The 227,068-nt window shown below is 40.8% G+C and overlaps 8 protein-coding genes across 11 annotated transcripts; 4 read left to right on the forward strand and 4 right to left on the reverse strand.

The window, feature by feature from the left end:
• The first annotated feature begins 27,145 nt into the window (after positions 1 to 27,145).
• On the forward strand, positions 27,146 to 35,017 carry galnt5 (polypeptide N-acetylgalactosaminyltransferase 5). The gene is made up of 10 exons (XM_080498397.1): positions 27,146 to 28,431; positions 28,525 to 28,691; positions 29,300 to 29,419; positions 30,856 to 30,991; positions 31,111 to 31,230; positions 32,061 to 32,178; positions 32,261 to 32,590; positions 32,900 to 32,980; positions 33,201 to 33,353; positions 33,508 to 35,017. The coding sequence occupies exons 1-10, from the start codon at positions 27,491 to 27,493 to the stop codon at positions 33,643 to 33,645; spliced, it is 2,304 nt and encodes a 767-aa protein (XP_080354523.1). The 5' UTR covers positions 27,146 to 27,490; the 3' UTR covers positions 33,646 to 35,017.
• A 3,472-nt stretch (positions 35,018 to 38,489) lies between these two features.
• Positions 38,490 to 41,325, reverse strand: cytip (cytohesin 1 interacting protein; the record flags this gene model as incomplete). The annotated part of the gene is made up of 8 exons (XM_080498403.1): positions 38,490 to 38,968; positions 39,202 to 39,268; positions 39,560 to 39,626; positions 39,704 to 39,797; positions 39,995 to 40,097; positions 40,566 to 40,620; positions 40,762 to 40,811; positions 41,158 to 41,325. The coding sequence occupies 8 exons, from the start codon at positions 41,323 to 41,325 to the stop codon at positions 38,490 to 38,492; spliced, it is 1,083 nt and encodes a 360-aa protein (XP_080354529.1).
• A 4,339-nt stretch (positions 41,326 to 45,664) lies between these two features.
• On the reverse strand, positions 45,665 to 57,742 carry acvr1c (activin A receptor type 1C; the record flags this gene model as incomplete). The annotated part of the gene is made up of 9 exons (XM_080498402.1): positions 45,665 to 45,790; positions 46,357 to 46,487; positions 46,611 to 46,735; positions 47,892 to 48,048; positions 48,364 to 48,531; positions 48,618 to 48,848; positions 49,536 to 49,784; positions 52,445 to 52,669; positions 57,673 to 57,742. 9 exons carry the CDS (start codon positions 57,740 to 57,742, stop codon positions 45,665 to 45,667), a joined length of 1,482 nt encoding a protein of 493 aa, XP_080354528.1.
• Positions 57,743 to 63,290: 5,548 nt separating this feature from the next.
• On the reverse strand, positions 63,291 to 89,263 carry LOC308131613 (activin receptor type-1-like). 3 transcript variants are annotated; one of them, XM_080498399.1, is made up of 13 exons: positions 88,993 to 89,263; positions 87,618 to 87,688; positions 76,360 to 76,433; positions 75,121 to 75,366; positions 73,235 to 73,507; positions 72,791 to 73,054; positions 71,130 to 71,335; positions 68,915 to 69,014; positions 67,165 to 67,311; positions 66,700 to 66,975; positions 65,664 to 65,861; positions 64,316 to 64,446; positions 63,291 to 64,231 (listed from the first exon to the last, which is right to left on the reverse strand). In XM_080498399.1, the coding sequence occupies exons 2-13, from the start codon at positions 87,686 to 87,688 to the stop codon at positions 64,097 to 64,099; spliced, it is 2,121 nt and encodes a 706-aa protein (XP_080354525.1). In that variant the 5' UTR covers positions 88,993 to 89,263; the 3' UTR covers positions 63,291 to 64,096. The 3 variants fall into 3 exon arrangements, with proteins under 3 accessions (XP_080354525.1, XP_080354524.1, XP_080354526.1); XM_080498398.1 differs by having other exon boundaries at positions 72,791 to 73,057; XM_080498400.1 differs by lacking the exon at positions 87,618 to 87,688 and having other exon boundaries at positions 72,791 to 73,057.
• Positions 89,264 to 96,511: 7,248 nt separating this feature from the next.
• On the forward strand, positions 96,512 to 98,223 carry upp2 (uridine phosphorylase 2; the record flags this gene model as incomplete). Its single annotated transcript, XM_080498404.1, has 7 exons — positions 96,512 to 96,564; positions 96,666 to 96,780; positions 96,880 to 97,038; positions 97,149 to 97,263; positions 97,382 to 97,591; positions 97,673 to 97,819; positions 97,950 to 98,223. The coding sequence occupies 7 exons, from the start codon at positions 96,512 to 96,514 to the stop codon at positions 98,090 to 98,092; spliced, it is 942 nt and encodes a 313-aa protein (XP_080354530.1). The 3' UTR covers positions 98,093 to 98,223.
• Positions 98,224 to 98,851: 628 nt separating this feature from the next.
• On the reverse strand, positions 98,852 to 119,404 carry LOC308131453 (coiled-coil domain-containing protein 148-like; the record flags this gene model as incomplete). Its single annotated transcript, XM_080498181.1, has 10 exons — positions 98,852 to 98,995; positions 99,549 to 99,683; positions 99,858 to 99,975; positions 102,151 to 102,269; positions 103,988 to 104,128; positions 111,192 to 111,398; positions 114,550 to 114,688; positions 115,152 to 115,327; positions 115,996 to 116,091; positions 119,288 to 119,404. 10 exons carry the CDS (start codon positions 119,402 to 119,404, stop codon positions 98,852 to 98,854), a joined length of 1,392 nt encoding a protein of 463 aa, XP_080354307.1.
• A 9,927-nt stretch (positions 119,405 to 129,331) lies between these two features.
• On the forward strand, positions 129,332 to 216,583 carry pkp4 (plakophilin 4). 2 transcript variants are annotated; one of them, XM_080498395.1, is made up of 23 exons: positions 129,332 to 129,496; positions 146,755 to 146,888; positions 165,910 to 166,022; positions 175,315 to 175,349; positions 178,219 to 178,308; positions 179,785 to 179,910; positions 180,316 to 180,509; positions 181,132 to 181,705; positions 192,207 to 192,377; positions 195,156 to 195,366; positions 196,380 to 196,512; positions 198,483 to 198,696; positions 206,171 to 206,354; positions 207,378 to 207,495; positions 208,434 to 208,625; positions 208,832 to 209,005; positions 209,246 to 209,396; positions 210,309 to 210,501; positions 212,469 to 212,553; positions 212,725 to 212,842; positions 212,951 to 213,091; positions 213,889 to 213,953; positions 216,189 to 216,583. In XM_080498395.1, the coding sequence occupies exons 2-23, from the start codon at positions 146,760 to 146,762 to the stop codon at positions 216,432 to 216,434; spliced, it is 3,657 nt and encodes a 1,218-aa protein (XP_080354521.1). In that variant the 5' UTR covers positions 129,332 to 129,496; positions 146,755 to 146,759; the 3' UTR covers positions 216,435 to 216,583. The 2 variants fall into 2 exon arrangements, with proteins under 2 accessions (XP_080354521.1, XP_080354522.1); XM_080498396.1 differs by lacking the exons at positions 129,332 to 129,496; positions 178,219 to 178,308 and having other exon boundaries at positions 146,757 to 146,888.
• Positions 216,584 to 220,640: 4,057 nt separating this feature from the next.
• Positions 220,641 to 222,379, forward strand: dap1b (death associated protein 1b). The gene is made up of 4 exons (XM_080497789.1): positions 220,641 to 220,779; positions 221,810 to 221,906; positions 222,016 to 222,082; positions 222,183 to 222,379. Exons 1-4 carry the CDS (start codon positions 220,698 to 220,700, stop codon positions 222,297 to 222,299), a joined length of 363 nt encoding a protein of 120 aa, XP_080353915.1. The 5' UTR covers positions 220,641 to 220,697; the 3' UTR covers positions 222,300 to 222,379.
• Positions 222,380 to 227,068: the final 4,689 nt, after the last annotated feature.

A 227,068-nucleotide genomic window follows, 5' to 3' on the forward strand; every position in this document is an offset into this window, starting at 1 on the left:
ATGCAACTCTCCAGGCCTTCGTGGAGATGTAATATTGATGTGTAAATAGGATAAATGCCAACATCGTGGGGTTTAAGGTACATAGGAAATAAACACTGCCTAATACACTGAATATATAAAACTACTGAACCGTCTGGAATCTGCAGAGCCAGACAGGAATAAATAAGAGAAGGGGAACACTGACTCAGTGTCAACCTTTAATACATCCCTGAACACCAGTTACAAAAAGACACAAGTGTAATTGTTAGTGTAATTAAAACTCAGGGTTTTTCGAAATATGTTGTTTGGAGCTGCAACAAAAACTCTCACAGATTAAACCGAGCCTGGCTACTTTAGTCCCGGTTGCACAGAATGACTAGAACAAAAACTACCGGAACAAAAGAAACATCACTTCCCTATGTGAAATTAGGCTTAATGAAATCACAGTCCGCCCTAAGCAGAGGAAACAGATGAGTTGTGTTGTGCGTGGCAACACTAATGCAGAGTGTAGAAAAACAGTTAGGCATTGTCCAATCAGTAATGTATTTGTTAACGCAGGTAGGAAGGAGGGAGCTTTTAGATCACAGTGGGGCAGATAATGAAGAAGTTAATAAGAGGAATGGCACTCTGAAATGTTCCTCAACCACCTAGGTCCCACAATTTAATCTGTAATAAATAATCTGGCATCATTGCAAGATGGCATCTCATAATGGCAAATGAAATATGCTGGTATGATAGGTACAATAAATCTGGATTTTCCTATGGTTCCCTCAGGCTAGGACAATATGCAACTATAGTGCTCTCTGTCAGGAAGAGCAGATCTCAGAGCCGTCATAAAATCTAAATGGGCACTAATTAGGCAAGCCTTCCCTCTCACACTTACTATTTCTATTGACATTTTCGGCGCGCCGTACCCCCTCCCCCTGCACCACTATAAGTCACTGAGAAAAGAACTCCCAGGATTGCAGAGCACAGGGCTGTTAAAGGGAAGTTCAACTTAGTGGTAATGAATAAATTTGCCCTCCCATGCAGTACTGTTTCTTTTGTCTTGGACCCAAGTATATTCATGCATCTAAATGGTAATTTGCTTTGTAACAACCACTGCCACTATGGCAGATTTCAGAGCCGTAAATATACGTTATAATTGCTTTTGATTAGTGATAAACTCCCTTCACTTGAAAAAGAAAAAAAAAGAGAAATGGGAATTGAATCTCTCCCAATATAATAATTGGTTAATACATATTTTAAGCTAATATTAAAACAATGAAAAAGGTAGCATTCTTATTGAAATATTTAAAAAGTTATCAGATAATATGCACAATTATATTTCTTCTTAACTCAGACACCAGCTGAGTTTAGTTAACTTCTCTATAGGGAGCACTGGGGTTGAGGGGGAGCAAGGAGTGGTGGGATCAGGTAAATATATACGTATGTATTCCTGGCTGCTTCAAATTAATAAAAAAACCTAATGCGTACTTGGCACAGGACTGCTTGTTGAACATATGCTGCAAGCATGGCTAAGCCATCTGGCTCAGAGTCAAGTATTCCCACCAACTGTAGTCTTATGCTACCTGACAGTGGAAAAGCTTTATTCCCCTGGCATCGGGGGCACAAATGGAGAAATATTATTGAAATGATTATCTGCATCAAGACTCAGATTTGGGCTGACATTTCACTGGCTCTGTGTAATCCAAGGGGTTGTCTAGGAGAGGGCGGAGAGGGGGTTTGCCGGTAAGCCTTGGCGGGATGATTAATGAAGCCAGGATACTGGGTGGACCTCCACTCAGACCCAGGGGCCGAGCCCCGCATATGAAATTGGCCTATGCTGCTCATCTCCCTGGGAGAGAGCTACTGATGATCCTCCCGACACCGCTCTGCCTCCAGTCGCCAAACAGCACTCCAAAGCCACGCCAGATCCGGGCTTAGGAGACGCTCTCCTCACACGGTGTGGCTGCGTGGTGGAGAACAGCATCCATACACCTGCTCTTCTCTCAAGCACCAATCATTCATGCCGCTTTTTGTGTTTGTTTATTTTGTTTTCCAAGAAGACAACAATTTTTGAGTATTTCCTCGGGCGATTTCTTTTATTCTAACATCTATTAAAGCTTTCTTAAATTTTATCTTCAAGTCTTTTCATAGTATGAACCTTTTTGAAGTTTTGCAGATTACTTTTTTTTTTTAACACATTTGGGGAAAAACATGCATTACCTTTATAAAATCACACCTGAGAGCATCACATAATGGCAAGCTCCGTATTTCTATATACAACCATGTATACCCTTTATTAACCATAAGCCCCACAGTGCTTCATGTCACTGCAGCAGCATCGTCGAAACACTCTTTCAACCCGTTCGTCCTGACGGACGGGCTGGCAAACGCCTCTCAGGACACTGGTGAGCGGATATCATCGAACCCACTTCTTGAGTGTGAATAAAACCAAAAAAGAGAGAGGCAGTGACATGTAGTTCATGAAAGAACACAGACGAACAGGAGGAAAATTATTCAAAAAAGTGGAGAGCATCTTTAATCATCCTGTCGATGATTAGTCATAGACAATGTCGCTTTGTTAAAAGTGTGCTGTAATTAATAACAGGACCAGGATGGAACAATTGAGGGAGCGAGTGTCATGAGTTGTACAATACCAGAGAGGTGATTTCTAAATAGTGTAAATTAGGTGTTTACCTATTGTGATCCTGCCTGTGACACTGCAGCTTCTTTTTTCCACAAGAACAAGACTAAAGAGAATGATTAATTGCAAGCTCACGGGTTTTACAGCTTCAAGAGTAAATCAACTTCTGAGAAGTGCTAACTTGCTAAAATATAAACTAATTTTAGGCCCCAGATATTAAAATATAATCCATCTTCTTCCTCCACAGGGAAAGCTAATTAGAAAATGTGACTGGCATAAGAGAGGAGAGGTGGAGGAATGGTGGGATTAGGCTCGGGAGCAGAAAATTACACCCTCTTGCTAAATCTTGAGATTTCTATACACTTCAAATCAGCTATTTCCCTTTGTACTTCACAGTTTGTCACATTTCTCAAACAAAAGCTTGAATACCATTTTAATCAAATTAAATCGTGCAAAGTTAAGCAGTTAATGGGGAAAATGCTGAAAAGAAACCACAAAAATATTATTTGTGTGAGGATGCTTTTTTTTTCCCCCTCCCCAATTACAAATATTTATTATGTTTGTCTCTGTCTCTGGGTTTTTATTTGAACATCTACCTGGTACAGTTTCACTTTAATGCAAAAGCCAATAAACAGTCACTGCCTGAGGCTACGAGGCTACCTGGCTGAGGCTCAACTGGCATTCAGCTCTTGTGTTCTTCGCATGTATTGACCTTATGCAGTGAAACATCTGCAACCTATTGTACATTGTTAGTTATGTGCTTAAAAAACTAAGCAGTTCCAAACAGGAGCATGTCTGCTTCATCCCATCAAAGACATGATTAAGCTAAAGGAATACCATAAACAAATCAAAAAGAAAAAGTTGATCTTTTATTTAATTTTATAATTAACTTAGACATTGAGACGACGCTTTGGATCTTGTTAGTGTCAGATGGGGTGTGTTATGACTAAATGTGCAGAAAATAAGCAGTATACAATATGACACAGTAGCAGCGTTGAACAGAGTTGAGTAGCCAGAGCCGAGCTCTCTTGAGTCCCAGAAGACAATCCCTGGAGAGAAGGAAATGCTCTGAGTGGTGACAGCTTAAAGGCAATAAGCCAATAATAAAGACCAGCAAAGTGGCCATCAGAGAGGCTGCTATTCCTGCTACCTTCAAAACAACAGAGCAAACAAGTCTGCAACCTCATGAACAAAGTTAAAGTGATTTTTATATTTCTTCTTCTTCTTTTTTTTTTTTTGCATCATGTTATTAATGGAAATGTAGTGTTTTCACAGCTGTTTTTTGTTTTTTTGTTTTTATCTCAAAATTTCTGTAACCATCTTTAAATATGACAGAACAATGTAATTTCACAAAAGAGTGACATTTTCTTTTTCAGCAGGTCAGTGTTAACCCATTCAATACGGGACATAAATTCATAATCCATTTACAAAAGGTACGTTGCAAGTATTTTAGTGCTATAATAGATCTACAATTGCTGCCCTGCTGGGCGTCTTATTTGGCTCCACCAAATGCACTGAAATGCCTGCCTACTGTCTGTAACTACCCATAGGAGTGTAATCACTCAGGAAATCTACAATTTGCAGCTATTCTCTCTAAACGTTATGTCGAAATGTATAGACATGAAACAAAATGTGAAGGCGAATGTATTTGAAAGCAAGAAAGAAAGAAAAAAATCACAAAACTACTGGCTTTAATCAAATATTTTTACATTGTTCTATTTGATTAAATAAAATATAGTCTTGAAATGATCCTTAATCATGTGTCTTTAAACTTTAACGGGTTCACCAGATCTACCAAGACTTTCTCTAAAAGACAAACCAGTAATCAGTATGCGACAAGGAGAAACGGCATAGAACGCATTGTGGCCTAATTCTCTCAACCTATCACACCTAACTTTTGACTTTCCGTTCGTCCTCCATACCGTCAACTTTCCTGGTTATAACTTTAATGTTTGGGTCCAACGATATTCTTGTTCAGCTCGGTCCTACACAGGGAGGATGACAAATTTGTGGGCTACTTTGGAAAGAAGAGTGCAGCAGAGGAAAGCCAGTGACTAGTTTGTGATGGGGGTCCAAGCAGTGGGAAACTCATTTGGAATTCAGCACTGCAACATTGCCATCTTTTGGCCAGAGTGTATACTCTAAAATCTCCAGGATACCCCATCTCCAAACCCACAATGGGGTTCTCAGGTAGCTTGACACAAAGGTACGTGATGAATTTGTTCTTATTCTATTTCTGGATGATATTAAAAGTAATAGAGATGTTTTGTAATGATTGCATATTTAATAAGTAAACATTTAAGTGTACTTATTTAATTAAAACAACCGGACTATGTGTGGATTTTTTTTTAATGTTCATTTAATCATATAATGTTCCCATTTAATACAGACAACCTTACAATCTGTTGTGAATTAATTATATTGAACTCTTTAAACATGACACGCAAAAACAACTGTCCAAGATATTGGTATTGCATGTTAATTGTATTTTATTTCATGTTTTTATCATTATTTAACAATGCTTTTGTATTGGTTTTTCTTTCAACAAATAAGTTCAAAGTGTTCAACTGTCCACACAGTATCTATTTTGATCCTTCCAGTAAATTTGCAGATGTGTAGTGAACAGGAAAGACTTGAGTGGAAACGCTTATCCCCTACCTGAATAAATATTTGTCTGATGTGGCGGTGCCGTCCTGTTTTCCCACGGTGGTGTATGGGACATCATGGATAAGAGAGAGGATGGGCTCTGACAGAGAGTGACAATTCATCCCTTCATCCCCCCTAACTGACATGTCACATTCTCTGATGACTTTATTGTGCTCCCTGTCACTGCACTTAATCTGTGTGTCAGTCAAGCCGGAGCAGCCCACACCACCACCTCCAGACAGCAAAGCTAATACCCACCCTTTTAATGACATTAGATTTGGAGTAATGCCATTCACTATAGCACTGATATTATCTTCTATTTGCATCATTCAGCCAGCGACACAGCCAGAGCTCGGGCCGATAGAGAGCTGGTCATTTCCCCATCCATTTCCACTCGGATGACAGATGTCAAGATGGAAACTGACTATTATTTACTGTAGCCATGTTTTTATCACACACAGACATGATGTCTCACTTTACTCCAAGCTGTCAGCCAGTGCAACAAAACCTGTCTTTTTGTGATATTTGGAACACAGCACAATAACATATGCATTCATTCTGATTCTTGTTTGAACTGATAAAATTATTATTTTGTAATGTTAGCTCCAGCTGGAAATACAATTTACATGAGTGAGTGTCCAAATCAATAACGACATGATGTGAGTCTCATATCTTAAAGTATATTAAAGATTGATGATGATTTGTTAGTTTTAGCATCTTTCTCTCAGTCTCAGTGTTAGTGATTTAATAATGCCTGCCTATGCATGCCAAACACTACTTAGTAAAAATTCCTCATCGCAATAAACACCCATACTCTCCACTTCAGGTGCAATGATGACACTGTAATGAACATGCCACAATTGCTTTTGAGTAATTCAGAATTCCTCTGCAGTGCGCCGGGTCCTCCTGTCATTGAGAATGAGTAAGCAGCATTACCAGCCCATCAGCATTACAGGTAACAAAATCTTTTTTTTTTAACTGACAGTGAATTCTCCCTCCCATCAGAGCTCCCAGTGCCTAATTAAATGTATTTAGCATCATAAATATTCCAAGGGGACAGGTTGACACGATGAATTAATGTCTCGCCTCAGTACCAGAGTCTCTCTATTGGCTGTGGAGAGAAAGTTAGCCTGATGCCTGATGGTAAATGCTGTTCCGTGCACTTCTTGTTATAAATCAGCAGTGCATTTGTTTTCTGATACAGTGAAAACTAAAACTGCATTAATGCTTATTAATAGCCTGGAATAAAGAGTGTCTGATTTTGGAGTAGTTGTAATGAAATTCAGCTGATATTTAATTCTGGGCAGCTACTAATATTAGTGAAGGAACTTCTTCAGGTAAAAGAATGTCGAAAATTAACTTTAAAAAAAAATCGTTTTACACTTTCTCGATTGTTTGCAGGCCTTTTGCTAAACTGCACTCACCTTCTGCTGACTACAGTATCAAATTTACCTTAAAGATATGACTGAAATGATTGAGGGATACAAGTTGTGAAAAAAAGAATTTTACTTGTGACCAAGTGAACAAATCCTACTTATGACTGAATATTAGAGCAACATTGTAAATGCATAGGCTCACACTTAGTCAGGATCCATTTGCACACTGTATCATACATGTATGACACTCTTCACAGTCCGGGAAAGGATTCTCCCTGGTGAGCTGCTTTGGCAGTGCAGCAGCTATAAGCTGCTGGGGTATTGGGGTGGTACAGCCCCACATAACCTGGCTGGTAAATTCACCAGTACACTCCACAAATCCCCACAGACGACAGCAACAATTTTGGATGACTTCCTTGGGGTTTGAAGCTGATCCCAGGTCTTCAACCTTGAAGAGGGAAATATTTCACAGCTTATTTGCTTCACTTTTCTCCATGAAAAACAAGGAAAAGTGTCCTTGTCTGTTAAGCCACCAGAACAGTTAAAGCTGCCAGACAGACTGGGCAGAGGGGGGTAGGGGTAGCATAGAATTACATATTATTGTGTTCATTTTTAAATCTAGATATTTTTCCTAATTTTCTCACATTTTCTCTTGCCTCTGAAAATGCATAGACATCACTTTTCTTTCCCCAACACATGTAATTGCAATTTGCAAGAGCTAAACTAATTTTATGACACAGAGACACCTGTATTCATCTCCATATTAATAGAAAACAGCAAGTATAAATCCCAATTTTCCAGCAGCCAGTGTCAGTGAAGATGTTCCTTGAGGGAGAAGGCTGTCTCTTCTCCATTAAAATATTGGTGCTCTCCCTTCGCTTTCTCTCCAGAGCGTCCGTTTTGAGCCTAAATCAGATATCGTAATTATGAATGGCACCCAATCTACATCACTAGGTTTGACACTTGTAATATCCATATATGCCAATGCACATTTAAGTTTCCACGATTGGGGTGCTCTGTGTTGAGTTATAGCATCTGTGTGGCGCTGTTCTAGAATACAGGCCCCTGTGAGTCTCATTTAGGTGTGGTAAAGGGAGGTTTGACTGATCGGCTCATTTGGATTAAGCACAAGTGCGCTGCCCTGAAACATCTTTTAAAAAAAAGAAGAGAACAAACTTTTTCTGAAGCCACCAAACCAATGTTTCCATAATTATTCCAATCAATTAACACAGGATGAAAAAATAAACTTCTCATCAATATAAATCAACATATCATCAGTTGAAATAGAAATAGAGAAAACATTTTGTGCCGTCTGCTGAAACATATCAGGTCATCATTGTGTTTTTAATAGGCAATTATAATTAAGGTTGAAATTTTCACCATTGAGAAGTCTCACTTGGGGCTGTATCTGTGTGCCTGCATTCCTTTGTGTGTAAGTCATTATGCCGTGGACAGGAAAGCACAGGAGCCTTTGTCAGGTCAGGCTCTACAAAGCTACAGCTGATGTAGGTGGTCCACGTTGCCTCATTAGGAACAACATGAGCAGTGGTCTAATGAACTTAAGACAATGCTAATTAATTGAAGAGAACAAAGGCTTAACATTTTTTAGAAAGTGTGAAGCACTGGATCTGCTTGTATGACAGCATTTAAGCCACCTTAATCCGCTTGTGATGCAGAGCTTGGTGCCTCGACCGCACGGTGCCTCGACCGCACAGCACCGGGGCAGGTCAGGGGGAGCAGCTCCATACCTCAGCAGATACAGTCACCTGTGACAATCCTTTATGGGCTGATAAAGTAAGGGAAGTCTCTCAAGGAACTGTGCACCGACTTAGCGGACGGTCTCCCCAGAGAGCAAGTGTCAGGGTTGTCTATCAGAAGGCTGAAAGGAGAAAAGGGACGTGTTACCGGGCTCTATTGTATCCCGGTTGTCATTGACTGATCGGGTCCATTTAGCTGGCTTTCACAGTGAATGAAACCACCTGAATAGATGAAAGCGAGACAGCCTTCCCGACAAACAAGGAGCCCTGGAATATTCATGGAGGATCTGTGAGGAAAAGATTAATGTATTAGAAATTAAAATTGGGCCCGGACGTATGATCTTGCTCTAACACTTGGCCAGACCTGTGTCACCCGCCGCTCGCGCCTGAAGTCGGCACATGCCGCTGCCAAGGTGGAGAGGAATCATTAAGCACCCTGCCATTGTGTGAGCAGAATAATCAAACTTCACCCCCACCGCCACCACCACCCCATTCTTTCCCGCAGCACTGACAATGAATAATTCTGGAGCCATTTGCAATGTTAACGGCACCTATCTGGGCCATCCATGCCTTTATGATAAGAGCTCCAAATATGCATTTCAACAGTCTGAACAGAAGCTGCTTCTCCGGCATTTCAAAGGACACCTGTCAGTCATCTGAAAGAGCTGTCAGTCTCTGTCACGCAACGGTGCCAGTGAAATGGCCCAAAAGATAATCTTTACTCTCTCTCTTTCTCTCTCTCCACCTCTCTCTTTCAGATCAGAGCAGTTACATTTGCAATGGAGTGACAAGTGATTTACACTGGAAAATGGATTGTGTTTAAACTGAAAAAAGGAGGTTTATTCTTTTAGGCTGCGATCTTCTTTGCCAGTGTACAGCTGTATCAAATATGCTATCACAAATGTGATCTGGGCCGTACTGAATGTCATTATGTGTGATACCATGAGCACTAGATGGGCTACTGAGCTCAAAAGGTGACTTTGATAAATCCTATCTCTCCGAACAGAGCTAAATGTCTGTGAGGGGAACGTATGAATTGGACGGGATCAAACAGGTTTGTGTTCCTTAAAAAGTTTGTGCATCTTTTGTTTTAACTGGAGTGGATTCCACAAATGGGGGGAAATCTCTGTTTCATCTGCCATACTGGAAAGAACTGTCTGAGTATTTCTCTTAAAGATGTTTCCTCAATAAAATTGTTCTTTACCCAAAGTTGCCTCTTTGACCAGACATGCCGGTGTAATTTAATAAATCAGATTCTTCTCACATGCAAACTTAGTTGACAAGGAGGCAAAAAGCCCCTTGCCCTGCCACATGTAGGCCACAAATTTGTTTAAGCACGACTAACTTGTGTGCCACCAGCTGTTGGTGATATTTACAGCTGAGTGCGGAGGACGTGTTTGGACCGAGGCTTGCAGGGCCAGGCCTGCACTAGACCCAGTCCCGTTCCCCTTATGGCCACTCCAGGGGCGAGGACAGCCAGCACAGCACAGAGCATGATACCATGAAATCACAACACAGAGGTACGCACAATGGCACAAAACTCAGTTTTACATGCCCTGGACAGCTTGCTGGCTCAGCAGAGTAAGGAGTTAGCCATGTGTTTAAAATACACAGACTCTGAAATTAGAGAGCGACCTTTATGACACTCCTGTCACCCTGCAAATCACACGATGCAACAAACTAAAGAAGATCCTTATATGAGAGGACCAGTTGTTTTGTTGTTTCACTGTTGTGTGCCACGCTGTCAGTCATAAAGAGATCACAGCTAAATTATGGAACATTATTTCATGCATTGCACACGTCAGTGGCACATTTCGATCACTGAAGTCCACTGCAAGTGCCTGAAACTGTCTTCAGTGTGCTCCTGGGAATGCTGCCAAAAGCCAGAGTCACTTTAGTTCATCCACTTCAAGCCAATACAAGAGCTCTGTGGAAATCTTGTGCTTACCCATCCAAAATTCTTTGTTGTTTTCCAGCAAATCGAGCGATTTTCACACAGAACAAACAGCAATTTGACAGGGAATTTGAATCCCGGGAACTCCTCTTTGTCACATAGTTTCCACACCATGTCCACTCCTCCAACAATCTCTTCATTGTGGCTCAGCGGGGACGTGGTTCAAGGAGTGAGTCACTCGATGAATGTTCACGTTCATCTCAGAGTGCAGTAGGATGGCATAATCCCTGATACTGAACCCTGACTCACCGGGTTTTTGAGTGTTGTGTCCTTCTTCCACTGTGGAAAAAAAGCACTGGCACTTGCACTTTTGAGTGGCTAAAGTTCAGCCGCGCACTTGCTGATGAAATTACTTGTGTCAAAAAGACAACAAGACTGTTGTGAACAAAAACACGATGAGAGAACCCAGTGAAGACAAATTAGCACGCGATCAAATAATTCACGTTTGAATGAAATGTTATGAGTTAATCAAATGAAGTGAATAAAAGAACAAAAGGGAGTAGTTATCTTGTCGGCTGTATCCCCCCCATTTTGAAATCCTCACACAAATGAATGTCAATAGATGTGCTTGTACAACAGCTTTCTTACAAATTATTCAGTGACTACAATTTTGCAGTTGAAAAAGTCACACATAGAAAGCCATTTACCTGAGTCACAAATGAGTATGTAATTGAGTCCTTAGGGAAAATAACTCAGCTTAACTACTGGAAATAATGTGTAAATTCAATACATTTCCTAATGAGCTCATTTGAGTTTGCGGCAATTATATTTGCTAGTCTAGGTGAAGATAGGATTCTGCAGCTGAGTTGAGGTGAATAAAACCACATCTCCCTTGTATTCATTAAAATTAGCATATGGACCTGTCAACACTTCTCAGAGGCGCGTTGTAACAATGCCATTTAGCCCTGCATCAAGCAATGCCAATAGAATGAATGCATGCGTTGGGTAAATGCCTCCCCACCCTCAGCGACAGGGGTGGAATGGGACTGGCAATGCTGGCTCTGACGCACAAAAGAGGCTGCATTTTAACAGCCAGGCCCTGGCCTCTGACCAGGGGCCATTCACATCAACACAACTTACACTCCACCATACCTCCCAGCCACAAGGCCAGCCAACCAGCTCTGCGCACACGCCTAGACAGACAGGGAGAGGAACAAGAAAGGAGAAATGAAGACCGTGCAAGCCTGTGGAGGTGGGCAGATAGTAGTGGGCACAAAGAGCAAAGAAGAAAGGATAGGAATAAAGATAGGTAGGTCCCTGAAAGATACGCCTTTTGTATTTTCCCACTGTTTCTTTCTTCCTTGACTTATGCTTATCTAATTAAATAGATGCAAAAACTTAGAAATAAATAGCACCTGGGAAAAACACAAGGGTATATCTCTGGATAAACTTGTTCTTATCAAAAGGTACCAGGAATTGAGAGGCTCATGAAAAAAGAGGCCCTTTATTGTTGTTTGTCATCGTTACACTGAAGCTGCCAGTGAGAGAAGGTATTGTTGCTCAGTGGAGCACACAAGGCCCTAGTTACATTGTTGTGCCAGGATTTTAAAACAGGCGCGAGTTATCAATAGACCGCAGACTATTCGACTCACTCAGCTGTGCCTCTCGATACACTTCAGAACCCCACACGCTGAACAGCCAGCTGCGATCACACACAATTGGGCTCTTTTACTGACAGACACTTTGTTTCCAGATGGATCCAGGTTTACGTCTGATGGACAGACCGTGCCATCATCTCAAAGATTCAAGCTTGTCCTTGAAGCAATTGGATTGCAGTTTCAATGAATACAATCTTACCATTCTTTATAAATGAAGCAGTATTTACAAATGCACCTTGCAATTATCTGATGATGATGATAGAACTACTCTGAGGGAAGTTCAACCCCATGGAGGTGGACAGGGAAATAAAGAAAAGAAGAAAAAGACAAGGCCTCAGCTGTGCCCAGCGCTGATCTGCACACTGTGATTACCTGGAGCAGAAAACCAAATGTAAAGGCCTTGGGCTGGCTTTGATATTTCCATCTTTCTTTTGTCTGCTATGACCTGGACTACATCTAACAGACCTAGACTGGAGGTCAGTAGGAATCAGAGGAGAGGAGAAGAGAGAAGAAGAGAGCACGGTGAAGGAAAATACAAATCTGAAAGAGGGGGTGAATTTGAGAATGTCTCTTCTGTATTCACCTGAAATACACACACACACACACACACACTCATTATGGGTTTTTTTTTTTTTTTTTTTTAGTATTTTCTGTCCAGTATCGGTGCCATTACCTCTCTGGTGCTTAAAGCCCTGAAACAACTTTCTGTCAGGGTGCTTATTAAAAGATTGCATATTCACACTTCTGTAGAACAAAGTCTTAATGAGGGTGAAGGGAGACTCCTGCAGTTTGTCCCCTTCTACTTTGACAAACTATAAGAATAAAGTGTGGGTGAAATAAAATGGTACCCAACCTATAGTCCTGGCAGAAATACTGAAGATGCAAGGTTCTTGAATTGAATATTGCATGAAACACGATAAAGGGTTTTACAATATGTTTCAGAATTGAATTGTTTTCTGCTCTATTGTTCTTTTCAGTTGTATTAAATATTGTATGGACCTATGGAGCAGCAGAAAGGTTGAGGTTACTTCAGAGGCTTTACCTAAAAGGTGTCTTGTAATTATAAAGCACTTACACTGGCATAGATTTTACTATGTCAAACTTGATGACCTTAAGAAGTTATTTCAACAATTAAGTAGATTGAATTTCCATTTTTGATGTGGTGGTTCATGTTTTTTTTATATTAATATTTACTACTGGGTTCATACAGCTATTAAGCGAGCACTAATCGGACAGCTTTTGATAAATACAATGCAGTGACTGTAACATTATATTAATCATCAGAAAACAAACTGTATTTTGCAGTAAATGTGCCAATTAACAAAAATAATATTGAAAACTACCTGGTTAGTTTGAAGTTTGGATGACCAAGAACCTGAGCCAAACTGTAAACATACTCTAAAATCACAAATTAAGGTTGCATTCATGGCTGATATCTATTTTACTTTACAGCTATTACTAAAATGTTTTGAGAATTTTTGTATAACTATTTTTGAATATCCTCTTTATATTACTGCACCTTGTAATGGGAAAGTAATTATGTCTATACCAACTAATAAAGAAGGTTAATTTCCAAGGTTCTACCAAAAAATAAGCTTCCTGACAGGTATAAATATGTATTGATCTAATCATTGCTCAAAAGCAATTTAAATTAATCAAAGTAAAAATGTCTTGGTGGATGAATGAAATGCACCTCCTGGATCAGAATCTAACTGCATGTTTAAGTCTGCCATAGGTTCCAATGACAGCTTACAACTGTTTCTCAAAACATGTTTTTGTGTGTAGAGTATTGCAGCCGGGCTCAAATTTCTCTCGTTCCTTCGAGCGCAAAATACAAAAGACCCAGACTGCCACTACCTGATTCAATCAAGTGTGTTACATTGTATACCCATGGGCAACAAGGCGACTTGTATTTTAATTAATAATATAATACCCTCGTCTCAAAGGCCTGGCCCTTGGCATTTTTTTTTCTTTCTTTCTTTCTTTTTTTCTGAAAATACATAAAAGATCCCAGCATAGATGCTGGAAGCCTTTTTGCTCACTCTCAAACTCATGCAACTCCAGTTAATGCATAGGACTTGAAACTAACACTCCAAAACAATGTGTTAGTGAGTAGAAACGTTTTTTCTTTGTGGCATTAGACGATAGCTCACGAACCAAGGGAAATGCTTTGAAGCACATGCAGCCTTTTAGGAAAAGATGACTGTGAGGTAGAAAAAAGATCCAATTAATGTAAAGAACAAGTAGAACTAAGACAAGGATATGAAAATATCCCACGTAATCAGAGAGTGCAGTGTGAATGAAAGTTAATGTTAAGGGCTATGAAAACAGAGACATGACCGTGGGTGCTATGTTGCGAGGAATAACAAGCACAGTCAAGGGTAAACACACGCTTCTTTGGAGATTCTGGACCGGAAAGAGGCCTGAGGGAGCTCGAGAGGCTTGTGGGATACAGGCTGTGTTCAACCTTTCTCTGGAGCCACACACACTAGAACAAGGGGCAATGATGGCACTTTTACAGTGTGCCATGAGAAGGATTGACTCATGTCCTTATGCATAACAAGAACGTTAACTGAACATACAGAAGAAATGAAATCTTGTGAAACCTGCAGATTGACTGCTTATAATCATCAGTGTAAATATAACTTGCCATGCAACTGCTCACGTTTTATCATATTATTCCCTAAAAATGTGCTTTCTTACATTACAAAACCATTTTTTTAACAAAACAAACATTTTAATTAGCTGGCATGAGCACAGCCACAAGTAAATCTGAAGTGATTATTCTTGCCCTCAGAGAAAGGCTGTCTCCCTGTGCTCTGTCAAAAGGTCAATTATGGCCCCAAACCGGCATGCAGTGACAGTGACCTGGAAGCGCTACTGATGACCCCACATCCAGGGGCCCAAAAGAGTTGATCATCTAACATGCAGGCTGCCTGGAGCCATGGAAATCTGACATTTGTCCTTATTCAAATGAACACAAACAATATGCATCTCATGCCTCTCTCTAACCTGTGCCAAATCTAAGGCATAGGGACCAGCAGTCTTAATGCATTGTCCTCCAGTCCGAGTGCACGCTTGTCCTTGTGAGTACAGCCACACAACAATCACACAGAGAGCCTGCAGTAAAGAGCAGGCTGCAAAAAAGCACCGTCTTCACTTGCAGCACTGGTCATTATTGTTCTTGTCCTGCAGTGCTAGGGTCACAAATTGAAATAAGGTCATGCTGGAAAACCAAGGGTAAGAAAGAAAACAGTTTCTATCATGTGCCCTGCAAAGAAAGTTTCGCTATTTATTTTTTATGTCCTTCATGTTGATTCTTGCTTATTTTCACTTTTGAACGTATTGTAGTTTATCTCTTTATATTATCAACTGGTTAAGTATGTAATATGGGGTTACTCAAAGAAAAGTGACCGATATAACCTGTAACTCTGCAGAGGCCTTCAGCCCTACAGGGATCCATAATATCCTGCATCCGTTCTTTTGATTTCTGGCACACAGCATGATTGTTTTCTGTCACTTCCATCACTTTTGGCCTATTTTGGAACAACGTATGCCTGTATGTTAGTTTTTTGCTGAAAGGGGATCATAGACCCATAGTACACCACATTCCCAAAATGAGACAGATAGAATTCAGCAATATACATTTTTGTCATGTCATATCTGTCTAGATACCAAGAAAAACTCAAACTGGGCTCAACGTTTGGATTGCAATGTTGCTCTATAGCTGCCGGTTACACAAAACAGAGCTGTTAAAAATATTTACACTGTGGAAATAATTTGAAATAAATACATTTGAATAAATACATAGATTTGAAAACATAAATTCACCATTATTAGTATATATATTTTGTTCCCAATAACCATGAAACTAAATTGGTAAAGCTGATAGACCAGATGGGTAATTAGATGGAATATTTATTGTTTCCGACTCAGAAAGAAATGCCATGAGTTGTAAGTCCATTTGTACATGAAAATGATTCTCACTTTCAAAATGCAAGGCTCACACCCAACAACAAAATAAAAATTCACTAAGTTCAACTTAATGCAGGACATTGCACTTTATTTCCTCAGTCTTATAACAAATAGTATGAGTGACTAATGGATTTAATTCAAGTTTAACTACAATGTCCATATTTGTAAAAGAGGGATGTCCTCTGGTATGACTTACAAATAATGTTTGGGGTTTTTTTGTATTGTTTTGGGGATTTTTTTAAAGACTGAAGGAATACTATTGGTGCTTCCAAGTTGTATTCAAGAATATTTACTATTTAATGGGATTTGTGATATTGAATGTGATATTGAATTGCAACAGAAGTTAGCAATGGCTAGCATGAGTCTGTTTATTTCACTGAAGTAAAAAAAGCTTTGCAAAAACACCTCAATAAGAAGGTTATTGCCGTAACAATGGCATATACACAATAAATTCCCCCTGAATAGCACTCGCCTGAAGCAACACCTACCATAGTAAATGTTTATCCTTGTGGACTTCCCATCTCGTGCTGTTTTGTCTGTGTGCAGAAGGTAACGTCTGGCCTTGCACTGTGTGACACGGAGCAAGATCTCTCATGTCTTCAGGGTGTTCCACAGAGCATGATCATGAAAAGCAGAAACATGAAGAAAACTGCAAAAGGTTGAGCCGTGGAAACGTCTTTCTTCTGCACGTCAGTTAATTTCCTCTTTTTCCCTTTGGTTCCACATCACTTTTCTATTATGTTTCGAACACAGAGAAACCCTAATACAAATCATGCTGCTGGAAAAAAAATCTAATCATTACACCTTCAAATGAAAAAAATGGATACTACTGAAAAATGTGGGGGAATTGTTATTTTTCACATTCTAATTCACATTGCAAGGAACCGAAAAGAAACACATGCTGTATATCAGATTGGCTTGGTGCCTTTTGCCCCAAGCCATGCAGCACACACTGATATTAGTTTTAAATACAGATTGCTGGCAATAATAGAACAGAAGAGTCCATGCCTGCCACATGGGCCCTGTCTGGAGTGCCTCACATTGCTGGCTCACCAAGACAGCTTCAATCAAAAAGCAAAAATAAATGTAGTTCTTTGGGCTCTGTCAACTGTAAACTGTTATTGATCCCAACAAATGAAATTTGTTCACGTTGATCGATCAAACATATTATCTGTGTTTTCCAGTCTATTACCAGCAAGTGGAAACTCAGGAGGCATCAATAAATAGAGTTGGGTCACCCCGGGTAGATTCCTTTCTAGCTGTAAGGGCTGTAAAAAAAAAACAGGCGACCAAACATAAGTACTTGTACTTAAAGGTAATGGACCTGCATCATGACTAAACGCTACGTGCCTGGGGTGTCTAGAGGTGGGAAGCACTTCTATAGCACCTTCAAGGTCTAGAGGCACTTGTGTACGTACTGTATGCTTGCCCTCATCTTTTCTGCCCCTGCTAATACCCCCCACCCTCACTCCTCGACGTACATAAGCCTTCCAGCTGGCACCCAGTGCTTGTACTTGGCAGGTCGGAGGGAACATGAGAATTAAACCTATATCGCCCCAATTCTCAAATATCAGTGGAGTCCAGCACTTCACCAGGGATTGGTGAAGGGAAAGCATGTCAGTGGAACAAAAACCTGCTCCTGGCAATACTCCACTCAACTGTTCTGCTCCCTGCCATAACAGCAGGGAAGTTTTCTTGAGGAATTGCAGAAGGTGTAAATGAGGGAGTGATCCATCTGGAAGTTGAATATGAAAGCGTGAGTTCTTCCACGAGCAAAGTGTGGAATACATGTCAAGGCAGCATGCACAACACAGGTTTTGGCTTCAAGCTTTTTGTACAATTATACCAACGTGATGAGAAGTCAGGAGCTTTTACAACATTGCCTCTTTCACCGTCTGAAAATTTGTCACTTGTGCCTATCAGGTACATTGACACGCACAGCCCCAGTCTGAACTAACAAACCTTCGATTAAAGCCATGATGTCCAGTTTAGACGTATCTTAAGATGCTGTCAATCTTTTTAACATTATGAGAGGCTGTAGCATGTGTGTGTCTGAGTACTTTACTTTAAATAACAGGAACATGTAGACATCTTGTAAAGCTTACTAATTAATATGACGTTATTAAAGTAGCAACTGTAGCCTTGCATCCTTGGCAGATAAATAACAGGATTAACAGGAATAGACTATTTCTTGGGCATTTTCAATCTGCCTTATATGAGCCATCGCCCGTCCACTCCATTTATGAGACGGATACAGAGCCAATACTCTGCCTTCACCCTGGAAGGGTCTGGACAGGTATCTAGTCCATCATGGGACAAACTGACAGACCCATATGCTCACCTTTAAGACATTTAAACTTAACTTCAGCTCCTCAACTGGATTCGAACCAGCGATCATTGTTGTGAGGCGGTTATGCTACCCACTACATAAGTGTGGCCCACACTGCTCTCATTTAATGTTTTAGTTCAAGCTGAGAGTCGAAAATAACTTTTATATACCAATGACTTTTATAGCTTCAGTTCTGGTTTTTGGTTTCTGAAAGTGAAGGTATGATTTTACAACTTCCGCCATTTCTTACGAACGTTGGGGGAAAAAAAAAAAAAACACTTTCCTGATGCCAATACTTTATTATCCTCGTGTGAGATTCAGAGGCCTCAGCTGAACTTAACAAAATCATCTCCTGCTGTCTTTTCACATTTCTTCAGACTAACAGGAGAGTGACAGCTTGTCCACAAGCCAAGGGCGGCCTTACAAGAATAGGAATATCTGCCTCTCTATAGTGATAGAGCTGCTCTGATAGCTCCTTTATTATGGAAAATTATTTTAAACAGCATAAAACGGCAGAGGCTCATTTTTTCCATGTTTCTGCCACTATCACTCCAGCTATTGATAAGATGTCTAAATTTATTGCGGAATAATTCTGCAGGAACAGAGATAAAAGGTTGCTGAATAAAATATGAGGCGGAGGCTGTAAATTGTAGCAATGCATATCATTTCATTCAAATGTAGGATGCAATTACCATCTGCTACACTCATCAGTCCCCTCCTTTATGACTTAATTATATGTTTAATGCTATCAGATCAAGGAAAGGGCAAAACAGATGAATGAGAGAGAAAGAGAAAAGATTCTGCAACAAGACAAAAGGCAGATGAAAAGTAACATAAAAGGATGGAATTGATTTCATTCACCAGGAAATAGAAGAAAGTTAATTTAGATACAATGTTCCCTCATCTCCTGTGTCTTTGTAAGATAATAAGCCCAGCATGTTGCCAATAGGTCCCATAGCAGTCAAACAAAAGGAGTCAAGTTCCTCAAAACTGAAAGTCTTCCTGCCCTCGTTTGAGACGACAGCAACTCGGTGGATCATTCAAAGGGTTATGTAGTTGCGGCAGTAATTTAAGCCCATACAATTGTCTCCGTGACATGGGTGCATGTTCTCAGTCGTATGTGTCTCAGACTGCATGTCAAACAATGTATATCAAGTGTATATATCTACACACAAAATAACATTTGGGCCGGAAGGAAGTTATGACAATGCCCTTTTTTACCCTGCCGTATTCATTTAATTTTCAAATATCTTCTTTGTTTTTGTATTTTTATGCAATAAACTAAACACACTGTGTCATGGTCTTTATTATTATGTGTGACTCCATCGCCAGAGCAAGATGAAACTTCATCATACTGAAACTTTTTGTTTGGATGCAAATCGTCCGCGGCATCGTTCACAAAGAAAGCCGGGGTTGTCCAAATGGCTGTGGGGTACAAAGCTAGCCAGTGGGCATCCCAGGTGCCAGCGGGCACTGTCCTAACTGTGTACCTTTGGCCAGAACTCATTACAGGGTGACATTTAGGACTGCTGCTGTCCATGCCAAGTCAGCCCTCTGGATTGAGACAAATTATGTAGTTATTTTTTATGTCAGACATTAAGCCATATCCAGTGGGAGCCAAATCAGTATCACCTTCATGTCACCTGGTAAAAAAAAAAAAAATGAAAAAAGCTGTGGACTTCTTAAGAAGGGGCATCATTCAATTTGGTGAAGTATTCTGCCTTCACAAAAAAAAAAAAAAAAAATTAATAAAAGAGTGAAAAATTTAATTTGACTTGATTTATGACATAAAGACATAAAACACAGCCATAAAAAAATACAACCTGTTAAATATTTTTGGAAAGATGTTTCTGCTTATTAGTTCTTAAAGACTTCAATCTAACCAGTACGAAACAAACAAAAATAAAACTTTACAGTGGTTCTTTGTGTCATTTTATGTGTTGAAAATGTAGATTTAAACATTGATGCTGTCAAAAGTACAATAAAATTCCTTTGGTGATTGTAGTTATTTCTGACGAGAAAAGCACAAGAAGTGCATCCAAATGAGAAAAATACTGCATTTTTGATCACCACAGTGTTTGTAATCCCTCCCCCGAAACCCCTTTTAAATACAATTCTACCTGGTTATAAAACATTTCTAAACACCTGCGTCTCATCACCATCGGCGCTTTCTTTAATCAACATAAGAGTGCCACAAAACTCAAAATCTATAAAAACAAAATTGTATTTAGAAGATGGATTGTAGTATTTCAATAAAAAATTAGTTTGTTTGGTGTTTGTTTTGTTGTTTTATTACATATTTGCTTCTTTCTCACTTGCACACATTTGTAGGAATGAAACAGCAGGAATGCTTGTTGCACATTTTGTCCTCAAGTCTTGTCCTCATGGAACAGGACAAGAACAGAACTAAAGCGCCATCTTGTGGGCTAAAACAAGCACAACAAAGAGACCTCCATAACGCTTATCAGTTTATGTGTGATTCTGTTGGTTTGTGCATAACCCTTCAAATGTTTTTTTTATTTATTTATTTTAATTTTAAGTCTGTGCACAAGAATATGTTGGACCCAAAAGCCATCAAATAAGGGCTTGATACATTTAGTTAAATTATATGGTACGTGTTTGAAGAATGAAAATTCAAGCTCATCAACCGATCATTAAATGTTTTATAGGAATCTCATTTACAGGCGAGAAACAGTAATAATACGAGAATCACATGAATATATCATCACAACTAAATGTAATTAAATACAGATGAAACCATGCAGAAGGAGTCCACAAAGCTCACAGGCAGAATATGCGGAGCATGAATCAAAGATGTTTACCTGCTTTGTATTATTGAGCAAATTATAGATAATTTCTCATCTGGTGTTTTCAGAGGAAACCTTTCATATGATGCATAGGCTGTGGGCATTTTCTCCACAAACTTCAAGATGCAACAAACAGAAAGAAATGGGATATAATTGATTATAAGTTAATTGTGCAAAGGTCTCACTGATGGGAACCATCTGTCAAAACAAGCTGTACATCCACTAATTCTAATCATAATTAATTAAATGGCCAACAAATTACATACATCATAGTTAGCACAGGGGGGAAACTACCGCAGGAACTGTTATGAAACAAATTAGCTTTAACAATGAAAGAAAATTACATCACATAACTAAATATTATACTCGTTTCCGCAAGCCATATTTCCTAATGAATTCTCTAATTAATTTAATTCACACAATGTGCATAATTTGGAGCTGAAAATGTCAGTGGGTCAGACTTAACCATATTGTTTCTGGCTGTCTATTTCAACGAGTGCCATATTAGCACAACATGACCTCTATGTAAATTACACAGACCAACTGTTGTAATTTTAATTCCAGGGTCTAATTAACATGTTCCAAAGATATCATACAAGTACATTTAGCTCACTTTACACGTGCCGGTGTCAGACTGCCATTTGCCTTCAATTTGTGTAATCCTTCTGATGAGAAACTGATAGCTTAAGCTTCAGAGGTCTACTATGACAAAAACGCTTCTTTTTTTTTTTCCATGCCTCTTATATTGAGTCCTGAACTTTGCTGTCAGGGTGTCTCACCACCGCTATAACTCAGGACCAGTGGTGCTGAGAGTTTGTACACACCCTGTGACTTATTGTACATTGAAGACTATTCCTGACTATTTCTAACAGTATCACCGCATTCTCCTGAGACCAATAGGTAAAATGTATTAGTAGGACTGATGAAAACAATGCCGTGTCATATGTTAGTTAGTAATACTTGCAAAAAACTATATTGTATAGTTCAGTGTGATTGAATACATTGTCTAATATCATTATCGTTAGGAGCAAATAACTGTGTGTCTGGTTAATCTAGTTTATGAGACCTCTAAAAAAGAGAGAGAGAGAGAGAGAGAGAGAGAGAGAGAGAGAGAGAGAGAGAGAGAGAGAGAGAGAGATCCTGACAAGGAGCTTCTCCTCCACAATTCCATATTTAACATGGATGTGTAAATAAGTTCAAACCTATTCATAATAATAATTTTGTACTTTGTACAAAACCTGAAATGTAATTTTACTTGAAATAAGTAATCTGCAGAATGTGTGTGTGTGTTATCTCTGCTACCTTTCATGAGTGAAGACTAGTGGAGAAACTAGAAATAACTGTTACTTTTCATTTTTCCTCCTCTTGGCATTTTTTTTTTACACCGTATGTTATTGTGTGGACTGAATAAGTCGCAGGTGAGCCATCTGTTTGACTCTCCTGATTGGCAAAGACGAGATGCTTATTAATATTAGTACAAGCACGCACACAGCTACAACTTCAACATTCTAATATTGTTGAATCTGCCAATAACTTTCTCGAGTTATCAATTTGTCAAAATGTCAGTAATGGCTGTAAATGGCAACTTTCTTCTCAATCTTTTTATGTTTGTGATGATTTCAAATAATAATGTACATCATACAAACTCACATTTGGAGATAAAAAATATCAAACTGGATTGAACATCGTATTCAAAAACTATTTTATGAATTTCCTGCCCAATTACTATCGCATCAATTTATCAACTGACATGCAGTACACCAACACCTGTTTTTGTTTTTTGTATTGGTCGATACTGTCATATCTTCAAACCCTGCATCCAGTCGGTTTGGACAAAACACAGTCAGATTTACCAAATGATGCCTCCATGAGAGTGAACGTGTTAATCTGCGAATAAATGAATAAATCGCCCGCGAAAGGAGCATATAAGCATGCGCACGTATTGTGAAGCTCGGGGGCTATCCTGAGGCCAATCATTTAGCTAACACGTTAATGAAAGTGTGTGTAGTGTGGCTAAGGGCAGCCACCATGGGAGGTACCACTCCCCTCCCTGCTCATGTTGGGGACTGTTAATAGGCTGGATGGAGCCCATGGTTCTCCCATGAGAGGCTTCATGATGAAGAGGAAAGCCTGTTGCCTCCACTAATCACTGCCTAATTTCTGCAGTAACACAGGTTTTACAAATGCGATTGTACACATGTATGGCAGCACACCATCGAAACACTGCAGTTTTAATACACCACCATACTATAAATCACCCGAATGCACACAAAGCGATGGATCAATCTTATAGTCCTGGTGTGAGTCATGTTTTGTTATAAAGTGACATCAGAGTTCATAAGAAATATAAAAACACTAAATACAATCAAACTGGTGCTGGTGTGGTCAATATTCTATTGTAACAGCCCCAAAAATATATATATTCTATTCAATTGCGTAACTGTTTATTTTATTGGTAAAGTTTAGAAAATTCTTACTCAAGCTATAGAAATCATTGATTATAGAAATGCAAGTCACCAGATTTAGATACATTTTCAAATGATGGAGTATAGATTTATTTTAATCGTAGTAAGGTAGATAACATGTTGGAAACTGAACATATGTATGAGTAAAACTACCAACTTGGAAAAAAAATGCAAGTACTCTAAAATACTACTAAATATCAGTAATACATGTAGTCACAATTAGTTACTTCCACCTTATGAATCTCACATCTAACAAAAGAATCATTTGCTAAATATTTCTTGAACAAGGTACAGCCCTGCTGAAAACATTTGTACGTGTGCAGTGAAATGATTCAAAGCCACAGACTTATAATGTTTAATTACCTGGATATAGGATCACTCTCACTAAGTTCTCTCATCTACTCACAATAATGTAATTCAGCTATTTTATAAGTAGGAGTATTTGATACCACTATGCAAACTCCTTCGTTACTGACAATTAGAGATCTCTTCTAGTTATTGTATCCATTTTATAAATGGAAATCTTATTGATCCGACCCCTTTGTAGGTTTATTTTTAAGAGAAAAATATCTAATATTAAGCCTATTTGTATAAAGTACAGATTACCATAGTGTAATTTTAAAAATGTTATGATTTGGAAAGAGAAATGTGTTTTGAACGTCCACATTTTCGACATGAAAATCAAATGCTTGTTAAGAATTAGTACGAGTACTTGAGTAGTTTTTAAATCGTGCATAATTTCAACATTATGTGTGTTATTGCGTACAACTTAATGACTGAGGATAATGTAACAGCGTTGCTACAGACCTTTTCCACTGATCACACCACAAAAACAAGCATGTAATCACAGGGGTAAGTCAAGTTTTTCTGCATTCCTAGGTGTGTCCAATGTTCACCATTCACGTTAAGCTGGGTTCTGCAATGAAATCTGCTCACATCCTGTATTAAATCATTACACCACAAACCGCATAAGGCCTCCTAAAGCTCAGCGTGTATTGTCATCCTGCACATTCGACAACGCTGCAGAACACTACCTCGTACCTGGAATGAAAAAACATGAGCAATAAGAGACATACGGTTAAGACTTCCAAAGTGAACTTATCTTTAAAGATAATTTATGACAATCGTTCATCTGGTCCTTCCAATGTAGTTAGCATTGAGTTTGTATATAAAAATAATGAGTACATGTATTTTTTTCCTTTTTTCTGCTTTTATCATGCTCTCTAGTGGGGGGGGGGGGCTCTGTTATTGTGAACACCTTGAACTTTTCTTCAAGGTTGATCTAATTCATCTCGGTTTGTCAGCATTCGCGACCTTGAAAGTAGCAGCCGACAGACATCTCAGGACATTTCTGTCTTTCAGCTGAAGCATTGAGCTGCAGCACAATGTCCTCATCAGCAGGGTGACTGACAACATTCACCCAAACATAGACAAAAAACAACCAGGACCCTCAGTTATTTTCAGATAGTGACTATCAAATTTAACTCCAGGTGTGTGGACCAGTGAACTTCAGTGGAAATCATAATAGGGACATGCGGTATTCCTTTTCTTTTGCCCCAAATATATTTTGAGGAAGCTATATGATAGTATTAAGTGCCAATAACATGACCAAATATTCACGTACATAGGGGTTTAGTGATACATGTAAGAGTTGCACTTGACACATTAATGTTGCGGCAGCCAGAGGTGAATTTTTACCGATTGCTTTACATAAGGCTGCGTCAGCTTGTGTATTTCCCCAGAGGCTCAATAAAGCCTCACCTTATGGGACCGGGCCTGTCTGTAATTAAAACTGCACCATTTTTAGAAGGGTGCAGTGTGTGGAGCATTCATAAAGAGTCTGATCAATAGGTTGCAGCAGCAATTTAAATGTGTGCAGAGTTGTAGTGCATCAAATTCAGCAGAGTTGCAGTTGAGATGTTGCAGAGCAAGTTTGTGTTTTCTATTGTTTACACATAAATTTGATCATTTTTATAATCAATACCTGAAATGTGTTTTTACCCATGATTGTTGAATATTACTCTTACATGGTTTGTGGATAAGTAGGTGTATACTTTACAAAATTGTCTACCATACAGAAAGCTCTTTTTTTTCCATTTCTGCTTCATAGTTGTGATTTATGAATGAATTAAATGTTTTTCCAAGGTCCATCCATCCACCCTAGCAAGATCTTAGCCACCTTTGTTGATGAAACAATGAAAGAAGGATTGATACAACAAAGAATATGTCTTCAGGGATAAAAAAAAAAAAAAGAAAGAAAAAAAAACCCATTTTGGTTTTCTGACAATAACCCCAACATAAAGACTAAAGGAAATGATACTTCACTTCAAAAAATTGTAGTATACTTGGGGGCAGTCGTGACCTAGAGGTTAGAAAAGTGGTTTCGGATTGGAAGTCTGTAGGTTCAAATCCCACAGCTGACAGGTTATAGCTGTGGCTCCTAGAGCAAAGATGCCTGACCCTCATTAGCTCCTGTGAATAAGATGGTATATGTTTTCTTCTTAAGTAGAGAGGGTGGAGACCTTTATAGTCACTGTCATTCACATCTCAGCCGACCTCATCGGGAATACAAACGTCTCCCATGTGGCAAAGAAGGCCAAGAGAGCGTATTTTCAAATTCCCTGTTCATTCAAGTCTATTAGTCAGCCATGGAGTGGCCTCTGACCTATTGCTGCCCTTTGTGGCCATCGAGCTGAACAGTGGTGAACAGGAAGGACCTGCAGGACGTAGCGACCAGTGCAATGATGTGGCAGACCAGGATTGGGCCCTTTCAGGGCAGAATTTGTATGTTCTCCCTGTGTATTTAGGATCTTTCGTTTCCTCCCACATTCCAGAAACATGGGTTTATGGTAATTGGTGACTCTTGATTCCCTGTAGATGAGAATGTGTGCAGTGCTGCCCTGCAATGGACCAGTGACAATGTTGAGGGTCGACCCTTCCCCCATGCAGCTGGGATCAGCCCTTGCTCTCTAACTCGCCTCCACCCTCACTGCAACCTACTCAAAAATTGAAAAAGCAACATGGAGGAATAATTTGCACTGCCAGCAGCAAGCTGCCAATCAGGATATTGTTGTTCAAACAAGAACTATGATAAATCAAAGCCTAGGTGATAATATGACTGATGATATGATGCATAACTAACCACTCAATCTCTCAAATCTTATGGTAATCCTACTTTAGACCCTCAGGTAAAACAGTTCTGATACGAATTATGCATGTTACTATGCAAATTGTACAGCATGTGCTTATTAGAAAAAGTAATTTTAAAAAGGCTGCCCTTGTTTATATGAATTTCATTGTGACTGAAATTCTATACATTTTATTTTCCTTCCTGCTTTCTTATGTTAAGATCTTTTGTTTTTGTTTATTATATTATATTATATTATATTACCTATGTGCAGAGTGACAGTGCAGTCACTCCTCCTCTCGCCGCTCTTTCGACTCGGCTCTTTCCGTCTCTCCCCGTCACTCTTCGACTCTCTTCGTCTCTTTCCGCCTCTCTCCGGTTGTCTCCGCTGGAGCAGTGCGCGTGTTGGCTCGGTGTCTTGCTGACTAGTGTCCAGCTCGTCTTGTCCAATCACGTCACTCTCTCTCCGGACGTCGGCTGCTACGTCCTCATACGAATCTGAGAGTACGCAAAAGTCAAAGTTGTGAAGCTGCCACGACGCTGGAAGTTTTTGGGCAAGTTTGTCCGACGCGGGGAAGAGTTTGTCGATTGAATTCTCGGGGACTAAACACGATAATGTGTCCGGACGGTTGGACTTGACGGAGCGACGCGGTACGGTACCGTTCCTTCAGGTAACCGCTTCAGGTTCGTGACTGACAGCTGAGCGCTCTCCGGTTTATAGCATGCCACGCAGGCAGCTAACTTCACCAAGGACCAGAAAAGTCTCAAGGAGCCGTTTCACGATTAAGACTTTTGTGTTCGAGTTCCCGCTTATATCATATTGATTTAAAAATAGAAAAGAAAAGAAAATGAAGGTTAGAAAATACTTGCGGGGCAGTGGGAGGGTGCTCGCCTTTGTGTTTGTTGCGTCTATCATCTGGCTGCTGTTTGACATGGCTGCACTCCGCATTTCTCTGAGCGACGTGAGCGGCCAGCAGCTGAAGGAGCGTCTCATCAGAGAGAGGGAGTTCTACAAGAAGCAGTCCATGCAGGCCCTCCACCCGAGGAGGAGCTTCACACACCCGGCGCGCAGGGCGGCGGACTTACCTGGTCATCAGAAAGCCCCAGGCAGGCTGAACGACGGCGACGAGGGTCAGAGGGTAAAGGATGAACTGCGCAAATCACTGCATCTTGCCAAAAGTAACCACTCTAAATTTGTAGATCTTAAACCGGGCGATGCAGCTGCCCATGAAAATGATAACGCACCAAAGCAGAACAGTTCTGTAAAGAAAGAAGCAGTAAACTTATATATATATACAGGTGGGACTACTGCACAAAAAGCTGTGCATAAGGTGGATTCAAAACCAAATGAAAAAGTTAAAGGCGTTGAGGACGAGATCCTGCTAAAGTCCACCGAGTCACGCCTTACCCAAACAACAACTCATCGACTTCCTAACCAGGATGTGAAGGTCGTAAATGAAAAAGTGGCGGGGATGCAAGTGAAGGTGACGGACAAGAACGTCCTTGGTGCAAATAAACAGCTGAAGCCTGCAGTCAATCACCCGGCAGAGGGTAACGCCAGGGTGGGCACCCTTGCTGTCAAAAAGTCGGGTGTCCACACGGTGCTGTCTCTGGATGTCACAAACTCCCCTCGAGATCCTAAAGCAGTGGGCCAGTTTGGTCAGGCAGCAGTTGTTGCTGTGCACGAGAATTCAGAAGTGGAGAAGAGGTGGAACGAGGGCCATTTTAATGTCTACCTCAGTGAAAAGATCCCCGTGGACCGTGCCATCCCAGACACCAGGCCTCGGAAGTGAGTCTCCTTCTTGTCCTTATGCACGCTATACCTCTCCGTCGGCTCTTTTCTCAGGCAAAGCTGACTTGCTGTTTCTATTGCTACTTGCAGGTGCGCACAAAGTCTGATCCACGACGACCTCCCTTCCACCAGTGTGATTTTCTGTTTCGTGGATGAGGTGTGGTCCACGCTCCTCCGTTCTGTGCACAGTGTGCTCAACAGGTCTCCACCAAACCTCTTAAAAGAGATTATTCTGGTGGATGATTTCAGCACCAAAGGTAATCACATCCTTCTATTAAAGCCTCAGTGGCTGCATGACTTCTGTTACCAAGTGTAGGTTGCCAGGCCTCATTATTATCTCTTGTTCAATCTAAAGAATTCTACATCTAATCAGTTATTACAAGATGAAGTGTTTGGAAGTTTTGTCTGATATTTCAAAGGTGAGTAGACAATATGCGATCCCTATTATAAATAGGAAGGTTTAAGCAGCGGTGCAGTCGGCTTGACTTTTCAGTTGACTGAGGGTTGTGGCGTGCTGCAGCTAATCCGGGCTGACTGAGTGAAGGCAGGATACTCACAGCACAGGTCACAAACACAGAGACGGAAACACTGTCATTCACAGTTATGTCGCCAATTCATTTAAAAGGAGTGTGTTTTCTGGCACTGTTCTTCATCTTATTTTTATTTTTATTTGGCAGATTGTTGTTGAATATCATACTCTTGATGAGATCATTATGAAATTAACATATTATCATTCCCCAGTTTGCGCAGCTTGAATCCTGACATAAATTATTCTTTTTTTGAAACGGTATTAATTCTTTTGTTTCTCTGTCTTTTCACTGAAATAAGCTTTCAGTCGTTTGATGTGTGGTTTCTGCTCTGACAGACTATTTGAAGAAGCAGCTGGACGACTACATGTCTCAGTTTCCCAAAGTGCGAATCATTCGGCTGAAGGAGCGTCAGGGCCTGATCAGGGCCCGGCTAGCTGGAGCTGCTGTGGCCAAAGGTAAGAGATCGCAGGTTTCTCTTCTCAAAAAAAAAAACTCCCAGCATTTTCATAGTCGAGGTGAAAGTTTTATTTAGAGAAAATCGGAAGAACTTGCACATAGGAGAAATCATCAACCTTCATGTCTTCATGTGGTCGGACAAACCGCAAGCATAAGACCTAATGTCAGCCACTGAAAGATAATACATCTGTAAAGTTTGATATGATACCGGGATATTATGGGATGTATTGGTGTCTTGTTAGTTCTTTAGGTATGTTTGCCTTGCTGCACAAACCCAAATGGTGTCCTGCCTTGCTCCTCAAATTCCTGTGAACAGGAGTTGTAAAACAACATGTGATCGTCTGTCTTGTTTTTCTGCCGTTGTCCTTGCAAAGTACTTGCAATAATAAAGAACATACGAGCAGATATGATAACAATGTTCAAATGTTTTAACCCTGAAGCAGTTTTGTGTTATTTGAGCACAAGCAATGCTTTTTTTTTTTTTTTTTTTCAGGTTCTCACGGTTTAAACATCATTGTACTGATGTAGCTTTTAAAGATTCACAGCCATTCAAGTATAATGCAGGAGTACACAGTCGGCATGATGAAATCTTGATTTAGTTTATTGTATATATCGTGCAAATATAGAGATTTCATGCCACTTTAACAGAAAAAAAAAAAAACAACAATCCCACATGAGAAGGTCCAGATTTAGCATAAAATCTCCTTTAGAAGAAATCTTTGCAGAATTAGACTCAAATGTTACAGCTGTCCTGGTTTATGGTTGGGTCGGTTGGAAGGAGAGAAAATCCTAGGACAGACAGATAACAACAAACAACTCGACATCAAACGGCATGCTAGTCTGCTCCCTGCAGACTTTATGAGGGAAGGACGGACAGATGACTTCCAGTTTCACTTGTCAGAGATCCTGCAGGAAGATTAAAAAAAAAAAATAGAGAAGGTGGAGAGAGACAGGATGTTACTGATGTACAAATGTATGTAGGATGAGAAAATCAACCTCACAGCAATCAAGACGTTGTCCCCGAAGTCTAAACATATCACAGCTTAACTAGAAAATAGTCTCGGGTGACCTGAGCCAGCGTGGAGAACCAGCTGTATCAAATAGTTTGATGTTTAAAACACAGCATATGTAAGCCTCCTTATCGGAAACTAGGAGCTGGTTCAACAAGGTCAGCACATGGAAGCTGAAATCTCGGCCTCCTTTCAGAAACTCTAGAAGCCGCCAAAACTCTCAGAAGAAAAACACATAATCTTAGCAAACGGTCGTCAAGTCACACACTCAGACGTCGCTTAAGGTCGTATTTTGACAGCCAGATACTCAACCAGAAAGGTTGAGAGACTTGACAGCTTCATCTTCATGTGTTTACATACATCATTAAGTGTTCATTTCAGAGCTCTTGGGCGAAGTTGAGTGATTAACTGTTTGTTTAATGCAGGTGAGGTTCTTACCTTCCTGGACTCCCACGTTGAATGTAACGTGGGCTGGCTGGAGCCTCTGTTAGAGAGGGTCTATCTGGATCGTAAGAAGGTGCCGTGTCCAGTTATAGAAGTCATCAGTGATAAAGACTTGAGGTGACTAATTCAAACAGCATGGGTTTTATTCTGGAGTGTTGTTGAATGTTCAGTGCCACGGGAGCAAGGCAGTATGCCATTTTGACGTTGTGGCTTGTGTTTCGGCTCCTCATCGACAGTTACATGCTGGTTGACAACTTTCAACGAGGTATTTTCAAATGGCCTCTGGTGTTTGGCTGGAGCCCGGTACCTGCAGACTACATTAAGAAGAATAACATGAAAGATACAGATCCCATCAAGTGAGTTCCTCGCCATTTTTTTTTCCATCCTCAGAAACTCCTCCAAGCGAGCTCACCGCTTGTTTGACTTTCTGCCCCGAGGCCGCTGTGACACGTCATTGAAATCCTGCGCCTCCACGTACACGCTCTGCCCTTGAGTTATAAAAACAATAAGCGAACAGCCCCACTTGAATGTGCGTGTGTGTTTTGTACAAATAGGATCGCATTCATAGAGAGGCTGAATTGCATGCTCACGCCAATACTTTCAGTTAGTGTATGTTAAACCGAGGATCAGCTAAAAATAGTAGCCTGATTGACAACAGGTGCACATCAAAGCATTTAAATGAGGCTTTTGTGTTTGTTATTGCTGGTCTGAACTATGGAAAGATTGAATGGAGAGCCGAGTGTCCGTAAGAGCACAATTAAGTTCAACATGGAGTTGGAAGTGTCGTTAAAAGAAGATTAACAAACATTGAAGAGGCACGGTCAAATAGTGTGACATAAAAAGAATGAAATAAAGGATACTTTATTAATCCCAACTAAGTAAATGCCTTATTTTTTCTGTCAGATATAATTCTCAGTGTACCGTCGCGTATATCACCTTCCACACGTGTTTTTACACATTGACCACCTTCATCTGGTCTTAATTGTTTTTTCACGTCTTCTTGTCTTAACTTCCTGCGGGACTTCATTACACTATTTACAATAATCCAAAAGATTTACAATTACGTTTGCGTTTATGGTTGTTGGTTATACACATAGGACATTTTCAGTTGACAAAATATATACATGGTCATACCTTATTGTGTTGTTGGTTATTTTATTTATTGTATTTTGTTTTAATCTTGCAGATGTCCGGTTATGGCTGGAGGTCTTTTCTCTATAGACAAAAAGTACTTTTTTGAGCTTGGCTCCTATGATCCAGGCCTAGATGTGTGGGGTGGAGAGAACATGGAGATTTCCTTTAAGGTACGTTTCCTTTCTTTAATATTCATCGTATCGGAAGCGTCTTCCATCTTCATCTTCACGTCTGAATCCACTGTTTTACCAGATCTGGATGTGCGGAGGGGAAATCGAAATCATCCCCTGCTCTCGGGTGGGACACATCTTCCGGGGACAGAATCCATATAAGTTCCCCAAAAACAGGCAGAAGACAGTGGAGCGCAATCTGGCGCGGGTGGCGGAGGTTTGGCTTGATGAGTACAAGGACCTTTTCTATGGCCATGGTTACACCCACCTGCTGAATAAAAAGGTCATCGACATTGGCAACCTGACGGAGCAGATCGAGCTGAGGAAGCATCTGAAGTGCCAGAGCTTCAGGTGGTACCTGGACAACGTGTATCCAGACATGAACGCTCCTTTAGTGAAAGCTGACGGCCTGGTGCGTGGATGTTTTACAATACCTAGCCATTTGTTTATAGCTTTACTTTTCTTTTTTTTTTACACTCTAAAGCTTACATTTGTCTACTAAGAAAACCTTTGCCAAATCTACCCAAACACAGGCTCTAGTTGTTCCCATTCTGAACAAAGAATCACTGTTCCTTAAAAAGCCTGTGATGGCACTGCTTGGATTCAGTGAAGTAATGAAAACTGCAATAAGGACCATTCTGTGCCTCTCCGGATTAGCACGCGAACGTTCGCAGTGTTTTGGTTTCAGTTCTGTTAAGATGTTTTCCCGTCTCCTCTGCAGGTCTACAATCGAGGGTTAAGAAAATGCCTCGCGCTGCAGAGAGATTCTCTGTCATTTGAGACATGTGATCTCAGCAAACAGGTAGGCTTTGCAAAACAAGGAAATAAATAATTGCAATTCTTTGAAGGAAACATGCCGGTATTGTGCAATTATATTGTCGCGACAGTTGCAATTATAGGGAGACAACTCCTGCTAGAATTGGAGACAGGACTCAAGCCACAATAAACTAGTCTAGGAAGAGGCTGTTTCTGTGGCTGATGATAAATACTTGTTGGTCATTCTTGCGTTCTGTGGTATTCAGAGTCAGCACTTTAATTACACCTGGATGAGGAACATTCGGCACCGTGAGCTGTGTATTGCCCCACAAGTCCAGAGCAACAGCTTCGCTTTGCAGCTGTGTGACAGCGCCAAGAATGAGCAACGCTGGTTACACAAATCCTCCATCTCACCTATGGTAGGTTAACTTTTTAGTCTCTCTTTTCTCTATTCACAGATCTGTCCTTTTAGAAAAAACCCTTGGCAGGACACCACACAGGGTGTGGAGCCTCAGTGCCAATGCAAACAAGATTTTCTTGCCTGATTACGTCTCCTGTTTTGTCTTTGTCAAGGCGGAGCACTTCTCGACAGAGATTCTCCGTGGAATGTGCCTGGAAGGCAAGCTTGAGGGTCAAGCTCTTCAACTCCGTGCATGTGACTCCAACAACCTCTTCCAAAAGTGGCAGTTCACGCACTACTATGCTCAGTGATGACCCTACAAGCCAGTTTTATGTGTTGAACACATACTTCTGGAGCTCTGGTTGCCCAAACACAGCTTATTTGGTCTGTGGTTCCAGCCACGCACAAAACGACTGCACAGGGAGAGGAGGAGTAACGTTTTGGTCGCGGTTAAATGCGAGAACGTCGACGGCGAGGGTATTTTATGCCAAAGAAGTCCAAATAATTTTCTTTTTGGGAAGGTTTGCACTGGGATGTTGTCACATTGTAGATGGGAGGATCTTTCAAGAGCTGTGGTCTTACCTTTGGATGAAGACACACACACACACACACACACACACACACACACACACACACACACACACACACACACACACACACACACACACACAATGTCTGCACACAAACATATGAATAAGGCTGTGATTTTATTCATACTGGTACCGTTCAGATGCAGGGTAACTAAAAGTGCTTTACAAGAGGCAGGGAAACACTAAAAAGGGTCTAATGGCTTAACCTGCTCGTTGATTTTTTGAAACATATCACATATTTTGGGTACAACATTTACTTTTCAAGATGTTGTGTATTTAGTGTTAGTTTTTTTTTTTTCACAACCTTTGGGTGAAATGGCTGCTTCTCACGGGGCTAAACTAGTTGCAAAATGTCCTGTGTGTCTGCACGTATGGAGAGCTGTGTGGATGCTTTGTGTCTCCCTTTATGAATGTGTACTGATGTTTGTGTCCTTATTGAATATTTGTGAGTGTATTTCCATGATTTGTGTGTACATATGAAAGGTTCATGTGTAAACAAGTTTATGTATGCAGCAACAATATATGCGCAAGTGTTTGGTTTGTCCATATTGTGATCTGTGCAGGTCCACAAGCTGACCACTGTATATTTTGCCAGTCGAAATATTTTGTAGTTTTAAGGTTGTTTTTTTTTTGCCCTCATTGCAGTCTGTCAGGCTCACTCTTGTCAGACTGCTAACCCGGGCTGTGATATGTCTGGGCTCTTTTGCAGCAGGAGAATAGTGTCATGTTTGTTTTATTCACATACAAAAGTGCTCCCAAGTTTTTGTTTCCCGTTTAAAAACTCGTGTACGCACAAGTCGGGAGTCCTCACAGTTCTTATCACAAAGGCACAAATGACATTACACATGCAGAAGTCATTTTACTGCCCTATAGCTTTTCTGGTTTAAAATGCTGCAATGTTGTGAAAAGTATGCTATGGTACTATTTTCTATTTTTATTTTTTTTTCCGGTTTGTCACTAGAGGGAAGTATTGGTTCAGAACACTCAATTAAGCTGTGCTGTGTTTATTTGCTCTTTTTTGTATGTTCAGTTGTCAATGATGTGTGTTTTTTGAGAGTAAATTGATTAAAAAATAATAAAATTGCAAAGACGAGATTTATCAATGTGGTTTTATTTAAAATTTGTCTTCTCAAACCATTTACATTTGTAATATACAGTATATGACAGTGAACACTTGATCATATCAGAGTCCCTTCTGAGGTGGTGTACATACTTCATCTCTGATAGCAATCACCTGAAGTGTTAAAATGTACATTTCTTCATATTCAGTTACATTGTTACTCAAATATTTGCATATAGAATGTTTCACAAAGCAAATTACAGTGTGTCAGTGAATGTTACATTAGTCAAGAGAAACAAATCCTCATTTAAAAATTGTGAATTTTTTTGATACTGTTGGTTTGTAAAGTGAACTGTATTATTATTATTATTATTTTAAGTTATAGGTCACATCCAGGTGTGAGGAATCTAAACCCCACTTGTCATTGACTCTTCATTATGAACTCAAACTCCTCTATCTTCTGCCGGGTGTTTCCTCGGCGGATCCTGCGATAAGACGTGGTGCTGTATTTGGAGGAGCTCAGGTGGTTGAAGGTTTTCTGGTGGCTGACGCCCGGAGCTGTTTTCTTCATCAGAGGCAAAGTAAAATAAACTGGACTGTGATTTTGATGAAACCCGCCATGGGCTTGGAAGTCGTGGTCCTGCTCACAATCTGGGTCCTTCTCAAGCTGCCTGTTGTCTGAAACCGTGACTTCTGCCTCTCCATTCAGCCTCTCGTGACTTTGTAGGTCCTCTTCAGTTTGTTGATTCACTGAAAAGATTCAAAGAAAAATGTCTTGCATTAAATCACAACCTCAAAGTGAAATGATCTATTTTGTTGCACAGTAATAAAACGACACTCGTCTTACCTTTTAGCTCAGGTCGTCTTGTGCTGTTTAATTCTCCACAGCTTCCGTCGAACTCAATACCTCCCTTTACAACCGCTGAGATCACTCGTGCAGTTGTTGGTGCTTCAAGCTTTCTTTGCACCTCTTCAGTCCACGTCATCTGTTGTATTGTTTCTTTCTCAATCCTGGACTTTATTTCCGCAGTGTCGTCTTCCTCCATCGCCTGAGCAGGTTCATCGTCTGCCACGCTGTTGGCAAGACGTCGACAGCTGTCGGCACCAAAAGTTGCCCGTGCTGCATCTCGTGGGTCCTGGTGAGCCTGCTCCTCATCACTGTAGAACACGGAGTCATCTCCTTCCTCCAGAGACAATGAGTCTTTCTCGTAAGGCTCATGTGGTGTTTGACCGGCTCCACCTGTGATCCCACCAAGGATCTCCATTACCTGAGAAGCCAGAGCATTGTCTTCTTCTGCTGTGAGTTTGGTGTCTGGAGAGATTGCGCTCGTCTCCATCCGTCTTGTTGCCTTGAACCGAATGTTATGAATGGTTCCGCTTCCAGCATGTTTCCTTCCCCATTGTCAAACGGCTAAGAAAGACTCCATCCTTCGTTTCAGTAAACCGCACGAAATCAGGCTGTGGACTGTTCTCCAGAGCGCAACGTAAATCTGTTTGTGTAGAATCAGTGAAGAACAGAGATTTTATTGTGTAAATAACAAGGGGTCATTGTGACTTGGGCATTTGCATATGGAGCCGTTGTGCTCATTTTCCAATCTCTGCTTTCTGCTACATTTTTAGTCTGGATTAACATTCCCCTACTGGTTTTGTTTGCTCGAACCTGTAAAGGTTTTGCACAACTACTGAGGAGAACATTGTGTTATGTCGTGAGCTTTAAGAACATAAAGTCTTTAAGGCCTGACGATACCTGAGCTGCTGATGTAGCATTCACAAAAGTTTCAGAATACACCGCAACATCACATTAGATTTACTTCAGAAGAGGCTGTTTCTAAATCTGGGTGTTTTTAAACATCTGTGGCATCTGCCTGGTGGTAACAGTTCAAATAGATAGAGTTCAGTGTTGTCTTGGGACGGCACCGGGGGCGGCTAATGACTTTGTGCAGCTTTGATGACTCACAGTGTTTTATTGTCCGAGGCTGAGCACCCATCATACCACATCATGATTCCTTGAGATTGGAAGCTTTCATTGGAAGCTTGATAAACGGCCAACAGCAGTTCACAGTCCAATTAGATTTTCCAGAGCTATCGCTAAGGTGTTCTAAGTGTACAAACACTCAACCTGTTTTATATACTGTAAATGGATGCCACATCAGCATCCTGCTTCCTCCTGGAATCACTTTCTTGAGAGTTTGCCCACTGTCACTTCTTCAAGACATTTGTTTCTCAAAATACCGACAACCTAAGACGTCCATCCACCCCATTTTATCCATAGTCGTCAGGGGTTGGAAGCTGATCCCAGCTGAGGTGAACCAGTCCGTCACTGGAGAAACAGAGAGACAGAAATACACAAACACTCACACTCAGCAGTTTAATGCTGAATGAATACTTTTCCATCGCCATCAGTTTAATGAGTTGTTTTAATATTTTCATTTGATGAGATTTTATTCATGTGTGCTGTATCAAGATGAAGTGCACTATTATGAATTGTACACATGCAATTCAATTTTGTGTGTGTGTGTGTGTGTGTGCGTGTGTGTGCATGGGTGGGTGCAAGTCCACAGCACCAACAGGAAACCAAAGAAGTGAGACTTTTTACAGGAAACAGTTTTTTTCTTTTGACTTTAAATGTGTTTCTTCAAAAAACATATCAATTTGAATGTCAAATGCACGCATGCTTGATTTACAGACATTGTAAGTGTATCTCAAGTTGTCTGCTTCCTGGTGAAATTGTAAATTTAGACCTAAAGTCTATGACTCACTGTAGCATGGAGCAAAACACAAGCACAGCCACCAAAGTTTATTTTTTCAGAAGCCTGTTTCATACATGGAGTTTCATGTTGACTGCAAAATGAAAAGTCAAATGCACATTATTTACAAAGCTGTATTTCCTTGCCATCTGAAGGTAGAACACACAATTTTAAGGTTATTCAGAAGAAGAAAAAAACTTCTTGCGGTGTCTGAGCACTAAAATTCAGCTGCAGATCATCTGAAAATATTCTTGGATACGAAAGCACTACTTTCACACCACCCACATCCTGTTTTGAGCTGAGCAGCCCTATCTATGGTTTAGAGGTCTGGTTTTGAGCACCTGAACGTGACGTGAAGGCTGCTTAAATCTCTGCTTCAAATGCAGAAGGAAAGCTCCTCGTTGATAAAACTCAAAGTGTACAACATACATGCATTTGCTGGAGGTCAACCTACTGTCATTAATGCTAGTCACACTATGAGTAAGATGTTAAGGAAAGAAAATATATACAAGTCTGTAGTAATCATGATTTCATCAGTAATACTTTACAATCCGCTGTGTTTTCCATTCATTCAATACACTTTCGTTTTCATAATGCTTTTGTGCCTCAAGACCAAGTACTGAGTCAAACACTGTGGTCAACTTTAATATAGGCAAAACATTCAAAAGGTTTTGAAAAAGAAAAAAAAAATGTTGTGACTTTGTCCAACTTCTTGGAGGTTTGGAAGCTGTTTCAACATCAAAGTGATGAAACGCATGTCACTGAGTGCTTGTTCCTATCTCCTCTTCTTCAAGCGATCGCTGAAGTCCAGGGATTAATTTCAGGATGTGTTTGCGTACATTGCCTCTCCTGCTTTTCCTGGGAAGAGTCCCAAACAAGGACGAGATCCTTGTTTCCTCCCAGGTAGGAGAGAGGGAGCTGCTGCTGCCGGCCAAACTGGAGCTGCTGGAGCGGCTGAAGGCCTGGTGAAGGTAGCTGGAGCTGGAGGAGAACTTCCCAGAGCTGCCACACGCGGAGAAGTCCCTGGTGAAGAAGCAGCTGTCGTCTGTGGTGCTGGCGGCGCTGCAGGGGCCGGGCGAGCTCACGTCCCCGAACACACTGGCATGGTCACTGTCATCCGTCATCACACTCCTGCAGCTGCTGTTGCTGGAGAAACGCTGGCCACAGCGGCTCGTCGGGGAACTCAGGCTGAGTGACGAGTCCGTGGAGAAGTTGGGACTGCTCTCATTTAAGTTACCTAAAAAAAAAACACACACACATACACAAGCAAGTCATTGATGGTGAAGAGTTCATCATCCAAAGACAATTCTGAAACAGGAAATCCGTCATCTCATTTCTCAGAGGAACACCACCAGAAACTAAACTATGTTGAGTTTACACTTCAGTTCACATCAGCAGCAGCAAAACTTTCAAGATGAGAAAGGCTGTGACAAAGGAAGTGCTGCGGTCTGACAGCTGAGCACAACTCACCTAGCGTCAGGCGCTTTTCCTGTAATGTAAGCGCTTGAAGCTCCATCAACTTCTCACGTAGGGATTTCTGCATGCGTGACAGAAAACAGTTATACTTCATGACATTTCAGTTTTCTTTGTCTCATGCATCGAGAGAATTAACCTGGGAAGTCTTTAACTCAGTAAAACATCACACACTGCCTCTTCACCGATGAACTGTTTGGATTATTTGCTGTTTTTTCACAGATACACAAGTCCACCTTTGACTGACTTCAATGTGCCATTTCTTTTGCTGTTATATTTGCCCTTGTGTTTATAAGCAGCTTTAAAAAAAAAAGACCACAATGTGCTGACCAAACACTGAAATGAAGATACACACCTTAAGCAGGGCCATCCTCTTCTCCAGCTCTATCTGCTTCACTATATTTCCACACACAGTCTCCAGCCTGGAAACACATAATAACACTGTTGTAACATCCACTCCGGCGTGACAAAGTAGGGTGCCATCATGGCAGTCACTCACTTCAGACTGTTGGTTGATTCTCTTATCAGATCAACTATGTGTTGATGGGATGAGCCTTCAGTGCTGACCCCGTTGATGGTGACGATGACATCACCTGCAACCAGAAGTCAACTATTCAGTTCCAAGAAGGCTACACATTGTAAATGCGCATCTTTGTGTTTACACATGCAGTGTAAACATGTGTGCCATGTCATATATCTGTCACTCTTCTTTTTTTTTGGAAAGCAGGTCGAGGTTGAGCCTCGGGTCTATATGAGGCCTGTCATGGTTGAGAAGATGTGATTCGTTCACCTGTGGTCAGGCCAGCACCCTCTGCCACGCTGTCCTCCTGCACCTTGCACACAAACGTGCACATCTCCACTGCAGTGCTGTTTTTCAGCTGCAGGCCGTACGTCTGCAAAAAGACAGACTTGTGAACACTTTGCCAAAACTTGTCATCCCTAAAGGTCCGTGAAGACGAGATGAGCCTCATTAATATGTACAGGTATGTCTAAAACATTTGAAAGTAATGAAAAGTTCAGTTTTCCCATAATAAAACAGTGAAACTTCCCGAAAAGTTTCAATTTATTACTAATACACTGACATATTTTAAGCCTTTTTGTTTGAGTAATTTCTTTAAAGTTTTAGCTTTAAAGTCATGGTAATGAAAATTAAAGAACCCCAAAATATTACAATATTTCTTACAATGAGATATTTAGTTGACAATCATTATAAATAATGCTTGAAAGTATTTAGTCATTGTGATATGAATGTAGTAAAAGCTGTTAAAAAAAAAAAAAAAAAACCTTTCCACATTATCCTTGTTTTCCAAGATGCAATAATTTTGATGATAATAATGTTATAGAAAAGGTTTTTGGCTTACCTGAATTTCAAATCCAAATGTTTCATTGTCTTGTTTTTCCAGTACAATTGTTGTCCTGGAGCAAAAAGAGATTAAAGGTGCATGTAGTTAAAAATAAAATGTGAGAGGGAAGTTGATTCAAAAATGCAGAACAACACTTAAAGGTTAAAAGTGAAATCCATGATCTGAAACTGTCGATGAAAGGCGACATGTTTACCTTTGTGGGTCGGTGTAATCGACCAGGGAGTTTGAGCGAGTCTGTCTGGGCTGCAAAAAAAGTAGAAACACTTGAGTTCCTCTTTACAAGAAAACACATCATTGATTTATTTTTATCTTGTAAACCTATATAATACTTCTGATATTTTTTTTTTTAAAGGGGGCTAATAATGTTAGTACATTCCTGTGAAAATGAAAAGAAATGGTTTGAATAGTTTAAACAGGTGAAGGAAGCTGCTATGTTATTGCTGGGTGAATCAGTGAACTTCTCATTAAACACATTTTTTTTTTAGTCTCATCTCAATTTATCAGCCTTTGAAAGCTGTTCAACATAATTGTAACCTTGTTTGCAATGCATTTGTTTTGTTTATGTACTTCACTTGAGTGGCTGTCTCACCTTGCCCCCTCTGGGCAGGGAACTGGTGGTCTGCCGGTGTCGGTCACTGATCCCCCTCAGCGAGCGTCTGTACCACAGAGAGGCTTTCTTCCTCAGAGTGTTATCCAGAGAGCAATTCTCTTGGCTGCCCTGGTGTGGAAGTCCATTGAAATTCATGGTGGACTGCATGGTCGAGTACTCCTCAAAGCAGCGTCATGACCTGCTGCAGCAGCTCCTCGGTGGCTGTGTGGCCCTGCCCTGCTGTGCAGCCAGAAGCCCAGAAGAGTGCGTCAAAGCGGAAATCCACATCATGTGATGGTTGTGGTGGACCTGCTTCGGCAGATTACAGCCTCACATACCTCGTTTCCTGTTCACCTCTTTCAGCTTTCTGTTTCCTGTGAAGTGCTGATGTGCTGCTTTGAAAAGAAAGATACACGGGAGTGTTTAATTCCCCTTCAAACAGGTACTTTCTTTTGTAGATTCCTGGTCAAAGATCAGCAATGCATGAGAAACTGCCACTTGTTTTCCTTCAGCGACACCTGCTTCCAGCCTCTCTCGCTCTGGTTTGTCAGCGGGCAAAGCTTCAGCCTGAATCCTGTGTCCTGTCAAGCAAGGAGACTTTTCTTATGAGGACAGACAAAAGCCTGATTTAGCTCGGGGCCAATGTCACGCTCCCAAAAACAGACAGCATGGGTCAGTGGGCTGAAGGCAGCAGACATGCTTGGATCAAAAGAAAACACACATGCACACGCACACACACGTACAAACACACACACATACACACACACCCACACAGGCAGTAGGCCGGGAGAAAACAATAGCTGATGCGATAAAGAAAACTGGACACACACACTCTCTCCCTCGGCTCTCAAAAGTTGTTTTATCTGGACAAATGTTTAATATCATCTGCACAACGCATATCAATTCACACTCTCTTCTTTATAAGAAAATAAGCACTTCACTCCAGTGTGATGTTAGAACACAGTTCAAAGGCTCCTTGACTAACAGATTGCTTCACAGCAATCTGTTCTGCCCCACTGACCCGCTGCAGTACCCAACAAACCATGGGACCGTCTGGAACACAGATATCCCATTTCACTGGACGGGGCAAATCCCCATCCGCATTCTTGTTACATTAAGTACAGAACAGTGTTTTTCAGTTTTAACTCCTTTCTTCTGAATTGCCGTTATACAACAGTTACACAAATGCCAAATTATTTGGTTGATTGCAATGATTCGATATAAATTTTGATGAGTCTAAACTGACTGTAGGCGTGAATGTGAGTGTGCGTTGTTGCCTGTCACTCTCTGTTTACATTGTGATGGACTGTGAGCTGCCCAACGTGCTGGGATCGCCTCAGTTTCCTTTAGCATCTCATTACAGGAAATGCATTCTAAAGGAAATTCTTGGAGCATAACTGATTACATCAGTTTCTTGCAAATACTTATGACAATCTTAATCAAGACGGCAGGTAAGTGACTTTGTGTGGCCTTCCCCTACATGACATGAAATCTGTTAACCCATCTCCCAGCGTTGACTCATCTCTGTACTTCTACATGCTTCTGGGTTACGGCTTTATTTCCTCCGTCTAACGGACTCTTGCAGACAAACGCAAAGTCCACCGCAGAGCAGTGATGACTCATGTCAGTTAAGGCCAGAGTGTGACGGAGATGATAAAAACGACCTGTTTCATATGAGGAGCTCTGGGAAATCCTCCCCTACATGCAGTAATTTGCACCTCTCTGCACAATCTCTGCTTTCAGAATCACAATGAAAATATGACACATTATAAAATAAAATAAAAATCGAAGCAGCAATTTATGAAAACATAGTTTATTGACCCACTGAAATGACATTTGTATACAGAATAAATAGTGCAAGAGAAACAAATATGATGCAGTGACATGAAATTCACATTTGACACAAAAGAAAAACTAAAGTTTGAATCTAAATGAGTGCAGAGGTGTTCAGATCAGGGGTAGGTCGTATTAAATGAAAGCATCTGTTTCAAAATAACCATGCTGTATACAATGAGTGAAAAAAGACACTAGTTAAAAATTGCACATGGTGAGAACTCGTCTTTGGAATGACTGATAAGTTTTTGTTTTTTTTATACACTATCCATGTCTCTGAGTCATTTTTCTGATTCTCACAGAGACAGATTGACAACATGTTTGGCTCAGCACAGATATAACTTAAGAAAAGCAACTAAAAGAAATATTAAAAGTCAGACGTTTTTAAAGTATGGGAGAATGAGCACACTACACTCACACTACACTCCTCAACTCTTACGCAGCACATGTTTGGTCTCACTCCATATAATAATTACATTTAATGGTTGTTTGGATCCATTGGCAATAGGAAGCATAATCTGTCTCATCCTATATAGATGCTCGTCTTTTAAAAAATCTAAGAAGTCTTTATATATAGTGTGCAACTGTCATAACCGTTATAATTCAGTAAAATAATAACCTCATTTCTTTTTAATCATGATTTCTTCTCAAAAATCAAAAGCTTGACCGCGATAATGCTCTCTAGTGCCCTCCAGGGGAGGACTGCCTCACAATATAAAAACCACTGTATCAGACATTTGTCAATGGCTTGATGTAGCAGAGCTAGTAGACTTGGTTGTCATTTTGTCTTTGTATTTCTGAATTTTTAAATAACTGAGGTTGACCAATAATTTCTCAGAAAGAAAAACGTGGAAAGCTCACATGAAGCGAAGGACCACTGCTCATACATATTGTACCTTAATCATCAAGAGACATATTGATAAGAAAAGACACATCATATTATGTGTCAACATAGATATGAAGCACCTACATCAAAATATGTCATTCACCTCATCAACTAAAAAGATATGATCAGGAGGTGGAACTAAACAGTTAAAAAAAAAAACTTCCGCGTATTTAAATGTTTAGTTTTTTTTCTTCTTTTTTTCAAATGCAAGAGTTTCACAAACACTGTAGTGATTTATCAGATTCACATTTTTAAATCCACGGTCACTTCACATGATATGAAATGCGCAGATAGACACACACACGTGCACACACACGTGCACACACACACACACACACACACGCACACACTCACGTGCAGGTACACGTATCGGTTCACACAAGCACAAGTTGACCTGCCTGCACTTTCCCTAAGCCTGTTACATCAAGGCTTTGTAGGCCACGTCAGACAGTAGCATTAGTGATCCTAATGTACGTCCATCACTTTAATAGCGCTCCCCTTGTGAAACAGCTAAAACTGATTGAGTACCAGCATTAGTGTGCCATTTAACATAGCATCCTTCTGTGCAACACTTGTTTCTTCATCAAGATTTTAAGGATTCCGTGGGGGAGTTTTCATTACTAGTTTTACACCAGTATATATTTATATATTCAAATGTCATCACATACACGTGGGACTCCACTAAAACGGCATCAAAGGCTCATAAAATGTAAATGACTTCTTGAACTTTTCCCCTTTAAAAACATCTTCAGCCAACATTGACAACACACTTTGGTTCACACAAATGCTGTGACACAACAGCCAGAGGGGAGTTTCGCAAAACTGTAGGATTTTGTAGTATCTTCACAGGGATCATATAGAAATATTTGGAGCACTTTGTCTCATGACACTCCCAAAATGAAGAGATTTCCCTGCAACTCGACACCGTCCTCAAGCTGCCAAGCTTGAGGACGGTGCAAGAGAGTGTCACGTTGTCTTTATGTAGTCATAAAGAGATAGAGACCACAAATAACCTGGAGTTTTGTCACACTGGAATTTGATTGACTGAACTGACATTCTCTTGTGGCACAAGGTAAACTGTCTGGTTATATTTTAATCACCTTTTGTACCCCAGGTTGCCATTACTGCTCCCATTCATTCATTGTAAACTAACTTTGATAAAGCAGGTAAAAACATTTTTTTTAAATGATATTTTGACCAATTAACAACTTGGAATAACCAACATTTTCACCTAAAAGTCACTATTGATGCTCAGTAAGTTTGAACTAGACCACAGCCTTAGATCCCTATAGTAGAACACTTTCTTCTGTCGCGTGCAAAGCTTGGATAAAAAACATTCAAATTATCAAGGAAAGTATATATGTGTATCATTAACAACCTCCCCCCCCCCCCCCCCCCCCATTCTAGTGTCTCCTGTGATTGTCATTTAGCACACTACCTGTTCAAAAGTACTGCATCTGTGACAAGATATGGCACAAAAACGAAACGTGCAACTTCAAGCTTTGGGCACTTAAAATACTGAGGTAGCAAAAAAAAACAATTTTCACATACATAACTTACTTCATATGGCTCTTCCTACCTGGTGTCTTTGTGTAAAGTTTCCACAAACACGTCTGTGATAATTTGGCACCAATAACAACCCGCTGAAGCTTTTTGACGGTGCGGTCATGTCCTGAAGGGCAAAGCCAGGGACTGTGAGAAATCATACAGTTTGTCCCAATTTGGTCCCAGTCCATGGAGCTGCACCGGTGCCAGCACCAGCGCAGAGATGCAGTGCATCAAGTCCAGCTAATCTTTGACGTCCTTGATGGCAGACAGCTGAGACACGGTTTTCTTGACCCGCAGAGCAGTGAGTCGTGCAGCAGAGTTGGCGTACCAGCACTCTCTCATCAGTTTGCCCATCACACGCAGAGCCTAGTGGGTCAGCAAAGGGGCAACGTTATCGATGAAAAATCACCAGATTACTACTTTACATCAGTTTCTTTGACCTTTTCTGAGATCTACAATTGCCTATGCAGTATACAAATCATTGTAGTGGCCTCAAGGACGTCGTTGGTCCAACTGACCAATCAAAAACAATATTCACACATTTACATAAAACACAAGCTTTTCAGACCCATCAAAAACATAAAGGAAAAATGGAAGTTGAAGTTATTTTGGAAATAGGAGCAGTGACACTCACTCACTGTATATGTTGACAGATTTTTTTCCTAAGATGGTGTTTTCAATTCATTTGTAGCTCTATTTCGAACTTCTGTTTCACCTTGTCAAATATAATTTCATCCATATTTTTCAATAATTTGTTTAATTAAGTATTCTAATAGATAGATAGATAGATAGATAGATAGATAGATAGATAGATAGATAGATAGATAGATAGAGACTGATAGCCAAGACTTTGAGATGTCTATATGTATGGGGGATTAACTGATGAAGCACTGATGATAACCATTTAGGTTAACATGAGGGATCTGTCTCACCTCGCAGCTCTGCCACTGATTGGGAATGTTGGGTCTGAGCTTCTGATCACAAACAACCTTCTTCATGTCCTCGATGGAGGGATCTGAAGGCACCATGTCATAGTAAGGCAGCTGGAAATCCTCTTGGAGTCCTATGAAGACAAAGGAGAAATGTTTCGTCTATTTCTTCTTTTCTTCATCTCCGTGACCAAAAATACATGCATATTGGAGTATTTCTAGTTAATAAAGTTAACGTGTGCGTGTTCTGTATGCACCTCTAACACAGCATCTTCTGGCCAGTTCCCAGAACACCAGGCCAAGTGAGTAGATATCCGCCCGCTTGAATGACTCAAAGTTGTTCATATTGATCGTCTCGTCCAGGATTTCTGGGGACATGTACCTGCAGTGCACAAAATGATCAAGGGTTTAATTCAATAGAAAGGCTTGCACTCATTAGAATACCCAATCAGTTTGTGTGTGAGGGTCTTTTCACACAACCTCACAATGTAATACTGCAGTTAAAAAAAACATATTTTGTAAGCTCACAATGGAGCCACTAGGAGTCACCAAAGTCCAAATGTTTTAAATCTTCACATACAAGCAGTCACATTTGTCCCCAGCATAAAAACATTTATATAGATTATTTTATCCTCCATTCATCTTTTTTATATTTTTAACTCGACTGCAGTAAGAATTTGGTGTTATTACAGCCAATAGAGGGTAAACGGCTAAATAACTGTATGTCAGGATCTTGTGTGTCATATTTTCACTTTCACATGAAATAATTTGGAGGCTGCATGACTTTTGAACTGATTTCCCATAATTGCCAAACAATACTTCCCGGAATAACATAATATTTAATTGAGGCAAACCTACAACTATGAACCATGAAAGTTATTCTTGGACATTTGGACTGAATGTCTCGAATGTGATAAAACTCATGTTTGTAATTGCAGCTCTGTTTTCGTCACAGACAAAACAAGGTCTGGCTTTCTTCATATGAAGAGACACTAAATAATACCAACCAATTCATGCAAAACAGGCTGACCAGTCTTTCAGACACTGACCACATGGAGCTGAATGGTTTTCAAGCAGGCCAGCTTTCTTTAAAAATCATAATGGGGATGAATAAGTGGATTCTAAAACTGAAATGTATCCTACTAAAGCACATGAGTGCAAATAATGATATATCTGATTTTTCCTTGTAAAATGAAGTCCAGAATCTAGTAAAGAAAACAAACCAAAAAACAACAACTATTTTGCTTAATGCAAAATAATGTGTTGTGTATGTTTAGAATTGTACTATCGAAGTGTAAATCAATACTTTGCTTAAGCTTTATAAGGAATTTGTCCAAAGCAATGTCTGCTAGTAACATGTGCTTAAACTCTATGAAGAGGGAATGATTGTTTTCCTGTCCAGAAGAAGGGAAACATAAACCAGAGGGAGGGTATAACCAACCAGCCTGCCAGTAAAACTGTTTCCATATAAAAAGTGCAGCTTAAAACCACTTTTCTCTTTGTTGTGCGTTGATTGTGTGTTCTGACGTAAGTCTAACCTCTTGGTTCCCACTCTGTGGTTGGACGGAATGTCGATGGTGTTTGTATTGGAGTCATGTTTCACGGCCAAGCCCAGATCTGCAATGACGGCCGTTCCGTTCTTCTTCACCAGAACATTTTTAGACTTTAAGTCTCTGTGAGCGATGGCAGGCTTTCCTAAAAGGAAAAATGTATGCAATTGAGTACGGTCAATTATTCGATGTGAACAAAATGGGAAACTATTAAAAAATAAATAAAAGAGCTTTCATGTCATTCATAAAGAAACACTCATAACTATTCTCCCATCTTACTTGATTTAGACAAAAAAAGGCTAATTGAAACACTAAAAAAAAAACCTCATTACTAGCTTGATTAACAAATTAATTATTGATAAACAATCTTAGTTAGTGGTGCACACAAAAGCATCATTATAATATTTAATATAGGGTTGACCTTGAACACAAGTTCTTCTTTCACAAAGAGTGTTTGTACCTTGTGTGCCGATGATCTCCATGTGGAGGTGCGCCAGCCCGCTGGCGATGGACAAGGCGAGAACAATCATGCTCTCCACTGAGACTGTGAACCTGTTCAGGTAGTCATACAGAGAGCCGTGCTCATGGTACTCTGACACCAACCACAGCTGAGTCCACGAGCCATTATCTGTATGACAAGAGATACAGCAGCATGTGAACAAACCTCTCTGGGAGCTGTACGTCAAATGTATTCAAATCAGGCTTGACCACTACCTTTGTTATCAGCAGCGATGAAGCCCAGGATGTTCTCATGCCGGAGCATGATGGTCTGATAAATCTCTGCTTCACGAAACCACGACCTCTCATCCCTGGAGGAGAAGATCTTCACGGCCACATCTTCTCCCCGCCATTTGCCCCGCCATACCTCACCAAAACGACCCTTCCCGATGGTCTCCTGCAGCACGATGGTTCGAGCTATGGTTCTCTGAACCAGGAGTGGCAGTCCTGCAGCAGGTAAAAGAAATGGCTCTTGATTTTTTTCAATACACAATATTTTTCGTCCCTGCCCCGATCTCATGGTTTCATAGCCACCTCCCTAAATCTATACTCGGAATATTAAATGTTCATCTCGTGCTCTTCTTTCAAAAACCAGCAATGTACAAGGGTGATCCAAAAAGAAAACAAACACAGAACAAAAGGTCCACATCTAAACTGTTCCACAATCTCAACCCACAGAATCAAATTGTAAACCATGTTCTGGCCCTATGAAGTAATAATTACACTTCTTTTAGTATTTTTACTATTTTCCAAGGGTTTTTTAGATTCATTTCAGTTTGACCATTTTTAGGCATTTTCACATAAACGTCTTTCAATCTTTCTAGCGTCAGCGCTAACATTCCAGCCAGTAAACTTGCTTCCCTAAATTATTTCATTTCTCATCTCGATATCTTAAATGTTGACATTGCAGAAAGTACAGTTCAGCCTTGAACTAGAAAGGATAAGCATAGATTTTCTGTTTATTTAGTTGTGCAAGCTACCACTATCTTTTCCCATTTCCTATGCACAGGTACATGTTTTAAATTTAGACGATTTTAGTAGATACTAATATCAATTAATTTCAGCAATATACTTGTCTCACTGCAAACAGGAAATGACATCATCCTTTACCACCCTAACAGCAGTTTCCCTCACCTGATCCGGAGCCCGAGGTGCTCATGTCGTAGATGAGATCTTTGAGACATTTGTCTGGCGACATGAGCATCTGGTCATCCAGAGGATCCTCTGCATCCTGCTTGTGAGCTCGGCTGTAGGCACAACGGTGGCTCTGCACCACAAACACACCCAGCAGGAGCCCCAAACACAGCAGGCAGGACGGCACCAGGATCACCACCGTGAGCTGCAGCCTGCTCCAGCCAGTGTCAGTGTCGTCCAAAGGCCTCTCTGAAGACAGACACACAGAAATGACAGAGGAGGCTTTATAATGAGCATGCCATCAGGACTTCATACGGTGAGTCATTCCTTATATCAAAGAATAAACAAAAACAAAGAGTATTGGAAAACAATATGCTTATTGCGCTCCATGATTTATGTATCTGCTGCACCCTCTGGTGGCTGTTAATGAACACAGGGAAGGTAGATAATTCACTTTATGTTATATGTGTATGAGTATACTTGTTGGTCTTATACATTTGGTTTTATTGAGATTAATACGCAAATCTTTGAGCCAATAAATGTATTTAATGCACAATCTTATTTTTGAGGAAATACACAGCTTCGTCTAATAAGGAATTTCTTCAGAGTGCCAGTAAATGTAACCTTTGACCATTGTTTAAACAAATCAGAAGCCATGAATGAATAGTCCTTCAGTGCCATTCAGTGTTTGCACTCTAAAACTGACTTTTATTTATTTAAAACAGGTGGCACATGCAGACTAAAAGCAGGTGCACACTGGGACTTGGTTCAGTGAAGTGGTGTCACTTGATATTTCTATCGCTGACCTTCCTCCTGCCAGTGGGTGGACAGAGGGAACCTGCACACAGACAGAATTAGCAGAGAGGGTGGGTTCATGATGTGATTTACTGACCTGCTAACAAAATAATGCATAATGAGTGCACAACATGATTCCACGTCCTTGCAGATAATTAACTGGCCACATGAAGAACAGAAACTGAGTAAATGTTGTAACATTAATTTCATCAAATTTACTCAAGGCACAATGTCCAAAACCAGAAGCAGTTTCAACACACACGTGCTCAATATTTAGATTGTGAATATTTTTATCTCATTTTCCGAATCCCAAATGGATGAAGTGTCCTCACCCAACATCTGCAGATGCAATGGAACACATTGTAAACTGAACCACAGCTTCTTAGGACATCTTTCGCCTTTTGCCTAAATACATGCCCCGCATTGTGTCCAACTGGGGCTCAGCAGAACTGAACCCTCCTCTGGCCCAGTGGCATGAAATCCCCTGCAAACTGCCACAGTGACTGTGCACGGTCACGGAGGTCACCGCAGTGGCGGTTTTCTGCTTTTACACTGCTTGTTTGGCAATACATTTAAATGAATGTTGAGAAATTAGCCGCTAATCAATTTGTAAGTGTACAAGTGGACACATTGGATGAGCTCACGCAGATGGAACAGATTGATTGTGGTGTCCTGGTTCACAACCGACACTACCACAGCCTCGGGGCGCTCGCTACCCCCGACTCGCGTCGTCAGCAGCCTGACGTGTTTTACCGTTTAAATCTGCTGGATTGTTGTGAAATTATTTTTAGATAAATAAGGACAAATGTGCTTTTTTCACTTTGCTTTGGTCTAATTAATGTTAAGAATCGATACTGGACTACAACATACATTTTAAGTAGGTTTTTTATATAATTTTTTGTTTTTTGCTTGAACTAAACAGAGTATGGTGCATAAATGTCTTTTGCTCCCGCAAATGGACTTGTTTCTGATTGTGTTGTTTTAGTACGTGTCTATTGACATTACTGTTGCAAAGATATCACAATATTTTGTTCCTTTCTTTAAAGCTGCTCAAATCAATATCCTAATTTGCACTGTAGGTCAGAAAAATATGCATATTGTGTAAAGGCAAGCTCATGTTAACACACTCAGATAATTATCTTGGCTATGATGAACTTTATTTGGTATTTTCCAAGCCTGTTTATTGTTCTAAGGTTATTTTCTTTTTCTTTTTCATTTTCACAGCCCACGTCTCACAGATTTGGTTCTGTCTGATCACCCACAGGAACAGCAGGCAAAAAAGCTCTTGATACACCCACTGTGCTGAGCTTTTCTCACACCAAACAGCAAAGTTAGCAGCTAGCTGGTGTACACAGTGGAGCAAACAAACTCCGGCGGAGTCACGAGCACAGAGACTCAATCTCTGAATCGATGCTAATGGTATTCATAGAAACTTTGCAAGGCCTCAATGTGTCAAGCACGGTGTGCTTTCGGCTTGTAATGAAGTTTTGGCCCAAACTGAATGAAAAATGACCTTTCAAATTAGCATGAGCCTGCAAAGTTGCTCAACTGACATCAACTCACAGGAGATGAAACAAAAAAGGAACCTTGTGTTTTTGTGGTGAGCTGTACATTCACAGGTGTATAAGTAACACCTCCTGGCCTCCTTCACTTCAAGGCCGGCTGCCACACAGCAGAGCCACGAGAGGCTTTTAGGACTACATGCCTTACAAAGTATTTATTTATAAATCGCAGAGGGGAGGGGGAGGATCACTAACTGCCGTCCCATAGCCTCTGCCAGATTTGTTATGTCACAGGATCTAGGAGGATCAGCATCCACCTCGTCTAGCCGGGACCAGAATGAGTGGGAAATCCCACACAGATTGGTGTTGCTGTTGACTGAATACTGAAAACTACCGAACTGTGCAACAATAACAGCCTGCCTGATGGGGATGCCTACAATTTTCTTCTGGTTAATTCCTCGTCTGTGTCTTTTCTTTCAGATGAGCTCTGTGTTTTCTAGCCCCGCAGCAAGGAAGTCCAACAAGTACCTGCACTATGTTTCTTTTCACTACTTTAAGTTGACATACTTGCACACAAGCGCAACAACATCACTGCAGAGGTGTGTATTGTACCAGGGTGTAGGTGCAGAGTCTCGTTGTTGCAGAAGTCAGTGAAGCAGCAGTTCCTCTTGGACACGTTTCTGGAGCTGTAGCAGAAGACGTGCCCCTTCATCTCGGAGGGCGACAGGCAGGACTTGACCGCCTCCTCCTTCCCATCGATCAGCATCACAGAGTTCCAGCAGGCGCCATCTGTCTCGCAGGTGCGGTTGGCGCACAGCTGGCACACGCACTTCAGACCTGCATGTGGAGTGGATCACTGGTTAGGTAACTGTCCTCGCCACAAAACACTTTGTGGCAGGCACAAGTTAATTTATTGATTTGTAATTCAGAGGGTGGAGACATTAGTCAGACAAAAGTTTGACTCACACACTCCAGCAGCGGGATGCTCCCGTTCTATAACAAGGCCCCTGCTCTTAAATGGCTGGAGGTGAAGGAACCGGTGTAATACCTCTTAGTTTAACACCCACATAATCTTGTGTTCTACTTGAAGCCGCTGTCATGCTTTGTTTGATAAGCTGAGTTGAGTGATTGATAAGCAAGTCCGCGTCGTCCACTCACTCGAAAAACATAGAAATAATAAAGTATATTATCTGATTAAATATTTTTTATGGTCCTCAGAAATTAACAGTAAAATTAAAAATGTATAGCGTACCGGTATATGAATTATGTTGCGCTGTGTAAATATAGACATAAAAAAACATTTATTATGTAAACTTGTTTTAATCAATAAGCCCCTAAGATAATTATCACAATTAAGATCACATTCTTAAACTGTAAATCTAGTTTCCATGTTTATTTATGGATAAATAAGGAAAATGATAGCTCTTGATTAAAGTATGTCTTAAATAAGTGTAAAAGTGGCAGTGTTTCATCCAAACAGGTCTGAAGCCTCTGACTAACAGTGCATTTCTGTGTGGAGTTGTGCGACTTCTCCTGAACTCCTCCTGAAGTTGCAAACTGCGTGTCTGTCTGTGTGTGATCTGACCCTGTTTTGACCTGTGTGATCTCTCCATTTCTACAGGGTGCACACTTCTCTTCCCTGTGTTGGTGGGATCAGGCTCTTATCCTGACACCCTAATCTGGATATTGCAGATTGATACATGGATATTAGGACATTAGCACATAATATCTAACACAAAGTTTCCATCTCTCTTTCATAACCCCTTTATTCTGACTATAGGGCTTGTGAAGGAAGCCAGGTGAACGTCATTCTGGACAGGGTACAGAAAGGTGCCCTATAATAACGTACAACAACAGGCTCCTTCTTAGAAAGTTTCCATCCATCTCTGGGTACATTGTTGAGATTTATCAAGACACACAGCTGCTCCTGGTGAGGTACCTTCTCCAGAAATAATTGTTGTAAATTAGCGCTGGCTGACATGAAAGCAAGAAGTTTGATTGCAATTCATCCACAACACTCGTTTTGTTGTCTGGCCAAAGAAAGTTCAATCCATTTTTCATTGATTTTGTGTTGCCTACAGCTGAGTCCTCAGCTCTGTGGCTCATTTGGCCGGTTTCTAAGCAGTCATGAGCTGTGAGTGTCTTGGAAGTGAATTTGTGTTATGCATGTCAAATAGATGGAGTTGGATGGGAAGTGGGTGTACTTATTAAACATATTCAAATCTACCCAGTTCAATTTTACTTATGTAGTGCCAATAACAACAGTCATCTCAAGGAACTTCTAAAGACTTTTTGGGTGAAGGCAGGTTCACCAGTCCGTCACAGAACAAACACAGAGAGACAGACAGACACACACAACCACAATCACACCTCAATTAACATCATGCACATGGTTTTTTGGACTGTGGGAGGAAACCCAGACATGCACAAGACGAACCTACGAACTTCACAATGAAAGGCATCCACTGAACCTGAACTGAGGATGTTCTGGCCCGTAGACCACCACATGGCCCACAATTCAAGTTACATAAGTATTTATAACATATTCTAACATCACAAGAGATAATCACAACCCTGCTATGTTATTTGTTTTAATTGCTAAAGTGCTGCAACTTTCCTCCATTTTAGTGTCGATTTAAACAAAATAAAACACATTTAGTTGGTCAGTTTGTCATTTACATCTAATATGGACATGAGTATCAACATATGTCAGAAATCTATAGTTTATCTTTGTCACCAGCATATTGCTTAAACGGTTCAGCTGGGCACTGCAGTTTGTTTGTTTGTTTGGTTTTATTTTTTAAGAATGAAAACAGTAATTTGGCTGCTCTTCATATTTAATTTTGGCGTCGCAAGCCCGAACAGGGCAGTCAACTGGTTTATACTAAAGTGTTTGTTTTTGTGCTTTCTGGAAGTCATGGCTGTGAAGTAGAATTGAATCTCGCCATGTTTTTCCGTCAAAGGTTTGTAAAGGACCTCAAACAGTAAATCAAGCTTCAGATACATCAGGGTGTCTCTTTTTGGAAAGACTAAGAGGAATATGACATTTTTTGTCCCTTCACCACAAACCTGGGAGTTGCTTAGTAACAACCTGCTCAAGGACAAGCAAGTTTAAATACAGTACCGCTCTCTGACTAAGAAATGGCAGGTTTTTTTCTCTCCTTTAAAGTAGGTAAAATCACTCAGCATTGGAATTTAAGCATTGTTTTATGTATGGTGGTAATGTGCAAATATATTAACATTGTGTATGACAGGAAAGTATGTGAGACCTTGTATAAATGTCATTACCAGTAAAACTGCTGAACGAATCATCCATAGTTCTTCTATACCACTTTATAGATCTCAGGGTTTTGGGGGAGCTTGAGCTGATCTCAGCTGACTATTGTCTGCCAAACACACTAACATTCACACCTAAAGTCAATTTAGAGTCACCAATTAACCTTGAAATTAATCAAACACAAACTCATGCAGTTATATCTTTTGTTTAAAAAAAAGTAAAACTACTTCCACATGAACAAAGAGAGCAAACAGAACAAAACTGTTTTTTTAGTCTTCCTTCACAACAAGGCATGGCACCCTTATTAACTGTACCTACAGTAACACTATTCAGACACAAGGACATTCATGGTTCCGTACAAGAACTTTGAATTGCAACAGCCCTGTTACAATATTCTCTGAAATTAAACACCTTATTATAAAAAAAAATTACCTTGGCACACCACTAATATGTCCACAGTGTAATAATACATTTTTACTTCAGGCTTTCCAATGCTACTTATGACAAATAACCCTCAATTACTTTGATGAATGACGACTCCAGGTAGAGATTTAAAAATACTGAATGATGTGCCACAGCCTGGTTGAATGACAAACAACCTAATAGATTATCATTATCAGATTTCATAATCACACATCACATCTCACGCTTCTTCATGATCACATATTAACTTTCGACAAATATGTTATTTAATCTCAGATCAATTCAGTTCCATTATGCAGATTACAGTATTGGTATCTCATGACACTTTTACAGAAAAAAAGCCTACAATCTGACAAGATCAGACATGGGTCTGGGATAAAAAACAAAAAGAAATTCCCTTTTACCCTTGTAATGTCTAAACAACCAGACTGAGAGCATTCATCTTTCTGCTGCACTGGTTTGGACTTTAGGGATAGTATGAAACAAAAGGATGAATATATCAAATGTATTCTAATAATAACAATAATAAGTTTATTGGCTCATCGTGAATGTTGTAAACAACCAACAAACTTTTGCAGGAGCACAGAAGTATAAAGAAAAGAAAACATTTACCCAAAAGACGTAAATAGGGAAAACAAAATAACAACAAAAAAAATAATTACAAAACTGGTGCTTGGCTGTGAATGCATGCAATTTAATTGGAAATCATTGATTTTACAGCCTGTTGTTCTTCAAGGCATGTCAAGCTTCTGTGTATGTGTTCTCAACAACAATCCAGAAAAAATCCCAATGCAAGATGATTAATGTATTCTTTGATTCTGACGAAACCTCCAAATGCTTTAAATTACAAAAGAAGCTGGAATGCGTGTACATGTTTCATATCATTTCCCTCAATCTAACATCAGGACTATACCATTTAGGAGCTGCTTTATAGAGTCCCAGAGGAACAATTGCAAGTTTCACTCATCTTCACTTATGGCTGCTTATAACTTCATTTATTCTTTAATTCGCTCTGTACCAACAAGGAGTAAAACACAGCGCTGTCCAGCTCTGAGGAAAAGTCCCAACAGGTATTGTCAATAAGGACATCAACAATCGTGGTATAAGCATACTTGCCAAACAGCACAACCAACATTGCACAGATGAGGTACATTATAAATGTATAAGATGGAAAAAACCCAAATTATTTCCAGTAATTGTGGTCATGTTTACTTATTTTGTTTAAACGTTGCTGAAGCCAGAGACTAGTCCACCTGTTATTGAGACAGTTTACAGAACAACTTTAGAGACATTGAACAACAACCAGTTGCTATAAAAAGTAGCTTTCAAGCAGCATATTAAACATTAAGATATTATCTATATATAGAGTGTCAATATTTGTGGTATCTTTCCTGAGCTGACACCATATGATAGTTACCTGTTATACCACCTGTAAAGTTCAGTGAGGACGAGTGAGGGCTATAAAATGAGCTACAAAGAAGTACAAATACACTTATTTGCTGAGTGTGACATGGTAAATGGCCATTGGCAAGTGTGTGAGCAACAGCAGCACGTTTATTGACATTCACATGGAGCACATGTAAATAAACAGGCAACCAGGCAACTGTGAGCCAGGAATCAAGAGAACATCACACCTGTGTGTGTGTGTGTGTGTGTGTGTGTGTGTGTGTGTGTGTGTGTGTGTGTGTGTGTGTGTGTGTGTGTGTGTGTGTGTGTGTGTGTGTGTGTGTGTGTGTGTGTGTGTGTTAATGAGTCAATGTATTGCTCTTGCACATAATCTTTTCATTATGTCACAGTGTGTGGCTGGCCAGGAAATAGCAGTGAGCACCGAAGATGATAATATTCTATATATTATTTGTAAGTTCTTCAAGTTTTAAGTTTTGTCAGAGTAAACAATGTGTCCCTAAACAGTATTTGTTTGATGACATAACCCGTAAATCTATTTTTTTACATTTAATTTTTTTTAGGAATAGCTTTCAGGTCGTACAGAACGAGCGATTTTAATAGATTTAATCCCAACTTCACCAACACTGTGAAGTGTAGCCAGGATAATCCCTGCCATGGACAAATGAACGCAGCGCAATTTACTAAATGAGAAGGTTTGACGATGAACTTGTGATGCACATGGAGCACGGTGTACCTGCAGTCAGCTGGCCCAAGCACAGGAGGATCAACGCCGCTTGCAGGCTGCGCTTCCCGGTACAAGTCATGGTAAGAGCCGCATCTGCTCCGTCGTTCCTGACGCACCGTTTTTACGCAGCGAGTCTCCGGAGTCCCGAACCTGAACGCATCGCCGGGAGGTCCGTGGGCCACGCGCGAGCCGCCGCTTGCCGTCTCCCACCGTGAATGGCAGCGCAGGAAACTGTAAAACACAGCTCGCTCCGCCTCTGTTGACTGGAGTTTAAGAGGATTAGCGCTGCAGACCTCTGATGAAGACATGTGAATGGGAGCCTGAGCGAAAGTGCGCGGCACATCCATTTAACTGAACCGGAGCCGCCTCAACTCCGCCTGTTGAACGTGGAAACGACCTCTGTGGAGCAAAGCCAAATAGTTCACATTGCACCGAATAGATTAATGCAAGCCTGAGGGTTTTCTTTAAAAAAAAAAATACAAAGTACACAATGCAGAATGCAGCTTGGAAAATGCTTGTTTTTAAAGTCACTATAAACACAAAAATAGTAGCATTTATACATAAATATCCGCAGGTGAACACTGGAAAGGTGCACTCATGTTTAAGTACAAAGTACTTAAACTGTTACTTTGGAGCTGGTATATTCAAATGTATCGTCATCTCATCCGATTTACCTGTTTGTTTGAAGTAAATTGCAGAGACAATATACAATAAAGTAGATCAGTAGAATGCAATTCCACTTCTGCAATTTGTTTTGAAACAAATGTATATATAAAAAAAATAGTTTAATAACAAATTTAAAAAATCTGAATACATATTTCATTATAGAATAACTCAGTAGTCACTTTTGATTTAAAAAGTAGATCTCATATTGTAATTTTTTACTCAAGTATGAGTGGAATCACTGGCTTAAAAATACACACGAGATAACCACTCCAAACCACTCCAAAATACTTCTAAATTACACTGACATAAGTGTTTGTAACTCATTATCCCTGCCCTCCACAGAAATGAAAGTGGAAAGGTTCTACATCCCCATAAGAACGTTATGTTTTCCTCAGACTTTCTTCATATTGTAGCAATACATTATGGGAGTTTGTGTTCATCATGTTTTAGATGCCATTATTTGTGGTTATATTAGGTTGGTAGTGTTGATCATGGTTGTGTTGTGCTGTGTTTTTGTTGCATAGTTTGTGTAGTTACTTAGTTCATCTAGTTTAACTTAGTTTATTAGTTGTAAGTTGGCAACCAGGAGTTAAGAAGATTTTGTGTTGTGTCCTCCTGCCATGGCGTTCTCTCAAGTGCTTCTTTTGCAATGCTTGCCACAGAAATAGGGGATAAATACAAGAATTGGGTACACTGCTACAGTGCTACAGCGAATGAGAGAAAAATATGCTAATTCTCCATTCTTTCTTGTTCTAAAAATCTCACATAAACAAAATCTACCTGAATGTGTAGGGACATTATTCATACATGTTTTCTGTATATGACATCAACATATCATTAGTGTTTTGAAAGCAGCAGAAAAAAAAAGATAAAATATGGTCACTTCCTGAGTAAAAAGTTGATTGCTTTTGGGATATTTTCTATCTTTATAAATAACAGAACAGCAAAAAAAAAAAAAAAAAAAGGAAAAAAGGAAAAGTTGATTTACAGTATGTCATGTCATTAGTTTGTTTATGTGATGTTTCCAAGGCCTGCAGGATGGTGCAACTGTTTGAGTCTGGGCCAGGCCTCTTTTGTTTGTGGAGTTTGCAGGCTGGCGCTCTCTCTCTCTGTACTTCATTAAACACTCCAGACCATACATGACTAGTGTTTCTCAATATTTACACAGTGAAAAATACAAACAAGAAAAATTGTTGAATTATAAACACATTCTGCATGCATGACTAACTGGTAGTTCCAAGTGTGTGAAATACATCCAAACAATTTGCAACATCCTTCTTGGAAAGCTGAACGTTTTAGAGAGATCCAGGAAGCTAATATTCAACTATCCATCTACATACCTTGTGGTATTTGTAAGGATGCACTCCTTAGAAATAAATATTAAACAAATAAAGTTGAAATAGCGAAACGTCAAAAGCCTTTAGACTACATACAAATAAGCTGCAGTATTCCAGGTATCAATATTGATTCATCATTTGAAGATAGTATTTGGAATTAATATGCAGTTTTGCTGGTATGGGTTCTCTTGTCATCCACCAACTGGGAGAACTGGTATTATCCTAAGTTGACAGCGACATGAATGCATCAGTATGTGCATGTATTTTCAAAAAGGTGTGAGGAAAATGTTTGGAAACCTCCTACTGTTTTCCAAGAAGACTACTAAACTCAGTGAATTTTAAGAACACTTTGTGTTCATGCTGTTGGAGCAATAAATGGCAACCTACATTTCAAGGAACAATTATGTCAGATTTCGCTGTTTTGGAGTTCTCACTGGATAAAATGCCACGGTTGTGGCCTTATATTGTGTTCTCAATGGTTTTGCCTTTTCACATAGAGCACTTAACATGAAATGACATGATACAGATGTCAAACAGAATGTCATTGTGAATATGCCCCATTGATGAAAGTCTTAACTTCGACACAGCTCCTCGAAAAACACAGTTAAATAAGAACACGGCTAAACTTGAATAGAAAACAGTAGTTGAAAGTTGTCTGAGGGACTGGCAGTTGGTAATCTGGCCTGCCGTCTGTCTCACACCTCTATGTAGATGTGAGCAGAAGTGCAAAACAGAAGAACTCAAGCAGCACATATATCGCAGCTGGCATCCCCGGCAGAGAAGCAAAGCAGAAAGACTCTCAGCTGGTGAATATAAAATGAGTTTGCTGCTCGTTTACATAGTTAGTCTCTCAGCTGCATTGAAGAAGTTATTTACAGCTGGCCTTATGTGACTGAGTCATGTTTCTGCCGCTCAGGCTCCATGGCAACAATGGGATGCCGATGTCACTAAGGAGAGGGAAGAAGTGAGCAGGGTAAATCACAGGGGCCACACAGGCACACGATTTTCTTTCCCCTCAGTCTTTCTCCCCAACAGTAAGAAACCAGAAGGATACTGCTGCTGCTGCTGCTGCTGCTTTCGTTGAGTTTCTACAAATCAAACACACCTTTGCTCTCACTGTGTCACAATCTTCATAAAGGCACTACAAATAGGCTGATATGGCTCAAAGGACAAACTAAAACTTTTAAAGAGACAGTGACTGTGAAACCACCGGTTGAAATGTGTCACTGATATGTGCATTAAAACATCATCTTTCAAATTGGTGTTGTCAGTTGGACATATGATGAGCCCAATCATAACAATTATAACTCAACTTTGACGCTTTTAAAGCACTTATTATTACTAGTATGTTTTCTTCAGTCCAGTTCCACCCGAGTGCTGCAAATCAGGTATGATAGGAAAAATGTCAACAGAGGAAGAGTTTTATGGTCAAAGGCAGAATTGACCAGGAGATGGATTATTGAACAACACTGTAGTATGTCAAAAGTGTGTCATAGGTTTTCTAAAATAATTAAACTATTGAAAACAATAAGTAACAACTACGATATGAGAACCATACAACATGGTTTTTAATGACAGCATTGCAAACAGAAAAAAAACACATTCAAAAAAGTTTAAATTCACACTAATTTACTATATTGCAGTTCTAATATTTTAGGTACTAAGTATCAGCGATGAATAGTCACATCTAAACACTGCAGGTCTCTAAAGACAAGGGCTTCAATATTTTCTCTCAGAAAAGGGGTACATGGTTTATCTGAAGCTCAATTTTAGGAGTCTCTAATTTCTGATTTACTGAAACACTTAACCCAAAATGTAGGACGACACATCACTCTTTCAAAATAAAACTATGGATAGTTTTTCAATGAAAATGTGTAAATCTAACTTTGATGAAGTCAGAGCAAGCAAAGCCTCAATCCCACCTGAGAGTCCTGGTTCTTCCTCATTGAGATTCTGGACCTCAGGTGAGCCAGAGCTCTAAAATACCCCAGTAAGGTAGTTGTACCCATCATTGACAAGCACCTTCTGTAAAATCTCCCTTTTTAGACAAACAGTCTTTGTATTTAGCTTTTAGTGAAACAAGGTGACACAAGTACAAATTGGAGTCTCTCTTCTGCTCTCTGCTCGCACACGAGGGATTAAATGACACTAAATATTAAAGATTTAATATTTATAAAGTCTGGCAACTCTGGATAAATGCAGGTTGTGTCTCTGTGCCGTTTCTGTCATCTGGCGTCTGACTCTTCTAGCATATTAATTAGAGTGTAAGCCATCAGGAGGCTTTTTTTTTTGGGTGCTTGACATCTGCCAAGGTATCTGCTCTGTGTGCAGCTTGAGCTCACGACTGGCAAGGAAAAAGCAGAAGATTCTGACCTTTAGCAAATAAATATTCATTTGCTGCCTCATCACTGCTGATGTCAGCAGCTCAGAAGGAAATTACAGAGTCGAGATCACAGAGATTCAGACAGTGTTGAGCAAGTAAATTAAAATTTACTATGTAATAAAAAAAAGTTACATTCATTCGTCTCAGGACGTCTTAATAGTGTGCATTACACACATTGTTTTAGTATTTGAGTTATTACTGAAGTGCAATATTTTTAAAACAAAAGAGCTCCGTTGCACCTTTGCTGCTCGAGGCGATGCAGTCGGACAACTCCCATCCACAACACCTATTCCTGAGAGATTATGATATTCTAATTAAAAAGCAAAATGGAGGGGGGAAAATCTCTTTGTTTGTCACACATGAACAAAAATAGTCAGATTTCTTTCTGCATTTCCTCCTTCCCAGCAGTCAGCCACTGTGGTGTCCTCTGGGAAGACTTCAGGCTGAGAGTCCTCATACAGGACCTCATCATGGTGGTGATAAGAGGAGACGTGAAGCTTTGGCTTTCACTTTCCCCATTCACTGCTGATCCAGGACTTCAATCCAGCGACGTTGAGGTTTTGGGCTCACCTCACCGCCAAAAGGGTCGAATCCAGCTCATGTGATCACCTCGCGAAGAGTAAAAGCTACAAATAAAACATTAATTTCAAATTTTAACAGAAGTAAAAGCTGCTTCCGATTTGTTTACTTGGGGTAAAAGAGTTTTTCAAAGTGTCGCTTTGTAAATTTGCATCAGCCCACTTTCAGGACTGAATTTGTAAAAACAACATTCACCTCAGGAGAGACGCTGTTGCCGAGAGGAATTTTAAAGCTTTCAGAAAATTTCAGCACTCATTTTCTACATTTTACAGTTTTAAAAGAGAAAATACGAAACAAATTAATTTTCAACGCGTCATTGTGTTTTCGCACGAGAAGGCACCGTTAAAATGGCATAGCATTGAAATTATACCCGTCTTGGCAAATGTCGTCTTTTTTTTAGAAAAGATATTGAATTAGACTTTCACAATGTCTTTGTCTATGCTTTAATCATTTCACTGAGATCAAATAGATGGTGCTGCATGTGGTCTCTGAACTAATATGTTGCTCTTGTGTATCTTGATGGATCCCCCCCCCCCCACACCCATCTCAATAATTTGGTCTAACAGACAGCAAGACAAATGAGATAGATAAAATATTTTATTCCTATTTACTCAATAGAAATGACTAATGTATATAAAATAATAAAGAAATAAAAAAAAGGCTGAAGTTTCACTTCATTTACTTGTAAATGCACGCATTAAGACAATGACGCCTGCGTTAAGACAACAGTACAGGCTTTACAGGCTTGCTTACTTAATTACAGGCCACTGGAGGAATAAAGTTCGGCATCTAGTGGGTATTTTATTTGCTGTTATAGCGTTCGTCTCTGTAAAGCTGTAAAAGAAAAACAGGACAGGTACATAAATCAAGTACAAAAATCATGATGTAAAAAAAATTTGCGACACAGTATGTTGAGATGGACGATGTGAGGAAATGGATGTTGTCATAGAAGACTTGTTCTGACGGCGTAGTAAACGGCGGTGCATGACACAACGCATAACAAAAATAATCACTGTCTGAAGAGAGGACGCAGCTAAAAAGTTCATGTTCAACTGGAAGGCTTACTGCTATTCCACATAAATCCCCCACAATACCAATGAACAGTGCAGCACAGATGAGAATATAAGAACGACATTGTTACGGTCAGACATTAAAAAAAAAAAAGTGTCAAACTAAATCTGCATGTCTTAACAAACACAATCTATCGCCCAGGTAACAGTTTCCTCCTTGAAGAACCTTACAAACAGTTCAGTTCCTATTATATAAGTTGAGTCAATATTTTTTTTTTTTTCTGTCCAAGACGAGCAGTAGTCTCGGAAATGCCCGGAAAGCCATCTTTGGATTCCAAAATATGTCCCACCAACAGTTTTAAAATAAATATAGGTCCGTGCCACTATAAGGGCCCGTGAACCCATGAAGTCCCTCGAAGGCCCTTTAAGTTTATCCGCTGTTTCTTCACGAGAAACACTCAAATGTCTGTTTTTATTTTATCCAGAGAGTTGTCGATCTTTGTGAGAGTCTTTTTGATGCGCAGCGCCGTTAATCTGGCCGAAGGATTCTGGTACCAGCACTCCTTCATGAGCTTAGCCATGGCGGTCAAAGTCTATAAATGAAGGGAGGGAAAATGCATCAGTACATCCCATCATAACATGAACATATGAGTGGATGTGTTTTAAGAGTCACTCACTGGGTCTGAAAACCATCTGTTTGGGATGATGGGCCTCTGCTGGTCCACACACACGACCTTCTTCATATCCTCAAAACTGGGATCACTTGGCACCAGGTCATGAAAAGGAGGTTTGTAGTCCTCTACAATGCCTGCAAGTAGAGCAGAGAATGCACACATAGCAACTTGCACTCATATACAAGGACAGGTGGATATCAAAAGGATTGACATTGCGGCTTTGCACTAAATTACATCGGCGGCAAAGAAAATACATAAATAAATAAATCAGCAGTGAGGTTACAGCGCCGAGGGAAAATCAATACCTTAAGTGTTTCTGAAAGCCCTGTTCCTTTTATAAAGTGATAAAACTGATTTGACGGTGAATGAAGAAAGTGGATTTTATTTCACGAAAATATGATGCAGATGCTTCTGGTTACTCCACAAACCACAGACACAAAGTGGACAGAGGCACATTTACCACGGGCCAATCCTCCCATCAGCAGCAGAAAAGCTTTTACTTACTTCTGTGACAGAGTGTTATATCTGCAGACCGGGTACTGTACCTCGCCGTCAAGTATTTGTAAAGATTTTCCAACTCTCACTTTACCAACATGCCTTTCTGGTCACAGGCATGTATGATATACAGTGCAGAGCGGCAAGCTATGATCATTGTGAGAACCACAAAAATGATATCTCCACTACCAGAACACCAGATTATGACCGAACCAGTAGGCTGGATGAGCGTTTTGGCTACTGAGAAATAAATATGTGCATTGGATAATTATTTTACCTTGAATTAGATGTATTAATACAACTGTGCACCTTACCTCCTCTACCCCCCCCCCTTGCACTTATTCTGCACTTTCTTCTTAATATGTTTTAACTATGTTTTGCACTGATACTGGAGTTGTTTTTAATCTCATTGTACCTAGGTATAGTGACAATAAAAGGCATTGAATTGAATTGTAGTTGATACAAGATTGACTTAAATCCTCCCATCGCCTAGGAAACCGGTTCCTCATTCATTGAACACATGCTTATACGCCCTATCGTTATGGCCCGCAAGCCACCAATTGCACATTTATGACATGCACCAAGTGTTAACTAGCTAATAATATGGATGAATGGATGTTATTAAACATATGGCTATCGCTCTCCATTTAGCCTTGCCCACATGATGCAGACTGGGGTGTGCAGTAAACAGGGTGGAGGAAGTTTTCCCTCCTACAACTGTACCAAACAACTGCTTCACTACAAATACTAATACTACAGCTAAATATACATACACGTGAGACGCCCCTGTGCAAAAGTGATGCAATACAGACTCCGCTGTACTGAATAACATTGGACACAGCAGTGTGAAACTCACCGTTGCTCACTGTTCTCCTGGCGATCTCCCACAGGACGAGGCCCAAAGCCCAGATGTCTACTCTCTTGTAGGACTCAAAGCACTCCATCTGGATGGAGTCGTCCAGCACCTCGGGGGCCATGTAGCGCTTTGTGCCAACCTTGGGGTTGTTTCCTACATCGAGCTCGTTGGTGTCTTGAAAATGCATGACAGCCAGACCTGTGAAAATAAAGAACTCAATGAAGGCGTCCTCTGCACAAGTTTTTCTTTTACATTTTTCTCCCCCAAGATGTCGATGACACTATAAAAAAAATAAAAAATAAAAAATGTACACATGTTCACCTACAGGCCTTGTTGTGTGAGCACACACAAATTGGCTCTCCTCACATGTGAAAACGGCTCCAGACAGGGAAGTTTTAACACCCAAATGAGAGAGTGCAAGCCATGTTTCTGCATTTGGGGAGTCTAGGTTAGTTCGCTGCTCACAGCCCTATTTACTCACTCAGGATGCACTCCAAAACAACAACAACTCGCTGAGAAGACAAACAACTGCTCCCATGTTTGTCAGAGCACCAAAATGAGTCACCCAGGAGAGAATTCATTACACCGAGCCAGCATGTGAGGCCTGTCACCGGGTTATGGCTCGTACCTGCATTAGATGTTATTCAAGCATCCTCAAATGGAACATTGGTGGATTAGATAAATTGTTCCTGGGCCCTGCAAATGTGTTTTCAGTTAAAGGCTAGGTTCAACATTTAGTTCTGGGTGCTCTTCCTAATTTGACAACAAATATTGCTAAGTGGAAATATGGGAGGAGAGCGATATTGCAGCAGATGCAGTTCTTATGTAATGCCCATTGAACCACTTCATTAGCTTTAAGGTAGCTCATGAGTACCAATGTGCTTTTATTGAGGCCATATTATGTTGAAACATTCAGTTATTAGTGTAGTTGTCCAGTGCATCCTTTTGAACATTTCTCCGAAACACAATCTGCAACGTTTGGGTATTCATGATGAGCTTCGTATTCTAAACCATCACAGAAACACAGTATCCTCACCAAGATCGGCAATGCAACACTGCCCGTTCTTTTTCACCAGGATGTTTTTGCTCTTGAGGTCTCGGTGGGCGATGGCCGGCTTGCCCTGAGTGCCAAAGATCTCGACGTGTAGATGTGCCAGGCCGCTGGCGATGGACAGTGCCATACGGAGACAGCCGGGTGCGTCGAGGGTGCTGAGCTGAAGGTAATCATACAGGGAGCCCATCTCGTGAAAGTGAGTGATGAGCCACAGCTGAGTACTGGAGTTCCTTGAAGTCATGTCTGAGGCGATGAAGCCTGCGTTGGGAAACATTTAAATTACGAAAATATTATTGACACAAATACATCACATATAAGGTGTGTACGTTATCTTTAAATCCTCAGCTGAGCACAAACCCACATATAGCCGCACACATAGGGTTACGGCGTTTGCAGTGTCATGCAGTTGTGTTCTCACAATACCCGGATGTAGATTATGTTGCATACCCAAGATATTCTCGTGTCTCAGCAGCACGGTGTTGTAGATTTCAGTCTCCCTGAACCAGGACTTCTCGTCTCTGGAGGAGAAGATTTTAACAGCAACGTTCTCTCCCTGCCACTGACCCCTCCACACTTCACCATACCGGCCCTTACCTGGCAGGAAAAAAGAAAAGGGAAATGAACAAACAGAACAAGTGCCAAAGCTTTCAAAACAAGCCTGTACTTGTCAGTGAAATAGGGCAAAAACATGCTTTGCCTCGGATAGACTGCATCCCACAAAAAGAGAAAGCCGAGAGGTGAACTTTAACTCAACCAGAGTCTCAGAGAGGATTAATTTATAGAAAATTTAATGTATTTAAAATAGAATAAAATATATCATTAAAGTAGATTATAAACACAACAGAACAAAAACATCTATTTGAATACACACCATTTGTTGTCAAGATACATAAACAATACACAAATTGAGGGTGATACGACAAAGAACATTTTAATGAATTACTACATTACTGATTAGTTAGTGACATATCTATTATTCAGACACTAAAAGTCTTATATCTCTGGTAAGTCCAGCAGTGAATAAGACAAACTGAAAGCAGAATAGCTATTTCTATCAATCTGTATCACAGCAAGAAAGATAAATGGCTAAAATAGACATTAATATATTTGATGTGTAACCAGGTAGCAGTTTCCAAAGAAACATAAGTCTTTTTTTTCCTGTAAACTGGTGATATTGGTTTAAATGTAAATTTACTGCCCCCTAGCGGGGGGTTGTAGGTAGTCAAAGATACATTGATGCACACTGAAGCTCAACAAAGGCGGTTTGTGAGGTTCGAGAAGAGAAGCATGTGCTCATTAGGATCACTTGAAACTACAGCAACGTGTTTGCCTGTATATAAAAACACAAATATTAGTTAGAGTAACAGTGCTCCCGAGATACTACAAATACTCTAAGAGCTGAATTCTGATTTTGAGAAGACTGATTAAATATGTTTAACGGTACACTTTCTCAAGTTTTCATTAAAGTGTTTGAACCGCAAATTCTGTAGGCATTTTACAGGCCACATGTCACAAATGAACCCTGAAATGAAATAGCACTTTTTGTTCCAGGTACTTGGATCTTCCACAGCACTTCTTTCAAATGCAGCTGTTTTTTGTTTTTTTGTTAGGAGAGTTTGCTGGTTTGATATTGAGAAGCAGAAGTTCGGGAGGTGAAAAACGAACCAAAGACTTCAAAAATAAAGACAACTATTATACTACTATTATATTCAATTCGTCTTAGTTCCATTATAGTCACATTTATTATGATACTTTTATTTCGATCCACATTTGTTTTGTTTAATCTTTTTTGCAGTACTGCGTCTTTTAAACTAGAAAACACTCACACTGCTATAGAAATGAAGTTAAGTTCAGGTTGAACTATGAAACGGATAGTTTGGTTGGTAATTTTATTTCCAGATTCAAGATTCAGTTATTGCAGCAGCAACCTCATGACAAGTGAATGCTTCCAAAGAAAAACAGCTTAAAGTAAATAATAATAGCATGTGTGGTGTATGTGCACCTGTTAAACATATTTGATAGTCTGCAGCAGTCCCTAATGATGTGTGGCTGCTCCCAGCTCGGAGGAGAGCCATGCTTTACAGCTTTTCACCACGTTCTCCTGCCAGAGGCCCATGTGTTGGCACAGCTGGAGAGACTCGCTGAAATGAATGAGGCTGAACTATCATGAATACAAAACCTTCAACAGGACACTTACCCACGCACTCATTGAGCGTTATTTGTCGAGCAACGGTTCTTTGAACAAGGAAAGGGAGCCCTGATCCGCTTCCCGAAGTGCAGGAATGATCCAGCAGATCCTGGCAAAGAGAGAAGCAGCAACCATAAATGAAGGGCAAAGAGCTTGTGTGTTTCTGAGAGTCTGTGGATATTTTTTGCAATTGGGTGATCCGACTGAAAACCTTCCCAAAGGAGTCAAGAGGCTCGAGCTTAAAAATGATGAAGAAAGAAAAAAAAAAAAAGAGCATCTGGGACTCAGATGGAGATTAATACAAGCAGGCCGTCTTTGATGTGGCACCCACATGGCATGGTGGGAAGCAAGCTGTGTGTATACACCAGGGTAATGTGTGTGTGTGTGTGTGTGTGTGTGTGTGTGTGTGTGTGTGTGTGTGTGTGTGTGTGTGTGTGTGTGTGTGTGTGCAGACTGCCCCCTGCTGAGAAAACAACAGAAGTGCCACCCCCACCGTGGTAACTGGTGTGGGCACTGGAGATTTGATCTAATCCAAGAGCCAGACTCCAAAACAGGCGCAATGCTGCTAAGCTTTTTATTTTTATCTCATCTGTAAGACGTGCAGTGACCCAGCGCTGACACAGGAGGGCAGTGCACAGCAACTCAACCAGAAACGACCCAGCAAAACAAACCACTGAACTGGGAGGGGAGAACCAGAACTGAAAAACAGAAGAGTGACTCTTCAGATAAATAGATGCATAATGCAAACGCTGCCAAAGAAACAATCTGGAAACACAACACAGGAATGTAAGACGGTGGCAGTAAAAAAATGTTTTTTTTTAAATGATGAGGTAGAGATTTTAAATCGCTCTCTTTGGTACAGGAGGATTGTTTTTTTTTTTAGGAAGGATTGTTTGAGCCAGGCGGTTAAGCAGCAGAATGCAATCAGCGCTGCAATATCATCATAATCATTGCGGGTGTCTGGGCAGCAGGCAGTGGAGAGACGGGCACATGTGTTTGGGTCCGATTTGCTACTCACAGGCACGACACCGTTCCGAATAACCTTTCTCACGACGCTGCCAAGCACTTTTTAATTATGCCGGGGCAAACATTGCCAGGTTTATTGATGGACTTTGGGAATAGATGGTGTGTGTGTGTGTGTGTGTGTGTGTGTATGTGTGTGTGTGTGTGTGTGTGTGTGTCACACATGCATAAGATAGATATGTTGTTTAAAAATTAATTGATGATCTGGAATTTAAAAAGTTATGATGATTCCTATTAAGAGTTATACGATTTTATAACCGCCAGACATGATCAGACTAAACAAAGAGGTTGTTGTGAATTTATAAAGTGACAAATCTGGTGGCAACTTTGTATTTTGTTGGAGTGCCAAGTGCTCTGGGAGAAGTTTCTGCTGAACTTGATTACACAGTGGGAGAAGCCAGTGAATGTGCAGGGTTGTCTTTCAGAGCAAATCCAAACCACAGGACTCCACCTACACTCTGGATCCGTTTAGCAGGCCTCAAAACATAAACCACTCAGTAGAAAAGCTCAGAGTCCTTGGTTTTAGTGGAGAGAAAATAAATAGCTAAAGACATTCCTGAAACAGAGTGGAAAAATGACAGCGAAGGTGCAAAACAACTTTTCTGTTTTTCCGGTCGCGTCAATAGTACTGCCTACAAGTTCACACACAAACCAGTTTAAATTGCTTAAATTTCTGCATAACAATTACAAATACTCTTGGGGGTTATGATTTGAAAAAGTACAGTGAAGTTCAAATTGCAGCATGCGCTGCTCAATGATGTTTGGAGACGGACCTTGCACACAGACACAGGCTTCGTCTTCCTGTCCCGTGTCACCAAAACAAACATCCCAACGCGGTGTTTTTCTCCCCCCAAAAAATAAAGCCATAAACAGAGTGGCAGACAACAGTCGTTTAAAATCGTATCATGTGGTATGAGACAAAACCCTTAAATACAGAACCACCCAACGAGTGGGTTAATCCCACGCCTATTTACTATATCATAGATAATTCATCTATCATTATCATGCAAGTGGTGCACTTATATACAAAACAGAAAGAATTCCCCACTAATACCAATGCCTAAGTCATCACCCCAAGCTCACAGTCTCTACAACACGGGGGACAATTGTTGCAAATTAAGGGCAACATTTCCATCTAGCCAGGGGTAACCTTTACGAGTTTCTGTGGTCACGATCTCATTTCATAGTAGCCACCACTCACCGCCAGAGTGCTCTCGCCCACATTAGACGCTATCAAGCCATCGATAGTTCCATATTCGGCATCTCGTGATGTTAATCTCTCCATTTGGTTGTGGTGAATCCGTCTGAACACCAGTATGGCGATGGCGGAGAGGATGATGAGGACGACGATGGGTCCCGCAATGACAATAGCCAATGTGGTCACACTGTAGCTGGAGAGCTCGTCAGCTGTAAGGAGAGAAGACGAAAAAGAAAAAAAGAGTTTTCATAAGTTGCTTCTGCTCTGTAGAAAAGAAGGCACGTTTTTTGTTTTTTTTTAAGAAACATAAAAGGCTTTTACAATTTCGCCTGAAAATCTGTTCCGTTGAAGAAAACTTTTCTATGCTGGAGCCGTTTTGTCTGACTGGACCACACATGTAGCACCTCAACCAAACACAAATCACAGGTTTGCTGCACTGTGCAAACCTTCTGAAGTAACAAACCGTGCAAGGTGGGTGGTGTGTGTGTGTGTGTGTGTGCGTGCGCATATGAGCATTCATACGAACACACAAAGTGGATTTCAAGTCAGTCGGAGGAACTGACCACCATTCACACTTTCCAAACATTCCTGGGGAAAGACTGCTCAGCTCTGTCAGCAGGACAGACAATGATCCCCTTTTCTCAACTTGTATAATGAACTCCTTCATCTAACACCCAACTGGCGACACTTTCTCAGAGCTCAAACACACAGGAGGGGATGGATTCAACTTTAAAACCTCACATAAAGAAACACGTTCTACGTCGTTTGTTTTTGTGGCCACCTAAAAAGATCTGTGGCAATGATTAACAGTGTGACAATTTTAAATTATGTTAAATATAAGAAGCTGCCATTAAATGTTTATCACCAGTCAGATTAACATAGACGATACTAAATAAAATCTATTTTATTTTACCTTAAGCTATAAAAACTGTCCTTGTGCGGAGGTTTTAGTCTTGTCTGATATAATGCTACTTATTCATCCTGTAATAACAGCAGAAATAAAAATACAAAAGACCATATTAGGCATACACATTCATTAACTGTCCGCAAGAGCTACAAGTAATAAAATGACAACACCAGCTCATCCAAGTCCAACATGCAAGTCCAGAACCTTCCGTCGCTTCATAGCTTCACGTCTCTCCACCAATCCCAGGTGGCCTCTCCCCCCTGGGTTCTTGTCAGCCAGTTCTGACAGCCACTGAGAGGGCAGAGGAGTAGTGGACCATGACTAAATGATATTCAAAACCTCCCTCTCGTTGCTTACCGACTCCCTCTCATATGTTTCATGAGGTGCCAGGAGTGTGACCACAGAGAAGTGTGACCACAGAGAAGTGTAAACTCAAGCCAACAGAAACTATCTGAACAGCCGTTTCAGATCATTTCACACCGGATGGTGGATTATAGACATATCGAAAAGTATTTTTCCCTTAACTCTTTAAAGAAATATTAAATAAATAATTAAAAACAAAACAAAAATCCTAAACAACACTGTCATCCCGATTGTGAATGAATGGAATTCAGCCATCATTCTATAATGTGCTTGGATTGACTGATTCAGTTGAAAGGACACAAAGTTCAAAACTGAAATCAAACAGATGGAGCTCATGAAAATCTTGGACGATCTTGGTACATGTGACGTGTCCTGGGCAGTTCTCATGCTGTACCTTTGACGGGCAGCTCCACGGTGCTGTTCATGTTACACAGGTGGCCCTGGCAGCACTCCACAATCTGGTCCCTGGAAGGCGGGGTCTTGCAGGTCAACGTGCTCTGCTCGTAGACCTTAAAGCAGCCTTTCTGGTACAATAGAGAGCCGGCGTTAACGGTGAGAGACGTGAAACACTGGTGGCCCAGGCAGCGACTCTCTGCCACACATCCGCTTCCTTCACACACGCACTCATGCTCGTCTCTGCTCAGGGGTTTTATTTCTTCTGCTGCAAAAGATTCAGATGAAGTCATGTTAGAACACGTCAAGGTGTGAATCAGCATCGTATCAAAACATAGAATGGAAAAAAAACAAGCTCAAAGTGTAGACAATTTTATGTGACATGAGGCACATGATGAGCCGCAGCCAACAAAAAAAAAAATGTGCACAATGTGTACAAAGTCACCTTTCCCTGGAGCTTGCACAGTGACGTTCATGTTACACAGATGGCCCTGGCAGCACTTGACAACATGAGCCGAAGAGGGTGGCATGGTACAGGTGGCTCGGCCCTGCTCGTCGTCCCTCAGGCAGCCCTTCTGTTGGATGGCCACCCCCTCAATCACCATCATGGAGGAGAAACAGTGCTGGCCTGTGCAGCGACGGTCACGCTCACACGCGCCGCCTTCGCACACACACTCTTGGTCTCGGAGGACTGGTCTGCCAGCAGACAGTCGTACATCTGATAAGAGGAAACCGAGATATGGGGAAAACCCATTACAGCAATACCATTAGCAAGCCATTAAATTAAATGGCATTCACTCACATCAGAGAGCAGGCAGGTTGAAAATGACTTGTTCTTGGCTACACATTGAAGAGGCCACTTAAGTAAGTTTAAATGTAGCAGAAACTCTTTCCCTGTTTGATATCGTTTAAACCGTTTAAATGTTTAACCGATTCAACACCTGTGTGTTTTACAAACTGGGATTCGAGGTAGCGTTTCAGACACAGATCATTTTAATAATTACATGGCATCCTTTCTCAAGATTTTGCAGGGGATTATCGTTTCATAACATATACTGATATCTGCTTATCTGTCCTATCTGAACAACTATCTGCAGAAAGTTATTCCTCCAGGTGGTGAGGGTGGTGGTGCAGGAATGTTTTACTTATCTTTATTAAATGGGGAAGTCATAAAAATAAGTGTAAATAAAACCCGATATTACAAAACAAATGTAATGTGAATCCAATGATCACATATTACAACAGGTTCAATCATTGCAGGAATTTAACTTAAAACGTCTACATTTTCACAGTTTTCTTATGTGCTTTTTATTTTCATTAGTCCTTAACCATTTATTATAAACTCCTTTACGATGAAAATAAAATATCCAGCATTTGGCATTATTATACTGCACAACATTGAGCCAAGTATTGGTTCATGTGATTTGCATGATGGTCAGCAGTCACTACTTTATCTAGATCTTAAAAGATGTCTTTATGAATATAATAAAATAGAATATCTTTATTGTCACTGCAACACAGGTACAACAAAATTATTTTTGCCAGTTGATTCGAAGAGCGCACCAACCCACCGAGGCAGCCCCTTGCTTAGATGAGAAATGTAAAACAGGAGGTAAGGAGAGGGAAAAACAACAGACTTTGTTTGGTCTGGTAAAATAGCTTTAACTGCTATAAAGTGGAGTTATATTTTGGGGGCAAATCCTCTAATTTTTCAGCAAATAGCTCGCTAGACTGGATCACATACATTTGCAAAGCAACTTTTTTATAGTAGCTCTACTAGCAACCCTATCTATTTTGAAATAGCTGCATGGACCTATAAGCTATAAGCCATTTCAAATGTCACCCAGAATTGAAAGATTTGAAGATGCCATAATTTTAAGAAATATTTTTCTGATCATTATTTGCAGACAGAGGGAGAGTAAAACCCTCCAGTGCGTAATATGAGCCATCTTCACCACGGTTCTCCATAAAAAGCGGCTGTCTTGGCTCACGAGGTCTCTCCCATTCGTCAGCTCTTCAGCAAGTAGAATGCAGCCAAACTGGTCTGCAATCCACTGAACGACTTTTGAGTTGCTTTTCTGTCTATTTTGAATTGTTGGCCTACTGACTGATGACAAAACTGTTGTCAGCTGAGTTTTGATTTCTGAGCACTTGGAATTATTTGCTTTACCTCTCTCTGCATTCAGTAGACATTGTGACCTGTTGATTAGTCATACACGGTCATGTAATAGACCCGTTTGTCAAAGATTACTTTTCCCTGTAGGAATACAACTCTTCGTTTGGATAAACATAAAACACATTTCAGGCTCTTTGCAAATGGCTCATCTTTACCTGGAAATTGTAAAGAGGTGTTCATGTTACACAAATATCCCGAGCAGCACTCTACCACTACTTCAGGAGTTTGTGTGCTTCTGCAGTGAAGGAACTCCTCGTCATTATCCCGAATGCAACCCTTTTGAAAGACCGATGTCCCATTGAGCAACGAGAGAGAGGTGAAGCACTGCCGGCCAAAACACCGGTTCCCATTGGAGCAAGGTGGTTCATCGCACAAGCATTCATTTCTCACACCACCATCACCTGGGGGGAAAAAATAAGAAACAAACAAAAAGAAGACAATTCCGTCATGAATGAGCATTTCTGTTTAAATCGATAGTGAATGACTAACAATGAGGAGAAAAAAACACCCCCTCATGTTGATGACAGTAAATGATCAGTGCTTAATCATCTCCACAGTAGTGTGCATATCCTGTAGGCACAGGACAAAGTGTGTGACGTGCAAAAATAAGAATTAAAAAAAAAACACTTTCTACTGCAGTCCACTGCAGCAGTTTAAAATAACACTGACAGACAGCAGATGAGAGGTAAACAGACCGAGCAGGGGCGGAAAAAGAGGGGAGGAAAAAAAACACCTTGAATATTGGTGTATACAAAAGACACTGTCACAAATGTCTAGTATACACCTCCTTCAGACTCCTACAGATTTTTACAGTCTTATAGGATTATTAGCCACTACATTGTGTGACATGCATTTTTCTGAACACAGGCACAAGAGTAAGTTTCACTACAGAATGCATAACAAGCAGTTTTTCTCATAGCATTTATGGTAAAAAGCTGGGCACCATCACAGAAGGAGAATGTGGATGAAACATTTCACCCCCTTCTGCAATCGCTTTGGTTGCAGCTTTGATCCTCACGTCATTTTATCCTCAATTTCGATTGGCTGGAGCAGTCACACTGTGCAGCGCAGTGAGACTGCTGATGTGAAATTTCTGATACTGTCTGCTGTCCATGACAATAACAATCAGTGATCCTCCCACTCACTGTAACACATACTACCAGTGTAGGACACACAACCACAGATTTAAGGCCACGATTAGATCAGATGTAGCCAAAATTCCCAATCCTTTATTTGCTATAGAGGCACAGTAGAGAATGACCTCCAACTTCTGTGTGTGCAGTACAACTCCAGAAGACGCACAGGAGTTGGACTCAAGTGGACCAGGTCTGTGCTAACGGAGACATCCGTTGACATCAGAGGTAAATAAGAGCGTCGTGTGATGAGACACTTACCTTCCAAACTTGAACAGGGAAGGACCAGGGCGATCACAACCAACAGAAACCCGTTCCCGCTAGTCATTGTAGACCTAGACATTAGAAGAAAAAAAAAGAAAATCATAAAAAAAATGTTTTAAAACGCTGGCCGAAACTACGTGGAGATTTCTATGTCGCCACAGTAAAGTCAAAGTCTGCTGTTCGACTATTTGTAAAACACCTTTCTGATCAGAACCTTGGTGGCCAGACGTAGAATGGCAGGATTTACTGGCAATTTCAGTATATTACGGAGTAATTTTAGAGAGAGACCTTTTCTTGTTTTCAGAGAAAAGTCAGCACCAAGTTTAAAATGCTCAAGTTAAGTGGGTCTCATGCCTTCTTGTTGTCCTAGCAACAAGGAATTGAGTGGCAAGCAATGGGGAGACTGGTGCTCTCCTATTGGCTGCTGTGTGTGTGTGTGTGTGTGTGTGTGTGTGTGTGTGTGTGTGTGTGTGTGTGTGTGTGTGTGTGTGTGTGTGTGTGTGTGTGTGTGTGTGTGTGTGTGTGTGTGTGTGTGTGTGTGTGTGTGTGTGTGTGTGTGTGTGTGTGTTAGGGACAGGCTGCTTGGTGGTGAGGGGAGAGGAGCAAACATGAAGAGGAGGAGGAGGAGGAGGAGAAAGAGGAGAGGACAGTGAGGAGACTGAGTGTAGGTGCCTGAATACTATCGTTTAGAGACCTGGAGACGGTCTTATCCTTCAATATTTAATGTACCTGGAGAAACATCCACAGATCGCTGTGCGGTTCGGTTTACTGTGTTTGCTTTAACAAATTTTAACAGTTTAACTCGAGAGTACAAACTCTAAAGGGGGGAATCATCCCCTGAAACAACCCATTTTCGAAGAATAAGTGAGTTTTGAGGAGACGTAGCCTCGAGTGTGCCCCTATGATGATCTACCAAGCACCCGGGGACGTTATCTTGGCGGCATGTGCATGTGCGCCTGAATGCATCTGTGCCACTGATAAATACCTCGGCACCCCCCCCCCCCCCCAACCCCACTCGCACCCCCTCTAAGCCTTTGTGCCCGTCTCTCAGACATAAATGATTAAGCACGTAATGTTAGCATTAGCCCAACGGCGACGTCTGCACGGGCCGCTCACACACAGACCACATGCTGCTCCTTTAATCAGAGCACAAAACAGAGGCTGCCACACAGAGATAATCAGGAGCCCTGTCTGCTCCCCCCAGACCGGAGGAGAAGGGAGGGGGGCACAGCGGGAGCAGAGCATGGGTAGGAGGGCATGAGGAGGCAAAGGGGGGTATGGCCCAGGGGCAACTGGGGGACAGTGGGTCACATGAGGGCAGAGACTGGGGTGAGCATTAGTGAGAGATGGGGGCTGCAACAGTGAGGTGGGCTGTGTGGAGGGGAGCGAGGAGGTGTCTAGTGTCAGCACCCAGGGGGACAGGGGGAAGAAGGGCACCGTGCTGGTAGGGGGGAGAGGGAGGGAGGTCTGGCTGGGCTATGATAGAGTCAACAAAGAGACCCAGAGATGTTTAAAAAAATTAAATAAACATGGTAATGTCTTGATATTGACTTGTGAAAAGACACCGACAAGCACACCATCCTGACTCGCACACTGCTGACAGATCAATAACCTCAATTATCTAAGTAGAGCATGTCATGAGGCCTCACTTAACGGCCTCAATTAGTGTAGGTAAATGATTTGCTGCATTTTTTGTGTGTTTATATTTACTGCCAAAAGATCCTCGATGGAGCAGTCAAATAAACTCCATTTCACTTCATCTCTCCCATGTAGATCATTTGTTTTAAAGAAGCTATAGATAGAGCCACTCACAGACATCCAGCCAGTCAAGCAGTCTATTGTGTTTGCTCTAAACTACACAACAAATATTTCAGTCTCCACAGGGCAAACCTCGGCATCTATAAAGTCTCTTACTCTTTAGGTTTACATGTCGTGCAAAAAACCTCAACACTTTAAGTCAAACTAATCTCAATATCCCATCACACTTGGGAGATAAGGACTTTCACATTCTGCATCTTGAATGTGACAACTTTTCTTGTTTCTATTGAAACAGAAGGAAAAGTGGTCGTCAATACTGCGCTACCGCGTGACACACTGAAAACTTAAATGTGCCTAGTGCCAAAAATATAAAATTTTCTATGTATGCAAAATTACTATATTCACTTTGTGTGAGTCCACATTGTTAGAACCCAACACATCATTAAACTAGCCAACAGCTTGTCTTGATGAATATGCAGGCAGCACTGGCCCCGACATTGGAAACCTCAGAAGGGATTCATAGGAAACAGAGAGGCAGGGCCAGCATCTGCAGGAGCGATTAGGATCTGAGCAGACAATTTTGTGCTGTGGTTGGTGTGTGTGTGTGTGTGTGTGTGTGTGTGTGTGTGTGTGTGTGTTGCAGCCCTCTACTCTTGCGTATTGAATTCTCTGGCAGCGTTGTGTAGTGTGTTCACAGAGCTGACATCCTGCCAAGGATGTGCTCTCTCTCACCCCCCCCCCCCCCCCGTCCCTCTGCCTCAACCCCAATCTTTCCTTTTATTCCCTCTTCCTATGTCCTCTGATGTGGTGTTGTAATAGGAAACTGCTACGAATACCACATGGTAATTATAACTTTAGATATAGATTTTCCCCCTGCTTATTGCGGTTGGGACCAATAGTCTCATGAGCTTTACAATATTATGACGCAGAGGAAAATATCACATGAAAGGTGGTTTGATACAAGTATGAACCTGGAGTAGTGAAAAAAAACAAATTCAGGCAATCACCTCACCTCTCCTTTCTACATTGTGTCAAAGTTTCAATTGTAATCAAGTAAAGTAAAAAAAAAAAAAAGAAGAAGAAAGAGTTTATGTGTTTGTACTTTGTTCATTCATTACTTACCCTTTTGGGGTATTTATAACACTTTTGATGGCATTGGTGCTGGTTCATGATCAAGTACAGAGAGGTGCCAATAATCGCTGAATCACTGCAGTGCAGACAGATACTATATCCCAATAATTTTGTCGAGGTATGCAATATTTCAGAAACAAAGAGGCTTTATTCATAGGTACATACGTAGAGCCGAGTTGACAGTTACTGCAAAACCTGCACCGATGACAGAAAACGTCTTCCAGAGCTGTGGTTCTCACAGGGGGAGCCCGCAGGCTTCATCTGATCTGATGTTGTCAAAATTAGATTTGCACATTTCAAAAAACCACATTAAGACACTTTCTAAAATGGAGAAGAGACCTACACACTGCCTGCCTTTTTTTTTTCTTTTTTTTTTGAGGATTCCTGCTTTTGTATGCTGTTGAGAGACTGTACCTTCCATTGTTTGCAAGGACTCAAGAATTCGTTTGAAGATTTTACGGATTAAACACTAACGAATGTGTCATTGTTACTAATAAATTCCTTTCAATGTTAGATATAGACACTTTAAATGCAATTCTGAATGTTTGGCTATCTTTATTCCATTTTTTTTCTTTTAAGTAAGTGAAGACTAAACACTTTTTCTCACCACAGATTTTGTTTAATGATTTGAGAGCCTCTGATACACAAGTGCTGACCTTGTACAAGGAAACTGAGGCGACTCCGTTGGGCTCTGCACAAGCTGTGCACAATCCAAGAGAAACATTGGGAATAGGCATGGCCCAGTGAAAAGTATGCTGGGGTAAGCTCCTGCCGAGTTCTGCTTGAGAGACTTGAAAGTGGTCGTACACATCATGGCTCCCATTTTGTGACGCCACGTTTCCTTTCCAGCGATCCCACTCCAGAGGGCTGCCTTGATAAGCAGTATGCTAAGAAGCAGAGCCGAGCTTACAGTGATTAGATGGAGATGATTAAACATGCCACTCACATCCTTTTTTTTTTTTTTTTTTCTTTTAAATTGTACAACCGAACCTCAAAAAACATGTAGAGAGCTATAACTATTTAAATGCGTTTGGTGACATGACAACATTCTAATGTCACGCTAAACCCAAAATTGTCATGACAGTTCACCGTTTCTTGGTGACATGTCATAAAATGGTTGTTGAAGTAGCTTTCACAACCAGAAAAACATCAGCCTAACTGGATGGGATATAATTTTGGGCTGTTTTGTATTCAGGTCAGTTATAGGAGAGAATGACAAAACACTACTTTGTCTGATGAGTGCGGTGTATCACCGAGGTTGAGGAGGGAGGAGGCTGAAGCCCTGCAGGAGCTGCTGAGTCATCATGCTGGCAAAGAGGCAGACGAGAGGTGGAATCTGTGTCTGAGCTAGCAGGCTGGCAGAGTTACCATGGCACAAATAGCCTGGGCACCAAGGAAACTGCAGCACACTGCAGGGCGGCGAGAGAAGAAACAGTGAGTGGGGCAATATGGAGCCTGCTGTTTGTGTCCCTGTCCCTCTCCCAGACCCAGACCAGACCGCCAAACTGCCAGCATGCCATCAGGGATTCGCAGATGGTTTGCTCCTAGGTGAATGTGGGTGTAATGCAGGCCTGAGGGTGAAAGTCGTCCTCTTTGCAGCAGCCCACATTCATATTCACAGAGCGACTGAGCAAATAAACGCACCGCTCAGTAGAAAACCATTCTCAGCCCAGTTAAATGCAACACTGCTAATCAGTAACGCGACAATGAAAGAATCAACCATCATCACAACCTTAACTCAAAACCTTAAAAAAGGATTATGAAACAACACACTGACTTTATTCAACCTTTAAAAGGAGTGCACAGTAATGATTCCTCAGTGCTGGACTTCTATTTTTTCTCTGAAACCGGAAGAAAACAACACATCTCGAAACATCAGCTGCTTCGTGAGTTGACCCACTTCACCTGTGCAGGTGGGAGAGCTCCGCCACACTCTGGTACGGGCCAAACAAACAAGTGTCCACGTGAAAAGGTGGGTCTAGCAAGTGAACTTTGGTACAGGTTGTTTATCGTGTGAAATGCTGGCGAATTATACGGTGAAGCAAATACAGGACGTTGACCAAAGGCAGTCATGTATAGCTCATGGCGCATTTTGAGTATATAAAAAAAATTAAATCAAAGCCAACACAGTAACTTAAGGAAGTTGAGGAAATAAAAAATTTAAAAAGTCAGGAAAATGCCTTGTGGGTATATATGCAGTAATGCCATATATGGTCAGATGATTATACAGATATCATGGTTGCTTGTGTCCACCCACAAGAACAATGATGTTTTCAAGTTGCGCCCTTGTTTGCTTTTTATGGGAACATGTGAAGTGGACTGAATGCAACAAAGTTCCGTTTTCAGTTGAGACCAATCAATGGGCTGGATTCTTTCCTTCCTTGTGTTTTTTTTTTTTATTCCAAGTCAGTGCATATCTGGAGCAACAGCCCCGCAAAAGAGCAGCTGTTGACCTCGTCACAGCTTTCAAAAGTGCAGTGACCAGTGCAGATCCAAACTAAATTAATGTTTTCAGCCCTCCCTGTCCAGTTGAACCGAGTCCCCAGACTCTCCTGCTCCTTTTTTGACATCTGCTTATTGAAATCAGACAACAGGGAATGCCTTGCCCCTCCACTGACATCTGATGCAGTTAGGAACTATTGTTCTTCTTTTATGGCCGTCTATTGTATAGGCGAGTCTCAAAAAAAAAAAAAAAAAAAGCCTCTGTGGTGTTTTGCTGCTTTCAAACTTTAAAAATTCAATCCGTCTTCAGTTGCCTAAAACTCAGGTCTCCTTCAAGGACATAAATGTATGCCCACAATATGGCTTCACACAGAGTGACTTGTTTGCAGCCGAAACATGGCACTAAGATGTTTTGAAACCATTTGACTGACTCATGAATGCATTTCTGTCCCAAGGTTGCTTGTGTGCACTTTCAGACGGCAACGCTTTGAAAACGATGTCCATTTACACGGAAATAGCAGAAACACTGTAAACACCAAAGCTCCTTTAAACTGCTTTTCTTCATTGTTTTGGTCCACTAAGTATTGGTTGCTTGTAATAAATATAATGCAATTCCACATGTGATCCAGACGATGGTGTAAAGTGTCATGGTACACTTTCACAGAGAAGCTCACACAATAATCACCTGTACATGTGACATCTGCAAGTACTACTTGTTCTAAAGACACTGCGTTTTCAGAGGCTTGTCCTGAATAATTCTGAGTTTTAAGACACTTTACAATGCTGGTCACCAGTTTTCACTATAGTCATCCATTGGGTCTGTGTTAAGGATAAATATCTCTACAAGCTGTCAAGCAGAGCTCCTGTACATGTTTTGTTTCCTACTTGATGAACCTTGCGGTCACAAAGGGGCAGTTCCAGGGGGATTTCTGTGATCCCCTGAAGGAGTTTCTGAAATCTGCTGTGCCTCATTAGGTCAAGCGAGGCTCTATCGCTCATGAACCTGCAGTGTCTCAGTAGTTGCCCCTCTTCAAAATGTGAGGAATGCAATCAAATGCAAATGCCCCCCTGCTTATGTTCAATTCTCACTGTAGCAGGCAACAGCATAGCAAGCTTTGGTGCCTTGGATACAGTGCTACCCAGGGTGTATGCAAGGGCACACAAAAGACAGAGGCGGTGGGTACTCAGCCGAGATCAAATGTAATCGAAGACAATGGTGGCCTTTTCTTCCTCATGTAGTCCCACCCTGTCCTCTTCATCAGCATTAACACCACAGACACACTTATCTAAGGACCCATCACGGTACAAAGACACATTCTAATTACTCTTCGTTTCTCATGAAATTTCTAGACAGAATTGAATCCGTTTGCAGACGAGACATACGTATAACCCAGGAACAAATACACTGACAAACTGTCGGAAAGACAGAACACATAACTTGCATACAATGCGGGAGAGAGAAAAAAAAGTCGATTGAATTTCAAAATAACCACACAACACAACACGTAATTCTAACCTGTCCAAAAAAAGCATGAGGCAATTCCTTCAGATTTCTTCACAGGGACGTCATCTTTTGAAGTTCTCCCAAGCTACATTAAAGCTTTGTGTTTGATGTTTTATTAGGCACAACCTGAAAGGATTTACAGCACTGCGAAGACACTGAACAACTCTTCTATGCAGTCGTCACCATAGCAATTAGACATTCATTTTCACACAGCCATCAAAACATTAGAAACAGCCAATTCAAACACCATCTAAATGTCTTTCAGCCATGTTTGCCAACAGAGGAATGCACAAACAGTCTCCCTCCAAATGACCATCATAGAAAGTTCACCAGCCTGGGGGCAAGGCTTCTCTCAAAAGGACACCTTGATTTGTATCACAGTACGTGGTTTAAACACATTTCCCTCCTCGAGGGGTCTGCCAGGCAAACACTCCAAAAAGGTATGCAAGTAGCTTCTCAAAGCTCAGGGAACATTCAGTCTCAATTGGTTCGGCGCCCTCACCAGCAGAAACTGGGCAAACGGAGGTAGGGAGCCAACACGATAAACCACAGTGTGTGGCCGAACATGCATCGATCAAACCCCTCATCACTGAGATGATAATCCCCTCACAAACAGCTTTCAGCAAAACAATAAAGGAGTATACAGCCCTAAAACCTGGCCAAGACATCCTGCTGCCAATCAAGTCCTTACGGTCGGGAGTTTCCTGGTCATAAAATACAAAATGTGAACATATTGTTGGTTCAGGGCAGAGGTATCACTTGTGTGATTAATGAAACAATATAGTTTAATCATCACAGTGATTTTAAGCATTTGTTCTATGTCAATTACATTTAATTTCACTAAATAGCAACTAATTAGTGAATTTGTTAATTAAAATTGTAAGAATATGCAAACAGGCCGACAATGAAAATAATCATTACAAGAAAGCCTGATAGGGGAAAAAAAAAAAGTTGCTGTGTGATCCCAGCCATACTGCAAAGCCCAACTTGAGTGAAACATCATAAACACCCAGTTTGGCTCAAGCATGGTGAATCGGCAAGTCCGATTCAGACAAGCCCCATCACGAATGACAGCTAAACGCTGCTATCAAAACCCAACGGCTTCAGTTTACGACCCCGTAAACCGCGAGATGAAACGCAGATAGTTTCAATTCGTAGACAAAATGCCCACGCCAAACAAGAGGCCGTGCACGGGCCTGGGAAAGAGATCAGAGAGACGCAGCAACTGAAACAAAGCCATAACCCCCCCCCTCCCTAACAGCTGAGTGATAAGACAAGAGCACTGGAGCGAATGAAGGGCTCATAAAATGTGTATTGCAGACTGTCTCCAGTGCAGTCTGGGGTTAGTATAGAGAGAGAAGAGGTGCCGTAAGCACTGTAGGTCTGCGTTTGTGTGTGTGAGTGTGTGTGTAGACAGTGTCTCGTCTCCCTTCTCTCCGTCTCCACCGGTCTTCATCCACATTTGAACACAGAATAGGGGGAATCAATAAGTCTGTGCAGAGACACCAGATGAAGAAGGCAAACTCCCAAATAACAAACAGTGGGAAAAGACAGAAATCTGGCACATACACAGGCCATCTTTTCATCTCATCCTCTTCTTCTCCTCTAACTTCCCATCTCCTGCTGGGTCTGCAGAGCCTGAAAGTCCCAGACTGCTCCTCTCATCGTGATGTGTTTGAGCTACACATAAGGTTGATGATTATTAAAAGGATTTTTTTCGTTCTTTCACTAAAAATAACACTGCAGACAGAGGGCCCCTTTCTAAAAAGCTGGACAAGAGCTGAGAGTAGAAGCAAATCCAACCCACATGCAGTCTTTCTCTGCAGCCTACTGCCTCATCTGATGCCAGGTCTGCGGTTATTCAAACTTTCTAGTAAATCAGTGCGCGCACACACACACACACACAAAGCTCTGAGCATACATATGGACAAAAGGTGAGGCAACATAGCTGAAGGTTGCTAGTCTGATGCCAGACTTCCAGCCAAATCATGCCCCCTTTTCCACAGACAGACACACACAGACACACCTTCCTCTTGCTACCCTCCTTTCTTCCCAAACTTATAAGCCACCTACATGCAAGATCGTAGAGCCTCAGACGCTTGCTCAGACTTGAAGCTGCCTATCTTGGTCTCGTGACTGCATCTCCCTTGTTAATGACAGGCTGTGTAACCTGATTCCACACACATATATGCATATGCCCCCCCCCCCCCCCCCCAACACACACACACAACAAAACACTCGTCACAGGCTTTTATGGAGCAAGCACTTCTCTCTCCCGCCATCTGCATATTGCTCCAAACCAAACTGCCAGCTGCTTCTGACAGCCAAATTATTGTGCAGAGAGAAATGATTGCTATCTGAGGTCTGGCCCCACGACCACCATCTCCTCCTTGCATGTTATATGAAATATTCAGATGTCTGTGGCCAAATTATACGCTTTAAACTCAGAAAGCAGAACAGTTCCAGCAACGTTACAATGTCCATTTACAAGTGCCAGCAGACCTGAAGTCAAAGAATTACTAGCAGCCATGTGGAAATGAAAACTTGAATGAAACTTGTGAAGAAGGGCCATAACCACCAGATTGATAACAAAGGAAGAAGTCGGCATTTGAGGCAATGCTACAACTAATCTGTCTATAATCTGCAATAAACGCTATTTTAAAAAAAAAGCAAAAGGCTATTCACATCCAAACTTTACATAACTTGTTCAACAGTGTGTCAAAACACAAACAAAAGTGACAAAAAAAGGACCAAATGATCTCTTTTCTGATTTGTTTGATCAGCATGTTGAGCTTTTGCTACTTAAAATTATATCATATCCATCTTTCACTGCTATTTAGTTGTGTATCATAGTTCTTTAATCAACCCGGCCCTAGATGTGCTCTATTGCATCATTTCCAGATCGCTTTCTTTTCTACCGAATATGTTGTACATTAGTCAAATGGGTTTTTGCTGTGTCAACATTGGGGGCAGGAACTAAAACCACTGGTTTTACAGAGTGGGGCCTGCTGTTGGTCCAACCGCAAATGTGCTGCATACTGAACCACTTCTATTGTTGGGAGAGCATTGTTAGCTGCAGGCAGGCCCAACTCCAAACCTTCGGGGGGGGAAAAAATAGGTTACCTCCAGTTGAATTCACACAGAGATTTAGCAACAGCGCTTTAACGACTTACCCTTTATGCTTCAACCTCTAGCAATTTGCTCCAAACGAAACGGAGACCACCCCACGTGAGATTTTTAACAGCCTGTGGTTTCCTGCGCCACAGATCTGACAGAGGTGCAACGCATACCTCATTAGTGTGTGTGTGTGTGTGCCTGTGTATTCCCACTGTGCCAGCTCACCACTTTCACACAGACCCCATCATGTCTCTGTCGTGACCTCTGATGCTACCTTCAAAGAGGTTTCACGGGTGGACTAATCTTCCGGCCATACCCTCTGTAGCATTCACACTGGAGGGAATCTAACGCAGGCACAACAATCCCAAAAATAATTTTCCTTCTGTGGGAGAGGAGCTCCGGAAATAATGTGCTAATCACAAGAGACTTTTTTTTTTTAATTATTATTATTAAAATATTACCCAGGAGTTCACTTTGAACTAACTTTATGTTGGATTCTTGCATCAACACCACAACAGGGGCACAATGTGATTCACACAGTAAATTTCCATCACCACAGCCAACAACAGCTTACATGTCTGTTCAAACACAGTCTTGCCGAACCTATTTGGAGCCATAAAAGCCTAACAAGCCTGAACTTTGCTGTTGCCTGCTAAATACGGCATTCAGGCGTATTTCAGATGGTCAATTTCTGGACTTCTGCGTCATCGTGTACTTGTAGGTTGGGTTTTTGGGAACAAGGTACACAAAGAAAGATGAGCAGAGTGGACCAATTATAACATAACAGATGTTCATGTCAGATCACTGGAAGCAAACTTGTACGCAAGAAAAATGAGCGAACAATCTTTTACTTTTAATCAAACTGGGGGAAAAAAAGAAATTTAGTTTCCTGTGGAGTTCATGCAATAAATATTATAATCTTCAGATGTGTGGAAATTTATCTTTATTTGCTAAAGATGCTCATAAAACAATGTTTTTTTTTTAAATTTCATGTAAAATCAGTATAGAGAGAGTTTGAGAAAAAGAATTGTCTGTGGAAAACTTCCTCATGTTCAAAAGCTCCAGGAAGAGGAGGCTGGTGACAGTTTCCTCAGCTGAACAGAGTGGGGCCCCCAAAAGCCCGTGGAGCTGGAGCTATACAGCAGCCCAGACGGGCTGTCGGCCTCTTTATCAGACCACTATCTGCCAGACGCCGCGGCACAAGCCCCTGAGAACAGCGGGCGCCCAACAAAGAGTCCACAGCTCAGTGACTGCTCAGCTATGAGGTTACATTCTCCAGATCACACAAACGCACAGCCATTACCCAAAGCGTGGACCTTTCGACCCCTTCACCGCCTTGTCAGTTTGTTCACCGACTCTCCAGTGCCTCTCCATCTGGACACAAAAGTCAAGGAGTAAATGATGTGACACACTTTGGAGTTTTATCGTCGTTTCTAAAGTCATCAGAAATTCTCCCAACTGTGTATGTGCAGCAGATTTAGGCGACGGTGGTCATTAGCATCCAAATACATTTTGAGTGGCAGTAATCCGTACTGATTAAAAAGACTCAGATCCCAGACACTGTGGATGAATATACTTCACTGTCAAAGTGTCGTGAACGCGCAGCCAAATGAACGAGTCGGTGAAGTGCATCACAAAATGTGAAAGCCCCTATCTTTAATCAGAAGAGACACTAATGGAAAAAAATGAGGCAGATTCAAATCCCTTCCAGATTGGTGAAGAAAAACTTATCGTTTAGTGTGTGGGAATGTAATTTTGTGGGAGGGTGGTTCACAATGAGTTGCTACAGAGAGAGAAGAGAACACTTGAGTGTGAGACGTTCCCCACTCACACATCTCGTAATCAGGGCAATTATCCCTGAATGTTTTCTGCCAGCATTAACACCTCTGTAATGAAGTTTACACCATCCCATCAGCAAGTCTAACGGCTTTGCATTGGATTGCCCCTGCAATCTTATTACATTTCCTGTTTGGTCTGATTATCCCACAGCCTAGAGAAGGGAAGCGGTGCGCAAACACTCTGGTACTAGGAGGTGCATTTCTCTGTTGTCAGGTAGACGAGTGAACCACAAGGCCACTGATGGATAGTCGTGTTTTTTTGCACCCTTCCCTCCATGCAGGGCTGCAATTGTGATGTTAAAAGTGCCCAGCATGCGACGGAGACACACGATCGTGATGGGGCCACTGACTGCATGACAAAAAAAAAACTCCTGCAAACTCCCAACTAGTTGTGATATTGTCAGGTTGCAGCATATATCACATTGTTACGAAGAGTCGCAGCTGTAAACCGGACATTTACTTCCATTCTTATGGACCGGCGCTTATCACCCACCAAATAACATCATTCTGCTACGGCCAATTTAAAACCGCAGGCTGCACAGGAGGGTGGAAGGTATCTGGCAAATGTAGGTCGAAATTGCGCGTCAAATGAAATGACTTTGGTTGCAAAGAACTGCACAGCAGGCCATGATTTCAGGAAGGGAAAAGCAGACGGGGAGAGGGAGAGAAGGAGAGAGAGGCAGGGGCTTCTTGTGGGAGCACGTCACGAAACCTTTCCCAGCGAATCGGCAAACTTTTCCACGTCCACCACTGAAGCGCCTTTTACGCATGTTACAGTGCGTGCGCGTCCATTAAACTCTGGTCAAAATGTCATTTCACAGACATCCCGATTCAGCTTACCTTGAGGGTCACTCTCCAAAGTGTTCTGTGAGGTCCTCGGTTGAGTGGCGCAGGTCGAACTATTCTGCCATCTTCCGAGAATTCGGCGACAATACCCCGGTTTGTTTTCCAAAAGTCCGCCGAGCAGAGCCTACATGACGCCGGGAGCGACGTCCGCCGCTTCACTCGCCAAAGAAAAGTCAGCAACTCACTCAGTGTCAGTGAGACGGAGACTGAGGGGCATTTTGATAACCGAATCCCACTTCACGCAGCCCACCGCACTCCGGTGGCAGCGTTTGGGAAGGCAGAAAGCCAGGATTGGAGGAAGTTGTTACCTTCAGCCTCCCACTGTAATTATACGGCGCGTCAAGACAGCGCGCACACAGAGAGGCGGCGCTTCACAGTAAAACCCTAGTCCTCCTCTTCCTCTTAATCCTCCTCCTCTTCCTCTTGTTCTCCCTCCTCCTTCTCCTCCTCCTCCTGCGTTCAACAATCCAAAAAGGTATATTATTGAAAGAATAGAAACTTTATTTGTAATTGCACACGTGTGTGTGATGGACTGAACACCTGTCCAGGATATACCCTGGCCTCTCCTGATCCAGAGAGCTGGGAGTGGCTCCAGCGCGTCACGATGCACCTCAGGATGAAGAAAATAAAGCAAAACATTTATTTTGAGATTAAATGCGGACGGGACAATGTCTGTGTGTGCAGATCTCAGCCTGTCTCTCTTTGCCTTGTGATGGATTGGCAACGTCTTGGCTTTTAACATTACTGTAATTCAATTGTATTTATTGCATGTTTAAGATGTTTTTCTTTCAGCTATGTAACTCTATAGATTCTCTAGCACAATAATCTCAATACTCCACTTTTTAACTCGTGTTTTATCATGTATGCAACCCATGTAAGCAGCCCTGATCCTATGATGTTTCTCTATTTTCATTCTTTCTTTTTTTTTTTTTAAACCAAACCAAAAATCCTCTCATGGAAAAGGGATGTAAGATTATTTTCTAAAGATTTGAAATCAGTGAAAAATTAGTCATTTTGTAAATTGGAGTCTGTAAGGGAAAATTTTGTTTGAATCTAAACGTTTTCTATGTCCCCAATGTCCATTTTGGTTAGATCATTTTTACTTCTTTAATTTACTTTGATATTTTTGCTTGTTGAACATAATGGTTCTTGTAACAGATCAAGACATTATTGGACACTCTGTCTGTGTGTTTATGGGTGTAACATGTTCATGTAAATACTATGTGCCTCAGTTAATTTTGTATACTGTATATGTTTAATAAAAAAAGAAACCCACAACATTGTGTGGGCAATGCATTGTTGTTTTAGAACACATAGGTGTGCAGTCATTTGTTCCCAATTCTGGATGATTAGAATAAAGAAGGAGAACACCCTTTAATGAATATATGTTTAGCACAAGCCCTTAACTGGTATAACTGATTCACCTTCAAGTTTTTCCTCAATAGAGGTTTTAATTCCAAGACAATTCGCTTGAATCATTTATTTAACTGACTTATTACTTCTCAGTATATATTATTGTTGTGTAGATTAAATATATCTGGGTATAATTCAAATACGTTAAACTCCATAATGATTAATCTTGCGATGTCCAGCGTTGTTGGTACACTTTTCAATCTGACCTCAAACTTCCCAGTTTCACCGGGATCTTATTCTGAAGCAAAAGCCTTCTGTTCCTGTCACTAGCTTATTGCTTGAAGCAAACTTGACAGACCCAATGTTTAAAGGGGTCACAAGCTACAGTTCTTCCATGATTTCGCATGAGTCTTGTTCGTCCAAATACGTTGCATTCAAAGTTCTCATTCCCAAATCCAGCTTTTCCTTGATTTTCATCTATTTGAATATTGGATCATATGAGCTGCATTCAGAGTCTGTGTCTGTGTGAGCTTATTATTATTATTATTATTATTATTATTATTATTATTATTATTATTATTATTATTATTATTATTATTATTATTATTATTATTATTATTATTATTATTATATGTGTGTGTATTATGTATAATTTCTATCAAAAACAAAAAACAAAACAAAAAAACTACTTGTTTTTTTACGATTCAGAACGGCAGCTGTTCCGTTGCCATGGAGACGCGGGCTCACTTTCCAAACACAGTCAACCCCTCAGCCGTTTCTGCCTCTTCACCGCCAACATGGAGTAAGTTTATCACCTGTGGAGCTAAACTTGATCTTTTTGTGTGTTTCTTTTCTACTAATCCGTGTCGGTATGCGACTTTGTGTTTGATTCGATACTGAAATAAAACAACAGATGGCGTTACTTGTTTCGAAGCTTCGCTTGCTCTAATCGTCGTCTGAAAGGTTAACGTTTTGTCTCCATTTCCACTAGAAATTACACAGTTGACATGAGTGATGATCTCCCACCAGGACAAACTGGCAAGTACAATTGTGTATGCTGAATTGGACTCTGGATAGAGGAGTCCTACCATCACTGGTGTCAGCAAAGAGCAACTGAGTTTTATAAGTCATGCATTCTATCACAGCAGGTGTCAAAACAGGATACCAAGCTAAGGATGGGCACATCTCTCAGATCCCTGGATTGTCTCCAACCATCAGCACTTCTGAGGAAAAGACTCTGGGTCGCAGGTTCCGGGTCATGGACAGTGATTCTGAGTATATCAAGCTTGCAAAACAAGGAGGACATAAAGGTATAGGATCGTCCCGTTCCCCCACACCAGGGGTCTACAGCCTGTGGCTCTTTGACCCCTCTTATAATGGATAACTAAACCCCCCCCCCCAAAATAAATAAATAAATAAATAAATATATATATATATACATATATATATATATATATATATATATATATATATATATATATATATATATATATATACTAATGTGGTAATAAACAGCTGCTAAAACAACTTTATTCTAGAACAGGAACCCAGTAGAGCGTCACTAGCATGATAGCTGCTAGCTTTATCCGTTTATCCAGAAACGTTAAGTCGTTAACATCCCAACAAGTAATGGATTGGTCCTTGGATGGTAACAAATCATCCCCGATAATTTCATGCAGTTCGGGAAAGTAGTTTTTGTCAAAAGTTTTTAAAATACATATAAAAGACATAAATAAGCCAATGAATAAAATACACGCAGATGAAAACATAACCTTCTCGCCCAACTTTCCTTGGCGATTAAAAAAAACAACTTCAAAAGACTAGGATATCTAACAGAAAGAATTTGCGAATTTTTTTTTTTTTTTTTTGGGGGGGGGGGGGGGGGGGGTAACCTTTGCCATGCATACAGTCTATATTTATATATCAAAACTTGAGAAGATGTGTTTTACCTCATTTTATTAATTCATTTTATAGGTTCAATGTGTTTTGCGACTCCCTTTTGCTGTTGACCCCCCCATCCCCTCCCTTTTTTTAATTTGGTCAACAGGACTGTTGTGGCATGCGGAATCTAACATTTCTGAGCCCACTTCATACAAGCCTTCTGACCTTTTAGGCACAATGACAGACAACAACAGCAATCTAAGGTACTTGGAATATTTTTCATGGGTATTATGTCACTTAAAAGTGTTATAGAATTTTTCTTGACACACACATTTCTTCAACCCGACAGCAGATTCCTACTGTTTTTCTCCCTTAAATATCCAGTTAATACCCATTTATTTTTGCTTTTTTTTTTGTGCAGCCTCATTAACAGTAAAGAGAAGAACAACCCTGGAGCTTTTCAACCACGAGAGCCTCCCTTTGGGACTGACAATATGTCTGCCTGGGAGAGGGATGACAGCACCAACATTGAAAAAGAGAAGGTAAACAGAAACGTTTAGGGTGTCTGGAAAGTGATTTAGCCAGATGAGCATACTCAGCAAAACTTTATTCCTTCCTTTGTGTAATTTATTGTGTTTTGACTGCATGGCTGAGATCATTTTGAAGGACTCTACGTTCACAGTGAATTAGTGTAATTGTATTTTCACCAGACCTTCTTTATGGTTCAAATCATGGCTGGAGGCCCACAGTCACATCATCCCATCAAGTTACTATGAAAATAGCTGAAAAATGCAATTAGAAAACATTGTCCACTGTGTGGGTTTGTGTGTTCCTTTGTGTTCAGAACAACAATGTTGATGACAGCCAGACAGAGGAGTTGGCGACATCCTATCAACATCTCAAAACCAGCAATTTCAGGAGGAGGTGAGCTTATGTGGTCACAAGGTGGTGCTGTTGTTCTGAGCTGCAGTCAGCTTGAGGGCGACACAAATGTCAGGAGGAGACACGAGTACAAATCACACCAATTATTTCGATTAACAGTAACCAAAGGTCTTATGACACAAACTCATCTTATTTATTTCATAATGCACATTGTTCCTTTATAGATCAGTTCACAATGACTCGACACCGACAGGCACCATAAAGAAGTTTAAATAACCAGGGGTTGTACATATAAACATCTTGATAGTGTGTGTTGCTAATTCATTTAATCTTCACTGCTCTCACTTTTTTATGTTATGAAAACATCTACACTTACTGTCCTGCAGAGGTGGCAATGAAATTGCTTTTTGTACTTAGTTACTGTAAGTAGTCTTACTTGACTTTTTCCTGCATCTGTGTATGACTGTGTGGCTGTATTTATTTGTCTGACCACTTTTATCTTTTAGCTGCTACAGTAAAAAAAACCCTGCAAATATCTGTACTTTTTACATATTGCATTCTTCAAACGAGTTCATTACTTCTTTTAACCACTGTTAATTATGACACAGTTAAGGAAATACAGTTGCAACACAAATACAGAAATGGCAATAACAGCTTCAACTATCAGAGTAAGATAAACTTACAAAATTACAGTTTAAAAAAAACAAAAAAACCTCACCCAGCCAAGTTAAATCCGATATAAACTTTATTAGAATTTTTTTTAATTGTTTTAATAACTTGGTTTTGAATTTGGATCTGGCATTCTGCCACCGTGCTGCATCAACTCTTGTCTCTTTCCATTATGAAATAGTTCAAGTATATCAATGGTTAAGGATTCAAAAGTAATCAAAAGCAAGCAATAAATCATTTTACACTCTTAATTAGAATGAAGAGTTGCCCAACATTAAAGTTAGAATAAAAAATACTCGTTGTCTTTCTAAAAAAAAAAAAAAAAAAAATAGAAAGAAGAAAGTAAGATCTGCTTTAAAGAAGATTGGATTGCAGCAGATGTTGCACTTAAACCTGTAAATATTGTTCAGCATTACCGGAGCTTTCACAGATGTGCAAACCAAGTTTGCCATGTGGACTAATGGACCCCCCAGTCATCAGGAAAGCTGGATTTATTAAATAAACACTGACAACAAGCTGTATGGGCCATCTTCTCTCCAAGCAAAATAATACAACCTGCCCCTAGTTTCTTTTCTTGCATTCTTGTTTTGTTTTTTGGGGGTGGGGTTTGGCAAATGAGGAGCTGAAAAAAGGTTGAACATTGTTTTTTTCCTTGATGACTGTGAATAATTTCAGAATTCAGAGACATTTTGCTAAACTTTTCCACTTGGGTTTTTATCTCTGTTAATGGAATCCCAGCACAAACTGGACATCATGACTCGAATCGTGTCTCTTGTTGTGACGGCAAACCAGCAAGGCTCATTGACCGGCTGCATCCACAGATTAAACAAAACAGAACAAAGAGCAAAGACTTGCTGACAGTTTTTTGCACATTCATCTATTTGTTTTGGCTGCCAGCTGAGCGGAGCGGTGTGTACCCTGTCCCTGTACCTTTGGGAAAATGTTACTGATTTGCCGCAAAAACTAAAATGACCTCACATGCAAATGTTACAAAAGAATCTGGAAAATAATACTACTTCAAAGAGCAGTTAGGGTGACGACTGAAGTTTCACATCTGAAATTGGGCTGCATGCTGGCACGGTGGTTTGCGTTCTTGCCTCAGAGTGACCGTTCCTTTCTGTGTGGAATATAGGATTCAGTGACTTGAGTTGGTTGTTTGGTACAAGGTTAACAGAAAAACACCAACTGTAAGAATTCATTATGACTGTAATTCTCATTTCTGGGGGAAAAAAAAAAAACTTTTTCTGTAATAAGTAGCCAAGATCTTCGTATAGAGTGTTTAAAGGGGAGGGTTCATGTTTAATGTTTGCTCTTGTATGGCCTTTGTAGCATTTACACAATGTCACATCCCACTGAAAAAGATAAGAACGATATATGTTTGAAGTTCCTGTCACATTTGCGCTTGATGTGGGTATTTTTTTGTTTTTGTTTGTTTATCTATAGAGCACATGCCAAGAATCCGTCCCCTGTTGACATGTCTAAGCTGTTGAGCTTCGGCTATGCTGAAAACGACAAGCCAGCCCAGTGATGTGTCAAGTAAGTAGTGTTGGCATGACACCAGTAACGATGTCACGATAAAATACTTCCATTTGTCTCCTCTTTATCATGCTTTAAAATGCACTCCCAGCACATTAAAATAGAAAAATCTAAGCACGCAGTTAAGCAGTTTGGGCTTCTCTGGTTTTATGAGGCTACCATATGAAGAACCACAATGGAACGACAAGAGACAGAAATTTTAAGGTTTAAGCCATTAGGAATTTATGAAGCTTGATGACATTAGTGTATTAGTGAGTTATGTGATAATGATTTCACTCCTGCTTTTATACTTTTCCATGCCAACAGACTGAAAGACTGCCAGGTTTGTGAGGAAAGGATGAAGTAGTTCAAATGCTTCCAACGTTACCGTCCGTTCCTCCAATGTTCATGTCTTTACCTTTTTGTGCCGAGCCACATCCAATGTTTGTTTTTAATTGGTTTCAGTTGTTTAGTGATTTTGATGTGTGAAAATGCTTTGCTCATTTAAAGCGCCTCCTTGTTCTGCGACTGTCAGTGGTGCTTCATTAACTGCATCCATTTTTGTTTTAATGCTGCGTCTGTAACTGTGTAAATGGCAGCTTAATGGATGAAAAGATTGATGAGTCAAATAAAGTTCAAACAATTCAAACGTTCATTAATCCCTCTTTCGTTTTCCTGTGCTCTCTCCCAAAGCACCTTGTACTCTTGTAATATGTTTTTCTGTGTGACACTGTTTTGATTTGCCAATGAGATGTTACATGCTGGTGTCAGAGGTTATCTCTCGGCGCTCCAAGTACACAATGTCACAACCCTTTTTATTCATGACTCACTCTGCCAGTGAGACGTTCACACAGGGCAGGTTAGGGTTTACAAAGTTTAGTGGTAACAGAGGGGATTGGTAACACAGTGGGATGGTTTTGTTGCTGCTGTTGTGTTTTTCTTTTTGAAGTTTCGCGGACACGTTGGAGCTGGAAGCTCTGTTATTGATTAATTTTGTTGTTTTTTTGTTTGGTTCTGGGACAAATGCTACTCCTCTTTCTGGAACCAACAAGTGCTACTCCTCTTTCTGGAGCCAATCAGTGGGAAGGGCAGGGGTCACCTCTATATCAGCTCTGAAGTCAGATATAACTTTTATTTTCAAAACAGCAGCACCAGTGTTTGGAGCGACTTTTGAAGACCGTTTAAAGTTATTTTCAAAGCAGCTCCTGCAGCCATGGCACCGATTCTTCTGAATTGTATGGGAAGTGAGCACAATGAGTATATCAAGTAAGTACAGTTTATGTCTCTAATAGTCTATTAGGATCTAATAAATAGTCTATGATTATGTTGTTGTTGGTTTTTTTAAATTGTATGTATGTTGTGTTCAGGCAGCAAGTCCAGGTGAACAATCCCAACCTGGAGACCATGGAAGAGGACGTTCTCTACCACTTAAGCTTGAGCACCAAGACTCACAACCTCCCTGAAATGTTTGGTGATATTAAGGTTTGTTGTGAAAGAAAGACCAAGTGAAAGAAAATGTTATTTTTTCAAGAGCCAGAAAATAAAAGTCAGTATCCTCCTGCTTTTCTCTTTTTCCAATAGTTTGTGTGTGTCGGTGGCAGCGCAAATCGGATGAAGGCTTTCGCGCAGTTCATCCATCAAGAGCTGAAACTTTCGGGTAACCCAGAAGAAATTGCGGATATCTGCGCGGGAACTGATCGCTACTGCATGTACAAAGTGGGACCTGTGCTTTCCCTCAGCGTAAGAATGCCGTTGTTCATGGAGAATCCTTCAAATCTTAAAGGAAAGAGCAGATATTTCAATGAATTATAAAAAATAACTAAAATATAAATGTTCTGTTAATGTCATAGCATGGCATGGGTGTTCCATCCATCTCCATTATGCTTCATGAGCTCATCAAGCTGCTGCACCATGCCCAGTGCAAGGATGTGGTCTTGTTCCGCCTGGGAACATCTGGTGGCGTTGGTAAGAATTCAACTTTTCCAAAAGTGGTTCAAAGTTAGAAACACCTGCCACTTTTTTGACCCATTGTATTGTTCGAATTGCAAGGATGCAAGTAATTAAGGGCTGGTGTCATCTGCAGGTTTGGCTCCGGGGACAGTGGTGGTCACAGAAAAAGCAGTGGACTACTCCTTCCAGCCCCAGTTCGAACAGGTTGTTCTGGGTAAAGTCATCACCAGGAGCACCGAGCTGGACGAGGGAGTGGCCAATGAGCTTCTGCAGTGCTCCTCTGAGCTTCAAAACATCCCCACGGTGATCGGAAACACCATGTGTACACATGACTTCTATGAAGGTACAGTGTTACTGATTTAAGAATGTTATACCACGTCTTCTTCTGATCTCCGGTGACTGATCCATCGCTGTACCTCTGTAGGTCAAGGCCGTCTCGACGGAGCGCTCTGTTCCTTCTCCCATGAAGAAAAGCTGGATTATCTGAGGAAAGCTTATGATGCTGGCGTGAGGAATATTGAAATGGAGTCCACGGTTTTCGCTGCTATGTGCCGCGTCTGTGGCCTTAAAGGTATTTGTTATAAAATTGTTGCTATCTTTCCTCTACTACTTCAAAATAATTTGTAAAGATATAAATGGCATAGAAGGAAGGAAGCCATCACATCCTGTGTTCTCATTCATGATCTCCTTCTTCTCTCCAGCTGCTGTGGTCTGTGTTACTTTGCTGAATCGCTTTGAGGGAGACCAGATCAACTCCCCCCATGATGTCCTGGTGGAGTACCAGCAGAGACCTCAAGTACTGGTGTCCCATTTCATTAAGAAACGCCTGGGATATGTTGTCTGATCTCTCAGTCACTTGAAACCTTGTACATAGGCTGTGACTGATATGTGGATATGTATATAAACATTTTAACATGTGAATTAAATACCTATTTAAAAGTCAATATTTCTCTGATGAAGCTAAAATACTACAAAGGTTGCATATACATGTATTGTGTGTTTTTTTTAAATATTTAATAGTATGAAAACTACATAGGGAACACACATTTTCAAAATTGTGTTGTTGTGTGTTGATTTCTACGTTTTTCTCTGCTGAAGCTGGGATTTACAGACAATGATAACAGTAGCTTTACTTACAAATTCATGCAAGATGCAACCAAAACAACCACATTGGGTGTTTGTAAAGGCAAAACCTGCAATTTTGCAATGATTGAAAAAAAATTGGCAACTTGAATAGATACTTATTATCAGTAGCTTTGTCTGTCAGGGCATTTTAAACTTTTTGGATTGTTTTTTAATGAAAAGCTGTGTATAATCAAGATATATTGAATGAACAATATTGAAGGACTATGTATATATCATTCTTGTACTCTTCTGCTGTGTGATGTGTATAAAACCTATATTAAAAAGAAGTATAAAAAAATAAAGCACGGTGTCGCTTGGTGGTTGATACAGTAGTTAAAAAGACACTTTATGAGTACATGAACCATTGTAGCAAGAGGTGAATAATTCTCATCGGCTGTATTTTTGACATGAAATAAAATGCTTAAGGTCTGGGGGGGAAAAAATCTTTATTTATCGTCTGACCCAAACAAAACATGAACTAGAACTCAAGTATAGACTTGGTGTCTCGACGGGGAGGTTTATGGGGCCTGACAACTGACAGAACTTGTTTGGCATACTGACTGCGATGCATATCAGCCTCGCGAAGAGCCAGCTCAACACGCACACGTGGGTCAGACAAAATCTGAAAAACAGATGTTAAAAAAGAAAAAGAAAAAACATAATAAATAATAGACTTCCAGATGTTTTACATTATTTCTACCTGGTCACAGTTTTTATTTGTTTCTTTTTAATACTTGGTAAAAGCTTGACAACTAGCCCCAGGAGAAACTCATTCACAATCCTGAAATCATTATTCATTACCTGCGTTACCTAATAACCTAAGTTGTTCTGTACAGTGGAAAGAAAAACACTCGCACATAGATTCAACAGTTCACTGTTTGACTCCGAGGCATTGACATCAAGGCTGTGGTGAAACGAGAACAAATATTACAATGACCAGCCAAGCAGCTTGCATAATCTTCCTCCCCTGCATGGGTCACTGGTCAGTATCACCCAAGATAAAAATGAAACATAAACCACTGAAAGTAATCGAGCTAATGGGGTACTGGGGGTACGCGCAGTATATAAAACACTGATAAGGACACTGGGGCAACTAATAACGCAGCTTTAGAGTCTTTGAAATCTTCTGAGCAAAAGGTGAATGTCAAAGGAGAGTATATGTTATCATGGCTCACCTGTGTGTCTGTGTACGTGTTTACATTGAAGAGGGGTTTTTGGATGTGAAACTCATTTTCATCCAAGTGTCGACTCCTCCAGGCTTTTGTATCTGCCATCATCCTCTTTGGGTCTGCCTCTGCCACTACCTCCACCTCCGGAAAGTCACAAAAATATACATTTAATTGCATCTTTAAAACACGGCGCCAATAGGTGGCAGTGATGCTTTTACAGTGATAAGGGTGAGTCCAGTTCTTCTCTTTTGATTGATTTCAAGTGACGGAACAAATCCGAGTGGCTGAAAGTGTTAACAGCAGATAATGATCCACCTGTTTCCTGAGAGCTTGCAGACGACTCTCTCTCTCCTGTTCTTCTCTTTGCTGCTCAAGCTCCTGGGCCTTCCTATCCATCCTTCGCTGCTCCAACAATTCCGCCCGAATCTGTACTCTAGAGGGAGAAGAAGGGGAAGTGTGGACATCAGATCTAAACAGCCCTTCTCTTCTACTACCACCAACACAATCAACATTACCTATCCCTCCTGACACAACGGGCCTCAGGCTGTGGAAGGGTTTTATGGAGCTGCCAGAATCCAGCTCCTCTCCCATCACCATTTTTTTTTTTTATCTCTTTCTCACCCTACACAATTCAGTTTCTCATTCCTGTCAGAGTTTACTCTCACAGCCAAAGTCATCACCTTTATACAGTAGTAGTGGTAATCACCATGCCCATCTAAGGAGAACTGCTGAAGAAACCGATCAAGCAGAGACCTTTTATTTTTATTTTGTAATAATTCAGCATCCTCCCAACAACAGGGTTTCTGTGAGGAACCTCTCAGCATGTTCCACCCCTGACGATTGTGGGCGTGCTCCTCAAGAGGGGTCACATCTCCACTGACTCTGCAAGGGACAAGCAGCAAAAACAGAAAAAAAAGAAGCTATTTTCACACTATTTTCTGCTAATTGAAAAGCTTACACTTCAGTGATTTTTTTTGTTTATTGCTGTTAGTTATTGCGTTTGTGAGTCAGCAAAATATTTTTCAAGGAACTCAAAGTGGGTCTTGTTGCAAAGGTACGCAATTTTATCAAGCTTGCAATGTGGGTATATTATATACACAGATGTAGTTTTGGAACAGCAATAAACCTCACAACATTTTGCAGTCCTGGTTCAGTCCCCCGCAGCATAAATATACATCAATCCTTTCATTCTTTCTGTTTGTAGTGGCTTCACAAGGAAACATTTGCCTTTTTATGAAATATACATGATGGTATGTTCTGGCTCATACTGTGAAGCAGTAGCAGTGAATTCTTAGAACATGTCTGCCATTGTTTCAAATAATCATTAAAGATGTCAATAAGACAATACTAAGAACCAACCCACTTCAATATAGAATAAGATCATAGAAGATGCACAACCCTGTAAGAGACAAATGATAAAAAACACTCTTGGTGTGTTACACTCATAAAGTTTACCAAAGAGTGTAATGCTCATCAACTGTCGCTGCTGCTCGAGCACTGTAAGGTGCAATTATGAGGCTTCTTCAATCATTTCCTCAGCAAAACACATAGTTGTGTTAAGTGTTAGTGACAGGAGCAACCCTGTAGGTCCGTTTAGCGGGTGCAGTCCACAAAATGACACCATTCCTGGTTTTACTCCAGCTATGGACATCAAACATCTGTATTTACAAGCAAAATATGATCTGAAAACATTGCAATCTCTGAATTGAAAATTACATTTTTAGATTTTTGCAAGCTTTCTTTGTTATCAGATTAGTAACATTGATAACACTCCTCCTTCTTGGAAATTGTTCTGTTGAGTTGTGCTCTTCCAATAATTGAAACAAAAAGAAAGCACTAACATAAACTCTGAAGGAACTTCACTATAGATACAGTTTTAGCTCAAGAAGGAATGTTATCCTGCACTCACAGCTGCAGCTACAGAAGGCTGTGTAGTAGTAGCCTCAGGGGTTGTGTTGTGGTTCAACCTCGAAACAAGGAAACGCCTAAGGGCTATGTCATACCAGCATGACATGTCTCAGCCTGAAAAGAAGCAAGCTGAAAAGTGTATGTACACAGATGGACACAAGAGATATTCTCTATATGAACTCAACAATGAAGCACAGCAATGGGGATCATTCAATTCTGAGGTGGTTTATCGTCCTAAAGATTGACGCCTCTAAAGGAACAACGGTCAACTAACAAAAAATGCAGCGTGCGCCATTTCTTCCTACATTCATACTACCAGTCAAACAGCAGAAATTCACTTCAAAGCTTTGCAGTACTACTTGAAGTATGAAGAAGAGTTTAAGGAGTGCTGGCTTTCCTCCACATTCGCCTGACCCATTGAATTTTTTGGAACATTTATCGGGGGTGCTTCAAGACTGAAGGGGTCAGTCATTCTCAACATCACAACCGGCTCTGAGTCAGATTGATGACGTGTTGCACAGGTTCAGCTTTAATCCAACTTAAACAGGCTCACTAAAGATGAAGATGTTCTAAAACTTTATTCAACGCTTGCAAGCTAGTAGCTTTACAATAATTAAATAAACACATGAGAGATTGTGGTTGCGGAGTGTTAAACAACCCTGACACACCAGGTGGTGATGTCCCATGGTGCAACACTCACCTGTGTTTATCTTGCCTCGCCTGCTCTGCCATGACACTCCTCAGTTTATCAAGTTGCTCTTGATACCGGTGCACCAGTCTCTCCAGCATTTTCTGCTCCTCCAAACGAAACTGTTTGACCTGGGGGGGGGGGGGGGGGGGGGGGGGGAGAAGGAATAATGACTACAAAGTTAACAAGAACAATGGCTACACTTCCACCGAGTCGACTCCAGCAGAACTCTTAAGATCATCATGTCCTATTGATTGAGACGGAGCAGGAATCAGATAAGTGTAAATAGAAAGAATGAGATGATATTTCAATGTCTGCCAGACTATTGTGCTAAATTATATGGGACTCAATGATGCCTAAATGTTCTCATTAATCAGAGTGTCTCAGGTTGCCCATATCCTCTGAGCAGACCCCTGAGGAGAGAGTTAATTAAACAGTTGGACACACACACACACACACACACACACACACACACACACACACACACACACACACACACACACACACACACACACACACACGCTTTGCTACTGTGGTATCTGATAGTTCAATCACTCAAGTGAATTATGAAAATACCAAGATAATTGTATTATTATATGCCGGCAATTTGATTTCAGTAGAGTCTCAGTTTTAATTCATCTAGACATAAATTCCAAGGACGGCAAAACCATGTTCCATCAAATCACTCTTCATATTAACATCTGTGGAACATGTGTAGCTCTAGTGTAGACTTTTTAACATTTGATAAGATATAACAATAATAATTAGTTTTACTCTATATTTTTGACAAAAGAAATCATTCATATACCAGGTTGGGTATATGAATGATGCATGCATGCATACATGCGTACAAAAAGATTTTAGGGTTAGCTGACAAATATAACTTAGAGCTTTTGAAAAGTACTTTCTGTTCTGGGAAATCATCCCCACTTCTGAGCTGAGTAGCCTACTTAAGATCAATCTGAGCCAACATAACTTATTTTTCGAAGACAAATGTTTGACACATGGTGGAAAACCATCTGAGGCCCACTGACAAATGTAGAATGTGACAAAATACACAATCTTTTTTTTCTTCTTTTTTTTTCATTGACTACCGTATGTCCTAAGATTGGAGAGGTTATCTGTATCCTGAAGGAACTGGCTGCATGCTAATGATGCAAAAGATGTCATGCAAAACTAAACCTGCATGTAATGCATAAGGATAAGACTTTGTTAAATTGGAATGAGTTCCACCTTTCTATATTAGCTGATACATCCACAGTACACTTGAAGATTTCCTTTACAATAATAAATTAATTGAACTTAGTTATATTTTCACACATTACGGAGGAAAATTGTCCTTTTTTGTCATTTTGCAATCTGGTGGCACCGATTTGTAATAATTGTTACATATCAAATGAGAAACAATTGAAATATTAGGATTTTTAACATTAATCGGTCATAAATGACCTATTATCACACTTTCACTATTTTCTCATAAACATTTGACCTACATTTTTATTTCACACTGAAATTGGTGCATGCTGTCTTGTTTTTATATCAAATTAAAATGATAGCATAACACATGTGCTGTACACTAGGAAAGAACACCAAGGTTTGAATAGGTCACGTGAGAGTGATATTACATTTAAAATTAAAATAAATTGCAATAGCATGTAAAATGTACTTAATCATAAGGACAAAGGTATTAAACAGGTTAAGACATTTGTTTAAAACACATTTTTTCCATGTTACTGCATCAAACTGGTGAGAGACACATAAGTGAAAACAAAGATTTTGGCTTTCATTCATTCCCAGTGTGACTAGTTTTGAAAAAGATTTGTGGTGACAGATGTAAAAGTGTCATTACTTTTTCTTTCTGCTGTGACCTGAGGGTGGCTTGTTTCTCTTGCTGCTTTTTTAACTTGGCCTCCTCCTTCTCTTGAAGTCTTGCTGCTATCGTCGCTTCCAGCTTAGCCACCTCCTCCTGTTGAGCCCGCCACTGCTGCAACTACAAACACACATGCAAATACCCAACCATATTATTGCCCACCAACCTCTGGTTTCAAAAGAAATCCTCACAGCGAGAGGACCAGAGTGCCAAAGTGTTGCATGAGCTTCAGAAGAGGCATCAACACTGGTTTTCACACTAGATCCTTCAAAGAACCGAATCATTAAAAAAAAAAACCTTTTGTCGAAGGTCTGTACTGAATTGAATTAATTCTAGAGTCAGAGACATTCAGAAATATGGGTCAGGTATTTCAATAAGGCTTTCAAAAGGTCAAGAACAGATACAGTATATTCATCCATAGATGACCATACAAAAATATGCCAAGAAAAATTGAGCACAAAGATTTAGTTTAAAAAGGTTACGGCTGTGGAAAGAAACTAAGTTCACTTTTCCAACTGAGTTTAATTGGCTTCAATGAGTCTGAATAAGCTCATTTTGAACATATGTGAAAGTTTGGTAACATTTTCTCAGAGTCGTCTCTTAAATGTAACATTTCAAAGGCCCACTCATTGAGATAATGCATTACCTAACCTCTGGAACGTTCGTCATCAGTCCACCCATCTATAAATCTTCACAGAAGCTCGTATCAGCTGACTATGAGCAAAGCCAAGGGACACCTTGGACAAGGCAATCTAGCAAGCTTGCACACACACACACACACACACACACACACACACACACACACACACACACACACACACACACACACACACACACACACACACACACACACACACACACACACACACAGTCCTAAGGGCAGTTCATGGTCACCAATTAACCTCACATGTATGTTTTCGGACCATGGGAGGGAAAAAGAACAACCCACACATCTACGGAGAAAACATACAGCCTTCACAATGTAAGCCTACCAAACCGGATATATTCTTGCTGTGAGTCGAGTGTCAAGTCACCCCAGTTGTAACCTGGAGCATAAAACGGTGTAATACTTCAGAATATCTCAAATGTAGAATGTCTGACCATTTGCTCCTCCGAAACTTTACACACCACTATGAGAAAGACAGGAACGCACGCACACACATATTGTGTAATCATTACTTGTGTATTTTTACATGATTTTGCTCTAATCACAAATATAACTATGGCTTACACAACCCAAACCATCACCTTAAAATATGCCCATCCCTCAAAATTTTATAATTTGCGGGTAAACAAACGTTGGTTCCATAAACACATCTTGACACACTCGCAGATATTTGCCTGGGAGTGACTGACAGGTTCGTTATGCAGCCGCCTCACTGTGGGGTGCCGGGTATTGAAGTGTTGCATTCCAGCCATGCAGACAGATTTACAGATCCATCAGAGGAGAGCTTAAGGAATCCCCTAAGGAATTGACTGCAAATTAGCATGGCCATACACGCACATTAACACTACCACTAGCATCAAGTCAATCACACTTGACGTCCACCTGAGAAAAAGCAGCAGCTGTGAGTTTGGGAGACGATCTTAAACAATCTCGCCTCTAATCCACTTCTACTTAACAGCGCTGACGCTGGGGATACCACACGGCTCATCAGACATTTCAATATTCTCAGTCGTAGCACAATTTTTGTGAAGCGTCTATTAGAACGTCCAGGCCTTATTTTTAGAAAACAAGTTCTCCGCACTGACGTGAAGGTGTTAAGTGTAAAACAGGCAAGACAGAAACCACGTCCTAAACCAACAACAGTTATATAGCCAAAATAGCATGAGCAGTGTTTACCAAACACAGAACTACAGATATAAATACATAGATTAAATAGAATGGCCGTAGCAGACACAAACGTTAGTACAAACAAGTTGTGCAATAGTAGAGACTGAATAGCAACATTATATTATCATCAACCATACAACAAGTCTGCATTATGTATGAAGTATGTCATAATGTTGTGAGACATTAGTCACATTAACAGGAAGTTAATGGCTCTGATATCCATGAATCTTAAATGAATTCCACACAACATACATTCAGCTGTTATACAATCTTTCAAGAATGGTAATTGACTCCATATTTCTTTCTCCCCTTTTTGTTCTGTATAGTACATGCAGAGGCTTGAGTTCAGTCTGTATGTGATGTATTCCCGTGGCCTGTCTTGTAAAGTATCAAATATGGATTAAATGTTGTAAACAAATGCATGTAAAAAAAAAAAAGGGGCAATTCCAAAAATGTAAATTTCTATAAAGAATACCAAAATAAATTTGAGAGTATTGTAGGTGTTTGCTTTTCTTCTAAGAAACATGAAAACATGTTTGCATAATTATACCATCCACCAAGCAAAGCCTATCCTGTATTAGATACCTTTATATTTACTGCTGGCACTGTGGGCGATTGTACGTGTAAACAGTAGGAGTGTGTAAAGCACAGTTCTGAGACATTGTCATTTTTTCAAGTGGTCTGTCATATAAAAACATCTGAAGTTCATTTACTGGATGAAAAAACCCAACACAAAACAAGATGAGACATATCTTTTAAACATTAAAAATCCACAGTGTCTAAATGCATTTACCGGATCTGCTTGTTTAGGCAGACGTGACGAAGCATTTCAAGAAGAACAAAGAAAAGAAAATGGTCATTATATAGAGTCGACAATAATTTGTCAGTGGAATCTCATTTTCTGTGAATTCAAATGGTAATGGGATGCCATTATTTTCCGTGGTGGCACAAAAGAAACTGGAGATGTCAGAATAACAAAAGAGGGATAGCCTTTTTATCTGAGTGCTGAATCCTTTGTTCATATAACTGTACAGCTGAAAGTCTTCTGTTAGGGGAAAACATAGCAGCCATCACAACTTTCCATCAAAGGTCACCTCATAAAGTATGAAACAGAAGAAATATAAAATCAGGCAAACCTATGAATCACATACTTTATAAACCACCTAATTAGTGGTTGTGGGCGGACTGGAGTTGATCGGTGATGTACATCCTGAAGAGGTCACCAGTTCATCACAGGGTAAACACAGAGAGATATAGACACACGAGGAGGATATGTAAACTCCACACAGTCGGACCTTTATACTCTTGCCGTAACATAAAAAGGGCTCACCATTACATCATAACGTGGGCCCTAACAAATCAGAGAGAAATCAGAGAGAGAGAGACAGAGATAGAGCACCATATGTGGGGCCACTCCACTGATTGGCGTTAATGATAGACCAGAGTTACAGGATCTTCAAAAAGACAAAAACTCATGTCCATTATGAGTGGAGAAAAGTGAAATCATGCAATTACAGCTGTATTTCCTCAGCTCACACCATCTGATTTCTCCTGAGGTCCATAGCAGTTATATCCACTTTGCAGAGAAAAAAAAGAAAAATTTATACACATATGAGCGATTAACTCCTCAGAGACTTGTCAGCTCACACATTGTACAGCCCACACGTTGTGTCAGCGGCTGAGACACTGCCGTGTCCGTTTGGCCACCAGAGGAGCTTGATAGTTATAACACTAAAACTGTGCCTGGAGAATATCCTGATCGCTGCAGAAAGGACACACATATCATGTGGCCACTGGTTAACGCAGCAACGATCCTACTTTTCAAAGAAATGTGGAAAAGAGAAAAGGTAAAATATGCAGTTGCCACAAAAGAGCACACATGGGAAATGTCTCTCCTTTTGGCCATTGTGTCACTTGTTATGTTGGCCGGCCCATCCCTTCTCCCACCTGAGCATGTTGCAACAATCTGTCATCCCTCCAGGCTTTATTTTCTCATGTGGAAAACACAATCACTCATCAAAGAGGCCTGGGAGAGAGATATAAGCGGGAGTTAAAATGAAAGCAAGGACACAATGAAAGGCGAGAATGAACAGTAACACTAAGAACAATACCGACTAATTACAGCAGCCAGAACAATCAGCCGGTGATTTGAAAAGAAGAGTCCTCTTTCAAACAATAAAATAGAGTGAAATAAGCAACGTCTCATGCTAAATCGTCCATTTCAATTTGGCTTCACCAACAGCTTCTTTAATTCTCACACTGTGTGTCACATGTGCATATCCTCATAAAAGTGAACTTTTGTGACAGTGATGTCGTCTGTGTCAGCAGATGCCATCATTTTTGGTTCTGTGCAGTTCTGTGTGGAGCTTGTAAACTGTATGGCATTGTTGCCTTTTGCAAAAGAATACATCCTTATTCTGGCGCAGGTATAGCCAACAAATTCCAGACTATTATACAAATAGCATAATAATCTTCTATACAAACCAACAATTATAAATGCTCCCCTTTGTTTTGTGAACTTAAATAAATATCTTTAATCTATCTGTAAAACCTAAACAACATAGCAGCTTTGAAGAAAAATAAGTGTCATTTCAATGTTAAATTGCAAAGTGCCCCCTGGTGCTGAAATGGCAAAATAATGTCCTCTGTGCTTCATATATTAACGAATTCTGTTTCTCCCAAAAATGCAACCAATGACTTGACGTTGTTTGGCAAATTATCTGAAGGAATAAAACGTGTGTCACAATGTTTCTCCTCAGATTGTTGCTGGATAAAGCCTGCTTCAGCTTTCAGCATGTATGTCCAAACAAATTCATCCTCACAGTTGTTCTTTGATGCTAATGCTATTTCGCTGACATGAAAGACCCTTCACCGCAGGGTCACTGTTGCTATCGCTGTTGTTTTATGTCTGCTCCTCTTACTAACGTACCCAAATATTGATTGAATAAATTAAAAACAGCAGTAACCCCCATCAAGACAATTAAAGTGAAGTGTGACGGTTGCACAACTCCTCACTTCAGATAATGTGGTCAGTCATACAAGTATTGTCCAAGAATCATTGTATGCAGTGTTACATTTAAGTCAAAAGACAAGACAAGGAAACGCATTTACATAATCCGAGCTAAAAATAAATAATACGCACATCATGCGACCCTTTGATTTCTCAACCCTTTTTTTCCGCAGGGTTTAAATGGTCTCATTTGAGGTCATTTGTGAAAATGAGTTGCTCTTTTCACCTTTTTGCTAACCATCCTCTAGAGCAGGGGTGGCCAACCCTGGTCCTCGAGAGCCGCAGTCCTGCATGTTTTAGATGTTTCCCTGCTCAAACACACCTGTTGTCATGATGAGGCTCTGCAGAAAGCTTGACAAGGAGCCACTAATTGCTGTCAGCTGTATTGATGTGAGGAGACATCAAAAACGTGCAGGACTGCGGCTCTCGAGGACCAGGGTTGGCCACCCCTGCTCTAGAGTACCTGAATTTGTAAAATAAGACTGAGAATGAATTACTCTTAAATTATGTATCTTGATGACCTCAATAAAATATACATTCTATTGAATGCATACGTGACCTGCACACTGCATTGCACCAGACCGCTGCAAAAACCGTATTACACAGGACACTGACTACAATGGGAGGGACTCACAGATGAGCCAGGAGAGATATTTGGATCAGAGGCAGCAGCTGCAGAAACCAAGAGCGTTAAAACAGATGCAACAGGGGGAGAATCCATCTTGCCTCACCACTGTGTTACTGTGCTGTGACGATAACGGCAGGGGGAAGAAAGATTGGATGCAAACGGGCATCCATCTGAGCCTCAACACAAACTCAAATATGTATGAGCACATACACATCAACACAACGTGTGAATGTGACAAAGTCATCGGAATGAAATCTGTAGTTTTATTTTTCTTGTTGCATCAGTGGGCAGTGAAAGTAAAAACTCGGAGATGTGTTTATCAAAGTCATATGCATGTCATTTATATTTTTACTGTGGGTTCATCCAAATTACCCAAAGTCAAAGGCTCTCTTGTTGTCAGAAAGACATTCAAATGTCGCTCGAAGAAAAACCCTGCAGTCATCGATAATATATTCCATCATCCGAAAAACCTTTGAAGTCTTTTTACTTGCATAGCTTTATTATGCCATAGTCACTGCAGCTGTGTCTGAAGTACCTCCATTCTCTGAGAACAGGGTGTAAAGTAATCATTGCCCTGAAGTAAAACTGACAGTGCACACAGAAAATAAGTGTAAATATTACAGGCATAGTATTTGCAGGTAAAAACAATAAGTGCTGTAAAACAGGACGTAAAACATTAGTCAAAGTGAAAAATTCTGCAAGCCGCCTGTTAATTGGTGGATGTCCCAGAAGCTAATGATGACCAGGTGGTAAACTACTCAGTTACTATCACAAATATACCAGAGTTTATGCTTTGAACCGTTAGCAATGGCAATTGGGACATTAAAAGTTGAAATGATTATAAAAAGCAGTTAATGGCCGAGCTGTTACCTCCTTTTGAGGAGTTATTTTTTTGTTTGTTTGGTTTTTTTATGTTGCCAATTGTCATTTGCAGTTTTAAGAATATTGTTCTCCTTTAAGATAAGGCAGGACTTACAACACACACAAGCAAATCAATCAACAATCATTTTTCCACATGCCTCTCACTGGTACTGGTACGAAACCAAGCTGTTGGCTTCTGGCTTCAATATGGTTTTCTAAAAGGTTAAGTCAAAATATAGAGTTGAAGAAATCTTAAAGAAAATGAACGATTAATTGATTTGATGTGTGACAATATGCAAACTTCACCAGTCTCAAGGAAACAAATCTAACACTCAGCAAGCCAGCAGTGAAAAAAAAACCTCGGGTTTTGTTATTTGACTAAGTGAAAATCATTGGTGTCAGACAGCAGAAGCTCTCCATCACACTTCAGAGGGCTTTGGCCAAACAGCCACAGGACAACCACAGCATTAAAAAAAAAAAAGTACACAGGGCAAGCAAATTCAATTTGCACAGTACTATATCAACATCACATGGATTTGTTCACAGGAGTAACTTGTTTGTTGTGTGAATGTGAAGCAATACCCCGAAGACACGGCGACATCATGTTTGCGAGACCATTCTTATGAGCTTGTTTGCATTCACAGCCCATCCCAAGTGGCAGCTAAAGCGAGAGATGCTGTCAGGCAGTCTGGTGATGTACGGTCTCATCAGCAGATACACTGTACACAAGCCGACAGTAAGACACTGCTGCTTTGCAGCCCCCCCCAATGCATGGCGATGTCATAGCTACACGTGTAATATTTCCTATGAAATGAAGGAAAAGGACATCATGCTAATAACTAATACAAACCTTCTCTTTGAGATGCAAGCAGAGGTCCTGTTGTTGCTTTCGGTCTCTGTGGAACTCCAGCTCCGCCTGGTGGGCATGTTTTGCCTCCTGGAGAAGGACCAGGGCTCTGAACCGCAGCTCCTCCTGGTCTCGTTGCAATTGCTGGGCTACCACTCTCAGCTGGTTCTGGATGAAGCATTGAAAGTCCCACGCACGTTCATGATCCCTCTGGAAGCACAGGACCAGAAAGAGCGTTTGTACGGACGGGTTGATATAAAGGTATAATCGGACAGGCCACCACCCTGAGTCCCTGAGCAAGACCCCTGACCCCCACCAGCTCCTTGGAGCGCCACACTGTGGCCGCCCACTGATGGGTCAATTTGGTTGAGAGGATTTTCCCAACAGGATTAACAAAGTATGATCTATCAATTTTTAAGCAATAAAAAAAAAATGTAAAGACTGAAGATTAAAAAAAGAAAGAAAAGCCTTAGGAGTTAAACACAAGGAAAAGACAAGGTGATAACAAAGTATGACAGCCTAAATGGTTACTCTCCTCCATGAGCCACTGCGCTGCACCGTACTGACCATATGGTAGGAGAATTCCTCAAATGCCACTTTGAAATATACAGTCTGTAAGAATGGCAACAGGTCCCAGCAGGACACCTCTGTGTAGGATCTACCTCTGCCGGAGTATAAAATGGTCTTTTTCGTGGGGCTGTGAAGGAAAACAGTTCCTTTCTGTGTGAGGGCTGTCTGTAGCTATTCATCATTGTGTCAGCGCTCACAGAGGCTGTGCCACTTGGCTGCTTCATTGGAACAGAGGGAATGATATTCATCTATGGGCTAATAGCAGCTAACTGACGGTGGGAAGGCATTAGACGGCTGACTGGTTTTATTGAAAATGAGTGAGCTGACAGGCCTGCCAACGGAACACAAGTGTCAGAGGCAGTCAAGCAAATCCTGTTTATTAATGCACAACTTAAGAACTAGAGGGAGAGCCACCCTTGATTCCTCACCTTGTTGTCTCCCTCTCAACCTTACCTTCCTTGTGTTATTTTATAAGAGAGTGACCCTCCACACAGTGTGTGTTGTATTCATGACTTGCACATTTCATGCATTCAAAGTTTGTTAGCACACAGGCATCTATCCACTTTAATGATGATACTCGAGTGTCTGTATGGAAAGATGGTGTCTGCTCCACACTGGGAAGTGTCACAACACCTAGTTGAACTGTAACATCACCATTTCCTCTGTGGAGTGCTGTCTCCATGAGGATTCAGCATTGCAAAGAGGAGAAGATAAAAATGTCCACATGAAGTCAGAGATACTGAGAGGTATGAGTTGTTATTTTTGCTATTCTCGTGAAACACGATGAGGGCATTACTATGCAATCCTGCAGGTTTTATTTACTTGTAGGAGATAATAGTGTAGACAATGAAGTACCCCATCCAGCAGGGGGAGATGTCCACTCAAAGCTAGCTGGAGTACCATTACTTCATGTTAGTGACTCTTTGAGGTTTGTTGCACTTGTCAGTAAAAACTGCATAGAAAACCTGACTGATACTGCAGCAAATGGCACATGGGTTGCAGTTACACTCCATGGTCGACAAACTCAAAAATACCCAGAGTCAAAAAGCATCACTGACAAAAAAAAAACTAAAAACATTTGCTGTTCTTTGATTTTGCTTGGGGAATTTCGTGAAAGCTCAGAGGGCGAGAAATACATTGAAGATGACCACTGATGCTTATTTATCCACCAGGAACCCTACAAGTCACTTGCCTCTGCTCTCACCTTCTATCTCACTAAGGAAAAACCCAGTCAGAGCATAGAATAATTATGGCATCACCCTAAAATGATGGCAAAATAATATAACATTTCAGCTCAAACCACAACAACCCTTTAATGTTCGTTTGCTGAGATTAAAAACCGGCATAGAAAAAGGCAAGCGCTGAGATGCTGACTCCAAAGACACAAAAATTAATTGGAACTAAAGCGCAAAGAATTGAAAATTCACACCATTGTAATGTGTGGAAGAGTAATGGGAATCATTTTTCATGAACAAATACAATATCTGCCCTCGCCACACTGCAGCCAGTCACAATTCATTTTTTCCACTTTATTTCTAATGGAGCTGAAAGTTCACAAGCACAGAGCTCAGTTCAAACAGGGAGACCAGCCTTGAAGCTAAGTAATCAGCATCATACTTAATTCACTTCATTTAGATTGAAGTATCAGATAAGGTAAATCCCAAGAATGCCCCTATAAAATCATGGTTTCCTTTATTGGAGTACTCATCACAGATTTGCATTTAAGCGCTTCATTAAAAAGGTTTCAGAAAAACCAATTTATAGGTCCCACTGATAATGCACATGTGAATTTAATCAAGTGTAATATCTGAATTAGGTGGAGTCAGACTTATCTGGGACTGTTTCTGAGAAAGTGAAGAGCATAGAGAGAGAGAGAGAAACATCTTTCCTGCCCGTGAGCCCCCACCTCTAAGGCTGAATGATCACAGTTCTAAATGCAGCACCCAGCTGGAACTGATATGAGGACAGGTCTCTGGGCACGGGCGAGGGAGGAGAGGAAGGGCCCGGCGGTTGTCATGGCAATGCTAGGCAGTGGCCTGAGCCAAACGTCCACAGTGGGTGACGCGGCACATCCTGCAGCGTGCTGAGCAGACGATTGTCCGGGCTTATTTGTGTGTCTGTCTGCTTCGTTCAGGCTACTCAGCCACATTGATGAGGGAGCGTGGGACTCACGCTGCAGGGCTGCCTCTGACAGAGGGAGGAGGTGCATTCTCAGATGGGTGTGTCAATCTTAAATGCTGCTTTACTTTACAGTATGTGCATGCAAACTGAAAGTATGTGTGCTTTGTGCCACATGCAGAAAAGTATAAAAAACTGAATTGTAATTGACAGTAATAATTGCCCCAGAGGATACAGTTACACCATGATAAATTTAGATCTTAAGTATGGCACATAAATTACTTTTTTTTTTAAATAGCCAGAAGGTGAAACAGTTGTTGCGCTGACTCGCAACTGTGTGAGAAGGAATAGAAGCCCTCTAAAACAGGCTGCTGACAAAAAATTTTTTAGCTCATTAATATGCCTAAAAACATGTAAGCTGGAAATGGTGAAAATTCCCAATCAGTACAGAAAACTCCAGTTAACTCCAATATATGTTTTAGCATCCCAAATATACACATGCAACTTTGAAGTGAGTTCAACTTTTTGGTCTGTTCAACGTTTCAGATATGTATCTACTGTGCCTGTCTATTCACACTGTCTATTACCCAAAGACAACATATTTTCTGCATTTATCTTTAACTGTTTTGCAATTAACAATGAAACGCATCTTATTCGTCTCCCAAGGACATACCAGTTGTTGTTTTGTCTTCCCAGGGAACACTCTCAACAGCATGTCCATGCGCAGCTCTCTGTAGTTGGGTATGCCATAAGTGTAGTGAGACAATATGAACAGGAATTGTTCATGATCCTCAGGACACCAGCCACAGAACCTGTGAAGCATTGCATTTGAAAAAAAAAATATCCATGATTACAGTCATAAATAAATGTAGAATATACTGAAACTATGCTTCCCATTCCTCTAGTTACCTTTCCTAAAGCTATTCATATAAAAGGAGAGTGGTATACAACAGCACAGTACAATGAACCACGTGGAACTAACAATCACATTATAAAGGAACTTTAAGACATTGTCATAATATAATGGTAAATACCTCATGTCTGGACAGTAAAATGACTGTTGCTCTACATGGGGTCGATGCTCTGCTGTTATTTTAATCATTGATCTTGATCTGTTCGGCTTTTACGTGTACTCATTGAAATCGATGCTACACAATAGTTCTGAACTTGCTGCATTTACTTATTCCTACCACATTTTCCCCATTCAATCAATCTGCAAGTGCTCAATGGCATGCTAAGAAGCAAAGTCAAAAGTCTAACTCTCTTGAGGCCCACCTGTCAGTTGTTTGAAGTTGCTCTTGAAGACTCTGTAACCTGCTCTGATACTTTTCTGACAGGAAGAGGAAGGCTTGAATTAACGAGTCCTTCAGCTCTGGGTAAGGGCAGTCAAAATCCCGAACATCTTGCGGAATGTTTTCAGTCGTCACCAAATTATCTGGAGTAAGACGTTTCTGCAAAGAAAGATACCATGACAATCTCCGTAGAAGGTTATGTAACTGTACATCTTTATGATGTTTCCTCATTGGTAATCAGCTCTGATCGTAGCTCCTAACTTAATTAGATGGCAAATATTGAACAATTATGGTAGGATAATCTAATTTCTCTTTCAGACATATTGCAGTGTACGAATAGGACTAAATCCAAACAAACAATCCAAAGCACGTTAGGAAGTTTAAAAGTATTATAATGTTAAACTGAAAATATTTGAGCAGTGAACACTGTTGTTTTTTTTGCTTCATCTCACCTGTTGCCCAAACCTTTTTGCACAACATATTAAATAATTTTTTGTTTCTCATGCCATGTAGCAGCCAGTACACATGAAACTAAAGGGTGAACTGTAATGAAGAATTGAAATTGAAAAACTCTATCTATCTATCTATCTATCTATCTATCTATCTATCTATCTATCTATCTATCTATCTATCTATCTATCTATCTATCTATCTATCTATCTATCTATCTATCTATCTATCTATCTATCATGATTTTCTAACATTTAAGTAACTCCACAAACAAGCCCATTTTGGCATATTTGATGTTAGGAGTATGACCATAAAAAAAATAATAATAATAAATAACAATCCACACATCACTAGAATTTCAGTAATGCAAATCGTACCTCCAATTTCAGGTCCTTGATCCCCCTCTCCAAGTCCAAGTTCTCTGAAAGAAGAGCTGCATTTATGCCATCCTGCTGGTCTTTAACCAAATGAACCTAAAGGTTAAAAAAAGAAAAGTCTCATGAAGGGAGGCATGAAGCAGGAAAAATAAAATGGAGAAATTGGCTACAAGTTCTAATAGTGCTTGGAGGAGGACTGTCTCACAATGTGTTTATTACTTTAATATTACCTAACCTATGTCCTTTCTGTTGTCTGGATTATGAAACAGTGAGTAGTGATTCAGTATTAACAAGTGATCAGCAGCTATTGCCCAAGAAAAACAAATTAAAGTTAGAAATAGTTTTTTTTTTTTTAACAATGAGGCCACATTCACTGTATTACAAAATAGGATTATAATTACACTGAAAGATAAATGTGCCTCTGTTTGTTTATGGAAATGTTATGGGACAAGTCACAGTTAAAATATGTTTTGAAAATGTGTTAATTGGCCAAGTTGTGAACAGGGTGGAGAGGAGAAAAAACAAACCGTTTCTCATTGCATTCACAAGAAAGAAAGAAATGTGTACTATGCCTAAACTAATTTTTCCAAAAATATTTTTTTTTAAATTTGAAGTCACTTGCAATAGCATTTCTATGATTGTAACTGCTTCATTTTTCAGAGCAATGACTTTTAGGCTCTTACCCTGAATACTGATGAAGAGATTTTTCTTGATTTCTAAAATGTTAATAGAGCAAACAATGATGACGAAGCCAGCTTGTAAAGGGAAATTATCTGGTTTACGTAAATCCTAATACATATGGGTGACTTCTATGGCCCCTAATGCCCAACTGGTCAGGGTGCATCAGGAAAGGAATCTGGTATAGAACTTATGAAAAATCAGACGGAAGATCGCATCTTCTCAAGTCTCAACCCTGGGAGTCAGCGCCTTTTAATATGACTTTACTGCCTGCATTTACAATTGGTATTTCCATGAGAGCCTCACGAAGTTTGCACATGAGGAGTGACGGGGAAAAGCAGATAAAAATCTAAATTGACTTTATGTTCTCGGTGCTACCAGCTTTCAAGCACCTACTGCATTAGTGCGTCAATTTAATGAAATGTTCTAATGTACATTTGAGTGGCCAGAGCCAAAATGTTGGTTTATCGTAAAAGACATTTCCTTGAGTCTTCATAAAATCAGATGAGATTGAAACCTGAATGAGCAAGACATCTTAAAGATAGGGGGCTTATTTTGAATGTTAAAAATTAAAGTAAATCATAGTAATAAGTAATAGTCCAACCCACAATGACATGTAAAAATGTTATTATGGCCAAAGAAAGGAAGTGAATCCATTGTTTCACTACAATGGATAAAAAGTGAAACTATATACTGTAAATGAACAATGAGTGTGTTTAGCTGCTTGATGGACATCATGCTTCAGTGCAGATGAAAGACTGGGGGGGAAAAAAGCATCTCTAAGAAAGATAAGAACGATGGAAGGAGCCAATTGTGACAGAAAAACACAAAGAAAGCCTGAAAATGTTGCATTTCATTCAATATTATTACTCATACAGCCCACATGAGAAGAAGCAACTGTAACTGATGGATGGATGGATGGATGGATGGATGGATGGATGGATGGATGGATGAAAGTGTGGGGCTGGAGCCTAAACCCCAGCTGACTATGGGTGAATGCACAGATCGCTGTAGGAATGACAGACACTCACTCACTCACTCACTCACTCACTCACTCACTCACTCACTCACTCACTCACTCGCTCACTCACTCACTCACTCACTCACTCACTCACTGAGCAATTTTGAAGTCTCCATCCATACATCCATCCGTCTTCACACACTTACACTTGCACTTACAGGCAATTAAGGGTGATCAGTGGAGACCTGGAGAATACCCATTCACAGAGGATGTAAGCTCCATCTGAGACCATACGTAAACATAGGGAATTCTCGCTTTCGCCACACCACTATGTGATGTCTTTGTCTCACAGTCTATGCCAATATATAGGCAGCTGTGGCTTGGATAGGAGAGTGGTCGTCTCTCAATGGGAAGGTTGCAAATGCAATTCCCCATCTCCCAATGTCGAAGCGTTGAAGTATTTGGATTGAGCGCCTTGCATGGCAGCTGCTTCCATTTGTGTGTGAATTTAAATGTGAGTAACCGTGTAAAGTGCATTGAGGACTGCTCAAGCAGTGGAAAAGTGCCATATAAGTGAAATACATTTGCCACTTATAATATAAGGATTACAGAAGGTTGTGATTTTTTTTTTTGTAAGAAATATAAAAAGAGAATTTTATCCAGTCTCAGCTTCATCTTAATCATTAAAACCACATCTGGTAAAGCTAAAAATGTGGCCAACTTCAACAGCCAGAAAAATGGCATGGGATAAGCCTTATTTACTTTGATTCACTGATGTAAAGTAGCAATCAACTTTGTGTCCATTATATCACTTTAAACTCCTTACCATTGATGTAAATTATGTAATTTCCCTCTGGGATTAATAAAGTATTTCTATTCTATTCCCAGCTGAACTACATAGAATGTCCTTCATTGATTTGATGGAGGAAGCAGTGATAACAAGAAATGGCAACAAAAAAAAGATGTTTGAGAACACACACACACACACACACACACACACACACTGTGTGTGTGAGCCAGAGAGAGAAGAGGAGGTCATGGGAAAGAAACAAGCATGAGTGAGCAACACTGAGCCGACAAAATGTCTGGCAGAAGATTCATTCCAAGTGCGGTCTGTCTTTAAAGACCCCAGCTAACTCCTTAATCTCACCATTCATCTCTGGAGCCTGCAAAAAGCCTCAGAGAGTCAAAGACAGAATTGATGACTTTGGAACTGTGGGTAGCTCACAAATAAGAGCCTCATGGACAGAGAATAATGTGCACACGCTGAGATTGTTGTAGGGAAAAAAGCAGGAATTTATACTTTGGATGTGTATTTAAAAAAACCTTTTCTTAATCTTGTACCTGCAGAATATGTGCAAAGTTAAGATGCACTTTTGTTTCTTGCAGCGGACAGCCATGATCAAACATAGATGGTTTATCGACAACTAAGAACAAAAACATGCAAAATACAATTTAGTATTTTCAAAGGCTGAAGCATTATATATTCTGTAAGGTGGCATAAATGCTATATACATCAAAATTTCCATTTTGAGATATTCTGGACGTCTGCGAGCTTTGGCTGAATTAAGTACTAAGGTCAGTCATTACTATCCTTGTTACTATGGCGACATGGGGGGATTCAGTCATGTCTATATTTCTCATATACTGTACCTGCTGTATTACCTGTTCCCACTTTGATGGATGCGCAGACAACTGCTGCTGTTGTATTTCACCAGGTCTGAAGCGCAGATCATCTCTCAGCTGATAGACAGGCTCCACAGTGGCCATACTGTATGACTCCCGATCTCTCACAACAGACAGCTCTAACCACCCAAAACATACAAGAACGCAAATATTACATATCAGAGACTTGAGGTGTCGTGTCGTTGCTCAATGTAATTTGGGAGTTACCATCTTCTTGAAGTGAAAATACGGCAGAGTCTTTATCACTGCTTGGTCTCATCCTCTTGACAAAATTATTCTCAGCGTTCTCCCTGTTTAAGAAGAACAAGAAAAATGTACTGAAATGCAATCACGGTGGTAAATTCAGGAACACGGGTCAACCGTGAGACAAAAGTTGTTGTTAGCTGAAGGTTGTGAAGCTAATTTTTTGTGCTAAATTCAAAGGACAGCTGTGGTGTGTGTGTGTGTATGTGTGAATGAGTGAATGGGAAGTGTATAACACCTTTGGGCACAGTTCATCAGTGGAAGAGCATCATATAAGAGAACTCCATTTGCCAATTCTTCTCTATTCTGTTTTTGAGTAACCTACCAAAGTGTTGACTCCTGGTCACTAATAGAAACATTAAATGGGCCACATTTGTAAGAATATTAAAACAATCATTCATTCATAATTTCTTCAAAATGGCTCTTTTCAGAACAATATTGTTAGATTTTGTATTGATGGTGTATCGAAGCAAGCGTCAAGTCAAACAGAAGTAATTTCAACAAGTTCAGGTTGTTCTGAAGCTTAATCTACAAGGATATAGGACAATTTGTTGAATTCATTTGGGGTTTAGACTTGAACCCGACTTGTGTAGGAGTGATGTTCCGTTCTGACCTGCAGTGGGAGGGACACCTTGTGTAAAAAGTATAATTAAAGGTGTAAGTTGCAGTGGCTTACAGTGGTGACCCTTTTACTTTGAGGCAGCCAAATTTGCACTTCTTTAATTATATATCTCGATTTCTAGGTCTGCCCTGGTGAAAAAACTTTAAATCTCAAGTAAAAGCATAAGTTTAGATTTCTCATAATAAATACACAATCTATTTGACAGGCCTGCTCTTGCCATGGTTTCTTTAGGGATTGGAACCACGTCAACTCATTCATTACACAAAAGGACGTCGCTGGTGGGGTTTTTCCAAGAGTGTGGCACAGCCTGTGGGCAGGATGTTTTGTAGCTGTGGGCAGCATCACATTACCAGGCATGTGGAAGGAGCGACGGTAATTGTTTACTTCTCACTAACTTGCCTCGGGGCTGACATGAGATATATGCTTGTTTATTTTCCCATTCGACAATGTGGCTTTTGAATCTTGCAATAATTTAAGTCAATATATATAGAGTTGCAAGCGGTGGCACATCCTTATGACCAGGCTCATTACGGAGACTCTCGCTTGTGTACATCATTAACCTTGGGTGGCTCAGACACAGTCATTACGCAGCCAAACAAGCTGCACCCCAGAGCTAGTGCTGCCCTTCTCACTTCACAAGGCATGACACTGCTGGGGCCCCAGTCCCACACTCCTGCTTCAGCTCGGACACAAACAGTTTTCTTCCATTTAGTATGCACTCTGCTTCTACAAAGCTACAACCTCCCACTTTAATTTGATTACTACCCTAATTCAATGTCACCACAGTTGACGAATGGGCTTAAATGTCTCCTCTTCCTGTATTTTTCTGCAAAGATTAATTTTTTTTTTTTTTTCCTCCTGGGGTTTACTCTTTTCCACCCTATTTTTCCATGCAGGTTCCTGTCTGGGTGCCACAAGGCTTAAGTGGAATGGTAGCATGGTGTAACAGCACATTCAGAAGACCGCTGCAGATAATGACAGGGAGTAATAGGGGGCTCTTACTCAGCCTTTCCGAGCCTACCTCCACCACTCTCCGTTCCACACCTGTCTATGTTGCCGTAACATGGAGCTCTCTTTGGTTGCCTTGGCTGCACAGCGAGCCTTTTCAACCTGTAACAGAAAGGTTTAATGCACAGCAGGAATAAACAGTATTTAGAGTGCTGCAGTATTAACAGAAAAAAAAAAGAATAGTGCAGGATTTCATGACAATTATTTACACCTACAATTAACTCTACTACCTTGAGAAACCTCTATCATAATTATTTTTATGCATCACTTATCTGTGCCTTTTGGCAAAATGAGCAGAACTCAAATAAAGTGTAGAAATTATTATATTGTAAGTAACAAAAAAACAACAGAGCGCAGTGAATTATTTTCTCCTTTAGAAATATTTTGCTAGAAGCATTTGTTCTGGTCTTTATTAGCGCAGTGAGTGCAAGAGGATCATAAACACACAAAATTCAGCCGAAACAGTATTACTGTTGAAGCATGAAAGCTAAATAAACAGTAGAATTTTCAAATAATCATGCACAAACATGCATGACGTGGATGCAATATGTAATTAAGGGAGGAAAGGGTAGGTAGGAGTCTTAATCTACTCTCATTTATTTCTCCTTTTCATCGTGGCGCTCCTTTTGTGTGCTCTCAGTGCAGCAGTTCATTGTGTCGTATCAGTGTTTTTATATACAGGCCAGTGGCTCAGATAATTGTACAAAAGACAATCTCACATAGCTAACACATCGACACAGCCTATTTCAGATCAGCAGGAACTAAAGGGGTTAAGGGTGCTAATTTATGTAGAGTTGGTCTAAAGGACGCTGCTGTTTGTGCAAAGAAAATATAATCTGCTCAAGAATTAACCTCACCGTGATGCCAATTTCGTTGTAACTTAATTCCATAGCTCCCAGCATGAGCATGTACAACAGTGGAAGTAAAAGGGTTGAAAATGTTATTCCAGGCGTAGTGCATTATAGGTCATTTTCATTTGCACAGAATGTCTAATGACTCAGTCGACACTGCACAAACTGTGCCGAAAGCCAAACATCAGCTTACATTAACTCATCTCTCATTTCACCGTGCTAAATGAAACTAATCAATTAATATTCATCCTTATTAGTCTGAGAGTAACCACAAAACCAGTTTCTCTTTCCCTTTCAATAAACGTTTTTAAACACATTAATGTGCATGAAAACTATTTATTGTTATTTTCATAATAATAGCCAGATGGCATTCATTGCTCTTATCGCTTGTATTATTATTTTCACCACTCATCAATGGACATATATATATATAAATATACTGTATGACCTTTTTTTTTTTTTTTTATCTCCTCGTATCAGCCTATCTCATCTCCAAATCCAGCGCTCGCAGATTCGGAGTCTGATTCTCATGCTTTTCAGATCTCTTATCAGTGAGGCACATTCTTGACAGTGATAAACAAAAATGGTGGTATGTCTAACACTCTACAGGCTGAAAATGTAAGAAAAAAAAAAAGCGATCTTTATCAAATATCAAAATTGGCTGGACTGCATGCTTTCTTCATTCACATGGACATCCTGAGTTAAAAATCAAGAAGTGATGGTGCCTCACTGTTATTCAAAGGACGATAATACATCTGAAATACATCTCTGGAAACTCCACTGCTCTCACAGTGTTATAATGCACCATGTTTGATATATTTTGCACCCACAAATGGACCTTTTTAAATGTGACACCTTGAATTGTAGGAAAACCACATGTGTGGTGACTAAAAGATACAGTATATGTGTGTTCTTAAGTTCACCCCTCCTTTCTTCAAAACTCGTGTCTCAATATTGTTTTGTCTCATTCTTCATAAAAGCATTATCTATCAACAAAGTTGAAAATTCTGCACCTGCAAAACCATGTATGTAGTACTATTGTATGTATAATCAACAAAAGTCTTCAAATGGATCATCAGATATTTGACATCGAAGAGAAAATTGGACATGAAAGAAACCTCAATCATGTTTGGTTTCATAATTGTCTGACATATCACAGTTGCCCTATTCACAATATAAGATTCACTAATTCCCCATTTAATTTGTATTTAACGTATGTTAAACTTACTAAACGTATGTTTGGTTCTGTTTATGTAACAACTCATTTCATCTACCGTAATTGGTGTTGTTCAACCCAGCATATTTTTCTTTACTGTCGAGGAGTTGCTTTGATTTTGTAAACACTTTGTTCAAGCTTGAACCTTGTTCAGTTTGAGCATCTCTGGGTCCATGTTTTTACAACAGTGAATACCACAGTTTGAATGTGTGTTCGGGTTCACACTGAATAAAACTTAATAAAAACACTTAATAAAACAACAAAAAAAGTGAAGATGCCACACTAAATGAATGTTTTAACATAGATGTGGTTGAAAGAAAAGCCCTCAGACCGATCGATGACTTTGAAAACAAAAAATGCAGTTCTTCATCTAATTTTTATGTTCATTGTCAGATAGTAGAGAACAGTGGTTATGTGAAAGCCAACTGCTGTCAGATTTCAATAAAGAAATACATTAATGATAAAGAAAGATGAATATAAAAATCTCTACTTTGATTTTCCCTATTTTCATCCAGAATAAAAGTGCTTTGAAAAGAGTTTCGTTTTTTGTACATGAATATTCTCGCAGACTAAGAATTTCAATATTCTGAAGCAAGGGTAGTTAATGTGGTAGCCTTGTGCGCCCGGTAGCCTGCATGGACCTTGTGCATTGTATTTTCAAAAAACTGTGGCGAGTATACAGACATTTTGAACTTATGGTGAGTAGCCTAAGGTATTACATGGAATACTTGAAAAAGCTCTCAGATTCTGAAAGGTTGGTGACTCTTGCTCTAAAAGAGGAGGGTAAAGTAAATGATAAAATGAAGAGTATTTTGGCTGCTGTAGCTGAGCACTCAAAACAAACAGAATTGGATCAAGCCATCATTCTTTTGTTATTCACACATGTAATTTTCCAACTCTGACATGTCAGCATGTGTTTTTTGAAAACTCTAAATGTACCAAAATCCTTTGTAAAAGCACATTATTATGTTGAACATAATTGTACCAAGGAGGGTTCTGCTCAATCTGGCAAACAAAACATGATCACATTGAAGGGTGTGAGCTATAACTAAGGTTAACACAATTTAAAATATTTTTAGCAAGCTGTAGCGAAGACTATCTACTTTTTTGTAACATTGGGATTTTTATAATAGTTGTTATTTCTTTCATTGATGTGAAAACTAAATTCAAACATCTCAATGTCAATAAAGTATATATATTGGTATATATTGGTATTTTAGGCTGTTTCATACATTTACAAAACAATGTTAGTGTGCAAATAATGAGTGTTGTGAGCAAAGAATCATTTATGTTGATGTTATACAGTGAAGACGGGACTGTAGTCTTACAATTATGCACATGCATATTTTCTTAATAAAGCCATGGGCCCTACATATTATCATTAAACATGTTTAATTATAACATTAAAAAACATACACATTTAGAGATCTTGTGGCAATAGTGCATTCATTTGCCTGATGACAACAATAAAAACGAAGCACACGTTTTTATGCTTATTATTTTTTGCAGCAGTCACACACATTTATATAGCGTATTGTTGGGTTGCTACGGGCTTGGTATTGACTGAGACTTCTTCAAAGAAAGCACAAATGGTTCCATGCTCATGTCATGTTTTTGAACGACATCTTATGTCACTGATTGGAGATGTTAAGAGAAGAATGTCTTTTAGCAGAGTGACCAAATGTGAGCATATAGCCCAGTCTTATCTATGTCATACAGAAAGCAGGGTTCTGAGGTGCCATGGGCTACCACAGTGATGCTATAAGACTACTGACACAGTTTACCAATTAAAACAAGGCAGGTCTAACAGCTTAATCTCTGCTGCCCCGAGCATTAACTTTTTGCTCTGCTCGGAGTCATATGACTCTGAACTTCAAACAGTTTTATAGAAAAACCACAGGCAGCCAAATGAATATTCATGTTAATTCTCGTCTGTGTGGCAGTGATATTACAGCTCTTTTCTATGTTGCTGGATGAACGACAAACGTCATGCAACGTCTATTTTATGTGGAGTAAAATCCTGTTACAGTGTGTGTTGTGCATGAAAGAGGTACCAAAGGGAGACAAACAGAAATAAATTGCACAATTTCCTACTATTGAAGACATGCTGTTTTTATCAGCCCTCAGTTCACACTCTTCCTGTGGCGGCTAAGGAGCACTGTTGTTGTGCATTCTTCTTAATTTTGCTGCTGAATCCCTCTTTTATCAAATGTATCAAGAACCAACTAAATAATGACATTGCCGTATTAGGAGAGCTGATGATACTGATGAATATAAGTTACCTTTCGTCCAATTTCATCCAACTCCAGGCGCTTTGTCTGCAGTCTTTCATAGTCAGGCGGTTTGATTGAGCTTGCAAGACCACTTTTCATTCGTGCCTTCAGCTGTTCTGCATGGATAAAAGCAAATATTTGGTTAAAGGACTGGAAGAACTGATAATCTGAAATGTCATCTTTATATGTGGATGTGTATATGTATGTATCATATATAGGTATTTGTGTGTGTGCGTGTATGTGTGAAGATATTTATTATCTTCAACGCGTGTATATATGTGTGTATGTGGATATCAGCTGCTTATGCAATTATTTGAAATGTCACATTATACATGCCTGAAATGAATTAGTTAAAAAAACGTTTTGTACTGTCTGAAGTAAAATATTTATGCTGACATCAGCAAATCTATAAAAGTGAAGAAAGTGCAATAGAGAAATGGCACTAGTTGAGTGCTAATGGGTATGTCTAATTCTGACATATTTGCTCGAAGGAAGGAATGGCAGGGAGTCAACTGACTGTGTCTGACTTTTTTTTTTTTTTAAAGCTTCAGCTGTGATTCAAGCAAGCAACTGAAAAAACACATGGAATCCTGCCAGTGACAAAACTTCAAAGACTCGACAGCATCTAAACAAGTCAACATGGGGACTGCTGGTGAGTCCAGGTCACGTCTGTTGAACAGATCATGCTATGACAAGTCAATGTGATTTTTCTTCCCTCCTTACCTATATTGTTGGTTCTGGAGCTCGAAGTGAACATTTTAAGGTTTCTTCATCAACAAAGCACGTATAATACCTGAGAAAGACAGAACTTGATCATTGACATGTGGCATATATAGAGGTTGAGCAGACTTTTAAAAAAAAAAACACTCTTTAACCTAAATAGATCAATGGCTTCAGTGAGACATAAGCCAGAAAGCAAAAAAAAAGAAGAAATCCCATTAAAAGCCTTTAAACTTTATCCATCAAGGTCTGTATGACATTACTAAGAAATATCAGTGGAATCTTACAAGTTTTAGACCCTGGGAGAGGACAGATGGTGCACCCAGTGTGAGATATGCTGCTGGAACATCTCTATGTCTTTGTTTTGGATTAAGCTTGGAAAGATTCTGGCTTCACGGGATATGTGTTAGTTGAGACGTACAGAGTGTGAAAGGCTGGTGTGAAGCATGCAGGAATGGATCTCAGAGTGTAAGGACCGCTAATGCTCTCTGGGCCCATTGAAAAGTGTTTGAAAAGTTGTTTGTTCAAGTCTCCAAGACATATGAATGCCTTTCTTAGTAATTAATTGAAAACTAGGTTAGTCTTGAAGACAGAATAGAAATGTACTATATCACCCATTTATTTTCACAGACTTAGTGTCCCTCAACATTGCTATCTCATAATGTGACAATATTCAACTGTGGTATAAAGTGCAAGTTTAATATTTGTATAAATCATGGACTCACAACTCACTTTTCTTCCTGTAGTCCCATTTTAGGGGACAAAAAGCATTACAAATTAATCATGGACTCACAACAATTAGTCTTCACACAAAAAACCCACCATATTACTTTAAAAACGTATTTCACTTATATAGCACTTTTCCACTGCTTGTGTAGTTCACAAAGCACTTTATATTCACCCATTTGACACACAGTATACCCCCTGGACTGGTCTCCAGTCCATCACAGGGCAAACACACAGAGATGGACAACCACACACACTCGTGATTATATTAACAATTATTGTTTTCTATTATTTATAGCCCGTTCACCACATTATTTAATGCAAATTATTTAAAAAAAAAGATGGAAATGATCTTGCTTTGACATGGATGTTGATGTAAGAGTCTATAAGAATTGCAATATATATTCATTCACATTTGGCGTATTATTTACATCTTTGTGAAATCATAGTTGTATATTAGTACATTAGCATTTGTAAATAGAAAACAGACTTTGTCAGAGAGCTATAGAAGATGGACTGATTGTGAAAATCAGCTGAAATATTAGGGGTGGTTAAGACAGGTTGCTTGAGCATCAGTGGCAGCTGGTGGTAAATTTCTTCGGTGTGAGTCTTCTTAATTTGTCAATTCCAGCGAGTGTTAACCTAAATACAGAGCATTCATAAACCACATTAAAGCTGCAAGCAGCACTGAATGGGTCCTTGCTACTTGCAGAACTCTGACTGAGATGGTCATCTGTGGACAGACGAGGTAACGTTTCAAAAGTTAAATAAAGTCTCTACCTGAAAGTATGGCGAGTTTAAAGGTATTTTAAAGGGTTTACCCATCCACTTAAAAATATTTTTAAAAAGATTCAATATTTTAAAAAAGATCAAAAGATATGAAGTTTAAAAAGTTTAATGTTTTAAAATTTTAATTGAACTGGCTTCTGCGTTTTCTCGTCAGCGTGCATGAGGTTGAGGGTAAGACTTTCAAAGGATTTCTAGTTATTTTTTGTTCTGGGATTGATGAGAAGACTGGAGATGTAAATGGATCTGACTCCTGCATGCACTCAGTTGGCTCACACTGGAGGTTACCGTAGCATCTGTTGCTCGCTACACTGTCTGGCGGGTGCAGGGCCAGGCCTCCAGTAGAGCCTTGGTTCCGCTGCACAGAATGTGACGTTACGGTGCGATATGGTGCAGTGCTGTACTGTATAGCAAAGTGTACCCCGACCCAAATTTGTTTTGCGGTCCCACAACGGAGAGTACGGTCAAAATGTAGGTGGGACTGTGAGCACCGCGTAACAACAAAGACATGTGATATCATTACACAAGAGTAAGAGCGGGCCGAACGCGTAACACTTTTGTTTATTTGAAGAGGAACACTTGGATCTTGGCAGCAGTCCACAATACATTTTCGAGGGCCATTTTATAGCGGTCCAATCAGAGTCCAAGTAGAAAAATCCATAGTGCGTGAAAAAAGCAGTGTGCTGTGCAAAGCAGTGTGCAGTTTAAAGAAGCTTGCAGCTGATGAGGGGTTTAAAGATGGTGGGCTGGTCAAGAGAGACGTAGATCACTGAGCAATCAGTAGACGGCTGTAGTTTGCTCCTCACAATGGGAAGTGTTTGATAGGGCTGGGTGCCCCAATGGAAGGGCAACAAAAAATTTGCAACCCTTGGGTATAGTTCTTTCGATATGATCCACAACTGTTGCAATGGGGACACAAAAAAACCTGTCCCGCATAGTTCCATCCCGACAGATTCTTTGCAATGGGACCAAGGCTTAAATTGGTCAACCAGTGATGAAAATGATTGTACTTTTAAACAGCAAATGAATATAGGGCACTTATTAAGATGGCAAATACAAGTAGATGGTTAATTAGTCCCTTTTAGAAAGTTAGTGTATTTGGGGGCTTCTTTGCTTAAAATGAGAAGTGGGGCTGACAGCTGAGTTGAGACAGCCTGAGTTTAGGGAAAACTAAAGCCAACGTCAAGTATATTTTCACCAAACACATCAAATCATCTTTCAAAGTAAATGAGCCCCCCCAAAAAACATCCCTCTAACTCCCACTGAGCCATGGGAGACATTGAACTGCATTTCTCAAACAGATCTAACATACACACGCCTCAAAACTATACTTTCTGATATGCGAAGCCGCCTCGCTTACCTTGCGTTATCCTCCCTGCTCAGTGTATGGCTTGGGAAAAAAAAGGTAACCAGGGTAACTACATCGGCCCTTTCATTGGTCAATTCAACATCGAGTCCCTCCCTGGAAACGCCCACTCCAGAAGTCCCGACCAATCACAAGTGCAGATCGGTTTCCCACATTCCCGCTGACGTCATACACGCGCTCCTCGCTGGGACTGCCTGGTGGAAGCAGGAGCAGCGGAGGGCTGAGCTCGTCTTCTTCTCCCCGCTATGGACGCGCATTTCATTCTTCCACATGCATGGGACTAAACGACGGGACTTTACACATGAAGTTACTTCCGATGTTGATCCGAGCCGCAGCTCAGCCCTCGCGACAACAGTCCTCCTAAGGTAATTAAGTGATTTTGGTTGCTCTGTTTCACAAATGACCAGGAAGGAAGAAAAAAAAAAAAAACGCAGAGGAAAAAAAAAAACCGAAAGCATCTGTGCTCAGAGGCAGGAGGTTATGGACTGTTACTTAAAACAAAAACAAAAAAAAACTCTTGAATAAAAAAAAAAAGTGCAAGGGTGATTTCAGTAGGTATGCGGCGCAAGTCAAGGTTCTTCTCCAGGCTTCTTCACAGCGGGGAAGAATCTAATTCTACTCTAATCTGGTTCTTGTGACCGATTCGTGGCAAACGGCGCACACCTTTTTGAGAGACCTTCAGCGCGCACGGCTTGATGCCCTGCAGAGCCGCTGGGATGACAACTTGGCGAGATCACACAGAAACTGTTCCGGGCTCAGTTTTGTCTTAAGCAAAAAGAAACTCCTTCTTTTTGTTTTAGCCCCCCTCCACTTGTATTGTCCTTGAAAACGTGTGTGGCTAAGTAGGCAGGTGAGCTGTGTGTGTGTGTGTGCGTGTGTGTGTTTGGGGGGGTTTGTCAGGAATGCGAGGTCGCCCGGGGGCGGAGATCCAAACTCCCTGAAGATTTGGTTTACCTTTTTACCCCCCCGTGGTCCGTCTCTTCGGAGCGATTACGCCATATTCAATGATCCTAATCTGCATTTTAATGAGGAGCGCTCCTTTAAAATTAAACCGTGCCTCTGGTTTCTTTGGGCTGCACTGTGTGAGATCAGACTCCCTTTTAGGACAGGATGGGTTTCACCTTTGTTGCTCCAGTGGCTGTGTGAAATAGTCACATTACCTTGAAGATGAACGTGGTTGGATTTATTGCAGGGCTCGTAAATGCCAATATTTTCCAAGTCATTTAGTCGATTGCGATTTACGCACACATTTTTTTTTTCTGTGAAGGAACTTTAAGTCTTCCCTGCAGCGAAATTAACAGATCATGACTCTCACGCGTGCATGAAGTGTGGAATTCACTATGCAAAACAAGAAATGATACCTAGATTGTGTAAAGTATGGGATGTTTAATTTTGATGTGTTTTTTCATAAAGTATGTGATGCTGTGATTCACCAATTTAAATGCATTTGGACTTAATTATAGCACAGTAGTTCACAAGATGTTGATTTTGAACCTGTGTTTGGTTTTACAATTGCCATTAAAATGACCTGACCTCGAGCATTGCTTTGTAATATTCTCCCAGGCTGTCCTAGACTACACATTTGTCAATTGTTGTGTCTCCTTCTGCTTCAAGCCTAAAATAATTTTGTCTATTAAGGACCATAACAATGTGAGGCAATTGATTTGAAATTCCTATTAATGAATGAGTCTCACATGCAACATAATGGCCTTTGCTCAGCTGTCAGCTCTTCTAATAACCCTGTGCTTGCTTGTCTGTATAAACTGCCCCTAAAATCCCACGGTGAGGAATGTCATTCCAAGGGGAACGGGGTATTTGCTATTTTAATCCCTTTGTGCCATGCTTAAGTCCTGATAAAAACCAAAGCAGTGAAAACTAAAAAGCTGAAGAAGCACTTATTAATTCTCTGATGATGGGTATTCACTAAAGGTCAAGTTTGGCACTCCTCTCCTCACATGCAAGCGGCTTGGAGCGGCGCTTCTGGCTCTCTGTTTGCTACACAGGTGTGGAAAGGTTATCTGTCTGCATGCATTATTGTAGCCATGGTGCAAATTAATTGTATCTCAGCCAATTAACATTGGACATGCATTTGGCAAATACTATCATGCACTGTCTTGCACTCGTTCACTCTCTCATGCATGCATACATGCAGGCACTCAAGAGGGATCTCAGGGTTGCTCTCCTCGTGATTCGCATTAGCTCAGCAGACACACAGACACACACAGCCACTCAGTTGACAAGCAATGGTTGTGGTTTACTCTGAAACAGAGACAACATTGGGATTCTAAGCTGAAGAGTCAAACCCCACCTCCTGTTTTTTTTTTTGCTTATAAACAGAGGCACTGTGTTGGGCATACGGAGAGAGGCAGGTCAGACGTGCAGCCACATAGATGGCAGTTTCATTTCTCATGCACTCGGCCATTTATCTGTTCTACTGTGGTAAATGACCATGCATGTTGAGTACACTGAAAAATATTTAACTGTACACATGTAATGAACAAATATTGACCTGGAGTTGCTGCAGCAAAAAAAAAAACCCAACTATGCAAACGCTTGCATATATGGTTGATCCAGTCTCCAGTCTTTAATGGTAACTGACAACAGTTGAATAGTTAAGTGTTCTTTGGCAAGGCTCTGCTTCTTGCAGTTTCTTCCCTCCCTAATTCTGGCCCTACACCAGGGCTTAATCCCTTACCCCCATGTTGCTTGTCAGATTTGCCTCTTTCTGCCACATTAGAAAAGTGTCTGCCCCAGCACCCCTTTCACTTTAAGAATGAAGAAATTATTCTGGCTCCATGGCCTGTGTGCTTGAGAACAAAAATAGGTATTTTCCTTGCATTTAAAGTACTAAAGTATAAACCTTCTCCCTCAGCCAGGGAAGTGAAGGTCAGCAATCGTTCAATTCAATCAGTTGAGTGCTCCCGAGAGTGAAGTTTGGACTTAATGACAGCTGTGTTTTACATCCGCTGTTACCAACACTTTAAATACACCTTATTTTATATGGGTACTCATGCACTGTATTGTATTTACAGACACAAACACGGTGACAAATGTACCAGTCATATTTAGAGAACTGAAGCAGTGCTTGATTGTTGGGCTTTTACTAAAAACTGTACTAGTGGAAGAGTTTGTATGATGGTGGAGACTTGCTCAAAAGTGTGAGTGGTGTTCAGCGGCTGTGCTTTTTGTTTCCTGTGAAGTTGTCTTAGCTGCTGTGGTGTAGCGCCAGTGTGGGATGATAATAATAGTTCATGGTAGCTGTAGCAATCAACCAAAGAAAAGCTTTTATTCATCCTTGGGCGTATGAGTTCTATTTTTCATGAAACCCGCCTGATATAGTGTCCTTCTATCCTTTAGTTTGGGCTTTCTTTCTCTCTTGTTTCCCTTGAGAACAAACTAGGGGGAATTTCTATTGTGTAGTGGTTCAGATTTTAAGAAAGAAAAGAAAAAATCTATCTGAAATTTTGAATGGGAAGATTCTGTACTGTAATATGCTGGTAATTCCTGTGGTTGACATTCCTTCCAATCAAATGAAGAAAAAAACAAAAACAAACACGCACCAATTAAAGAGCTATAGCTCTTGTGTATGTTACGTTCAATCGCTCGTTGGCATGTGTGGATAGGCTGTGACATGTGCAGCTGCTCGCTGATTGTTGATCTAACTGGTTGTACAGATAGACAGAAGCCCAGATTTCATGCCTCTAGGTTGGATCCAGGACAGCTAAAGATAATACACACAAAGCATGTCAGCGCTTTTCGAGATTAGGCGCACAATAGAATTTTGTCCAGTAAAACGGCTCTCCATAGGCCTGACATGCTGAGTCTGAACGACGGCCCCTCATCAGTGTCTCTGTGGACTGCAGCAGCGGAGTGACAGGGCTTTGGGACGGTACCACAGTCTCCCTGCAAGCTCATTTCTGGAACAATCTCACTCATCTAATCCCATCTGGCTGTAGAATTACCTCAACTTGGGCACATAATACCGTGTTGAATATTTCAAAGTGCTACTCACATTATCACCCCAGGCAAATACGGTCTCTCCTTCACAATGGTAAAGGGGAGTGTGGCATAGCAGTTAATGCCAGCGAAGTGCATAATACAAGAATAACCGAAGATAATTAGTGGGTTTTTTTGTTTGTTTTGTTTTGGGTTTTTTTTGGCTGATGCCACATTGCTGTAAATAATTTATCATTTTTAAGACATTCATTTGAAATCAGATGTTTTAACAGGAATAACAGGAAAACGTCTCTTTAAAAGATTTGAGGATTTATATTTGCTGAATAAATCTTAAAAATATTTCAAATGTGGCAAAGAAAAAGTCTTGAAACCAGAGGATTTCAAAGTGTGGCCATCTCACACAGCTTGAACAACATTGCTCTCCCCAGCCGCCGCCAATAGTTTCTCTTACATTGAGTAATTTTTAGCTGAATGCTGGATTTCCTAATGTTTTCCGTACATGAGACCCAATTGATGTCTGTTGGGATCCATTGGAAAGACAACAGATACTTGATTGTACTATTGAGGTGCTGTGATAAGTTTATTTTATAGTCTGCAACTGTCTTCACTGTGAAACTGGATTTTGCATTAAAGCTCTTTGTTCTAAATTAAGGTAATCTCAGTTGAACTTACAATAAAATGTGCTGTGCTGCAAATTATTTGATAAAACAATAATTTTATCTCCATGTAGTTGTCATGCTGCTGTAAACCCTTAAACCACTGTATTACACATCATTTTAACCCAACCCAGCTTTTTGATACATTGTCGCTCCTTCACAAGCATTTTTATTCCTGCAATCTGTCAGACTGTTCCTACATTAACTAGAACCAGCAAAGAGGGATCTTTTGATAAATAACTTGTCTCATTCTCTTCCAATGGACTAATCCTTCAATTGGCCTTTTTGTTTGAGCTATAAAGCTACCAACATAAACTTCAGCTGTCCGCCACTCCGTTTAGACCCTTTTTAAAGCTGAAATTGCTTGTTTGTGGGATCAAATGTCAACCTAAAGTGGTATGTGAGTGCACTTGGTGGCTGTATTTAGTTAGAAGATGAAGGCATCTACACCACTGTCATTCTACTGACAAGAAGACTTTTGGTTGTTCCCAGACTGCGAGTGAAATTTAAACAATCTACAGGATTTATCCACCTCACCTTGTTTCTGTAAAAAGATCCACTCCTTAAATGTCAAGGCATTTAGAACACTGCAACAAAGTAAAATTACCTCTAGAAAGGAAAGAGGAACTGTTGACATTGGAAATGAACAAGTAAATACAGTTCAAGCATATGACATTTAAAAAAAAAATGACATTTTATAGATCCTGAGATTTGCGTTTGGTTATAGAGTTGAGAGGCAGATGTGAGCTGTATAATATCAAAGCTTACTCTGTATCGTTTCCTGCTCCGTCAGAGTAACCTGATACAGTGACGACATCAAAGTGGACTAACTTGTCCCCTTAAGGCAGAGGTGCACACATCGAAACGCACAAAATGAACAAGACACTGCTCTTGAAGATGTCCTTTTTTTTTTTTTTTTAAACATAGCAAACATCTCGGTATATAAAGAAGCAAAGAAATATGGTGGAACATGCACGTTACTGTTTGATATGTATAAAGTGTTGCCACTTTAGCCGAGAATCCCTGACTTCTATGCTACCAGCTTACAACCACATCTAACCTATTGAAGGGCTCGTTCTCCTCTCGACAAGAACTGCTTTTCTGGCATCTGAAGTGCACTTTTCTCTCATGCGCCAGTAAAGCTGAACAATGCCAAGATCCTTTATTTTTGGATCGAAGTGCACTCCCAGGTGCACTCGCGTTATTCCACATTTTTTGTGCTGTTCAAATAAACCCTAAAATGTTGAGGGGGGGGGCATTACTCAGACGAGAGGTGTATATTTTTTGTTATTAATCCGCAGACAAGCGATGACGTGTTGTTATGTCACACAGTGAAGATGAGGAAAGACTTGCAGGAGTGTGCCTGTTTGACATGATGAACCCACTCTTACGGTCTGTAGCACCCCGAGGATATAAATTGTTGAGGCAAGTGCCTCCAAATGAAGCCATGCATACTGCTGCAGGGGCGCAAAGTCATACACCTCCTTCATGAATCACCACAGAGTAGAACTAAGGGGGAATTTATTTTGTCAACATGTGGAGTGTGATTTATTTTTTCAATTAAATCCTCCTTTAATGGTAGATCCATATAGTGGAACCTAATAGAAACACTGCATTCGTATCGTTGCAGCTTCTCGTGTTTACCTTTTTTGCCAGACTCTGTAAAGATTCCCATACGTTTTCTATTCATGAAATAACTTCAAGGACATTGAAATGTGTTGTCCGATGAACTCTGGCACTGTTTTTGGGATTAAATCAAGATAGTTTGATTGCATGGAACAGTTTTAAACATTCCAGACAGCTTTATCATTATTTTATTGAGCTGTATGTTATCCTTTTTTGTTTCAATTTGATTTTAATGGAGATCATTTTATCTGCCATCAGTGCAAATGAACTCCATTCTTTTTTTATACAAAGTACAAGTCCACAGTTTTAATAAGAAGGCACTGAAAGATAGTCAATGAAATATTCAGTTGACATAATATTGCTATTTTATGTTAAAGGACGTTGCCTTGGATCTTCACTCAGTCCCTCCAGCTTTTCTTTGTGCACCACAAAGCAGCACTCTTTTTAATGTCCATTAAGATCATAGCTGTTTTTACCTGCACTCTATTCAGCTGTGTTCTTTACAGTAGCCTGTCATCTCTGGTCACATTTGACAGCCATCTACTAAAACATATCCATTTGCAACAAGAAGCCAATCCTTCAACAAATCAAAAGATCGCTTGACAACTCTCGTGCATAGTGGAAAATACCATGTTGGAGTCAGCTCCATTGCTTCAAAATGAACTGTTACTTTTGGGGGATTTCCAGCTCGAGCGCTTTAATGAACAAAATTGTTCCTCCAGCAAAAATATGTTCATGTAATGTGAGAGTTCTTCAAATGCAGTGATTTGAGGTCACAGCTTTGAGAAAATGGTGGGAACATTTACAGAAAAGTGTGGACTGAATATAGCTGCTTGCCAAAGACAACAAGATTTACACGTGTTCCCCATTTGACTTTCAGTACTTGGGCGATTCAATACATTCTTAGCAACTAATTACTTGTGTTAATTTGGTAACGCACAAATAAAAACCTATTTTTACTTGTGTCTCCTTGTATTTTTAGCACTTTTGATATGCACTGTACCACAAGAGAGTATGTATGCCTGAACTGAAATGATATACAGTATAAACATACTTTTTTTGGTCCTTCTTTCTCGCTCTGCGTTGTATTCCTTTCGCCTTCAGAACTGCCTTAATTCTTCGTGACATACATCCAACAAGGATTCAGAAATGCTCATTCGAGGTTCTGGTTCATCGTGAAAATATTGCACCACAGGATTGCTGCAGACTTGTTGGCTGCACATCCATGAAATCTGTTGACTGGGGAGGATATTGGAGTACAGTGAACTCATTGCCATGTTCAAGAAACCAGTTTAAGATGAATTGAACTTTGTGACATGGCGCATCATCCAACTGCAGGTCTCTGTGTGAAGATGGCACCCTGAGGTCATAAAGAGATGGACATCATCAGCAACAATACTCAGAGAGGCTGTGGCATTTAAACAATGCAATACGACCCATGTCATTAATGTCCCGTCTGCAGCGTGAATTGTGGATACAAGGCAGCATGTATCTATATTTTATATTATCAACGTGGGGTTTTGGCTCATCAAGTAGTCATTCGCCCAATATTGTCTCTTTTTTCCCCCCACATTCTCTATCAACCCTGGAAATGGTTGTGCATGAAAATCCCATTAGATCTGCAGTTTCTGAAATACTCAGACCGGCCCTTCTGGCAACGACAACCATGCCACTTTTAACGCCACTCGAGTCACAATGTTCCCCCTTGCTCTTGCCCATTTTGAAGTTCAACATTCCAACTTGACCACGTCTACCTTCCATACATTGATTTGCTGCCATATAATTGGCTGATTAACTATTTACATTAACTCGTAGTTGTACAGGCGTGCCTGATAATTTGTCAAGTCAATGAAAATAGTTATTATCATATAATAAAAATAACGAAATAGCATACATTTAGCATTGGCCCACTCTGCGCATATAAAACCCCAAAAAGATTGAGCTTTTTTTCATTCAAAAGGATTTTTACTTTGAGACTATTTCTTGAGCTACGTTTTGACTTCACATTGTACAGATTTCAGTTGCTGCTCTCAAATTTGAATGGATCACGGCACGTCGTGCTACGACCCCTGAACAGTCGACTGTGGAGCTCAGGGCATTGAACAGTCGGTGCCAATGCAAATCAGTCTTCAACATATAGCCCTCAGACCTCTCATCGTCCAGTCTGCCTTTTAAGTTGCTCTTTTAACATATCACGGTAGCAGGGGTTTGATTTTGTTGTATTTATTTGTCCATGTTCCACAAAGTTCAGAAGTTATACTGATAGCACATTGTGTTTCAATTTTTTTCCCCCATTGCGATCTAAATGGCTTTCACATGGAATTCAGACTAGAGCAGCTTCATGCAGCAGATCCTGGATCAAAGAATGATCCTCTTTACAGTTCAAAATGAAAAGTGTATATGAAGAGTTCCTGTCAATATTGCTGGCGACTGTAAGTGGAATCCGTATCCTGCTCATAATTACGACACACCATTGGGAAGGCGTTGAAGAATTTCTTGAGATTTCCTTAATGGTCATGTTTGATTTCCTCAGCTGATCCAGTTACTCTCATCCAGGAAGTTGGTCTGTTACCTGTTATTATGAGTGGCTTTTTCCACATGCAAGTAAAGGAGCTCCAGCGGTTGCTGGCTGTGAACTTTCTAGGTCATCTGCTGGTGTTTGGTTTAGTTTTACACGGGGTATTTGGCAGGCAGCGGTTGGGGGCAAGATGGGTCACAATAATGATGTGAGCAATATTGCATTGCAAGTTGCCTGTTTGGACAATACTCAGTGATGGTCTGTCTTGTAATGTAACTGTTATTTTAACCACTTGTGGGACTCAAGCTATGTTATCTGTGTACATATAGAGTATATCATTAAATTAATGCAGATCCATGACATCATCTGGAGACATTAAGAAAACAGTGATTTCTCGGGATCTTTATTTCTCATGTGGTTAATCACCCACATACAACACTAAGAGAACCATGCCAGAGGAACATGTTTGTATGACAGTAAATGCAGAAGCTCGTACTCCTGAATCTACAAAAGTCATTATCAAGGAGTTATTGAGGTTTGCATTGTTATTTCTTTGGCGGGGTAGGGTTAGGGTCGTCTCTTGCTGTAAGTAGCATCCATATAAAGTGCTGAGTTTTCTCAGGTGTTCACCTCTGAGACACCTCATATTGTGAAAGCCAGGACAAAGCCAGAAAGAGCAATGCTGAGTTTTCCTTTTCAATTCATACCTGTTGAGATAGTGTTGCTGTTTCTGTCTGACTCATCTTGCAGAACCTTGCATGATGTACAACGCAGAAGTTTTGATTTGATTTCCAAAAAGATGTCCGATGGTTATTCCACACAGCTGGATGGAAAAAAAATGGCATGCATGGACTTGATATGATGTGCAGTTTATCTGTGCAATGAGGTTTCATAATGAACACCCCCACGACTTGATCATATCTGTCGCACAGAGAATTAACATTTTTGTATTAAGTCCTTTGCAGATGTGCACAATGTTGTTATAATTCGTCCTGTAGCTGTTGTGTTTACATTATAATTGCATGCAAAAAGGCATTAGAGTGTTAAATGTATTTGTCTAACAATGTGTGACAGGATGCACCATGTCTGTCAAGCACAAATTCTGATTCTATTTAAGGGATTTGCATGCAATCACTATAATTTATGCCCCATCCTGTCACAACATATTACTGCTGGTGACATGTTGAAAACAGCTGATGAGGCTTCAGCTGAGCCTCGCAGCTCCTCATTAGTTGAGGTATTGTTGTGAGGAAATGATTTTGAAGGTGAATGATCACTGTGGGGTTGTATCCACAGGAGCCAGTGTTGTATTTTGTCGCTGCTGCACTGTGCAAACATGGGTTATTTATCTGTGCAGCCATCTTTCAAATATCCTTTTATAAGCAAACAAATCTTGCAAGATAAAGTAGAGCTCGGGGGTGTGTATGCATATTGTGTTAGTCTGGGTGCAATTCCTAATGCACAGACTTTAGATGGCCTGTGCTTCTTGCCTCCTTGTCTGAGACGAGCCGTGCCCTGTGGACACTCATAGGCCTTAGGTTATTGCAACATTTTGTCTGGGGTGAGGTCCAATGTGAGAGGTAGGCGTGGGTGCAGCCCCTGAAGGATTTCCTTGTGTTCTTACTTTAAGGGGAAGGTGGAAGTGATGCTGTCAGATTGTCTCCACTCCACAGAGCGCCATACATCTCGATTAATCTGCACTTCTGTTGTATCGCATAAAAGGTATGTGTTTATCTGTAGGAGATGACATCATTGACCTGGGTAATTATTGACAGAGTGATTGTGAGTTGGAGTAAGAGTTTCTGCTCCAGAAAGGAGACATTCCTTTGCTTTTGGGTGTGTCGATATGAGCAAAGCATTTTCAGCTGTTGAGAGCAGCCGAAAGCAGAAAACATCTCGGGAACTAGTAATAACTTTTTGTGTTTTCATGCTGGAAAGTCCGCCAGGTGGTACGCAATGAGAATTCCACATTGCCCTCAAAGATATCTACAATGTCTCTCACACTAATGAGAAGTTGTATCATGTCGATACTTAGGAGTGACTACCACCCGAGATTTAGACAATTTGTAAAGGACCATGTTTATGTTTGTATTACTTGATTTGTTACATCAGCTCTCAGCAATCACTCTGTCAGGGCTTCCGTCAGCACTTCCCATCCGTGTCATTAGTCTAATAGCGTGCACAGTAGCGAACGATTGCAAAAAACTGTATCGCAATTTACTAACTTGCCTGCAAACATATTGCTGTGATTGGGGAGGTTTTGGAATCTGATGCAAAACAGATTTTGGACCCTTGCGTCTATTTTTAGTGGCCGCGACGGGTCATTGTTGAGGACGAGGCGGTTCTGGTGAATTTTACTCCGCCAAAATTGTTTGGCTTTATCAGGAAAGTCAGTACACTGTTTTTGAAAGAGGCAATTAAGTGTCGTGGGTCTTTGGGGATGGCCTGGTCGCTGCTGAGAGATTAGTTATGGGACTGTAATGCTCCCCACAAAGCTTTCACATGCTACATAATGCTTCTAGGTCAGTCTAGATAAGTTGGAAGCAATCATGTGTCACACAGGCTTGAGAGCCTGTGGGCTTTTGTTTGAAATACTCCAGATTATTTTCAGGATCATTTTGCCTTCTCATAAGAAGCCACAGATGGGTTTTAAATTAGATATGCACTGTGCATATCATTTGTTTTTCACAACCGGAGAGTGAATATGCTGTAGATTTAAGGGGATATTAAATTAGATGCAGCAGGCGATTTCATTTTTGCAGCAGAGATACCTCCACAGCTATCAGTCTCTGAATCTTGGGTAAGACTTTTTTGTCCGGAACTCGATTGTGTCTGCAGAAACATAATCCATGTGTCTGAAATAAAAGTCTGTTTCTTCTGCGACAGCTGCACTGGAGAAATCTGTCTTCTTACCTGTATGAAATACACACAGGCACAAAACTTTACTCTGACCAAGACATTCAATCTGGAAGTTCTGACAGGTTCGGGTCTTTAAAACAACTGAAATGCAAAATGGACGTGGAACTATTTATTAAAGCAAACCTTCAATATTCTTTGTGCTGCCAGTGATAAAAACAGGCAACTTTAGGATGTTTATTTCATAAAACACAATCTCTCTTTTTCAAAATATGAAATCTCTGGGAAAAAAATAATCCAAAATAATTCAGCGAGTTGCTCTTGAAGCTGTTTGAGCCATAGATTTTCCTGCCACTTTCAACTCGGCAAGGCAGAGTAATCAAGTCGTGCGGGTGCCTCTCTGAGACTCTCTGCAAATGAAATTCAGGATAATGTGCAGTCATTTCTCAGCTCATCTCAATTTCTTTGCCGAATGTCTGCGACGTCGTGTCGCTCAGCCTTTTGAAGACAAATCGTTCCTTTCTGTAAGACAACGCCTGACGGGTGTAATGGGCTTGACTCAAGGGGATTGCTTTCAGGACCAGTGCATGTGTTAAGGTGATTGCAGTTTATCAAAGAGGAATATTTATGTGGCCAGCTCGGAAGGTTTGTGTTTTAACTTCCCGCAGAGGCTCAAAAAATTATGTTTGGCTTTAAGTGAGTTCTCAGCCATGTGTTTTACCAAGTTTCCATCCATGTGTTTATAAGTGCACAAGATAAAAAAAAAACCAACACCTCAGATGGGTTGAATCAATGTCACAGCGGGGCGCTGCCGCTATTGGAGAGATTATTATGCTTTGGGCCAGATATTGATCTTCTGATCGCTTTTGATTCACAATTAATTTGTTTTGATGCAAGTCTTGATGTTTCAGTTGGATAAAAAAAGCAATGAGACAAAACACCTCTCGGTGTTTTTGCTGCAAACCGTTACCCTCAGCCAGTAAGCTGCCATACTCTTTCAGCACAAAATAATATGTAATGCAAATTACTTTTTAGATCCTAAGCATCTTTACGGGCGTACGTGTGTTCCATTTTCTCTTCGGAAAGTATAAAAACTACCGGTATTTGTTTTGATGTGTTTGAATGCTAAGTTAAAGACGTCTACTTTCAATGTGTATCATTTCATCTTCCAAACATCAACTGTTGATATGGAACAAAATGCAAAAACTGACCTTTTGGAGAGTCAAATCCAACCTGTGTGTGTCGTTTTAAGTGTTATTTTACCACCTCTGTGACGCTCAGTCCCTATTAAGGTAAAACTGGGCTGTATGTGGACTGTGGACTAAAACAAGTTTGATGCTCCTTGTTTGATTTGGCAGATTGTATAAAGTGGCATCTTCACACCGTTTACGAAGCTTTCACAGCTTCGATCACAAGTCGAGCGTCAATGCTCAGTGCACATAGCATTTTACTGGTATTTTCCTATCTCGGTTGACTTGAGATAGCGAGAGTCAGTTTAGACTCACAAAAGTCCTTGATCCACATAATCCAAATAATTACTCAAAGTGACTAATAAAAACAGCTGTTGTTTGGGTTACTTTATAACGGAAGATGACCCCACAGCTTGCTGTAGTTGTTGTTTCGGGAGGATCCCTGTCATAATTTCACACATGTATGCTACCTTTGTGTTAAAAAAAACTACTTAGTGTTACTGAAATTTTACGACCGATTTTTTTTTCTTACATTTTATGTTGACAAGTTCATTTTACGTGGATGAACTTGCTAATTCGTTCAGCTATCTTTGACTACTTTTTTTTTTTCTTTCCTTTTAGTTGTTTAAGTCTGCATTCAATATCTAAAAGCTACGATATAAAGCTAAACTGACCTTTCAGAAAATATCCAGACAGTTCATTTCATTTCATACTGGATGCCTTTTTGACAGCAATTACAGCTTTAAGCCTTCTTAGGTAAGCCTCTACAAGCTTTGAGCACCAGTTTATCCCATTCTACCTTGCTGATCCTTTCAGGCTCTGTCAGATTGGGGAGCCCCAGTAAATCATCTTCTGGTCTCTCTATGCTAAGTTCTATCAGGGTTTACGTCTGGACTTTGGCTGAGTTTCTCAGAGATCGTTAAAGATTTGTCCTGGAATCAGTTGACTGTATTCATTGGAAAGGTGAACTGTCGCCTCCTGTCCCAGGCCCACTTTCTTCATAGTCTTCCTGTCTGTCACACCGCTTGTATTGCTCAGCTTTTTAGTTGTATTAAATTGTGACTGACTGATCTCTAAATGCCTTGCATATGGTTTTGAGTCTTTGCTATAATCACTATGTCTTTCTGGAGGTCTGCAGAGAGTTTCTTACACCTCTATCAATTTGGTGTAGGATGAATTGTGGAAGTTCACACTCATAATGCACTATGGAACTATCTGGACACGTTGTCAGTGATGAACCTGGATCATCGTGTTTAGGGTCTTATCATCATGCGGTCTGACCTGTGCAATCCAGCTGGGGGGGGGGATCAGCCTTTTTAAACAATGTATAATCCTTTATACTTGTTACAGATTGTAGTGGACTCCACAACAGGAGAATATGCTCACAGGATTAAGGCATTAGACCACAACTAGGAACATAGGTGTATGAATAAATTCAATATCTATATCCTTGGGTTTTAGAACAACTTGCATATATTCAGTTTGTCATTAGGGCCTACTGAATAGAAAAGTAGTACATCTGAGTAATTTCTTGGTTCACCCTCAATAATCAATGTATTATTTATAATACAGTAAATAAGATAATATAATAAATAATATAGTAAAATTACATGTTCTTCTACCTAAAATTCCAACCTGTTACCACGCAGTCCAACCAAATGCCAGAAATCTCCCCTTCAAACTTCAAACTGTGGAATGAGCAATGCCTTTAAATATGCAGTGTTTTCTGAAAATATGCCTCGGGGATAAAGTTTTGTACTGGCTGACTTGCATGTAAACATGTTTGTTAAAGATAATCACTTTACTGTTATGCATGTAAATTCATTCTCCAATTTTCTCCTTTAACCTAATTTCTTGCAGTAACCTGTTTCCTTAACATAGCCCGTGGCAGGTATTAGATTTGCTATTGCATTGCAGCTTGGGGAAGGTGACACAAGGCACAGGTGGCTTTTAGAGGTGTCAGAGGACTTATTAATTCATGTCTGCATATGAATTTGATGTGGAAGGGTAGCCGTCGAGTCTTGGATTGTGGATCTGTCACAACTGTCTCCCTCTGTACCATGCTGCTTCGTTTGGATTGAGAAATAGCAGGGATAGTTTTATTTTAAACCCTGTTTGTGCTGTCACTTTATTCTCCCTGGCGCTGTAAACTATCTGCCGTTTTGGAGTCTGAGTTGTAAAAAGAGAGGTTGTGTAAGAGGCTCAGAGGAGTGGCCGAGACTGAGGTCAGTAGATCAGAACACGTGGTCCAATGTGTCAGGGTGGGGTCACACTAAGACTTATCTTGGCAGGCTTGGATGCACTGAGGATTACAACACTTTTAAGGGAAGATTTAGCTATGACTACAAAGAATGTGTGCTAAAATAGAGGCAAATTATTCTGTATTGAGCAGTTGGACGAAATTGACTCTGAATGAAACCCAGTTTGTGTTTTGTCTTTAGCAGTGATCTTATTATGCTTCCATACTTTTTTTTTTTTTTTTTGTCTGGTCAAGGGAAATGACCATAATAGTAATAATTACACACGGGTTTGCATCTTTGTTTTTCCCACTATTAGGTCATCGTTATTCTGTGGGAACTCCACAGTATGGTCCCTAGGCATTACCCTAATGACAGCCCTGAAACCTGCCCTGAATGGGCTCGTCTCCTCTGTTTCTTACCTACTTCTCAGTCTAATACTTGCTCTCCAAACTTTTGAAGGGCCTGACATACCAAAGTTTCCAACCAGGCATTCAGCCAGGCTTTTCTTCTCTCCTTGTTTGGAGGGAAACACTTAGAAATGCTGTGCAACCAGTCAGCCGTGTGCCTATAGGACTGTGGTAGTTTGACTGCAGCGTTGTTGTTTTCAGTCCTGACTCAAAGCCGTTCAGAAGTCAAAGCTAAACAAGGAGACCTCATTCTGGACCAGATATAATGGGAAATGTCTTAGGTAGGCTCGGATACGTATCACTATTTATTCTTGACTTAATGGTGCCTCCGATAGCGTTTACTTTCCTTTCCTGTGGTGTTTTTTTTGGGAGGGTTTATGCTGCACATTTCGCATGGTGTGCACTTTCCTTCAGCTTTCATTACTATCCATTTTGTTTGAATGTTAAGTGCCCTGTGATAGCTTTGTTGTAACTGGCGGTGTATGAATAAAACTGAAACGAAGAGATTAGATTGCAGAGGAGTATTTTGATTATAAACACAGATACTGGTCATGCTATGATGAGGTTCTTTTTTTTCATTTAGGTGTTATTACTAGTGTACTGCTCAGACAATTGTTTGATTGCAATGGAGGTTATAGAAAGGTCAGACATGTTAAGGCACATTCCTTTATTCATCTATTGTAATGATGAATGACAACCATGGTTTTGCAGTCGCACGTCTCTCTTTGTCCTTCAGGATACCCAACGACAAAACAAAAAAGCACTTTCTGTACCCTGACCTGGCTGGCAACTTCTGTCATATTCAACTTGAACTCAGTCCGTCCTGTCTGTGTCATTCTCATCTGTGTTTGTGCAGGAGTCACAGAGGAGGAGGAGCAACATGAAATTCAAACAGCCTTTCCCTTTTCCTGTTGCGGAGTTTTCTGGGAAATAAGTGCCATGTCCTTGACTCAGGGGCTGCAGTGCAGTGTGGGCGGGTGGGAGGACGGTGGCGTGTTGCAAAACTATGAATGAACAAGAAAGGAATCTGGGAAGCTGATGAAAGGAGGGGAGGAGTAAGGGACGTGAAATACCCGGTGTGAGCAAACATACGTGGTAGATAGTAGTAAAACATTATCTGTTATTTTGAACCACATGACTCAGTGCTGCTGCAACACCTTGAATGGCTTGCATTGCCTCGGCGACAAACTCCCAGAATACTTCAGGGTCACAATGCGACCAAGTGTGGGGACCCCCTGATGTGCGACGTGCATATAGGGAGCTTGTAGATGACAGCAGCGCCGGGCCCGTGAGTCACATAGCTGCTGTGTTATTGGAGCTCTTGTTTTTGTGTGCCCCTGCAGCCATTGCAGCCTTTAGCTGTCGTCTCTGGCTCAACAGGCTCCTTTTTGTAAATATGGATCCACCTTGAGCAGCGTTCCCCTGACACATTCTCTGTCAACAGATATAATGAGACCATAACTATTCGCGCTGCTTTCTCATTTCAACCGCGGACAAGAGGGCCGGGGAGCTGAGACAGGAACCCGTTATCATCTTTGTCAGACCACTGACTTGTTTTTAGTTTTTTTTGTTTTGTTCAGGGTTTTTTTGTTTTTGTTTTTTTTGTGTGTTTTTTCAAAGGCCTGCTTGTGCTCGTGTCATGCAGCTTTCCTCTGCTTCTAACGTGCATAGTCTTTAGTTGCACACAGCTTTTGATGCTGTTTTGTTGTATTTTTGGGATTAGAAGTTTCATTCCATTTTCTTGCTTGACTGGAATCCCTCCCTGTTGTTATATTTGCGTTGTATGTTTTATGTGACTGTATTTCATACACAAAGCGCTACTTAAGTCATGTGTTGTCTGAAAGCCATATGGCTTTGATTTGCACTGCCGCGGACATAAAACATAAACAGTCCGTTTCTCTTTGGCCCATATGGCAAGTGTGGGTGTATGTTTGTGTGTTGTCGGTGTGGTGTGTGACCATTGATAGCCACTTCTCAGCATCACTCGCCTGCATGTGTCAGGGAGGGGTTCAATCGAGGGTGTATGCATGAGGGAAGTGTGCGTTTGCACACGCATGCTCACAGTCTGGTATGTGTGTACAAGATTTTTTAGCTGAGTGCCTGTGGTGACCAGATCAGTGTCTGTGTGCGTGTGTGTGTGTGTGTGTGTGTGTGTGGTCATGTGTCCACACAGGAGGAATGCCAGCTCCTGAGCAGAGCCCAGTGACGGAGGAGGGGCTTCTGCTGACCATCCACAACAGCTCAACTGGCCGAACCATGGAGGCTGACAACACCGCCAATAACATCCTGGCCTCCGTCAAAGAACAGGTAGCATGTTTTTTTTTCTGATAAAGCTTTTCTCTGCGCCCCTTCTGTTCTCACTTTATCTCCTCTATGATGGCACCATTAAAGCGTTTATGAATCATTTATCTACAATGACAGTTTCAGAATCTTAACTTGTTTTAGTGATTCTTCCATCGTGTGTCTTGCATAGAAATAGAAATAGAAACCCACTGTCCCAGGCAAAATGTTTTTTTTTGGGGGGGGGGGGATTTCAGTCATTAATAACTATTCAAATACCATATGAGAGAGGATTTTGTTTACATGATTATCTCCTGAAACATTTGGAGCATACTTCCCTTGACTGGGAGCTGTTAGTTGCTCATTGCTTGCAGCCATGACTTGGCTTGCACTTGTGAACAACCAGAATGACCATCTCTGGAAAGGTTTGAGAGCCTGTGGAGGGATGTGCCCTCTGACTCACTCAATCTCTGTATGTCACTCTGTGATTCATCCATACACCCCATGCACACACACTCCTCTTTGGCGTTACTCCAGCCAGTATTCCATAGTCACGGGAATACAGCGCTCAGCAATATGGGCTGCAGGGAATTTTCCTGTAATTAATCATTTTATTTTCCCCATGTGAACCATTGAATGTAATCCCCCCCCCCCACCCCCACCCCCCCACCCCCTTGTTTTCACCTGAGCCAATTCATACTCTCTGGTTTGTGTTGTCAGTTGGCTCACAGAAGTCCCATTATGTTCTGCTATTAGAAAGTAGGTGTTGTTTTCAGGAGGAAGGAAGCAAGGAAGGAGGGAGCACCTGTCGATGTCATTTCCTTCCCGAGAGTTTTCCTCGGTGGCTCGTCCGGTTAGAGCAGAAATCCATGCAGCCAAGCAGGAAGCGAGAGCAGCCTGCCTCAGCGGTTGCTTTTAGAGCGACTGGCTTGAGAAATGCCTCAAAGGGGATTCCTGTTGAATAGGCAAGCCTGTAAAATGATCGTTCTCCTCGGCATTTACACAGCGCAGAGTTGGAGTGGCAAATAAAAGGGTGAGTGTGGGTGAAATTATGTAGGAGGTCAGAGACGAGGTTAGTGTAAGAGTGTTTTGGTTTCCTTTTTCCCCTCTTGTGCTTTTGCGAGTGGCTTTCCCGCGATTGTCAGGACGCAAAGACCTTCGAGGGATTACACTGTCAATGTAAACATGCGAGTCGGCGATGCTGTCGCTACGGTTATGGCGAGGGCTCAGGCTTCAGAATGACTGGGTGTTTGGTAAGTGTTTATACAATGGCCGTGCAGACTTTATTGCTTTTGTCCTCTTTTCTGCCTGCTCATTGTCAGACTTCTTTCTCTTGAGTTGTCGTCTCTCTCTATTCCTCCCAAACTTGCTTCCTGCTACACAGGGCTTTGCCCAGATGCCCAAACAAGGATAGACTCGTACATTATGATTATCTTCTCTGTGTTTTCATCTGCTCGGACATGTCTGTCTCTCTCTCTCTCTCTCTCTCTCTCTGCCCCCCTGTTTCTTCTTACTAACAAACTTCCATCCTACTTTTTTTCTTTGTTTTTTTAAACTTTAGGATTCACTACTTTTACATTGCAGTTCCTGGTTATTAGAGCTCTTTTCTCACTCTGCACTGCTTTAATAGCATCCAGCAGCAGGATGACACATCCATTATGGCTTATTACAGACCCAATTTAAAGGTTTAAATGTCAGTGTATTTTCTGCTGCGCATTGCTTTTTGCTTCCAAGAGCCACACATGCTTTTTTTTTTTTTTTTTACAGCCAGAGTCTACTAATATTGAACATACTGCATTACATTGTGACAATAGCTTTACAGTTTTTCATTCCTCAGTGCCGATAATCATATTGACATTTGATTGAGGTGTTTTAAGGACAGCCATATCATTAGTGCTCTGTTGTTCATGCTCTGTGTAATTACAGCTGTGAGGTCATGATCCAGATTCTCTTTTCTCTGAAATTATCACAAGAGCTGTCAATTAAATTCACATTACATTTTTTTTTCTGTTATTCCCTTTGAAGCTATCAAACCTGAATTCAATAGAATTTGGCTTTTACAGGGAGAGATTTTCTAAATAAATAAATAAATCTGTTGATTTACTGTAGTATGACACAGATGTCAGACATGGCCACAGTAGAGAGGGACAACAGAAATATGTGGCAATGCTAGGAGTTATTTTGAATTGAAAAAGAGGTTTTCTGATGTGAATCCTGATTAACTTTTGGTGCCTTGCTTCAATAAGGGGGATGGACTACTCAGCCAATATTATTCAAAGAAGTCCCAAAGGGATTGCGTTACAATAATACAGCACATCAATATTAAATGGAATGGAATGGCACATAAAATGACTGTTAATGCTTCCATACTAATGAGACTTCTCAGTGCAGATCGATATAGTGTCATTTTATTAGCTGCCCACCCAAAGGGAGCATGTGGCATTTAGTAGTTATGCCTGTATGAAAGTGATCCGTGTCATTTTCTGTTGGCCTCTTCTGCCACTTTGATTATGATTTTGCAGCGTATAGTGTGTGGCAGCATGCCCCACCACCATCGTTAATTTGCCAAACAAGTTAAATGGCATTTAGACGAGGGGTGTTTCATCTCTTTAGTCAATGTCTGAACACTTTAAGCATGAGACAGTACCAAATAAGTTTTAAATTTGTCATCTATACACACAGATAGTGACTCGGGGACTAAATTAGCAAAACATTTTAGTCTTGTCAAATTAGTATTTTGTGCTGATAAAGTGTTGCAAGAAATATTAAACTTGAAAGAGGAGTTTTCAGGAATTATATATGCTGTAAAGTATGCTTTGAGGTTTTTTTTTTAACGATCCCATAATTGCCAAGACGTGATTTGCAAAGAAAAAAAAATCATTAATCTTGCCAACAACTGGTAACGGAGGTGATAAAGGTAATTGTATTTAATTATAACACAGAATGTGCCTCATATCAAATTGCTGTGGCTCAGGTGGTGGAGCTGTTCAGTCGCATCTCATCATGGCCATGAGACAAAGTGTAAGACAAAGGGCAAGACATCAAACCTCAACTTTCTCCCAATAATCGGCTGATGCGTTACTTGGTATCTGTTGCCATTGGTGTACGATTAACATCAATTATAGTTTACATGGTGAAAATATTCCATATCAGAAAAGTCTATTTACCCTTTGTTACCATTATGCGACAGATGAGGACTCACTCTCATCTGAGGAAGCAATGTCAGCACATTGACATTTTCTTCTCTGTGTATTTAGGCCGTTAATCCTTTTTACACTTGATTGTTTATGCAAGTAGTGTGTTACTAAACATGAAGCCTACAATAAACCCTCTCTACCATTACTGCAATAAAATGCTGCCTCCCCAGCTCGCCAAATTGTGATGCATGTCACAAGTTTCCCCAAACGTGTATACCAGACAAAAAAACGAACTTGTGATACATAGGAGTCCAATACATTGCTGCTTCTGCACAATGCTCCACAAGTATTTACTTTGGCTGGTGCCTTTGTTTGGAGATGCAAAGACTTTGAGAATTTATTGTTTAGTTTTTGATTTCCTGAGGTAACAAGAAAGTGAAACAATCCTCTGCTGAAGGCAAACTCGTCTTATTACTAAATGTTGAGTAAACTTTACTTTGGGTCTCAGCCACGATTCCAGTATGTTACTCCTTGCAAATAATGTAGAGGTACCAGAACAGTGGTTAAATTCATTTCTTGAGGGGCCGCATGAAAAACAGGGGCTGCTGTGAAGGGCCGAGCTGTAAGTTTTATTTAGTCCTGTTGCACCCTGAAGTCTCTATGGATAAAAGTCAGTATGTTACATAGCTTTTATAAGAAAATTCCATTCTTATTACTGTGCATGTTTGTTTCAATAAAACTATCAAAGTGTACTTTTATTGCGTTGATTTTCTCCAACACAAGTCAGTAAGTAAAAATAAGAAATGACTACCTTTCAAATGAGAGCGCAGCACTTGTAATGTATTGTAAGGTTGATGCATTTATCACTCATAAGAAATAGTATGATAGAATACAGTATATTGCATTGAGATAAAAGCATTGTCACGATTTGCATCAGTGTCTGCATTGGCGACACTTTCCACTTCTATGACACAGTCAGAACCATGATGTGCTGAGCATCCTTTCAATCATAACAAGGACAATAATGTGGATAAGTCTCCAAGTTGTATATCACTGCATCATGTTACATTTAGGTTTTATATTCCAGTCCTTGAGGGCATGCTTGCAGCTTGTGGGTGTTACAGAGAGTGAAGAGGTATAAGTTCACTCTGCCGTTCAGCAATTGTGAAATGTACTGTATTAATCGCTGCGCTCTGTCAAGTTACCTTGAAACGTTTTCAAGATCGACAGTTTTCAGTCATTGAATGAAAAAAGGGTCGATTGTATTATTATTATTATTTTTTTTTGCGTTTATATGCATGTAAAAGAAACACCTGGATCACATGCCATGTTTGAGTACGTTTTACAATGCAACACTGACCGATCAGCCACAACATTATGTCTAATATTGTTTGAATATTGTTATGAAAATTAAGCAGGCAATGTGTAAAAAGATGTTAGGAACTCAGATAGATGTTAATGCTGAGATATGTTTGTACTTTTACCTTGCCTTCTAGGTTATTAAAGCAAATCAAATGTGACTTACTATTTCAGTGTTAGATAAGCAGCAGAGAAAAGCTTTTTTTTTTATTGGGTTTATTTAAAATTGGTGTAATATAGTACTACTGTGTGTACTCTGCAACGCTTATCAAAGTAAAGCATGACACTGACCTTGACAACATGAAGGGAAGAAAAGCAACTAATTTATTTTGTTGCATCCATCGCAAGCAGCCCCAAGCCGCCATATTCATAAGCTTTGGTGGATCAGGTCAGATTTGATTTTGAAATGGGTTTGCGGGAGCCCTTTAGTTCACTGACATCAATGAGTGAGAGGTCAGATCTTGAAAGAGCATCTCACTCATGATTCTGACCCAGTCTCTCCGCATCTCCTTCTGCAAAGAAGTCGCTGCAGGAATTGAGGGCCATTTAGTTGTTAACTTCGATCTTATCCACTGCAGACCCCTGTCAATGTATGCACCCCCTCTCAACCGTTCCTCGCTGTACCTATTTTTAGTTATGTTTGTAATAAATCCTCAGCAGGCAGGAAAAACAGAAAGAGGGGGGGGGTGTAGTAGGTGACGATAAAGCTTGGGGCTCCCTGACAGCTTGCTTGGCATATAATTAACTTGAACCTCCAATTGTCGAAATGTATTGCAGAAACACCAACGTTCAACGCTATAAAAAAAAAAAAAAATCTTCACATACAGAATGATTTTGTAGCGAGGGTTGTTTTCTTTGGGGTGTCGGTACATGAACAGTTTTTACCTGGAAACAGATGGTTTATGCTGAACATCAGCAACACTAAAGTGTCACCTAAAGTGATGGAAGCCATTTGTTTTTGTTTTGCTTGTCAACCTTTTGTTGGTTATACCTTTTTATACTAAGTGTAAGTATTTGCGTTTTGTTATATTGTGTGTGTGGGTGGTACGATAGTTGTGTTTGAAGTGCTCGGATGGAGGATTGGGTCAGTTATTTATCCTTTCTGTGTTGTGGGAGAAAAGCCTAATTCAAAGGTCATTCACTTTTAAATAGTGCATTTCTATTGTCATGACTGTGGTACCTTGGTCTAAGAAATGTGAGGATTTGACGCGCTCTCATTCCTCTTGCTTTGCGTGGAGTCATCCTCAGAGTAACTCTGTCATTAGCTGTGTCTGGACATGCCTATATGTACCACACAATTGGCAGAAAGGGGCTTCTTCGGCGCACCACGCTACACGGTTTCAACACACCATTTCACAAGAAAGCACCACAGTGGAAATTTTCTGCTTTGCTGGAGTCTGTTACACAGAAGATATCTGCCTGCCTCCTGCTTGTGCCTGACAAACCGGGGCCGGCCCCGTTTTCATCCAAATCGGGCAAAGACACACGCATGCGGATGCCCTTTGCAAAGATGGAGGTCTGACCTTGCTTTGAGTGCCACATCTCCAGCATGCTGTTAACAGCTGGATGAGCTAGTTGAAATATTAGCCAATTGAAATACCCATGCAGGCCTCTATCTTGCGTTAATGAAGCCAAAGTCATCTTTGTGCAAGTGACCCAGCTTAAAGAGTTAATAGTTGGGGTCAGGGCAAAGCATCAATGCAGTGTTTTCGCTATAAGGTCTTTCCATGCCATACGCGCCATAGAGCGGTCGAGTTCTCACTGTTGGCGATAGCGTCTGTTCCACTTCCATAGGCGAAATAAGGACTTTAATTACAATCGACTGGTGATTTTCTCCACTCCTCAGGGTCTTATCTGCCTTCCTCTGGCTGCTGCTGTGACACAGGCAAGGAGAAATCTAGAGGCATAAGCATTCTGGCCTTGATTATAGTCATAAAAATGGAAGCCTGGCTCCGAGCAATTACCCCATGGGGGAGCAGCGCAAAATATAAGAGAGAAAGAGTGAGACAGTTTCAGAATGGAGGGATGCAGGTGAAGGAGAGTGCTCTGATGTGCAGGGAGAGACAAAACGCTCAAAAATGGAGGGCGATGAGTGAAGGGGAAAGGACAAAAGTGTGAGCACGAGTGTGATGGAGAGAGGCAGAGTCAGAGAGGCTGTCACCTGTGAATGGTTCTCTAAAGCGCTGTGACAGGAGGCTGTCAGCGCAGAGGGAAACAGAAAAGAGGAAAGAGAAGATAATCTGCTCCCAATGTGACATGATGTCAAAGGAGTGGTGAGTCTGGCCCGGCACAGCACTGTCATTTTGAACCCTGCCATGGGAGATCTACCCCCGACTAGACTGTTAATACTCATCACCATCACTGTCATCGTCATCGTCATTATCGTTTATAATTGTAGTCATCGTCAACAGAGGACCCGGCCACTGCGTAGTGGGAGTTGTACCCGGGGGGGGGGTTGGACACTGCTGGGCTGTCCTTGGATTAGCATACATCTGCAGAGGAAGTTCTGGAAGTTAGCTCGGTGAATCGTCGCTGAGGTTAATATCTTTGTATCGTCCTCAGATCAGTTTTCTCTAAATGACTGATTCATGCAGTACTCGCGCAAGGCAGCTCAGTCTTTGTTCACCACCACAACCTCGAGATTGACGGGCCCGAAATTGCGCACTCTCCTTATTATGTCCCGGAGCAATGGTCTTTTTGTCTGACACAACAATATTGATCTCAGAGGAATTGTATGTTCACAGGTCTACGTGAATTGCACTGACTGTGTGATTGCACTGCCACAGCATTTTGGCTTTTTTTCTTCCAATCGAGGGGTACAGATTGCCTTTGTGAGTTACTCTCATTTACTGGCACTGTGCTGTGGCATTATTATCAGCAGCATCACATAAAAAGCTTTTGTAGATGTTCAATGCCATTGAGCAGCACAAAAGAGGTACACAACTTTGATCAGAAGACCTGCTAGATAAAGAAAGAAAATATTGGATTTCAAAAATGGAGGGAAATACTTTTGTACCCCCATGTAAATCCTGTTTATGGATCCAGGCTTTTACACTAAAAGCAAAGATGATAGGACGATGCTGTCAAATTAGCAGCATGGCCTTTAGAAAGCTGTTTCCATGGGAGACGGGGCACCACACGGCAGTCAGGTGTTTTAAACACTTTAAAATGTAAGGTCCATGTCTGAGAAATTGTCTCTTACAGGAAACAGCCTGTCCTTTTATTCTGTGGTGCATCAAGATTCAAATTCATTCAAATGAGATTCCTTTTGATAATCTAATTGTGGATAGATGGTACATTTAGATTGTGATTGTAAATGTCATGCTGAGAATGATGACTCAGAAATACAGATCAATTGATTATGTTATCCATATTTTATGGGACGGTGAGTGCCGCACAGAGGTGTGGGGATTAGCGGTCTCACCTTACAGTAAGGCTATTTCCACTTCGAGGGTCTTGTGTGTGGTGTCCAAGTTCAGGAATGTTTTGTTATCCCACCATGGGATTAAAGGAAAAACAGAAACACTATACATGAATGAAAAAATGCTTTGCAAGCCATTTAAATGACTGATCACAACAGAGAAAAAGGTTTTTGGTTTTTTTAGTTCCGCTTCAGGGGATCAGGCATCTGTGTCCAGTAGTAAGAAATTGGAACTGGTGCAGTGGTCAGTCAGGATCCATTTGGCTTTATTCACATTGTGCAAGTTAGTGAAGCCGGCAAGAGCTGTACCAGCAATTTTCCTGCAGTTTTGGCAATGCACAGCTGTTTATTTTTTGTTTCCTGCAAGATTAAAGTCCAAACCAAAATGTAAACAATTTCCATGAAAGCAGAATCCACATTAAAATCAGACCAATGGATAAAAATACATCTGCTGATGATCATGAATTGTTCTTGGATGTGTATTTGCACTGGTTTACAAATATCTCAATTTGCATGTGGTGCACAGCAGCATTATATCCAGTTGTTTTGATTTATGCATTTCTTTGTTGTCTTATCAAACTGCATTCCCAGTATTACAATGACAGATTAACATTTGGAGTTCAGTTTAATAAACAAACAGGTTGTGAACAGAACGCATCTATTTAAAAATTTGGAAATGATTCAAGCACTAACATCCGTCAGACGGCACTGACGCATTGCCTTGCTACCCATCACATTTTTACACACTGCCTTACACAATTTTCATTGTCTGGGAAAAAAAATGGGCTGATATAACAACCAGGACCACCCAGCAGTGGAGTGTTTAGCACTGTTGTTTCACAGCAAAGGAGTCCCTGGTTCAAGTCTAGGTTGTTTTCTGAAAAAGTGTCGCACCCATACTCTCTGGTTTCCTTCTACAGTCCAACAACATGCATTTCAGATTAACTGGTGACTATAAGTTGCCTGGAGGTGTGATTATGAGTGTGTGTGTGTGTCTCTGTCTGTTTGACCTGGTGACTTGTCCAAGACCCTGACCTGAATGATACAGGATAGAAGATGGATGGATGAAATGCTGCAATGACTGAACCAGTACAGTCCTTCTGCTTATGCAAGCCACCTTTTCCGGTCGGGGCTACAAAGAAAATTAGAAACTTGACTGTTGCTTGGTTGCTCTTTGTAAATTAGTCAAGACTTCTGGACACTCACAAAGAAGAAGAAGAAAGAAAAATGGCCTCTGAACAAATTCTAAAGTTGTTGAGTGTGTTGTTGAGCACTGACACGACTTTCCTTTCTTCCGCTCTCCCCCTCGTACAGCCTTTGTCATTGGCAGTCTTTCTTCTGTTGTCATTGTTCCAGGCTGTCGTGCTTGCAATTACAGATGACAGCTCTTTTAATAATGTTTCTCACATATATGACAGTCTCAAAAGGCTTTTTTTTTTAATCATCAAGCCAAAATGTAGCTTGTCTGATGGGCATGTTCCATGTTCTTAAAAGTTCTTTTAGTTCTGTCTTTCCATTAGACTATTATCTAAATCTGCTAATCTGTCTATAGTTTTGTTGAAGATTGTCCGAAAGAAGAATTCATAACCAAACCATATTTTTGAAATGTGCTTAAAATTTTGTGAAATAATGCTTCACTCATGTCTGTTGCTAAACTACATGTATATTCTCACACACCAAAGTTTTTAATGGCACATTGCTCTGAAGGGTCAGCATCCAGTGCAAATCAGAGGATAAGCAGTTGATTTTGACCTGTGCGAGCTTGTTTGTGTAGGTGTAACTCAGAAAATAGAAATTGCTGATTTATTTGTGTTAAAGACACAACTTTTATCATTTGCAGCTTAAATCAAGTAAGGAAATATAAATCATGTCACGCTTATTCCTTATTTTTGGTCAGCACAAAAGTATAGACACTAAAAACATAGAGTTGCAACGTTTTTGCTGGAATTGTGGTTAAAAAGAGAAGCACAGCGGGAGCCTGTAATGACTCAGATCTGTACTGCAGAAAGCCACCAGTCCACAGACAGTCTTTTTGTTGCTCTGCAATTTTAAAAACTTGTAATGTCACTTTAGAAATCCTGACAGAAAAAGAAGGGCTTTATTGTAAACACACATTTTATTTAATAATTTATCATTTGTTGGTAAATTACATTTCATATTGCTCTTTTTGAAAGCTTGTCAAATGATAAGTTTCTGCATTATAAAAGCTCTCACGGATGTGGGTAGAAGAGGTATTTCCACCCTCTGACACGCCTATAGCTTTTCCTGCAGGTGTGCACCCTCTCCCCAGCAAGCCACTTTACTGTACTTTGAAATGCCTATTTCACCGCAATGTAGTTAATGTAATTCTGCCATCACGGTGGATTCAGTTTTCTAAAATCCCAGCATTCTAACAAGGTGACTTTCTGGCAGTCTTGTAAGTAATTGCTCTGCATGGTTCCTTAAGGTCCGCTCACACAGGCTGCTATTGTGGCTTTTTCCCTTTTGCTCACACCTCAGGCCGGCTTTTCTTTCCCTGCTGCTGCAAAAAATCCTTTCACCTCTGCTGTCATTCTCCCACTGTGCAGCAGCGTTGGTCTCTCGCTGGAATGCGTCTGCAACGCTGCAGTGAAGGTACAGAGCTGTCAGGCCTCGTCGTCACTTAATGAACAAACATATTTTGCGTGTACTGTCTGATCAAGTGGAAAAGCTATCAGCGCTCATTATGCAAAAAGGGATTTCAGCATCACAAAAGACCATATATGCTGCACTTGCTCAATTGGGAGTCACATCATCTAATGGTTAACTGTCTATGTGCCTCTGGTGTCTCTCTGAACTCCTGGGAAGCTTTGAAATGTACATACAGAAATGTTCACGACGCATATAACCATAATATAATAATACAAAGAAAACAATTGGCTTCAGATTAGTTGTAATTTCTGAATTTCAATCATTTGATTTTTTTTTATTTTCAGGTTCCTTATCTTTTGTCTGATTCACTCAGAGCTAAAGTTTTGTGTGGGTATGTTTACAAACACATGACAAAAGACACAGAAGGGAAAGGAGGAAGAAAATCTGGATTCAGTTATGAAGTGCACTGAGCTTTTCCTGCGGTCCTGTCTATCTTTTATGATCAGCACGTTGTCCGATAAAATGAGCCAAAACGCAGGTTAATGACAGCAGCTGTGGTACGAGATTGACTATATGCCCAGTGGCATTTTAAGTGGCTGATTGCATAGGAAGTAATGTCACAGAGATGTTGATATGATGCATCTGCTCACTACCAGGGCTGTCAGTGCTGAGGAACATGATCTTTATCTTTCTGCACATATAGACTCTGTCAATGAAAAATCTGCACAGTAATGCATTTCATTCTAAAAAGATTTACCTTTATAGGCAATACAATTATTCTTCATCATTATCCACACTTGCCAAGCTTTGAATATGTAATGGACGGATTCCAAAATGTGTTCAAGTTTGTCCAAATGACAAAAATGCAAGCAAAACTACATGGCAAAATTATACCATATGCCTGCTGGATGTGTCAGTTCGACTGAACGGTTGATAGATGGAGAAAACATTAATGTGGGGTGTGTATATTGACCAGTTTTAATGCAAAAGATTCTTGAAACTTGGAAGAGGCTGGAATGCCTTTTATTACAATACACACTGTGTGAGCCATGAGGATTGAGGAGTTTGTGCTTATTGGCAACAACTGCGTCCCTCACGGACAGCAGGCTCACTTTATGAATGAAGAATTGTGTGGAGTTTGTCTGAGCAACCAGACAACTGTGCGTGAGTGTGAGAGAGAAAGATAATAATTAAACATGTGTGAAACACTCGAGGGAAAATTTGCACAAATTATTTTTCTCCTTTCAAAGTGAATCTCAGTAAATACAGAAAGACATTAGACATGCATTGTTAAACATGAATTCTTCAGTAGTTGGTGTGTAACTAATTGATGAACATAGAAATCTGAAGAAAATAAAACTGTAATTGTGGCGTGTGCAGAATTAAGCACCCCTTTCTACTCGTAAATTCTGAGAGCCTAATTATCTTTTTTCATCTTTAGTTAACATTAGGACAGCCAGTCAAGGATGGTCACTGGGGATTGTCAATTGAAGTAACAGTTAGCAACCACTGATTCATCTATCCAGCTGACTGGAGAATCATAATGAAACTCAGTGAAAAGTGGCTTGAGTTTCTTTACAAATGAATAAAAAGGAGAACACATGTTTAAAAAGCAACGTTTGGCTTTGGAGTTTCCTTTGACACAGTGGCACATTGAAAGATGAAGGGTAAAGTGGACCCTACTGAATATATACTTACTGGAATCAGTCCACTAACTAAAAATTAAACACATTTTGCAATTGAAACATTTGCCACACCATGAAGTAAGTGAAGGTCTCAGAACTCTTGAGGCCAAAGAAAAACATTTTGCACATGCTTTATGGCACAACGGTCAATAGAAACAAGCAAATTTACTTTGGTTAGTCACTATATTTGATAAAATATTGTTTTTCAACAAAAGCACACACATAGTATGCCAACTTCTAACCATTCCCATTAGTTTGGTGACAGTTATTAATAAATTAATTCGATTTTTTTTCAACAAACTCAAAGTCAAGTGAGGCTGTGTTTGATTTTCACCATTCATATTAGGTCTGCCTGATATTAGGTGCACATGTGATACACACTAGTGTAAGTAGATTATGTTAATCTGTTCCAAACTACAATGTTACTTCCTTTGCATCTAATTTACGGCTCTCTCATTTGTCTCTTCCACTCTCATAATGTGTCTCTCTAAGCTCTTGGCACACACGTTGTGATCTCAGGCACTCAGGTGGGCAGGAATCCAGGGCACCAGGGCTCCATCTGATTGGCCAAATGGGTCGACATAAAGTCTGAATGCACAATGCATGGAAACATCATTTTATTGCACTTTTTCTTGACATCTAGTCCACATAGTCATAAATCTGCATTAATTCACATGACTATATTATGGCATTTATGGTTTTGTATCCTTGCCTTACTTTCATTTTTCTAGAGAATTGTCAAAAAATGTCCCTGTGTCTTGAATTTTCTTGTACACTAACTGGCCAAATCAAATATGGGCCACTGTGGAGGAATGTTTGAGAAGGAAAGGTGGACTCTTTTAAACCGACCAGCAATGAATCATGAGCTCAATCCATCAGAAACCCTTTGCAATTTCCTCTACTGTGGACCTTGAATGCAATCGAGAGAAAGAGTAGTGAGCACTACAAGCAGGTTCCTCTTGATGGGAAGAAGAGGAGCTCAGAGACTTTTATTGATGCGATTTGTGAAAAGTTAGAATTTAATTTCTTTTTTATTTCAATTGAAACATTTTCTGATTCAATAGAGTTGATTCATTTGCAATTGTTTGTGGCGATATTTCCAGTTAAAATCTTAAAACGTGGACGTGCCAATGCTTTTGAGCTTTTGTCATCGTTTTTTTTGGTTCTTTAGTGAAAGCCAGAATCGTGCGTGTCTGTGTGCGGTTCAAAACGTGCACACTGTGGTCAGTTTATGTTAATCGAGCTGTATGGCATTTGGCCATTTTATGTGTGTGTAAGCTTCTATTAGCTATACAGTACTGAACCACGGCTGATATGCTGAAGCAGCAGTGGGCAAAAGCCACTTCGGGCATTTCAGAGGGGCCTTGTATTGTCAGCACTGATAGAGATGACATGAGAGAGTGTTGTGTGTGTGTGTGTGTGTGTGTGTGTGTGTGTGTGTGTGTGTGTGTGTGTGTGTGTGTGTGTGTGTGTGTGTGTGTGTGTGTGTGTGTGTGTGTGTGTGTGTGTGTGTGTTAGTTTGCTGCTGTATGTCATCTGTTTCTTTAGGGCCTGTCCGAGGACACAAGAGGACAGGATCTGATTCAGCTCTGGGACTAGGGACAGCTCGGGCCTAACAGGCTCTTTGTAAAGGCAAATAAAGGCATTGGGAGGCCTTGTTGGTATGGCAAAGCTGGTTACCTATTGTTCCTGCTCTCTAATATGCCTTTTACTGAGCAATGTTGAACCCACACTGGTTAAATAAGTGCAAGCCTTATTAATGGTTGTTTTGCCGTGCCTGGCCTGACTTGGTGTTTCACTGTATGTCCCATTCACAGTGTTGGGGCCAACCATGGAAAATTCATGAATTACACACAGTAAGTACATTCTCTCTGTAGCTAATATGAACCACACTTAGAAACGTGATTCCTGCCTCCGTTTCATCAGAGCGGGACCTCATTTTGGTACATTGCCCCTTTGTTTTCAAAAGGCACTTATTGGAAATATTGGATCCATATTCATAATCGATTAAATGACTCATGAAGTATTAACAAAGTGTGCAATTGAGCACGAGAAAGCTTGGGGGAAGCCTCAGGACAAGAGTCAGGACAGTAATCCTTGGTGCCACCTAACCTAACAGACCAGTAAACTGAGCATGACTGAAAAGCCATATTCTTATTTGATGCCTGGCGACAAGAGTGGAGACAGAGAATAAGCCACGCGAGTCTTGGAGCTTCCTGCTTTGTCACAGGTAAATGCATCCATATATCGTCTATATCTGTATCATCAAAGTTAGGATTGTGAAGAACTTTAGCCAATAACGGCGACTTTGTGCTTCAGGCACGTTACAACCTGGACGGCTCACTAGTCCATTACAGGGTAACATAGAGAAACAGACACGCACACGCATACACTAAATTCATCTAAATATATGCATGTTAAACTGTGGTAACATCTATATCCAGAATCCAATTAATCTGTGTGAAACCACCACACCACCCTGCAGGCTTGCATTTCTTTGATTCATTCATGTACAGTATACATATTGTACAGTCACACTGCAGTAAATGCAAAAAAAAAAAAAAAAAGACGCTGGTCCCCATTATTCTGCAAGACAGTCAATTTGTCAAACAAAGAAAAAAAAAGACCTCGAGGACAAGACTCCATACATCCCCGCTGCAAGAAAAACAGCAGGGCTGGGGCAGGCGTGCAGGCAAGACGCCCGGCTGCTGTAGACCTGGAGAAGCTCTGATTATCAGTAGTGACAGCCTTATGGCAGCAGCAGATGTCTTTCTCGACTGCGTTTGATCAAGATCGTGGACCATCTCATCAGCAGAACTGAAGGCCAGCCACTTTGTGTGATATATTAAGATAGGCATAACTGTTAGTTTCTCTTTGCTTGCTTGCGGTACTGTATAGCGAGAAATGCAGGCTGAGATAAAGACGCTGGACGAGTGAAGGCGATGCATTGCCAAATAAAACAATTGGATTATAAGCTTAGAAGGCAGAAGGCATAAACGTGGCTTGCCAAGAATAGTGACATTTGCATTTGGGAAGGCAGTGAAGTCTCTTTCCTCATTGAGAATGAAACTTATCTCTTTCAATAGGCATTAATATGTCGGCAATGCACAACTGTTTAAGCTGTGTGCGTGAAACAGGAGGTTAATCCCAAAGTGTGTGCATGAATAAATGGGTGTGTGAGTGCTTTTAGTATACCGGCGTTTACACTCGGATCAGACGATGAATGCGTCTCCTGGACTACCACAGAGAGAGTGAATAATGTGAAAACATCTGAATGTTGACATTTTGTCTCACTCCTCGCTCTTTTACACATGTGTTCATATGGATTATCCCCCCCCCCTTCACTGTCACTGCGGCTCTATGTTCTCTCTCCTGCACACTGCTGGCAGACTCGTACACTCGAGTAATTCCCCCGATCTGTATCAGGAAGCTGTAAGACTGCGTTGAAGTCACCGTCTCACCCCTCTGGGTGCTGCATGCATGTGTGGCTCACCCACTTGTCACTATCATTCAGTGTCCCTTCTTTAACTCTCACCTCTTGTTTCCTCAACAAATTCATCTTATTACCTGGTCCTGCAGCGGGCCCTGGCACACTGTTGGTCGCCGACACCAGCTTCACACAGCAGATGCGTGTACGATGTGTGTTCTCAATGTACATTCGACTCAACATGGATCCATTCATGAGTCACCTGTCATACTTCTCGCTCTCGACAAAGAATCTTCTTCATGGTTCAAGTCTATTTGACATTTAAGCATCAGTGTAATTGAATGTATTTCCATTATTGATTGAAACGCCAGCTCACCATCCAATCTTGTTTGAGTGAAATCGTGTCTGGCTGACAAGCGGTGGCCCATACAGACTCGGGCTTCATGTCATTGAGCTTGACTGGAGGATGAAGTGTTTATGGAGTGTTTAGTGGGGTTTAGTTGTGGGGCTTGATCAGAAAAAAGTCCTTATTGTTTTTGTCCTTGAGGCTCTGTTTGCATTTCAGTATCAGTATCAGCAGATTTTTATTTCTTATTTTCTGCTAAACATGCCAGTTTTCCAACATCCAGTGTCTTAAAAAGAATATGGTGTCACAACAAGCTATACCTTCTGCCCCTCATAATTTAGAGGGTTATTTATTATTTTGTGTTTTGAGTATTCATAGCTGGTCTCATCTGTGTCAAGAAAAGTGAGAATGGAAGCGGGCATGATTGGCTGGAATGAATGGTTGAAATTGGCCTTGCTCTCATGTGTCATAAAAAGGATTGATGGTATATTCCTCAGTGTACGTGCTGGGGCCACTCTCTCCTGGTCTTCACAAACCCCTGCACCTGTATTGTAGATGCATTTGTACTTTCTAATAGGAATAAAAGCACTTTGCTATTATCCCTGCCATTTCTTGCATCTGTCTATCAATACTGGCCTGTGCTTGGCAGTCAAATGATTCAGATAATGATCTAAAATAAATACAATCTTTTCAGTCACTTTGGGTTTTCAGACATTCAGGCTTTCATGTGTGCTGGCAAGGGCCACTCCAATTAAATCCAATCAAGAAAAGCCACAACACAAATTTGAATTCAGTTCCATTTAACACTAAAAGTAGTTATTTTACAAATAGAACTTGTGATCACCATGTTGTCTTTGTTCAGTTGTAGAATGAATTACTTAATCCATACTTTACTGTTTACAAAGCAGCGATTTTAATTTTTCTTTGAGAAAAGTTCCACGTACAGACGGCAAACATTTGGAAACGAAAGAAACTTTAAACGCTGTCATTTGGATGTCAGGCCAATAGTTGATGCAGTGTTTATTTTGTAAGACAAACGCATGCAGTACGATGTAAACATTCAAACTCCTTTGAACTATTCTTCACATAAGCCCACTCAGTATCTGGCGTATATAAGAAATGTGCACCGCATGTGATCCAGATGATGGTGTTCGATTCAAAACGGTGAGCTGCACAAGCAAGCTGGAATCCAATATCATTACTGTTCTTGAACTATACTGTGACTATAGTGTGCCCAAGCAGCAAATGTGTACAGTTTTCACTTTCTCAACAACGTGGTTTCAGCAGGCCCTTAAAATCAGGGAGAGACTTGTGAAGACACCCGGTGCTTTTCCCAGCATACCGGCTTCCTTTTAAATTTTGACAGGAAATCAAGATAAGAGCACAGCAAGCTGAGGGTTAAATTAACCAGTTCAGTAAAACACCTATTCATAAAAATAATGCTATATAATAATATGTAATAAAATGTTCTCGCCGATAGTTAGTTGGGATCGGCTGATATGTAATGTTTCACTGTCAACAACAACAGCCATTTACAGCAATACATTTAAGCGTCAAACACACATGAAGTTGGCATTCACCCAAAAATGTCTGTTTGTGCACAGTCATTTAGAACGTGCGTTTCCCTCTCAATGCATGAGAGTTTGCAATCTTGATTTATTTAGAGTTTGAAATAGAATTATTTGATGTGTTTTATTCGTTCTGCTTGTGAAGTATCTTTAATTATTGTTGGGAAGGGAGCAATTTCCCTCCCATCGATGATGTCGACAAGAAAGGAGATATAGTATATCCTTTATACCCCCCTGGCATATCACACCCTTCTCATCATAACTGGCCTTTACAAGTAGCGGGATTCTGCAGGCCCGCTGTCCGTCTCATACCGTTCTGTTGTCTCCATCAATGTTGCTCATTTTCTTTCATTGTCTTCCTTCTGATACTTCTCCACGGTTTTGTCCTTTTGTTTCATACTTTACTGCCGGAGCTGTTTAAAGCAGAAGATATCCTGTGTTCCGTGCGTGCGCGTGTTAAGTGCATCATAAATAAAGTTTTTCTTGGCATTAGTAAGGTATTGCAGCCGCATTGGAAATGCCATTACATCAAGGAAACAGTGCAGGAGCTCTCCCTCCCGCATACTCCCTCTCGCTGCAGTCAAGCTTCACATATCTTCAGCAAGGGGAGCAGCGGAGGGTGTAAAGCAGTTTGGAGGGAGGGGTGGGGAGAGCATGTCGACAATGTGGAGGGAGATTTCAGTGTACCCCCAGGGGACACAGGAGAGGAGGTGTGAAGTGTAAGCCGGTGTTGGTGCTGTTGGTGACTGCATTTTCAGACAGGTCGGGTCACAGGAGAAGCTGATAGCAGGGTCATGTGTGTGTTGGTGTGTGGGTGTGTGGGTGTGTTTCTGCAGCTGGCTAGAAATGTAATCGAGCATGATAATGAGCATTACATGGGACAGCTAGTAATAGCGGAGAGCATTCAGACACTCTTCACACTGCCACAGTAGTGGTGTCGCTGTATAAAAAGACATTTCTAAGGTATGCAAATGGCTGTGTGTGCATGGTGCTATTATCTCCCTGTGTATATAAGACCTTGTGTGTGTGTCTTTTGAGTGTCATGATGCAGCGCCGAGAGTTGTGCAAGTAATGGCCTTGTTCGGGCTGGGTAATTATTCGAATGCTGATTTATACTGAACTCCTATAGGAACAGTGCCACCAAGGTTAAATATCACCCACTGAAGTGGTGCTCATCTCTCAGAGTGGGCTGGAAAATGGAAAGACCACATTGGAAACTTGTATGCGCATAAAACAAAGTTTCTGAGCAGGGATTTGCACGGTCTCGATTTTGAAGCTGTTTTTGAGAAAATTAACTCCCATCCAGATTCTCTATCATATCATTTGCTGTCACAAGGCATGCCTCAATAGGAACAAGCTGTCAGCTCTCAGCCTGCCTCCCTCTTATCGACTCCACATTCATCATGTTTGTCAATAGAAGTATGTACACCTCTGATGGAAACATATTCCCAAGCCCCAGTTCCACAGCTCCTCTTTTTGTTGTGTTTATGTGCAGGAGCTTCAGTTTGAGCGGCTAACCAGGGAGCTGGAAGTAGAGCGGCAGATTGTGGCCAATCAGCTGGAAAGATGCAGACTCGGGGCCGAGTCACCAGGCGATGGCAGCAGCAGGTAATGGGAGGATACACACACACACACACACACGCACACAAACAAATCCGCAGTACAACACATGGCTTTTCCTTCTTTCACAGCAGTGGCCATATTCCATAGTGTAACCGTATGGCATTATGGCATCACGATGGAACTGCCTGTTGTTTTTGGATATCATTGGACTGTAATTGTAAACATTGCTCATCCTGCATTTTTTGTTATTTTTATTTTGGGCAGAATTCCTCCAGTGTACAGTATACAAAGCTATTCACAAACACTATTATAGTCATTTAGATATGTGTCGTGGTACATTCATGCATATTACTTCTCAGTGCAGCTTAAGCAGTACATAGACCGTGTGCGTGTGTTTTGGAACGTGCATGACCGTGAGGAGCCGATTCCTCAGTGAACCACGGCTGTCATCGAGTTTGCCCTGGGAACTCATTCCCACTTCATCAGCTAAGACACGAGGCTGCCTGATCATCACACCTCAGTGACCGCACATTCTGTCCTGTCTGCTGTGGCTCAGAGATGTCAGGTTCATTTGTAAAGCTCAGTATCACATACAATATCCCGACGGGCTTCACAAGCTCACTGTGAATAAGGTTCAACAGCCAGCTTATTGCCTCTTATTAGAAAACAGTTTCATGGTTGTCCCTGTGTCATTTGTCAATGACAAAACTATGTGGAAGCACAGCTTTATATACAGAAGTGATACTGGCAGTGACCAGTAGACGCTGTAAAAGCAAAAAAAAAAAAGTCAATACTGGTATGTGTTCAATATTATTTTCAGAGTTGGTTTATTTCATTTAGTCTTTAACCTGTTATAACTGTAATTGTAGCAGTAGGATTAAAGATACCATGTGTAAAGATTTGAGGCATAGTGATATGTGTATGCACCCTGTTACCAAAACTGCCCCGAAAGCCAAACTGAGAACATTTTGAAGATGTATTTATGGTGTAATTGGACACATCTCCAACCTGCCCCCTGTTCTTGTCACACTTTTTATGCAGGCAGAATGTGGACTATCTTAGAGCTCATTAAAAATGTAGAACTTTAAAGTGGCAGGGGAAATTAAAGTAGAGGACTGTGACATTTAACAGTCTTTTCAATAGTTAACTTTTGCAGACAACATTAGTGTGAGGGTTTTTCTTTTTCTTTTTGTTGCTTGCATATATTTGTTTTAAATTACCTGCAACTATAAGAGCATAGTTCTGTTGGTTGTGTGTGTGTGTGTGTGTGTGTGTGTGTGTGTGTGTGTGTGTGTGTGTGTGTGCGTGCGTGCGTGCGTGCGTGCGTGCGTGCGTGCGTGCGTGCGTGCGTGTATACATGACCAATTATTAACCCAACCGCACACGGATGTGTAGCCGTTAGGGACGTGTGTTTTGTCTCAATGGAAAGTTCATTATTGCGCAAGGTTGCTGCAGTAAGAATTTGATATACCAGCTTTAAATGACGAGAATTGCCTTTGTGCTTGTTTAATGGGATCTGGGTTCATGTGGTCAGCACTGAAGCACTCACAGGCTTTGATGAATGATGGGTTCTCGTCACTGAAGCAATAGTTCAATAGAGTGCTCGTCTTTCAAACAGGGCAACTGCGTAAGCGTCGTCCCTGCCACTTCACTCCTTTACTTCCATTTAAACCGTGTATATCCGTTTAGCATTATCACAGATTAAGCACTGCATCATGCACTGCCTGGCCCAAAAGAAAGTCCCTTTAATCACGACACGCGTTCACTGTGGCTTTGTTTCGATAAGCTTCTGCAATGTCACAAGAATTATTTCCGTTCAGTGTTGCATCAATTTTTCACCAAGATCTTGTATTGATGATGGGAGAGTCGGACCACTGCGCAAAGCCTTCGCCAGCACATCTCAAAGATTCTCAGTGGGGTTAAGGCCTGGACTCTCTGGTGGCCAATCCATGTGTGAAAATGAGGTCTCATGCTCCCTGAACACTCTTGCACAATTTGTGCCAGATGAATCATGGGATTGTCTTCTTGGAATATGCCCATGCCATCAGGGAAGAAGAAAAAAAATCCATTGATGGATAAACCTTGTCTTTCAGGATATTCAGGTAGTCGGCTGACCTCGTTCTTTAGATGCATACTGTTGCTGAACCGAGACCCGACCAACTGCAGCAACATCAGATCATAGCACTGCTCCCCCAGGCTGCAGGAGACACGAGCCATGATGGATGCATCACTTCCTCTGCCTCTCTTCTTACCCTGATCACTCTGGAACATAGTGAATCTGGACTCGTCACACCACAGGAACTTCTTCCATTGCTCCAGAGTCCAAGATTTATGCTCCCAAGCAATTGGAAGCCTTTTTTGCCGATCAGCCTCAGTGATTGGTGGTTTTCTGAGGGCTACACAGCTGTTCAGTCCCAATCCCTTGTTCTCTCTGCATTGTGTGTGGAGATCTTAATTTCACTATTAGACACAGTCTGAGCTTTAACAATGCGTTGGACAATTCTTAACCCAATTTTACTAGGTTCTGTAATTTCCTTAGATGTTTTCTCTGCTTGATGCATACCACCTTCTCAAGCAGGATAACAGGATTTTCCACAACCACGGGATTTGTTGTTCCACATGGTTCCTTAAGAAATGAGAAGCTACTCACTGCATCAGTGGGAGTTAAATAAGTTGTTGCCAGCTGAAACATAATCACCCATGCAATGATTATCCAATAGAAGGCAGCTACCTATTTGCTTAGTTAAATCCAGGTGGAGACTTTTCTTTTCGCCAGGCACATATTAGTGTGGGGACACAAGCTAAATTCTTTATGCTCTCTTTAAAGTATCTATCGGCTTCATTTGGCTGTTTTTAAGTTTAGTTTCTGCCTTAATAATGTTTTATTAATAATGTCTAATTACCCACAATCCTCATAAGGAGCCACCAAGAAACTGCAGGACTTGACTTTTGTGCATCACAGAGGGATTTTCAGTCTTTCGCCTTGCATGTCTTACAATCAATACGGCTGTCTCTATGAGAGCTCGCATTATTTAAGTTATACGTCCATGGACATAAACCGAAGCATATCTTTGAGCTCAAGGGTTTATTTGCTGCATTTTATTCTCAGCACGTGAAAGCCATACGTGACCCATGTCAATGTACTGATATGCTGTTAACTGTATCTAACATTCTGAAGATGATGGAGCTTCAGAACTGACGCTACTGCGGCTTGGTTGGTTTTCTCTTTATGTCATTACGTATGTTCAGAATAGTGTATTTAAAAATGTTTGAAATTGTTTTTATTTCCATACATTGTGTACACCACGCATTATAGTCTGAATCAAAAGATGAACAAGAATATTTCATTTTATTATTACTTTACAGAGCATGAAGAAAATAAAATAGTGGGCAGTTAAAAAAATATCTGTCAGCATTTTTTTTTTTATAAACTCATACTGTAACTTTACTGTATAAACGGAAAAATGTTTTGGATTTAGAATAGCTTTCCTTTGAATAACTAAACTCTTATTTTTAACTTTAAAACCAAAGCTGAGGTCCGTTTCACATGGCTGTTGCATGGAACAAATATTTACCATCACTGCACAAATCCCTCGACATTCCTTAGTTTTGACACGGAAAATGTGTTTTTGACGTCACCCTGCACGTTTTCCATTGGGTTAAAGTTCGGGAATTAGGCTGGCCACTCCATAACTTAAATTATTCTAAGTCTGGAATAAAGATGCTGCTGAGTTTCTTGTAGGGCATTTCCTCTTCAGCGTAAGGCCACATGACGTCTTAAAGTCATGTGCATGCAAACTGATCTGTGACCCCAGGTTCTCTTGAAGCCATGTTTTCTTTGTCTTTTTTTTTTTTAGCAGTGGGACTTTACGGGGGCTTGTTGCTGATAGATCAGCTTCACATCATTGTCTTCTAATTGTCACAGTCCTCACAGGTACCTTCAGACTATCTTTGATGACCCTGGAGCTGATCACAGTCGGCGCCTTAGCTATTTTGGCTATTTGTCAATCCGTTTGAATGTCTTTTGTTTTGTCTTTTGTTTGCTTTCATGAGTCTCTGGTTTTGCTTTCCATTTTAAATTATGGCAGGTCAGGATTTTTGCCCAACATTTCCTGCACATGTTTATGCATTTCTTCTAAGCGATGTCTGGAATGACTCATTGTTCTCACATTTTCAGAGAGAATTTTACAGACTCCATGTGCTGGCTCCATACTTAAATAAGGGCCAACTGATTGGCAGGATTTTTTTTTTTTTTCACAAAATGAATGAACCCACCAATTGAACTCTACACTGCTATTACTTTGAACACACCCCTTTCAAAAGAAATATTCAATTACACAGACTCAGGAGCAAGCACACCATGCATTTCTCCTTTTGAATTATTGCCATGCAGTAATATAAATTCTACCAAAAACAGTGATTGATCTGGTTACTGATGTTGGATTGCTATTATTTGAACCCAACTGTATGCAGCTTCTGTGCTGACACAATGCCATTTCAGCAGAAAGTGTAGGGTAACGGCATGGTTTCCCTCAGGGTTTTGCCTCGAACTCTCATATAAACTCCTGAAGACTGCTTTTAGGGCGCTTCTACTCAAAGGAATGGAGGAGCTATTTGCATAACGTTCCAAGTGGTCAACTGATATTCACAGTGCTGGCAGGTCTGAGCCGCGCTCACTGTCAAATGAGCCGTGACAGACCTTGGATATATGCGGATCCTTGACATTTTGATTCAACAGGGGGCTGTGATGGCGCGTTCTGATCTTCTCTGCCTTCACGATAATAAGCCCGGAGCTCTCAGACAGTCCGTTCTCGCACTCCAGCCCCCAGACCTGCAAAAAGCACCCACTTACTACCAGCAGCATGCACCACTCAAGAATGAGTGTCCATTTCCCCTTTTTTCCCTCGGTGCAGGTTTAAGGGCTGAAAAAAAAAAGCAGGACAACAGCTCACTGAGAATATACTGTACACTCCCCGGCTATTTGCTTTCTTTTAATCTTTTCGGCAGCAATTTAGGGAATCCAGTCATACTACTGATATTTACAGATACATTTTATATATATTTTTACTGGCTGAATCCTAGATATATTATGACACAATTAAACTGCTTTAAAAAAATTTTTACAAATTCAAATGAGAAAAAAAAATATAGATATATATTATTCAGTTGCCTAAGTCTAGCTGCAGCTAACATTTGAACGAGAAGCCCTCTTGCTGTGAAGCAACAGCACCGAATATTCAATGGGTTTATTTGTCTTTTCATGGTTTTTTTTATTGTGTTATTTACTTTGCATACAACACTTTGGCTCCCTGCAGTTGTTTTAAAAGTGCTTCATGAATAAAGATGGATTAAAACCACTGCCATTCCATGACAAAGAAGAACAAAATCACAAAAATGCAATGTATAAGGAATGATAGAGAACACAACAATTAATGAGGCTCTCTTTCAAATATTGGTGTGAGGAGTTACAACTTTGGCTTTCTCTGTGTTGTATGCAATAGAAAAGCTGTTTTTTTGGTGTATTTTCTGTACTGATGCCGTCAAGTCACTTGAATTATTTTTGTTTCGCTGTTCATCCAGCATTGAAGATCTATCGTATTTATAAGTGACCAGTGCAAACCACATTTCCATCATCTTGCGGGGGATTGAGTTCCTGCGAGTGCCTGATTAAAAAGCCCATGACTCCCGATCAAAGTGAAACGAGTTCCAGTGTTCTGAAACCTGATACTGCAGTGAGCGGGCAGTTTGTTATGGCTCATCCAGATGTGTCTTCTACTCGGTGGAGGAGCTGCACATATTGCTATTTTGAAGTGCGCTGGTATTTACAGAAGCTTTCTAAGATTTCTGGTGCGAACACGCCTTTTTCGACACTGACAACAGTTTAAAAATGTTTCTCGCTTAAATGCAGATGTTAGTCTGACTCAATCATGCTGATTAAGTCACTGGAGTGTTGAATGTGTTGGTTCAGCTTTGTGACGTCTACTTGACAATGGCTGGCAAAGATCCCACTCCGATCAAAACTGTGCTCTGTAAAATTAAATTTGCTGGTTATCAACGCTATGTTCAGATCTTTTTTTTTTCTCGCTATGGCATTCACATTCTTCTTCTAATCCAATGCTAATAAAATGTTTTAAATTCGTGTGCCTATTACCATGTTTGTCACACTCGAAAAACTCTCAAAGAGCTGAATAATGGGTGAATAACAAAGCTGAAATCTCCCTTTGTTATTCAGATTTAGTATTATCATGGACTAATTTTCAAATCAGTACCTAATGTTTCACATATTCATAGGCTTTTTTTGGCACAGGGTTTGCTGCTTGTAGCTTATGGGGCATGCACCCTAATGTACCATATGCATAATGTTTCAGTTGAGGTTACTGCTAAAGATAGCACATTTGTCATACACGTGTAAACTCTGACAGGTCTCTCCCTCGGGGATCAGGACCACCTGCCAGGACCAAGTGAAGAAACAATGTAGCACTACTTTCACACCTTGTTTTCTGAAGCATCCACATGAGAGGCCTGTCACTGCACATTTGTGTGTGAATGAAGATTACGTTTAAACATCGAGGTCACACTGATTAGCTCAATAGCTCAGCGGGAGAGCAGCCGAGGCGACGCTAGTGACGTTTCCTGGCACCTCTGGAGCCGGTCACTTCCTTCATTTCCACAGACACGCTCAAGGGGTGGTCATCAAACGTGACTTGAGGCCAATTTCTATCCCTCCAGGAAGCAGTGCATTTAATGGCCATCATTATTGATTGTAAATAAAGCATTTTGCCTGCGCTGGACCTGTTGTGTGTCTGTGTAGGCAGTTTGACTGTCACTTTCCAGTGCCTTCACTGAGCCTGCTGGTCGACATGCAGCATGCATGGTGCGTCATCATTACGGTCGGCATTCTTTATACTACTTTATCTGCCATGGTTCAGTGGAGCACAAGTTGCCCAACTTTTTTCTTTTTAATTGTCTGCACGCTCATTAAAATTCTGAGAGATGTGCTGCTGAAAGCTCATTTAGTGTCACCTTAGATGGAAAAAATAGCAGCTGCAGCAGCATCGAGTGTCTGGTAGTAATGACCGGCAAATAGCAAATATTACAAAGAGAAGGGTGGTTACACCTTCTCCCGGGGTCTTGTGCGAGGCCTCAGTCTAATGACCAGCCTCGGAAAATAGCTCAGAGAAATTGCTCTCGCTTTGTTCAGAAAGTATTTTCATGGGTACTTGAAATCATTAGGTGGTTGTTGAAATGTCTATACATGATGGTGTGTTTCGCCGATGTCCACTTTCCCTTTTCGCTGAGCCCTTAACCAAAACCTTTTAAGCAAAAAGCAGGATTACTATAATTGAACTAATTACCTTTTTAGCTCAACACTTTAATTTTTTTGTAGGTTTAAAGTGGCATATTTGCAGTTCTAATGGCTTTATTTTCATTTTAAAAATTGCAACCTTCATTTTGTTTTTCGTTCCTTTCTCTTTTTTCGTCCATAATGTTCTTTTTTTTAGTTAGTTTCTTTTATTCAGTGTTAGGATTCGTGATTGGAAGAGTTGAGAATTAACACACAATACGAGAAAATATACAATCATGCGTTTTATGTCATACAGTAGTCAAAAACAAGATTTGTCTTCACTTAAATTTACCAGTGTTAAGTTCATGTAGTTTGATTCTCCTCAAGCTGCAGCTTTTCGTAGACCTTCAGTGGGACACATTTCCCTGTGATCTTTTTTCTTATTTTTCTTATGGAAAATAAAGCATAAACAAGTAGCAGAATAATATTAGTTATTTTATTAAAGCTCATATTTTTACAACCTAATTTAATTTTTAAAAAATGACGGTCACACTGTGTGATATACTTGCCAGATATGTCCAATAAAAAGAATCGCCATGGGAGCAGTTATGCTTTTTATGGAGTCCAACAGCTGTAAACAATGATATGTTTTATAGGGAAGACATTAAATAGCCCTTCATTCAATCAGAAATGACCACAGTGTAACCAGCAGTGTGAGAGCTGGGAAAGCGTAATGTGGTTGGACTTTTGTAATTAAGTGTAACCTCAAGCTAAATATATAAAGGGTGAAGTTTAGTATTGAGACATAATCAGAATCCTGAAGTCAGTATCATACTAAGGAAACACAAGTGAATGACATTGAGTATCAAACTAAAGTCATCCAGCATATTTCATTGTAAATCCCATTCATTTCCCAAATGAAATCCAGAGCACATGCAGACATTTAATATGCATTTTCTGAAAGTAACTTTTGGATCTCGTCAGGATCTGTACCACTATGCACTGGGTGTTACATCTCGTTCATCTCTCCCTCAGAGCTCACTCTGAAATATGATCCTCGGGTTCAGGATCATTCATCATTAGTCACCACATGCTGTCAGTACACTCTGCTTTTCCTTCTCGTTGTTCTGTGTTTTGACACTGAATAATAGACACACACTCAGGTTGGACCATGATTCTTCCAGTATTTCTCTTCGGGGACCCTCTACCTCTGTGAGATTCTCTCCGCTCTGCAATGAACACTGGCAACACATCAGGATAATGTCAGGATGTCAGGGCACTGAGCCGGTAGGCCGGGTGGTTGGATGTACAGTATCATGACTTTAGATTTTCTCTTCGGATCGCCCACGCACGGCTATGCTTAGGTTCAGATCCCAATACGTTGAAATTTTCGCCATTGACTTTGCATGTTTTCGAAAAACAGCTTCCAGACATATGCTAACAGCTTTTATTTTTAGTGAAACACGGACCCCAATCGTTTACAAGGTGTGGACGTTTCTTTCAAGTTGCAAAATGAGTTAATGTAATTATAAAAACTATATTTCTGTTGCTTTTGTCTTGTTTCCGAGGTCTCATAGTTTAGTTAACTTGTCAAAACATATATTGTAGAATTCTCAGGTCTGAAATGGTCTCAAATATCCAGCAGTTGAAAGCGTTTTCTCATGCTGCATCCTATAGAAATGAATGCAGCTTTGCAGGGTGTCTCCACTGCACCAACAGTGCAGTGCTGGCGTCGGAATATCAATTCGAACTGATGGGGGCGTGTAATGCACTTTCAGCACAATTGGCCACTGAATATATCAATCAAGTCTGAAATATGTCCCCTCTTCCTCAAAATGCTTTTACAAGAAGTACGGAAATCCATAGAGTCAGCCAACACTCAGCCGTCATTTCATGGTGCCTCCGAGCAGAGTCTTTAGCGTAAACGTAGTGATTACCATCTCTGATCTTATTGTGTCTCTTCAATGTATCTAAATGAGATCATTCTTGTCTCTCACTGTGATGTCACTTGTTTGTATTCACTTTCCCATCTGTTGTCCCCCCCCCACACAGCTCCTCTGAGAAGTCCCTGCCTTGGAGATCTGCAGGTAAAAAAAACCAAAACATTTTCTATTTCTCTTCATATGCATTGTGTATTTTACTTCGTTTCTTGAATGCTCATGCATTAAAAAAAAAAAAAAAAAAAAAATGAAAGCAAGCATAACCTTCAAATGATGCCTTTTATGTTAACCAATGGTGGTTTTACTGGAACATATTGGTCCATGAGGTCCCTCCGACTTGTTGGAGGTCGAAGGTCAGCTTTTCCGCAGGTATTTTCCAAAGCTGTTAAGGTTTATATAAACGACAGTCACTAACTCCTACCCATTTGTTAATTCTGTCTCTCGTTTGAGATTCACTGTAAAGTGTGATGTGAAGTAAAGTAGACAGAATATAGTAATGTATGTAACATCAGTAAGTTGTCGCTCCTCACTTAAGTGCCTTTCAAAGCTCATTGTCCATTTAATAAACTGTGGGGTTTGCATAAATGTGCGTACACTCTCAAGTGTGTGGTTCTCTGTGTGTGAAGTGCTGTGCAGTTATGCTTTACATTCCCACAATAATTATTGCTAATATGAGCCCTTTCATCCAAGCGACGGACGGCCTCGGGCATGTTCTTGTTTTAATAGTTACTTAAGATATTTTTGCCCACTCAGTCAGAACTCCTTCAGCGACAGGTGGCGGAAGGATTTCTCTCATCGCCCAGAAGATGTTTCGAAGAAAACAGATAATGAATTAAAGTCACTAATGTCTTTCATGGCTTATTAATTGCAGAGTGGAATACAGAATTTCTGCAATGGTCATTAATCTTTTATTTTCGAACTCATCATCAAAGCCCATGGGGGGTTGTAGTTGCACATAGACTCTGGTAGTATTAATACTACACAATTTGCTCTTTTGCTTCCCATTTCCTTTCTGAATGCATTTCATTAGTGTTGAAACAGTTGGGGACTGATCACAATCACTGTTTTGCTTTGTATTGATTTCTTATTGTAGTGTAGATGATTAATGATGGTAAGATACGGTAATGTACGTTCCCTCGCCAAATCTGAATGAATTAAACTCTAAATGTGTGGCACACACAAGTGCGAGTGGTTCTCCTGCGAGTCGCCTGTATGTCTCCACTGCGTGAGAGATCGGGATGGAAGTGTTACTGTAGAAATGAGCCTTTTAGCCTCAGGAAATGTCAGTGCAGTCACACCTCATGTCCATTGCGAATCTAAAACAAACACACCGTTGAATGAAAGCGTTCCCTTGTTTCTATCTGTTTGGATGCTTATTGTTTTTCCACATCAGCCGCTCATCGCAACGTTGACAGTTCAGTGCGTCAGCAGCATGTTTGAAATAGCCCTCCATGACGCGTTTAATAAAACTCAGGGCAACATCATAACCTGCATGCTTTGGAAATTAAAAAAACAATCCTTCAAGGCAGACAAGCCATTATAGAAATGATTCAATGAATTGGTAAACAACGTCAACGTGTTTGACAACCCTTGATATGTCATTTCATTGCATATGTGACATATAACAATAAGGCTATCCAACAAAGAGAATACTGTGCTCTATTGCTCTATTGATTCAAAATCAATAGAGCAAAATCTAAGATCTTTTTTCTCATAATTGGTCATTTTTCTTAGATTTTCATTCTACTAAATATACTCATCAGTACTGTATGTGAGGGTGTTGTTGTGAGTTTGTTAAGCAATATATCCAGTAGAGGGCATTGTAATTTATGGTGGTGTAATATTGAAGATGAATGGGTAATATCCATGTGTGTGTTCATTAAGTCTTTCCTCGAAGAGATTGCTCATATCTGTTGTCTTCCAAGTTGTCTTTCATGTTCTTATCATGCACACCGCTGCCTCTCAGGTCATCAATACTCCGTTTGCTAAGCATCTGTAAATTCCCTGAAATCATACCAAATGAGTAATGAAAATGGCAGAAAATGGGCAGAAGGCTCCATCCTTGTCGTGTTCAGCATTGAACATTAATGATCTTAAGTTGGATGAATTGGCATAGAAAATGGATGACTAGTCCATAAAAGTCCTGGGTACAAAAAATCTAAAAGAAAAATATTTGGTATGAGTTTGGCTGTTTTTGTCAATATTGGGTGCCAGAACTGGACATAAACAGACTTTTGACCTGCTCTCCACCTTGACCCCACCTTTTGAACACCAAGAACATGGCAATGATGCTGATGTCCATTCCAGTGCCTGGAAAATCCTCACTCAATTGTATTAACTTTCTCTAATAAGATGTGTTGCGGCCTTCCATACATCACAACACCTTCAGTCAGACTATTTTCTTTCATTCCATTCACAGAAACGGCATCAAGGCATATACGCAGGTCGCAATCGAAGTGGTCAGAAAAATCAACCATCGTGAGACTCAATACCAAAAAAATCGGAAATTTCTAAGCTCGAAGGCAGATCAAAAGGAGCATTAGTAGTTGTAGTCATTAAGGCGTTAACGGACATGTATTTCAAACCTTTTCAACATCAGAACTAACTTTGGATTCTGTATCTAGAGCGCTTTGTTTGATACTCCATATCTCCACTCATACATTCATCTTCTATACCTCTTTATGGAACTGAGGTTTACTGCATCGTTTTCCAAGACTATAAATACCTGACAGAATTACATGATGAAATGAGGAACAAAGAAGATAAAGACAAATTGGTTATCTGTGTGGGTTTTCCTTTATTGTGTAAATTGGGATGTGGTTGTTTTTCCTCTCCAGTTTAATGTAATTCATCATTAATAGATGAGAAAGTGTCTGTGTTGTGCTAAGACAACTACTCATGGGATTACCGACGCACGGGCACATGGTTCAGATAAAACGCTCAAGTATAAAATAGGTTTTAAAAACTCCACTCCCAAGACATAAATGTGAAAATTAACGGCTTTCTTTTTCCCCAGCGTCTTGGAGAGAAAAATTCTCTGTCCGCAGTGGGCATGTCATGTGTGAAAACAGACACCATGGAGTTGTTACACATGGTTACCTTAAATGTGAGTGGCGAACGCCTCAGCCGTACATAGATCATCTTCGGTTTGTGGAGAAGGGCTCTGTTTCACATTTGGGTTACTGTCTCTATCTTTTGTGCGCTTCCCTTTTGACTTTTTGGCATGTCGTTTATCAAATCGTGAGACAGCACAGTCTAAAATAAAAGTGGTGGTTACGTTGGGCTGAGCTCCTATTGAAATATCTTTTACATTTAGAAGAAGTCACACTATTTTACTGTAAACACATTAAGTCTCCTGTGTGAAAAATATCTTCACTAATGGAGCTCAACGAACCAAACAGGCTTGTTTCTGTCATTTATAATCAAATGTATAAAAGTATTTAGCTACAACTCTTCCACATGCCACAATTGAATGTGGCAACATATTATCACATCACATTGGGAATCCTTATCAATGCAAAAAGTTTATTGCGACATCAACACTTTAGTAAAATAAAACATAAAAAAAGTAAATGACTAAAACATGAGAAACCCAGTTTGATCAGTGATTGGTCAGATAGGTAATTAAAAAAAAGCATTGTAATCCAATCTAAAAAAAATCACTGTGGCAAACACAATGATGGAATAACTACGATGTGACACTGATCATCTTTTTGTTCTAAAACTATTAGGACACAGAAACAAGAATCCATATCTTTGCCAGTTAATGCACATTCAAGTGTTAAAAAAATATCATCCCTGTTAGAAATTGCATAGCTGATAAAAAATGCTGAGCACATTCTTGACTCCAAACCTGCATTAATCTGCCTCCAGTCAATCCCATCTGTAAACGGGCAAGCGCCCTTAGATATCCAGAGGTGGGAGTGTGAGATGCCAGACTGTCAAACACACGAGGCCTATGTGTCAACAGATTTATTCAACAGGTCAGCGTTGGCAACAGGGCCTCTCCTTCATGGGATTCGGCTCTCATTCACACCGTGGCTAACATGGGCAGGATTGAACTGATCCGGGCCGCCGGTGTTTCCCCTCCCTTGTCTGGCTGCTGTTGTAGCCATGGCAAAAGAACCCATTGACTGTGGTCACGCTTAACTAGATTGTGACTATGAGAAAGTGTTGTGCACGGGGACATTAGTTGGCTAATTTGTGTGTCTGTTTGCCACACTGCTTGTTTTCATGCCTGGGAAGAGGAGCGGTGTAGAGAAATGTTGCAGCAGTGAAACTATTTGGAGCATGGCTATATACACGGTATACAAAATGATGGGCTATCCAATTCTGACTGCCCAAATTAGTCTCGTAGTAAAATTTAATGACTCCAACTGTAAACAATTGTGGAACTAATGTTGCAGAAATGATCGTCGTCGTTGTTTCCCTCTCGATTCCCTAAAAAAAAAAAAAAAAACTGTTGACGCCATTAATGACTATTACAATCTTTCAGTCCCAAAGCACAAACTCTATGATTGTTTCAGACTCAAAGCTCTTTTTTCCTCCCTGTTTGACGTTCTGCTCCGCTGTGTTTTCTCAGATGCCTCCGCCTCGGGGGACACCAAGTCTCGGGTGACTGACAGCTCCCAGTCGCCCAGCTACCGCATCAGGGCTGAGTCAGAGCAGGTGTCTCTGTACTCCCCGGAGCAGTCCTCCCTTCATGAAAGTGAGGGTCTGTTATTGCCTTCTCTATATCTTTGGCAGCCTTGTTTTTTGTTTTTTTTTCTCCCTCTTGTCTCAGTTGTGTCGATTGCACACTGTCTCCTAGCATTTTCTTTTGATCACACAAACAGCTTGTTGGTTTTTTTTTTTCTGACAGCTTTGTCTAGTTTTACACTGATTCTTATACCTGCAAGTGTCACAGATATCAGAGGTTATGGATACTCGATGGGGTTGGCATCAGGTGGGGGGGGAATTGTTACCCCTCCTACTGTGTCATCTGTCATGGCTAATGCTATCTAGGCAAAGGTCATGGCTGTTATGAAACCTTTTATAATGTGTCTCTGACTTTTCCCTCTCTGCATTTCACTCTCCGTCTTTCTTTCTTTCTTTTTTTTTGTCGGTGTCTCAGGGTCCGCAGGTAATTCGTGTAGCTCCACTCAGATGAACTCTTACTCGGACAGCGGCTACCAGGATGCCAGCAGCGGCTACCTCAACAGCCAGAACCTGGGCAAGGCTGAGCTGAGGATGCAGCACTCGTTCCCTGGCGCCGGCGCCGGCACCCTCGTGAGGAATGCCAGGGCCGAGGGCCAGGCTTCAGCCCAGGTACCAACGTGTTGTGATTGATGTGCAACGTATGGCTGTCGGAAAGCATCCCATCGAACGTCTTACCCCTGTCGTGATGTTCAAAGTCTTGTGAAATATGGCTGCCTCACATTTTGCCGTTTCACGCTGCTCTGTGAAGGTCAATGAGTCTGTTTACATGACCATGAAAATCCACTGGGAGTAAACGGATAATCTGATGCGTTTACATGTATAGTAACCAATAGTTTAATCATGTAACAATGTCGGTTATTTTGAAATATAATAAAATCAAAAATGTACTAATTTGCCAACAGTGTAATAAAATATTTGACTCAATATCAGACAATACAAAGTGCAACATAGTCCTGCTTCGTACGACTTTGTGCAGAGGCCGCTGAGATACCAAATGTTGGTGTCACACTATCGAGGGGGACGCAAAAGAGGCAATAAATATGGCCCCCGAGTAAAGTCATGAATCGCTTTAAGTAATGCTGTGTTATTTAGTTGTGTCATTATCACTGCACAAGCCCATTTCTACCAGAGAACACAACATGTTCATATTATTTGCAGCTCTTTTGGCTGTTTGGAATTATACTGTATGTAGACAAGTACACAGTGCAAATGTGTCCCCCCTTGTTTGCAGGTTCATGCGGTCACCAACGCCGTGCCTGGCCGTGCTATGCGAAGGGTGAGCTCAGTGCCTTCTCGCTCTCACTCGCCAGCCTATGCCAGCAGCATGTCCCCCTCCCGTGGCTCCCTGCGTACCTCAGCTGGCAGTGCCTACGGCTCCCCGATCGTAACAGAACCCAAGCCCCTCTCCAGCATCTACTCTACGACTTTGCCCTCTGCCCAGCGCGCCGGCACCGGCGGCAGCGGCTCGCCGTACTCCACCCAGAAGAACTCCCCCGCCGCCCTGCGTCGAATGGGCTCCACGAACTCGCGCTCTGGCAGCGCGAGCCGCACGACCTCGCCATATCAGGCCCCTGCGGGGTCATCGTCAGGCCGCATGGGCTCCCCTCTGACGATGGTGGACAACATCAACCCTCCGCTGACGAAGCAGCCGACTCACTCGTCGTCTCCGGTCAGAGCGAGTATGACTGCGGTGCCTCAGCACTACAGCTCCACTCTGCCCCGCTCAGTGCTCCACAACGCCGACCCCTACGGACCCCAGAGCTACGACATTTATGAGAGGATGACGCGACCTGACAGCCTTGCAGGTATATACACACACACACATACACACACACGCACAAGGCTACACTGCTGTTAAAAGTACATCTGTTCATAAAGGCATCTTGTGAATAACCAGAACTTATCTTCTGATTATTCAAAAAGGATCACTGTTAGTCAGTATTTGAATGGTGCATGAACTTCAGAGAACACATGTCAACATTGCCTTTTAAAAGAAATCTCCTCAATACAGTTCTGAACTTGGGGGTAAAAAAAAAAAAAGAAAAAGTTTTCATTAGTTATAAAGAAGCATTACTGAACACTTGGCATGTCAAACTTAATATTTTTGTCGGTTGTTGGCACGCTGCAGTAGCTGATTTTACATTCAGAGTTTTTGGCTTGTTGCTGGCTCTTTTCTTCCATATTGAATGTGAAAGGAAACAGTCTGTGAGGTCTGTGAGTGCCCTCACAAAAATAAAACTGCTGCATGACTACTAATATTGACTGAAAGAGGATAGTAGACCAGTAATCACCGTCATGAATATAGTGAGATCTTCTATTGAAAAGAGAATTGGAAAATCAAATATATCAGCACTAATGCCGTTTCCTGTATATCTAATGTCTTGTGCTTTCTTGACTAATCTCATAACCTGCTCTATATTACAGTATGCTTTGAGTGGACTTTTTTTAAAACTGTGGCCAACTGTGTCACTCCTACTTTAAAGCACAGCGTGTGTCCTGATTTCCCTGTTTTGTTAAACACGAAGCTCAAGGAAAACATACGAGAATGAATTACATTATTCTATATTTGTCACGGTCGCGAAAATGGGCTTACTTATGAGCTTGTCAAACTATTACATCACTCGTTTGATTGACACAACAAATTTGATACATTTGGTTCTACAGCACAAGGCGGCTGTGGCTCAGTTGATAGAGCAGATTGGTGTCCAGTCACAAGGTTGTGGGTTTGATTTCCCCCCCATGTCATCATGTTTATATTACAAAGTGTCCTCGAGCAAGACACTGAACACCAATTGGATCCCAGTGGTGTGCGAGCGTGTGAATGTGACGTGACAAATCATGTGAAAACAAGTTGAAACTGCTGAAGTGGTGAAATGCATTTAAAATAGGTTGTTCAAGGTTATATGTGGATTCGTTTTTACAAAGTCAAGCAAAAAAAAAAAAAAAAGACACACAAGGCTTATTTCTCTAGTGTATTTCAGCAGCTTGTGCACGTCACATTGAGGCCAAGCGGGGATGGGGTTTAAATGACCAGATAGGAGGTTTGACTTTTCAGTAGGTCCCTCTGTGGAAGAAAACCTTTCGTTTCATTAGTCTGTCTGGTCTCAGATTTTAACCACACACGACCGAGAAGCACCAACACACCTTGAAGTACACATATATTGGCAAGTGGCGACTTTAACTACTGGGATGGGTCACCAAAACCAGGATAATCATCTGTTGTGAGTGGTTTGTTACTGTTAATAACATAGTAATTATTAGTTAGGCTGCATGAATTCAACATATACATAGTGTAGCTTTGAGTGCTTGAGGTCACAAACTTTGTGGAGAGAACTTAGTGAGTGTCTTGTTGGCAGAAGTTACCAAGACGAGCGAGACAAATCTGAGCGAAGAACAACTCCTGACTAACCTCAAGTTCACCCCGGACACAGCTTTGGTGATTCATGACTGTGTCATAACGCTCCATGTGATTTGCACCAATTCTAGGTGATGCTCATGTTTGCACAACTATTACTGACAAAAATTGAATTGAGGAGGTCGAGCCAGACAGGACGGTGCCTCATTACTTTCACAGACATAATTTAACATTATGTCATGCATAGTGGAAAAACACCACAAAATTCAAGAGCTAATAAACAAAATCTCATCAAATCAATAAACTCCTCTGCCTTTTGAATGCAACTGTTAGTAACCGCAGATGTGTGTCTGATGGGAAAGAAAAAAAGAACAATATACTATTAACACCTGGTTTCAGTTTGGGCCAAGAGAAAGAACACTGTCATTTGGAAGTGCCAATCCCGGATCACAAAGACATTATCATCGTACACTTGAGTGTTAATTTTTGCATTTTAACACTCAGCATTTGAAGTCTTATCATAATCGCAATACTCAACATTATTACATATCACATGTTGAGATGAGATTTATTGTCACTTAAAGTACTTGAACAGCTCTTTATTCTTATATATGAAGAAGTGTCCTTATGTTGGAAGACAAATGAAGGATATTAAAGAAAACATTTCCACAACATGTAATGGAGTCGCTTCCCAATCCATTGTTTTCATGAGCGCATTATCAAGGCAATAGTGTCACTGCATTCGCTGAGTGTGTGTGCGTGTGTGTGTGTGTGTGCGTGTGTGTGTGTGTGTGCGTGTGCGTGTGCGTGTGCGTGTGCGTGTGTGTGTGTGTGTGTGTGTGTGTGTGTGTGTGTGTGTGTGTGTCTGTGATTTCCACAGATCAAGAAGATAATTATCAAACAACCTGCCTGCCCAAATTAGTTTTTTGTAATCCTTATCAGAAGAATGAGGCAAAAACAAGAGCCGGTTAATGTTTCCAAGCCAAACCAGTAGTCTCTCTGTCTCACTCTCGTAAACACCAAGGTTTCTTTTAAAATGATGGTAAATATTTAAAATAAACAAATAATCTGTTTTCGTTTGGCTCTCAATGTAGTATTTGTGCCTTCAGCAGGAGAATTAAATGAGTCTTTTAAAAGGTGGTGGATGGTAGGTCCCACTGTTAAACCCCAGAACTTTTTTTGATTTCTCCTCGAGAAGCATAAAGAAAATGAGCTTTCCAGTAAATCACCTTGACTGTTTTATGGTTAATTGACTTTATTTCTCCTCGACTTCATGCTGCCTGGGTTTATCCTCAGATGCCCTCATTGATGGTGACGTCCAAGGTGAACTTTTGTGGTTGTCCCGTTGCTCGTTGTCTGTGTCGTCTCATGCATGTCGCATGTGTGATCGTTCTTTGTCATGTGTAAGAATGATCTACACTCACCTGTCTTTCTTACCACTGAACACTAAATGTTGACTGCTTTTCTATCACCTTAAAAGTCATGCGTTATGATTGTGATTCACAATTAACATATTGTACCACAAACTTTTCACTTCATGGGATAGGTCCACCTTTTAGGAGTTTCTCGCGCAAGTATAATAATGCGTGCAATAGTATTGACAAGGAGATACCACGGTAAACATGCAAACTCACCATAGAAGGAATCAATCCTGGAATCAATCCTGCGTCTTCTTGCTGTGAGGCAAACATGCTAACCACTGCACCTCCCAGCTGCAAATATTGTCAAAGAACTTGTCTGTGCTCACCTTTCATATTAAATGGTGGACATAAAAAAGGCTGTTCTGATATGATGTTGAAGTTGAATAGTTGTGTGTGGGTCTCGTCATGTGACTCAAAAGAAGCAAGGATGTGCAACAGCATCTTGATTTATTCCTTTTTTTTCTTCCTAATACAGTCATGAGTTTTGTCCTGTGGGAATCTACATTGAGCTCTGGTGCTCGCACCTCAGGATGTTCACTGTTTCTTCTCTTAAAGGGAAGACATGTTGAAATAGTTGTATTTCTGAAGATATTTTTTCAGGCATGTGCAGAATATGTCAATGAGCTCTTTGTTCAACTTATGAACTGTGAATCATTCCCAAGTCACAGGTTCCATCAGTGTCTTTTGCCCCATTTTGACCAAAATACCTAAAAATCTTTTCCGGTTGTTCCTCTTCTATGAAAGTTATGTATGAATTCTGCTCATCGTCGCTCGTGTTTCCACAACGTAGGAAAAGTTGAAAACCAAAACTGGGAGTTTGTCTTTCAAGGAAAAATATTGTTGCCAAGAGAAGTTAGCGGTAAGGAAACAATTATTTAAGGTTGTGAATCATCAGGAAGAGAACTTATTAGATGTCAAGAGAAAGGGCCAGTTAATCGGAGAAACAAACTAGTAAATTCCAAGGTGCTGCATTTTATTCCAGGTAATTTTGGAAAAGAAATGGAGGGTAGTAAGAAGGTAGAAATTCACAGTAGAATTGATTCTTATTTTTCTTGATATGTACTGTTTTGGACCTATTTATAGCTAGATTGGTACAAGCTATAAAAGGTAAGATTGTTGTTGTTGTTGTTGTTGTTGTGATGTACATTGATGTTAAACATTCAGGTCTGCAGATTTATGTGAGCAAATGCAATCATGGGGCAAGTTTTGAGTCAAATGTCTCACAGTCAATCCAAAAGAGTTTGCAGCACTTATTATTCAGAAATGAAACTAAAATGCATTTACGATGATTATTTTTTTCTGTTTTTGTTTGTTTTTTGTTTTGGTTTGGTTTCATACCACACACACACACACACACACACACACACACACACACACACACACACTGCCGCTGTGATTGATGATGTGTCTTGTCTCCCCAAAGGGGTTTACAGCCCCTGTCCAAGAGGACCCAGACCCCCGCGCCTCGTCCACTCGCTCCCTCCGATAAACCATCGCCTCAGTGTTTTTCCTCCTGCTTTGCCTCATCTCACTTTCAACCTCCTCTCTCTGTTTCTGGCTCTCTCCAGCTGCCCTCGCCTCCTCTTCACTGTCTCCCATTTCCTCGCCAGCACATCATCTGCACTTTGCCTTTATCACAGTAATTTGTCACAAGTGTCTGATGAGGCTCGGCAGTGGGAAATGGGATGATCACATGATCTGGCTCAATTTCCAGCATTCAGCAAAACACCATCCAACAGCTCAAACTTGATATTCTACACATTTGTGATTTTCTTGACAGCCTTTGCTCACACCCTTCTTGCAAACATCGTGTGGTTTACACTTTTTCAGTCCCAACACACCTGTATCCCTTTTCCACTGTATTATTTTTTCCCGTGTAGTGCCCTTTTCGCTGCTCGCCTTTATTTCCGACCACCCACCTGCACGGCCCGCTCTCAACGCTTGCCTGCACTGTCGCTGGCAAGGATGTCTCAGCCACCCATCCTCTGCTGAAAAATGAAGACAAATTGTCCCTAATAATATACTCATTACACTGCATGTCCATTTCAGAGGAGAGTGGGACAAAGAGGGATGACTTGGGAAATGGGATGTGTGTATTCTCTCTCTCTCTCTCTCTCTCTCTGACAGCCAGGCTGCTGTGGCACTTTTAGCATGTTGTTGCCTATTTTTACCCTCGATGCTCACTTTTATGTATAAAGATTTTCTGGCAATTTTCCCAGCTTCATTTGATGGGATCAGATTGTTTGTGGAGGGCTTTTTGAAAGTAATTTTGTGTTGAGCAAGGCATTCAGCTGCATCCATTTAAGTGTTTGTTTCTCCGGAGCAAGCACACGCCAGGCCGCCTCGCCCTTCATCTAGCCTCTCTGCCAAGTGTAATCTGTTAAAGCCACGGTGAGAGGACTGAGGGGGAGAATTAAATGACTATAACGCTGCAGGAATGTGGGCCATTCATCCTCTATAGACAGCAGTATGTTATTTCTCCCTGACAATTTGCAGATGCTCTTAGAAGTGACGGCAGCCCCTCTATCAGGGGAGCAGAATAAAGAAGGCAGACAGATTAGGCTCCTCTAAGGTGGTTTGAATGTTGCTACTTTCAGGAGCGCTGAGGAGGAGAGATACGTACGACGGCTCCTGCGTCTGTGAGATTCTGTCGCTCTCACTTGGTCACAGCTGTGCCAATCCACCCCCCCCACCCCACACACACACCACCTCATTCATGTGGCCAAAGCTTTACATGGGATGAGAAGTCTCTGGTGGTCCTCGATGGCCTCATTAACCCTCTTTTCATTTCCATCTTTTCTTTCCCACCCCCTTTTTTTCCTGCTCTCTGTACTTTTTGTCCCGATGCTCCCGTCTGTCCTTATGCCGTCCCACTACCTCTTCGCTCTACACACCCCCACCTCTTTCCGCCAACCCCCCCACCCCCAAAACCTTTGAACACCAGAAGCTGAACTGATTTCCTGCCAAGCTGCTGTTAGTGGCCATTGTGTGAGCTGCCACAGAGAGTGAAAGGCTTCCTTGGCTATTGAGTGCACCACAACTGCACACAGCAGCAGAATTATTCTTTTTTTTTTTTTTTCTTATGCTGTTTTACTCCCTACCATGAACAACAACATGCCTCCAGTTCAAGAGTAGCTGTTTATACGCAGTCTGTTTGGTATAAACATTTTGTTTCTCATAAGCCTTCAGAGCGTTTAATAGAACCCATCGATAAGTGTGACATGGCAAAGCTGCAGCACATATTGCAGCTGCAGTGGTTTATTTAGCAATAACTCACAAGGGAGGTCTAAAAGCTAAGAGACAAACTCCCTGTAGTGCTTGGAACTTTCTAAGTTGTTTGCTTTAAGAGGCCTATTGTGTTATTTAAATTGCATGGAAAATAATGTATGAAGTTGTTAATAAAAATTTTTTTTAATTATTAATAAACAACAGCCAAACAGTAAATATGTCACGCTGATATTCACTCAGTGTTAAACAATGTTGAGTGTTGTGATGTGGATGGGAGGAAAAGGCATTGCCAACCAATTACGTTGTAGTAGATAGTCACTTATAAATGTTTTTCTTTTTTCTTTTCTTTTTTTTATAAGGTAATAAAAAGCTATTTCACAGGTTAAATTCAATTCCAAAAGTCTAAATGTTCCCACAGACTGTGCAGTTTTAGCAGCCATATAACATTTTTAGCTGCAACACTGTAACATGGATTTCATCAACTTAACATGTGACAGTCATTTTGACAGCACAGCGTTTTTCTTCAATGTGCAAAAAATATATATATGTTATTCTGGAAATAATTAAACTCAGGATCAATCTGTTCTCGTAGCATTTCTGTGCAGAGCAAAAGAAGTAGATGGCGGAAGTGGATGTGGTCCAGCATTTTACCTCCTCGAGGATCTGCAAATTGTTTTGATGCGAGTGGCTGCAGCTTGTGGCAGCAGTCACACTGTGCAGTGTACGGAGGTGGTGATTGTTGGATTCGTGACAGTGTCAGATCATCGGAGGCCATATGTGAGTGCGGAACTGCCACGTTAACAAGCTGCAAACCCCTCGTGCTGCACAACCACAAAAAACAACACAGATTTTAACCTGGTCAAAAACCGCACGTTATAGAGTTGTCTTCAAGGGTGCCAGTTGTTCTCAGGTTTTAGTAGTCATTTAGATACTTTTAAACACTTTCATCAAGATTCACAGAAGAATCTTTGTTAATCTCATCGCGTTCTTTATGCAGTCCACTGTTTTATAGCCATCTGCTTCCCAGCATCCTGGAAAGCCTAACACCTCTTCGCCTGTTGACCGCTGGCAACAAACCGTTGCTTGTGTTCATTATAAACGACCAGCTTTATCACAATATGCTGGACATGTGATAGAAAATATGAAAAAAACTTGCTTTGTTGAGAAAAATGTTAATGCTGTGCTTGTTACGAGTTAAAGCAGTCATAAAGTGACAGCAGCAGATGTCTTCATCTGCTGCTGTCACTTTATGAGGAAAGACTTAATAATAGCCAGACATTTTATTTCAACCGTGACATGAACTCAAATAACATGTTGTTTATTTTCTAACTATTGGTGTACACAGTATGGTTTGTACTGCTGTGTTAATCTGTGTGTCAGTTTTATCCTTTAAATATACATGCGAGTTAAAACTGCTGTTTGGACCTCATATTAAGGTGTTCTTGTTCTATTTTTGTAGATGATTGTGCTTTCCATTGACTTTCGGTCATCGCCTGATGGTGTATCTTTTGTTTATATATTAGTTTATTTTTATTTATTTTATTTTTTTTATCAGCAATGATGTACTGAAGCAGAGACCAGACCAGAATAGCCAAAGCTTGTTATTTTCTCCCAAACCCTCCTCGTTCAATTTCAAACCGGCGTACCATAACTTGCGTTTTTTTTTCCCGTTTAAGACCCTTCCGACTTCAGCCCCAGTCCAGCCCACTATTAACTTTGAAAATCTTTACTTAACTTGCCCCCAGAGTCTCTCTGCTAGACATGGATGCAAATATGCTTATTTATTAATTTCCTCTGTTTCAAACTGCCCTCATTTAGCTGGTTCTGCATGGCGGAGCCGGTGTTGAGCGCCAGTCTGCGCCTGAGCCCGTACAGTCGGAGAAAACCCAAGCGACATTTAGGGGCTGGTGAAATGTGCAATGAGCAGTAAGTTGCCAACTGTACGGCGGTCCACCGGGGTTCACAGCTTTGTGAGCTTCACTGATGTGCGCTTTAACACAAACACAACAGGCCTAAAAACTGCTCCAGTTGTTTGGGTTAGGTAGACAAGAACGCAGACTGAAGAAAAACAAAGCTATATCCACCTCTTCATTTACTATCCTCGTGTGTCTGAAATGTTTTTTCAGCTTGAATCAGAGCTGAGACCCTGACCCAGTTTTCTAATTTAACAGTTAAAGCCTAAACATTGTTGACTATGCTGCAAGGTTTGTTGTGTCTCAACAGCTTGTTGAGCTCTGAGTTTAATAAAATCAGGAAATGATTGGCTGAGTCACACAATGATTGTGCTCCATTTTCAAGCATTAGCCTTCGGTTATTTTGAGAGAATCTGTGCAGCCTATTATCCGTCTCCCTCCCAAAGTAACGGGGGTCCCTTTTACCAATTGTTTCATCTTTTTTTCCTTAATAGCAATTTGAGTTATTACAGATTATTCTACCCATATAAATGTCAATCTAGCCCTATCCATGTCTTTTTCATATGTATTCAATGCTGCACTTATTAAAATTCGAACAAAGAGCTTTTATGTATCTTTAATTTGCATGTTGTCAACAGAGACTAAATGGTTCATCATATTCTAATATGAAGTTTTTTGATGGTCTGTTCATTTCCTCCAACAGCGTTATTTTGTTTGATCAATTTCACTCGAGATATTTAGTTATAAACCACATTCTTTTCAACAAAACGTGTTAAAAAAAATAGTTCGACCACTTTTACATTATTTACAATGACATATATCTTCTCAAAAATTGCAAAGAAGACAGCCTGCTGAAAAAGCAATTTCTTCTTTCTTCCCTTTTTGTGCAATCACTTCTGTTCCAGAGGCAACTCATACACACACCTTAAAACAATGTTTCTTCATCAGTTGTTTTTGGCTTGAATTGTTCTTCTTCAATGATAAATACATGCAGTATATGGGTGTGATTGTATCCATGCAACCATGTGCATCATTCAGAATAAATCTCACTCTGAGCTGAAGTAGGTTGCATTTTGCATGCAGTGGTTTCATTCTGTCTTTTCTTATCTTGTTCAAAAGGGTACTTTTTTTTCAATCATAAACACTGACTTCCTTTAATACAGTGGCATTGGCATTATGAGAGATGTGGGAATAATGGCTTTATTTCAGTGGTGTCATGTTGGTTACTTGCTCATCTCTGTAGATATGCTACGGCCCATTTTCTCAACTTCTACTGTCTCTTGATCTCTAACTGTCAACGGTTGTTTTAGCCAGCGATCATCATTGGCTCATTTTACCTATTCAGAAGTGTATTTAACTTGCGCTTCTGTAGAGTGTTCTTGCACAAAAGGCCACCCATTAACTGCAGTTTCAGTTCTTTATGATCATTTATCGAATTTTATGCTTTTATGCGTTATTTTCAAAAAGGCAAGCTAATCATGTTCCTCTCGACAGTCATTGACCAGCTTGTTTGAATCAACATTTAATTATTTTTTCTATTGTACTAATCCATATAAATTGCGTGGGCAATGTACATAGGCTTATATGCCCGCCGCCCCCAACCATGGCTATTTATTGTAATATACTGGCATATTTTACAATAGTATAGGGATACTCTATATATGATTTACTTTCTGTGAAATAAAATAGATTTTCGTTAACTGTGAGGATTAACTTCCAGCTGCCTTATTTGTGCTACATGTCGGTCAAAGTGGCACCACGTCTGCTCACGTTTCTGTCAACGTTGCATTATTGCTCTGCGTTGATGTAGTGCCGACTATGCAAATCGGTGAACCGCATTATCATGCAAGAATGACATTAACGTTGACAACAATAAAAGGAGCCGTGCTGTTTATTGTGATTGATTGCCAAACTCAAACAAGTATCAAGTGACTTAAAGCTGGCTATACCTTGACCAAATCAATTGTTACCAACAGCAGCCGAGAGAGTTGGAGGATCTCGGCTCAGTCTTGAGTGTTGGAAGTGTTAAAGTGAGGAACAGCTTTCAATACCAGCTTCAGTCTAATCATTGGAATTCCTAGGTTGCATCTAGGATTCAAACCCAAATACTCAAGGTCTAAACGATGAAGTTTAGTTTGAAAATGTCTTAAAATAAATCAAGACCGAAGCTTTTATCTCTGCTTGTTTTCTCTCCGCTTAGGAGTCCTGTCCAATACTCTTATCGTAGTGAATAATCTGAATGTAATTCAGTGGCCTACTCAATAACACTTTGACAGGACACTTGTACGCTGAATAACAATTTCTTCCAAGCCCAAAACCTTTGACACCTCGGACTGCCACACACTGTTTATCCACCGCTTATCTGCTGACCGTCCTCTCACGTCTACAGGGATACGGAGCTCGTATGCCAGTCAACACAGTCAGCTGGGCCAGGATCTGAGGTCAAATATCTCCCCGGACCGTCACATCGCACCTATCTACGAGGACCGGACATTCCAGGGTCCGTTGTACCGCAGCCCAAGCCACACCCAGCAGGGCACCCTCTACAGGAGCGCCTCAGGTTGGTCCAATATTATTTAGTTCATTGATTCTTTAAGATTCTGTTATTTAAATGAAATATAATATTGTTGTTATTGATCAGCCAACTCATGCACGTGGCACTTGCATGCTTGAAGCATTTGTTATGATGGTCGTTGGTTTCCTCCCACAGTCCAAAAAGATGCATGTGAGGTTAATTGCGCATAGGTGTGAATGTGAGTGTGTGTTTGATTATTTTTCACCGCTGTGTTTCCCCTATGATGAACTGGCAACCTGGCCTGGGTCCCAGTGGCCGATCAATCTACTGTATTTTTTAAAAATCCATCTATCTTTTATATTGCTTTATACATACATCCTGGACAGGAAGCCAACCACAGACAGACAAACACTCACATTCACACCTATAGACAATTTACAGTCACAGTCTTTAATTTACAGTCTTTAACTATTGGTTTGCACAACATGAATTCACTAATGGACCAAATTTCACATTCCTTTCTACTATGACATTACTGGGGTAAAAGAGAAAGAAAAAAAAAACAACGACCTAAAAATGGTGTTTGTGTACATGTTTTTTCAACTTTATTTATAAGTTGTAACTTATGAGGTAAGCTCAAATGTGACTGTTTCAGAGCGATGACATCGAAGAAGTCATTTAATGAGAAGGGGTTTATTTCAGTCGTGCTATCTTCACTCTGAACAGTGTGCAACAGAACTGTTCAGTGTGGAGGAAGTTGCAGCAAACCATACACACTGTTGTTGTAAGTGCATTTTACGTGTGACAGATCAGCCTTCAAATTATTTTCAAATCTACCAGAAACTCCATTTATTTTTCTTGGTGTTCTCCTTCCTCTCTCTTCTTTTTCTGGGTTGTTTCCATCTGCATGGAGTAAAATCACACACTCACTGCTCACAACATTTTTATTCCAACCGAATACAGCCTCACATCAGGAATGTTTCAGGTTTCTTGTATCGTTCTCATATAGTATAGTCATGTCTGACCGCACAATGTTCAGGTTTCCCTCACCTGTCGGGGAACCTTGACTCTCGTGTGCTTTTCACTATTTGTCCTTCCATATGGCCTTGGCACCATGTATGTTATGTCCTTTTCTCCTGTTTTTGTCTCTTGATTTCAATGTTTCTTTCTGCCACCCTCTTTTTCCACTTCCCCCACTGTCGGACGGAGAGGCTGAGACATGAGTTAATAGGCAGGTTCGGATATGTCATCCTGCCACAAAAGAGTCCATTACCCGAGTGTCACGCTGAGAATGAGAGGAAGGACGTAGGGGTGTCGGGGACGGCTCGGTTTCCCACATCCACAAACTGCTCTCGCTGCCTGCTCTCCTGATGCTGGCACTCTCTTCTCATCACCTCTCCTGCCTCAGACACACATGCTTAGCCGCCACTGACACACACACACGACATCGAGCCCCTTCCTTGGCACACCGGAGATCTGCTTAGACCGATAAACTCACTAATAAATGCTATTGATGCTGCTAAGAAGCCTCACAGACAAGCCGCTATAATGTGTTTATGGGAGCTACACTGAGGAAAGGCGAGTGGGGTGAAGGTGTGGGGGGGGGGTTCCAATAGAGAATCTTTGTAAGAGCCACCTCATTAAAAAGAATCCAATTTAATACCCAAGTTTGCTTTGTTCGGGTGTAAAATGAAATTTCAATGGGCAATTTTCCTCTACTAGCTTTTCATGCGTTTTGGCTTTTTCCGTATGCGTGCACTGTACTTCATTGTGCAAGTGGGAGCAAGATTCCTTTTAAAAATGGGAATATCAATTCTTTGCTGAAAAGGACAAGAATGGAGTGTAAGTAGTGCTGCTTAGCTTGCAAAGCGACACTATGCTGTTTATAATGTGTCCTCCAGTGTCTTTGGGTCTGTGAGGATACATTTTTGGGGAGATAACCATATTGCAGGGCACAGCTACCGGCCAACATGAAAGTGCGCTGATGCGAGAAATTGTGTTTTTGGACTAACCCCACAAGTTGACGTCTTGGTTCCTGGTAGGAGGGAGTTTAAGCGAGCTCGTGCCCAGCAATGTTGGACGGCTGACACAGATCTGACCAGCACAGTAGTCATGCTGCCACAGATCACGTGGCTCCAGTGAGAAACGGGGCTAAATCGAAAAAGCTTGTTTATGCAGTTCTATGCTTGTGACCTACTGTGTTTTGGTTTTTTTTAAACTGGGTCATAATATCACTCGGAGCAAACGAAATGAGGAAGAAGAACTGAAGCAAGATGCTCACGGGCCGACTTCTTTTCATGTTTGCGTTTGAGATGCTTCCGTTTTACAAGCGTGTGTTTCGACAGGTTTTGGAACTCGGCGTGGTTCACAGAAGAGTCTGCGCTGTTCTCAGCAAGGTTTGTGTGAGGATACAGTGTATCGAATGAGCGAGAAGGCGGTGAAGAAGGGATTTCTGGATCATCACGCAGGTTGGATCCACGGATACGCTTTGAAAACCAGGAGGAACCCTCTGGCTAAACACAGTCTCGTAAAAGCAAAACAAGTAAAGCGGTCTTTGAAGGAGACGAGTTCTGCTTTGTGCAACCACAGGAGCTGCATTTTACCCTCATCATTAATTGGTTCCAGATTTGAGAATTTGCTGAGTGTGTCAGAAAGGCCGCATGCGTGTGTTTCCAGCCCTATAGTTGTATGCTGTGTCCCAAGCTCTGCGTTTGGCTGTAAAGGTCAGAACCCTGCTAATCTTCCCTGGCAAGGCTTTTGCAACTGGCCCGTGTTTGTTTTGTAAGTTTTAATCCTCCTGACTCTTTCAATTTTATCCCTCAGGTGTGGGGAGTCTGCAGAGGACGTCCAGCCAGCGCAGTACCATGACCTACCAAAGAAACAACTACACTCTTAACACCGCAGCTACATACGCTGATCCCTACCGCTCTGCGCAGTATCGACCCTCCGATCCCAATTTTACCCGCCAGGCTGTCGTCATGGATGAGGGTGCCACCCGTTCTCCCTCTATCGACAGCATTCAGAAAGACCCAAGGTAAAGACTGCTCACACTTTGGTGTTTAACTGCGTCCCTAAACTATTCTGTGTTTAGTAATCAGTGGAGTGTCGCACAAAACCAGCTATTCAATGGAGCTACTCGCGCTTACAGGACATCCATGTTTCTGCTGGGTCAACACCAGTGTCCTCTTACTATTCAAACAGAGCGCCCCCCTGGGTAGTCACACAGCTCGAGCCATTAAGCTGGCTCAACTATGCCTGGCTACTTAACAATGGATTCTCACATGCACTGGAGTGCTGCGTCTGCTCCGGTGCCGCAGACGTACGCGAGTGGATTGACACTTGTAGTAAACTCCTGACCCTGCACATTGGGAGCTGTGTTTACAATGCGTGTATGCTGCGGTAGCGTAACTACTTCACGCGAGTACGCCGCAGGGATTACCATGGCCCGGGTCCATTCAGGAAGTGCATTGGCAGAAAATTTCCTTTAAAATATTTCTTAACAGGACTCCTGTCTGGGGAAATCCTGGAGTAAATTTTTCAGCGTTGGCTCGCAGTAGACAAATTTCTTTGGACCTGTCTGGGGTTTTTCCTGCTCATAATTCACAGTCAGTCAGGCAAAGAGTTTTCTGCTGCAACTCAGATGCAATATCAATGTAATATCAATCTGTCACCTACTTTGAGATACAAGAGCGTGGCTGCTACTCTGGCTGAGAAAATATCTGCAAATTGTGACGAAGAGAAAACATTTAAATAAGAGATCTGGCGATATATATTTGAAAAAAATGGCTTAATCCATATCTTTTAAGAGCAGTGACTTCCTCATGTATTTGTGCAGTTTACCGCAGAAAAGGCATTCAACCAAGTGTGATCAAAGTGGACTGGAATACGCAACCGGATGTGAATGTAATTTCCTGGGTTTATCAGTTTGCCCTGCAGTGCTGCAGTATTCATTTTGAGAGGGTAAAAGGTGCCCATGGTGTGATTTTTAAGGAGGAAGCACTGTTTTCTGTCTTCATGCTGATACACTCCCCCCACCTGTGCTTCCAGAGAGTTTGCGTGGCGTGACCCGGAGCTGACGGAGGTGATTCACATGCTTCAGCACCACTTCCCCTCTGTGCAGGCCAACGCAGCCGCTTACCTGCAGCACCTGTGCTTCGGTGATAATCGAATCAAGACAGAGGTACGGGATGATTTCATTGCTCATTGGAGGGAATCTTCCTCAGTTTTTGATGATTTACAATGTTTGTGAACTCATTATCATGTGATGTTTGATGGTTTATTCTAATTTAGGAAGCCTTCACTTTCAGTTCTGCTGCACTCAATGACCTCTAGAAATAATCTCATTCAGGTAACAATTAGTAAAATGTACAAAGGTGAACTGAATATTCCTTTAAAAAAAAAAAAAGAAAAAAACTGAACTTACTGTGCCATTGTGTTTTTGCTTTTGAAGACTTCATGTCTCACGAGGCTTCAATCTTTTCCTTGGTTCCAGGCAAGATTTCTGTCCAATTATTTGAAATTGGCAGTCTGTGTAGAATCTATTTAATTTTGTTGCACCACAGAAAATGGTGTTATTACCAATACACCAAACCATATTTTGAAGATTAAAAATGTGCAAGCATTTAAAATCAAGGTCTACAATTCTCTTAAGATTTAGCTGCTCTGTGGCAGCTGCAGAACTTTTATACTCGGTTGAGAAAATAGCAAGTGCTAACTTTTTCTTTTGTGAGATTAAAGAAATAGAATGAACAAACAAACAAATGAATGAATGGTACATTTTGGTTACAATCCACAGTACAACACTTGAATTGTGTACATTCAGCTTACAAAGAAGTATTATACATGCTTGCACTAAACATTTTCTAACCTCCCCTCAAAAAATTTGACAAGCTCTGTAACCGAAAAAGGAATAGGCTGAAGCTAAATGTTTCTAAGGGTTAGCACATGAACGTCTAGATCATTATGAGGCTGAACTGAATGCTGACCCAAGCCATTAGATTGAATCAGTTCACACTGGTCATGTTCAAGCCCGAGCAAATCTTCTACACTAATATGGTCCATTTTAGAAGTGTGAATGCTACTATTGGAACTCTGGTGCACAGCAAATACACAGAAAGAGTTTAACAAAGTAGGTCTGGATTCGTTTGAGAATAAATTGTTGTGCAGTTGAAATGTGCAAAATATAAGCTGGACCAAAACACTGGATGTGATGGACTTTACAAGCTCCATATCCTTGCAGTTTGTTGTAATAGATGTGCAGAACGGTGTAACTCCTGGTGCTGCTTTGACTTGTTAATAGATATTGTAGGCTGTCATTAGGTGGTAAAAATGCATCCTAATAATTGCACAAGCATTGAAACACCATAAGTGTGAGCAACTGTTTACATCTGGAGAATTAATTATTACTAGAATCAGTTACAGCTGCTTTAAGCATTCATTTATTAACATGTAATGTATTAAAAAAAAAAATCCCAGAACATATTTCACAGAAACCTTTAGTAGTAGCAAATATCCGACAGACCGACTGAAAACGAGTACAAGTTGTCACTCTGCACCGGTACAGTGAGCGAAGCTGGTGAAAATTGAACAAGTTCCTTGTATTATAAAATCTTTCCCTTCCCACAGTATTTTAACTCAGGCATCTATTGCTTTTTTTTTTTTTCCTTCAGACATTAAAGGTCAAACTTGTCCTTTCCAACATAATGCATTTTGTTGAAAGGCGTTACTTTTTGATGGAAAAGCAATGAAAGAGAAATAGGACATCGTACAAGAGGAAGGGGTTTTTGTATTTTCAGGTGCCAAATGTCAGTATATCACAAATGGTTCATTCTATGCAATAAAAAAAAAGGTAGCACTTGTTTTGATAGAGCTTTTTTTTTCAGGATATGCTTTTTTCTGTGCTCCACAGGAAAATGTAAAATCCATTTTCTCTCTCCCGTGGTTAAGGCGCTTTCCGTGGTCATAGATTAGCATCACTTTCCCAAATAATTCATGTTTTGTGTGTGTACATTTTCTCGTCACATGAATAAATGCATGAATTTGCTTGGCATAATGTATAAGATGAGAAAAAAAAAAAAAAAAACACCATTGGTAGTGCAAACCATTTCCCAGTTGATAATAGGTCTGTGAGCTCATCTGTCTTGTCCACAGGTGTGTCGACTGGGAGGAATTAAACACCTGGTGGATCTACTGGACCACAAAGTCATCGAGGTCCAGAGGAACTCTTGTGGAGCTCTGAGGAACCTTGTTTACGGCAAAGCTATGGACGAGAACAAAGTTGCAGTGAGGAACGCAGGAGGCATCCCGGCTCTGCTCCGCCTGCTGAGAAAGACCGTGGACGCAGAAGTGCGGGAGCTCGTCACAGGTTAGTCATGTGAGCGCTTTCTGCGTGCGCCTGATTGAGTTCTTCCATATTAAAGAGTCTATTCATGCAGTGTTGACATAGTGCCTTCAAGGCTGTTATAGTTCTCCACATAGTGAAAATAAACTGCGATGTGCCTTCATTTTAAGGATGATTAAAATAAAGTTACATCTCATGCTGCAAGTTTTGTTGCACTCATGGGTAATTTTAACAATTTTAAACTGTGCAAAGATGGAAGTTTCTAATAGCTCCAAAAACATGATGTGATATCAGTCAACACAACAGCCTCTGTGCATCAATGAGACTCTGTGAGTATTTCTTAATGATACACTCTAATAAACTCATTAGCTGTCTACAGAATATGTGTGGAAGTGACAGTATTGACTTTACAAACACAATTTCATCACTGCGATTTCTAAATGGGATTACAGTGTTCTTTGCCATCTATCTGTTGGTTTTTGTGGAGCGGCCTTTGCCATGATAATACTATAATTCTATCATGTGAATGCATTTGATCACAAAACTAGTGAAATTTCTTCTTGCTTGTGACGATCTCGCTCTCAAAAAATGATTTCGATTTCTGAAGCTAGTTAAATCTTTTTTGGTTGATCGAATGATCAAGGCTATTTCAACCCCAATGTTTTTCACTGTTACATTTCAGCTCACATCTGAACCGCCACAAAGCAGCTGTGTGCCTATAGCAGGATGGGAACATTACACCGCTTGTATAGAAGTTGATGAATTATTTACCTGTCCAACCTGGACCTGGGGGGGATTATAGTGGAGATGGTTACTGTGCCATACTGTAACTCATGAATTCTAACATGGTTTGACACCCATTGCTATGGTCCACCATCAAGAATTGCTGTAGAAGTTGAGGTGTGAATCAAAATGCTTTGAATAAACAGTGAAACTGCTCACATTGTGGTCCACCACAACATTATGAATGGAACTGGTTCAGGAAGGACTTTCTTGTCGTTGCTGCTGCCGCTGCTGCCGTTACTCATGTTTGTGAGATATCCGGCAACTTGAAGCCACATTTCCAAAGCATTCTTATTCTTTTGTTACTCAGGCTGCAGGCATATTCAACACTGTTTTTGGTTGAGGACAACCATCCCTCCCTTTCTGTTCTTGGTCTCATTCTCTATTTGCAGCATATGTGTTGGCGCTAACAGGGTAACAATCTGAGTTGTTTCGGATCAGGGTGGAGCACTATAGAAATAAGCAAGCCAAGATGTTTGGCTCCCAGGTGGCTGGGTCAGCTGTTTGTGCTGGACTCCATCCCCCAGTCTGACATGATCTAGGGTTTCAGCCCAGTTGTCTCTTGATGGAAAACAATGTGTCCAGAGTATGAGCACAGCACTTTTTTTTTGTTTGTTTGGTTTGTGATTGTTTTCCCTTTTGACTTAAATGTGTCTGCTGTGCTTACAACATACCAAAGAAGAGAAAACAAGAGCACAATTCACCTCTGCATGTAATTCTGCTTCTGTTTAAGCACATGGGACATTGCCAAAAATCAATGTCTTTATTTGCTTTTACATTTTCAAACAGCTTTAAAAGCTTTTGCTGCCATAATCAGTTACTATCGTTACTGTGAGCACGGTATTTCCCTTTCATCCACTAGTCGGTGAGTTAGCTGTGGGTAATTGGTGGTGCGGATCCCAGCACGGGGAGCGTTTTGAAAAGGTCAACATTACTGCATCACCTCTGATGATTACAGCTAATGTGTACAATCCACGTGAAGAGCTTTCTTGCAGGTAAAAAGAGCTTCTCACACTGTAGGCCTGAGCTGAACAGGCAGCAATCATTCACTCACATGCCATTCCCCATTTCACCTACAAAGCTGCATGTGTACAGAATTTATCATTGAAGTTATTACTCCTCCTGAAGCAGCTCTGTCAAAGGTCAGTCCACCAGACCAGTTGTCAAAAGTCTGGCCTCCCAGTGCGTCAGTGGCTCCGTCTCAGCTCCATGCAGTAGTCCAGGTGTCGTCGAAGCCTCATCGGGGGTCTGTGCGGGACAATAGCCCGCCCCAGCGTCTGGTCAGGGGTCATGTTGTTGGGGAGTCTGAATGCGATCTTATTGGCTCACCTGCCTCGTCTGCCAGCAGCTGGTGTGGTTGTTGATCTGTCCTTAGATGGTCCCAGAGATCAAAATACAAAGTCTGCCGTTCTGTCATCAGCTTCCCAGGTCAGAGACGCCTGAATTCACTTCTCAAACACATTAAAGTCACACACATCAGTGTATTAGAATCTTAACGGCTTCTCAATAGCTGCCGAAGTTGTTACAACTCAGTCAGATTGATAAGAGACTAAAACATATTTTTCCAAATAGTAACTTGAAAAATTTTAATATCTGAGTTGTTGTTGTTGTTGTTTTGCACATTATCAAACTAACACCACATTTGAAAAATAAGCTTCAAATTTGCTGTGAGATCAACTGGAATGCATCACCTCATGAAGTTGCTATTTCCTAGTATTGGCATGAAATGTGGTGTTTGTTTTCCGAAGGAGAACAATTGGAAGGAGGTTAATGACCTTTTGATCAGATGAAAAATGAGAAAAGTGTTTTGATCCAAAACGAATCCAATTATAGCCATCAGCACTAATACACTGTCTTCCACTCCGTGAGAGAGAAAATGAGAAAACGCCCACCAAAGTGTTCACCAGGCTTCCCCCTCTGAGTGCTGGTCGATGCAGCATTGACAGGTTTCTAGTTTAACTCCTTAAAATTGACAGGTTAATAAACTGGGCAGTTTTTGAGTAATCGGGATCGTCTCAAAGGAAAAGATGCTGCCGAGCCAGGCGCTGCTACCTCACCAGACAAAGTTAATGGCTCGCTGGCCTGTGGGTTAAGACAAGATGGCCTCAGAGGAGCAGTCACACGCTTCCCAGATCAGTCAATACCGAAGTCACTCCACACATCCAGAGAAGGATCCACCTTGTTTTTCTCTTCACACAAGGACCAGGGGCCTCATTTATAAAACTGTGCGTAGGATTGACGTCAAAATTGGCGTACGCACGAAACACAGAAAGTGCGTACGCACAAAAATATCCTGATTTATAAAACAGTGCGCACGCACGTCCTACGCCGATTTCCCTTTATAAATCACAATCCACTCTAAATGTGGCGCACCTGTGTGCGGGTCATACCACGCCCATATTTGCCTATAAATATTCAGAGAAATGCCTCTCATGAATATTGATTCACGACTGACAGCATGCCGAAAGCAGAAAGAAAAGCCAAGAAACGCAATTTGACCCAGTGTGAGGTGGAAGTTCTCGTCGGGGAGGTGGAGAAGAGGAAGGCGATATTATTTGGTGGACACAGTGTTGGGGTCACCAACGCCAAAAAGGCTCTAGAGTGGCAGCATGTGGCGGATGGTGTCAATGCTGTGGCCTCAGAAGGTCGGAGTGTGGCTGAGGTGAAAAAAAGTGGTCCGACATCAAAGTAGACACAAAAAAGCGCCTGGCGTCACACAGGCAGAGCGTCTGTGCCCCGGGCGGGGGAACGGGCCCTCCGGAGCTCACCCCACTGGAGGAAACACTGGCGGGGGTCATCGGGGAATCCCTCCTGAGTGGAGTGGTGACGGAGGTGGAGGGGGACACCCAGGCCCGCCCCTCCCTACACGCAGAACACGCGCTGTGCGTCGGGCCCCGCGATCCATGGGGGCCCCATTTTGCGTAAGTGAATTGAATTTCCCTCGGGATCAATAAAGTATCATCATTCTCTGCAAATGCGCAAAGGGTGCGCTGCATTTTGCCGAGAGGCGCGTAGAACACCGCCACCAAGTCAGCCCGAGGCCGGAGAGAGAGAGAGAGAGAGAGAGAGAGACAGCTTCCAAACGTCAATACGATTCAGGAGCTAGCAAAAGAAAGAAACAGTCCAAACAAGAAGAGGCTCGTGCTTCACTTGAAGGTGGGATGTTGTTGAAATAAAAAAGATTGTTCCACTTTTGATCTATAAAGTTCTTGTTCCACTGTTGATAGAGGCTGTTCATTTGATTCGTTAGTAATTAAATGTATTGTTATTATTATTATTAGTAGTAGTAGTAGTAGTAGTATTAGTATTATTATGTTATTGGAAGGGGGGCCCCAAAATAAAATCCTGCTTAGGGCCCCCACTTGGCCAGGGGCGGCCCTGGGGACACCGCCGCCTGCCCTTCAGGAGCCCGATGGTGCGCTCCACAATACTGCGCGCCTGGCTGTGGCGCAGATTCTAGGTCCTCTCCTCTGCGCCTTGTGGGTTAGGAAAAGGGGTGAGCAGCCACCGCTTGAGGGGGTCTCCACTGTCGCCTGCAAGGTCGGTGAACGGGTTAAACACTACTACAAAATTGCAAGTCTCAGGATTTCCACATGAATTCTCCGTACCTAGAAGCCACCCATCACGTACAGCGCCGGCCTCCAGTCTGCGCCCAACACTGCTATATGGGCTATATGATATAGGATATTACACTGCATTCATATCAGTGTAAACATAATTTACCCTACTGTTGTCTTACTATTGTCTTAATCATATGTTTCCCGTGTGCACTCCAGGGAGTATGTTTGTTTATTCATTGTAGAAATTTTATTTTTTACTATCCACTTCTTGCAAATAAACTGTCCATATATGAGAGGTCATATAACTATTTATTTTACACGATCGGTTTCACACAGTTTCTCCCGTTTCTTTCTTCTGCCATCGGTGGCGCAGTTTCTCCTTCCCCCAGTTATGTGCGTACGCATGGGTCAGAGTTGGCGTGGAGGACCGCACATTTTCCCGTCAAGTTCTCTTTTTATAAATCCCACGGTTTGCGTAGAGAGTGGCGTACGCATTCTTTTGTGCGTACGCAACGTTTATAAATGAGGCCCCAGAACACTTTTAAAGTGTTATTGAATATAAAAAATATGTACTACTATAATATTTTATTGTCATGGTTTTAATGACTTTTGAACCCAAAATATCAAGATGTCTACATGGTACCATTAGAATTCTCGGAAATGTGGAGTTGATCACAGATTTGAATTGGGATATGGGGGGGGGGGGGGGGGGGGGGGGGCGGGTAACTATTATGCAATTTATTATCTACAGATGTGGCACATGTTGGCAGTCAGTTGAGGGGCATAAACTGTATGGTTTCATAGCTAAATCCAATCTCAATCATTACTGCAGACCTCACGTATTTTGTTCAAATAGTTCCTGTATCAGTGGTGCAGCAGCTGCCACATTCTGTAGAAATCCCCGCCTCCACCTCCCCGCTACCTGCTCCTCTGCTCTCTGGATAAATTATTGGCTTCGGTGTCACAACAGTGTTTACCTTGGGTCAATGTTTTAAAGCCCAGCAAAGGCAGCAGAGAGCGAGTCACAGAGCATAGAACGAGGTTTAGCCCCATGTTTGCACAAGTGCACTCTCTGTATCCATGCGCGCGCACACACACACACACACACACACACACACACACACACACACACACACACACACACACACACACACACACACACACACACACACACACACACACACACACACACACACACACACACACACACACAGGTCTGCTCCATCTGACTGTCAGATATGACTTATGGGTATTGCTGCTGGTGTTGCTCCTCTGACAGCGTTGTCAGTCACACCTCAGTAAATTCTGCTGTTGATTTTTCTGGCGTGCCGCTGCCACAGGACCGGTCTGAAATCCTGCAGAGAGCATTCATTTCTACAAATTGATGTTTGTGGAGCACCTTGTTGGGAGAGGTTGGGAGCTGCTGTGGTTTTTGTTGCGGATTGAGTAGTTTTTAGAGTTAAAAGGAATGGAGACACTGGTCAGCGGGCGTGACGGGGCTATCGGTGCATTAGTGCTCCTGTTTCACAACCGTCTTTGTGTCTCCCCTGAGAAAGGTAAACACAGTCCGGAATGTGCTGGCACAAGCAGCGCAGGTCGATCACTGCAGAAGTTTGATCACATTTCACCCCACTGGCTGAAATGGAAGGGCCACACAGTGGTGGCATGGTTCAGCATTTCGCCTCAGCAACATTTTATCTGGTTCAAGTCTGTTTTAGTTTGCATGTTCTCCCTATGCATGATTGTATTGCTCTCTGTGTTTGTGTCTGCGGGGATCAGTTCCATCACCTTCTGGATATGAAAGGGACTGAGGTGGACACTATGCACTCACCCTACTGACCCCATGGTGTTGGCATATACATTTACATTCACTCTCATCAAGCTGACAAAAGGAGACCGTGCTGATGATTTGCTATAATTTGCAGCTATGTCCTGATGTATTTATCTGAAAAAACTATAAATCAAATAATAAAAGCTAAAGGATTTTAATGGGTTTTAAATTACATTGATTTTGCATTAATGAAGATAATCTTGAGTGAAATTGTTGATTGAATGACTGGCAGAGGCGGCGATACTGTGTGCCAGGCTGTGTAGCATTTTGGCAGCCGCACATCCAGAAATGGGCTCCTGAGCCATATTACAGATTGTTATCGTCTCCACTGCTTCAATTAGAGTGAATGGAAACGGTGTACTGAGAGAAAATCAACAGTGAGGTGGGGAAAAAAGTCAGGAAAGCCTATCATTATTTTTGAACTCAATGAGCACATGTGTCTATGTGTGAGAGAGAACATGTATACCAGCACAGGCAAGGCTCAACCTAATACCATACCCGGGTTTTTAGGTCATGTTATGTATCCAAGCTGAGGTGTGCGAGTCGTTGAGTTAAACAACAAACGCAGAGGTAAGCACTGTGTCCGAATCATGAAGCAATCACTTGGACCACTGACACACAGGCCATACTGCACATGTGCTTAGTGGTTTTGCTGTGACAGCAGTTACTTTTTCTTTAGTGAACATTTCCTATGTATTTAGCCTTGAGAATTTACAGCCTCCAGCAAATGCAGCATTAGCCTCCTGCAAGGTTACCAGTGTTCTGCCGAAGTGGGTCTGTATCGTCGTATAAGCCAAGCAGCAAGAGCTATTTAATTAAAAGAACATGCTAAATGCTGGCTAATCCCTGACAGATGTTGCATCAAAGGAAACCAGGACTGTGCACTATTATCAGCGGTTACCAAAAGTATATTTGAATTGAGTGGAAAGATAGTGTAATATCTGAAGCCTTTATAATATTTATGTTTAATTTCAGAGCTGATTCCGTATGGCGCCCCACCCCATCCACTTATTTTATTTTTCATTTCAAACAACTAATCCCTGCACAGAGGAGATTCTGCTTGGATGAAGTCTGATGTGAATGTCTGATACTTTGATGCCCGAGCTGTGGTTTCCTTTCAGATTTTTTTTTATTTTTAATAAAAACTCTCATGCGTCTCTCTATTTGCCTGTTTGTACTGATTTGTCCATGGACACATCCCCACCTTCTGAGTTATTAAAAGCCAGAGCTCCGTCTCTATCCATGTTGCCCTAATCACACATGACAGCTGACATAACTGGAGGTTTGCTTGCACTCTTCTCAGAGACGCTTTCTGTGTCCTCAGGGGTGCTGTGGAACCTGTCGTCATGTGACGCCGTCAAGATGACAATCATCCGGGACGCTTTAACCACTCTGACCAACACTGTGATCATCCCTCACTCTGGATGGAGCAGCTCCACCTTCGACGACGACCACAAGCTGAAGTTTCACTCCTCCCTGGTGCTGAGGAATACCACAGGCTGCCTGAGGTAAACCACCTGATGCACTAACACTTGGCACTAGCACCCCGCGGTGGACATCTGATGGTATCACATGTAGTTTGGGATGAGGTCATACTTTGGCTCTGCTCGTATATATTCATGTTGTCCCTTTATCCATTCATCCATCCAACCGAGAAACACTGGACATGATCCCAGCTGCCACTGGGTAAAGGCAGGATACATCCTGGAAAAGTCGCAGGGCAAATCCAGAGACACATACACACTCATGTGCACATCTCTGGTCAATTTCAGAACCACCAAATAAAGCTGAAACGTATATTTTTGAACTGTGGAGAAAATCAATACGATGATGAAAATGTTATGCTCGAGTGACCCACTGTAGACACAAGCACAACCAATCATACAGCAATGTTTCATAGATTCATTGAAGAAACAGCATCGGGATGTTTGCTTGTGATGTTTACATTGTCATTTACACTTCCAGTACCTGTAATTCTGCCCTGCCTTGCTTTACTTACAAAGACTTCATCATTTTGTAAGCGATTACAGGCAAAGATGATGTAATAATCCTGCCTGTGTCTCTCCCGGGGCTTCTTCCTTTGAAGAATGTTGTGCAGCATGCTGAGCTCAGCCTTTAATTGCTGACAGCTAGTCGAACCGAGTACTTTTGTATGCTATGCATACATTCCTGTGCATGGTTGCTCGTTCCCCTATTTACTCAGCAAAGTATTGTAATTACCTCAGTCAGACCACACACACACACACACACACACACACACACACACACACACACACACACACACACACACACACACACACACACACACACACACACACACACTCTCTCATCTCATGTATTATGGATGGTGTATGGGGATGACAAAATCAACATCACAGGCTCAAAAGGGACACACACACACTGCTGCCATAGTGTTTGTGTGTGTTCATTTGTTTGTTGAGGAAAGTCCCAAATCAAATGTCTTGATGTGCGTGCGTGCGTGCGTGCGTGCGTGCGTGTGTGTGTGTGTGTGTGTCTTTCAAAAAAAAAAGGAACCTGAGTTCAGCTGGTGAGGAGGCCAGAAAACAGATGCGCACCTGTGAAGGTCTGATTGACTCACTGCTGCACGTCATCAAAGCCTGTGTAAACACCTCTGACTTTGACAGCAAGGTATGCACACACACACACAGACACACACACACACACACACAGCCAAGAGGAGAACATGCAGCCTCATGATAAGAGACTGGGGGGAAAATCCTGCCTGTCCTTGTTTGAGTCAATTTCACTGTCTGTGTGTGTAAAGGACACTCGCAGCTTTGTTACCCAAAATAAACACCTGAGAATGTATTTTTTTCATATTTCATTTTGGGTATAAAGCCAAAAAGACTTCCAAGCTGTGTATGAAAGTCTCTTTTCGACATTTTCACTTTTTCCACTTCCCCGATAGTTAACAAAATCCTCACTGATGTGGGTCTCATACATCATTGTACAAACCATAACTGCATAATGATTACTTTAACAGAAAATCGTGCACAAAGTGTATGTTCAGTGTGTTTCCATTTCAGATATAGTCATATCTTCTAAGCACAAATATGTGCATTGAAAATTACATTAAAAAAAAGTCAAGCGACCTTTCTGGCATGGAGAGGTCATCTCCCTCGCGAATTTTAACTTTATCCAACTCAGGAAGCCAGATCTTATCTGGACAAATAGTAAGTTTATTACAGGGCTACCACCTTGTGTTATTCCTGGACCCAACATGTGCATTAGAAATGTGATAAATCGTCAATAGAACAATATGTTATGTGGAGATCTTCTCCCTTGAGAACTAGAACTCCTAACACATGTGCTCATTGACATTCTCTGCGCATTATTGAATCAAATCCATTTTCTTTGGTTCCGATATCTTCTCTAGCCAGAAACCCCATGGTTCTATATCTAATTGATATCAACGTAGCTCCGCGAATAGGTGGCCAGCCTCCCACACGTTGGCTGTGAGGACAGCGGCGTGCAGATTTTATTGTACTGTAGCTTTTGTCATGGTGATTCAGTGAACGGCCACTGTAACTGCACACCCAAACTTCTTTTCTTCATGTGTCTGACAGATTGTGGAGAATTGTATTTGCACTCTGAGGAACCTGTCGTATCGCCTGGAGCTGGAGATGACGCCCTCCCGACAGATAGGGCGGCAGGAGCTGGACGGCCTTCTGGGCAGAGAATCGCCCAGTAAAGAGGTGGACTCCAGCTGCTGGGGCAGAAAGAAGAAAAAGAAAAAAAACAGCCTACCAGAAGATACGGTGTGTTTGAAAGCTGGGAGGTTTTAGCACTGGAAAAATAATCAAAAAGTCATGGGTTGCTCAACGTGCAAGGGCAAAAAACACCGGTATTTCACTAGATTCTTTTTTTTTCAGTCAGTTCATACAAAGAAAATCACATTGTATGTTTTTGTTATATCATTATATTAAGTCACAATTTGACTAATAATCCTGTGGTTTTTGGTCAGTGGGACGGTGTGGGGCCCATACCCGGCTTCTCCAAGTCTCCCAAGGGGGCAGAGATGCTGTGGCACCCGGCGGTGGTGAAGCCTTACTTGACACTCCTGGCTGAGAGCTCAAACCCTGCGACTCTGGAAGGTGCAGCTGGGTCCCTTCAGAACCTGTCAGCCGGCAACTGGAAGGTACAGAACCATGCAAAACTCCCAAATACAGCCATTTTCTTTGGCCTTTATATATTCTGTCAAGACCTTGGAGACAGAGCATCCATTCAGCTGGATAAAAAGGGTTTAACAGCTCCTCTGTGTCAGTCGACGCTGATGTCAGCTTTACACACGTGCAGAAACCCACTTCTGAACACCGGCCGTTTCTCCCGCATGCCATCGAGACCCTCTTGAAGTATTCATGCCTGTCTGTGTGTGCAGTTTGCAGCGTACATCCGTGCAGCGGTGCGTAAGGAGAAAGGACTGCCCATCCTGGTGGAGCTGCTGCGGATGGATAACGACAGGGTGGTGTGTTCGGTGGCCACTGCACTGAGAAACATGGCACTGGATGTCAGGAACAAGGAGCTTATAGGTCAGCAGCCTCACTGTCAAACATGTGCATGTTAGAGTAGCATCTCAGCTAACCTGGAATTACATTACATGCAGTGTTATTGTTGTTTTTATTGGGGGGGGGTTCTATGCAGCAGTTATGTAAATAGCTTAGTCTGGACACATACAGTGTGTGTGTGTTAAAAAAACACAAAAGTGCTGAGTAAGTAAATACGGAGGTGCAGAAACAATCTTTAGAAAGTTGTTAAAACAAAATGCATGCATTATATGATTTTACTCTTGACCTGTGATATTACTCAACATGCCCGCTGACAATATGATCCTTGTTAAAAAGTGTGTATTTAAAAACTGTTTTCCACATTAAACCAAGGTATTACTGACCAGCTATTTTACACCCTATCCCTTTCCAGAACCTTTCTCTGTCATACAATGTTTACCAGAAAAATGTGCGCTTTTTGTGGAATTAATTAGTAGTTTCAGTTCTAGCAATGCAGGGGCAGTGCCCCTGAGGGAAAAAGGAGTTTCAGTGGTTGTTTACGGTGCTTTTAGTTTTATGTCTGTGTGTCCGTGTGTTTATGCTGCTAGTATTTAGCTGTGCTGCCGTGCTGGGGGAGAGATAGGGAAACAATCCTTTTTCAAAAGGTTTCTCGCTCTCCATAGTGCCCTTGCAATGATAACGCAATGTCATTTGGGCAAAATGCATACTGCACTGCAGGCGAAACCAAATTAATGTATGGGCTGTGATGTTGAGAGTTTATAATGTCGTTCAGAACCCAATAGAAGACTTTTGCTTATAAATTATTTAACCTGTAAATTAAAAAGCTGTGATGGTTGTACCCTGAAGCCTCTTTCTGCATAGACTTGTGACGAACTTGCTGTAAAGTATATCATATTGAGTTACTTGGCGGTCTCACCTCACCCTCCACCCACTCAGGGAAGTACGCTATGAGGGACCTGGTCAACCGTCTCCCCGGGGGAAACACCAACCTGCTGTCAGATGAGACGGTGGCAGCCATCTGTTGCACCCTGCATGAGGTCACCAGCAAAAACATGGAGAACGCCAAGGCCCTGGCTGACACGGGCGGCATCGAGAAGCTGGTCAACATGACCAAGGGCAGAGGAGACAGGTGTGTTACAACAGCACGTATTTGTCCGGTCTTTTTGTGTCGCACACACTCAGATGCACACCTGACTTTCATAAACTGTTATGTCAGCCTGGTAGCAGAGCTTCAGCAGACTGTCCCCGGACATTGGTCAGTGGACATTGCATTGACTTGCATTTCCTGCAGTCTTCCTCTGAACTCAGCCATAACGTGAGGTTGACCTTATTTTAACCTCAACCTTAGTCTTAGCCTTAAAATAGGTCTTCACTTAAAAAAAGTATTTCCCTGATGTGATTATCCTGATTTAATTTTTTATTTCCCCGACCATCACATGAGTATCCATTACTTAGCACAAACCGGGTTGTTGTTCGCTCTTGTGTGGATGAACAACACACATGTTGTTTTTCCCTTGCCTTCTGGGGATGTTGCGTTAACATTAATTTCCTGCAGGCCTGCTCTAAATCAGCTGTAAAAAACAATGTGCCTAACCTTAACCCTTAGGCTAACCTCAGTTAGACCTTAGACATGTCATCTGTTAGGAATTTAATGATGTCTCTCATGTGGATGTTTGTCGCCACTCTTCAGTCCTCCTGGGTCCGTGTGCAATCTCTTTGATATCCCCGCACATACAGAAGAACGAGAACACACACGCACACACCTATTTAAATACGTGTACAAGGAGAAGCTGTAGCCGCAGGGAAGGTGGTATTGAGATTTTACATCCCTGTGGAATGATGGTGCAGAGGCTATTTCGAGCCTGCTATATATTCAGTAATGTTCCAGGTTAACACACACTGAGGACACTATCTTCCATCAGTCGCACTGTCCACTGATCTTTACAATGCAGTTTATTACCAGTGTAATGTAACTCCGTAAAACTCAAATAGTGTTGAACTTTAAGGTATAGCATACGTTTTCATGCATTTCAATCCATCTATTGTCCCATACTTGAAGCTTTGGGTGTGTGCTAAGAAAAGACTAGCAAATACTTTATTTCTTGGTATTAGTATAATTATAACAATTATTATTATTATTGCTGCTCACATCAAAATATACCAGTAATACCATCTGAGACCACTACATGTCAGTGTATGAAGACAGAATGCTGCCACAGTACCACCAAATAAAATCCAAGAATCCCCTATTTGACAGTACTAGTTAAATTCCATTCAAAGAAAAAGCTACACAGCAAAAAAAACCTGACGAATACACACTCCACAAAACAGAAAAGCTCCCCCAGATCTTACCGTCTTGCATTAATATAGTTAATTGGCCTTCTTTGCCTTCATCAAGGTTACAGTTTATTTGCTTCTCTCCAGTCCCCTACAAATTTCTCAGACTCTCCAAAGACTCTTTCTGTGGCTTTGTTTCTGTTTTCTACTCTGCATATTTTACAATTATGTACTGCAGCAGCATTCTGCTGTCATACAGTGACATCTAGTGGTAACAGATGGCATGGAAGTCACTTCTTCAATTGTGTCAAGGTCAATGCAACGATGAGTTATATTCAGGTAAACGCAATACTAGTGTGGGTTAATACATGATCTGCAAGAAAGAACAATTTTGTGAATACTCTGTTAAGAACAAGAGCAAAGTTAGTTCTGGCCATGTTAGTTCATGCTTCAGCCTTCAGTTGTCTGACAGTGCCATCTCGTGGTCCCAAATGGTATGTACTAGTATATCTTATATACAAGTCGCTTCTAAATATATATCACCTGATATAAGTCACTCTGCAGTCCTCCCACAATCCACAATCCAATAACTGGTGTTTGTAGTGAATTGGTGACTAAATAGTTTGTGCGTGTGTGAGTCTCTGTTTGTCCTGTGATCGACATGTGGGGTGCACCCAGTGACTTGTTTGTAGAGAAAGTGGTATGGAAGATACTTTATCGAAAACTCAAACTTACATCTGATCAGCAAAATGGATCAATGTTAAATTGAGATTTCCTAATATATGTTTTTATTTTGTGTTTTTATTTTGTGTTTTTCAGGTACTCTATGAAGGTGGTTAAAGCAGCTGCTCAGGTCCTGAACACACTGTGGCAGTACAGAGATCTGCGTACCATATATAAAAAAGTAAGGACACGGGAATTGATTAATAGCCTGAAACAATGGCCAGTCTAATGTTGCCTGTGTGCAGTGAATATAACTTTTTTGATACAAGGGGAAGTTATAATTCCAAGAGAAATAGTAACATGTTTGTAATGTTTGCCACATGTTTCCCTCTGACGTTTCTCTTTTGTTCAGGATGGATGGAACCAAAACCATTTCCTTACACCAGTGTCGACTCTGGAACGGGACCGGTTCAAGTCCCAGCCCACGCTTCACACCAGCACCATTCAGACGTCTCCAGTCAATCACCCTGGTACGTTCGGCGCACTGCAGACGTTGCCAGAGTGAAAATAGACACGGCCAGCGAAACAGGAAAACCTCTGGAATTTAATTCTGAAATGTGTTTTTCCTCTCCTTGCAGCTGCCAGTGCCACGTCGTCTCCTGCAATGCTGGGCATCAAAGAGCATAGAGACACCATCAGAGATTATCAGAGAGCACAGTCAACTATGCAATTTTATAATTACCAAGGAGACAACAGTATTCATAAAAAACAGTATTTAGGTACGTATCTTGAAAGTCACTTATAAGCACTGTGTAAACTATTTATGTGAACCACACCCTCTCTCAGCTCCAGACGACAGGCAGCCCTCCGGTTGCCTCTGTGCTGGGCATTATCTGCTTTGTCCCTCGTAATTCTTCAAGTTGATTCCAGGGCCTCTCTCTTCTTCTCGCAAAGGCAGTCTTCTCTTATCGTCTCCTCAAAAGCCTGCCAGCTGAGACAGTCAGAGGCACTTCAATTCGGAGTACTTCAGAGCTGTTTTCGTGCTGTAGTCGGTCTGCGCTGCAGCAAAGTGGCCCAACCAGTCATGAACACTCCACAATGGGGCCATTGTTTACCCCGGGCCCAGTTTGAAAAAACGGGGGTGGGTGATTGGGTACCCAGACATCCTACAGCCAGATGAGAGCTCTCGCCAGCCTAAGCTGGTTGGCGAGAGCAGGGGAGGGGAGGGGGGGGGGCAAAGTAAACAGAAAGTGCCACAGCCTCCACAATTCACGAGTCACACAGGGAAGTGGAAATTGAGTTGCTGGATTCCACCGGTTGGATAAAGTGCCAATGAAAATACCCATCCCATGGGCTATGTAAACAACAGAGCAGCAGTTGGCCAACTCTATTATTTGGTGTTATTTCTCTCCAGCATAGCACAGCATTTCTTGATCCTCTTCTATCTAAATACAGACATTTGCCCTTTGGGGATGTGCAGACTTTTCCCCCTGAAATGAAATGAGATGTATTTCCATCTCGGTCCTCACCATTTGATTGACCACTTCTTCTCTTCTTCTTTTTTTTTTCTTTCTAGGTTCTGGGAAGCCGTCTCCATATTACTACTCGTCACCCACAAGAGAGGAGCCCCGAAGAACACAGGTGAATTGAATAATATTGCGTAAATGTCTGTTTATAGCTCACAGCCACTGCATAATCACCTGCTGTGAATAGAGCATACAGTGTTTGCAGTTAGAGTACCCGGAAGTTTACATATTTCAATCTTAATTCTCAGTTTTGTAGTTGTATAGACCACTACTTATGAAAAAATAAACAAAATGGCATGGAACATTCAATTACAGTTGGAAAATGCGCTATATGCATTTTCTTTGATGCTCAACTTTGTCAGCCTCATTTCAACTAGTTAGTGTGAAATTTCAAAAATGTGAACGAGAGATGCCAATCTTACAAATAAGTTCGGCATTGATTAAACGAAAGAAAAAGCCCAGTGCTCTCTGTGAACCTGGCGAGGATGGCCGGCTCTTCTCCCACGCTTGTCTAATACAAAGAGACTGACACATATTCCACTGTGGATAAACGGCGATGCTCAGAATGACCCAGCAACATCAGCTATTGTTTGAGCGAGAGTGAATGTGACTGCTGGGATTGGGATGGTCTGGGTGCATCTCAGGCACCTGTCACTGTTGGACACGTCCATGTGTGCCTGTTCAGATAATGGATAGAAGCCAGTAAGAGGGAGGAGACTGATGGGGGGGGTGCAGGAAGCGCTCTCTTCTATCCTTCATCCCATCACGTTTAGACCAGCTAATGTGGGAAGACAGTCATTACCCTATTTGCTTCAGACAAACACAGATCCACCTATCTTCTGGATTTTTACCATTTACCTCGGAGCTGTTTGCGGTTGCATTAGTGGCCACAGACGTGTGGGCAGGAAGATGATTGATTAGCGTTCCCGCATGAAAAATCTCCAGCAGGAGAAAAGTGCACTTTGCTGAAACCTGCTTGGATGTCAGACTGCGCTGCTACTTTTTATTAGCATCAAATGGACGGTTTGTTGAAAGTGCAGTTTTGTATTTGTGGGCTTCAGGTATTCTTTGCTGAAACACAAACCACGATCAGCCGTTACTTTACAACCAACTGACTTCATAGTATGGAGGACAATTCTTCTGCTTCAAACTGGGATGCACTGGATATTCAGATCCCTTTTTTTTTTTTTACGAAAACCAATTGCAGACTGGGAATACTCTACAGGAGTTGCAAACAAAACTTTAACAGTTATTTTACTTTGAACAACTTGAAAGAACAAACTGTTCACTTCCTGGCTAATATATCCCGCTCAACAACAGGTGCCATGATCAAGAAGTGCACAGTGTTTTCTCTTCACCTACTAGTGGATTATAATGTAATATAAATTATTTAATAGATTTCATGCATTCAGTATGCTTCCATGAGTCTCTACTTTTCTAGAGCCTGCTAATTCAATTTAACATTTCATAAGTGTAAAATAGATAATACTCTCTACCATAACTATGCGAAATGCATTCAAGTACCAACAAGCTTGTGTAAAATAGCTGGAATTCCCAGTTAAAGGGACTTGGAATAAATAAGAGTTTAGGCACAGTCAATACTAATGCTAGAATCACAGGTTTCATGGCGTGAAGTGGAGCCTTTTCTGTTGTTGGTTAACTTGTTTCCTCTATAATCTATAGAGGTCCGGTTGGGCATCTTGAAAATAGACGCATTTACTTTGTGAGATGTAATGTTCACACACTACTCAATGCTCTGCCATGAAATTGGTTCTTTACATAAGTTAGTCTAAAAGCACATACTGGTTTATGGTTATAGATTATATTTAGGTTTGTGTGGTGATTAAAGATTCAAGATGCAACATTGTGAATGTTTTAGACAATGGTACGTGGGGAAATGATCATAAGTGAAGACTGTTTTTTGAAGCCAAAATGAAAATAAAAACTTGAAGAACTTGAAAAACCTGAAAGACTTGAAGGGCCGGAAAGACCTGAAGAACCTGATGGACTTGAAGACTTGATGGGATAAATGCAGAGAAATAATTTTCCCTAAAATGATTATTTGACAAAAATCAAAAACATCACACTTTGATAGGCAGCAGTTAGAAATAGCAGTTATTTTCTGTAGGACGTCATCGCATTTATAACTGACCCACTGGTCAAAGAGGAACCATGCAGAACCAGCATGACATCACACTGGTGATTTTAAGGTCCCAGGCTTATGTCCCAGAGTTATCAGACGCTGTTTCTGTGTCTGTACCTTTAAGATTCTAATGAGCTGTGTCTGTTGCAGTGTATTTTTTGCATAATATGGGATCTTTAATGAAAATAAGTTTCTTTTTCTATGCAGCCTCTATATTACACAGAAGAGCAGGGCAGGAGGAACTACGATACATACAGAATGTACCTCCAGCAGCCCCACGGCTACGACGACGCATATTTGGAGGAGGTCATGACCTACCCTCCCACAGTGGACTACAACTCCCAGCCTCATGGACTGAAATCCACCGCCAACTATGTGGACTATTACGCTAGCACACGGAGGCCTTCCTACAGGGCAGAGCAGTATCCCGGCTCCCCCGACTCCTGGGTATAGGTCTGAAGGTGCTCCTGCAGTACCTTCAAAAGATTCTTACCTCCACAAGTTTCTCATTGGGTTGAAAGAAGGGTGCGCCCAGCAGAGGCAGGCGAGGAGGAGCACAACGGAAGTAACAAACTTCGACATGAACTTGACTTTATACGTGCGTTTGTTTTAAAGTGGATGTGTGTGTGTGTGTGTGTGTGTGTGTGTGTGTGTGTGTGTGTGTGCGTGCGTGCGTGCGTGCGTGCGTGCGTGCGTGCGTGCGTGTGTGTGTGTGTATGGAAGAGAGTTCAACTGAGTGATAACAGATGGGAAGATGGAATGTGTGCCAAAGAAGGAAATCATGGAATGTTTTGGGTTTTTTTAAAGAAAAAAATATTTTTCATTTCGTAGAGGAAGATGGAATCATGCTGGGGGTCTTGTTGAGGGACGATACTGGACACTACCATGAGCAGACGTGCGTCCTGTTCTGTCTAGATGTTAGTTTTATTTTCCTTTATGAAAATCTTAGCTGTGATAGCATGAAAGCTGTGAGTCATGTTAGCGAGGGTCCGCGGAAAGAGTCAAGATGGGGAAAAATGTGTATGTGCTGAAGCCAAAATGGATCATGAACTCATATCTGTAAAAGAAAAAGAAAAAAAAGACAAAATAAAGCATAAAAATAGTTAACTAATGATGTTAGATTGTACAGAGGGATCAAATTGTATCTGTACTTAATGTTGAAGCTGTGTAATGCCATGGAGTCATGTACATTTCTTTCATTCTATTGTAAATACAGAAAAGAAGAACAACCTGTTACCTGGTTTACGCTCATCAGCACTGGTTAAAAGATAAAACTTGTGCCATGTTGGATCACTAAAGATATATAGATATACAAAGAAATATGTGGACAAGGATGACATCTTAACACAACCATGTTAACATAATAAAAAAGGTCAGTTTTGTTTTTTAAATGGTGTGATTTCTTCTCTTGTGCGTCCCTGTTTACACAGATTCACACACAGACAATAAAACATACATAGCATTTCTTAGTTTACAATTTCCTCATGTGTGTGAAAATGTTTCATTACAGTGTATTTACACAGACATTGTTGGAAGGAGCTGAGCTTTGAACCAGCAGTGAACCTGCTCTTTATAAGACTGTACTGCTGTGCTCTGGAGCAAAGGACTGGATGAAACTAGATACATCGTGCATTTAACAGTCTCAATACAAAATGTAAAGGGAAAAATGGGATCAATGATCAAATAAACGACAAAACCACTAAGAGGGCATAGTGAGTGAGACAGTTTGAATGGGTCAAGTGTTGGCGTGGTAACGAAGAGTCCCACGAAGTTTAGTTCAGGACCTCATATTCATGATCATCTTTGGCTACCAGCCAATATTGAACCTTTCAGTGGGACAATTATACAATTTGGTGCTGTATGATTAGAGTAATTTAAGAAAATACATGGCTACCTTGCCAAGTAGTGATCTATTTATTTTATAAACCTTATTGTAAGCAAGAAAATAGAATGAAATAGGTGTTGAGCTAATTTTCATTATTACCATCTATTGCACAATATTTTACATTAGTTGCTCTGATTTAATGATGAGCTGGATCAACATCTTACTGAGAGTTTTCTCTGCTCTTTAAGAATTTAAAGCAACAAAACAGCCTCATAGATCAGTTTATAGGGAGACGGTTACGATAGTTTTGGGCAGCCATGTAAGGAAAGGGATGTGTAAAAACTCATAAGATAACACTCTGGTAATCCTTCACCTTAAATTACTTCAGAAAGAAGCAGGGGAAGATTTATATTAACCTGCTGGCCAGTCTTATGAAGTTTCTCTCTCTCTCTCTCTCTCTCTCTCTCTCTCTCTCTCCCACAGTCTGCACTCATGGTTTTTCTTTCCTTGATCAAACACAATTTTTTTTTCTATATGATTTGATTTAAGAATACACAACATGGACCCAAACCTAAAAGTCTGGAGAGTGTTGAGGGTAAAGATTTGCTCCGAGGATTGTATTAAAAAAATAACCGAACTATCTCGAGGCCCTTATCGTGGCTCCACATTATCAAACAGCTTTGCATATAAATATTCCCAAACCAGTCAACAAACGGTTGGCTGGCAGCTCCTGGGGATCTTGCAGGTGTGAGGAAACTACAGAAAACACCACTGTTACTCTGTGATTTACTCACGTGTGTCATCTAATATCCACTTTGCACATCACCATCTGCGTGACCTCAAATTAGACCCCGCCGAAGGCGCGGTGAAAGAAATCAAACCATTGCCCGTTCACGTTTTAAAAACCATTGTTCCACAGTTCATAGAGGTGTGCAGCTAAACGGATAAAAATGACATCGACCTTGGTGGTGGTGAGGGTTAAACTCCTGTAAGTGCATGATTAATTTAAGAAACCTGCTCCAAAGTGCAGCTGCAGCAGGAGTTTGTTCCTAATGTTACAACTTTTTCTTTTCCTGTGTTATTTCTTTTTTAAGTGGTTTATGGAGGTTTTTTTTTTTTCTTTTTGCTCTGACAGTGTGCCACAACATGTTCAGGTGATCGTGCAGGGTTACATCTCCAGAGATTTCTTTGGTGTGATTGGCATAACACTACTTTTTTTTTTCTTCTATTGGGATCAGACACATTCATAAAGTAACACAATTTCAGTCATTTATTAAGCAAATGCACAAAGTGCTGAGACCTTCTAGGTCCCACATCTTCTCAATCTCACATTCATGACGTAACACTTGTAAAGAGTGACACCGCCTTTTTAAATCACGGGACCAGTCAACCAGATGGAGCTGTGTCACTCCTTTAAATAGAGCTAATTGCTGATGCCCACGATTTAGACAATGTCAAGTCTTTTCTCCGCTGAACCTCTTGGTATGGATGCGGTACCTAACATCCCGAGTGGCAAGCAAACAGTAGCTTTTAATGGATTCCACACAGGACACTTTAAACAAGATAGACACGCATGACGATGCTATATTAAGCCTGTCATATCAAATGCATGTCATGGGTTTCTGTCTTGCTGTCCCTACACTGCTGGTATGTTTTGTTGCTGTTGATTTGTTTCTTGTTGGACAAATTGCAGTTTTGTGTCACATTATTTTTCTACTTTTCCTTTTAAAGACTTCGATGATGAGTATGGCCTACAGAATCAAGGCTGATCCATTTAATGGAGCCGTGAAAGTGAGGTGTCCAAAAAAAACTTTTTTTTAATGTGTCTTGAATGTGTCTTCTTTGACCTCAGACAATCAGAGGACGCTTCATAACACACAGGACCAATGTTCCAGTCTCTGGGATCATTTAAGAATTTACTCATGCCAGTCTTTCTTCCAGAAGAATTTCAAGGATGCGTCAGGTGTATCCTCTCTGTCCTGAAAGTACAATAGCAGACACACACAGGTGTGGCGCCTCTTGAAAAAAAGAACATGTTTGACTCAATGATACAGAATAAACACTGCCATCACTGTGAGAAGCATCCTGAAACTCAATTTTTATGTCACGTCAATCTTCCAAAGCCGACAGTGTTATTGAAGCAGTGGTATGGTGACATAGTGTTTAGCACCGCTGCTGTACAGCAAAAAATAACCTGGGTTTGATCCCACAGTACTGGTTTTCTGGTAGGAGTATTTATGTTCTCCTTGTGTGGACTTTCTCCCTCGACTCCGGCTTTGGATTTTAAATCATTTATTGAGTAACTAACTATTTTGGTTGCTATGATAAAACAAGAGCAAGAGGGCATGTTCCAAAATGGCACCAAAGATTCATGGGGGTCGCAAAGCCCTGTTTATTTGAAAGGGGATAACTTTTTTTTTAATGTCTTGTCTTCGTGTGTGTCACAAAACTACTCCGTTTAAGCATTTACATGAGAAGTTTATCGTTTATTTTGAAATATTTTGAAGAAACACTTTTTATAACGGCTTGAAATAAACACAGTTCATTTACAAACACTAAACATGAGTGTTTAAAAAAAAGAAAAGAAAAGAAAAACTATATTTGCTTGTGTGTGAGTGGCTTAATATAAACACATGGCGATATAGGAAACAATCATTCGAAATAATGTGACGTGAAATCCATAAATAACATGTTATGATCGTGTGTCGGCGAGATCTCGCGCCGTATGTAAATACGTTTAAAAAAAAAAAAAAAAAAAAAAAAAGGGCGTGCACGCGGCAGCAGACTTCCTGCAGCTCCGCGTGGACGTCATCTGCGTCTGAGCATAAAAACAAACGGAGGGGGCGTCCCGCACACTCCGACTCTCTTTTCACCCTGCAAACTTTTCCAAAATGGTGCAACAACAACAACAACAAGTCTCCAGATCGGGAGCGAAGGACTCTCCTCTCCTGAAAGCTGGCCACCCTCCAGCAGGTAAACAGCTCCGATCACCTCGATCAGAGCTCCGTTCAGTCTTTTCACTCGGGAGAATCAGCCTTCACGTTTTGTTGTTGTTCTGATGTTCTCACTGCTCGACCCAGATACACGGAGATACAAAGCGAGGCGCTGATTCAAACTGCAGGTTTTCCACCACAAGGAATCATTTTTATCATGTGCGGCGTGTTGCATTAATGGAAGCGTGGATTTAGAGGCTGCTGTGTTTTGCTGTGTGAAATGCAGCTCCGAGCTTTTGTTTGCAAGCGAGGAGGAGGAGGAGGATGAGGCCCGTCAGCCTCTCGGTCCTGCACTAAGTCACATCGTGTTCTCGCTGGCTTCACTTCTAACACAGGCGCAGGGATGCGTGCAAAATACCCTGCCCTGCAAAGACGCACAGTTGATCACTAATAATCTCGCATTGTTTTGTTTTGGGTTTTTTTCCCCTCCCCTTTATGATAAATCACCAAGAAGTTGCTTTAAATTATTTAACAATGGGCACTCAGACACTTGTGATCACTTTATTATGTATATCCTTACTTTGCATATATTGGAATTCATTTAACATATATTATCTTTTATGGCCTGGTTTAATTGTGGGGGAAAATGAGTTTAAAATTACAATGCTGGACGACATGGCATGCAAGTCCCATCAGTTTCTTTCAGACACAGGACCCCACCATTCAGTATTCTGTAAATTAAATGCAAAGTTGGTTTTCTCAGACTTTTTACAGGCACACACATGAATTTTTTTAGGTTCCCAGAGTTGCAAACACACATCAAATGTACTTTTATTTACATCTTAAGTTGTGAGCCAGTAGTCCATCATTGCCAAATAACTGGCTTTTTAGCATGTTTGCACTATCGCTGCATGTTGCAAGACAATGATGGGTTTTTTGTTTGTTTTTCTTTTTAGCTTAGAAACCATCATACGGTTGTTTTCTCTAAAATATTAATGCATGTCTCGTGTGTTTATACGTAGATGAATTTCAGGTACCAGATTAACCCGTTTTCCTCTCTGGGTCAACAGTAAAAGCTGGAGGTAAACGTGTTGCTAAAAAATGCCTGGAAGAGGGCGGCGCCCACGGGACTGCAGAGAAGGACAACAAGAGGTCTGATAAGTTGAGGTATAGCCCACCGTCTGCATTTGCAACATGTATGGTTTTTAACAGCTGAATCTCAACATCCAGCATTTTGAATGCGTCTTAACCCGTAACTCTGTTATAATCTGTGCAGCCGGTCTGTTGCCACTTCCAACAGGATGCAACAAGTTGGCCTACTTCTTGCAGGAACGCTCGATAAGGTAAACTTATAAATGGTTTATTGCCACTCTGCCACCCGCGTTGGTCGCCGTGCCCCGTCGGGCCATTGTGGTGATTAAACTCCTGCTTGGTGTTTTCCAGCTGAGCCACGACTTCCCGGAAACACCGGTGAGCGTCAGGCACAGCAAGGTGCGCCCTGCGGTGGAGAAGCCCCACTCCCCCCGGACCTTTTTCATCCAGCAGCCGAGGAAGTTTTGAACGTGTTTTTAAAGAAGGAAATGGCCCCAGAGGGAACCATGTTAAGTCAACTGTGAATCACCAGCATGAAGTGTTAGACACATGGGAGGGGGGGGGGGGGGGGGGGGGGGGGGGGGCTTTTTTGAACTGTGCTTGTTTGTTAGAATGTTATAAACCAACATTATTGTATGTTTTGCTAGCTGTATTTACCTGCAAATGAAAAAAAAATAGATGGCATTTTGGTATGTTTTGAGGTGAAGGGTTTCGGGATGTGAATAGGGTTTATAAGACGGATTTATAAGTTAAAACAAATATCTCACATTGGATTGCTTGGCACTTAAAATAGATTTATTAAAAAAAAATGCATGACATCACTGGTTCCTGTGTTTTGTTTTTCCCCCCGCAGGTCGTTTTCTAACAATTTAGTGTGACCAATAGGGGGCAGCAAATAGCCATTTATGAGCTGAACGTTAAACTGAAGGCGTGTTTTATAGTACAACCCTCAATTCCACTTCTACTGTTGCAATTAAGATAAACTAATGTATTCCCAAGGTTTTTTGAATGTAATTTTTGATTGCAGTTTAAAAAATATACATTTTTCACCGTGATGTTTGACAGCAAATACTCATAGTTGATTTATGTAGGAAAACAATTTTAGGACTTCCAGAAGAGGCTCGCTGGGTCTTGTCAGTTTGACCTAAAGACCTTTCTGAAAATTACGTGAGGATAAATTACTCCTACATGCCAGAGGAAAGGCAAAACAGAAACAGAAGAGTTCCTGGCTTGACTATAAGTTGTACATGCAATTTTTAGTCTCCTGGTATTTGGTTTGTATGAAAAAAAAAATACTATAGGCCTCATCGGATTACTCGCATAAATTCTTGTCTGAACTTTTTAAAATTAGTTCACAAAATCATTTTTTTAAAGTAGGCGAAGAGGTTTTCACAATGTGAAAATGATTGCCTGCAAATTGTGCTATGAACGTGGCTGTAGTGCTGATAAAGTCAAAAGAAGAGTTATTTTAAAGCAGGATTATGCACGGATTCAGGCCTGGAGATTATTGTACACAAGGTGGAAACAAGGAAGTCAGGACAAGTTATAAATATTTCAGTTGCTTTCCCTTTCCCATTCTTTTCTGTGTACACCACAGGCTCCAGTTTGTTTGTGAGATGGATCAATAGTTGGTCCTATAAGAAAATGAAACTTGTCACACAACTGTGTACAAGATCTAAAAAGAAAAAACTCTGTTAAAATATATTATTGATAATACTCTTTATATAGGCTGCCCTGCACAGTGCTGCACAGTGACCTTTATTTATTGGTGGTGTATTGTAGTGTTTTTCACAAAACTACCACTTTATTTGTGAACCACTTACAGTTATAATGGGATAAAACTCCCATCACCAAAGAGCAAATCTGTAAAACAGATTTTCTGGAGCTTTTTGAAGAAAGGTATGATATCATCCAGCCTTTTCTCCATGAGTGTTCCTGATGGAAACAGTATGGATACCTTTGGTTTTCAGCTTTGACTTTTTAGACAGTCTGAAAAGTCCAAGGATCTAATATTGCACACTAAGAAAACATTTACAACATGAACCTAAAATATTGCAAAAAACTTGTCTTCTCTTGATTAACCGCCTTCTCCTCTGCGTCATTTAAAAAGATCACTTCTCTATAATTTAATCTAAAGCACATAATCGTTCAAGCCAACATCATATCCTGTTAATTGACGTAGTGGTAAAGTTCAATGCATTTTCTTGATTTTTTTTCTGCCAAACCACACCAACCCACCAATGTTGCTTTACTCAACTTTTTTTTTTTAATACAACATGCAATAAGAATATTTTCGATGTAAAATGAATGATTCCACGCAGTTTTCTCTGTATTCTCAAGATTTTTTCTTGAAATGTGGCATTTATGATTTAATTTATAGGTTTCAGAAGCAACTTTTCCTGAATGCTTTTTTTTGACAAGTCACAAGAACTACACACCCCGACAAAATGTGAACACACGGGAGCTCCAAACAGGTTGAGCTCAAACAAGTTTGTTTGCCTTCATTTGTGTGTGATCTCTTTCTCTATTTATTCATCTTTGTTGACCAAGAAAAGTCCACAATGTTGGGCCTGTTTCAAGGCAATGTGCTGACCCTGGATTCTCTGCGATGCTCGTGCCATTTCGCTACCATCTGTGGGTGAAGTTAAGAGACCCCTTTAACTCTGTTTGTGGAGCAGAAGCAGTTGGTGGTCCTCTGACTTGCGGACATGGTGCATTTCCCTGCCAGCGTCTGCCCAGTCCGGGCGGTCTGAGGAGCCTCGCTGACCCCGCCGTGCCCACCACACTGCTGAGACCAGCACCACACGATCACTGTGCAGCTCTGCCTTACATCGAGGTGTGGGATGGCACAGAAAATCTGACATGTATGAAATCCTAAAATGTACTCTGATCCTCCCACCACAATAGAAAGAATGTCGATGCACTATGCCAGGAATAAAGACGGTCTCTGTACACGTCTGCTCATAGGAGCTGCATAAAATCTAGTTGCCTTGTGAGGTCGCCAAAGACTAACATGTTCTGGCTGTTCCAGTGACCACGAGGGAAAAAAAATCCTATGCAGAGTTCTGTGGAAATTAAGTGACTGCAGCAATTATTTTGGAGCCCTCGCTGTGGATTATTGTTTTCATTCCAACAGCTGCTGAGGAACACCCTCCTCTTATGAGCCACGAGTGCAAACTTAAACCAATCAGGCTTAATTTACATAAAAAGCTTTGACTTGTGTTTTAACCTCTTCTACGCTACTGTACAATCAACGAGGAGGAAATTACACAGTGTACTTGCTAAGTTTGCTGACAGTGAGACAGCTGGTAGTTTAAGCTTGCTTGTCAATAGACTGTTTGAACTGTGCACTTACGTGTATGTTTATCAGACAATGGTGAAAAAAAACCTAAACATGCTCAGCTACTTAATGCTCAACTACATTAGAATCGTAGAAGTGAACTCACATGTGTATAAGGCTCCAGTTTTAGTGATAAAACCTGAGTCTAACGTGTTATTTCAGTCAGTTCAGGTGAATAAAGTTAATATAGGTGTGTAATGTAAACTGCATGTAGAATGTTTATTAGTCACACTTTGATTATCTGCTATTGATTATCTTTGGTGCAGTGCAGGAGGATTTTATGACACTAGATAAATAATATGCATTACCGGTAGTTAATATAAATCAAAGGTGAGCAAGACTTTAAAAAGACAGATTGTGCAAATTATACATTAAGTCAAGCATATGTAAGAGTTTTTTGGTTGATTTTGTTCAAAAACATTTTAAATACTAAGATATATTACTCTTTGAAAAATTGGAATAAAAAAATATTAATTTAAAATTCAGCATTTAGTACCATTATACATATGGCTTTAGTGATCAATGACTTTGCTCTCTTACATTTATTTGTTTAGTGTGTCTCTAGTTATTTCTGTTGTTATTTTGAATTATTTCATTTGTGCCCACAGATCAAGACACTGAACACCAAATTGTTCCCATTGGAGTGACAGCGCCTCACATGACTGCAGCATTCAAGTGTGTGAATGTGTGAGTGAATGGGTGAATGTGATGAACTATGAAAAGCACTTTGGGGCTGCTCACGCAGCTGAAAAGGCGCTATATAAGTGAAGTCTATTTATCATGAAATAAAGTTTTCAATTGAGTTGAATTGAATTGAATTGAATTGAATTGAATTGAATTGAATTGAATTGAATTGAATTGAATTGAATTGAATTGAATTCACACCTGGCTCTTTCAATAGACTCTTTGTGATGAGGAGGTCATTTTTAAAAACTCATTATGTGGCTTCAAAACTTTTTGAGATGAAAAATATATTCAACCTCATGTCCGTGTGTATTAAAAGAACAGAAATGTGTTCCTACAGCAAAAAAAACCCTGTCAAACTATAATTTTGCAAACAAATATATCAGTATTAATAATTATATATAAAGCTTTTACTGCAACAGACAGTTAATCTTCCCTTTGAAGTGACTCACACTTTTTGGAAGAACTGTGTTGTCTGGTATTAATTAAGATAAAATCTGAGAAAATGATCGTGACAGATTAAATTTATTATGACAAGACTTAATTATATTTAATTCATGGCCAATTGAATGCTCGTGGACTTTCTCTTGGCTGTATTTGGTAACTTCATTAAGAGAAGGTTCTCTATGTTTACAACCAAACTAACAGTAGTAAACTGAAGAGAATTTCAGAAGACATGAACACATCAGCATACTAATCATACTAATTGAAACATTTATGTTAGGAATAAGAAGAAAAAAAATGTGCACGAACATCAGCACTGTGCACATAAAACTGCCTTGAATTAAATATATATACACACAGACACACACACTTGAACAATTACATAATTATATTCATATACTCATTATTGTCAGTAAAGATGAATATATTTCCCAACATGTTACTATTACGAAATATTTTCACAGTATGTTATGTTATGTTATGTTATGTTATGTTATGTTATGTTATGTTATGTTGGTTTTTACAGAACATACGGACAACTGACTGCAGACCCCGTCTCAACCCTTTGTGGCCCATGAGCCAATGATAGTTCATTTAAATGTTTAAATTATCCCAACTTATTGTAACAGTGGTAGAAATGTCAAAAACATGAACATTGATTAAAACCGGAGACATGCAATGTGTCTTATTTATTAAATAGGCTGCCCTCATTCACATAAGCCCTTGTGGCAGATGTAATAATCAGTTACAATATGGTCCGCCATTCTGG

Source organism: Blennius ocellaris (assembly GCF_963422515.1).
Source record: "Blennius ocellaris genome assembly, chromosome: 6".
NCBI lineage: Eukaryota > Metazoa > Chordata > Actinopteri > Blenniiformes > Blenniidae > Blennius > Blennius ocellaris.

Coding starts and splice junctions, on each gene's coding strand:
- dap1b (XM_080497789.1), top strand. CDS start 220,698: ATGGTGCAACAACAACAACAACAAGTCTCCAGATCGGGAGCGAAGGAC. Junction 221,907..222,015: donor AAGAGGTCTGATAAGTTGAG/GTATAGCCCACC, acceptor TAATCTGTGCAG/CCGGTCTGTTGCCACTTCCA. Junction 222,083..222,182: donor TTGCAGGAACGCTCGATAAG/GTAAACTTATAA, acceptor GGTGTTTTCCAG/CTGAGCCACGACTTCCCGGA.
- LOC308131613 (XM_080498398.1), bottom strand. CDS start 87,688: ATGGAGAGGCACTGGAGAGTCGGTGAACAAACTGACAAGGCGGTGAAG. Junction 69,015..71,129: donor TGGGCGAGAGCACTCTGGCG/GTGAGTGGTGGC, acceptor TCTCTTTGCCAG/GATCTGCTGGATCATTCCTG. Junction 66,976..67,164: donor GAGACACGAGAATATCTTGG/GTATGCAACATA, acceptor TTCCCAACGCAG/GCTTCATCGCCTCAGACATG.
- galnt5 (XM_080498397.1), top strand. CDS start 27,491: ATGAAGGTTAGAAAATACTTGCGGGGCAGTGGGAGGGTGCTCGCCTTT. Junction 30,992..31,110: donor ATCAGTGATAAAGACTTGAG/GTGACTAATTCA, acceptor CCTCATCGACAG/TTACATGCTGGTTGACAACT. Junction 33,354..33,507: donor AATCCTCCATCTCACCTATG/GTAGGTTAACTT, acceptor GTCTTTGTCAAG/GCGGAGCACTTCTCGACAGA.
- pkp4 (XM_080498395.1), top strand. CDS start 146,760: ATGCCAGCTCCTGAGCAGAGCCCAGTGACGGAGGAGGGGCTTCTGCTG. Junction 181,706..192,206: donor GCGACCTGACAGCCTTGCAG/GTATATACACAC, acceptor TCACGTCTACAG/GGATACGGAGCTCGTATGCC. Junction 198,697..206,170: donor AGTGCGGGAGCTCGTCACAG/GTTAGTCATGTG, acceptor CTGTGTCCTCAG/GGGTGCTGTGGAACCTGTCG.